Genomic DNA, 288,358 nt, shown 5'->3' on the forward strand with positions numbered 1-288,358 from the left:
GGCGTGACAGATAGCGCACAACATTATATAATATTACAATATGTAAATAGCTTATTATATATATATATATATATATATATATATATATATATATATATATATAATATATTATATATATACAGTACAGACCAAAAGTTTGGAAACATTACTATTTATAATGTTTTTGAAAGAAGTTTATTCTGCTCATCAAACCTGCATTTATTTAATCAAAAATACAGAAACAACTGTAATATTGTGAAATATTATTACAATTTAAAATAATGTTTTTCTATTTTAATATACAAAAAAAATAATTTATTCCTGTGATGCAAAGCTGAATTTTCAGCATCATTACTCCAGCCTTCAGTGTCCATGCAACATCCAGTCTATAGACATGGTCATTAGAAAATCCATTCTAATATTCATTTATTATGAGTGTTGGATACGACTGCTGTCTAATGATGAATAAAAGGTTAAAAAGAACTGCATTTTTCAAAATAAAAAAAAAACTAATAATATATATTCTAATAAATACTTTCTTTACTATCACTGGTAAATTTAACACATGCTGAATAAAAGTATATTTTATTTTAAAAAAAAGAAAGAAAAAAAACTGACCCCAAATTACTGACCAGTAGTGTATATTGTTATTACAAAATATTTATATTTTAAAAACATAGCTTCTTTTTTTTTTTTACTATTCACAAAGTATCCTAAAAAGTATCACATGTTCTGAAAAATATTAAGCAGCAGAAACTGTTTCCAACTTTGATTGAATCTGCTCGAGTATAAGACTTTAAAGGGTCATGTGATATGCTCCTAAAAATTCAGCTTTGAATCACAGCATAAATGATAAAAGTATAATAAATTTTAAAAACTATTTTTTAAATTGTAATAATATATCATCTTATTACATAACTTTTCAAATTTTTGATAATTAATAAATGCATCTATGGCATTGGGAACTTCTTTCACAACATAAAAATTAATGTTTCAGAACTTACTGGTCTGTGGTATCATATGGTAGGCATATTATATAGCATGGGGAGATATCTATTTTTATAGTATTCTCAGTATATTATATGTTATGAAAGTGTATAGGGATAATGGAACATTAGGATTTTTTTTTATTGCCATATGTAGAGTGATCTGTAACAAGGGTTTATAAAACACTATGACAAGGTAATGTTTAACTTATACAAGAAGGTTATTTTAGTGATTTATTAATGTGCTCACACATGGATACCAATGTCAACAAACACAAATCAAATACAGTGATATGACTTAGAAAATTAGCTTGGGAAAACCACTGGAACAGCTTCACACATCAAGGATTAGAATACTATAGCAAAAAGATCACGGTCGGCAAGAGGTGGCTGATGGACTAAGATGTAAACAACTAATGAACAAAAGAAGACTTTTTGAACTGACTCGCGCTTTTTCTTAGCGTGCCAGGCAGGTAGTGACCAGTTGGCAGGTCTCATGTTGAACAATGTCAGGAACTAACAAAAAAAAAAAAAAATGAACTTAGGCCCGGACAAAGCTCCACAGAAACCCAGGTTTGGGGTTAACAACTGACAGACAAAGAAAGAATATAATAAAAAAAAAACAAACTAAAAAGTAAAGAGTAACGTAACAAAGAAAGAATTTCCAATTTAACCAACTTAATAATCAAACAAAACAAAACCAAGAATCAGGATTAGAAGAACTAAAATGTTACAAGTAAAAGCAAAACAACAAGAACAAACAGATCGCCAAAACAAGGCGCTAGACAAGAACATGGAACTACAAAGGACTAGACAAAACAAGGGCACAAGACCAACCAGGCAGGGAGACACAGACACATACTCAGCCACAGACAGAGCCAGTGACAGAAGGGGTGAGAATGACCACAAACCACATGAGGAACAGGTGAGCACAATTAGACTAACAAGGCTAACAAGAGGGTGTGGTAGAGGGGAAACAAGGAGGGGCTAGAGAAGCACATGGCCCAGAGAAAAACAACTAACTAGGTCATGTGCTGACACAAGACATAGAAACAAGAAACAAAACACAAGACAAATGAAGTGTCAGGGCAAAACCCTGACAGGAAGTGAGTTTCTGTATATATCTTATGCGCCCACCAGAAGCTTGCATTCTGCAAGTGAACGGCGCCTTGTGGTGCCATCCCAAAGAGGTTCAAAATCACTCTCACGGACCTTTTCCTGGACTGTGGAATGACCTCCCAATCTCAATTCGAACATCCGAGTCTTTACTCATTTTCAAAAAACATCTAAAGACCTATCTTTTACGCCAGCAACTAATACTAGCACTTACCTTTTCATGTCTATTCATATTCTTTCTTTTTCTTGTCTCTTCTATCCTATTCTTGAAAAAAAAAAAAAAAAAACCTTGCTATGAGTTCTGTGCTAGACTAACGGAGACTTGTCATGGCACTTGTATTGTTGTTGTTCTCTTGTCGGTCTGATTGCTTCTATTGTTCTCATTTGTAAGTCGCTTTGGATAAAAGCGTCTGCTAAATGATTAAATGTAATGTAAATGTATAGACACAAAGTCTTTCTACAATGAAGCCATTAAACCGCTATTCCCCAGGAAAAAGAAACTGTTCACAGGGCATGTGTCACATTATATGATGTGAGTTCTATCTATCTATCTATCTATCTATCTATCTATCTATCTATCTATCTATCTAAGGAATATTTGAAATAGGGCTGAACAATTAATTTGAATTTCTAATTCCGATTACAATTATGGATGCCACAATTACATAATCATTCAAGGTCCATTTATGTTATTCTGTGAGCTTAAGATGCATTTTTTCTTTCTACATGTTATCTTAAAAGGTTTTTCCCATTATTTTAATTTTAGTTATAGTATAAGATTTTAATACCATTCATATTTTTACTTTTTAATCATTTAAAGAAAAAAAAAACAATCCGATGTACAGTTGACATTTGAGGCTTAAAGGGGTCATATGACGTTGCTAAAAATAACATTATTCTGAGTATTTGGTGTAATGCAATGTGTTTATGCGGTTTAAGGTTAAAATAAAACGTTATTGTTGCTCCTCTATGCCCCGCCTTTCTGATACGCGTCGATTTTTACAAAGCTCATCATTCTGAAAAGCGAGGTGTATGCTGATTGGCCAGTTATCCAGTGCGTTGTGATTGGCCAAATGTCTCAAGAGTGTGACGGAAATGTTACGCCCCTTACCATACTGTGATGCCATCTCCCAGCATGACCAGACAGAACCAATAAAACCCATTACAAACGAGGCATTTGTTGCATCCAGTGGGGACATAATTACTGATTATAATGATTTAGAATGTCTTTTTACGCGTTACGTATCGTGCCACATAAACATAAAACCATGTCTGCATTTATGATTGGAGAAACGACAAACAACAAGTGCTACTCTACACTGCTCAAAACTCGCGTTTGAATAGTAGGTGGCAAATTCTTTAAATATAAAAAATGTACTTATAGGCTGTGAGTCAGAAGCGCCAGACTGTCCTTGCAAAGTTGGAATTGCCCCACTTTATAGAAACAGCCTTTGTGCCACAGACGCATTGTACTGGTTCAGGAAACCTCAAGGTCCTCATCCTTCAAAAAAATGTGCTGCACACATCTGTATATTTGTGTTGAACTGTTCTTCAACATTGTTGTAAATACAACTTAACCACTGATTTCCAGTTGTGTCCTATTTTGGAAGACCAAACAAAGTAGTTTCGCTTTCACAATGAAACACAGCATCTTCACAACATGGCAACACAACTTCACTACTTTGTGGGCACCAACGAGACTAAAAATTACACCTTCTTTCTTTGCGTGAACATTTGGGCGGCGTTATGCAAATCTTCCCACATATTGACGTAGATATGTGGGGGCGTGAAAGAGCCGTTTTACGTAGGCATGGTTGATGCTCTAGATCTCTTTGGATTTGAGACTTAAGTCTTTGCAACTTTACAGATCTTCTTTATGTACCAAGAGCTTGTAACATTCCAAAGAGAAAGGAAAAATTTAAATTGCATCACATGACCCCTTTAATACTATAGAAAAGCACTAAAAGTTTTTTAGTTAGAGTGTTTTCAGCTTGTGTATTTTCATATAAAAATACGGCATGCAGTTGCATCAAACAAAGGTTTAAACATCATTCAATGTAAATTGTGTTAATCGTAATTAAAAATTGCAATTACAATTTCAAGGGAATAATCGACAATTATGATTTTTGTCATAATCATGGAGCCCTAATTTGAAATAATGCACACCTGGTGGTCAATTATTCTACTTCAGGGCCGTCGCTAGGGGAGAAAGTTGGCGACGATTCTAGGGGCCCACGGCTGTCGGTGGGTCCCCAAGAATGTGATTTCAACCAAGGGGGACCAGAGCTCACAGCTACAACCTGCACCAGGGCCCTGCATAACCCAACAACAGCCCTGTTCTGCTTAGACCACAGCTGCCACACCTCAAGACATTGTTCATATGTTTTATTTCAAGACATTTGACATAAAACGCTCGTGTATAGAACTAATTTCTTATGCATCTCATCCCAAGCCTCCACTGCTAATTCCAAAAAGTAATATAAAGTGAGTAAAGAAGTAACAGGGCTCTTTGTATAGCTTACAGCATTAGCTGAGATTATTAGTTTTAAGAAATTAAGAAAATTTGTATTATAGCCTCATTGAATGGGGAAAAAGGGGGGAAAAAAGATGCAATTCGCTGTACCAAAATGTACCAAACCATAATTTTTGTGTACCATTGTACTTTTTAAAACTTTTTTATGTCAGTGATGCCTGTGATGATCATATGATTTTCTTAATGTAGCTTACACTGTGTGTCATTATAGGCTTTTTCACATTTAACAACAATTGATTATGGTTTTACAGTAGAACCAATAGTAAATATGCAATTCTGTAGGGTTCTGTAGATACTTGGAATACTTCCATTAGTCATATGAGACATGCGACTGCTTGTTATGCCATTACAGTGAAGCAGAAACCTAAATCCTGTGTGCTAGTTCCTTGCTGGAATAAAGAATGTGATGAAGCTGTAATGAATGTAGCATATAGACGAATGAGAAAATGCCTGATATTTATTAAAGCAATGGAGTATATGCATTTAAGGGCAGTAGCAAGAAGAGTTATAAAGGATACAAAAAGTAATACGCTAGGCCCTGAAACTCCAGTAAGGCAGTTGTGGTCAGCTGTACGTAAAATGTCAGGGATACATAAAAGAAGATCAATACCAGTGTTACAGAGGGGTGATGTGAAGGCAGTTTCCAATAAAAAAAAAATCAGATATGTGTGTTGATAGCTTTTAAGTAGGGCATAGGTCAGAGACTTTGGGGGTTGAGAGGTGTAGGATGAGAGATGAGCTGATGGCAGTTAATAAGTGGAAGTTGGAGAGGAGTTTAAAAAAATGATAATCCAATTAATTTGTTTTTCACTATAAAAGAATTGAAGGATGCAGTTATGTCTGGGGCAAATACTACACCGGGGAGAGATAGGGTGTCTTATGAGTTAGTTAAACATCTGGATGATATTGTACTTGCTGAAATCTAAGCTTTGTTTAAAACAGTGTGGGAAGAGGATAATTTGCCTTAGGAATGGAAACATTGTGATCCCAATTTTAAAGTCAGGTAAAGAGGCATCTGATCCTAACTTGTATCCTCCAATAACGCACACGGCAGTTCTTTGTAGGATTATGGAGAGGATGCTTACAAATAGGTTAGTATATTTTTTTCAGAAACTAAAGGACTCTTTGTTGATATTCAGAATGGTTTTATGAGTGGAAGGTCTACAATGGAAACAGATGCAGTGCTGGATCAGGATATTAAAAGAGCATTTAGCAATAAGGAAGTAGTAGTTTTCCTGGATATTGAGAAAGCATATGATTCTTTGTGGAAGGAGGGATTGATGGTTAAAAATTTAATTTAGGAGTTAGGGGAAGAATGTTTAATTGGATAAAGGATTTTTTTAATTAAAAGAACAAGTCAAGTAAAGGTTGGTAGTGTTAGTTCAAAGATTGTGGAAGTAGAGAATGGAATCCCACAGGGAATTGTTATCAGTCCAGTGTTATTTAATATGATGATATCTTTGATAAAATAGAGAGGGGATTTGGGCTTTCTTTATTTGCAGATGATGAGGCCATTTGGAAAAGAGGGCATAATGTAGGATTTGTTTAAAACAGATTCAAAGAATGTTAGTGTTGGTGGAGGAATGGGGGGACACATGGGGATTTAAAATGTCGGCATCTAAGACAAAATAAGTATATGATATTAGGTTTTAAAAGAAAGTTTCCTAATATACTGTAGGGCTGTATTTGTATGGGTCTCATTTGGAGAAGGGAAAGGCTTTTACATTTTTGGGTGTTTGGTTTGAAGAACGTATGACTTGGGCTGTACATGTAGGTAAGATAAGCATAAACTGATCTCTGAGGCAGTTCTCCCGTTCTTGCATAATACAGGACTGTATATAAAGTATTTAGTTCAAAATCTGACCTGTGGAGGGCAGTAATACGCCCAGTAGCGTCTACACTGCCGGAAAGATAGAAGAAGAAGACTGGTTACGTCTCTGTTATCCTTACTCGTAGCCATGCAAAACTGACCGCTTTACCATATTTACATTAACCTCTGACACCAGGAATGAAGACTTGGGAGTTTATGTTAACACAAGGTAAACATTTAGAGAGTTTATAATGTAAAAACTCGCGCTGGTATTGGATTGACACTTCTCCATGACGTGAATCTGTGCAGCCGGCTAACATCAGCTAGCAGATTTACTCATTCAGACACCACTATATATGTTATATCAGCTGCTATTTCGCGGTACATAGTGTAATTTAACATCTTAGACTGAGGCTTGTGCAGACTAGTGGACTGTTTTTATTTCTATAAACACGGGGTGTTATGAATGTAAACGATAGTTAGCTTGTTAGCTAACTAACAGCTAACTTAAGTAACAACACCTTCGTTTATTTACATAAACATTTAACGTTACGTTATACTTTCTAGCACTGACTAGATGTTTGATTACAACTTTTATTGAAGAGTTTGTTGTTTGGTCACATATTATTTTTTTTTTTTTTTGTAAGTATTTCTTTTATTTACGTCAGTTAAACTAACGAGTGTCTGGCAGCTACATAACTTCAGCAAAATGTTACATGTATTAACAATGTTGCTTTATATTTCAGGTCAAAATTCAGGTATTTAATTCAAATTTAAATGTCACGTGATTTCCTTGAGAATAAAGTACTTTCGTGGTACCATGGTACTTATTTCCATGAGCGCCATGGTTCTACGTTGATTCATATTAATGAACATAGAATTAAATGGTGCTAATTGTTGATGGCTTTTATTTTTACATGAAAATGATATGACACTTCACAGAATACTATATATATGTGTGTGTGTATGATATATATATAACTTTTTGTTGTAGAAACAACCATTTTGAGATGCAGCTAATGCTTTCTTAATGTGAGTGTATGTGTTACATCACAGAGTAGTATGCTGGACGTGGGAAAGTGGCCGGTGTTTGCCCTCTTGCCCCCTGAGGATCTGCAGCTCATCCGTCAAGCCTGTGTGTTCGGTAGCGCTGCAAATGAGGCTATCTACGTTACCGTCAATGATGAGGTACAGACATGCTGAAAGCTTTTAGTGGACAGATGAACTGTAAATGCGCACAGATCCTCGCTTGAAATTGTTCATTAGGTTAGGTGGAGCTCTTGCTCTCTCACACACATCAGGACTCAATGCTAAGGATGCTTCAGTAAGAATACGTTCATAATTACGAACAAATCGGTAAAATTATGAGTCGTTTTCCACAACATAAAAAAATTACACAAAAAAAAAAAGATATTTGTTCTTCAAAAAAAAAAAAAGTAAGGTTAGTGAAATCTTAATTTTAAGGATGCACAATATTTCTGAACCATATTGGTTATTGGCGAAATTACAGATTTTTTTGTTTATTGGTATCTCCATTATTACCATTCAAAGTTTAAGGTCATTACTATTTTTTTTTTTTTGATAAAGGAATACTTTTATTCAGGAGGATGCATTAAACTGATCAAAAATTAAAAACACATTTGTAATACAGTTTTATTTATTTTAATTTTTTTTTTTAAAAGACATTTGTAATAGAGATGCACCGATTGACTGGCCAGTGATTATAATCGGCTGATTTTTCGCATGACTGGCCCAGATTGGTGACCGGGCGGTCAGTCTCATGTCTTGCAGATTCCAAGCTGATCCATTTATTGGCAGCGTTGCTGGCAATGATGTCACAGACATGTGCACACTCACAGTCGCATGTAAACATGTCGTTTCGCGTGAGAATGATTCTGATTTTAATTGCATTTAATGTGATTGGCAACTGATAGTGTATTTACATCATGCCAGATGAGGCTTGCACAGCCTGAGTGAGTGTGTGAGAGAGACAGCACACACAAAGTAACTCACAGAAATGTATAGATGCATACTGCGGTAGAAAGAAAAAAAAAGGATATTTACAAAATATTATTTAGGTAAGCAACATTATACAGCCATGATGTTTCCCCGCATATAAATATCAACACGATTGCAATGTGACACCGATTTTATACAACAGTATTTCAGTAAACAAGAAGTTAAAATTAAGTGACTTAGATTTTAGACAAAATATTGACAGTTTTTATAATTCAGATCAAAGCCACAGCAGAACTGTTGTATGTCTCCGAGCAACACACAGTGGCGTTTCGTTACTGAATGAATCCATGTTTTTGAATGAATTGAGTGAGTCAATGATTCAGTGGCCCATTCATAAGGACAGTCATTTGCCTAGTTTCTGAATGAATCAGCCATTTGAATGAATTAATAAATGACTCGCTCATTAAAACAGACATTTGCCACCACCTACGGGTGGTTTAGTCATATTTAAAAGTATCATTGCATTTTTTTCAACATTTGTGTTGAAAAATTTTTTTGTAAAACATTAATCTTATAAAATTATTTATGCATTTGAAATTTTGCAGTGTAAATGCATTTATGGCACCTCAGCTTCATCAAACTGCCTGTGTAAATGCATCTAATGCCACTTCAGATGCAGCGTCTGTTTTCTCAGCAGTGGAAAGATAGAGTTTGTTAATACTAATTTCATTTGAATGGTAAGAACTCTACAGTTTCTTATTATTCTAACTGAATTAATTGAAAAAAAAAAAAAGAAGTTAATGTGAAAGATGACATATTTAATAATGTTAGAGGAAAAAAAATAGTGGGAAATGACATCTGTTTTGTTACTCATTTTAAGTTAACTATTTCTTTCTCTTTCCAGTCAAAGAGCACTTTTGAGAGTTGCTTAAGTGAGAGAAAATCTGTAACTTGGTCCAGATTGGGGGGATTTATTTCTGTTAGAAATAAATGCTGTTCTTTTCATCTTTCCATTGATCAAAGGATCTTGAAAAATAGCATAATGGTTTCCACAAAAATATTAAGCAGCATTTTCACTATTTAACTATTTTCAACATAGATGATAATAAATGTTTCTTAAACACCAATTCAGCATATTAGAATGATTTCTGAAGGATCTTGTGACACCGAAGACCAGCATAATGGCTGCTGAAAATTCATCTTTGTCTTCCCAACAATTAATTGAATTTTAAAATGTATTAAAATAGAAAACATTTATTGAAATTGTAATATAATTTCACAATATTAGTTTTTACTGTCGTTTTAAACAAATAAAAGCCTTGGTGACCATAAATATTTTTCTCCTTTAAAAAACAAATTTTACCAACCCTCAACTTTATAAACATAAAATTATGTGTGCGTATATATATATATATATATATGTGTGTGTATATATATGTGTGTGTATATATATATATGTATATATATATATATATATATATATATATATTATATATATATATATATATATTATATATATATATATATATATATGTGTGTGTGTGTGTTTACATATATATATATATATATATATATATATATATATGTGTTTACATATATATATATATATATATATATATATTTGAGCCATACTAATAGGAAAGAGACAATATATACATCCAAGCTACAATAAGAACAAATAAAGAAATAATTTTTTTGAGCCATACTAATAGGAAAGAGACAGAGTCAAAGGCAGAGTGATCTTGGGCTGGTGATAAGCAGATAGAACATGGCTATATTTAGGCCTGTAATACTAACAAAAGCCTTGTTTGTGAGGAGCTCTGGTGTATGTCCTGAGCCTGGACACCTTTTTTTCTTTCATGTTTTTTAAATATTTTACCACGATAAAACATGGACAGCACTTAAGGTACCATTTATCTTTTCAACAAAAGCTTTCTCATAAAAAAACTAATTTTATCTCATGTACATATTCTAAGTAGGGATCAAGTGCTAAACTGAAAGCACAAAGTGCCTTTAAGAATGCTGTGTAAACAGAATTGTAGTTATGTAGAAGGAGCGGTTGAGTTGAGCTTTGAGAGGCTGACTGCCGCTCATCCAATCAGATTTTAGTGACAGAACGATCTGTTCTGTAAATATACACAAATGGTCTTGATATTCCCTCAGTATTGAATGTAAGTCAATGGCATTATGAACTATAAGTAGGGCTGTCAACATGAACACATTAATTGTGCAATATATATATATATATATATATATATATATATATATTTTTTTTTTTCAGTTTAACACATTAAAAAATTTAATGCTATTAACGCAGCATCCTTTTTTTCTTGGCATCCCTTTGGCTATGAACAAGCTGTCAAGCTTGTTTATACGAATACAATTTATAGTTTATGGGAAGATTAAGTTCACTTAAATTAAAAGTTATTTTTCATATCCTATTAATGGCTAAAAATGAGGGGGGAAAGCATTTAATAGAGTAGTATAAGTATTGGTATCAATGATACTGGTCCTCATTAGTAATAGGCTACTTAGTAAAAAGATGCCATTAAAAACAGTCTTTAAAAATATACCATTTATGTTCTTTCTGCATTAATTTGGAGATTCAATTTGAAATTTTGACAGTATTAATGTATTATTAATATGCGAATACTAGTGATTACAGAAAAATGTGTGATTCTTTTTTTTTAAATCAATTGACAGGACTAACTGTAATTAAATATAATATAAATGTAATGAAAAGTTCTTGTCAAGTGTTAAACCACCTAAACTCATGTCTGCCCACAGGTATTTGCACTGGGGACGAACTGCAGTGGCTGCCTGGGGCTTGGGGACACGCAGAGCAGCATTGAACCCAGGCGAATAGACATCTTGTGTGGGAAGAAAATTGTGTCTTTGAGCTATGGCACAGGGCCACATGTAGTCATCGCCACCGCAGGTTGGACAGATTTTTTGACATGAAACAAAGGCAATTATTTGATATTTTGCTGTACCAAATCGTTTTGGTTGCGGGATGGCAATTAGAAAATCCTTAGAAATTAGAAAACCTTCTATGGTGAAAACTCATGAATATTATTATTGTTATTTTTATCACAAATATTATTGTTATATATTGTTGTGCAGCCCTAATGTCAGGGGTCAGATTGCGGGTATAAATTTAATTCATACAGTGAAGACTACACAGTGTTCTACCTGATTGTTTAATGCAATATTGTGCTTTAAATTTTGCAAATCGATAAGTCCATAGGCTTGTTCCAGTCTGGATATTCTAGATAGTACAAACTTCAAAATTAGGAAGATCAGAATTCAGATTGGATTGTGGATTGTGATTGTGTGTTATTAGATCGTGATTTTTTTTGGCCCACCACTACTGTGGTAAAACCTTCAGGAGGCCTTTTTAAAACACTTATCAGGATTAACTGAACATTTATGTAGTCTGACGACAGATGGCAAAAACTAAAATGGTCAAAGAGTCTGATTTTGAGGTTTGTAATAGGAAAAATATTCTATGCGTCACAACAAGAGTTTTGGAGAACAAAATGTTTTCATTCCTGATAAAAATCAAATGGTTCATTTTCCACAGAAGTAAAAGTTGAGTCACAGCAGATGTTTTAAGATGGTCAGCATTATGCCTGTGTCTTTGACTAAATCACTTATGTCAACTGTTCAGGTTACATTTTATACTCATCAAAGCCAGCTTTAATTTTGTTTGATATTGTTTATTTAGGCCTTGTGTATTAGATTCTAAATCTGCTTTTTCCAGTATGTTTGTCTCCTAAACAAAAACTTGAGCAAATATTTGTCATCCTCAGATCTGTATTGTGTCTCCTGTGTCTGTAGATGGAGAAGTATATTCCTGGGGTCACAATGGCTACAGTCAGCTTGGTAATGGCACCACTAACCACGGCCTTACTCCTGCCTTGGTTTCCACCAACCTCATCAGCAAGAAGGTGAAAGAGGTGGCCTGTGGCTCTCACCACACCATAGCCCTCACCACAGAGGGAGAGGTAAAAAAAAAAACAAAGAGATATGCTGGATGTTGGTTATGATTTTATCAAACAAAAATGAGGAAATGGATCTTTTTTGCTGTATCCCCCCCCCGCCTGTTCTCACAGAACAGAGCAAATCACAGAACAAAAATACAAAAAATGCCATTTCGACTTTCATCTCACCATTTCTGTTAATTTTTTTTCTTGTAAAATTTGCAATTACCTTTTTTATTTTTGTTTTATCCCATAGTTTTCATCATTATACCTGTATACATCAGTTTCTACCGTTTATTTTTTTTATTTTTTTTTATCATTATACATTTATACAACATGCAGTGTTTCCACTACAATCATTCTGCCGTGTCGGGCCGCCACACCAAAAATCATCCCCGCCACGGCTGCAGCTTCTCAGTGACATCATAGTGATGCTGCTCACATCATTCACAGTCAGGTAATTAGTGAAGAACACAGAGCAGGACTTGGGATTCCCCAGGCACGGGATTGCGGGAATTAATCTAGTCATTCCCACAGGTTCCGCCATCTCTTATAGACAGTTTCTGCGCACCCACACTCAAAGCAAACGTGCAAGCCACCTCTGAAACAGCGCACGACTACAGAATTGCGTTATGTTTTGTGCCTTATTCCGCGAAATACAAATTGGGCAAAATTACAAAATATATGGGCTATTAAGTGAATGCAAACTGTTGAGAAGCAAAACACAAACGTGTAACAGTACATTAGATCCGTGCATGAGGTCTTAAAGAGAATTAATATACCTGCTGTCTGTCATTTGTTTATTTATACAATGAAGAGTATCCAGTGTTATTTTACAGTTAAATAGATTATTCAGTTTCTCTAGTAATTCTGTACCTATATATTAGAACTGTTTACACTTCAAGCTTCAAATTAAATATGGTTTCAAAGAACAGTCAAAAGACTGTTTAACACCAAGCTCCTTCCTCCTCCTTCTTAAAGTTCAAAATATCAACGGCTGCTTATGCATATGCATTACATATGAAATTGAAATTGATCTATTAAAAAAAGTCACATAGATGGGCAATACAAATATCACAAAATATGCAAACTGTATATCAAATAACAATCACTCATAATATATAGAATATAACAATAATATAGAAAAATATTACAAATTTCTTAATGTTCATTATGGCTCTAACACAGTAGTTTGGTCGTTTACTGTAATATAAAATGTTTGATGCCAAAGAGCCCTAAATAATACAATCCCCTTTTGAGAGACACCTTCCTAAAATATAAAGGCAGCTGTATATTTTAATGGCTTTAACAGTGCAGAACCATTTTTTTTTTTTTTTTTTTGTAACATTCTACCTTAGTTTTTTAATATAATGGAAAGAAATGGAAAACTAAATTTTAGCAAGTTAATGAAAGATTCATTGTGCAATTGTTATTGAACACTTTTGACAATTTATCCTGGAAACAGGCAACTCAAATGGGTGAGTAAACCTATCTGTGTTTTAACATGTTAAACATAATAAATATTCAAGTCCTGGAGGACTTTCCAAAGAAAGAGTTTTCTCTGGACATGCAGAATAGTTCCCAACAATTTTTAGATCAAGGTTCCTGGAAATGACTAGAATTACTAGCTGGAATGTTTGGAAGTTTCCAAGTTATTTAAACATTAGTGAAGTCAATGAGGTACTTGATTAAAAAGACAGAGCAGCTGTGAATCTTACAGATGGCTGACTTACAAAATAGAGTGTTCTTGCGAAAGTCCATTGAAACTTGCCACTTAAGGCATTTCTGAACAAGTGACAGACCACGGGATAAAACTGCAGGAGACGACAGTAACATACAAAGTTTGTGAATTTTAAAGAAGGTTGACAAGACAATCATGTATTCATTAAAAAAGCATGCCATCCATGCTAACAATTTAAGACAAATCTATTCAAAAATATGTATGCAGCACAACAATTTTCAGCAGTGGTAATTTAAAAATCAGCATATTAGAATGATTTATGAAGGATCATGTGACACTGAAGACTAAAACCGTGTCTACACTGGACACGAGTGAAACTGCTCGAAAACTGATTGAGTTTACTGCTCGCATTTAACTGATGCCACGTTCTATTTATGACGTACTGACACAAAGTTCAAATGATTTGCAATAGTCACTTTGTCGCATCCAGTAGAAACAGCCTGTAGCTGTTGCGGCACGATGTGATGCGAGCGACAACGGTTCGGTGTAGACAAGGTGTAAAGTAATGGCTGCTGAAAATTCAGCTTTGCATCACATCGCAGTTGGTTGGTTGGTTACTGCGTGAAGACCAAATGGCGTTAAGCTATTACATAAATAAACTGCAAAAAGAAACGTGGACGCAATGGTACTGAGTTCAAAGGATTCAAAGCAACAAACGTGAGCAGAATCGGCGCTGAAACATATTCAGCTATGCCGTAGGTCCGACGAAGTATAAATCAGCCTTTACTCAACCCGGTGACTTTTTATGAATGGCGGTGAGAATTTGAGATTAGTAGTGCTGACATAAAATTCACAACGGTTTAAAATTGGTTTTAAAACCAATCATCCAAGTCTATGATCCAGCGGGCCGTACTAAAAGACATTGCCAGTTACCCGTCCCTGGTTTAGATGCAGTGATAAGTTTATTTAGCTTTTCCTGTCCTATACTGTAGTTGTTAAGCACTGAAATTTTTGTTTAGGAACGATAATTGGGGCTGAATTATAAGACGTTGTCCAAGGTTCTACACTTACAAATGTATTTCTGATGCTATCGATTTTCTCAGTGAAGAAATTCATTAAGTCATTAGTACTAAACTGACAAGAAATGTTCATTTAGGTTGACGTCTGATTATTTGCTAATCTAGGTACTGTACTAAATAAAAACCTTGGATTGGTTTGATTATTTGTAATTTCTATAAAAATAAGCAAAAAAATAAAAATCCTGCTATTTTGTTCTGCTAATAGCCTAATATAAACAAATTAAATAATCAAATAATCAAATGTAAAAAAAAAAAAAACTGTAATGTTCACTGTGGGAATTATATAATATATTGAATAATATAAGTTACTCAGTCAAGAACAGTGATTGTTTTTACGGTTTCTTGACAAAGACTGCAGAAGGTGTATTAGGCTGCTGTCACTTTAAGACCGAATGCACAGATCCAATATTCTGACACACATCTGATTTCTTTCTCACCTGTTTGTGTTCATTTAAGACACAAGTGCCAGTGTTTATGTGATTGCTTGCCAACACAGGCATTTTGTCACATTTATGTATGTATTCGACTGTTTAGGTGTGCATCCGAAGTCCAAATTATACTTTGGTTGTCTGTGGATTTAAAGGAACACTCCACAGTTTTACCGTTTTCGAATTTGAACTATACTCTCATTCTGGCGTAATAATCAAGGAACTTTGCTGCTGTACCATGGGTGCAGCAGGCACAATGATATTACGCAGCGCCTTTGCCAGTTACTTAAATAATTATTACCATTTTTTTTTTCGTCCTTTCCTGTCATGTTCATAGGTGTATGCTTGGGGATACAACAACTCTGGGCAGGTGGGCTCTGGATCCACGGCCAACCAGCCCACCCCACGCAGGGTCAGCAGCTGCCTGCAGAATAAGGTGGTGGTCAACATTGCCTGTGGACAGCTCTGCTCTATGGCCGTCCTGGACAATGGAGAGGTGAGTTTAAATTAACAATAAGAGTTTAATCAAGAACTACAGAAGACAATCAAATAAAAAAATAATCAAATCAATTATTAAAGATATGTTATGTTTTCACAAGTAATCCCATGTATTACTTGTTGGATTGGCCACCAAATAAAGAAAATACATTTATGAGAATGTATACATGTGTCAGGGGGCATGATTAATTGTGTGATTTATTGTGTGTGTTTTAAATAATTATTTGCACTAAAATAATGTGTTAAAAAACCTCAGAAACCTGTTATTAACATGAGGAAATGTTGAAATGCTGTCGTGATATGATATTTGGTTCTCACTGTTTTGAGATGCGGCACTGATTGTAACTGTCTCAATTGTCAGCTTTTGTCAAGCAATTGTTGTGCCTTATAATGGCTTCAACACTCCTCAGTGATTATTTTCACACTAAATGTTCATAGTGTTTCCTTTCAGGAAGTTTAACTATCTCATGTTTTCATAGTAAGATGAGAATTGTACAGTCATGGCCAAAAGTTTTGGCAGTGACATCAATTTTGTGTTTTGCAAAGAAAAACATTGATAAGCATATCATAAGTTTTAAAGGCTTTTATTGGCAAAAAATATAATTTCAGTATTTATAGTGTTGACCTTTGTTCTTCATGACCTCTGCAGTTCGCTCTGTTATGCTGGATATTAGCTTCTGGACCAAATCCTGACTGATGGCGATCCATTCTTGCCTTATTAGTTCTCAGAGTTGATCACAATTTGTGGGCTTCTGCTTGTCCACTCGCCTTTTGATGACTGACCACAGGTTCTCTGTGGGATTGAGATCCAGGGAGTTGCCTGGTCACGGATCCATAATTTCAATGTAATGATCTTCGAGCCGCTTCTTTATCACTCTTGCTTTGTGACATGGTGCTCCATCATGCTGGAAAATGCACGGATCATCACCAGATTGCTCATGGATTGTTGGAAGAAGTCGCTCTTGCAGGATGTTTTGATACCATTCTTTATTCATGACAGTGTTTTTGGGCAGAATTATACTCCCTTGGTTGAAAAGCAACCCCACAAATGGATGGTCTCAGGATACTTCACTGTTGGCACAACACAGGACTCATGGTAACGTTTACCTTTTCTTCTCTGAACAATCGATTTTCCAGATGTCCCAAACAGTCGGAAGGGAGCATCATCAGAGAAAATAACTTTACACCAGTCTTCTGCTGTCCAATCCTTGTACTTCCTACAGAATTTCAGTCTGTCCTTGACGTTTTTCTTGGAGAGAAATGGCTTCTTTGCCTCCCTTCCTGACACCAGGCCATTGTCCAAAAGTCTTGTGCATACAGATGCTCTCACACCAACCTGCTGCCATTCCTGAGCAAGCTCTGCACTGGTGGAGACACTATTCCGTAGCTGACTCTTCAGGAGGAGACATCCTGATGCTTGCTGGACACCCTGGGATGTCCTGAAGACTTCTTCACTGCAGTCGAACCTCTCTCCTTGAAGCTCTTGATGATCCGGTAAATGGTTCTTTCAGGTGCAATATTCTTTGTAGCAATTTCCTTGCATGTGAGGTCATTTTGATGCAAAGTGATGATGGCTGCATGTGTTGCTTTGGAGGTAACCATTGCTAACATGAACACAATGATTAGAAGTGCTTCTTCCCTCCTTTTATAGCAATCAATTTGCTCTTACAATCTAATTATGTGATATGATAGCGATTTTACTGGACTAGTACTCATTCACACTTTCACATGTGCTGCTGATATGATTAGTCAGTTAATGTTAGCTGGTCATTTTGTGTCAGGATCAAAAAACTGTGAAATTTTTCAGCCAGTGAAGCTTTTAGCTCTTATTTAAAATGCATCTGATCACTCTACACAGTAAGCTAGAAACAATGTGAATGAACACCACAAAAGCTGAAGCAGCAAACTTGGCAGAACACGATTTATGTCACTGCCAAAACTTTTGGCCATGACTGTAGTAGTAGTAGTAGTAGTTGTGTTTTTTTTCTTTTTTGGTGTAATTATTGTTGCTGTAACCAGCACTTGGTTTATCTCAAGGCTCTGTGTTGACAGACATACGGCTGGGGTTATAACTGCAATGGGCAGCTTGGTTTGGGCAACAATGGCAACCAGCAAACTCCCTGCCGGATCGCCGCCTTACAGGGAATCAACATCATACAGGTAACAAACAAAGACTTCTGGGTATTAATCAGTAGGATGTGGTGGTCTTCTGAAATGAGGTGGCTTCTGTGAGAAAGGCTTTGGTGACAGGTTTACTTTGGAGCGAACAATACATTGTATATATTACAATATAATATTATGTTCATATTAACACACATACAGTATTTTTTAAACCCAAGTCACATCATGTCCAGGTCTCAATTTTATGTATACTTTTTTTTTTTTTTTTTAACATTGAAGAATAATTAATACAGTGTAATGCAGTAAAATGTATTAATACAGTGAAATGCAGTGTTATTTTATTAATATGTATATACTATTGTAGTATATATTGTTTTGAATTAGCTTTTATTTTTTTAATTTTAGGTTTTTACTTTTAATCATAAAATAAAAAATCAGGGCTTTTGTTTTGTGCTTTTGTCAGTTTTTATTAGTTGTTTTGTAAATGTCTGTTTAACTTTATTTGTTTTATTAATTTTAGTAATTCAACTTGAACTTTATTTAATTTAGTTAAAACTACATGAGTAGTCAAATACTACTCGCATTTATCTCAATTACCCCGCATTATTGAAAACATTCAGTTGCAGAATAAATTTATCCTAGATGACAGATATGCCAGCAAATAACGTGTTTCTGTCAGCCCTTGACGGTCTCATTTTTTTACAGGTTGCTTGTGGATACGCACACACACTGGCTCTTACAGACGAAGGATTTGTTTACTCTTGGGGTGCAAACTCATATGGGCAGCTGGGTACTGGCAACAAAAGCAACCAGGCTGTGCCCACCCTCATCAATATGGACAAGGAGAGGTAAGATTCAAATCGTAGCCTCCCACCTGACTGAACTGAAATGGAGGAAAATAATTTGTCATCTCACCTGGTTTTCTGTGCATTTGAATACATGTGGGTAACATTTTGGACATACTGGAATTCATACCCTTAGTTTTTTTCATGCATTTCTAGAACATTTACCAAAAACAATGAAACTGAGGAAAAAGTGGGTCAAGTGAAGTATGTAGTCTACAGATGTCACTTCACCAGAAACTCAGTTGTGGGAAACTGAAAGAACTCTTCACAGACAGTTAGGAATAGAAAAATTTTTTTAGTTGTAACCATTTGAACTAAGGTTAAAACACTAAAGATAGTCTATATTGGCTTATCTATAATTTTTTAATGGAACAGAACATGGTCCACAGTTTTACAATGGCATTTGAAAATACTAATTTACATTTTTTCATTTTTTAAATGATATATGAAAAAAAGAAAATACATTATCACATAACATTCTACCCTTAGACCAGGGGTCAAAGGATCATTTAAGAAATTAATTGATGAAAAATGCAACTAGAATTTCCTGTGACAGACTGTTACAGTGTCTTTTGTAACTGGTAGTTAGCTGTTACTCTGTGATAAATCCTGTAGTAGGACGGTCATTAACAAAAAGCCACATTTGTGTGGCGGTGTCCGGGTTTTACACTGGATAAATTAATAACGAAGAGTAGTGAAACGTAATCTGGGAAGTATCTTCATTCACTTGCAGCTTAGACCACCTTGCTAAAACACACATGTGGGAGATGCGGAATGGATAAAACGAGTCAAAAATATAAGAGGAGTTGAATAAGCCCATTAATGGCTTGTTTGAGTAATGCTCTTGACGAACTGTTTTGTTTCCTCTTTCCATATTGTGAATAATAAATGTGTATCATTTTAAAGCCTAACTTATTGTAATTATTTGATGTGGCATATTCACGTACTAAACTGCATTTTTTTTAAAATGTGTGCATGCCAGAGGTACGCTATTACGTCGTGTGCAGAGTGATTAAGCTAGCTGGTGAGAGAAAATGGCACTATCATAGAGTCTAAAGAGGAGAGTTGACAGGGAAAATAGGGCATACAAAGAAGAATGGAAAGACAACTATGAGTTCATCCTACCTAGTTTTGTGAATGCAAAGTCGGTGTGTCTTATCTGCAACAAAGTTGTCACTGTTTGCAAAGAATACAATAGACTCAAAAGACTTATTGCTCTCACTTCATCTCAAAATAAAAATTTACTGCAAAAACGTTGTCGAAATCGAAGGCAAAATCACTAAAGACGAAGTGATTGTGAGTAATTGTCGCTGTAGGTAAAGCAGAGCTATTTCAGAACCAGCTGCTAAATAATCTGACTGCGGCCGTGGGCCAGATATTATTGCTGGCCGCCTGTTGCCGACCACTGCCCTAGACAATAAGTCTTCATGTAGATTATAGATTCATCAGACTATAAGTCAGTAACTTTATATAGATTAAAATACATATTAAACTTAAAGGGATACTTCCACCCCCCTCAACCCCCTAAAATAAAAATTTTGTCATTAATCACTTACCCCCATGTCATTCCAAATTCTCCAAAATGGCGCTACAGTGATGCGGAGAGACACAGAGGAGACAAATTGGTGAATAAAGTTATATTTGTTGTCTTTGCGTACAAAAAGTTTTCTTGTAGCTTCGTATCGGTGCTGTTGAACCACTGATGGAAGATGGACTATTCTGACGATGTCTTTCATACTTTTCTGGACCTTGACAGTGTAATTTACTTGGCAGTCAAAAGGACAGTCCCGAGCCTCCCGGTTTTTATCCAAAATATCTTAAATTGTGTGCCGAAGACAAACAAAGCGTTTACATGTTTGAAATGACATGGGGGTAAGTGATTAATGACAAAATTTTCATTTAGGGGTGGAGTAACCCTTTAAAATAAAAAAAATAAAAAATAGATATATGTATACTACTAGGTTCTAATAGAAGGTAGAGGTTCATTATAAAAATAGTCATATTTTACAAGGTTTCACAGCTGTTACTATTTGTCGACACCATCAGATATTTAATTTGATATTAAATTCATTAAAAGTGACAGTAAAGTAGTGTGTTGCAATAAAAAATATCATATCGAGCTCACAGTAAAATTTATGTCGATAAGGATGACAAGCTCTGGACATTTTTACTTAATATGGATTAATCTAACAGCCTATCACATAGCAGAACTAAATGTGACAGCAGCCAGTCAGTGCATGTTGCTAATAAGTCTGCATGTTCTGCTTGTCTCTGTGTAAATTAATGGTGTATTTTGGTCTAGTACACAAACTGAGATAATAAAGTGTTTTTATTATCTCAGTATATGAAGACATATGAACTCAAGAACTTCATCTCCAGAGCTCCTTTGTGAAAAGCTTGTGAAGCTTGTTTAACTCTGTTTCATTTGAGAAAAACAGTATATTGTCACCACATAGACCCTCTGCCATCGATGAGCTTTGGATGCCTTACACATTGTCACGATTTTGTGGTTTGCCCTTCTTCAGACCACTGTTGATGAGTTTTCACAAATGCTGACCAGGAGCCTCACTGTTTCAGAGATGCTCTGACACAGCTGTCTGGCCACAACAGCTTGGCTCTTGTCAAAGTCACTCAGATCTTTATTCCTACCCATTTCTCCTGCACTAATACATTGACTACTTGAATGGGTTTTTCATTTACCATATAAATTACCCAGACCTTCAAATGATCTAGTCAGGAGATGATTAAAAAAAAATCACTTCACTTATGTTTATAATGTTTTGGCTCATTAGAGTTTATGTGTGTGAGAACATAGATGAAGCAGAAAGTTACACCAAAACATAATTCAACTTGTTTAGATGAATCTAAAATAGTTATTCAGTAAATAAACCTTTATTTATTTTCAATTCTGTAGACTATTGTTTCTGTAGTTCTTCCCAGTACTAAAGATTGTTTTTTCTTTTGAATACATGTTTCATCATAATCAATTAATTACTGTATTTGGTGGGTTGTTTACTGTTGTTTCCTGCCAGTTTTACTGTTTACTAATCAAAAATGGAATTTATATTTTAGATTGATCAACAGCATCTGTGTCACTCATTTGTCTCCTACAGAATGGTGGAGGTTGCTGCATGTCACACCAGTCACACATCAGTGGCGAAAACACAGAGTGGTCAGGTGCTGATGTGGGGTCAGTGTCGGGGTCAGGCTGTGGCCTACCCTCACCTCACACACTTCACCAGCACTGATGATGTTTTCGCCTGCTTCGCCACACCAGCGGTCACCTGGCATCTCCTGTCTGTGGGTAAGAGCATTATTCTGGCTACTTTTTCAGCAGCCTTGTTTTATGAAGTATATCTTCAACTGACTTTGAGATTATTCAGGAAAAAAAAAACAAGACTTCATAGCTACTGAAATGAAATGAGGGAGTGAATTAGTACAACGAGCTATGATTTACTGGAAATAAGGAGAAGGGTATAACTGAAGCCTGGAGATCTCCAAATGGGGGTGGAAACTCCAAAATGGGGTGGGAGCTCCAAGACAGGGTGTGGCTTTCTCACATTGACAGACAGAAACTTGACATGCATGCATGATTTGATTTCCCAAAACAGTTCAATGCAATTGAATTTACATCACTGCCCCTTCCTACCCTGCGAAGCTCGAGCATATATTTTCTGTAAGATTAATTCAACTTTATGCAAGAATAGGTGTTGATTTACTAACACTGATGTGGAGACTCTTTCTTTGATTTTCAGTGTGTATTTCATGGTAGTTTTTCTAAGAATGGTATTGAGACCGCAGACAATGAAAACACTGCGAGCATCACATGTTAGAAATTGTTGGTCTGCTACACAAACTCAATCAACAATTGTGAATTTTCACTGGTATTTAAAATCTTAACAACATAGCAACCCTATTTCCAACAAAATATACTTAATTGCCATCATGAAAAAAAGTTAATAAATTAAGACTGGTCATATCGCTCATCTCTCTGGGGTGGGCCAAAGGTTCTTAAAGCTGGACCAAATTTGGTAATAATTAAGAGCAACTCAAAATCAATATTTTACTGTAAAATGTGACTTTCTATGGGGCAAAATATAATTTTACTGTAATTTGTACAATACTTCTTGGTGCAATACAATAATGACAAAACATTACTTTTGTTTTTACACTTGGAAACCAGAGGTGGACAGTAGTGAAGTTTTTTTACTTTACTCAAGTAAATTTAAAAAGTATATGTAGTTTATTAGAGTGTTTTTCTTTGGAAAACTTTACTTCACTACATTCCAAAGCATAATGTCATAAATTTTACTGCACTGCATTTCATAAATTAAAGTTGTTGTTTTTGTTTTTTTACCTTTAATACTTATAAAATACTAAATAAAAATGTAGTACTTTGTTGTACTCAAGTAAATCTTTGAATTACTTTTAATTGAGTAAAAGAAAGTAATAGATTTCTAATGTAATTAAGTATTAAATGGTTTTTAATATGAAACGTATTGCAGTAAAAAGTACAATGTTATGCTTTGAATTAAAGTTTTCTAAAGAAAAGCACTGACACTTAAATTACTGAAACATAAAAAGTACTTTTACAGCAGAGTAAAAATAATTCACTACTGTTCGCCTCTGCCCTACTGCTTCACTATGAGAGAATGTTGTTTTAAACAAATGTATTATTTTTGGGCTCTTTTCTGCTCATTAGATGGAGATGACTACCTGACTGTTGCCCAGTCGCTAAAGCGAGAGTTCGACAGCCCAGAAATCTCTGACTTAAAGTTCCTGGTTGATGGGAAGTGTATTCACGTGCACAAAGCCCTTCTTAAAATCAGGTAAACTGAAACCTGCAATCAAGTTACATCATCTCTAAAGACCTTGTCTCAGTTTATAGCCCTATTTTGTGTATATAAAGTAAAAATGGTTTAAAGCCTTATTCCAGTATGGATTAAATTCATTATTTTCCTCAAAATTCTACAAACAATACCCCATAATGACAGTGTGAAAGAAGAAACAAACATTTAATTTGTATGTTTGTTTTATTATATTTAGTTAGTGATATTGCTTGTAATTTATTTCTTCTTGTTTTGTTACTGACTATTTACTTGTTTTAGTGATGTTTGAACTTTATATTATGTAGGCTAGTGTTACTTTTTGCTGCTGTATCTTTAAAAACAGAATCGAGGTGTGTGAAATTTCACTGGTCGTAACAAGTTAGTGCTGAGGCCAGTGAAAATTTTGGCTGAACAAGTAAAAATCTGATCCACTGCCCTGGACTAAGAATATTGTGTTGTAACAACATACATATACTTCATATTTGTGAACAAAGGATTCTTCTGAGCTAAAAGCTGGTTAAAAACATTATAATTACAATAAAAAGAACTTTAAATAAAAACAAAGAAATAATGAATAGCATTAAAAATAATTATCATTTTGTGGTTGTTGATAGGTGTGAGCATTTCCGAGCATTGCTGAACGAGACTGATGAAGAGACCATAGAGATTCATCAGTTCTCTTTTCTGGTGTATCGCGCATTTCTGGAGTACCTGTATACTGATACCATCAACCTCCCACCTGAGGATGCCATTGGTAAACTGCACCGTTCATGACTGAAAGATCACTGTAACATCCATTATCTGGGCTGTTTTTTTTTTTATTATTGTTTTTTTAAATCCACAAATATATACCTGTTTGAAATAGATATAGATAGAGTCCAACATGACACATCGAAAAAATTAAGTACACTGTAGAGCAGCACTTGAATATAAAAATGTCTGATTGATGTTGGTTGATGTTTATGATCCTATGATCACTGAATTGTAAAGGTCTTCTGGATTTGTCCACGTACTACCGTGAAAGCCGTCTGAAAAGACTCTGCCAGGAGACCATCAAGAGAGGCATCACAGAGGAGAACGCTATAACACTGCTTTCAGCTGCTGTTAAGTATGAAGCACAGGTGAGGATGCACACTCACACATTCAGTCATCCATTCAGTTAAATACAGGTCCTGTTCCAAATGTTAGTGAGATTAACATTAGCTTGTTGCTAAGCTAACAACTAAATACTTAAATAAAATATATATGAAGACGTGAAATACACAAGAAACTTAACTAAGATAATACCAAGCTAACGACTTAATACACTAATAGAAATGCAAAGAATAATCATAATTCATTCAGCAGAATTAGATGTTAGTGTATTGCTAAGCTAACGACTTCATACTCTAAAAAGCAAAAAAATTACATTAAGCACACAGGAGACATGACCAGCATTCATGGTTGATTTACTTGATTTTGATGTTATCAAATTGCTGCAGTACAGTTTGATGTTAACATATTACTAAGCTAATGACTTAATACTCTAAAAAGTAGGAAAAGACGAGCATAAATATTAGGTGAAATAGCTTATATAATACACATATAGTAATACATGTTGCTAAGCTAATGACTTTTTTTATACTCTAATAAGATTCCCTAATAACCAGTATTTGTCCAAGACAAGTATTGGTTAATATAGCTCACCTGAAGCTCAGAGAAGACTTGACTAACATTCACAGTTTGATGGTAGCATATTGCTAAGCTAATGACTCAGTACTCAGAGAGTGTGTTCACCGGGCCAGATTCACAATTTCTTTTTTTTTTTTTTTAACTGCTATTTTTTTACTTTCTATGATTATGTTAATCTGCAGGCAGCACCAAAAAGATGGGGTATTTTTCATTTAGTTGATCAGGGACTCTTAAGCAGGAGCCTCCATACAAACAGATAACACTAACGCTTATCATTTTCTTCCTAATGGAAAACAAGATATTCTGAAAATATTTGAGGACTTAAGAATTTTTCAAGAATTGCACTTAAAACCATTCTTATGAACTTCTTATGAACTCTTATGATTTTTATGAATCTGGCCGCAGAAAACCAAAAGAGTGACCTCTGACTTTAAACTGACTTGGGTCCACACCAAAGGATCTATTGTGACTTCTACTGTAACTAAAGACAGCACACATAACATGTCTAAAAATGCTGTCTAGGTAGGCAGCTCACTATGTTTTGGAACAGATCCCTAAACGTGCATACATTTGTGGTTTCATATATTATTATCTAGGTCTTTGGTGGTGGTTCTCTTTCTCTTTGAATCAGTCCGTTCACTCTTCATATACAGGATCTGGAAGAGTTCTGTTTCAAGTTTTGCGTTAACCACCTGACAGCTGTCACTCAGACACAGGCCTTCGCTGAGATGGACCATGATCTTCTGAAGAACTTCATCAGCAAAGCCAGCCGCTACGGGGCCTTCAAGAACTAACAGAAAGATATAGTCGAAGGAGGTATTCTGCTTTGGCTCTGCAACATCCAGGCAAGTTATCTCAAATACTTCAGATGTGGAGTTAGAAGAGCCAAATTCCTGTGGTTCGAGTGTGAAGAAGTGGGTAAGGCCACTGCACTGGTTGTCTTCTGGGTCCCAGTGCCTTTAAATTACATGGCCATCTGAAGCCCTGTTTAAGCAGAAGAATTCAAGACTGGATTCAAAGGGACCAGACAAGTCTGAAAAGATTGTATTGAAATGGCTAAACAAAAAGAAACACCTCTGAGGTGCTTTATGAGCAAGGGATTCATCTGTGCATAAGCAAAAGGGAAGACCATCGCATGTAGGAGATGGTTGATGGAGAAGGAGTTGCTTTTCTGTTACTGAACCATTGTTTTTGGTCAGGACCATATTAATTTGCAATATAGTTCCAGTCTTTAAATATATAACAGATTAGAAAGTTCCAGTCAGCCAAACAGGTGGTCCATCTCAAATACATCCAATTATTGTCATGATGGCCTTTATAAAGCAGGCCAACAGCCGAACCTCCTGTGCGGTTTCAAATATAAACCTGTCATAGGATATCATGATTTCATTGTTTTTTTATTTTTTTGTTGTTGTTTTTTTCATGCATCAGAAGAAACTTTACACAGTAATATGTCATCATATAGTGGTATAGCATTATTTTTAAATGTAGTATCAAGTGGCTTCAATTTAATTTACAGATCCAACTTATGTCATATACTTTTGATATGTTTGCACTCTTTGTGTGTAAAAGTATTATTTTGAATATGTCAAAAAGGTCAATGTCATATTTTTATAAGCACTAACACGAATGTTCGGGTGAATCTCACAAAAACTCTCAGAGGAACAGTCCAGACCGTATTCCACCCCATAATGAAAAGAGAGCGAAAGAAAAAACACAATGCAGGATATTTTAATTTCCTCCAATTCCCATTACTGTAGGAAAGTAATAATATTAATAATAAACAATGCAAATATATATGTACACACACACATCAACATATTAATTTGTTAAAAAAATATTAAAATCAAATTAATTTTATTTTAGCAAGATGTTATTGATTTATGAATTAATACATTTTTGTTTTATTTTTAATTTGGGGTAAAATATGAGCCGGACATTTCTTCAGTGCTTTTGTTCCTGCAGGCTGTGTAGTTGGGAAATGGTGCCGTCTGGTGGTGTTGATGCAAAACTAATCATGTACCCATATTGTGTATTGATGTCTTTCCATTGACAGCAAAATACTTTCTATTACCCACAATTTATCCAGATTCCAGACAGATATTTTTTTATCACTTATTATAGCCTCCGCCAACCAACCTAATCTTGAAAAAGCACTTGAAACAATGTGTGTGTATGTGTGTGTGTTCAGGTGTTTACAGTTAGTTAAGAGGTGTTAAACAATATACCTGACATCAGAGATAGCTTTCACTCTCTCTCACAATGTCACAATGTCTTCTTGATGGTCAGCTGCTACAATCTACAGTCTGTTCATACTTGTTTACACAGTCTGTTCTGTTGTAGATATTTCTACATGATTTCCTTCTTTAGGAACCCCATAAATGAGGGTCAGGAGTGATAACCCTGCCTGATTGCCAAGAGAGGGTCTGTTAAATGTCCCCCAGTGGTCATATTATGAATGGGGACTTAAATAATTTAACACTTGAATAATCTGTTTTAAGATGATACCAAAATTCTTGTTTTCCATTGAGCAAATGTCATACAGCACTTTTTGAATATTTAAATAAATGTCCTGTATGTTAAAGCTATTGTGTTTTGGAAAAGTTATTATTACAATTATAATATTGCAATATAAATATTGCAGTTTTTTTTTTTTCTCCACTTGCATAATTTTCACATTTTTATGTAATAAAGTATCAATTCATTATTATGTATCATAGTGGCTGTATATAATTTATTTCAATATTTGATTTTGTTTACTGAACATTTTTAAAGTCGTGTGAACAGCAGGCATTACTAACAGGGCATGTTGTCACATTATACATTTAAAATTTTTAAATAGCCTACTATTTAAAGTGCAATACGGATATCTACTACATCATACCTGTATTTTTGTATGTATTATTTAACAAAAGATGTGTGGATTAGATGCAGTATTGAATTTAACGCGGATGAAAGCGATGTGAGGGATAGACTGTCATGTAATGTTCACTACTCAAATCTTTGAAAAATGTTTTATATCTTTTCAGAAATTTTAGTCAGTTAAAAAAAAATCGGTATGTTGTTAAATTACAATCCACTGAACGCATTGTATTTTCATTCCGTCCAAATGAAACCTTGATACCCAGACTTATGTCTGTAGCCACTGTGACTTAAAATTCTCCAGTACAATTAACTGCTGTAAGACATTTTTTGTGCCTATGAGTGGCGCTCTATGCACATTTACCACATAGGTTGTGTTTTAAACCCTTGTGAGCCGCCTACCTAGTCAGCATTTTGGTCATCGCAAGCGCCTTCCGAGACAACAACTTTTTTTTAATATCATAGATGCACCTAGTATTTTGTCCAAAACGCTGCTCAGTTGCAACGCTAACTGACCGAAATCAACGAAATGATGCACTAAAATGTTGTCTAGCAAGGGCGCTCACTGTTTTTTGGTACAGCCATTTGGGCGCTTCATTTCTCACCATTCATTTCTGCGATCAGCATCCTGTAGTGCGCGTCTGGCTCTCTTCTCATCCCCACAGCTTGATTTTTCACCCGTCCCGAGGATGCTGTGCGGAATCAAACACTCTCTCGTCTTCCGCATCAGTCGTGCAGCGTTTTCTCGCGGATGCTGAAGATCAGGTAAGACTGTGTGTCTTTGTGGATAATGTGATGGCGCACACTCATCACATCCACCTGCTGTCGTGTGTATCTGCAGCAGAACTCAATGTGTGCTCTTATCACATGCTGTTTATCTTGCAGCCTGAAAGCGGTCCAAGTATGTTCAAGTAGCATGCATAGACACTGAATTAATAAATGAGTGAATGTGCTGTATTATATCATGAAATAAAGAATAAAATGATATATAATATATATATATATTATATATATATATATATATATTATATATATTTATATATATATATATATATATATAATTACAATTCTGCTATTATCATTATTTTTGATGATTGTATGCACGTGTTTATAATAATAATCTGATTAATTAACATACTAGCTAGTTACATTATATTAAATACATTCATATAAAACTAGCCTGTACTTATGTTAAAATATCACTGTACATTTAATACATTTGTATGCACTATATACATTTAAAAAAAATGCAGTATCATTAACAATAATATTCTTACAACTATCATAATATATACATTAAATGTATATTATTCATGTATACATAGTATAATATATCAATTATGTTACTGTAATAGTAGTAATATTTATTACATTATATTGTTATCATAAATTTAATTTTTATGTTATAAAATTAGACTTGGTCTGTAATTGAATTAGTTTGTGATTGTGTACTTGTGTTCAAACTTATTTAATAATAATAATATTAACAATTTGGTTCATTATAATTATTTATACAATGGAATTTAATATTTATTCATATAATGTAATTATATCATCATTATCAATGCATAATTAGCTTAAAAATAATCATCAGTAATAATCAATGATATATTAACATGTTTTTTAAAGTATTGTAATTACGACAACAATATTAATACAAATGCTGCTTTTAAAATATGTCCAATGAGGAAATTTGTATACAGATATATGTTTCAATTGTGGCTTAAAACTATAATGGTGTGGTGTTCCATGTAAAAGGTTTCTTTCCCTTTTTTTTCTTTTTTTTTTTAAGGAAGTAAAATTGGAAAGTATAAAAACTTATTGACAGGCTGATTGTTTAGCGTGAAATGATTAAAGATAAGTAACTGTATTCCCTGCAATGCCATTGAAGAATTCTAACTTTTTTATCAGTTCTGAGTCAGCTATTCTGATTCTGTCAGCAGATCGTGTTTGCTTAAGACAGCACCAAGTAAAATACCTACACAGTATGCATCATAACTCAGAAGAAGTGAAAACAGAGCACAATTTCTGCATTTTGTTTTTGCATACACTTTTTGTGAGGTTGTGAAATTGAACACTTAAAATCCTTTGAGTCAATTAAAGGACATTTATATACAATAAATCCCCTCACACAAACCTGATGAGGGGTTTGCTTTTGAAAGGGAATGGAGGCGTGGCCTCTGGTTTAATTTGGATGTTAATATTTAATTAGCGCTCCAGCTCTGAGAGTGGAAAACGCAGCTTCCAATGCTTGAGAAAAGGGGCTAAAAAAGGATGCACACACATAAAGAAAGACAGATGTAACATGTTTCTCTAATCAAGGTCACTTCTAGGTTAGCTGGTTGATTAGTGAACAGGTGCAGTGGACATGCTCTGAATGCATCATGGGAAATGAGGCAAATTTCATGCATCTTAATGACTATGAAAGCAATTTGCCTCTTGAAGTTTCTGCTGCCGGCCGCATTACTGCCAGTAGTGCTCTGAATGTGTAACATTGTCAGGAAAGAGGAAAAACAATGAGGTGGAAGTAACAAAGACTGTTTCTCATGGCCGTTGGCTGTGGGTTTCATACTGACGCCTTGAGGAACATGCTGTGAGTGTTTTTTTATACTTCATGTCTGTGACAGAAACTGTCAACAACTGTCTGTACGTATGTCAACCAACTCTCTCTTTTCCTTTCATTCACTCTATTTGTATTTAGCATGTTAACACCAAACCATAAAACAACTGAAAAAAATTGCCTGTATAGCTGATGTATTTTGGAATTCGCTTGTTTTCACTGCATTGTGAAGATTGTTGAATAGATAGATATAATTCCTATTGTTGCTATCCATGTCATGGCTTTATAGTAGCTGAAGAAGTTCTATATAAAAAAAAACTCATTAAAACTTCTTGTTACATTTTTTTAGTTCACATGGCTGACAGTGAACAGTGCATTATGAAATGCTAAGGTGTCAATATAGCATGAGAGCATTTGCATGTATTTCTGGCATCAGGACAGCAGAATCACTGCAAGGCAGATGCTGCAGACTGCAACGAGAAACTACATGTGGGATTGCATCTATCGAGTGACTGAACTCTTAGAAAGCTTCCTTTGTATCTATAGTGGGCTAGATCTCTGTCAAACATTGCAGAGGCAAAAAGAAAATGTACAGAATATGTAAACTGAAATTTGTATTTAAATAGGCTGCTTTTATTATATGCTAATATACTTTTGAGTTATTGCACACACAAAGTACTAAGTTTACAGTTCCATAATTTTGTCATGGTTCTGACAGCACTGTATTGTGTAAGTCCATGAAAACCTTAGAACTTAAATACTTGCACTTCAGCACATTTATGCAATTTTCATTTCAAATATATCTTTATGCATCAATTATTGCAGTCCAAGCACAATGATAAATTTAATCCGTAATAAACTCAACATTATCGTTCATATTGCAAAACAGTGACTGTGCTGTTTTTAATGATATTTTTAATATATAATGCACATTGCAGGTTTTACACTGGTATAGCACCATCTTCAAAGTGGATGAAATTAAACTTTTCTTCAGTCTGTAGATAGACCCACCAATTTTTGTGTTTGGCCATTGCTAACCTCTTCTGTTTGCTGAAAGCTAATACGTTTAAATATATATATATTGTCCTCGTTCCCTAATTGTCACTGAATTAAAATGCCAAAGCACTTATTTTAATTTACATATAGTTCCGGTTCTCGAATCTTGATTGGCAGAGTAGTGTTCCAAGAGTGCTGATAACAATTCAACATCACTGGGACATTTCACTGTTTGTATTATTCTGCTTGTCAAGTCAAGACAAGTCAAGTCATAGCGCTTTATACACTACAGATTGTGTCAAAGCAAAAAAAAATGTTTGCTGATAATGAAAGAGGTTTTAGTTTATCAGTTAAAGTCAGTTCATAGTTAATTCAGTGATGTCATCGTCTAGCTCAGTTCAGTTCTCTTCAAATAGTGTCTGTGCAGTCAAGTCAAGAGTGTTGCCAGAAATAGTGTCCCCAACTAAGCAAGCCAAATATGACAGTGGCAAGGAACCAAAACTCCATCGGTGACAGAAATGGAGAAGAAGAACCTTGGTAGAAACCAGGCTCAGTCAGGGGGGCAGATGAAACCAGCATCGTGTGGTTTAATTCCAGGGTGCAATGCATGTCAGATCGTTCTTGTGGTCTTGTGCCAATGGCCAACAAGGTCTTCCCAGGGGATTTGTCTCTAGGGTTCGTCTAGTTGACATGGTCTCTGCTGACACTCAGGGCTGTAGAGGTCATCTCTAGGTGATGATCCTTCATCTGGACTGGATACGGACTGGATCCAGGTGACTCCAGTGACCATCTGGTCTGGATATGGACTGGATCTTGGTGGCTACGGTGACCACAGAATAAAAATAAAACAAACTAATATTAGGGCATGCCATTCTTGTTACAATGTAACAAGTACATTGGGTGTTTTTATGAAAAGTGTTCCCGGTTCTGGTTGACCTAATTAGTGCAGTTTAACAATTCTTAAATGGATCTGCATTGTAGAAAAGTTATAGTGTGTTATGTGTATACCAGGTTAAAGAGATGGGTCTTTAATCTAGATTTAAACTGACAGAGTGTGTCTGCCTCCCGAACAATGCTAGGTAGATTGTTCCAGAGTTTGGGCGCTGAATAAGAAAAGGATCTGCCGCCCGCAGTTGATTTTGATATTCTAGGTATTATCAAATTGCAGAACACAGAGGACATGAAGGACTATAATGCCATAAGAGCTCGCTCAATTTCTGAGGAGTCCATTTCAAATAACCCTCTGCCCTGGAACTGATTACTGTTTCCCATTAGGAGGACTATTTAAGTTGCACACTCACACACACTTGGCTGAGTATTGTTGTTCTGCACCTACATTCCTAGCCTTTCCGTGTCTCTGTGTTTTTCTGATTCCTTAGTTTTGCCTTGCCTGTGTTTTACTCTGGACTGTTTCCCTGGTTTGTGATCATTTGCTGCCTGCCCTGATCATCGCCTGTTGTTTGGATTACTCTTTTGCTGATTCATTCCAAGTGACTAAGTTGATCTTTATGAATGAGTCATTGTATTATTTACTCAACCAAATTGTTCAAAAACATTTAACAGTTTAGATGTGTCGCCCTTGTTAAAGGGGTCATATGATGCTGCTAAAAAGAACATTATTTTGTGTATTTGGTGTAATGAAATGTGCGAACGACGAGACATAAACATTAAAACCCATTATAAACGTGATATAAACATGATTTCTAGTCATGTCCTCTTTTGGAAGGCCAAACAAAGTAGTTTCGCTTTCTCAATGAAACATCGTCACACACCGCGGCCTTGAGTGTGCGAAGGCTGGAGGAGCATCCGGCGGGCTTGCGGCAACCACATGTGACGACCCCGGGCTGGACTCCACTTCGTCCGCGGTAAAAGCCGATCCGGCGATCCACAGTGCAAAGTTGATGCATTTCCTTAGCGAATTCCTTAGCACGGATCAGCTCTAGGCATGACGAAGCAGATATCGACCTCAGAGTATCGTCCTCAAACAAAGTAGTTTCGCTTTCACAACCAAACACACAGAATCTATATGACATTGCGGCGGCAACAAAAATACAAACCAGATTCCAAAAAAGTTGGGACACTGTACAAATTGTGAATAAAAACAGAATGCAATGATGTGGAAGTTTCAAATTTCAATATTTTATTCAGAATACAACAGAGATGACATATCAAATGTTTAAACTGAGAAAATGTATAATTTTAAGGGAAAAATAAGTTGATTTCAAAGTTCATGGCATCAACACATCTCAAAAAAGTTGGGACAATGCCATGCTTACCATTGTGTGGCATCCCCTCTTCTTTTTATAACAGTCTGCAAACGTCTGGGGACTGAGGAGACAAGTTGCTCAAGTTTAGGAATAGGAATGTTGTCCCATTCTTGGTCTAATACAGGCTTCTAATTGCTCAACTGTCTTAGGTCTTCTTTGTCGCATCTTCCTCTTTATGATGCGCCAAATGTTTTCTATGGGTGAAAGATCTGGACTGCAAGCTGGCCATTTCAGTACCCGGAACCTTCTTCTACGCAGCCATGATGTTGTAATTGATGCAGTATTTGGTCTGGCATTGTCATGTTGGAAAATGCAAGGTCTTCCCTGAAAAAGACGACATCTGGATGGGAGCATATGTTGTTCTAGAACTTGGATATACCTTTCAGCACTGATGGTGCCTTTCCAGATGTGTAAGCTGCCCATGCCACACGCACTCATGCAACCCTATACCATCAGAGATGCAGGCTTCTGAACTGAGCGCTGATAACAACTTGGGTTGTCCTTGTCCTCTTTAGTCCAGATGACATGACGTCCCAGTTTTCCAAAAAGAACTTCAAATTTTGATTCGTCTGACCACAGAACAGTTTTCTACTTTGCCACAGTCCATTTTAAATGAGCCTTGGCCCAGAGAAAACGGCTGCGCTTCTGGATAATGTTATGGTATGGCTTCTTTTTTGACCTATAGAGTTTTAGCCGGCAACGGCGAATGGCACGGTGGATTGTGTTCACCGACAATGTTTTCTGGAAGTATTCCTAAGCCCGTGTTGTGATTTCCATTACAGTAGCATTCCTGTATGTGATGCAGTGGCGTCTAAGGGCCCGAAGATCACGGGCATCCAGTATGGTTTTTTCCGGCCTTGACCCTTACGCACAGAGATTGTTCCAGATTCTCTGAATCTTTGGATGATATTATGCACTGTAGATGATGATAACTTCAAACTCTTTGCAATTTTTCTCTGAGAAACTCCTTTCTGATATTGCTCCACTATTTTTTTCGCCGCAGCATTGGGGGAATTGGTGATCCTCTGCCCATCTTGACTTCTGAGAGACACTGCCACTCTGAGAGGCTCTTTTTATACCCAATCATGTTGCCAATTGACCTAATAAATTGCAAATTGGTCCTCCAGCTTTTCCTTATATGTACATTTAACTTTTCCGGCCTCTTATTGCTACCTGTCCCAACTTTTTTGGAATGTGTAGCTCCCATGAAATCCAAAATGAGCCAATACTTTCAGAGTAAAAATGAAATGAAATACAGTAAAATTAAATTATAATAAAATGGCTGGTAGTTTTAAGTACTCAGGCCATTCCATCTCACATAAAAAGTAAATTTTATAGTCCTAGATTTTGGTAGTAGAAATAAAATGTTTTAAAAAAGCGAAGTTAAATATATTGCAAAACCACACTGTAAACTGTATAATAATAAGTGTTCATATCTACCTGTACTAGTAAGCTCAAACTCATCCCTAGTGTTGGGCTGTGAGGTCTTTAAACATTTTAACTTCTGAGGACTTCTGAGCCTTTTCTGTAAAAGTAGGTCAGGTTTTTGTTTTTAAAGGCGTGATTAAATTGATACACTTTTTTATAATAATTTTTATATTAAAAAAGGGTCAGCATATTTGGGGGATTTTTATTTTCCTTGTACCAGATTAATACTGCTCTACTCTGTGCTCCTTTAAATTTTACGTATAGCTTGTTGCTTGACAAGCTGTATTTTCCAAGTAGCTTACCTGACACTGGTGTTTTCAATCTCTATTTCTGTCTACCTTCCTCTTATAAATAATTGAGCTTCTGACTCTAAATGATTGTGATGATCTGTTGCAGGGTATCTCTTGAGACATATTCTACATCTCTTCATGCTGTCATATGGTGCTGCGTTACTTTGACCTGCAGACCTGACAATGATGTGACTCGTCACATGAGACTGACAAACGGTCATACAGACAATAAGTCTTTGACAGTTAGTCATTGTCTCTGAGAGCTTAACAGTGACTGATTAAATTATTCCATAACATTTAGTGCAAGCATGTCAGTAAACAGTTGCTCTTTGGGAAATTTAGGTCAGTTTTATGTTATTCATTTCTTCTGAATGACTTGGCTGTAACTTTCATCCTTACTGTATAGCCAAAGAGAACTGAAATAGTTTAAACAAAAAAAATAAAGATTAGTGACAGCGTTTTTAAAAACAAGGTAGGTTTTTTTTTTTTTTTTGACAGAGATGATTACTATGAAATGTATAATTATAGGTATGTATAATGTATAATTATAAGTATTTCATCTGTTAAAAAAAAAATATATATATATATATAACAGACATAGAGAGATGATGATACATCATTATTATAGTAAGTGAACAGTAATGATTGTGAACAGTAATGATTGACTGCAGATGCACAAAACCATTAGATGCACAAAGTAGGTCAAGAAAATGGACCATGCCAGGAAGTATAAATGCACAAAATATATTTTGTTTAGATAGGTCTGTCAGCAGCCAGACTAGCAGAATGTCTTAATGATAGATTTAGATGATGTATTTTTTTTTTTCTTTTTTTGTTATCTGTTTATGAAAACAGCATTTAGTGGGGTTTAAGTTTTTGGTAAAATATATAATTTATAATAGTGTCAAATTTAAACTGTATAATAATATAATGTTAATTAGCCTTCTTGTTAAACAATAGTCTTTCTTCAGCATGGTATCTATTAGGATCATTGGCTAATTTATACACTTCATAAGCTCATGTATTATTTATCTATAACAATATCAGTTATTGCACCTTTTCCTGGAAAATATGTTCCTGTTAAGAACATTTGTCTGCTGTTACCTCAGGGAATGACCTCCTACGGTTGACGTTCTGGAGTGTAGTTGCTGTTCTTGTTGCTAGGGAGAACTAAGCATAAGTGTGTTTTCTCACTGCATGGAGAATTATCAGTGTGTTTATAATTGTGTATGAAAGAATTTCATAATCTGGATAAAATATTACACTAAATCCCATTTTACTGAAGCATTAAAATATGTGTTATGCCAAGGGGTCGTTTCACCTGAGAAATCATTTTAAGATATCATGTCACTGATGTGAAGAAAATGCTGGTGTTTGCACTTGTACTTACCAAAGAATTAACCGGAGAGCAATGTTAAGGTAGATTTTTTCACAGAATTGTGCAATGCAAGTGCAAAAGAAATGCGTACCGTAACAAGAAATTAAAGTTCTTAATGCTTTAGGAATTTTTTTAAAAGTTCAATTTTCATAATTTATTTAACACCACAACCATTTTCAAGTGAGCTAATAATTAGAAAGTTTTTCCAAGAACCAAATTTGAAACTTACACTGCTTTCTTAAGGATAATGTAATGCAGTGTTTAACCTGAAAATTAAAATTGCTTAATTAACAGTCAGTTACATCAACCAAATTATCACACTCTATTCATTGACCACCAGACTATAAATTGCCCCTAATTTCCCTTTTAAGGAAACATAAATAGATTCTGCACAAACGAGAGGCTCTGTGGATATCAAAACTTACTACCACCAAATAGTTTTATGGGTATACAATTTTAATATTGAATGAACACTGATTATGACTGGATTATTTCTTATTTGTATTTCTGTTACAGGTTTTATGTCAAGACTTTTCTAAATGTGTTGTTGTTTACCCACCTTGAAACCTTGAAGACAACTTCTGATGTCATCTACTTAAAATCAGTATCTCAACTTACAGCGTGAAAGATGCCAATACTTAATTTAGCTTTAAATTTGAAAGGGGAGAGAGCTCCAGATCTCAAGGGTGGATCAACAAGACGCTACATGAAAGCTTGAGAACACATCAGGAAACATGAGTGTGAATAATGAACACACCAGACCCTTCGGGACCAGCACTGAAGATGGCTGTAAGGAAATCAGGAACAACAACAGACATGCTGAAGATTCGCTGAAAGGTGATGGCAATGCTAATGGAATCCAAAGAGGAGATGGAGGAACAAGTTTTGAGGTAACTGAAACCCTGTCCTCTGTGGTATCTAACACTGAAGAACGGGTGAGTATCCAGGGCACAGATTCCCCATGGGATGACCCAGAGTTGGCTGAGTTTGAGATGCTGGAAAGTCAGGAACTAGAGGATGATGAAGAGAACAGTATTCCTAAAAGTGACACGAAGAGGGCTATATCCACCAATATGATGCAGACAGAAGCAAAGTCTCTGAAGGATAGCAAAATGTTCTCCCAGTTTATTTCAAAGGAGCAAGAGTCTACTGTTTGTCCTCAGTCCACTAACAAAGAAATGGTGACCAGCATAGCCAGGACTGAGTTTAGCTCGGAAAATGATGTTTTTGTCTCTTGCCTCTCCACAATGTCTAGTCTTGGAGGAAGTCTTGCTAGTGCCCTGGACCACGCCGGTCGAACCCAAAGCTCTGATTCGTGGCATGCTCTCTCTGGGCCATACCGAACTCTCTCTGAGGACCTTACCCTTGCCTCACAGTCCTGTTTAATTATTTCGGATAAAAGCCGGAGCTCTGCACATACTGAGGGCATGCATCATCAGCCAGGAAAAAGTACAAAACACATTGGCAGTGTTGATCTCAATCTTAACTCTACCACCTTGCCTGAGGAACCCCTTTTAGAAGCACAAAAAAACCAACCAGCTACAGACTTTGTAACATATGACAGCTCAGGTCAACTGACAAATGGCATGAGTGAATGTACCATTGCAAGGATCAAGAAGGTCCCTAATGAAGCAGGAATTACCAGTCAGGACAATCTAGGAGAACCTGGAATTCATGTAAAAGAGTACCATGGAACAGAAGACAAGGCTCCAAATTTGAAAACAATATCAACTGAGAAGAAACCTTGTCAACCTCTTGTCTCAGCCATCACACAGTCTGCTGCACATAAAAGAATGTTCTCCCATGATTCCACTGGTGATATAAATAATAAACTCAAATCCCAGAATGATGAATCTCCTAAAATTGCTCTTAAAACCTCAAAACTAACCTCAAAGGATACACCTGTGCACTCTGATGGTTCTGAACCCCAACCTTACAAGAAGCAAGCTTCTTTTGAAAAGACCCGAAGTTCTAGTGCATCAAGTTTGGAAAGGCGAAGACCTTGGGGCAGCCCATCTCGCCCTGAGACCCCTCCATCCCCTAAAACCATCTGTTCACCTCGGAAACAGCCACCTTCATCACCAGCCAAGCCTATTAGCACAAGAGAAGCAAGTCAGGAACGAAATGAAACCTTACAGAGGGGAACCACTGGTTTGAGGCAACCAAGTAAAAGTTTTCTCAGTAGTAGTAGCAGTCTCCCAAAACCTGCCATTCCTCAGCAACCCACTAAAGCAGAGTGTGAATCTAAGAAGTCTTCTCCACCTCAAAAGCCCAAAAATGTTAGACCAAAAATCATAACATATATCCGCAAAAGCTCTCAAGTGAAACCAATGTCTGAAGGTCCATATGAAGTATCGACGCTACCGCCAAGACTTATACCTTACAGTAGCTCACCAACCTCAAAAGAATCCAAGGCCGAGGGGTCCAGATGTTCACCCTTGCAGAGCTCCTCTAACATCCTTTATGAAAAGTATCGTCAGGAAGTACAGAGGTCAGGGTACTACTCCCCTCCAGGACTGATAGCGTCTGGGATCAGGCCACTGAGCCACACTGTCCCCCATAAACTGGTGGGCAAATCAGAGAGTTTCCACGGTGAACTGCCAGATCAATATTTACAGGTGGGACTTGTGAAGTAGACATTCTCAGTTGCTAACATAGCACTACTGAACTCTAGATAAATATGTTGTTCTTGTGAAAGCATGAGCGGTAAGCATAATTCATTAATTCTCTCAACTGCTTTTTTAAATTTGTGCTTCTTATGGTTTCAGGGTGGTAGAGTGATTCAGCTAAATACCCATGATGCTGCTGCTGCCGTTTTTCGCTTTCCCAGAGCCCTAAGGCCTCAGCTTGGCCTTGGAGCTGTTACCAGACAGCCTGCTACTAAGAACAGGATGGTGTTAGCAGGTCAAAGGTCAGCGTCACCCCTCAGTTATACGGCTCCAGCTGTTCAGGCCCCAACTAGTCACCAGGAACCTGCAGGTCAGTAGGTGCTAAAATCCTCAACGTCAAGTCCCCAGTTGTCATTTGAGCTTCTTCAGAATGTGCAATGTTTAATTAAACAGACGAGACTAACTGAGACTTGTCACAGCACTTACATATTATTGCTCTTTTGTTGGCTTGATTTCTTCTATTGTTCTCATTTATAAATCATTTTGGATAAAAATGTCTAAATGACTAAATGTAAATGTAAGTAAAGCTAGATAAGAATTGAAATGATTATCTACACAGCTCTATACTACCAGTACCCAGAATCAGACTCATTTCTTAGCGAAATAGCCACACACAAACATTCCATCAGCTGAGGTCATGCATTCATTTTGGTTCTGTATAGAACTGTATTGATTCTTCCAGGTTTTCCAGGAGACTGCGGAGATACCTTGTCACATACTTATAGCCAGGGCTTGAATTGAGGGGGAATACAGGGGGGATGGCATTCCCTTCTTTGAAAAAAAAAAAAAAAGACAAACAGCATCCTCTCTGTAAAACCACAATCCCCCCTTACCATCCCTTTTAGATTATTAATGTTGTGCCTTATGTAAAATTTATAATGCACATGAAATGTTAAAATTCTCTATGTATGATAATTTACAAACTAAATAACGGCGATTGGCCAATCAGTGCACAAGCTAAAGCAATTTTTTGTCATTTTTCAAACAATATGGTTCAAGCTTAACTTTTTAATTTCTTGAAAAAGAAGACAACAGAGGGTATGATTTTTCCTTGATTAGAAGGAACTGAGACACTATAGGAGAGCTGACATTATCATGTATGTCACCCACTTTTCAAAAAACAAAAAAACATCCTGAGAGTCCAAAAGCATTCACTGAGCGATGAAGCCTATTAGAATGCAGTTAGGATGCCCTTATAATTCAGTCAATTAAAGAAAAAATATCCATGTATGAGTTTTTATATTTTTATATTCACCACACAAGCAATGTACTTTCCTGAATATCAGCACATGCTATTAATTAACAACAGTGCAGCGCTATTCATTTTATACAACAGTGCAGAGCAACAAAGTTTTTCGTTTCTTGAATGAATCTGTTTTTGAACTAATTGAATGAGCCAGTGATTCAACAGTCCATTTTCATTTCAGCCTTTTTGAATGACTTGTTTGATTTGAATAATTCAACAAATCATTTTGTACCAGTACAAAAACACATTCATCAAAATATCAATTATCAGTATTGACCAAAATTCCTCCATTTCAGGCCCCTGAAGGAAAACAGCTTTTCATTAAATAAAAATCTGTTTAAAAATTAGACAAAGTTTGTAATCATTTTGTCAAATTAGCTACAGGACCCCCTTCCCTACCAAAGAAATTGACCACACCATACCCCCTGAATTTGTTTTACAATTCGTCCACTGATTATAGCTTTGTAATGTTTTCAAATCTCTTCAGAGATCAAAACTGTGACTTTGGGAAAACCTGTCAAAACTTAATTATCTCACATTTAGATATATCTCTTTTAAATGTGATTAAAAAAAAAAAGTGTTTCTCTTTATTTTTCTGAAAGTAAATCAATGAGCTGGACTTTTGCCAATCAGTTGTATTAAATATCACCCTGTCCTGGAAAATGCAGAAATTAATAAATCAGCCAATCTAAATTGTCAAATGAAAATACCTACACCCTTAAAAACTGTATTTTCGATTGGTTATTTTTATTAATGAGCTGTACCAATGCAAACTACGTATATTTTTCCAGGTCTTTAGAAATACAGGTCTTTAGAAAAGTGATCTTTTAGACAAATGCTCCTTTGCATACACCATAAGTGGGTAAAGATTCACACTGATATGTTCCAAAAAGGCCAGAATGTAATATATAAATGCATTTGATTTGTTCCATGTCTTTTTTGTATGGAATTTAAAGGGGTCATATGACGTTGCTAAAAATAACATTATTTAGTGTATTTGGTGTAATGCAATGTGTTTATGTGGTATAAGGGTCAAAAAACATTATTTTCCACATATCATACATTATTGTTGCTCCTCTATGCCCCACCTTTCTGAAACGCATCAATTTTTACAAAGCTCAGCGTTTTGAAAAGCGCGATGTGCTCTGATTGGCCAGCTATCCAGTGCATTGTGATTGGCTGAATACATCAAGCATTTGACGGAAATGTTACACCCCTTTGGGTTGTACTGTTCTGGAACAGTGTTGTAAATAAAACTTAACTACTGATTTCTAGTTGTTTTGTTTTTTGGAAGGCCAAACAAATTAGTTTGGCTTTCCCAATGAAACAGACAGCAGCAACAATACTACAGCGAGAATAAAAGTTACACCTTCTTTTTTTGCTTATACATTTGGGCAGTCTGATTCAAATCTTCCCACACAGTGATGTAGATATGTGGGGGCGTATTTGAAGGAGGCATTTTAAGAAGGAGTGGATGAGCGTTCACTTTTATAAAAAATATATCTTTGGGTTTGAGACTTTAATCTTTGAGACTTTATCTTCTGTAAGCACAAACAGCTGTTAACACTCCAAAGACAAAGGAAAACATGAAATCGCATCATATGACCCCTTTAAGTTGTGAGGACTATTTAACATTTAAAAATTAACATTTTTAAATGTGTGTACAATTTCTTTTTCCACTCCTTATATGGTACTGATTCCATTGTATTAGTGTCATGATTTAAAAGGCAGATTAGGTCAAGATTATTTATATTTATTTATTTATTTATTTTATGGATTGTAGAAAGTAATCCCATGCCATGTTATTCTGTAAATGATTTTATGAGATTTGTTTGAGGGAATACTAAGATTTGTCTCCTGCTTTACAGTGGATCAGAAGAGACTATCAATGGGTGTGGCTCCCAAATTTATGCTCCCCAAACCGGGTCATTCTGGACTGCGTCCTCCGGGCTTCTCCCATCTGCCTCCTGCTCGACTTGCCACCTTTGGCTTTGTCCGCAGTGCTAGCGTGTCTTCTGTGTCCAGCAACCAGTCAAATGACAGCATACACAGTGACCCCTGCCAATCCAGCCGTGAGTGTTACAACACTTTCTGTCATAAAACTGTTGTCAGCCACATGCAAAACACCCTTTGCATGCTGAGGTACACAGATGTCTGACTGGGACACCTGAGTTTAACAGCTCTGGGTTCCACAGATTTATTAGCTTCTTCTAATTGTGATGTTTATTGTACTGTTTGTACATTTAAGCTCTTGTAAGAATGATGTTCCATTTGCAAATGTTTTGCATGTCAGTCTAAATTCTCAAAAGTGTAAGGAATTACCAAAGCAGCCCATTCTCAGACCACATGCTCTAGCACTGGAACTGTGTCAGGATTTGTTTAGGTCTTGCTGATTATCCAACTCTTCCTGTCATAAGCCTTCTGCCTGGTAGATACAAAGTACAATTGATGTCTGTAACACTGCTGGTTGCTCTGTGCAAGACAGTGCATCTCAAAACACAAGACAAATTTTAAAGCCGTTTATTCCAGTCTTATAAAATGGAATTTACTTAGTATCGAAACCCCAGTAAAGTCTGAAATATCATCTATGATTAAAGCAGACTGTTAAATGTCATTTTAAAGTAAAGAAAACCTGTTATAAGACGTTATATTACTTATTGCAGCATTGTTCAATGGATTTTCAGTGTGTTTTTATGAAGTTGGAGAAAAATAGAGTCAAGTCAAGTCATCTTTATTTATATAGCGCTTTAAACAAAAAAGATTGTGTCAAAGCAACTGAACAACATTAATTAGGAAAACAGTGTGTCAACAATGCAAAATGACAGTTAAAGGCAGTTCATCATTGAATTCAGTGATGTCATCATGCAGCTCAGTTCAGTTTAAATAGTATCTGTGCAATAATTTGCAATCAAGTCAACGATATCGCTGTAAATGAAGTGTCCCCAACTAAGCAAGCCAAAGGCGACAGCGGCAAGGAACCAAAACTCCATCAGTGAGAGAATGGAGAAAAAAACCTTGGGAGAAACCAGGCTCAGTTGGGGGGCCAGTTCTCCTCTGACCAGACTAAACCAGCAGTTCAATTCCAGGCTGCAGCAAAGTCAGATTGTGCAGAAAAATCATCTGTTTCCTGTGGTCTTGTCCCGGTGGTCGTCTGAGACAAGGTCTTTACAGGGGATCTGTCTCTGGGGCTCTAGTCCTGGTCTCCGCTGTCTTTCAGGGCTGTAGAGGTCCTTTCTAGGTGCTAATCCACCATCTGGTCTGGATACGTACTGGATCCGGGTGACTGCAGTGACCCTCTGACTTGGATACAGACTGGATCTGGTGGCTACGGTGACCTCGGATTTCCTGAGCATAGATCTCCCAAGGGTAACATGTAAAGCGCCTAAAAATCCTTTAACGGATTTGGATATTAGAGAGTGTGAAGAGTAACGGCCCTAAATTGTACTGAGGACTTGCGGTACTACCCATACTGCACTGTTGAACGATATGATACCTCTTCATTCACTGCTACGAAATTGATGGCGGTCATATAAGTACGATTTGACATTGAGAAGCATTTTAAAAAACATGCTAATGCACTTCCATTAATGCCAACAAAGGCTTAGTTCTAGTCTATGCAAAAGAATAGTGTGGTCAATAGTGTCGAACGCAGCACTAAGATCCATTAGTTTTGTCAAATTGGTAGCACTAATAGAGAGATCATCACAAACCACGATCAGATGATAAGAGCAGGTCATTTGTAACTCTAAGGAGAGCAGTCTCAGTACTATGATACGGATCTAAATCCTGACTGGAAATCCTCATAGATTCCATTTTTTGTAACTCTAAGGAGAGCTCTAAGAAGGAAATACTAATTGTGATGATACTACCTTTTCTAGTATCTTTGAAAGAAAAGGGAGATTCGAGATCGGTCTATAATTAACTAGTTCTTTGGGGTCAAGTTGTGGTTTTTTGATGAGAGGCTTAATAACAGCCAGTTTGAAGGATTTTGGGACATACCCTAATAACAATGAGGAATTAATAATAGTCAGAAGAGGATCTATGACTTCTGGAAGCACCTCTTTTAGGAGCTTAGATGGAATAGGGTCTAACATACATGTTGTTGGTTTTAGATGATTTAACAAGTTTATACAATTCTTCCTCTCCTATAGTAGAGAATGAGTGGAACTGTTCCTCAGGGGATCTATAGTGCACTGTCTGATGTGATACTGTAGCTGATGGCTGCATGGTTACAATTTTATCTCGACTTTAGAAGTAAAGTAGTTCATAAAGTCATTACTGCTGTGATGTGAGAGAAATGTCAACATCTTGTTGATGCTTTATTTTTCGTTAATTTAGCCACTGTATTGAATATATACCTGGGGTTATGTTTTTTTTTCTTCTAAAAGAGACGAAAAGTAATCAGATTTAGCAGTTTTTAATGCTTTTCTGTAAGATAGGTTAATTTCCCTCCAAGCAATACGAAATACTTCTAGTTTTGTTTTCCTCCAGCTGCGCTCCATTTTCCGGGCTGCTCTCTTTAGGGTGCGAGTGTGCTCATTACACCACGGTGTCAGACTGTTTTCCTTAACCTTCCTTAAGGTTGTGTGTGTTGTTTTCTAATTGTATTTGCCTTTTATGTTGGTTTCTGTGCTGTGGTTGGCTGAGCTATGTGAATGGATGAACATAAACAGTTGTTGTGAAGAAGAGAGAAGTGCAAGTGAGACATGTAAAGAGCATTATAAATCACAAATTATATAAATAAGCAGGAACCACTAATCTACAGATTTTTCTAGAAAACATCTATAGACAAAAATTGTTATAAGACTCCTGTCACTAAATGAGCCTGAAAAGATTTTGTGAAACTGATTTGATTGTTATAACCAGAAAGAGTATATAGGTATAAACTGTGATACTGCAGCATATGCTTGGATTGTAATCATTCATTTAGATCAGATTAATTACACATACAAACATCTCAGTATGCAAATAAATTAGGTGAGATTAATTAGTTTTTGTTCATTTATAAAGACAAAAAGTGCCATAGATCTTGTTTATGTAAGTGTTCTTAAAGGAGGATTGATAGTGAGATGAGAGACATGGTTAGGGGAAAATAAATCATCATTCTAGCAATCAATAAAGACGTACCAAAAAGAGAATTACAGAGAAACAGAAATAGAAATAAGATTTTTTTTTTCTATTCTATTAAAAAATGACACATTTGACTGCTATTTGTCGATATACTTTACTGTTGGTAGTCCATTCTCAGAACAATGAGAGTCTAATCACATATCTGAGTGTCTTTCCTTCTTCCCAGTAACAGATTACTGCTCGGGAAATCTGCATTAATGCTCAAATTGTTTTTTCACAGAATGAAGGCTGTTTCATGCCTCGAGCATGAGTTTGCAAGCTTCAAAGCATTGTGCTGCCTCCTTAATTGCCACACAAGCTGCCATTCCCCAGCCAGGGAGACAGTAACATTTTCTTTTTCACATTTTCCAGGCAACTGCAAGACTTCCAAAACATGACGCTTTACATTCAATTCTTCTATTTCCCCTTACAAACAAGGTTTTGAGTGACAACCTTGGGACAGTTGGTTGAAAATACTTGCTGTGTATTATATGGTAAATTAGTTTTAAAGCTCTAGGATGAACACAGTTTTCTTCTGTGATATACACCTAATGTTCTAAACATGGGGCAATTTTCACCAGTTGGCTATTTTCTTTAAGACTCAATTCTCTCTACAGAATATCCCATTTGGACCTCAAGAGTCAGCTGTTTGTAATGCTTGATCTTATCATCTTCCTGTAGCTGAAAATACAATCAAAATAAAATGAAACCTCAATGTGGACATTATAGTTGTCATGCAACAGAAGAGGATACACAATAGCTTCCAAAAGAGTGGTTTATTGACAGGTAAAGTGGTGCACAAGTGATAGCCGTAGTGGAATTCAGAGAACTACAAATAACAAAATTCCTTATCTCATGCAGGCATTGGCTGGAACAACAGGGAACAATGAAAACAGAAGGTGACCTGAAGACAGAACAATCCACAGTTAAGTATCACAGGTAAGTATTCAGTCAAGTTCACACAGAGTTGTGCACAACGTAACCAGACAACGAGGGTAGGCAAGGTGAGTGACAGTACAGGCTACGGGGCAGTTTTGGCCTAATGGATAGAGAGTCGGACTTGTAACCTTTAGGTTGCGGGTTCGAGTCTCAGGTCTGGCAGGAATTGTAGGTGGGGGGAGGGAATATCCAGTGCTCTCTCCACCCTCAATACCACGGTTAAGGTGAGATCCTTGAGCGAGGCACCAAACCCCCAACTGCTCCCCAGGCGCCGCTGCATTTGGCCGCCCTCTGCTACGTGTTGTGTGTTCATGGTGTGTGTGTGTGTGCACGCATGTTTGATCACTACTCACTCATACTTGGCCACATGTCTTCCTTTCCTTTCCTCCCTCTTCCCAAAAGGTGCAACATTGCGCCAAATTAAATCTAACTGGGGAGTGGAAGGAATAGGAAGAAGCCAGGACAAAATGAGCCAAGATAGAATCCACAGCAGACAGTCCATGATGCAGGGCAGAGCAGAAAACTCCCAGGGTTGAGCTGACAGAGCAGGGAATCAACACAGCGGAGCTGAAGACCTCCAAGTTGGAGCTGGAAAAGCAGGATATGAGCTGAACGATGGAGCTGAAAACCTCTACTACAGTAGAGCAGATGAAACTAACCCCAAGTAGACTGGTTGGCTTGAGACCATCGGGAGGATCAGCTGGCTTGATAACTATTGGGGGGCTGGCTGAGCAGGAGATCTCCATGGTGGAGCTGAAGACATCTATGGTGGAGTTGAAGACCACCACAGTAGAGCAGAAGAAACTAACTCAGGCAGACTGTCTGGCTTGAGACCATCAGTAGGATCGGCTGGCTTGAGAATGTTTTGATGGGTGTCTGGCTAGAGAACATTTGGGGGGCTGGCTGAGAGATGGGCATCCAGAGTGCTGGCTGACCTGTAGACTGAAGGGCTGATTTCAGTAGAACTAATTAGATAAAAAGACAAACAGAGAGTTCTAGGGTGGCCTCCATGGGTGAGATGAGGGAATATTGATCGTCATCTGTGGCCATGATGAGTGGTCTTTGATCAGCCTCTATGGCCGTGACGAGGGAACTCAGATCGGCCTCTGTGGCTGTGACAAGGTGGCATGTGGCCTTGTTTGAGTAGACAGGGACAACCTTCATGGCTGCATCAGTGCAAACAGGTAACTCTGGGAGACCTCTTTGGTCACACCTAGACAGACAGGAAATTCGGGGTACGACCTCGGTAGTCACATTTAAGCTAACAGGAAACTTGAGAACGATCTCCATGGATGCATCTGGGCAAACAGGAAACTCAGGAACCGTGTCCTTGGTTGCAACAGGGCATAGAGGAATGAATATCACCACGGCAGTGGAAGTTGGAGAGCAGTGTGCAGCCCAGAGTCTCAGAAAGGATTCTGGCATGATGGTCATTTCATCAGGAGACTCAAACATAGCTTCTGTAGCAAATTAGCTCAAAAGGGAAATGTATATATATAATTAGTGTAATATATTATATATATATTATACATATTATAATTATATATATAATTAATATTATAATTAAGTGCTCCTGTAGCTCAGGTGGTAGAGCATTGTGTTAACAAGCGCAAGGTTTGGGGTTCGATTCCCCGGGAACACATGATAGGTAAAAAAAAGATAGCCTGAATGCACTGTAAGTCGCTTTGGATAAAAGCGTCTGCCAAATGCATAAATTTATTTTAATTTAATTACAATTAATTATAATTAATTACAATTATTTAACTCGGCTGCCAGTAGTAACTGTAGCAGAATTAATATTACAATCAACTAAACTGTTCGTCCAGTGAACATTCATTGTAATTTCATATCAACTCTAAGAAAGAACATTTTCTTGGCCACAGAAAACAACTTTCTTACAGTATTAATGCATTAGAGCATGTAGCTATAGATCGGACCGTAAAAGGGACATTGTGGACATTATACACAAGCAATGACAGAACCAGAGACTCATGTAATTTGTGCATAAAAGATTTAACTAAAAACACATAACTAATCTAAACAAACAAAAAAAAAAAAAAAAAAAAAAAAAACATACATCACTCATACCCAGGTGGAGTTTACATGGATGAACGAAAGCCGTTAGAGAAACCAGAGAATGCAGTTATGGAAAATGAGTCAGTTAACCACCTGAGTGAAACCATCATCTGTTTCGTTTAGTTAAATGTACGATACTTGCAATGCCTGGCACAAACTTAGGGGTCCTTCGAAGACATCTACTGTAGCTCAGCACCATCTTCTCAGAATCTAAAAGAACCTAGACTGGCGGGTCACTGATGTGAGGTCTTATAAATTTGATGCAGGTCACACCTCTGGATTTGAATGAGCCAATGAGGAATGGTACCTTTGGAGGGAAATTTTACGACTCTTTTTCTCTTGCATATGTAAGAGGACTGGATGTTGATATACAGTACAAACTATTTAAGATTGTTAGAACACCAACATGTTGCATAGGTATCAACATATAATATACACTATCATTTAGATCATCAGAATACGAATTCTTCGAGACCAAACATGGTACAAATGAGGTGATATTAACTAGTGATATATCACAAGTATGCATAAAACAGTATACAATACACAAGACCATATACAAGAACGTAATAATCATACACTATGACCTGGGGATGTTTGTCGGGGGTGCGTGGGAAGGCGAAAGGCTGCAGCGGGAGAACAGGTGTGTGAGAACAGCGGAGGCTGGGAGCACACCTAATGGCAGGTACGCCGGATCCCGCTGCTGACTGGGGAGGCTTAGGTAGCCACCCAACAGCTGCCTGTGGCGAACCTCCTGGTCTATGACAATCTGAAGTGGCCCATCCTTCAATGAGTCGGCCGTACCCCTGAACAACACCGTCAACGCTTCTGTTCAGGCTGGCCGTTTGTGATGGCTCAACAGCTCTGGGATGCAAGGGGGCGTAGTGGAGAGCGCAGGAGCCACCGCTCCGTCATCAGCTTTTCCCTCTCTCCGCCAATCTCTTGGCTATCCTTCTGCTGCTGGGGCAGCGTGAAGGCCTGGGCCGGCCTGCTGGAGATGTGGGGACCCAGGTCATTTTTTGGACTGGTGTCCAATGATGGAGGTGGGAGCATTGATGAAGAAAACACATAGAATGAAGGTGGCGGTTAAGAGGTCCTCAGTGTTCAGGGCACGGAGTTTATGTCACGTACATTAAGCGAACTATACAAACTTTTGAGCATTAAATCGATTCGCACCAGTGTCTATCACCCACAAATGGATGGCTTGGTGGAACATTTTAATCGCACATTAAAGTAACGTAAAAAAAAAAATGCGGTTACAACATTTCCGGCATCAAGACTGTCTGTGCATTAATGACCATAATTTGATCAAACTGATCATAATCATACAAATCCTGGCTTGTAGCTCAGATAACTTTTTCATTCACTTTATTATTCTTCCTGTTATGTGCACCTAAATAAGTTGAAAATCTCACACATTCATGGAAAGTAGCTTACTTTGTGTTAAATTAAGGTGGATGCCAACTGAAAATGACAAACTGAAAATATATTTCAAAGGTTCAAGGTTTGACTGATTAGCATGGTCCAGTTAGCCATCTGCAAAAAGCCTTTTTTCTCTATTAATGGCCATTTGAAAGACTTGGACAGCTACTTTTCATGAATCGGACATTGCTTCTTCTAATTGTAAGCATTTGATAGAAAACATTGAGGCACACAATTTAATGTACTCTTTTTTCACATTAGGTTTGTCCATGAATTATAAACCTCTAAAATATTTATATTTAAACAGGATGTCGAGGCGGGACATATCGAAGGGCTTGTCCTTACATTCAAGGCTTGATTGTCCTCTTATTCATTTATAGACTCTTTCACTGCAGTCATTCCCTGCAGATAAATGCTGAGTCTAGCAAACAGTGTCACTAAACTGCTGAGGGTAATATATGTGTTCTCACAGTTCAGAGACTGTGATAAGCTCTTTCAAGTATTAATACTCTCCCTCTTTTTATACTGTAAGTGCAGTGTGTTTTGAAACCACACCCTTGTTTGGCATCCCATTATGACATCAGCAGACGTCCTGATATGTCTGATGCTATAGTGGGGACACATTTGTCTCTCAGCTTGGACAGCTGAGGGGTCAACAGTGGCGCCTTCCCATCCCAATTTTATGTCCCCTCTTAAAAACCCAAAGACTCCTTGCTTGTTATTTAAATGCAGAGACGTGCATGTGGCATTTTTGTTCGATGCCATCCTCGGTAGATAAAATATAATGTACAGCTGTTGACCCTACCCAAGTTAGTGTTTCTTCAACTAGGCCTGTGTCACCACTTTCACTCTTATTTCCTCTCTTGAAAAGTGGAGGTATTTAAGAGCAGTTGGGCTTCTACTATTTTTAGCAAGGGTTTTAAGTTAAAGTTTAGTGATCTTTAAGACTCGTTGTTTGTCTGGAGCTTTTGGCAACTCAGTGGAGTTTTAATATCAGATTAACTTTATGAAAGCAGATGATGTTTATTGTCATCTCAAGTCTGGATTCTGGATGTGTATCCTCTACTAACAGACGAATTGGCAGCACAAATGTTTTCATTACTGGGGTATTTTGTACCTCTTTTCACTTTCGTTTTAAAAAGGGACATTGGAAAGCAAGACCTGGACCCATGTAAGTGTTATTTGTAATTTATTTGTGTTACATACATTTTTAGGAGCTCAAGCACAAAGTGCCAACTAGTTAGTCATAGGCCACTTGCCTGATTGGAACAAAATCAGACACATTTTCAGTGATTATCAAAAGCTTTTAATAATATTTAATATATTTTTTTGAAATATATTTGAAAATGCTGAACTGTAAGGTTGTTCCATGTCATGTTTAGCTCACTATAGAAATTTAATAACTTTTTTAATTTAAGTTTTAATTTCCATGATTTTCTAGGTGTGAAAAAAAAAGTTCCATTTGCAGTTTAAGGATAAGTCTGCTGATCTTCAACCAGATTTGTATTGTTGTCAGAAGTACATGCAAATGAACAGTGTATAATCTTTCTCCATGTTGCCTGCACTGAGATCTACTTGTTCAATGAGATACATTTCATTGTTTTCAGTCACATGACTGGCTTGAAGACCTGTGCGGGCAAAACATCCATAGAACTGCAGCACAAGCCCATCAATTTTCTATCTGTTCCAATCCAAAAATATTTAGATCACCTCTTAAAAGAATAAAATGAAGATATGTGAACAAAATGCAGGTTGTGGCCATTAGCAATCCATATAAAGTACTGCTGCAATATTTTAATCACATTCTAAAACGTTTAATGTGAAAACACAAAGTGCAGATTTTCATCAAGAATTTGATGGTACTGCGCCCCATTAATTTTCCTCCTGACAGGTGCTTCAGTCCGTGCTGCAGAGAAACACCCCCATAACAGGATATCACCACCTCCATGCTTTACTGTAGGAATGGTTTTATTTGGATGGTGAGCTGTATTGGATTTCCACCAGACATATGGTTAATAGAATTTTAGTCTCATCTGCCTCAAAATCTTCAAGGTGTGTTTCGGCAAATCTCAGTCATGACTACATGTGGCCTTTCTTGAGTAGTGGCTATTTTTATTTTTTTGCAATCCTCCCATACAATACATACATTTTTTGGGTAATTTGTGTATGTGTCTGTGGTGTACCAAATACCTCCCACTTCTCAAAAAAAGATTTCACTGTGCTTCTAGGTATTGATAAAGCCTTTGAAATTTTTGTGCCATTTTTTTTGCCATTAAGAAGGTGATTCGCTATGCCTGACTGAGTTTACAGTACAAGTCATTTTTAGGAGTGGGATGATTCTTTTTCCATCTCAGTGATTCTGTTTTATTTATTTTTATTTTTAATGACATGTTGGTGTTTGATCTGCTTGGATGTTATATATGTAAATACAGCTAGATATAACAAAAACTATGTCCATCTTCATCTCAGGCTACAAAGCAATAAAATGTGATTATTTTAAAGGGGATAATTCTTTTCTATACCACTGTACATTTTACAAGTTAATATTACTCTTGGCTAGCTCTGATTTCTTAGAGAAGACAGCGTGACTTTTTGATTCGCCATCATGCCGTGCTCATTTCAGTTATAAGGTTTACATAAGGTTTACACTCACTTCACCAGCTCATAGTAATTTTAGATATTAATGTATAATATTGTGCTATTTCTGGCTCACCTGTTAGTCACCCAGCAAACATGGGGAGTGAATGTGTCTGCCAAATATTTTTCTCATTCTTTGATAGAATTCATTATTTGTTTTGAAGCCATTACCCATGCATTCCGAATAAGGTATTTGGCTTCTGTCATATCCTTAGCACACAACAACAACCTTGTATTATAAATAGTTAAATCCTTGGCAACTTTACAGCTGACTTTACTGATCAAAATCGGTGTTCCATTGATCATGATTTGAGTCACTTTTATCTCACCTTGCATCTACTTTGCATTTACTTTTTTGGGCTGTAGGACGTGTGAGCTTGAAGGAGGATGTTTCAGCATTTTCAAGACATTTGTTGAATCAGAATACGTGGCTAGAAATTCATTATAAATCTGAGATGAACCGACTATATAGGAAGGTGGAAACAACTCGTCTGCACCATCAGCAGAGCAATATATAAATGTAATGAGCAACGCAGCTGTAACAGAGCTGTTTTTTTTATTATTATTATTTCTCTCTGCACAGGTCCACACAGCAGCAGTGATGAAACTCTCCTCTCGCGCTCTCCTCTCCCTCCTGCTGAGAGCAGAAGCAGCAGGAGTCAGAACCGCAGCAGCCCCCCACCCCCAGCCCGACGATCTGTGCACCCGCCCCCTCGTGTCTCACCCGTGGGTAAGCACCACTGCCAGCTCGTATATTATGTGACCAATGTTGTGTCTCGCAGAAGTCACATGACAGAAGTCACGTGAAGAAGTGTGTCAGTGACAGAGCATGCTGCTGTCACCATGACAACAGCATTCATACTTTACACACATTTATGCCTCTGTGTACAAAAAAAATGCACATGAATTGCATTTTTGCAGAAATGCTGTAAATATTGTCTGTACGTTACTTTCACCTTACTGATGTCTGTTTATTATGGGATATCAGAATTGTAAATACAGTTATCTATAATCAGTTGCACTAAACACATGTACATTATTCTGCAGTCTATATGGTTTAAAAATCACTAAAGTAGAAGCCTGTTGATAGTTGAAAACATCATTAGAATGATAACAGAATAACATTCTCACTCTGTAGACTGTTTCAGAACATTGAGCAAACCTAGCAATTATGAACAAATACAATCCATGGCTTCTTTTTAAAAATTATTTTATTGTCTTTTTTAAATGTTTTTCCCCCTTATGATTTTATGATTTTAATAACAATAAGCTATAATATCAATGAGCATTATATAATAATTAAGCTGAATGTTACGCTGAATTTAATTTGTTTGATAAAAATACAGTAAAAACAAAAATAATGTGAAATAATATTATTAATTTAAACTAACTGTTTTCCATTTGAATTAAAATTTTAATTTATTTCTGTGATGCAAAGCTACATTTTCAGCAGCCATTGCTCTAAGTTTTCAGTGTTACATGATCTTTCAGAAATTATTCTGAGAAGCTGATTTGTTGCTCAAGAAACATTTCTGAAAATAATTTTAATATTTTTGTTGAAATGTAATACATTTTTTTCATTACTATTTGATGAATTGAAAGTTCAATATAAACATGTTTCCAAGTGGTGATTTAGAAAAATTGATTTTATAAAACATATTATTGAAGAGAATATTAGTGGCTATCTTAAGTGCCTGCCATATCATATCATATCATATCATATCATATCATATCATATCATATCATATCATATCATATCATATCATATCAACATAGCTGTTTATGCTGACTGCAGTCACAGTGTAGGAAAGAGAACATGAGTGAACCAAGGGCTCCAGCTAGTGGACATCTTAGGCATTTACTTTATTTTATTCTTTTTTTAAAATATAAAACTGATTTTGATTGCAGAGCTTTTGGATTGAAATTATTATTTGATTCAAATCAAATAATAGTTTTTAGAATAAAAAAAAATAAAAAATTATTAAATGTGTTATGTGTTTATAGGTAGGAACTGTAACTAGTTCTCATTCACAATAGTGACACATATAAATATCTGTTTCTCGTTCAGCCTCTAGAAAAGAGTTTCAAAGGGACGGAGAAATCATCCGACCCATTGTGTCATCCCCGAAGAGGTTTGCAGTGGTCTCTCCCAAGCCTCAGTCCCCTGGTGAGTGTGTGATGTCTTTTTATTCTGCTCGGCTGCTGCCAACCCTCCCACAGTCATTTTCCATCCTTCATTAACTGGCTACTGGTGGTTGTCATAGCAACACTGTGAAGACTAAAGACTTCCATTAAGAAACAGGCGAGTAATTCCCCTGCTAATGCTTCTCGACTAATGAAAGCTAAATTGATATGTCTTAAAATAAGTATAATAATTTAATTGAATCTGCTATATATTTTTGCTTTTTTTGCCTCAATAATTCATTTGAAATATACAGTAAATTTAAATACCTATATATAATGTTAGTTAAACACTTACAAATGATATATAAGCATATTTATAAAAAAGATTTTCTAAAGTCTTAATGGATGATCCACTTTTACTCTTCAAAAGTTTGGGGTTGTTGAGATTTTTTTTTTATGTTTTTGAAAGAAGTCTCTTATGGTCACCAACGCTGCATTTACAGGTGCATCTCAATAAATTAGAATGTTGTGGAAAAGTTAATTTATTTGAGTAATTCAACTCAAATTGTGAAACTCGTGTATTAAATAAATTAAATGCACACAGACTGAAGTAGTTTAAGTCTTTGGTTCTTTTAATTTGATGATTTTGGCTCACATTTAACAAAAACCCATCAATTCACTAGCTCAACAAATTACAATACTTCATAAGACCAGTAAAAAAAATATTTTTAGTGAATTGTTGGCCTTCTGGAAAGTATGTTCTTATCCTGTACTTGTACTCAATACTTGGTAGGGGCTCCTTTTGCTTTAATTACTGCCTCAATGTGGCGTGGCATGGAGGGTGATCAGTTTGTGGCACTGTTGAGGTGGTATGGAAGCCCAGGTTTCTTTGACAGTGGCCTTCAGCTCATCTGCATTTTTTGGTCTCTTGTTTCTCATTTTCCTCTTGACAATACCTCATAGATTCTCTATGGAGTTCAGGTCTGGTAAGTTTGCTGGCCAGTCAAGGACACCAACAGCATGGTCATTTAACCAACTTTTGGTGCTTTTGGCAGTGTGGGCAGGTGCCAAATCCTGCTGGAAAATGAAATCAGCATCTTCAAAAAGCTGGTCAGCAGAAGGAAGCATGAAGAGCTCCAAACTTTCTTGGTAAACAGGCGCAGTGACTTTGGTTTTCAAAAAAACACAATGGACCAACACCAGCAGATGACTGCATCCCAAATCATCACAGACTGTGGAAACTTAACACTGGACTTTAAGCAACTTGGGCTATGAGCTTCTCCACCCTTCCTCCAGACTCTAGGACCTTGGTTTCCAAATGAAATACAAGATTTGCTCTCATCTGAAAAGAGGACTTTGGACCACTGGGCAACAGTCCAGTTCTTCTCCTTAGCCCAGGAAAGACGCCTCTGACATTGTCTGTGGTTCAGGAGTGGCTTAACAAGAGGAATACGACAACTGTAGCCAAATTCCTTGACATGTCTGTGTGTGGTGGCTCTTGATGCTTTGACCCCAGTTCAGTCCATTTCTTGTGAAGTTCACTCAAATTCTTGAATCGATTTTGCTTGACAATCCTCATAAGACTGCGGTTCTCTTGGTTGGTTGTGCATCTTTTTCCTCCACATTTTTTCCTTCCACTCAACTTTCTGTTAACATGGATACAGCATTCTGTGAACAGCCAGCTTCTTTGGCAATGAATGTTTGTGGCTTACCCTCCTTGTGAAGGGTGTGCCAATGATTGTCTTCTGGACAACTGTCAGATCAGCAGTATATACACTAGATGTCGCCTTAGCTACGGCAGATCATTGGAACATTTTGAAGGCTCAGGAAACCTTTGCAGGTGTTTTGAGTTGATTAGCTGATTGGCATGTCACCATATTCTAATTTGTTGAGATTAATTGGTGGTTTTTTGTTAAATGTGAGCCAAAATCATCACAGTTAAAATAATCAAAGACTTAAACTACTTCAGTCTGTGTGCAATTAATTTATTTAATACACAAGTTTCACAATTTGAATTACTGAAATAAATGAACTTTTCCATGACATTCTAATTTATTGAGATGCACCTGTATTTGATCAAAAATAGAGTAAAACAGTAATATTGTGAAATATTTGTACAATTTAAAATAACTATTTTAAAATACTTTAAATTGTATTTTATTCCTGGGTCGCAAACATAATTTACAGGAGCAATTACTTGATCCTTCAGAAATCATTCATTCATGGAAACCATGAAACATTTTCTTCAGTATTCTTTAATGAATTTGAATAGAAAATTCAAAAGAACAGCATTTATTTCAAATAAAAATCTTTTGTAAAATCCATATTGGTAGTGTGTATATATATATATATACTGTATGTACATTTTTAAATTCATATATAATTATATATATAAAAAAAATAACATTTTCCACTTGTGGGCTTCGCTCTATTACCATACAGTACATATGTTACATATATTTAATATATATAAGAAGCAAGCCAGCAGTTACTGCTGAATGTTTGACCTGATCATAGTTTTTATGATCACATTAATGTATGGTCCTTATACATTTAATTTAACAATATTTTACATTAATTGACTTAAATGACACATGGATGACACCAAAAATGGAATGAATTGCAGTCACATTTCAAGCATACTTATTGTTTAAAAATAAACTGAGAGAATCTCACAAAGCCTGTCACAAACATGATAAGGACATATTTGAAGCCAAATTAGAATAATAATAATAATTTTTAGAAAATAATCTCATTCTCATACTAACATGCTTCATTTTCTTTATGCACCTTTTTTATATTTTTTGTTCATCCCTCAGTGCGTCAGAAGTCATGTGTGGCCCGTCTGGGTGGGCGTGTGGAAGATGTGGATGCTGAGCGGGAACGGTTGATGGTACAGAAACTGAAAGAGAGATGTGAAGATCAGGCTCAGCAGCTGATCACCCTGCAGAATAAGCTCAGAAAGTCCTCACGATGCCTGGATGTGTTCACCATAACCACACAACACTTCTGCCAGAAGGTAACACACTGTCAAAGCTGTAAATGCTAGAGTGCTGGTAACTTAATAGTTAAGACACACATGGGTTGCAACCTGGATCAGTCCTAGATAGGGATGACCCAGAATTGAAAGTTAAAGTTGTAAATGGCATGAAAAAAATTGCTGAATAATTGTTTTGAAATGAACCTGACATCACATCACTATTACAGAAGCAGAGCTTTTGATCCGCTGCATGATGTAATCATCAGATTATGTGATGCTGGTTGGAAGGTAACTCAGTCCCTGTTTCATGTCACATTAGGGACAAGACAAAGATTACTTGTCATTTAAGCTCGAACATCTTATCTACAATTTGTAGAACATTTATTTCAAAGAAGGCCATTTTGGAGCAATTTTATCAAGAACCCAGGCATCAACGAGTAACTCCTTAACCAAACAAAACAAGATAGATAGATATATAGATAGATGCTTCAACTATCAAAAAGTTGTAACATCCAAGCCACCACCCACAACTCCCTAGCAACTGAATAGAAACATCTAAAGAGTGGTGGTTAGCATGTTACTATGTAGTCACTGGGGTGTTTTGGGTGGTTGCTCTGGCATTGCTAAGGTGTTGTGACTGTTTATTTGTGTGTTGCTGTATTGTTGCTAGGACTTTCTGGATGGTTGTTAGGGTATTATGTTGTTGCTAAAGGCTGGAATACACTACACAACATTTCAAATCTGAACCGATTTGAAAAAACTGGGCATCATACAATACCAACTTTGCAATAGTCACAGAGGAAAAACAGTCCTTCATACACTAAACGACTGAGGATCTCACACTACCAGACTTGTTCCAATCACAACAAACTCACGCAGAAATGTGTGCATTGTTGCTGGGAGACGCCTGACAAATGAAAACAATATGCATTCTAAAATCGGCTCAAAATGTCAAACATGTTTGAATCATAGTCTGAAGCTAAAAAAAAATCAGAGTCTGTGATCATCATACACTACGCGATTTTCTATGAAACCTGCCAACTCAAATCTGCAGACTGGCTCTGATTTTCAGCAAATAATTCTCCAGACTGTATATTGAGCCAAAGTTATGTAGTGTATTCCTAAGCTGTCATGAGAGATTGTTTGCATGTTACTATGTAGTTACTAGGGTGTTCTGGATACCTTTTTGGATCTTGACAACCACTGGTCACTGTCTTGTATTGATAATTTCTCATGCTAACAATAATGCTACCTTCGCATGTTATTGGAATTATCGTAAATATGAGTTTCCTAGTTGGAAATTGGACATGAATGACCTCTCAAGTCATAGTTACAACTGGGAAACTCTTTTTGATACCAGAGTTAACGAGTTGGGAGGGCCATAAACTTGAAACATAGTGGAGGGGAGAGATATAGTTGTAGTTCTGATAAGTTTTATTCATTTTTCCCATCTACATTGGTTTCTCCTGCTATTACAGTTATGTATATTTAAGTAAATAACCATTTGATGCATACTGTATGTAATTTGACCGAAATTTCAGAATCGTCAGTAAGCTAGATTGTTCAGTAATGTTTATATGGTTACCAATGAATGGGATGCTACATTTCAACCTGTTGGATATTGTCTAAATATATTTTGGCTTTAATAAGATTTCCCCAAGAAATAGGCAAGGATGAACTCATGAATGGGCCGTCCTTCATGATTTCTGTTCTTTTCGACAACAAAGCTTCAAGTGAAGCACTAACTCAAAAATTTCAACTTCAGAACTGGGAAGTAGGACATTTCCGATAGTACATAAATTGCAGCATAAGATATTCTGAATGGTTTCCAGGGCATTGCTGTAATGCAGGGGTCTCCAACCCTGCTTCTGGAGAGCTACTGTCCTGCAGGTTTCAGCTCCAATCAAATACACCTGAACCAGCTAATCAAGGTGTTCAGGGCTACTTGATAATTACAGACAGGTGTGTTGGAGCAGGGTTGGAACTGAAGTCTGCAGGATGGTAGCTCTCCAGGAGCAGGGTTGGAGATCCCTGCTGTAATGTTACTAAAGCCAAGTTCAGACTGCATGATTTTCAAAGTAGTCGGGTCGCTGTTCTTTTCACACTGCATGACTATCTTGGCCAGCATTCAGTCTCTGCTGTGTTCACACTGCACGATGGATCGGCGACAGAAGGTTTCACACTGCATGACTTTACAATAGGAAGAATCGCCGACAACTCTGTCTGGCACGCAAACTACGTTTCACAACCAAACACACGCGAGATGTGACAAGGAAACAATGCGATATCACCGTGCAAGACCGGAGTTCTCATGTGAGACTGGGATTATTATTAAAAATTGTAGCCTGCAAGAAGCTTGCAATACGAATAGCCTGTGCGCTGATTTGCAGCGAAAACAAGAAAAAAGAAAAGAAGCCATGCTTGCTAATATTGTGGTCTATAACTCCTCTCCGAACTCCCCGCTGCTCTGTATCTTGCTCTCTCATTGGCTGTCGGTCATCGCCGATGTAGCTTTCAGTCAGAACACTTCACACAGGATGATTTTGAATCGCCGACAGGTCCAGATATTAAGCATGCCAAATATCTCACGGGAGTCGGCGACTCGTCGGCGATTCTCTCAGATCGCGTCTTTGCTCATTCACACTGCGTGATTGTCACTCGCGTGAACAAGCACCGATTTGCCTGTAATTTTGGGCATTTGTCTGCAATTTCTCAAAACCTGTCGGCGAGCCAAAAACTGGGCTAAAATCGTGCAGTCTGAACTCGGCTTAAGGTGTTATGGGTGGTTGTTTGAGTGTTTCTATGCAGTCACTACGTCAGGTTCTGAACTCTGGCCCATGAGACCCATTTTCCTGCAGAGATTAGCTCCAACCTTGATCAAACTCACCTGTAACTTTCTGGTGATCCCAAAGACCTTGATTAGCTTGTTCAGGTGTGTTTGTTTAGGGTTGGAGCTGAATTCTGCAGGAAAATGGATCTTGTGGGCCAGAATTTAGAAACCCTGCACTAGGTTATTCCAGGTGATTGCTTGGGTTTTTCTGCTGTATGGAAGGTAAAATGTTCAGAGGGATTATTGCATGCTGCTATACTATTAGGCTGTTCTGTATGGTTGCTGAAATATCACAGTCTCGTTGCTAAGATATATGAGTTTGCTTGTTGCTATGTGATTATTGCATGTTGTTATGCTATTGCTAGGATGTTCTGGATGGTTGCTTTGATGTAAATTTTCTGTAATATCTGACTCCACTTTACTATATAACAAATCACTTATAATACTTAATCTAAAATTTCTTAATCCAAAATATTGATTAATCACAAATACTTTATCATATTTCATCTGGAATGTTTTCTTTCATCTGATTGGATACTTATAAAAATGTATGTTCGTTCCCAGTAGACTTTAGTATCAGATAATCGCACACGTTATTTTGTTTTTATTGATCTCATCCTCCTGGTCCTCTATCTCTCCATCATTTACCCCTCCTCCTCCCGACATCCTTGTGTGTGTGTGTGTGTGTGTGTGTATGTGAGAGAGAGGGCGAGAAGCTTGGGGGTTGTCTGAAGAACATGTGTAGAATCGCAGACTCACGGTACTCGTTGTTGCAGTAGTCAGGCTGCTAAACACAGGATGAGGTAAGGCTGGTTGTTGGGCGATTTTTGCCTCTTTCTCTCTCATTCTACCTCACTCTGCCTGTCCGTCTTTCCTCCACTCCCTCTCTTTCTCCTCATTTCTCTTGTGTGGTGTGCGTATGGTATTCCCCCGACAGGTTTTTATGAAGCTACCCTAGCATGAGCCAGAGCTGCTGTAATCTCTCTCTATGTCTCCTTCCTACATGCTGTTTGGATACTACGGTAAAACAATAGCAGGAATAGTGTGCGAGTGTGTGTGATGCTGCATTGTTGCTCTGTGACTTGTTTGCTAAAGTAGAATCAGTGATGCTTTTTTTTTCTTCACAAAATGTAAGTATTTATACAAATATATACTTTGTGATGATGGTTGTGTGTGTGCTGTCAGTGAAGACAAACATGTGCTCGTATAGTGAGGGAAACACCCCACTCTGACCACTGACATGTGATCTCAATTCTGATATTTTATTGCACTTTTGTTTTTTTTTATTGACCTATTAAATAAAAACATGTTTTATTTGATATTAGATGGCATTAATAACATTGGTAAATGGATATACTTTTTTTTTTTTTTTTTTTTTTTGAAGAAAGCGTTATTGTTACCTTTGCAAAACTTGCCATGACAATGTTAGAGTGGCTGGATGCAATGTGGTTTCTAAGGTGTTGTGGGTTGTTGTTTGCAGGTTACTATGTGGTCGCTTAAGTGTTCAGGGATGGTTGCTAGGGTGTTGCTAGATGGTTTCTAAGGTGTTGTGATTTGTTTGTTTTTTAAAGTTACTATGCTAAAGTGTTCTGGGGGGTTGGTAGAGTGTTGCTATGTGGTTTCCAAGGTGTTATGAGTGGTTATTTATATGTTGCCATGCAGTTGATGTGATGTTCTGTGTAGTTGCTAGGGTGTTGCTATGTGGTTGCTAAGGTATTGTGAGTGGATGTTTGCAAGTTACTGTGCGGTCACTAGGCTGTTTGTTGCCAGGATGTTTCCATAATGGTTCCCAATGTGTGCTTGTTTGTGTATTCCCTTGTGGGTGCAAGGGAGTTCTGTATGGTTACTAGGACTGGGTTGGTAAGGTAGTTGCTAAGGTGTTGTGAGTGTTTGTTTGCAGGTTACTATGTGGTTTCTAAAGTTTTATGGGTGGTTGCTATTGTGTTGCTATGTGGTTTCTAAGGTGTTGTGAGTGGTTGTTTGTGCTAGGATTTTCTGGGTAGTTGAGACAGTGTTGCTACATGGTTGCTAGGGTGTTCTGTAGTTGCCACAGTGTTGTAAGTTCCTTTTTTTATATGTTGCTGTGTGGTCACTGGACTGTTAAGGGTGATTTCTAGGTTGTTGTTGTTGTTGTTTGCGTATTTCCATGTGGTTGCAAGGGTGTTACTAAGGTGTTGTGAGAGGTTATTTGCATGTTGCTCAAGATGAGCAGTAGTAATAGCAATGTTTAGTAGACAACACTAATAAGAAAGTCCATGTGTGTTTTTAAAGCATGTTCACTGTTGTAGGTGTGTTGGGGTGTAACAGTGTTACGCCCTGCAGATTTATCTTTTGTTTTATAGGTGGAGACTGAGTCCTTGAGACCGCCTTGCTCTCACTATTGTAGACCTTTCACAGCAGGAAATTAAAGTAGGTGAGGGAACCAGGGTGAAGAACAAGGCAGTCAGATTTGTATTCATGGAAAGACTCTATTAGTCTCCAGGGATCAGTATGACATGTTGTGTGTCAGAGGAAAATCTGATTGGGTGAGAGCTGAAGAAGGGACACAATGATTACAGGTCAGGACATTTGTGGGGTCATAGGGTCTTGACCCTGTTGTTGGTTTACATGTGAGAGGGTTATAAAATATAAAGCTAGGCTGGCAGCATCTATTTAAGCCATGATACAATATACATGGTGTGTCTTTTGTATCTTTTTTTGTTAACTTCTATTAAATCAATTTGATTTAAAAATTGTAAAAAGCAGACATTACTGTACAATAGCCGCTATGTTACCCATTCCATTTGATGCAGAAATTACATACTTCACCTCCAATGGCCTGATATACAGAGTTTTGGGAAAAAAAATACAATGCTACCTTTTTGGATTTATACCATGGTAGTGGCATGGTATTCCTTGAAGTACCTTGTGAATACAGTGGTACATGGATTTCAGTACCATTGAACTAGTATGGTATACTTTTCACAGGGGCATTCACTGTCTGTAAAGGTGTTTTAAAATAGCAGATAGTGCTGTGGGATCTCAGCTGGCATTTGGAGCTGAATAAGTGTAGGATCAGGTCTGCTATGTCAAAATGCTGACTCATGCTATATCATTTGCTGACATTGATTCAAGTATGGATCATAAGCATTTCATGGTGTTGTTGCATCATTAAACATGGCAGGTATAGATGTGGTTGTTTGTCACTGTGGAGTAAATTTGTGTTACTTACAGATATAGCTAGCAATACTCCAGTAAGTGCAGATTAAGGTCTGTGCCATGGTTTATTTTAAGGCTTGAGGAACAAATGGTTTTGTATTTAATTATGTGTGCTGCAGGTAAGCTGCAAATGGGAAGGTAGTATTTGCCATTTGAGGGAACGAGTTTGGGACCGGCCAAATAATAACAATACTATAAATTCCCTTGTAACACAACTGTACCATATCTGTATAGTAACGGTCTGTAAATTACTTATTTACCAAACAAATTTTGTGCAAATCTTTGCCAGCTATAGAGTGATTTGGTTGAGTGGCTCCACAACACCTTTGGTGCCTGATTTCATGCACAATAAAAACTGCAAACTGCCCGTCCAATTGGAAAAATGTTTACTGAATACAGAAAATCACATTATATGTTGTTCCATTTATTTTCCCCATATTTGTATGTAAGCATCTGTATGTCTCGATGGAAGGCACTACCACCTATGGCTGTTCCTCTCCAGAGGTGGGCAGTATTTTAATTAAATGTATTTCAAATATGTATTTAATTACTTTTGAATATTTTGTCATTTGTATTTTGCTGGACCGGAAAAAAAAAAGTAATTTGTAGACAGCATTTTGTATTGAAATGCTTAAAATACTTAATCAAGTAGGTCATTTTATTCTCAGATAATAGAGTAACTTTCTTCACCTGTGTTATCAACTGTAGCCTATCACAGTTTTTGGCTAGATGCTAGTGAATCAAATGACATCCTGTTGGATCCATAGATGGAGTCTTAATTCACTCATGGTTGGATCCAACTGGAAAAAAATCAATGAAAGAAGCTGATTTGGTGCTCTGTGCAAACTGGTTTAGTATGTACTAAAACATATGCTTTCAGATATTGCTCACTGAATGTTATTACAGAACAGAAGAAAAGAGCAATTTGAAAATAGCTGTGCTGCTCTAGAACTTATGAATTTGCTCGCTAGCTTAAGTTAGCTACTCGTTTCTATGGATAAAATTTTAAAAGGGGCTTTATGAAAGCATTTTCAAGGTTTAAACACTTTATTATTATTATTATTATTATTATTATTATTATTATTACTGCCAATATGAGAACCGCATGTAACAAAACAAAAAAACGAGATGAAACCTGTTGACTGATTTTCATGTGAAGGACTCAGGGTGGTTTTGCCCGGAAACTATCATAGATTTAATGATCCTCATCTGTTGAAATGATGTCAAGTTCACTCATTGTTTTGGCCATCACTCGCTTGCATGAGTATGAAGTGTGTGCACTAGCACAAGCAGCAAGTTGCTGGCTGCAGTTCACTTAATGGCCACTGGTGTCGCTAATATCAAGAGTAAAAAAAAAAAAAACTGTTCTTGTGTCTGGCTATTCTGGTGGTCAGTGCTTTGTAGCGCTGACCAGAAAGCAACAGTTTGAAGAGAGAGTGGGCTGGGTGTGAGGGGTCCAAGGGGAAATTTTTATTTATTTTTTTTTAGCCCTTTTCCTCACTCTGGAGATGTAAAGATCTTGGAGGCTGGGCAGAGGGGCACCAGTAATCCTCTCTGTAGTCCTGACTGTCCATTGTAGTCTCTTGATGTCTGATTGGTAGCTGAACCAAACCAGACAGTTATGGATGAACACAGGACAGACTCAATGATGGCAGAGTATAAATGTTTCAGCAGCTCCTGTGGCAGGTTGAATTTCCTCAGCTGGCGAAGGAGGTACAACCTCTGCTGGGCCTTTTTTGCAATGGAGTCATGTGAGTTTCCCACTTCAGGTCCTGAGAGATGGTGGTGCCCAGGAACCTAAATGACTCCACTGCAGCCAGAGTGCTGTTCATGATGGTGAGTGGGGGGAGCGAAGGGGGTTTTCTCCAGCTCCAGGTTGTTAAGACTGCACCAGACAGCCAGCTCTTTAACCTCCTGTCTGTAAGCAGACTCGTCTCTGTCCTTGATGAGGCTGATGACTGTAGTGTCGTCTAGGCTTTAGGAGCTTGACAGAGGGGTCCTTTGAAGTGCAGTCATTAGTGTAGAGAGAGAAGAGCAGTGGGGAGAGCACATATCCCTGGGGGTGCCAATGCTGATGGTGATAGTCCCGGATGGAGCTTAATATCAGCATTTTTAGGTGCTAATCTTCATTGTTGACAGTGAAATCACTTGAGCCATCCTTTTCCATAGGACTAGGCAGTATGACAATATGTATTGTTCCACAGGACTGCTTAATTTTTGACATGTTGACGCGATAAAGAAACATAAATGAAAAAATGTGCTTGATGGTATATACATAAACGCAGTCAGTTGTGTCTTAAGTAAACATAAAACAATCAGAAGAATTATGTATCGATATATTGGATCCATTTATCCATGCATCTTAAAGTGACAGTAGCCTAACATACCTACTGCTGTCTATGTCCTTAATTGTAATCTGACAATAAGACAGAGAAAACCCACTGCTCTTGACTGAATTACTTAAGTAGCTTTAACAATGATCAATCTAATTTAATTAATAGAGTAAAGACTATGCAGTTTTATTTTACATTTATTCAGTATGTTATTTCTTACTAAAATGCTGTTAGACTACTGTACATGAATAACATAAAGGATCTTTATTATAATCTATATTTCATTTATATCTTTCCTAAATTGTATTAGTCCTACAGTATTTTTGTTATTTGCATTTTTGTGCTTATTTTTAATAATAAAGATCAAATAAATTAAAAATAACTATATTGTGATATACATTGTTATATGAAATAAAATTTTTGACCATACTGCCCACCTCTTGAGGATAAAGATAGCATTTTTCTGTCTGTAGAAGGTCAGTTTTGTGTCTCTTCATAAATTAAAAGTTTTACAATATGAAGAATAAATTATTATGCTGAAGTAAATGGACTCCATCCTGACTAATGCACAATAATATTTTAGAGTCTGGTGTTAGGGTTAAAGAAAATGTTGTTTATAAGTTGTTCAAGGAGAGGAAAGTGCTTCTCTTTCTCTTATGTGTGTGTCTAACTCCACTATTACTAAATGTGTTTTATCTTACTCTACTGTAATTTCATTGTCTCTTGCACTTTAAATAATTGCTTGCAAATATTGTATGTTTTTTTTTTTTTTTTTTTTTTTTTTTTTTTTTTTTTTTTGTATTTGAATTAAATGCATTTGATGAGCAAGTATTTGTAATTTGTAACAAAATACTTTTTTGATGCCTTTGTGCCCATCTCTGTTCTAGCAACAGTTCTACTTTTAAATTGACACCTGCCATGGTGTTTGTCATCTCTGATAAATTAAATAATTAGATAGACAAAATACCACTTTAAATAGAATATCCTTCTATACTTCTTTGCTGTTTTATTCTGTAAAAAAGTGAGGAGCGTTTTATGTTGTTGTTAGTGAAAATTTTATCCATAAATAGGTATGTACAGAGTTCTGCAGATTTCGTCAGATTCATTCAGTCATGTTGATTTATTACTAAATAGCTCATTATTACTAAATAACTAATTTGACAATGCTTTGAGCACATTTTACCATTTTAAAATCCATTCCTCTGCATAATTGTCCCTTACACACATGTGAGCCTGCAGATTCTGTGTGTGTTTTGCAGAGCGAGAATGCTGCCGTGAAGGAGAGGGAGTTGTCCCTGCAGTTAGCCAGGATCAGGGATGAAGTGGGTAAGTCTGCTCTGGCTCTGAGGTTAAAAAAAAAACGACATCACACATCAGTCATCTCATCTCATCTCAAATGGTAGGATGTCAACCATAAAATATAATCAAAAAGAGACTATATAGACCTTCTCTGATTACAGTTTTGTAAACTGAATTTTTCTCTTTCCGTTCTCCTGGATTACATTTGGCATGTGACTCTTACACCATTTGTTACAGACGTAATGCAACACTTTTTACCTAAAATACATATCATATTCTACAAATGATTCACTATGTCTCATGATTTTCAAATATGCATCAAATATATCATGTAAAATCATCATTTAATTGATTACAGTAAAAAAAAGTTTTATTTTTCAGGAATTTTAATTGCCAAAAACATTGTTGTTGATCTGTGTTATTTTACAGCAGCATGATTTACCTTTCTATTTTCTGTGCTATTCCTTAAAATTGTGACACCCAAGAAACATGATTTGGACTTTCTGCAGCATGCTAGTGAACAAGTGAAGTCTCTTTTCATTTTCTCAGTTTTACAGCTATTAATGTGTTGACTACATTTGTCAAGCCCAACCATCAATCCTCTTAAGTTATTTAATTAATGGGAAATTTTAGTTTATCGAACCAGCATCTGGTGTCATAATTGCCTTCCTAAGTTACAGCTTTATATATGCTGAATCTGCAACCCTGTTATTTTTAACCTTGGTACCGTTTTTTTTATTTTTTTTATTTTTTTTTTTGATTAAGTGACATTTTGATTTAAATTTTTTTGCTATAAAATTTAAATCAGAGTTTTTAATGTTAAGATTAAAATTTTAGATGTGTTTTAAAGTGCAATTTACAAACTCCGTATTTAATGAATAGAAAATAAAACGGCTCATGTATTATTTCATTTGTTCAGCAGAATAAGTACCAAGGTTAAAAGTAACAGGGTTGCATATTTATCAACATCAACAGTTTTTGAAGGTTAAACATGTCCTTTCACTGACTATAACAAATTGTCTCTCTAGTGGTCAGTGTTCAGCGGTGGGAGCGTCTGCAGGGTGAGAAGGCCCAACTGGAGCAGAGTTTTGAGCGGAAGCTGAAAGGACTACAAGAGGAGCAACAGCAGGAGCTCAAGGCCCTACAGCAGAGACTGGCAGAGGAGCGCACCTCTGAGATACAGCGACTCCGGCAACAGCAGAACAACCACCTGGTGCAGCTGCGTTCCCAGCACCAGGAACAGGTGAGATGAAGTAACAGGGTATAAAGGCCAAGATTATCATTGACACATCTTGACGAGTCATTTATTTTAGCACTGTACACAAAGGACTTTAAGGTATATGAAGGCTTATGAGGGTTAAGAAAGCCCAGAAGTTAGTTACATGTCTTTGTAGTCTGATGATGCACTAATCATTTTCCCTTAAGCCCAACATATACTTCAGTTTTGACACATGCTTAAAGTATGTGTACAGCCAAACACAGCCTTTATTAAATTAGCATCATGTGCACTGTATGCATACTCTAGTGTATGCTTAAAAAGTATAGTATATTTGGTTGCCATTGCTTAATTAAATTTTGCAACCAAAATCCAGTAATTTCAATGAGAATCATAAAAATGAAAAATTTTCACCTGAAAATTTTCCAGTGGCAAAAAAAAACACAAATTTGACACACAAATTTGCAACACCAGCCAATAACAACCCTCTTGGTTCGCCCAGTGTTCTCTGTGAAGCATACTCAGCAAAGCATACTGAAGATCACAAAGACTTCAGCAAACTGTTCAAATTGTCCATAAGTCTCAAATGGCACATAGTGCTAATCTAAATTGTTTTGGTTTTAATAAAGAGAGAGAGAACAGAGTGATATGAGATTAAAGCAACTTGTTACAGTATTTTTTTTTTATAGACAACAGTCAAATATACATTTTAAAATGTTGTAAATGACCAGTCAGAATCCAGAGCCAATATTCCAGAGTGCCTTGTAAAAACCTTTTTAAAAAATTACAACCATTTTTGTTTTCCATGTTAGATCGAGGAAATGAGTGAAAATCATGAGAGGGCCAATATGGAGATGGAAGCGACCCATGGAGCCACATTGGTCACTTTACAGGAAGAACACACCAGAACCATCAAGAGTGAGTCCTGCTGATAGACACATCCATCACACTCCCAGAAATTGAAGCAACTGTGTCTAAAGACCTGCAGAGCTGCCTACTTGGACATCATTATTAGGGCATCATAGCCTAAAAGCTATATAATACCATATAGCAGGGGTAGGCAATGTCGGTCCTGGAGCTCTGCTGTCCTGCAGAGTTTAGCTCTAACCTTAATCGAACACACCTGAACAAACTAATCAAGATCTTCATGATTACTAAGGCTACAGACAAGTGAGGTTTTTTTTTTTTTTTTTCAAGGTTGGATCCAAAACAAACAGGACCGACATTGCCTACCCCTGCCATATAGGTTTGGCCCACTATGAGAGCTCTTGATTTCTGGTGGAAGTCCCTGCTAACAACATAACTACAGACAGCTGAAACAAAACTGTCTGTTAAATGTTAATTATTTTTTAACGCTTTTTTTTGTGTGTACTGTGTATATTATTTATGTACATATAAATACACACATGCATGTATATATTTAAGAATTATTTTGTTTATACATAAAATATTAATATTTATATATGTAAATATTAAAAAAAAATATATATGTATGTTTGTGTATTTATATACACATAATAAATATACACAATACACACACTTTTGTAAACTAAAACGTTTATTTTGGATGTGATTAATCGTTTGACCACAAATTTTCATTGGTGTGGTACTAACAAGAATTGGTTATTTGTTTTTAGACCTGAAGATGGCACATGAGCAGCAGAAGAAGTCAATGGAAGAGGAATTTGAGAAGCTCAGACTCTCACTGCAGGTACTGTATGTCCTCCCTTTTAATGTCATCATGCATTGTACATTGTTCTGACCCTTTTGTTTATAATGACATGTGTAAGTGTTTCTGTGCTGTTTAGGATCAGGTGGACACCTTGACATTTCAGAACCGTTCTCTGCGAGACCGGGCCAAACGCTTTGAAGAAGCACTGCGCAGAAGCACAGATGAGCAAATAGTGGTACTGTTCTTGATATTCTTTTGTGTGTGTGTGTGTGTATGGCCAGTGGTATTAAAAGAAAAATCATCCCCAGAAAATTCTGTCATGTGTTTTACAAAAGAAAGAGATTTATACGTATCTGGAATGAGGGTGGGTGAATAACCAGCTCTGTAAACTCTGGACATCCTGGGATGCTTTTAAACAATACTGAAACATGCTGGACACTTGTTTACTGCTTTGTAGTTAATATATATTTCATAATTTAATTATAATCAAATATATATTCAGTTAATTATATGGATAGCTCTGGGATGTATATATGTAGTAGTTTGCATATGCTTTTTGTTTGCATGTGTACAGGATGCTCTTGCTCCGTATCAGCATATTGAAGAAGACCTGAAGAGTCTTAAAGAGGTTCTGGAGATGAAGAATCAACAAATTCATCAACAGGAGCTCAAAATTTCCGAGCTGGAAAAAATGGTAAATTAAATTAAGAATCATTGCAAAACAATGTTAAAGATAGCTGATTTGATGAAGCTGGAGTTTTGTGGCTTTCATTCCCTGTATTTATAAATAAAGTTCACTTTATCAGATATACACATTTATACTACGGGGCTGTTGAAGCGCTTGAATCTGTTTGGTTGACGAACATTGTAAGGTGTGCAATTATTTTCAGGGAAACTTTGCCAAATCACTTGGTTAAATAATTTCAGTTACTTCAAAGGACATCATACACTACAAAAACAAAAAAAACAAAAAACAAAACTAAACAAACAAATAAAAAAAAAATAATTAAAAACAAATTACATCCATTTTTACAACACAAAATTGTTTTATTATTTTTCCTGTTCTCTCTCCAACTCAAACGCGCAAACATACAGTACGACATACACTCACACACACGGAAACATGCACGCACACAGAAATGTATTGTCAGAGCTGCTCTGACAATTTTATCATTTTTGTCATTTCTCACAAGCGAGGTACTAACAGCGTTTTTAAAATCAGATGAGCTTACAGTTTCACTTTTAGTAGAGACACTGCTGCCAAACACGGTTGAGAGATGCACAGACTCATGTAATTCACACACTCCAGTCCATTGCATCTTGTGCATAGGATAAATTTCTTGCGCATCTCATCCACCAATTCCATTGCTAATTCCAAAACGACATATTAGACCTAGTAACGGAGGCTTAAGACATTGAACTTGAAGTATATCTAGGACTTTATACTTGTATAAAAACTTATACTGGCACCTGTGTGTGGATGTGTTATTAAACAAAACTGAAGGTTTTCAGTTACTTGTGCCATTAGAAATAAAAAAAAAATGTCCTTTATGCAGACTGCAGTTGTATTTGTCAACCATAAAAGGTAATCCAGTAACAACAGAGAATTACCAAGACACATTTTTTGGCCACAAGACAACTTGCCTGCAGAATAAAACACATTTTAGGCCTCTGATATAACTGGATTCTCCATGTTATTTTAATGTACATAAAGGTAAATAAAGCTAAAGTGCTCCTTTAAAATGAGAAATGTTGATTTTTAGTGTGTCTGTCATGTTTTTACACAGGCCCAAAAGAATGTTATGTTGGAGGAGCGTATTCAGGTGTTACAGCAGCAAAATGAAGACCTGAAGGACAGGATTGACCGCAACCTTGCCATGTCCAGGTCTTTATAAAACATTTCTAGTTTAATACCATTAAAGGCACATTAGTTTGGGAGGATTTCGATACTACGCTCTTACAAATGGGTTCTTTATTGGCATTTCTGGTTCCATGAAGAACCTTTAACATTCAAAGAACCTTTCCATTGCACAAAAGGTTCTTTATAATGGAAAAAGTTTTAGATTATTAAAATGTTCTTCACACTAAATGTTCTTTGAAGAACTGTTTACAGAAAGGTTCTTTGGCATCGCAGTGAAAACCGCCTTATAAAACCTTTGGTTTTAAGAGTGTATCACCCCTTTAAAGCTACAGAAGAATGCTCATTAGTTGTTTCCTCTATTCTACTAGGCAACTGTCAGAGGAAAATGCCAACCTGCAGGTGTATGTTGAGAAAGAGAGCAACGAGAAGAAACGGCTCAGTCGCACCAATGAAGAGCTGATGTGGCGTCTTCAAACGGGCGAGTTGAGTCCTCGAATGTCTCCCACCCAGTCACCCCTTCATCGACCAGCCTCTAGTCCAGCTTCACCCTCCCGACAACAGCCCTTCCCTAGATGAGTGTCCAGTTCTCCACTTCTCTTACTCTGTCTCTCACACTCTATTTTTTTTTCCTTTCTGTATCTTTAACTCATGTTTCTCATTGTGGATTCTGATTGGATGGAACAGAGGGTGCGCTCACACCTCTGACATCATAGATGGTGGTCGTAGCGCTTTCAGTTTCATCAAGCCAATGTCAATGTTACTGTATTAGTTAGTTGATACAGTGGTCAGGGTTTGAGTTGGAGCGTGACTGAACAAAATATTTGAAGGCATGTACGTAATTATGTTAATGGATAGTTCACCCAAAAATTTAACCTTCTATCATTTACTTATTCTGAACCTGCATGACTGACATTATGTGGAGCATAAATGGAGAAATTGTAAAAAAAAATTAATTTTTGTTCTTTTTCACACAATTACAATGATTAGCGACTGAAGCTTTTAAGCTTTAAAAGGATGCATAAAAGTCAAATTTCATTGTTCAAGAGTTTCATCTGTTACAAGTTCATTGTAATACTCCGCCTAAAGTGTGATTGGATAGTTGAATCAGTGAGTTGTCTCGAGAACTAAATCAGTCTGATTCATGAAGAATCAATCGGGTTCAAGAATCAATCAGCATTCTAGCCAATTATGGTTGAAAGTTCCATCTTTATCCACATAGTTCAACGATTCAGCATTTGCATTTGAAACTGCAGTTCTACCAAATGTTCGCAAAGAGCATCATAAAGTTGTTTGGTTGGAAGTAGAGCCTTCAACCTGTGATTAGGATTGTAAAATTGCACCACCTGCGTGATGTCACTAAAGACAGTTATTGTTGAATTAACGGTCTGAGCAACAGATGTGCAAAAAAGTGAATGTGCCTTCAGACAATAGTTGTGACTAGCTCTTGAATGTTAATGAATTGGACATTACTGCTTTTCTCGTGAACAATCCAAATACCAAGGAGATATGTCAAAATTAAGTAAATAACAACAAATAAGATTTTGGTCAGTTCTTATAGTTGCTTGACTTTAGTAGACTTGCAATGTAGCACATGAGTTTCATAAATCACTTTTATTACACTTATGGTGGTTTGAAAGCTTGAAAGCATCAGTCTTCATTAGATGTAATTAAATGGAAAAGACAGACCAGCACATACTTCAAAATTTCCTCCTATGTGTTCCACCAAGGAAAGTCAGACAAATAAGTATGGAGCTTCAGTGAGAAAAAGTGTGAAAATGACATAATATAGGTGTTCAAAATTGTTAAATTTATATGATGCTGCACTAGAGAGAACAGAAAAAGGAACATTATTCTCCCTTATTTACTTTAACTGTATTGTGTCCATCACAATGTTGTGCATGATTTCACAGGCCATTTTGGAAACATAACTTGTTTGTACCTTCTGCTCTAATGGATTTGGCTCTTGGGCTTGCGCTGAGGTTTTCCGTTTGAACAGGACATCACGGCGCTTGTTCTCCGACCTTTGCCTATGGTCTCCAGCTTTTCAAAAGATTGACCAGGACATAAATTTTACTAGGAATTTGCCTTTAAAAGGAAAACCACCCACCAGCAACCTTCTGTGCAGTCCCCCCAGGCATTACTGTACTCAATACACCGAACAGGAAAACACAGGAAGATCTTTATAGGATTTAGGATGGACAGCTGCCATTCAAATGAGGTAAATACTTTGTCAAAACAGGATGTCAATTAATAGTTATGTAGTCTAGGGGCTTAAATGTTGACACAAATGTGAGTTTAAGATGTACTTACACTTTTTAAGGTGGTTCCTTCACATTTTGTGACCACTATACAAGGATGCTAATATTAGCATAGACTGACAATGCAGTAGTGTAAACAGCTTGCAAAACTTCAACCTGCTTTTTTTTTTTTTTTTTTTTTTTTTTAGTGAGGGTAAACAATCCTCTTGCCTTCATCTCAATTGTCCATGTTTACAGAAAACTCCGGAATGCATTAAGCTGTAAGAATTGCCTGTGAACTTGACACCACAGTTATCAGTCATGGCTGTTTATGTCCCTCTTCTCTGTAGAGAATGTATCATAAGTCTTCCGGTTGCTCTGACTCAGATAATATGCTTAAACTGCATTCATGTGGACATTATGAGGGCTTTTGTCCTATTTTATTGAGAATGACCTGCATCATATTAAACCCAAAGGTTTTTGTGAAAATACTACAGAACATTACATTTGCATGTTAATTTAGCAACATGCAGGTTATCATGAGTACCTCAGTTCTTGAAATGAAAATGCAGGCTTCTACAAAGACTTTTTGTTTATTATAATACATTCAGGGTCTACTGTGTCAAAGCCATGGTCTCAGTACAGTAAGATGTTTAGTCATGAATAATAACCATAAAGTATTTAAACTACACCTGTGTTTTTCTTCCCTGAATGGCCTACAACAACTGTCCTGTATATTAAGTGGATCAAGTGTATATGCACTTGTATTCTTGCTGACACTGTGGTAAAAGTCTGGATTCAGTCTTTGAGAACTTTAGAAATGAGTTAGGAAGTCATCGTGTTTATGAATGTTTTGTTACTTAATGTCATATTATACTCAATATACATGTTTTATTATTTTGTCCAAGTGTACTTAGTAGTGCAGCTATTAGTGATTAAATTTTTTATGATTAGCATAAATTACCATGATTTTTTTTTTTTTTTTTTTTTTTTATAGGAACATAAAATCATTAGTTAACATTCTTCAGCCTTAACATCTGTTCAAACACAGAAAGTGCAAAGCTGCTGCCATTTACAAACACTTGAACTAAGATGATGGCTTATGTTATACCATTTTACTGGTGAATTTTGTTTATTTATTCCTGCTCATTCTCCCGTACCACCTCCCATCTCAGTCAGAGATCTAGCTCAGGTTAGGAAGGTGCATTACAAATGTCATTAACAGTTTGACTCAATACATTAAGACATCTTCATGTTGTATCTACAGTACAGAATGTAAACTATACATTTGAAGGTTTGCATCAATGTAATATCACACTTGTGTTTAAATGTATTTCACTCTTATAGCAATTAAATCGAAAGCTCTGAATGAAATATGAAAATCAACTACCTGTCTGCTATGAAAAATTCTACTGTTACAGTTCCTTGGGTCTCTGCTCGGATTATCTCTGCTTCAATCAATCAAATTGTGAAACTTTTTTTTTTTTTTTTCTGTGTGTATCCCATGGACATGATTATGGAGTTTTGAGATTGAATGCTTCTTTCATTCTTAAAGGGGTCATCGGATGCAACATGCACTTTTACAAGTGCATACAAGTTGTTTATTTCTCAAATCAAGCCGTTCTCATCATCTTGTCTGTGTGACACCACATGGAAGAAGGCCACTCCCACAATAGTTGATTGACACTGCCGTCTTACCTTAGACCTGCCCTGAGTGAGCTGTCATCAGTCCGCCATTGTTTCAATGCCGTAGAAGGAGTAGACAAGAATGGCTCCTAAGCGATTGAGGTGTTTTGTTGTTGGATGTAATAAGGAACACAGCAGTCGTCATTTACTCCCGACATCTGAGCCACTGAAGACACAGTGGATTATGTTTGTTTTTGAAGGGAATGTGACCCCGATCTACCTAAATGTGTCTGTTCGCGTGAATCATTCGTGATTCAGCCTCACTTACAGATGAAGTGAGTATAAGGTTCTTTTATGAATCTTTGCAAATCGCCTTTCCTAATAAGGGGCTAGTTACCAGTTTCACGATGAATGCGGCTAAAGTTTACCGTCTCTCAGAGAACCTCTCGGATGAGAGGGGCAGGGCGAGCAGAGTTCATTTGCATTTAAAGCAGCATGCAACATGGCTTTCTCTGAAAAGAGCTGTTTTTGACAAGGTAAAAAGGGTGTCGTTTTACACTACCACTGAGAAATGTTAACCAAATTATGTTATAGACTTTTCATTAAGACCCTAAAGAATCATATCAACTTGTGGAAAATGGACATCCAGTGACCCCTTTAAAGGAATAGTTCAGCCAAAAATGAACATTTTTGTCATTATTTACTCTCTCTCATATGGTTCAAATCTCTTACTTTATTTTTGTCCTTGTAGTGTACTTAAAATTTTAACCTTTGTGCCATGCTGAATATTATTAACTTCATTTGGTGTTCCTGGTCAAAAATGTGGATCACCAAATATTGGATTTAATCTTTGTCAGCTTGATCGCCAAAAAGGATGAAAAAGCATCATAAAAGTAGTCAACACCACTTGTACACTAGGTTTCAAGTCTTTTAAATCCATACTATGAACTAGAGTTGTATGGAGTAGAACAGAGTATACGTTTGAGAATGAAAAGAGGATGAACAAATGTTTTTGACTAATTTTTTTTTTTTTTTTAATGAACAGGAATACAACTGGAATACAAACATAAATGTCTATCATTGAATATTTAAAGGGAAGACTGTAACATGGATTATGTTAATGAAATGTTCTAATGATTGTTTTTTTTTCTTCTAATTTGTGTTGTACAGCTTGTATGAGCTTTATGTGTGATCTGTTACAACACTTTAATGGAAACGCATGTCTTAAAGCTGTGATATAATTTGTTTCGTTCAAACCTTGTTAGTGTAGCTAATCACTGTTTTGATGCATTCAAAAACTCTTTTGATGATTATGTTGCACTTTATTGCACTTTAGGTTTAATATTAAAAGACAATGTAAAAGCATACTGTTACTTATATCTGACTTTTAACTCATTTAAAAAGAAGAACAACTTTTGAGGGAAGACTGTTTTCAAGAGTCTAGAAAAATAATATTAACTAATGTATTATTGATAAAGAGATATAGAGATAGAGATTACTAATATAATACATTAATTAATACCTCAGAAGCCTTTTCACTCTCCAGTTATTAAATAAAAAGTTCACTCAAATGAAAATGTGCTGAAAATTTACTCCATAAATACCCCAGCGACAGCCCTGCGTGAGGCCATCCAAGATGTCGATGAATTTGTTTCTTCATCGGAACAGATTTGGAGAAATCTATCACTCTATGTTAAAACACCTTGGATGTTAATTGATGGACCGGAGTTGTGTGGATTATTGTGATTTTGGTCACACTTTATTAACTAAAGTGTTACTGTGATGTTGTTATCAGCTGTTTTGACTCATTCTGATGGTGCCCATTCACAACAGAGGATGCTAACTCATCTTGGATGGCCTGAGGATGAGTGAATTTTCAGCATATTTTCATTTTTGGGTGAACTATTCCTTCAAAGGCTGCATTATTTCTCACTGAATTCTATTTCACAGAGAGCGAAAAAAATCATCACATTACTGCTTTTTAAAAAGACTAGAAACATATAAATCTGTAAATCATTCATTCTTTTTTGATGTAAAATGCTGAATGATATCAATAGGCACGGGGAAGATGATGGTGGAGTTTCTTTCTGCTGCTATGGCACTTAGAGTCTGGAGGTATCGCAGCTGCAGAGCTGATGGTGACTCAGAGATCACTAGAGACGCTTCCTTCAGTGCCCGCGAGGCATTCATCTCACCCTCAGCTGCAATCACCTACACAGAGATATAATAATACACTTGAGTCGCTTGTGTCACATGTTGTGCCTGATATGGATTTTCCTCTGCATAATGTATTCCTCTGTATTTGACTCGACTACGATATTAAACTGTAGGGCCGAATCACTGATTTTCTCCAAATGATCCTAGAAGGCCCGTAGAGCATTGCTTTTGGGAGAAATCTCAATCAAGTGTGACATTTTTAATATAAAAATCCCATATAAAAATATCCCAGTTTATAAGGGGGTATGGCCTGAAAACAAAATGTACATTTTTATATAATAACAATAATAATAATAATGCAATTATTAAAACCTATACCATAATGTGTAACTGTTGCAAATTTGTTTAATGTATCACTCAAAAGCAGTTATTTAGTATGGCACTACATTTATATTTCCACATGAATCCAGAAAAAAAAGATCATTCTACAATTAGTTGGCTGTGAGAGTTTGTGTAAACATTTTTTTTTTCCAATTATATTTACAGTTACATTTAAAATCAGATACATTTAAGGATCTGTTGCCATTGTGTTCAGTGTGGATTATATGTATTAACTTAGACCAGGGTTATTCAAATCTTACCCTCGAGGGCCAGTGCACTGCAGAGTTTAGCTCCAACCCTGATCAAAAACACCTGAGCATGCTAATCAGTGTCTTCAGGATCATTAGAAAATCACAGGTAGGTGAGTTTGTACAGGGTTGGAGCTAAACTCTGCAGTGCACTGGCCCTCGAGGGTAAGATTTTAATAACCCTGACTTAGACAATATACTGCAACAATAGAGGTCTTCTTCAGAATACATTGGCATTGTTGAAACTAAATATTCACTATGAGTGCACTATTTTGTGCCTGTGATATTCATGCACCCTACATTAAATGTTGGGTCCATTATTTGGGCAGTATTGACTTTCATAATTAAATATTTGTACATGAATGACTGCATGAGAGTTTGTTGTGGTGGTCTCACCTTTGCACGGGCTTCTCGAGCTGCTTCAGCTTCTGCAGCCATGGCTCTCTGAAGCTGGATGGGTAGTTTGACATCCTTTATCTCCACTCGCTCCACTTTAATGCCCCACACACTAGTGGCCTCATCCAAGGCAGTCTGTCATCAAGATGATACAAAGCTGTCAGGATCTGGGAATATGATATACCCTTCCTGCGGGTAGATCCCTGGGTTTAACTTACAAAATTAAACCAATCCAATCGACTACTTTGTGATATGTTTAGCATCTTTTTATTTCCTTTGGAAGTTAACAGATGTGGTCTGAATGAACTGTCATTGTACGAAAAACAACTGTATTCTATGGTGGCCCAAACTTGCAGAAATTAAAAACAAACAAATAAACAAATATCAAATAAATAAACAAAAACGTAAAAATAATTCTTTTTGGTTTAACCTGTATTCCTTTAGTTATTTTCATACTGTTACATTACGATTTATTTATTTATTAATTCCCCAATTGGGCGCCCTCTCTGGTCAGGGCCACTGAAATTGTCCTAAGCTTCCCTTAGTTATGGTGCCCCTGGACTGCTGCTCTGAGAGTCCATGTACCTGCATGTTGTATGAGATGCCCTCTCTATCAGACAGCAGCTCTGACAGGCTCTTTGTGCCCAGGACATTTCGTAGGGTGGTCTGTGCCAACAGCCGTGTTGCATGGTCTGCATTGGAAACGTTGGCCACGGAACAGATCGGGTCAAAGACACGGAAGTACACCACACCATCCACACTTACGGTCACGGAGTCCTTTGTCAGGAACTGTTCTCACATAAACATATAGATACTCATCTTTTCATATACTGATCCAAAACTTTACATTATGCATTCTGATTTAACTTGCCAAATCTTGTTTGAAATTCTATTGCAATGCCTGTTTAATTTGGCAAATTTTGTATTGTCATAAGGGCTATTTCTCAGTAATAAGGTTCTCTGTAACTAAACCTGTAGACTAAAACTATGAAAAATGTTTGTTGGTTTTGTTGTTGTTGTTGTTGTTTTCATTAAATTAAAGCTGAAATAAAATATAAATATTATATGAAATTTAAAATAACTAAATATTTTAAATATTCATTATACATTATATATATATATATATATATATATATATATATATATATATATATATATATATATATATATATATATATATAAACATTTTAAGTGAAATAAGTTGAAGTTGGTAAAAACACTTACATTTTTTAAAACTAAATAAAATGAAAGCTTTAAAATAAACGTTTTTAACAATGCTATAATAGTATGTACATTACATAATTAACAATATAATATATTATACGTACCTCTTGAGCAGGAATATCAAATGTCACCGTTCTCAAGTCCACCTTCCTGAATGTATCAGTACATGGCAGCACAAAGAAAATTCCTATAATATGTATAAATAATATACAAATGTAGACAGTTATATATTTAAATAAATTAAAATGAGCGATGCTCTTTATTAATAACATGAAATTATATGTGTATATATATATTTAACTTTGTCATACCAGGTCCTTTTGGTTTCTTGTCCACAATACGACCTAATCGAAAGATCACAGCCCTTTCATACTCCTTTACAATCTAAGAGTGAGCCAGTTGAGTACATTGCACATACAGTCATCATTTACATAGATGATAATTACTGTATTGAACAATATATTGATTGTCTGTGGAAAATCTACCTTGATGCACATAAACATGGTAACAGGAAACAACCCTATAGTGATAATGATGGCGATAAAGATAATGAACCAGCCAAAGCATCCCAGTGAGGGAGGTTTATCATCTGGAAGACATGGAGCCAACATGAATTATCCTTGAATATGGTACACTTTGTTGTCCAATGACTGTTTTTAAAAACATAATAGGCACAAATCCCACATTCCTTAAGAACTATTAGATATCACCTCAGCTGCATTGATATTGATCCATTTTTAAATTAACCAATTTATGTAACCAAACCATAATATTTATTTGTCTGCTATATCTACTATCTTGTAACATTTTACAATCATGTTACTACTTACTACTTTCCTCTAAAATCAATCAATTTCATTTTGACATTTTTCTTCACCATTATGGAAACACAAGTATCAATTTTCAAAATTAAATTTTCATATTGCAATTAGTCAGCTCAGCCTGAGAAATAACAGTTATATTGGATAGTAAATATTTTTAGCATCTCCTTTTTGTGTTCTATACACAAGCCGCAAAATTTTACGTACAACACTTAAACATTTTTAAAGAAGCCTTTTGAAATCTTACCTGTGAAGGTTTAATACATGCAAACCAGGCATTATGATAATGCCCTGATATTGTTTAATCAGTGGGATATTAAATTTCTTTCTAACCGTAGACTGAATGTCAGGTGAACATCAAATACCACTGAGACACTCTTACTGACTTACCATGTGTTAACGATCATGCTCTCCTTATGAACTTAGTCATGAAAGACTGAAACAAGGGTAAAACTGTTGCCATGGGGCATTGTTATCATACAATATATACATTTTTCAATTATCACAGTTACAGTTTGTAACATTGTAATAGTTATTTTGAATAGTTTTAAGATTTTGTTTAAGATATAGAAACTTTCAAAGGCATACCTTGTATTGTATGTCTGCCACTCTCAGTCTCCTGGTTTTGGACCCTGATTACGGTGGTCATTTTGAAGAGCGATACAAACTTGAGATGTGTTGCTGTAGGCAGCAGGTAACAGGAGCTTGCAATATGTGCTCACCTTCCCATAAGGGTGTGTCCTGCTTCCCATTAGACAACGTGCATGCAGAGCAAAACTGAAGGAAAGGAAAATTCTGACTGATTTCATATCAGATTATATAAAAAATAATAATTTATTTGTTCAGAGTTTTGCAGGCATTTTTTTTTTTTTTTTTGATCAAATGTTGTTATAGCTGTAGTAGGACATTTATAATTAATAGATTTCTGGATAGATTACATGACATTGGAAATATGAGCTGTTAAATCACATGACAAATGCTGTGTGTTTTGTTCTCTAAACTGAAATTCCAGTATCATATTAATGCTGTAGCTATTGGTTGAAGCTAGACCATATAACTTTTAGCCCCTTTTGGCAGAGGTTTGCTCCTCTATGCAGATGATGTGGAAAATAATGTATGTATGCAATTTCCCACAAAATCTGTCTGGATAGATCTAAATTGTTTCAGTTTATCAAAGCCTATTTAGGCACAAACATGGTTTGTGTTTTTTTTTTTTTTTTTTTTTTTTTGGCATGTTGGGGCATGGTGTCACACACATTTTATATATACACTATTTTAATTGATATTTCAGTTTGCCAAAACCACGGTTTGATATTTCTTGTAATATCACATTTACATTTTCTTTATCATTCATCTACGTTTTCTTTTACAAAGTTTGTAGGTATAACTTTGACAGATGGTATATTTTATAATCTCCAAAAAAAAGGTTTTGTAGGATTTTGTAGCTTGACTTTATTATTTGATCATCCTTAAATATTTACAATCTTATTAATATTTATAGTTTTTCTCTCATTAATAAAATATAGAAAACGAATTAATATTGAAAGTATTACTTTGTAAATAATTCAAAATATTTAATAAAGCTTACACATTTGTCAAACACAGGCCTTTTCAGCCTTGAAAGTTGTTCAGATATGTGTATACCAAGACCTCATTAAGGCAACTGTGCAAAGCTTTGGGTCTCGAGAGTCACATGCAATCGAGAGCAACTCACCATAGAGACAGGCTGTGTGTAAACAGGAGATCAACTCAATAAACACTGCCTATATATAAATAAAAAAACTTTTCTTGGCATTATGACATTATGTGTTGTCTCCTGTACTGCATACTGTATTCAAGAGTTTTGCTGCCTATAATATCACAAAATCCAGCATGTCTTCTAACTAATAGAACTGGTATTATATGAATATAGTTAAAACAATTATTTAAGTTGAGTAATGCAAAATGAACTGTAACATTTTTATAGCATCAGCTACTTCCTGGAAGAATGAAGATTTAACTAAATAAATAGCTTTCCATGTTTGCTAACATGTGACCAGCAGACATGGATGATAGGTCATTGGTCTTAAAAATTGAATCTTTCAGAGAATCTTGCAGACTAGACTCATTGTTCAAACTGTTGCATCATTATCTTGCGGCTGACTTCATATGCTAAAAAAAGCGCTCCATTGGCAGGAAATGTTCGGATCATAGTTGGGGTCAAACCGGAATACAGAGGCGCCACTCCTGCAAACAAGATGGCAGAATATAACACATTATTATTTGTTATCATATGATGCAGTTATCAATCTGATCCAATTTTATAAATGAAAAATTATTTGTCAAGGAACAGTGGCAATGCCTATTATGTGCTATATACAGGTATCCTCATGTCGTACTATACTGATACTATTAATACTGTATCATACGAATTTTAAAATGAAATGGTAAGGTTAATGTTTGTTTGTATTTGGATTATAAGTCCAAGAAAATAGTTTTTTTTTTTTTTTCAAAAAAACTTTACATTTTGCAGAAATTAAATAAAATGCCTTTTTTTTTTTTTTACTAGTTATTACTGCACTGTTATTGAACCCTGCTGTTTTGTGACATGTCCCCCTTTAAAACAATTTCAAGACAATTCTTTGTCTTTCTGACATAACCCTATTGTAGGGTTAAGCCTACTGTACCTGATACAGACAAATCCGAGCTTAAGGCCTTTAAATTATCAACATGATCAAAACTTTCTAAAAAAAACCTGTTGTACAAAATCTACTGCATTGTCTGATCAATAGTTTATACTTTTTTTAGCAAGTAAAAGGATTTCAGCATAATTCTAAAAACATCCCTCTTCAAGTTGTGGTAAATGTGTCTTTTTGCTACGAAATGAGTTTAAAATTTTATACTGTTAGTAATATTTCAAGATAAATGCTGGAATGACTCAGCTAAGGTCAATTAATACTTCATTTTTGCAAAGAAAAATCATGCTAAATTTTGAGCATCAAATATGATACATCAGACTTTTGAGGAAAGCTTATTTGTTCTCTGAATTATCATTGTATTGCATTGCAATACATGTTTTGCCCCCCACAATAAAAACTGAGCTCAAAAAACTAAGCATTTAAATATCATCTTACTAAGGCATATTATTGAGAGATATGGAGAGATAAGTGATATATGTAAATACAGTAGTATACTATACTGTTAAGAAGAACTCCTTGATTTACATTACAAGCTATCAAAATTGCATCATTCTAGCCATATAAAGTGCAAATGCAAATGCCAACTTTATTATTTAGTTTTCTTTCTGTTTCTAAATAAATTCAGTTCAATAAACTATTCAATTAAACAAAATAAATATATTATTTTCTGACTATTATTTCATGTCAGGCTTAACAGGGGTTAAGAGTGTCAGACACCATAGAAAAAATACATTTTCTGGCACAAGTGGCAATGTTTCTTCAGAATAACTGATTTGAAAACATCTCCTATATTAATTTTGTACTTGCAATGATCAAGGAACTTTATCAATTATCAGTAATCAAACGTAAAAATATTTATTGTTTGTCTTTTGAAAGCTGCATTCAAAATCCTGTTGGCTCAGAAATCTGAGGAGGTATGCGCCCCTCAGTTTGATTGGGCATGATGCCTCTGATCAATAATAATTACAGTTCATACTATATATTTCATTCAATAATTAAAAGATAGTAGTTAATTGATTATTTTACTCAATATTTGTGTACTGTGCTGTTTTAGGCCTATTAGAGTACCACGCTATTATAATAGGTAACGGCAAAAAACAATAAGCTGAGTTTCCTTGTGCCCAGAATTTATCACTTATGAGGTTTCATGACAGACAGGATAAATACTGAAATCTCACCCTCATTTCGTAAAATCTCCATAAGAGTCTTGAGGAAGCCTTCCTGTTTCCCGGATAAAGACAGAACCTGGATGCGAGACTTCACACAGTCTATGGGGTACACAACCAACCACAGACAGGCACCGCCAAAACCACCACTGAACATCAATGGCACAACACCTGTCAGAAACACATGAATACTGAGCAGAATTTCCTGTTTATAGAGAAGAATCATCCAAGTTGTTCTTTTCCACAGAATGAAATTAATGAAAAGGCAGCTTGGACATTATTTAAAATATCTTCCACACAAGAAAGAACATCATATGGGTTTGCAATGACATGAAGGTGATTATATGGTGACAGAATTTGGAATTTTAAGTAGCCTTCCCATGGACTGACCTATGTGCTCTTTATCTCTGCTCATTTGGTGGGCAAACATTGAGCGGCTGAGTTCATATCCTCCAAAGAAACAGAAGTATCCAGGTATCTCACGGACTATAGTGGTGGTGAGACCCTGATAGAAACCCAGAGGACCATTTGTCCATAACACATTTCTCACAACAGACCACACTGTGCTGAAAGAGAGAAAGGAATTTCAACAAGATATACACTACTGGACAATTATGATTTTGAAGTCATATTTGTCCAAGTTCAATAACATAACAGGTACTCCGAACTTAGGAACAGTAGATGGCTTCAACCAAATTCAGCCCCTTAATAGGTTAATTTGCCCCAAAATTAAAATTAGGTAATCATTTACTCACACTCAAGTCATTCCAAACGTGTATGTGGAACAGCCAACCAATCAATCAATAAATATTTTGAGAAATGTTTCAGTGTTTTCTGACCATACCATGGAAGCCAATAGTCACCAAAACATTTTGGTTACCAACATTTTTAAAAATACCTTCCTTTGAATACCAAAGAAAAATGCACATGGTAACCTGATGAGGGTGAGTAAATGATGACAGAAAAAAATAAAAATAAATAATAATATATATACAGGTCCTTCTCAAAAAATTTGCATATTGCGAAAAAGTTCATTATTTTCCATAATGTAATGATAAAAATTAAACTTTAATAAATCAAAAATTCATCGCACACCAACTTAAATAATTCAGGTCTTTTATTGTTTTAATACTGATGATTTTGGCATGCAGCTCATGAAAACCCAAAATTCCTGTCTCAAAAAATTAGCATATTTCATCCGACCAATAAAAGAAAAGTGTTTTTAATACAAAAAAAGTCATCCTTAAAATAATTATGTTCAGTTATGCACTCAATACTTGGTCGGGAATCCTTTTGCAGAAATGACTGCTTCAATGCGGCGTGGCATGGAGGCAATCAGCCTGTGGCACTGCTGAGGTGTTATGGAGGCCCAGGATGCTTCGATAGCGGCCTTAAGCTCATCCAGAGTGTTGGGTCTTGCGTCTCTCAACTTTCTCTTCACAATATCCCACAGATTCTCTATGGGGTTCAGGTCAGGAGAGTTGGCAGGCCAATTGAGCACAGTAATACCATGGTCAGTAAACCATTTACCAGTGGTTTTGGCACTGTGAGCAGGTGCCAGGTCGTGCTGAAAAACGAAATCTTCATCTCCATAAAGCTTTTCAGCAGATGGAAGCATGAAGTGCTCCAAAATCTCCTGATAGCTAGCTGCATTGACCCTGCCCTTGATAAAACACAGTGGACCAACACCAGCAGCTGACATGGCACCCCAGACCATCACTGACTGTGGGTACTTGACACTGGACTTCAGGCATTTTGGCATTTCCTTCTCCCCAGTCCTTCCTCCAGACTCTGGCACCTTGATTTCCGAATGACATGCAAAAATTTGCTTTCATCCGAAAAAAAGTACTTTGGACCACTGAGCAACAGTCCAGTGCTGCTTCTCTGTAGCCCAGGTCAGGCGCTTCTGCCGCTGTTTCTGGTTCAAAAGCACACGCCTGTGCACGGTGGCTCTGGATGTTTCTACTCCAGACTCAGTCCACTGCTTCCGCAGGTCCCCCAAGGTCTGGAATCGGTCCTTCTCCACAATCTTCCTCAGGGTCCGGTCACCTCTTCTCGTTGTGCAGCGTTTTTTGCCACACTTTTTCCTTCCCACAGACTTCCCACTGAGGTGCCTTGATACAGCACTCTGGGAAAAGCCTATTCGTTCAGAAATTTCTTTCTGTGTCTTACCCTCTCGCTTGAGGGTGTCAATGATGGCCTTCTGGGTTAACCTCTTACCCATGATTGCGGTTTTGAGTAATGAACCAGGCTGGGAGTTTTTAAAACCCTCAGGAATCTTTTGCAGGTGTTTAGAGTTAATTAGTTGATTCAGATGATTAGGTTAACAAAAAATTATCTTTTAATTTTGCCAAAATCATCAGTATTAAAACAATATTTGGGTTTTCATGAGCTGTATGCCAAAATCATCAGTATTAAAACAATAAAAAGACCTGAAATATTTCAATTGGTGTGCAATGAATCTAAAATATATGAAAGTTTAATTTTTATCATTACATTATGGAAAATAATGAACTTTTTCACAATATGCTAATTTTTTTGAGAAGGACCTGTATATATATATATATATATATATATATATATATATTATATATATATATATATATATATCAGGGAATTCTCAAGGCCTGTCAAAACCATGTAAATAAATAAAAATCATTTACATAAGAAAAAGAAGAGTCTATTTTGAAAAGCAATCATTTTATATTTTTAATGATAACATTATTTTGATTGTCTTGTTAGCATAATGTAAACATTTCTCATTGGTGTGATGCATACATCATGGTATACTTGTTATTGCTTTCATTCTTATTGATATTAATAAAAAAGAAAAATATCTGTGTATCCAAACACAATGATTGTTTAAAGCTTAATGAATTTAAGATTAACTTTTTTTTTTTCTTTTTTTTCTTTCTTTCAGTCTGGGGTGAAAAATATCTATATTTCTGTGCCAGGTTTCAAAAGTATTCACAAATTTGAATGTATTTTATTTATTTTTTTTAACATACATTCAATTTTTTTCTTTCTGATTTGACTTGAAACACATATAATCTGTACTGGAGAAGTATGAATACTGTTAAAATACAATAATCTAAAATAAAAGAAAATTTAAAATGTTTTATTTTTTATTTTATTTTTTAATTTTAAGACCTTTTCTGTCCACTGGCGATCTTGCCGGATGCCTCCATTTCATGCATGGCCTGCAGCCGACATTTAACCAGTTCAGTGGGGCATGACGCCAAAGAGGAGAAGACAGAAGCAACAGAGCCTGAGCAGGCCTTCTGAACATCACTGAAACACACAATACGCTGATAATTACACACATTGCTGAACTTCAGGAGAGGTCGCACTGACACTGTTATAGTTTATGTCTAATTTCACATTGTAAGAAAGGTAATATGAATGACTGCATATAAATCAAGATATACTACCATTTCTGAAACAACAGTGACACTACACAAAAAACATAAATCTATTTTTTTCTGGAGAAAATGAAATTTTCAGTGATGTCATAAGAGGATCTGACAAACATTGTGAGACTGATGGAGAAGACGGTGGAGGAGATGATCACAGTAGATCAGCTGGTGGAGGAAAAGAGCCTGGCAGAGCTGCAGGGGGAAACAACCGCATCGTAGCTGTAGACCCCCAAGAAGGAGATTGTAGAAGAGAAGCCCAAGGTGGAATCGGTGGGGTGGATGAACAAGGCAGAGCCAGAGGAATGGAAATCCACGATGGAGCATGAGGAGTGACTGACCACGGAAGAGCCGGAGAATGGGAAGCCCGAGGTGGAGATGCCTGGGCCTGAGGTTTGGGCCTCATATGCTGAGGTCCATGGTGTGCGCGGCCACAGGCTCGGGTCAGTGTTTGTCAGTGGCGAAACCAAAGGAACACTAAACTCAAGAGTAAAGCTCCATGAACAAAAACCAAAACACACGTGATTATTTATTTATTTATTTATTGTAATTTTTTTAGAAACATCTATTATTATATAGTAAAATATCAGGTTCATATACGTGACCCTGGACCACAAAACCAGACTCAAGTCGCTGGGGTATATTTGTAGCAAGAGCCAAAAATACATTGTATGGCTCAAAATTATCGATTTTTCTTTTATGCCAAAAATCATTACAATATTAAGTAAAGAACATATTCCATAAAAATATTTTGTAATTTTCCTACCATAAATATATCAAAATTTAATTTTTCATTAATAATTTGCATTGTTAAGGACTTCATTTGGACAACTTTAAAGGCGATTTTCTCAATATTTAGCTTTTTTAGCACCCTCAAATTTGTGGTCCAGGGTCCCATATATCACGTGGTAAGTACCATGGTATTGCCATTTGATCCCATTACTGGAATAATAATAATAATCATTCCTTACATTTATATAGCGCTTTAAATAATAATAATAATGACAAAGTTTTACACAGTATTTTAAGAGGTGACATAAAAGAAACTGTAACCCTTTATTGACTATAAACATCTAATGTTTATCCAATAAAGACAGGCTCTCTGAACACGCAGGCCGTGGATCACATGACAGCATCTGTCCTAAAGGATTTAATTACATCATGCATATTGAGTGGACAAGTGAAACATAAGCACATTTAATTACTGGAATCACACAGAATTACTGTATGTAGTAAAAAGGGGAGGAGGTTCAACACTTCAACACACACCATATACAGTATATAACATTAACAGTTCATGTGTCGAACATTAGATTTTTTTCATGATTTCGCTTGATTGAGATTTTTTTCATGATTTTGGGGTTGAGGTCAGGGTTCTATGCGAGCCAGTCAAGTTCTTCCACACTAAACTCATCTAACCATGTCTTTATAGACCTTGCTGGAATAGAAAATGGCCTTCCCCAAACTATTCCCACAAAGTTGGAAGCAAAGCTTTGTCCAAAATGTCTTGGTATGCTGAAGCATTAAGATTTCCCTTCACTGGAAGTAAAGTCCCTAGCCTTGAAAAAAAAGTCCCATACCACTATCCATCCTCCACCAAACTTTACAATTGGCACAGTGCATTCAGGGAGGCAATGTTCTCTTGGCATCTGCCAAACCCAGTCTTGCCCATCAAACTGCCAAACAGAGAAGCGTGATTCTTCACTCCACAAAACAAGTTTCCACTGCTCCAGAGTCCAGTGGTGGTGTGCTTTACACTACTCCATCTAATGCTTTCCATTGTACTTGGTGATGTGAGGCTTGCATGCAGCTGTTTGGCCATGGAAACCCATTCCATGAAGATCCTGCCACACACATGTGAGGGGAGCTCTCGATGGCTTTGGTAATCAGGTCGCTTGTGCTCATATTAATGCCAGTGGAAGTTTGAAACTCTTCAGCTATGGAATCAGCAGAGCATTGGCGTCCTTTATGCATCATGCTCTTATATGCTTCCACTTTTCAATAATACCATTTACAGTCGATTGTGGGATGAAAAACTGGCTTATTGCACAAGTGGCATCCTATCACAGTACGACACCTGAATTTCCTGAGCTCTTCAGAATGAAGCACTAATATTTAGTATTTTAGCATTATTTATTTGTCTTTTTTAATATTTAGATTGTATTTTAATTTTGGGGGCCTTTGAGTCCCAAATGTTGAGATTCCCTGCTCTATACTGACAACGCTGTCTCTTTGGTAATAAAAGTTTGGTGTGGTGGAAATTATGCCAAAAAAATGACAATTCTTCTTTACACAAAAATATAGAAATAAGTTATGTTTGTTTAAATTTTCATAGTTTTTATAATTCATTAGTTGTTATAATGCATTTAAAAATTCATTTTTATGATGGATTTTCATAGTTTTAGTGCATGAAGTTTAATGTTCAATAGTACAATGGCACGTCTTATTCTGTTTGTGGGAGTTTACTGTAATTGTACCTCACCTGAGATCTGTGCATTTGTCCAATCCCGAAACAAAGCGGACAACATTCTTGCAGAAGCTGTAACTCATAAAGAGCACAGTGTTTTCAGCAATGTTGGCTATGAGGGCAGGTGTAGTGCCCCGATAGAGCCCTCGCAGTCCAACCTGTTTGTAGAATGAGACGAAGCAGTGGACAAAGCCTCTGTACAAGCTGGGGAAAGTCTGCATTTTCACCTTGGCTGTATCGAAGGGCTGCCCGCTTAACACACACGCAATCCCACCTTACAAAGACAGAAGAGAGGAAACCGTGCAGAACATGCCTGTATGTTTTTAATTAACTGATCTTTCTTGTTTCTTACTGTAACAAAATTCCCTTCATAATGCTAAATTTGTGTAAATCAGACAGGTGGAAAATACAGCACATTGCATTATAGCAGCTTGGCTAAATTACTCTGATAAAAATTGTGATTTTTAAATATTTATATAATATATATATATATATAATATATATATATATATATATTATATATATATATATTATTATACACACACACACACACACACATACACATAAATACATACATATATACTATAATATTATATATATACAAAACATATATATATAACATATATACGTATATATACATAACAGTTCTGGAACTGACATGCATATAAAGTCCCTCATATATTACAGCTGTTAATTTAGACACAGGAAATGAATAATACAAGGCTGTTACCACATGCTCCAGCTGACAGATCAATGATGGCTTGCGTGACAGGATGTGGAGCCATGGTTAAATTCTTCTATTTTGCACCAATATCCACAAATATCAACACAAAATTACTATAGTATATACACATGCAGAATTGATTAAGCTGGACAGTGATTTCAACGGGGCCGGTGCTAGCCATTTGGGTTGCCCTAAGCACAAAATGCTTGGCGGTGCCCCCCCCCCCTCCCCCTCCCCCAACCAACCCCACCCACCCCACCACCCACCAACCAAAGAAATAACTACCATTCAGAATTTCTTAGTTAGGTTCTCTTTACTTCCAAAATAACTGCCTGCAAATGAATAATTGGAACTGAACAATGTAAACACAGAAAGTTAAAAGTTCAAAAAAAAGTTTAGTGCAAAAATAACAGTATAAGTGTATGAATTTTATGAAGTATGAATTTTAAAGTGCACATTTTTAACTGCAAATAATCATGCATAACTGCACAGTAGAAATTTACTCAACAGAGGGAATACATCTCTATAAAGAGACCACATTCTGCTATTCTATAGAACCTATATTAAACATTTTCACTACCATCAGTTGTCAGAGGCCCTACAGAGGCACCACGCCTACATTTCCTAGCTGCAAAATCAGCTATCAGGTCCATCATATGACAGTTTCTGAGCCACGTCCCATTGATGCTGATGACAGCCAGACCACTTAAAAACGTTCCTGCCCCCACTGATGAACGCAGGTACGTTTTGATGAGTTTGAGCTTTGAAAATATATATAATTTATATATACCAAAATAATAATATACACAGTACACACACATATATCATGTAGACACAAACTTTTTTTGGATGCGATTAATCGAGATTAATCTTTTCCCAGCCCTAATAAATTTGACAACTCTGTGAATATGAAAATATACAAACACTGAGATTGTGGGGGTTTTTTTTCTAATTTGCATTTTCACCAACAGATGTCGCCCTTGGCCGAACCTCTTGAAAAATGACCGCATGCCATAGCCAACAACAAAAAACGAAAAAAGAAATCTTTATCTAAGCGGTCTAATTTGGCAAAATCACATCACGTTCAGTTCAGTTGCAGGGTTTTTCTAAAGTTCAGACTGAGGCAGATAGACATTGTATTGAAGCGAAGAAATTACAATAGGGAACGTTCTGCACTAATAGCTATATGCACACGTGACACATCTGTAACGTCGGGGGAAAATTAGCTTTATTTGTCATTCAAAATATGACGATGAGGACCCCAACGATTGGCCTTCCTTTCCTGCCTCAAACAAACTGCATCTTTAACAGCCCAAGTTTCACAATTTCCCCGGACCCCCTCCTACTAGAGAAACACAAAAAATATATTTTTTAGATCTTAAAAAAGCATTCGACACTGTTAACCATGATATCCTACTAGAGAAACTGAAAAAATATATGGTTGTAAGAGGAGTAGCTCATTCTTGGATAAGTAGTTACTTAGAAAAAAGGTATCAATATGTCCCAAATAGATAATTGCAAGTCACAATTGTTGCAAGTGACATGTGGGGTTCCCCAAGGCTCTGTGCTGGGCCCATTGCTTTTTTGCTGTTGTACATCAACGACATATGTGAGGCTTCCAAAGTATTAAAACTGATATTATTTTGCGGATGATAAAAACTTATTTTGTTCTGGTGACAATCTGAAACAACTTTTGGATACAATGGAAAAAAAGAAATGGTACTGCTAAAAAAATTGGTTTGATTTGAATAAACTAACATTAAATATAAGTAAAACACAAAATTATTGTGTTTGGTAATCGTTTACCCGAACAAAATAAGTAAATTAATGATTAATGAAATTGAAATAGAAAAGGGTGTCGGCAATTAAATTTCTTGGGGTGATAATTGACAATGACTTAAATTGGAAGCCCCATATATCCTATACTAAGAACAAGATTTCAAAGTCAATTGCAATATTATATAAAGTTAAAGACTTATTAAATGAAAAAATCATTATTCATACCTTGTATTGCTCCCTAGTGCTTCCATACCATTACTTATTGTGTGGAAGTATGGGGAACGTACATACAAAACAAATACCCAATTCAATATTTATGCTACAAAAGAGGAGCCATACGAATAGTAAAGAAAACCCAACTATAGGGAGCCAACAAACTCCCTATTTATTGAACTAAAGGCCCTAAAGTTTAAAGAATTAGTAGAACTAAAAACATTACAAATTATATGCAAAGCAAACAATCATCAATTGCCAGAAAGTATCCAAGGGTTGTTTACAGAAAAACGAGAATGTCAACATGATTTAAGGGGAACTTGTATGTTTAAAAAGAACCAAGTGAGGACCAAAGCAAAATACTATTGTATTTCAGTTAAAGGTGTAAATTCTATGGAACAGCTGTCAAGAGGAATTAAAAATATGTGGGTCACTTAGCAAATTAAAGAAGCTATTTAAGAATAAAACACTGAAACTATATGAAACTATTTAAAGAGTGATAAATGAAAGCGGATTTTTGTTGTATTTTGGATTGTGGAACTGTATTGATTGGCAAAAAATAATGTTATTGTAGTCTAGTTATACTAGTTTGTCAAAACAGTATATTGATGTAAAACAACAGTTTTTTTTTTTTTTTTTTATTTTGTTTTTATCAAAAGATGAGATGTTTTAAAAAGGGTAGGCATTATAAGCAAGAGCTTCAGCCTACACCTGTTCAGACTAATGTAAAATATGTTGTTGTACATTAGCTCAATTGTGTTGAACCTAAGTTGTCCGTCTGAAATAAACTAAACTAAACATTCAAAACTCAACAACATGCAGGGCTAAAAAGCCCCGGATCTTTTGCACTACTAGCGACGCGGACGCGCCGACGCCCCTGGACATGACCCATACTACACGCAAGGGCTACAAAACTAACATTTTTATTTAAAAAATTGTCTTACCTGCAAGAGACGCGCGCGAGCATCATCCGCTGTCTCTTCTTTTTTTCTTTTTTCCGCCCCCGACTCTTGGTGCCTTTTCGAGGCCATGTCTGAGGTCGGTGTCTGCCAAATTTGACATTGATTGAGGCATAATCGAACAGAGACACTGGGAGGTGGGGAAGGGGGGGCACCAGAGGGAGACTGGCACAGAGATTCACCTTTTTCTCGACTAATTTGGTCTAGGCCTATATTACTTTTTGTATTGCTTTTGTATATTAACCATGCTTTTAGAAATATTTTATTTGTTATTTATACTAGTAGCCTATTGTGATGATTTTTTTTTCACGACCCAGATTTTTTGGTGCCCCCCCCCAAGCACTTGGTGCCCTACGCGCAGGTGCGTGATGTGCGTGTGTGCGGAGCGCCGGCCCTGTATATACACATGCAGAATTGATTAAGCTGGACAGTGATTTCAACTTTACGAATGTATCACTTTTTTGATGTAACCGGTCAAACAGGTTTTTTAAAATGTCTACAAATGTTCACAATTCAGTCCAACTTAATCAGAGAGTTCACTCACACACTGAATAGTTTGCAAGTGCTTCTAACAATGCAACAGGATACTTTATAATGTAGCAAACAAGAATAACAATAGATCATCACACAGAACATTCACAGAGAAAGCATTGCCATTGTTTTCCTATGTAACAGGTGACAGATTGACGTCTTTTACTATACGCACTAACGTCTGGCATATTTCGTAACCGCACATAAAGCATGTCTAGGATCTCCAACCCTGCTCCTGGTGAGCTATGATCCTGCAGATTTCAGCTCCAACCCCAATAAAACACACATGAACCAGCTAATCAAGGTGTTCTGGGAAACTTGAGTATCAAAATAACTTTTTGATGGGGGCCCTGTGCCATTACAAAGAAATGACAAGTAAAACACTGAATTAAATGTGTTTTTTTTATAGAAACACTATTTTCTATTTAGACCATTTTTAAGTATTTTCTTGTTAAACATAATCCTACAATATGTTTAATGCACAACTTTGAAAAAATATTTTCAAGGCTTAATACCATAAAAACACACACAATCTCAAAAACCAAAATACAAATAAAAAAGAAGAAGAAGGTAAAACAGGTATACCCTGGTCCCACATGTCCAAAAGTGCATATAGTGGCATACATTAACACAAAAATGTAAAGAGAAATGAAAAAAAAGGGACCATAACCCATCACAGAACATTACATAAGTTTAGTGCCTATGTAAGAAGATGGTATTTATATCTGACCTGTGAGCTCTCTATTAATAGTCTTAATCTTTAAACCAGATTTAGAGGGAATCCTCCCAGAGGGGTCAAGAGTCCCTTTGAGCCCAACACTGACCATCTGAACCATGCAAAGATCAGAATGTCTTAGCAACATTAAACTCTGCTACTGCAATCTCACATATGTTCTGCATGGTCACACAGAGCAGGTATTCTCACACTTACCCGCCCCTTCTTCTGGATCACTGACTGTCCTGGCATCAGACACTTCTACAGACTATATCCAATCATGTACTTGGTTCAAGAGCCTCGAAACAAACTGTCCTGTGAAATAATTAACTTACTACTGACGCAAAACACTCCTGAAGCTGGTACTAACATTCACACTTCCTCGATCACCACCACAGGTGTGTACATGCCAAACTGGCTGTGCAGGGGTGTGTAGGGTTCGTCACGCGGGGACTTCCTGGAACCATGGGCCCTGGAAATAAGAGAAGGCGGTCGTGTTGCTGTCATATCCTGCAGAAGTTGTTGACTCAACATCAAGATTGTGACACAAGGTCACTTCATCAAACGCGATATTTGAGCATAAAAAATAATATGGACACTGAGGTATTTTAACCACTAGATGGCAGAATAGCCTTGAGTATAATGCCAGATACTTAAGCATCAAAAGATTACAGTATATGCCGTCATGAATTCTTACAAACATTTTATGCAGGTACAGTATGGACTATTGATATTAATGTAAGAATAAAATCCCCCCCCCCCACACACATAGTTTAGTTTCTTTAATGTAAAAATCATTCAAATCAATTGAATAATTTAATCGTATTGATATTACATAATATTACATTCGTTTATCTTTTTTTATATTAAGTAGTATATTGCAAATATTTTGGTATTTATAATAAATGCACCAAAATAAACAGATGATATGTCTTGTCCGAATTTGGTCCCCCCTTATTTAGATCCAGATCAAAAGCAAAAAGAGAATATATATACATATATATATATATATATATATATATATACATATATATATATATATATATATAATATATATATATATCTTTATATATACACACACACACACATACAATATATCCAGTTGTATTAGCATTAAATAGATCTTTATTCGTAATTAGTCTATTCGTCTGTGATCAACGAAAACAAACATCTTGGTTGGAAAGTTAAGCGTCGAGACAGTTTCTGTTATTTTTGGTTTCTCTCTTTGATTTCGATTATTATTTTGCTACGACGTAATTAAACTAACAAAAACCAACTTTGTTTGTGTATGTACAAGCAATATAATACAGCTAGAAGCCATGCGGTCAAAATCGCAATTAAGTGTTTTCATAACATCCAAACTCCGTGAAAGTTTGTTTACTAATTTTTAAGGGACGAAGGCACTCATAGATGTCTATGAAGGCACTGCTTGTTTCGCTTTCAAAAGCGCGCCTGTGATTGGCTGTCGGCATTGCCGTCAATCATGTACGTGGGCGGCGTCAGGTGACATATGATAGTGAGTTCCAGTAAGAGCACTTAGAGTTTTAGTACACAGACATTCAACAAGCGACAGCAGCAGGACTATCGCATAATACTGGACTGGACTGGATTACAAAACTTTATAACAACACCAATCTGATGTCGTTCTAATAACATTGCGACTTTTAAGTCGTTTCCAATGTAATTAAGTCAGTTTAAAGTTTGTTCTTTTGCGTTTCACCTCATATTTTCTTTTGACAATCATATGTGACATTTTAAGAGACAAACAGTATTACTGGTACCATGGCTGACGCAGCCCAAAACCAGATGGTCGAGATCGACCCGGACTTCGAGCCGCTCTCCAGACCACGTTCCTGTACTTGGCCGCTGCCGCGGCCGGAGTTCCCCAACCCCGCTTCCGCCGACTCCAACACATCGTCCCCGGCTCCGTCAGTCAAGCAAGAGCCCTCCAGCAACTCGGACTTTATCAACAACCTCAGTTTGCTGGAAGAGAATGAGGACTTCTCTGATGAGAAGCCTCTCATGCTGTGCGGCGATTTCCAGTGCCAGGAGAACTGCATCCACCACCAGCAAATCCCGAGTCACCAGCAACAGGTGCCCGTGCTCTCTTCTCCAGTGGCCGCTGCCGCTGCAGCCGCGGCAGCCGCTCAGCGCAAGAGCAGCTCGTCCAGACGCAACGCCTGGGGGAATATGTCATACGCGGACCTGATTACCAAAGCCATCGAGAGCTCCCCCGAAAAACGGCTCACCTTGTCTCAGATCTACGACTGGATGGTGAAAAGCGTCCCTTATTTTAAGGACAAGGGGGATAGTAACAGCTCCGCTGGTTGGAAGGTATTTATGTTTTCGGTTTTGGTCTATACTCTCAGTCAGTTGCGCCTTGTGTTTTGGGTTTTTACGCCAAGCAGTTCAACTTCTGTAAAGGCGTCTTGGTCACCATGGTTCCCATTCAGTTGCGCTCCGATCCAGCTGTTATGAAAACAAAAACGGGTCTCGTGTGAAAGGCTCCATGACATGCGAACTTTTGGGCTTTGCACAGCTGGTATTGATTCTTGCTGTCCTGAGTTTCAGGGGGTGATTACTGTGTATCTCTTCACTTATTGTTTTAGGATTGTCATGGGATTGTCAATAGTCTCCATTCATAGGGCAGATGATTGCTTCTCATTACAGGCAGCACATGGCAAGGTGGTGCATTGCAGTCAATAGTTCAAGTGCTGACCCATGTCACATGACAGGTCCCGGGTAACAAGTGTTTTATAGATATAGCCTGCAGAGAGCAAAAACTTGTAGGATCTTTCCACATTTCCAGGTAGAACTTGTTGGAGTTGAAGTTAGGACAAGACAAAAATTTGGACCCATCCCCAATACCAGACCCCCTAAGTGGCAGAACAATACAAAACCCGCTAAAGGTCTGGTCACATTGGCAAACTTTTCTGGGATAAAAGGTGACTTGTTTATTGTCAATAATGTAGTGAAGTCTGAAGTACAAGCTCAGAAAGATGTTGCTTAAACCAAACAGCTTTCTGTTGGTTAACACATCAAACTCATGCAACTAACTTTCTTAATCTGTACATTTTCGTACAAATCACATTGTACAAATTCATACAAAATCGCCACCTCGTAACTAAAATAGTTGTTTTCTCATCGGATCGGGTTGAATTTATTGCAGTATTCTTTAATCCAGAGAATTCAACTTATTTTCATTGTTCCAAAAACAGAAATTCTAATTTTGTAAACAAATTTTATATTGTTTTGATATATAATTGAATAAGTAAAAAAAAAAAAAAAAACCTTAAATGGAGTAAATAAAGTTTTGAGGTCATGCAAAGACACCACATAGACTAGAGTTTTTTGTTGTTGTTTTTTTCTGAGGTTGAGTCTTCATTCACTCAAAGTAGAGTTCAACATAAGTGTGATCCATAAGACTGAGCTTTGGTCATGTTTATGTGTCATGAAGATCAACTTCAAACACTAGCAGAAGATACGTGGATCCCAATAAATCAGTTCGGGTGACACATTGTCTTACATTGTTGTACCACCGGAATGCCTGAACCACCCTGGCAACTGGAGAAACAGGAAAACAGTGCTTTAATATCCATGGAAATCTCTTCATTAAGTGGGTCCAAAGTTGTGTTGTTAGGTGTAGCGCATTATCACACTGCACGCTATTAATATCCACGGGATTAACTGTCAATACCCCTCTGATGTTTGCCAAGTATGCAAGCATGGCGGTCTACGCATACAAGGAAAGATCCGCTCCACCCTCTGATTTATTCTGTGTCTGTGTGCCAGCATTCCACAGTTGTCATGCTTTTGTGCATACGTTGGTGAGGCATTGATGACTGAATGCATTTGGAAAAGGGAGCATTTTACCTCTCTTACCTCTGATGACACAAAATTCTTTGTAGTACGGGCAGCACTCAGCGGCTTTCCCACTCTTATCGGAAGCACATCTGATAAGCCCAATGTCAAATCTGTGTGTGTTTGTGTCGAGGTTGTAAAACTGATATGATCTGTGCGGTGATTGGATGCTCAGTACGTGTGACTCATAATGGGGCAATGTTTTTGAGAACCACAGGAAATTTCCCGCAGGAACTGTTCAATTTTATTCTGATCTCATAAACAATATGGCGCTGGTAATGATCAGTTAAAGGGTCCCTCGGGGGCACAGCTTCTATCACTCAAACAAATATGCTGAAAGGAAGGAGAGGTTTTCAGTTGTTGAAAATCGTTGATTTTGAGTTGTTTTAAGTTATCTGTAACAACCAGATACACATAATTTCATCTGAGGCTGTTTTGTGTGGGGAATGGCTGATATCGATTCATTTTCATTTAAGATTTCATTTATATATATATATATATATTTCAATATATATATATATATATATATATATATATATATATATATATATATATATATATATATATTTCACGAGTTCACACTTACATACAATTGAGGGTGTAAAGTTTAATGCTTATTTGGCGTGCTGTCCGGAGGGAGGGCTCCAAGCTCCCCCCATGTAAGTGGTTTAGGACTAGAAGTGTGGAGAAGGGGTGGTGGGGGGATGCTGCGAGACTGTCAAATGAATTGCGGTGAGACTGCTGTATATATATTGCTGAGTGATCTCCACCTGTGTTAATTATCTGCACGTGCTCCTCCCGAACTTTGTTAATAAAACATCATATAAATATTTAAGATAGAAGTAGTTAGTAGTAGTAGTAGTATTTAAAAATAACAATTTATTTTATATATATATTATATATATATATATATATATATATATATATATATAGATATATATATATATATATATATATATATATATATATATATATATATATATATATATTACATTATTAATTATATTTTATTAAATATGTATATTTCATTAAATATTTAAATATTTAAAAATATTAATAATATAATAATAATAGATTAAGAATAATAATACTTTAAAAAATATGTTTTTTTTTTCCCTTGAATTAATTAAGAGAATGCGTGGTTTATTTGTATTGCATGAACCTTGAAATGAACTAGTGCAATAAAAAAACATTGATTCAAATTTATGAAAAACTTTCTCTCTTACATTAATATGAATTCTAATCCAACATTTTGATGCTGGAGAAAAATGTAACTTTAAACTCTATGCTGTAACATGTCGGCAGGCATCTTTCTCCAGGCAGTCAGTTCTCTTTCAGGGAAGACATGGGACTCAGGCACTTTGCTTTTTGCCAGCTTTGTTTCCTCCAGAGAGCTGGTAGTCACACAGTGAAAAAAGCAAGGGTGAGAGGGGGAGAAATCTATCAGCGCTGCTCCTTGCATGCTCTGATCATGACTTGAATTGAATTTAATCTTTGACAGCCCCCAACATCCCTCAGTCAACCCTCAGTGCTGAATCATCTGGCTAAATTGTCAGTTTGTGAAGCAGAGAAGAGCTCTGTATTGCTGCAGTCCGGGCTTCAGTCCCAAGGATAAAGTAACTCTTTTTGACAATGTAACACAGTTTAATGTCACACCTCCAAAAGGGTGAATTCTTGAAGCCAGGTTACCGTACCCGGGTCACCCTTTATTCTGTTCCCACAATCCACTGAAAACCAATCCAGTTATGCTAGCGCACTGATGTATTTTTCTAACAAGATGTTCACGAACTTTGACATTTGAAATTTACATGGTAACAGATGTGCTTAAAGACTAACTGAGAATTGGTTAAATGGTGACATAGTTTTTTTAGTGTAGGGAAACAGAAAACAGTTCAAAGGAAACTTAGCGAACACCGGGCACTAAATACGCATTCCTTGGTGGCAAATCTTACATTTACTGACACTTAAGCTTCAGTTAAATCAATGTTTTTTCACTGTTGTTCAGTTTGGTTACCCATTTTAATATATTTGATTTTAATAAATGTATTTTAATAATATGTATATATATTTTTTTAATAATATATATATATATATATATATATATATATATATATATATATATATATATATATATGTTAGAATATTATCTATTTTTCACTTACATATCTAATCTGAATAAATAAAATCTAAATAATGTATATAGATATATATTAAATAATACATATAATATATATTTGTTCTAAATATAATTAAGTACAATTGCTGTGTTTTATTTATTTATTTAATAATTTTTACTCCTCTGTTATGAATAAGCACGTGCAATAACCGCTCATCCACAGGTTCAGTCTAGTTTGAGTTTTCAATTCAGAATTTGCACAGGCACAAACTATGACGATGCACATGAATCTGATGCTTTCTTTAGATAGGCTCTTGTGTTGTGCTGTGAAGTCTTTTGTGAAGCTCCTGTGGTGTCTGTAGAGTGGTAAACTCTAGTTGCTCTTGCATGTGTTGGTTTTGAAAGGTTACACGTGATATGAGGTCTCTGAGTGTTTCTAAAAAAACATGCCTAGATTGTGTTGTTCTTACATTTGCTCTTGCTATATCTATGAAACATACGTCACTCTCGCAGTGTAAATATTTGATGCAGGTCCCTGTCGCCAATCACTTGAGCACTCTTTGATGTCCGCAATCGATTTTTCTGTCCTGTGGTACAATCACACTTTGCTCTGTGATAACCCATCCTCCAATCAACTGACACTTTTTGAAAACTGTTTTCAAAACATAGACCTCAGTTCAGGTACTTTCACCCCATCCATCATAGAAAAGAGTTGGGATCAGAAATATTGTAAAAGATTTTTGTGAATGTCATATTTTTATTGTCACTTGTATAGCAAGTAGTAACCAATAAAGGTTTTTCAGTTCTGAGTGGCGATATGATAACTAAAGATTAGACTGTCTATGTAATGTAGTTATGGTATAAAAGTAACCATAGATAATAATAATAATAATAAATATGTTCACTAAAATTATAAAGTTTCAAAAATCTTCACTGTATATTGGTATACTGTATTTATATTACAAGTCTAACAGGTATATATATTTTTTATTAATTATTATTATTATTATTATTATATATAGACATTTAATGATATCTATCATGGCCAAACACTGGGCTGATATCAATCTATAACTATTAAGTCAATTTGATGTGCAGATGTTTGCCCAATGGAAAATGAAAAAAGGAAAATCTGAAAGAAAATTGGCAGATTCCACATGACCCTGCGTAGTGTTTATATAATTGATGCAGCGAAATGTTTTTTTTTTTTTTTTTTTTTTACAGAAACCAAAGTTAAAGTTTTTAGTTATTGAAAAAACAAAAAAAAGTTTTTAATGAATCACATTTGTTTAGTAACCAACACTCAAATGAGTTGTAAATAAACATTTACATTGCACATTAGGCAATTACATAAACATTTAATTTGAATTTTATTTATTATATATATTTATTTATTTAGCTTATTATAATATGCCATTTTTGAGACTTTTTCATTGAGGAGGCAAGTTGGGTAAGTTGGGAAAATTTGACAACAACTGCTCCCTATGATGTTTTCACATTGCCTCCCGCTCTATTACTGCGAGAAAGAGCAGTTAATTCTTTGAAAAGCTGGGAACATTAGATGTAACACCATTCCAAGAATCACATATTTTGGCTAAAGTAAATCTGTGTCTTGCTTGTGAAGCTCCTGCTGGGACAGTGCAGTGAGCCCTTGTACTTGAGTATGAAGGATACATGCATTTGTCCAAAAGCACTGACCTCCCCTCCGTTCTCACCCCTTCCCTCCTCTCGCATCCTGGCAATAGCCTCTCTTCTGACTGTAGCCTGTGCTTAAGCATGGGTCTCTATCTACACTTAATCAAATGTGACTCTGTATAAACTGGGTTGTTGGCTGTTTTTAATTGTAAAGCTGCACTAGGCAAAAGCGACGTATAGAGCGCTCCTCAGTCAGCCACTCAGGCTCTGGCTGCCTGATGCACGCTTTCGCTTGAGTTCAGATAAGGCGACACTCATTAAAGGTTGCATAATGAAACGTTTACTGGAATCCGAGAGCTTCAGGCCAAAGTCTGGTGCCACTTGTTAGTCAGTGGAACTCCTTCAGTGGCCTGCATTTCCAAACGCTGACCCAACAAACTGACATACAAGGGCCGATGGACATGTAATTTCGGAGCAGATTCTATTCCAGGCCTTTAGTCTTGCAGTAAACCTCTTTTAACCTTTCCCTTCCTCCTGTCAGCTTAAGGTATCGCAATCATTTCTTTCAGTCTACACCCTGTTATGGTGAATGTTTTATGTGCTGAATCACTATTCCTGGCATGTGAGTAGTAGCCATATGTGTGTATGCAAGTGCATACGTCTGTGAAGGTGTATGAAAAAGCAGCGTCATACGGTTGTATGAAACGAAAAAGGAACGTTTAGTTTTAAAGGCTTTTTTTTTTTTTTTTTGCTTCAGATTTTTAAAGCAGGGATATTCAATCCTGCTACTGCAGAGCCAATGTTCTGCAAAGTTTAACTTCAGCCTGCCCCAACACACAGTTTCTAGTAATCTTGGTTCATCTGGTTCAGATGTGTTTAATTAGGTTTGGAGCTAAACTCTGCAGGATAGTGGCCCTCCAGGAGTAGTATTTGGACACCCCTGCTTTAAAAGAGTTCTCTCAGAAATGTTATGTCTGTCATTTACTCAGCCTAATTGCGTTCCAAATGACATACATTCATTCCTGTATGACTTCTGAAGAACAGTAAGTTCTGGTCACTCTTTTCCGTATAATAAAGGTGAATGGGGACACATATAATGGTCCTTTTTCATCAGCCTGACAGCCCCAGTCCTCATTCACTAACATTATATGGAAAAAGGCCAGGATATTCTTAAAAAAAAAAAAAAAACACTTTTTGTGTTATACAGAAAAAAAGAAAGCCTACAGATTTGGAACTATATGAGGGAATAAATAGAAATAAAAAAGACTAAATCATCCAATTCTGCTCCTGGAGGGCGATGTCCTGTTGAGTTTAGGTCCCATCTGCCCCAACACACCTGCCTGGGAGTTCCTAGTAATCCTGAAGACCTTGATTAGCTGATTCGGGTTCATTTAATTAGGATTTGAACTAAACTCTGATAGTAGCTCTCTAGGAGCAGGATTGGACATCGCTGCTTTAATGTCATGAAAACAAAACAAAAATGACTTGGCTTGGCAGTTGGCACATATTAATGCATGGAAGTCGACATGACAATCCTAGCCCTTTTATTTCTTCAATACTCTGTTTACTTTTTTGACCTCAGAGAATGCAGAAGAACCAGCGACAAGAATAAGAGATTTATGTTGCACCCTTCTCCAGACTAAACATACCACTGACAGAGAAAAAGGAATTAACAAGAGCAATGTTTGCTATTCTTCAAGTACTGTGGGATCCAAGGGACATGTTTGCAAGCATTGAAAATATGTTTTGCAGATTTCTGCTCTCCCGCAAGTGTTTGGCGGTACAGTGTCCAAAGAAATCAGACTGAATGAATCAGAAGTAATTCATTGCTATTACAGTATTTGTTGTCAATGACTAGACAATTTCCAAAGGTAGAGATCTTTGCGCAAAATTGTCAAAGCCTGAACTTGCCTTAGTGTTTACTAACAGTTGTTCTTATTTTGTTTATCAACAATAAGCTTAGGCAAGGCAGTGTATTTTGAGCCGCGTTACATAGCGATCTGAGTTCCCTCACCTATGATGTAAGAGTGCACTCTGGTAAACCCTTCCAAGTAGGACATTTCCGACAAGTCCGCAGCAGACCTTTTAAACCATCTGCTGCATTTAAACTTTGGACGAGGTGGAGGGGGGGAAGTATTTTGGGGCTCGACAGAGCCAACAGGGCTTAGCATGCCTCTCCCCACACCCTCCTGTGCCCATCTGCCTGTCTGGCCAAGGTGGCAGGGTGGCGTAACCGCCCTCGCTGTTGTCAGAACATGCTGATATCTTGACGGACCGCTGGCCACAGCCCAGGGACAGGACATCACATCCTCATGATTGATTTTAACAGGGTTGGGTATTGCATAGGGTAACAGGCCACAGAGCTGCATGTTGGTAGGATTGCCATTTGGGTTGCAACATACTCCCCCAACCCCATAACATATAAATACAAGATGGCAGAAGAAAGAAAGATGGCAAATATTTGGACATACATGTCGGACAGTTTCACCACTGATTTTATGTTTCAGCAGTGATGTAGACATTTGGAGCCCTGGGCTATTATAAGGTGACCAGATTCCTGAAATGAAAACCGGGGGCATTTCTAGTCCAGCAGTCAACAGATAGTTCAAATTTCCAATGTTATTATATGAATTAAATAAAAAGTGTTGTTTGTTTATGGTAAATGAAATATGGTGTCAACTTTGGCTGTTACCACACAAATAAATTTAGGCTTCCCAGTCAGTAGGCTATTTAAGTAGGAACTGACTTAAAGTTTGTGGCAGTTACAACATGGCTGTGTGACTTCAATCACGCAATATTAACCCACAGGTCTGAGATATTCTGGAAATTTGTCACAGCAAAATCCAACAGAAGGAATTTGCACCAAATGGTTTGTTTTTCCTTCTCTTTGCTAGATTTAAGAGCCCATCTGATGGTGAAGGTAGACATATTGGACCATTTAAAACCAAATAGTCATGGGGAGTGAGTCAGAGTGAATCACAAAGTTGTTTGGTATGATGCCAGTAGGTGAGCACGGCACCAGTGTCAGAAACTCATCTATTCCATCATCACTCTAAATCAACTATATCATCAAAGGGCTCATCATGTGATGGAAAACAAGATTTTCTATGAGATACAAAATACATAGATATCCCCTGACATTCACAATGCTAGGATTCCTCCTTAGTTCACCTGTACCTTTTATTGAAAATGTTATTCAAGAAACATTCCCTAATTGTCATTATGAAAACATTAAAAATCTCGTGGGGGGAAATTTAATTAACATGCCATCTAGAGCTAAATGTATTTGTATGTATGAGATAAAATAATTACTTTAAGCTTACCTTCTGGCCAAGGGAGCTATAAACCAACAACCTGTTGGAAGTAACTGAAAAAAAGAGATATAGAGGATGAGAGGGGTCATTAACAATGGAAACTGCTTTCCTCTTCATAGCACAATTATAGAGATCTTAATCTGGCCAGGGACTTCATGATTTTAGATGCCTGCCTGATTACTCTTGGTAATTTTTCTTGTTCTCAGCTGAAAGGAAGTCAAACTAGGATACAACGATTAAGGTTACAACTGATTCAATAAGTGACAGATACACTGCTGTCAAGGCAATACAAACAATATTGTGTCCAAAATGTAACACAATATTAACTTACTTATTTAAAAAAAACAGTTCAATAAACCAGCAAGATCACATTTGCAATCATGCAGATATTCAAGGAAGAAAAAAAAAAAAGCACTCTTGCTTATTTGATATTTCTAAACTGTATAATATTGTATAAATAAAAGACAAATAGACACATTTAGGGACATATAACAACATTGTAATAGGCTACATTACACAGCCAGTTGTCCTGCATTTTGTTTGTCAGAGTGCAATGTAAAAAATTCTCCATAATTAATCACACCAAATTAAGCCGTTAAATCGACTGCCATATCTTTGCAGGCAAAACAATACTTTTATTAAGCAAGGATGCATTAAATTTATCAAAAGTGACAAATACTTTTACATTGTTGTGAAAAATATTATCCAAATTAAATGCTTATTTCTAGTCCTTCTTTCTAAATCCTGTTATAGTTTCCTCAAAAATATCAAGCAGCACAACTGTTTTAACATTGATGATAATAATTATTTCTTGAGCAGCAAATCAGCATATTAGATTTCTGGAGGATCATGTGACACTGATTACTGGAAACAAACGTTGACACTCTTTTTGCTCCTTGTATACAGGCACTTTTATTTGTAGAGGTCAGCCAATAGTGGATTTCACCAATAGCAATAACTAGGTTGGACCACACTGGCCAATAACCGATTAATAAACCGTTTTTAAAATGGATACTGAATGAAAACCAAAATAGTGCTGAACTTTCTGATAAACAAAGTGGCATCGATGATGAAGTTAAAAATGGAAAAAGAAAACGTGATCTAAATTATAGCTGTCTAGAAGCATACATACTTTATCAGAGCCACAGAAAGACAAGCTTTTCGCTGAAAAATGCACAATACACAATTTGTACCAGCCACTACAGTATGTACATTAACAACGATTTGGGACAAATCTAATAATTAATTTAATGGAAAACTATGTGAATGGCAGGATTTCTATCTGCTGCATGAACATCAATGAGCTTTTTCACACCACTAGCTTTAAATATGCAACATTTCTGGATATCAAATGCATAAAAGTGACCAGCTGGATATAAACTAATGCAAATATATGGTAACAATCAGGACATTAAACATTTGGGTCAGACTTGCATGTGTTTAGGCCACATTATTTTTAGGCCACATTATTTTAACTGCTTGAGGCTAATGTTTGCGTCCTCTCAGCCTTGACAGCATGTTACTGCTGTCCTTTCTCCACTAATGCAGCATCTAGTCAACAAATAAATTACTTTATAATGATATAAAAACATGTTCTATACCATTTTGTTGTCTGTTTTAAATGTGCATTTGAAGTGTCCTGCTCTGTGCAGGACGCAGGGACCACCCAGACTGATCACAGGGGCTACCACTCAGTAAGTTACACTTTGCCCCTTTTTGGGTCATTTTTGTGCATGGAAGTAAAAGAGAGAGAGAGAAATAAGCATCTTCATGCCAGTATTTGTGTGCGAGTATATTGTAGCCGTCACTTTTATGAGATGGCCGGCTGCCGAGGCCCCAAACCGCAGGCATTACCCTCTCCACTGTTGTGCAGCTCCTGCCCTAAAGCGATTATACGTGGTGCCTGTCAGACTGGCCCACTATTATGACACATAGACACAGAGTGACTGGCTCATGCTCACACATACACACTCTCATACACATAGACATGGCTTTACATACAATATTCAAACGTTGACCCACTTCCGTGCCAAAAAGCATATCACGTATTTTATCTTGATTTTATTTCAAGATTGCTTAATGCTAGAGAATAGGGATATGCTGGCCTTTTACTTTTTATCAGGCATACACTGTGGGATTTCATTTGACATAATTTACATATCTCCATTTGCACCTTTTTTTTTGTTTTTTTGTACAATTTGTGTAACTGGTTTTACAACAACCTCTGTAGAGCCCTATGATTACAAACAGGGACTGAATCAGAATTCAGTCATAAAAAAATAGGATTCAAATTGTGCAATTTTTGATTAATAAATACAAAAAAAGGAGGTATGTACAATCAATTAAATTGTGAAGTGTAAGTAAATGTAAAACTCCTAAAAGACTCCTTTTTAATTGTGAAGTCTACTCATCAAAATAAAAGTTTGCTTGAAGAAATTGTGACAGAAATATATTACTATTGTACAGTAGAATGTACTTCACAAAATACTACTTCAACTACCACTACTGCTACTACTACTACTACTACTAATAATACAGACAATGCAGAATTCCTGAAAAGGTAAAACATTTCATATGGCCTTATTACTGTAAAGAATTAATAAATCAAGAAATTATTAAAGTTTTATGGATTCAGTTTATTAGATATGCTTTTTAAAGGATTATCTAAACCATTAAAATGAAACCTAGACATTAAAATGGAAGGAAAATGGAATATTGGGAAATAAAACAATTTGAGTAAAAAATTTAGTTGGTCCCTAAAAATGTAAGTTTTGGTTAAAAAAACAAAACAAAAAAGTTGTTAAATTGTGTGTTTTATTATGTAAATTAATTAGACATGCTTTTGAGTACTAAACATTAACCATTAAAACTGAAGCAGGAAAAAAATGTAAACAGAAAGAAAAAAAAAAGATTTAATGGAACTTGGGAAAAAATTAAACTGATTTCATAGGCCCTACCTGTGACTGTAACCTGTTTTCACTGGTTCTTTTGAGCTCTGTGTGTGTGGTGGCTGTTTTTGTGATGATGAATTCTTGGGTTGAGGCCGAGCCATTTGGGCAGATTAAACGTGTGCCCACATGTGCGCTCCGTATTGTTTCAATTAATCATTCATGTCGTGTTGGCCTGCCGACTCTCTGAGGCTGTACCCGAGTGAAAACAAGTGGCGGGAGTTTTAAGCCTCTTCTCTCGGTTTTGTTTTGTTTCTGCTTGTTCGCTCCATGTTGTTGATGTTTTGGTGACCAGTATATCCATGCGTCAGTCTCTTCCTGTCACGATCACTGGGGTTTCTGTGACTCATACAAAACTTGGAGTGAAAAGCTGGATCAACCTCTCAGTGTGTCTGTAGTGTAGACTGTGATTTGAATTGAATGTTGAATACAATCCAAAAACCAGTTCCAACATTACAAAAACAAGTTCAAACTGCTTCCTTCTAATATGCTAAATAGTTATGTACACACACACACATATATATATATATGGCTCCTCCGCTTTCGGGCAGCCGGCAGGAGTCCCCCGTTCCCTGCTCCTCCCCATTCTGGTGGATGGCAGCAGGCTCTGGCCCCCTGGCGAACGGCGCCTACTCCTCCGCTCCCTCACGGACGGCAGCCACCCCTCCACATCGCAGGCGGCCGGCAGCGAGTTCGTCCATCCCCGGCAACTCACTCCAGCCCACCGCCTTGATCGTCCACAGCGGCAGACCGGCGTCTCACGGAGACTGGTGAGTGGAGCGGGTGTCACTCATTTCCAAATCACTCCACTGGCCTCGACCCATTCCCACGGCTCTCGGCCCCGCCCCACTCGTCACAATAATTAAAAGAGTAAGAGTAAAATCACAAAAGTCTGAGACCTCTAGTGATAAAAGGAAAATTAAATATTAATTAATATTTACATTGTAATATAGTAAACATTATGGACTTAGTAATTATGGCATTTTTATAAGATTGTATTTGTAAGAATATTAATTATTTTATTTTTATTATCATTATATATAATCAAAAACATTATTAATTAAATATTACATATGTATTATCAAAATATATATAATAGTGATTATTAGTAATGAATTGTTTTCTAATATTTTAAATTCTTATACTAATAATTAATACTATATATATATATATATATATACACACACACACACACACTTTCTATAGTAATAATTAATCCCTAAAGGTAAATTGTAAAATAAAAGTCTAATTAATATAAATACTGTAGTAGATGTACAATATAATATGTAATTATATAATACAATATATGTAATAATATAATACATTACAATATAAAATAGTTATATATTATTATATGAAAAAAAATTATGCTGTGTCCATATTAGTCACAATATCAGTTTAAGTTCTCCTCGATTTTGAGCTCATGACTTTGAATAAAGTCGAGGCTATGTGGCAGTGTGCTGGTGACGTCATCACTTTAGGAGATAGTGCTGACTCTGACGCCACATGAGTGGCCTCTTCCTGTTCCCCTGTTTACTCTAAATCACCTCCCAAGCCTTCCTTTCATCTTTCCCTTTCTTAAACTCTTTCCTCTTCCACATGCCTTGTCTCCCACAAGGAACCATTGGAACGTTACAGCAAATGCAGTGGAATCTGCATGATAGGACTTTTGGCTGATGCCTCAGGGAAGCCAAGAGGGACTGAATTCAACATGCAATTAGATCTGGCTTCTGATCCGCACACGTCTTTACTTGAACTGAACCAGAACCGCTTGTGCTGCTTAAGTTACTACAAATCATTGTATTTAGACACTAAATATTTTGTATTCTCATTTACATAACTGCAGTTTCCTCAATGTAATACAATGTTTATTATTTACATCTGTGTTATTTTAGTATCATTCCGTACTATTATAGTATTTAATAATATTTTTAATTAGCTTTTATTTTTAGATTTTTTGTTTTCATTTTAATTTTAGTTTTAGTAATATCTTTATCCTTAATTCATTTCAGTTTTAGTCATTTTAGTACAACATTTATGTTTTCAACTTTCATCTAAAATATTTTATTTTATTTACATTCAATTACAAAATTATTTTTAATAGTTTTAGTTTTAGTTAGTGGTTGACCGACATCGTCAATTCGTCGAGGCCGATATTTTTCAGAAGAACTTTTATCAAGAAGGACATTCATTGTGAAAAAGAAGAACGTTCATTCTCTGAAATTGCCCACCCTACATTTAAACAAAGAAAGTAAAATACAATTTTTATTTATTATTATTATTTTTTTTTTTTGCTGAAGAATATGGGTGACCAAACAGTTTCTGGTACCCATTCACTTCCATAGTATTTTCTTTTTGGGGACCAGAAGAACTGTTTGGTTACCTGCTTTCTTTAAAATATCTTCTTTTATGTACAACAGAAGCTTAATTTTATTCATAAGCTTCATAAACAAAATATAATCTTGTAATTTATCTGTTTGATTTTGGGGTAAAATATAACTCGACTTAAAGCCTGTCACATGTACTCTGATAGTGCTTTGTTAAGTCAATACACCTATGAATATTTCACTTACTTTGTGTTGTCCATAAAAAAGTAATAATGTACAAGAATTGCACCTTCTAAAAAAAAAAAAAAAAAAAAATATATATATATATATATATATATATATATACATATATATATACTATATATATATATTGAGCTTTCTGTGCCCCAAACTCCTGCATCCTTGATTTGACCACTTGCTGTTGCTTAAAATAAGCATTCTCTATGCTTTCTGTGCCCTCAATTCCCCTTTGGTAAACATTTCACATTCTTTCACCATAAATACTTAATTCCATACGTATATACCTGTCTGTTTGGATGTGGCCCATAAGCGCAGACAGATCCAGTCATACACAAGGCATCTGTTATGATTTCACAAAGCAGAAGGACATATTCAATGCAAAACCAGCATTGAGTAATTAGGTACAGTATTTTTTCTCCTCTTACACATATACTGGCATGACAGACTTAAGCAATACATTGTTAGTCATTTTTTGTGCAACAACACATTCATTTAACCTATTATCATCGGCTGTCTATTGTATGGTGCTAACTTCCTTTATATCCCACCCAGTGTTGGGAAGGTTACTTTGGAAATATAATAGGTTACAGATTACAAGTTACCCTATTTAAAATGTAATAGTAGTGTAACTTTTTCAATTACTTTATTAATGTAACTGATTACTTTTGATTACTTTTTGATTACTTTTCTAAATTTTTAATGAATGTTTATTTGCAACTGTTAATCATTTTTAAACATTTACACCATGCAGGGTTAACCTTAGAGTAGTGCTCAACACTGTCAGACTTTCCAAATCCTTAATGACTTGAATTAAGATGATCAAATTTGAACACACCCACCACAAAATCAGACTTAAGTACTGACTTTTACTTTGAGATTGATCTGAAATCCAATGCAGATTTAAAATCATAAGAAATAGTTTACTGATACTGTTTTTGAAACCAAATCTTTGCATAACCACAGGAAACACTACATCTAACAATGGTTTGAAAAAAAAAAAAAAAAAAAAATTTAATTAAATAGCTTATTAAAAAATGATAATAATTAAAAGCATATACATCAACTCAAATATGGTTATCTAATAAGCATGTGTCCTATTCTGTGTACTAAACTCCTGAAACATTGTCTTTTTTAAGCATTTGTGTCTCTTGTATATGATATGATAATTTTCTCAATATAAGTAAAATGCTCATGAAGTGACCCAGAGCAGTTCTAGAGATTATGTTTATGTTTATCATGTACTCATATATTGAGGCGGCAGAGGCTGAAAACACAGTGAGCTTCAGTAGGCATGTGTGTAGCAAATGAAACCGCATGTCTGCGCCATTAATTTCCACGAGGGACGGACAGGGAAATCATTTCAGACCAGGAAATATCACACTCATACACCCACAACACATTCTGAAACATGGACAACCCTATTTTTTGTGTGGACCTCACATAAAAGAGGTTTAAAACTTTAGGTTGGGGACATGCAAAATAATTAAAAGTTCTTTCCTGAACTGCATCTTCACTTCCATTTTTCTTTTCATTCTCTTTATTTTGCCCTGATATCTATCTCTCTCATGTTTTTAATACTCAAGGTTTAAAAAAATATATACTTTCTAAATCGCCAACATGTCAAAATTAGTACATCACTACATTATCTTTATATAAAAATCCTAATACTGATCATGGGTCATGTTTTTCCTTTATAAAAATTAATCATGCTTTTACCATATTTTGTAACCAAGTACAGTAACCAAGGTTTTTTTTTTTTTTTTTTTTTTTTTTTTTTTTTTTTTTTGCAAATGAATTACCATTTGTATTTATTTTTACTACAAATTCCATGTTTAAACTATGGTTAGTGTAGCAAAAACCATGGTTAATTTGTGGTTACCATGTCATACCATACATTAATTTTCTTAAGGATTGTGTGGTTGTCTGCCCTAGCTCCCCCTAAACCTATTATAAAATATGATTATTTGTCTGCTAAATGACTACTGTAACATTACAATAGATAATGATGTCCTTTTTACAGTATTTTGAGTGATGGTGAGCAATGGGCTGCTGCTTCTTGACTAAGTAAACAAAGACAAAACTACAATAGCATACAGTATTTACAGATGAAACTGACCTGCACTTGAAACCCTGACCAGTAGTTTTGCTTCTCTACTCCACCTGTGCACTTCCACAGTCCACTCCATTCTCTCTCTCGCATTGATTACTCTGAGTCTGATCCAAACCGTTTGCCGGAGGCGTGGAGAGCGCGCAAGTCACGACTAACCGATTAATGATTCATTAGAGATTTAATTATTGAATGGCGAATTCGGAAATAATCGCTTTAGTACATTCGGCAGGCAATTATACAATAAAAATATTAAAATAGCGGGCCAAATCGGCTGCCAGGCCACCGGGAATTGTCCCGGTTCTCCCAATGTCCAGTCCGCCCGCGCCTGATTTCCACAGACACGCAGAACATCCAGGATTCATAGATTGTCTTTTTGCGGCTTAATATTCACAGACACTAATACTGATCTTAATATTATGGTCTTTTTCCCAAAAGCATTGTAACTTAAGTGGCACTTGAAAATCATTGTAGATCTGCGAGTGCTCTGGAGTAATCGCAAAGCCCTAAGTGCATTGTAAGAAGACCGATTTATGCGGTCACCTGCAGGACAATCGGCAGAGTACACCTTTAACTCTATTCAAGTGCAATGTGATTATAATGAGGATTTGAATGCACTTCATTGTACATTTTGTTACTCGTTTTTGTTGTTGTTTTAAATGAATTTATAAATGAAAAATAATTAAAAAGGGCAGAAAAAAAAATAGAAATACACATTTAATTAAATGACTGAACAACAACAAAAAAGAATAAAATAATGTAGGAAATATACTTTAAAACTGGGTGGGGGGGGTTGTTGGGTGTACATTGATAATCTGTCAATGACTTGCTGTCTTGCACGAAAACCAGCAACCTATTGGACCCCAAAATAATGTCTCTCTCTCTCTCTCTCTCTCTCTCTCTCTCTCTCTCTCTCTCTCTCTCTCTCTCTCTCTCTCTCTCTCTCTATAAAATATAGAGACTGTTTTCCGCATCTAGGAAATTATAGGGCATTATGTCTCAGAATAGCCAGTGCAATTTGGGAAAGAAATCAATTAAATCTGAATGTGGATGTGTGTAAATATTCAAATATAATCCCCTTTGTAATCGTTAAAATTTTCATAAATAACTGTAAATTAATTACACATTTTTTCTTAGTAACTGTAACTGATTACAGTTACATTTATTTTGTAATTCAATTATGTAACGCCTTTACATGTAACTAGTTACTCCCCAACACTGATCACACCTCTAAAGAGACGTGCGTTGTTGTCAATTTTAATTGATTGTACTGAAATAATTCAAGCTGATGCAGTGTGAAGCAGCAGCATTATATTTGTAACATGAGTTGAATATCTAACAGAGCTCACATTTAGAAATGTGCTTCACTTAAAACCCTGCAGGCCAACCATTCACAGTTCAAACTTGCATGACCTCAAATGAAATTTAAGAATCGTTAACTTGCATTTAAAGTGAATGTTCTTGATAATATTAGCATTTTCCTCAGCAGGATCATAGTACGCAATTCCAGCGAGGATGGGCAGTGCTGCCAAAACAACCAAAATTTTCATATTTGACGAATTAGTTAAATAGCTATTAGCACTCTCACTCTAAACTGTAATTTTTTCTAAAACATTTCAGTCTAACCACCCACAGTTCAAGGTTGCGTGACAGTTAACTTCTACGGTGCCCAAATAAGGTCTCTTGCAGCCTGAATGCAATAACACCCTAAAGGCAGAAATCTGTCAGGCTACACTCGTCCACTGTACCATAGCCAAGCTGTAGCTAACACTTGGACCCACCTATGAAACGCCACCTCACCACAAAGACATGAAGTAGTGTGTCGTGACCACACAGAATCTTTATCCAAGCGCAGAAAAAGACACTTTCTCCTGAGCACACTCTAAAATATCTCCCTCCTTGACCGCCAGAAACGTGGCTTTGTCCATGCACAGTGCCATTCTGAACAACCTTTGGCTATATGGATACTAATACGATATCTGCAGCCCAGAGGATGCAATTAAACATAATCTGAAGTCACTCAAGTAGTTTTAATATTTGTTAATTGTGTAATTTGGGTGTAGAAGCAGCACACATGGCAGTGTTAAGGTACTTTTAGTACAGTGTACTTAAAAGTAGGAGAAATGTAAGATATGGAGAAAAAAAAGAAAAAACATGTAATCGCTGTACAGTTATTATATAGTCAAGAAATCATTAAAAAACAAAAATAAAATTTAAATAACCAATTATTTTGCATACTACCATAATACTAACAATACTATTTCTGCAATATTAAAGGGATACACACAAAAGAGAAAATTCTCACCCTGTGTCATATAAACCCATATGAATTTCATTCATTTTCGAAATACATATAATGATATTTTTAATGTAACTTCCATTGGGTCCATTCACCCAAACCGAATCTTCAAAAAGTTCATAAAGATATTAAAAATAATCCATGTGCATAGTATGGAGTTAGAATTGTGTCTTTATTAAATGCGAGAAAATAAAAGATCTGAGAGAGAAAAAAAAGTTTGAGAGAAAAAGTTATCACACTTTTTCAAGTGCAAAGATAGCAAAAAAGCATTTCATGAGAGAACAAAGAATATTTAAGAGAAAAAGTTTTCATACCAGTAGCAAAAAATAATAATATTTGAGACTAAAAAAAGTTTTGAGAGAAAGCATTTTCTCATAGAACATAAAAAAATATACATTTGAAATTTAAAAAATTATTTCTGAGAAAAAAAAATCTCTCTCAAAATACTTTGAAAAAAACTCTCAAAAATATATATTTTTCTACCATCATTAAAAAAACATCTCCAACAAAAAAAAAAAAAAAAAAGTGTTTCTCTCGAAACGCTTTTCTTTGCTCTCGATGCAATTTCTTGCTCTTGTGTCAGGATTTTGCTTTCACTGTGAGAATTGTGTCATGGGCGGGGCCACGTTCCAGTCGGGTGAGCATCGTCTTGTCTTGGGAGTCGAACTGAAAAACTGCTAGTAAAGCTAACCAGCCATCATGCTAGGTAAACTTGCAAACTCACCTGGTTTATACTATTTTTAAATGAAATGCCAAATGAATGTTTTGATTTTTAGGTTGCCACCTTCCATGCATACTAACGTTAGTTGAAAGTTGTACAGGAGGTTGTATGAACAAGCAGTTACTCTTCAGGTGCTTTGAGGCTAGCAAGTGCAAAGGTAGAAACTAGCTCACTACTCACTAACTAAGGCCTGAAACTAACTCAATCAAAACATTCATTTGGCATTTGATTTAAAAATAGTATAAACACTTAACCTACTACTACTGGCGCTATGCATATAGGCCTATTTAATTCATTAAAAATCGCAGCCTTTGTGATTCAATAATTGCATCAAACCAAATTGCGATTTCAGTTCGATTTCAATTAATTGTGCAGCCCTGCTTTATACAATACAAATAGTTTCAAAGCAGCTTTATAGTGATAAACAGGAAAATAATAATTCACTGATGCAAACAGAATTCAATTCCACTGTAAAGCAGCTGTAAAAGTACAATAGTAGACAGTTATTATTCAGTTAAAATCAGTTCAGTGTTGATTTATTGGTGAATATGAAGGGTCCCCAACTAAGCAAGCCAATAGGCAACAGTCAAAAAGGCGACAGTGGCAAGGAAGTAAAGTCGGGGGCCAGTTCTCCTATGTAAAAAAAAACTTGGTAGAACCCAAGCTTAGTCGGGGGCCAGTTCTCCTCTGGCCAGACAAACAAACATGGTGTGGTTTAATTCCAGGCTGCATCCCAAGTCATAATTGTAGATTGATATCATTCAGAATATTTAATTCAATTCCTTCTGCTAGAAGATTGTGGTACAGCATATGGGGGAGTTAAAGCTTGCCATAGAGGTCTTGCAGTCTTCGCTAAGTAGTCGTACACCATGAAGCACAGTGACTTGTGATAGATTTAGGGTCAGTTCCCCCTTTATATTTTTATTCTCAGTCTTTCCATTTTAAAATAAGCAATGAAACCTACCTCAGATCAGAAAATACAAGAGCAAGTTGGTGCAGGGCCTTCACTGCAGAATCGCTACAGCAAACCACCACTAAAAGGTCACGTTGATGCACTTCCTGCCAATGAGGAAGCATTCACAACCTGCAAAATGTGTAAGAAAAAAAGCGTGAGAGGTTCTATATCTATTTCCTTCTGAGGCCGCCCACCCTGGCTCTGGCAGCTCTCTTGGTTTGATTCATCACCTCCTTTTGCTGACGTCAACCTGATTCACTGTGTAGCCTAGCCTGCTTGACACCTTGTGGCCAAACCATGCTTTTCCACCTGTTAACTGCAAACATAAATAAAATATAGAATTTCTTCCTCACATGAAGATGCTGTGTTGTTTGTGCGCTCCTAAGAAAGGTCACTTGGATTAGCAATTAAATCTCCATTGATGTTAAGGAGAGTCCTTTGAGACCAAAACAGGGCCTGTATTTATAACGTTAGCATGTTTTCTGACATGCTGTACAAATGGAAAGGAAATGACTTTCAGAATGAGGCTCTTAAAATATGGTGTGTATTACAGTTATGGAAGTTCATTGTTAGCAGTGCTGTTTTTCATCTCAGTGTAGGCCTATGACTTTAGTAATCATCGTCATTTGTTACCCTGAGTTACCCTGTGCTTTTTTCCTCCCTTTCTCCCGTCTTTTCTGCTATCGGACGACTGTGTTTTGATTAGGAAGCATTAGCTCTCAAATCTGTCCTCCTCAGGGCAGCATGTGCTACTTGCCCTTGTGAGGTAGACTGTAGCTCGAGTGTTTTTGTTCGGAATGGTCATATTCGCTGGTTGCGTATCAGTGCTACCCAGTACTTCCTGCTCTAATACAATGGAGAGGAAGTCAACTAATAGTGCTACACTCACCGACTTTGCTTTGCTCTTTGAAACCCTGTTAACCATGACAGGGCCATTGGGGGCATAGCATACACCCGTTGACACTCACATGTATACAGTTTGTTAGAAAATTTATTATAGTTTACATTTATATTAAATGCATTTACCTGAACTTTAGAGTGATTTTTTTAACCCACTTAAATGGGACTTGAGTAGCTACATCTTTAAATTGCTATAATTAACGTGTATTCCAGAGTTGTCCAAACCTGGTCCTGGAGGGCCACTAGCTATGTTTCCATCCATCTATTTTTATGCGCATTTTGGATTATCTCATAAAAAAAAAAAAAAAAAAAAAAAAAAAAACGCTGGATGGAAACGGCAAGATGCACATACATTCAAAAAATGCACATAAAAAAAATTATGCGCACAACTGAGTAGGATAAACTTTTTATCCGATAAAAAAAAATGAAAAAGTCATGTGACTTTGCACTATAGGACGGGATAACTTGACTAACCAGCGGACCGATCTCGTTCACAGCATCCATATGTTGTTTTGGTCATTCTGAAATGCCTGAGGAAAGTCTGTCATCAAAGTATTTCTGTATAATTACTGTCTTACATGACTGCGATCCCAAACAGCAGGCATCCACCTCTAAAAGCAATGACTGCATTTATTGTGTTATGTCTGCTCTCTCTGAAGCGCAAGTAATTTATTACATATGAAAATTATTATACATTGCGTTCCAAATTATTATGCAAGTGATATATCAATAGGATTTTGGTACAACAAAGAGTCAGATTTTTGTTTGTGTTGTTTTTATGTGGTTTTTCACATCTTTTTAGATAACTGGTATCAATCTCAGACAGATTTGAACTGTCAAAAGATTTTTGAGTGACTTAGAGCACAGAAGATCTTGGTCAGATAAAGATTTATTAAGGAAAGTTTCTGTCAAATAAATGAACTGTATTGTAATGCCTGCTATAAAAAAGCCACTGCTGAGCAGCAGAAAGGTGTTTGAAGCTACTGGAGTCTCAAGATCCTCTCCATGCAGACTGACAGTTGTGTGTAAAGCTGTGTTTCAGTTAATGCTAACCAAACCTCACAAAGAGAAACCTGCACAGTGGCTAAGAAGACGTGGCAAACCATTGACCTAACCTGACCTGGCAAACTATTGACCAAAGCTGTCTGAGATTGATACCAGTTATCTAAAAAGATGTGAAAAACCACACAAACAAAAATTTGACTCTTTATTGTACCAAAATCCTATTGATATATACCTTGCATAATAATTTGGAATGCAGTGTATTTAGTGGCTTCTCCTAGTTTTCTTAGAGATATTTAGTGCCAGTTTATCAAGAAGTGACAATTTTGTTCTCTTTGACTCATTGGATGCAAACAGTGCTGTATTCACAAATGTTTTATGCAATATATAGCGCATAACTTAAATTTGCATCTTTGGATGGAAACATAGCTATTGTCATGCAGGGTTCAGCTCCAACCCCAATTAAACACACCTGAACCAGCTATAGTAATCAAGGTCTTACTAGGCATACTAGAAACTTCCAAGCGGGTGTGGTGAAGCAAGTTTGAGGTAAACTCTGCAGGACAGTTGCTCTCCAAGACCTGGTTTGGATACCGCTGGTGTATGCAAAACTAAAATATACTTTATAGTTATTTCATTTGAAATTTGTGTGTCTTGTGTTTAAATATATTAAAAGTATAATCAAGTACTTTATATGTGCTTTGGTATGTTAGTCAACACATCAAAATAAGTGTTCTTCTTTAAAGCATGACAAAAGATTGTTAAAACAATGATTTAAAATGTACTTTTAAGTAAAATGTTTAAATTTAAATCACTACAAAGTACACTTTTTAAAAGCATACTTAAGTGTGTTAAGAAACAGTCACGAAAGCGTGCTCTCTTTAAGAAGCCTACTCTTAAGTGGGCTTTTATTTCATTAGTATTGTGTTACTTGCAAGTACAGTTTTTTTAAAATATACATCTAAGTTTTAAAGTACACAACAAGTGCACATCCAACACATTTAACTGCACTTTTTCACATAGAATGTTTTTAGCAGTGATGGTTTAAAAGGGATTAATTAAAAGACAACTTCTCAGAGGGTTGTTAGCATGCTGTGCTAACAGTCTAAAATTAGCTATCATCTGTGGATAGCAAAGTTGAATAGTTGTCTATAGACTATAAACCACTTTTTAGACTAGTTTTAAAAAGTGGTTTTATACATCCTTAGAAGCTTTCCTTGTTCCAACCCGAAAAAGAGTTCGGATGTATTTAAGACTCTGCCTGCTGTGGCTATTTTGTCTTTGCAGGCTAACATAAGTTAAACTGTAAAACCTGGAGCATGAAGATGATTTATGCAAAAAAAAAAAAAAAGTTACTAGTTTGCATAACATTAAAGGACTGCCTAAGGAAACCACTGTGGTGTATCCTACTAGGAGTTTGCTCTGAAATACCAAAGAAGTGCCCTTTGGCAAGCGCATAAAGTTCTTGGCTAATGCTCAGCTAAGCTAGCTGACTGATATTGTCTGGGTTGTGTGTACCCACAATCTGTTTTGCAGATGTTAGGAAAGAAAATTGCCAGCAACCCTTCAGTCATGTCAGACCATCTTTTCACACAACATATCAAAACTCTCTGCCTCCAACATCACTTGTGCAAGAACACATTATCAAGCTAAATGCTACACTCAGGGCAGGGATCCACTCTTCATGCATTCTGCTTTTCATATTATATAAAGTATTGAATTACATGGTTTGGGATGCAGAGATGGAGCTCTAAAGGGGAAAAAAATATAAGTGTCCTCAAACTCCTGATGATAATTTTTCCAATTAGGTAAAAGATGAGAATTATCTATAATTAGAATCACTCACGTCATTCATATCAGCGAGGGTCAGACAGTTCAAAGTTATCATAAATTTACTGACTCTGTATGTTAATTTTGCATCGGAGTGTTGGTAAATTAGTAGAAAGAGGGGTATTTCATGGATACCAGCAAAAACTAGGTTTCTTCCAGGAACCCCCCTCACATAAGAGAAAATTTAATTGAGGAGTCGCACACTGGGAGCTCTGTCTAGTAGGCTTCTCCTTGCCCAAAATTCAATTAGTAGGAGCCAATGTCATCGCGTGACACAGGTTTTTCTTTTGTGATGGCCGGCCATGGCAGCACGAGTGTGTGATCAGCTGGCTCATGAGCTGATGGTGTGTCAGAGTGGCGTGTTTCTAGATGACGCTGAGAGAAAAAGGGGACGAAAGGTCAAAAGAGAAGATTCAGAAAAGAAAAAAACTGTCATGTCTAAATGGTAACTGTCAAAAAATGCATAAAAATGTTGAAAGTTTGTTAAAATTATTGCAATGTTGTCGGCAAAATTATTATTATTATTAAATACTTATGGTAATATATTATAATAGTAATATAATTATACTATATTTCTTAGATCTTTAGTGATTAATTATAATTTAAATAATAATTAAATATTAAATATACATTTTATATTTGTAATAATATTAATATTAAATAATAATGTTATTTATGATGATTATTATTATTATTATTATTATTATTATTATTATTATTATTATTGTAAAGTCATATTAAATGGGGGAAAACAGATTTTCCTTCTTTTTATGTCCTTAGCTTATCACATGCCTGCAATTTCTATTCTTAATGTGGTTTAATAGTCAATAAGAACGTTACATCCAACTGACCAAACCACAAAATCATGCTGGTTCATTTTTATACAACTTTCTTCAGAGCTCCACTTTCTGTTCAGGGATTTCCTCTTGAACTGTCACGTTTCCTTAGCTGCCTTTCCTTGGCAACACATTGCAGTTGCCAGGTACATGAGAATTGTAAAGATGATTGTCATTTCCGTCTCTGTGGATAGTCTTTAATGAAAGCAGATATGTAAATACAACAGGACGCCAGGCTTGTCACATTTCCCCATCCGCCTCTCCCTCGCAAGCTGTTTAAGAGCTCCTCTATTGACTTTCAGAAGTAGGCCAGCATGTATTACTGTGATTGTGCCCTGTTGGCTAAGATAGCTTATCAAAGTGCAAACACAAGCTTGGAAATCAACACAGGCTTGAGGAGACACAACTGTCTAATGTGCACATTAATGCCAGAATAGATATTAAGATTTTCTTTCTCCACACACTTTTCCTTATGAGCAGCTTGAGATTGACTACATCACTAGGCCAAAGTGTAGTGGTTACAAGGGTGGTCAATGTATTTAAGTTCAGAATGCTTTGAAGGCCAACCGAGGGATAGTTTGTATTTATAAGCACACAAAATAAGATTAGGCCAACCTGAAGGAAATCAGACGCTAAATTGGTTCTCTTTCACCAGCATGAGCCAGGATTACAGAGCGTGATCTTTTTTTGGAAGGAAAATGAGCCCACACTGAAGTCTTGTGTTCTGCTATTGACTGGATGTATTGAGTTCAGCTGGAGTCCAATATTTCATTTCCCCGGAGTGGAATCCGAAACAGAGAGACAGACTAGAGGCCTGGTAAGACCTCAGATGGAGCTGGTTCTGATTTGGGGAACATTCTGATCCCGTGAGTCAGGCGGCCCCACAGACACACATTCAGGCCAGTCACGAAGGACTTGGCAACTATCACTCCAAGCTGGTTTAGTGTCCTATTATGAAAGGCTTTAAACATTTCACCCTTTTCTGAAAAACACCGTTTTTTTTGTGTGTGTAATACTAAAGAGAATTTTTTACAGCTTTACTTAAAAGGACAATTCCGTTCTTTACTATGTAAATAAACATTTTTACTGTAGAATTAATAAAAGTGCTTAGACAAAAGAACTTCAGATCATTTTTGGTCTTTGGAGGTTTCCACGTAAAAAAAATCCCCTGTTTTACTATGTCAAAAACACACAACATAAAATACACATAGAACAGATATTTTCTCCCAAAAACACCCACAAAAAACGACAACATCAGCCCCCACCATTTTTAAAAAAGCAGCTTTATTTTGACACACATTTATATTGTGTGGGGAAATTTTTTTTTTTAATTATTTTAATTGTTTTACATATTTGAAAGACATATTTGAGTAGGTTACTGCATGTTTATTGTTCTGATTTACAAGAAAACCGTTGCAGTCTAATACGTAGGTTCTGGAACAGACATTGTTGCAACCATGATATCTAGTCAATTCTGAACAATTCCATTGATAATACATTACTAAATTACCATTGATAATCTTCATTTTTTTATTTTTATTTTTTTATTAATTGTACAGTCGATATGCATCCCAACTGCTAAAGACTTTAAACATCAGGTGTGAATATTCATCAGTTATTTATTCTTCTTTACCATGCCACTGATGGAATTTACAGGAAGTGTGCAACAGGAAGTGGCGAACACAGTATGCCTGCATAGTGCAAATCTAAGAGAACATTGATTCCATGTTAGTCCTGAACACCTGACACTCTGACTGACCTGACTTGGCATGCTAGAAATCATTTGCACCTGTGTGTCTGGGCATAAGGATAGAGAAAGAAAAAGTTGAATTTCTGCTCTTCTGAATCTCTGTGTGCGTATGCATAGCAGGATGAAAGAGTATGTGTGTTTACTTTTATTTGGCATTTAATCAATGTCTCTTCTCTGCTGAGTACAGCGATATACTCGTGTCTTGGTGTTTTATCTGTCCCTGTCTCTTTATGATCTCTGTGCGACTGCATAGTCCCGCTGTTCAAAGGCAAACCCCGTGCCTTTCAACCGATAATTTGAACCATTGACTTTGATTGCTTTGCAAGTTTGTCTGGGGGGAGCTGAATAAAAAGCCAAACAGCTGAAGGATAATTTTAAAATGGACAGAACTTGGCAAGGGTATTGTTTTTGAGTTTCCAGTCTTGTTGCCAGCTTAGGGAATTCCCTGATGTGCTGTCTAATGAAATGTTGTTGCATAAGGAACAGAACTGTCAATCGATTAAAGATTTTGATCAGGTTAATTACATGATATGGTGAATAATTAATTGAATCACAATTAAACACATATATTAATGTTTGCTATAAATAAATAAATAAATAAATAATACACTACCATTCAAAAGTTTGGGGTCTGTATTAAAAATACTGTTGACCAGAAATTAAAATGTGATTTGTTCCATATTGAACCATATTAAATTTAATATAAAAAAACAATATAAACCTGGTTTGACAAAGCTGAATTTATTTATCACATGATCCTTCAGAAATCTTTATAATATGCTGATTTTCAGTCTAAGAAACTTTCTTATTATTAATGTTGAAAACCGTGATATAATTTTCCTGGATTCTTTGAATAGAAACTTCAAAAGAACCATATTAAATTTAATATTTTGCAACATTAGAAATGTTTTTTTGTGTAATGTATCCTTGCTAAATAAAATAAAATAATATAATATAATATAATATAATATAATATAATATAATATAATATAATATAAAGTAATGTAAAAGACCCTTGAGCAAGGCACTGAACCCCAAACTGCTCCACGGGCGCCACAACAAAAATTGCTGCCCACAGCTCCAGGTGTGTGTGTTCACTACAAACTGCTGTGTGTGCACTTGGATGGGTTAAATGCAGAGCACAAATTCCAAGTATGGGACACCACTTGGCTACACGTCATTTCACGTCACGTCACGTCACGTCACGTCACGTAATATAATATAATACAATATAAAAGTTCTAACAAAGGGATAAAAGTGCAGGTTAATTTGTGTCTGTCAGGGCTATTATGACAAAGAAAAAAAACAAAAAAGCGATTGATGTTTAATGCTTTTATTACAAATCAGCACAGTGTGATGCGTACTCAAGAACTGAGGAATTACAACATGACAAAAACAGTCATTGAATAGTGTCATGTCTTGTTGGGGACAACTAGTTGTACGGTATGCCACCACAAAGTAACAGTATTTGTGAAAGCATAACACATTATAGCATATTAGCGGTCATGGTAGACGTGACACCTCCTGACAGGCATGAGCTAATTTTTGTAATGACACTGTTTTTTTTCAGGTCAAATGAGATTACCTTCTATTTGTAAAGGTTTTTTTTTTTTTTTTTTTTTTTTTTTTTTTTTTTTTTTGGATTATCCAAAATTAAGCCTTAGCAAGAGAGTAATAAATATAGAAATCATTTTCTTCCATGGAATTACCCTCAAAAGTACCTTTATTTATTGTGCTGTAACAATACTTGATACCTTCATTTTAAGATTTTGTTCAAAATGTTAACACTTTGGAGCATTTGGGTCTGATTCCACCTGACTGCTTCAGTTCTGGGGCTTGGGTTATACTTAGTATGTGTGAGACCTGCTGAGCTAGTGATGGGCTAATGACAGGTCTGGGCGCACTCTCTGTCTCCTGCTAACCACACTCACACATTCTTGATGTCTGTCAGCAGAAAGCAGCGCTGTCTACACCAGACATGACCCAACACGAGGCCAACACTCAAAAAAATGAATGCATAATTAGACCCTCGTTTTATGCTGGACTTTGTCTTTTGAAGGAGACGTGACCGTTATGAGGAGCATAACTACATTTGTTGTAACCTTTTGCGGTCTCTGCTTTCCTCCTGCAGGTGTCATGGCATTCACTCTCCCTTGGCTGCATAAAGCTTTGAAGTCCACTAGGAATGAGGTTATGTCATCACACATTGGTGTTATTTGTTTTTAGTCTTTTTGATGTCTGATTATTAAGAGCAGGCTGGAAATTGTCTTTTGTGTATTTTAACTATTAGAGAAGTTCTCACATGTGGCTACATCTGAGTCATACAGGCCTTCTTTCTGCTGTATTTTCCTGGGGATTTTTTCTTTTTAGAGCACAGAGGATGATTATAATGGCATTTTAGTTCTACAGGTTCTATCATCAAATTCAAACCAGACTGCAAGCTTACAGATCAGCAAGCTTACAGATCAGCTGAAACACAATTTATTTTGATATAATGCGGATTCGCCACCTATAGTATTTTGCTCTGTCATGAAAATCATGTGGTTGAACCACTGATTTGTTTAGAATTTATTTAGATACTTACTTAGAAGGACCAAGCTCTGTAGATCAGTCTTTCTGCTTAGATGCTCCGAACCAGTGGAATGCTCTCCCTGAACATCTGAGGACTCCACAGACTGTGGATGCTTTTAAATGTGGTCTCAAAACCTACCTTTTTAGCAGAGCTTTTGCTGATTGATTCTTAACATTACTTTTGTCGTTTTGTTTTTAATTTGTAGCACTTTGGGATTTTGTTTGAATATAAACATATATATACATATGTTCCAATGCTCAGTTGTGTTGAACTTGAACTCTTTAAATTTAAATTGAAAGAACATAAACAATAAAGCCACAGGCTTGCAGCGCTGCATGCACGGAAGTGGATAGATCATATATATTCACATTTTTGAATTATAAAGTAGATTTTTTTTAAGACATCACTGATCATGATGTTATATCTTGTTTGTTGTTATGTCTGAAGACATTTTGCATGCTACAAAAATCTAGTGTGACCACTGCCACTACTGCAGTGCACATTCTCTAGTCATCTTTGTGCATCTTTTATACAACCCATCATGAGCATTGCATTTAAATAATAATAGTCCAATATAAAAACTGTCTACATTAAAAGACTGTTGCTGTCAGTTCCCTTCTACTGTTCCCAGTCTAGCTGTTTTTTGTTTGTTTTTTTAGCATGAAAACACATCAAAACAGTGCTTAAGAAACATCTAAACCCCAAACCAGCCCAATTATACAAGACTCTGAGTTAAGGCTGACTAGTTGACTAGTCTTTCAGGCAACCCACCATTTATCAGTACCCAATTTGGTAACACTTTATTTTATGGTTACACCTATTAGTTGCTTATTAGCATGCATATTACTAGAATATTAGCCATGTATAAGTGCTAATTAATAAGGCAGAACGATTTTGGAAAATAATCTAATTGCGATTTTTTGACCAATATTACGATTGTGATTTAATTTCAGTTATTTTTTAAAGCTCTTTATGTTCTGTATTATTCAACAAAGACAAGCTAAAAATCATTCTATAGTATGACCAACACAATATTAGATAGATTAAACAGAAATGTTCTTTTCTGTAGGCCAGGCCTATGTTACGATGAAAATAAATTAATAATAAATACATATTAATTAAACAACTACAATCACAGAGGTATATTGACTGATTTGTTGAACTTCCAACCTTGTAAGCATGTTATAATTATGACAATATAAAGCACTGACACAAATAAGCCTGGTGTAAACATTAATATGAAAGTCAGTAACAAATCACACAAACTAAAGTAGATTGCAGAAATATAAAAACAAATCTGTTGCTTTACCACACTACTTTAGGTAATTTAAAGTCACTGTAATAAACAAATGTAAACATGTGGACTGCACTTTTTAAACACTGTTAACTTTAGACCAGTGGTTCTCAAACTTTTTTAATTAAAAAAACCTTACGCGGAAAAAAACACCTGCATCACTTGAAACATTGAAAAGAGAGAACTGTTATTATTATTATTCTCTCTGTTATTTATTTATTTATTGTGGGTTTCATGCTGTCCACTAAAGGCACAGGACACACACAGGCTTTCCTCCTCACCAACGACATTAAACACCATGTCTACACCGGACGCAAGCGGCAAAATACAGTAGAACCCAGTGACGCTGTCTACACTGGACGCGGTGTGGCACGACAAAACCCGACATTAAACTGATGCCATGTTCTATTTATGATGTACTGACACGAAGTTAAAATGATTTGCAGCGCTTGCTTTGTCGCGTCCAGTGTACACTAGAGCTGTTGCGGCACGTCCGGTATAGACACAGTGAGTGAAGCCGAGAGATGCCTCATCATATTTTCTGCATTTAGCTTTTGAATGACCAGCACCTGCCTGGGTCTGTGAGACATCATCTATGGCTTTTCTCTTCCCTTTCACAAACCGATCCATCTCCCAATCACGTTTCGAGGGGGGGTCCACCGGTATTCCAGGTGGTAAAATACACGTTTTATGGAGGGGTTCCCGAAACCGCGGACTTGGCAACACTGTAGCGTGCAAACTTGATGCTTCCTCTGAACACTGCTTAGATGTATTTGACTTGAAGCAGAGCTGATCAGACCGATCAGTGTGTGTCATCAAAGTACTGTGAGAGGGAAACTGTCATAATCATAATCGCAGCCTCTGCGATTCAAAAGTCACATTTTTTTTCATATCGCGATATTATCGCAAATGCAATTAATCGTTCAGCCCTACTAATTAAGCACATATTAATGCCTTATTCTACATGACCTTATTCTACATCCCTAATCCTACCCAATACTTAAACTTAACAACTACCTTACTAACTACTAGCAGCAAATTAAGAATTTATTGAGAGAAAAGTCGTAGTTAATAGTTACCGAGTGTTACCGAGTTTTCACTGTTTTAATGTTGTTTTGCTCATCTGTTGTTCTGATAAAGAACTGGGTTTTGATTCCCAATGCTGATGCCTTCAGTAAATCTTGGATGCATAGAGATGGAATGAGAACAGGAAGGAGGGGTCACAGTCACAGAACAGTGTGGCCTTTCAGGCTCCTTGGACGAAGGGATTGAAGTAAGGAGGGAGAGAAATAGAAATGGAACTCTGTGTCCTTGGCTTATGGACTGCCCAGAACACATGACTTCCATCTGTGTGTGCAGCTTACAGTGACACACACATTCACACTAGTGTATGTTAGTGTGTCACATAAAATCACTAACATTTTAGTGTATAATCAAATATACAATACAACACCTAAGCCAAAAATATATGCAAGCATGCAGACACAAATACTTGGTCAGCGTATTGCAAGCATGCATACTTGGCGGAATCTAACATCGGTACTCAAGGGGATGATAGAGTTACTTTGAAATATTTGCACTATATTATTCAGGTAGCTAGTTATAAACATGCCAACAGTTTAACCAACTTAAACTAACTGTACGGAATGCAGTAAAATGCATTAACATTTTAGTCCAAAATTTTAAGTGCCATTTCATAGATGATCAAACTGTATGCCATAGGTATCTATGCAGTTACACAGTATATCCACCTTTCACTCGTGCAGTCATAGTGGTACAATTTACTCAGGCCGATGGTTTGTATGTAACGTGTGAAATTTGTTGTATGACATTACAAAAACTTATTTTTAGAATAATTGTACATACTGTAAATAGATTAAGCAAAACAAATGTGATTATTTCTGAGAACCTTTTATACACCTTTTATACATATAATTAACTGCTGACACACGGAAATGACATTCACTATGTGGTACAATACACATTTTTTGAGTGTCTCTTATTTTCCTATAAAGAATCACAATTGTCCCTTATTTTATTTTCTGAAGTTTGCAACTCTCGTCTACACTGAACACATTAAAGCGAAAGTTCAAAATCCATTTATAATGTTGTCGAAAGTAGGGCAAGCACATGGATTACATCAGAAATTGAATATGGCACCAGTTTACTGTTGGCGTCTCATTGGGCCATCACTAATTATAATCCATTATATACAAATTTTTCACATAGTAATACTATAGTGAAAAATGTTTATACCATTTTTTAACATTGTTTACATCTCTGCACTGAATGATTCTAAAAATGTATAGTGGTGTATCCATCAAATAAAAAGTAATATAAATAAAAAGTATATACTTATTTCTTTTTATTTGTAACTTAATTTATTTAAAAAAATAACTGAATTAAATGAAAAGAATAAAATGAAATATATTTGTAAGTATTTTTGGTGAATTTAATCATTCATAATATGTTTTTGGGGAGTGACACCACATAATATATCACAGTATACCCTGGTGGCAAAACTGAGAATGCATTGTGTACTTGTGCAGGATTATAAATTATTGATGAAGCATATTTCTAAATGTAATGACAAATAAAATCAAATAATTTTAGTTCACATACTTGGGTAGAGTATGTGTACTTAAATATCTATATTTAAGTTATTTTCACCCTAATTTCACCCTTATGTATCACATGCGTGGCATGATATCAGATGCTACATGTGCAGATGCTACATCAGATGCTACATTTTCACCCTAATTTCACCCTTATGTATCACATGCGTGGCATGATATCAGATGCTACATGTGCAGTACTTACATTAAACTTTCCTTTAAAGCTGCTCTCTGTAAGATTTATACTTATCAGTCAATGGGGCTGTGTTTTGCAGAGACATTATAATGCATATCTAATGTCTAGATGTCCATTATTTAAGGGGACAGTGAAGTGGGCTCTGCTTTGGCTGTAGTTGAGCTCTTGGGTTTGAATCTGTGGTCTGTAGGTCTGTTTATTCTCATTGGAGTGAGAATGACTGCGGCTGGATCTGGTGCCAAACAGAAGTCTGCCAGAGGAGGAGTGCAGTAGGGCAGCTCTCTTTCCACCCCCAGCTTGGCTCTGTGGCCTGGCATTCCAGTCCATTCCACACACACACAAACTCAAAGGCTCAAATACACAACCACTGCTTCCTGAAAGACAGGAAGTGAGACTGGCTTCCTCTGACAGTCCTCTTTCATGTGGTCACTTCCTGGTGTTTGACTCTTGCTGTTGACTTTCTTCATTGTTCCTGTAGCAGGGGCTTCAAATGTGTATGTGAAATTTGAATGTTTGTGAAAACACTTTGAATATGTAATAGTGGTAAATGTGAAGGTATGTTGATGCATTTTGGACAACCTGGAAATATCAGGTAATTTAAATGGACAAATGTGAATGTGTCAATTCTGCCAACATTTTAGTACATTTTATTTACAACAATAATGCAACTAAATAGTTATTCTATTATTATTTTTTATGGAGGGGTAAGTTCAAAGTATACTTTGCTCAGAAAATTTATATTAAATTTCTTTCATACAATGCTACAAGGTTTTAAAATAGTCCTGCAGTAGCCAGTAGTATGCTTCATGTAAAATTAGAATTTCCAACTAAATTTTGGAAAGTGCAGCAGTATGCCATTTGAAGTCAAACTTCCAGATGCAGATTTATGAGCTCAAGTGAACATGGCGGCACCTGCAGAAATGTTGACGGTTAAATTAAATTCATTTTAAAACATAATTTAGGCACGTTGACACATAGAGGCATTTTATATGATCATAAAAACTACAACTACAGTTACAACTACAGATTTATTATTATTTATAATGCTGGGGACACCACAAAATAATTTATTCTACATTATTTTTATGTATTTATTCATTCATTGAATTTATGAATTTCTACAGTTATTGTATTAAAGGTATATTGAATAAAAATATATAACAATATGAAATAACTGAAATGTGGTCAATTTTTATCACAGCACAATATACCACCTTTTCACTGTAGGTCAGAATAATGACATGATTTAGTTGCATAGATGACACATTGTGTTCTTACTTGATCATAACATTATAGAAATTGCTCAGTTTTATATAATGTCATCTCATTGTGTGTACTGTTGTGGTATTTGTGGAATGGCAGTATCATTGCAAACCCAAGATTATAGGATCTTCACACAACGAGAGTGATGGTTGGAGTTTAGTATCCACAGACAGGAATGTGGATTGGGACACTGTAGTTCCAGACGAGATAGGGTATTAGCAGGCTAGCTCTGATTACGTTTGAACTTTGAACACCGTGATTAGCTGGAATGTCGAAGTTCCTGTGTTCTACTGTCACTAATACATCAACTATTGTCAAAACAGGCTAAAAATGTGTCAATCAGGAAGGAAGCTGCAGACCTGCACACAGGATGAGCGCGCTTTGATATCATTTGGGTTCTCTTTGTCATTTTTTTTTTTTTTTTGGCCGTTTGTTCTCATAGTTTTAGGGACATATTAAACTGTGGTTTGGAGGAACTCCATTTGCTTGTGCTATTTAGAGGACACAACATACAGTGCAACAGTCAAACAGGATAAATGGACTCTCTCATAGCTCCAGTTTGTCATCATTCTTAGTAATCATCAGAGAAGGAACTGCAGTTTCAGTAGTTCACCACTAGTACACGGACCCTTTGATAACACTCAACAGGAAGTGAAAGAGTTTTGGCCACATCCAGATGTACTGCTCTGCCAGACTGTTCCCACTCAGAATGCTGTGTTCTGTCCTGGTATTCCCTAGACCCCCAGGGCTCCCATTCTCCCAAACTTCTCCATATATCCATCAGTGAATCGTCTTCTAATGTGGTTGTGGTTAAATTTGTCACGCTATATATATTTGCGAACTGGCCAAGACACATTTCACATGACATGCAAAGTTGCATTTTAAAGTAGTGACACTGTTTTCAGTTCTGCAGTTTTCTGTTCAAAATTTGAGCCAGATAGTTAGCGGAGCAACATTACTTTAGTTGGTGCTGTTCTGCTTTGGATTCATGTGTGCATAGCTCTGAATTGTTGTGATTCATTTGATTTTCAGATTTCGCTTCACGCTGTCAATGCTGATACACATAATGTACGTCATCAAAAGATCTGTAGTTATTCTGCTAATTTGGACCATGTGATGCATACTGCCCACAACAAAGCTGAGAGATGTTTACGATTGGCTGGCTTTATGCAGTTTCTAGTAGTCTAGTCTTTTTCATGCATTTTTTTAAACAAATGTTGAAAAAAAATCTTGAGGTTATTCCTTTTGACTATAAATTTTGTAAAAAGGTCAAAATATGTGAAATATGTAAAATGTACTGACACTCACATTTTTATTTCAGTTTTAGTTTTTAGTATTTAGTATTTTAACACATCATGTTAAATTAAAATGAGAAATGCTGCCTTAGCAATCTGCTGAAATAAAATGTTTAATTTTTTTTTGTTGTTGTTTTTTTTACATTTTTTATTAACTTTTTTAAATGTTCAATATTTTTGTGCTGTGAGCATGGGGGTGGAAATTTTAATGACTTACTAGACTTTCTCTTTCAAGAGTTTAATGCTGAGGAGGACCAGGACACAGATGCAGCCTCACTAGGTTGCAGCCTTACGATTGATAAATTTGATTTGATTAAAAATTATTTTATTCAGAATTAGAAAGACATTGAGAACATATAGGTTATATGAATTACATTTGATCTTTTAAGATCTGTTTCTCTTGAGCATGTCTGAAACATTACAGTCACTACAGGATTAGGATTTAGGATATAGGCTAGATTTACCAATTAATAAATAAATAAATGTGTCTCTGCATGTGCTTCATGAAGCCTTTTAGTTCACAAACAACCACAAAGACCATCTTAAGCTGCCATCACATCCTGTAACTATCCATTAACAACTCTAAATTAGACACAGGAGGCATTAGGCCAGCATTTCAAAAATCCCCAATTTTCCATCGTTCTAGGGAAAATGGTCTTAATGATTAAGATCACCGTGACAACACAGGTAATGTGTCTGTGCCAGGCTGAATGTTTACCTGTGTTTGCCAGACATTATGGGATGTGAGCTCATTAGAGTGAAAGAAAGTACATAATTTTACTTCCCTAAATTTGCCCATGTGCCACAATTATCCATTGACAACAATAGAATAACAGGCACAGAAATGGCTACTATTGTAACTAGTGTTTATGCTTTTTTAGTAAATTAACTGGCTTACACATATGTTGAATGGCTTACACATACTTGCATCTGAACATAAAACTGAGAGGGTACGTCATCTACAGTACCTTCAAATCAATTCATCCACTTTTGAAGGAAGAGGTTCTTCAAGATGGAAATATCATTAATAATAGTCGTGGGGCTCTTATTTTAAGAGGATTACACTTAAAATAGGAATGTCCGTCACTAAAAATAGAATTATGTTTTCATGAGTCACACCAAAACATCGAAGGCACTCATTCTATTTGAATGGACCACTGAGAGTAATCTGTAAATATTTACAAGAATATGTTTAGAAGAATGGCCAGTGGTCAAGGAAAACTATCCTCAAGTCTTCTTTAAATGTCAGAAAATTATGCATATAGGTGAAGGAAATGGTGAGTGGATGAAAGTGGAGGTGAAGAGAAAAAAAGGCTTTAATAGAAAACAGCTGCTGTGAGGATTTGCACTCTACGGGAACAAGGCAAACTGAGCATAACACTCAAAAAATGTTCTCTTTGCTCTCTCTCTCTTCCACAGAACTCAATCAGACACAACCTGTCCCTACATAGTAGGTTTATCCGAGTGCAGAATGAGGGGACAGGTAAGAGCTCTTGGTGGATGCTCAACCCTGAAGGCGGCAAAAGCGGCAAGTCGCCTAGACGCCGGGCAGCTTCCATGGACAACAACAGCAAGTTTGCCAAGAGCAGAGGACGAGCAGCAAAGAAAAAGGTAAAAACTGCACACCAAACCTGCTGCAATCTCTTTCACAAACAGTACACACTATAGATTTATTTTTCTTACAAGTTGTTCCATTCAACTTTATAGCTGGCTCTTCAGGGAGGGGCTGAGGGGGGCGCAGACAGCCCAGGCTCTCAGTACGGCAAATGGCCCGGCAGTCCAAACTCCCACAGCAATGACGACTTTGATGCCTGGACAGCTTTCCGTCCCCGCACCAGCTCCAATGCCAGCACACTGAGTGGTCGTCTCTCGCCCTTTATTGATGACGAACTTGGCGACTCTGATGTCCACATGGTCTACCCAGGCCCTGGGTCAGGTGCCAAAATGACCTCCACTCTCCCCAGCTTGTCTGAAATGGCTGGTTCTCTGGGTCACAGGGGCTCTGAGAATGTGATGGAGAACCTTCTGGATAACCTCAACATGCTCTCACCTAAGAACCCATCAGTGGGGTCCACAGGAGGGCCTGGGTCAGGATCCAACCAGTCCTCACCCTCTTCGCTCATGCAGGTCAGCCCTGGTTACTCCCCCTACAGTTCCCCAGGTCTGGCTGCAGTCAACCAGCAGACCCAACAAGACTATCATAAGTGTCTTTACAGTCAGACAGGAATAGCCAACATGTCCCCTATGCCGATGCAGCCTCTGCCAGAAAGCAAGCCAAGTTTTGTTACTGGCCCAGGAACTATGGGCCAGTTTAACTGCACAGCAGGGCTGCTGAAGGAGCTTCTTACATCTGATGGAGAGCCTGGAAATCTCATGCCCTCAGTGGACACGGTCATCTCCCAGTCAGCTGGAGGCAGTGGATGTATGTTGCCTCCCTACAGCAGTGGACGGAATGAACTTATGGGAGGTGGAGCATCTCACAGCCATACCCTCTCTCATCCACACAATATGCACGGACAAGCCACATCTCTGGCACTGAATGGGCGATCGTTGCACCCTCTGACCGGGATTGGTCACAGCAGTGCCGGTGGATGCTTGGGAAATGTCAAGTCAGCCATGCAGATGCAGTATGGAGGATCCAGTAACCTTGGAGGTGGGCTTCCTCCTTACTGCAGTGTCAATAGCAACAGATATGGGCGTAGCCCAGGGATGATGCCCCACCAGCAACAGCAACACCTGGAGAAACTGCCCAGTGATCTGGATGGGATGCCTGTGGAGCGATTTGAATGTGATGTTGAGTCCATCTTGCATGATACGCTCATGGACGGAGAATCGCTGGACTTCAACTTTGACCCTACAGCCACCCAACAGGGGTTCCCAACTCACAGTGTAAAGACCACCACTCACAGCTGGGTGTCTGGGTAGGAGCTACTTTTATAAAACTTATTAGATTTTAACAACTCAACAGTATCTAAAACAGGACTTTCAAAATGGCTTCTTGAGTAAAACTCTGTAGATAACTTGTGTAGATGATATGTAAAGTGGCCTCTTGGGCAGTCAATGAATTTGATTCTTTGGTTTTTACAGGTAAAGAACTCTCAACTGGAGAACAGCAGCGGTGAGTGGCTGTCCACATGCATTCAAACACCTCGTCAGGGAACGTAGCACCCATTTTTCTTTTACTTTCTTCAGCAGAGGCGGCTGAGATATGACCTTACCCTATCAAGCACACTGGCTCAGTACAGTACAGAGCTAAATTGCAAGGATGTTTTCCTCAGACATTGGGGCTCACGTTCAAAAGTTCAAAAGTGCCAAACCAGGTGCCTGTGCTCCACAGCCAAATTGACAAGCTTTATTTTGCTGCCTTCTTCTTGCTGTAGAGAATCAGTCGTCAAATCAGGGCAATGAAAACCTGAGGCACTTACATCTGCTGCAACAAAAACTTAACAATGTCCACACCAGTTTTCAGTAATTTTCAGGCATTAAAGGGCAAACTGTGATAAGGTATAACCATCAAATCCAACACCAGGCAGCACACCTCAAGTTCATTTGATACACTTTAGAAGTGTCTCCCAAGGTAATAGCTAATTCATTGTTGTGCTGTCAGTTCAAAACCCTACTCTGCAATTTTTGCTGAGGGTAACACATTCATGCTGTGCTTCATGGAGACTCCATGATTGGCCTTAATGGGAAGAAAAACTGGAACATCGGTAGGCAGGAATGACTGTAAATAGATTTATTTAGAAATAGTCCTGCACAAACATGACCTTGAAAATGTTAGGGAAATTGTTGCAGACTAGCTGAACTACGTCACATTCAGCACATCATTACACTTTCATTTCTGTCTTGTAACACTTTCATTCTGTCTCAGCATATTTGACGTAGGGCAGATATACTACATTTCTAACGAGTGTGTTACTATCAACTGGTGTACAGAGAGTTTACACAATGATATCAACAATCAGGGCAACCGATTTAATGTTGTTTTGTAAATCTGAGAGAAGCTGGACTTGACATTTTACATTTTGGTAGACTTACATGGAATAGTATTTCTCATCTGAATTATATACATCTCTCCACATTTCTTGTAAATACATGAAATATATATTTCAAAAACATATAAAGTAGAAATATAAGAAGGCTATTATATATAGTTTTTTTTTCTTTTGTATTATCACAATTATTCTTATTGATGTTTATCATTACCTTCTGTTTGAGATTTTTGTTATTTAAAGAAATAGCTCACCCAATAATGAAAAATGCATAATTTACTAAAAATGTAACTTTTTTTTTTTTCAAACCAATTTATTTATTCTGTGAAACACAAAAGTAGGCATTTTGAGCAATATCCTGGCTACTTTTTGCCATGTAATGAAAATGAATGGGGACTAAGTCTGTCAAGTCTACAAAAATGGCTCATCACTGCCATTTGATGGCAAACACCATTGGTTTTTGTATGTTTCTTTGCATGTCTTATAGAGCCATGTTTGTTCTGGAGGATTTCTGTGAAAATTTCGAATTTCGATTGACCCAATCCCTTATTATTATTTTATTTTATTTTATTTTATTTTATTTTATTTTATTTTATTTTTTATTATATGAGAAAGAGCAGCCAAGACATTCTTAAACAAAATTCATTTGTGTGTCATTGAAAAAAGTCACAGGTTCGGAACAACATTAGGGCAAATAAATGATCCCAGAATTTGACATTTCGGATACATTACTTTGAGATTTGGGGTCTTCAAAAAACAAATCCAGAATTTCACCACCAAAGCCTTTTTTAATGTAGTTTAGAGCTACAGTGCTAGGTGACTCCAGTCAAATATGTTGCTGTAGTAAAGCTACAGGTCTCTGCCTTTTTGACTTAACATTATTTGGCTGAAGGAAAAGTGCTGTGATTGTATCATCATTGTGTATCCTTTGCACTTGTATTATATTTCTATTTTAATTCACATCTCTCTCAAACAGCAGGCACTGTGATATATACGTTCTACAAGTTTGTGGTGGTTTTCCAGTCTGTGGTGCCTCAACTTTTGTTTTTCATTTCCACTTCATTTTAGTTTCTCATTCCCTTTACCATAAATTACAAAAGTTTGCACCCATATGCACTTCTAGACTTTAAAAAAATAGATATCTGTAATTTTTGCAGGCCAATTTCAAAGACAATTAATTGAAGACTTGAAAATACTCAACATGGTTTCAAGTAGTGTTATAAAACAAACATTGAATACATTTAATACTTTGTAGAAAACTAAGATATGTTAGATATGTTTGGTTCTCATTATTGGCCAATTTTTAAATATTATTTGCTTAATGTTATTAGAGGTGTTCTTTAAGGAAGCTAACACTGTTTTCTAACCAGGCGTAATGTGATAGATCAACAAGCCACAAGTTACTCTTTGGTATTTTGGTTTCTGTTCCTGTGGCTTCATACTATGTACCACCCACTGTGAAATGTCATTGGTTCTAAAATCCTACTCTTCATTAACTCAATATGTAACATAAAATATGATTGGCTGTGCCATAATTTTAACTTTCAGTATGGACAGACAAATTAATTGTTGCACCTGGTTGGGACACAGTGAGGTAGAATCGTGAGAAGAATGCCAGACGTTTGTTAACTTAACTTAACATCATTAAAATATTATTATTAACCTCTGACCCACACTGCCTCACTCAGCACAAGAAGAAGACCAGATTATTTTGTGCCCAACATCATGAACATGCATTTGCTTTGTGAATTTAGCAGGTGACCACACCAATGCACATCCATGTACTTTAATGATTATTACAATTATTGTCATCTCCAGTATGTTTTTTCGATGACAAGATATTTGATATTTCATGTTTGATAGAGCTGTGGATTCATGTTAATGTCACAGATGTTAGTTCATAATTCTGAAGAATATGAAGTGTATTTAGAGAGTAGAAGATAATTTACATGCACAGCTTTTTGTACACTGTTATTGAATTTAGCAGCAGTTTGTAAAAAACATGGACAACTGAAAAAGAAAAAAAAAACATTGATTATTGAAACTTCAATTGTTTGTTTTTTTCAGATTGTGGAGTTTGGACCAATTTTTAATAATAATAATAATAATAAAAAAAAACATAAATTAAAATATTGCACTTTGTCTGTAGATGTAATGAGTTATCATAGAGATATGAAAAAGTGAAGATTATCTATTTTGAAACAAACTGTTACATTTCTTAACTTATGTACAGAAACTATTTGATTCACAATCAAAAGATGATAAAGGTGCAGTTTGTTTATGTAGTGGAGAAAGTAATAATCTGTAAGAGAGAAATTATGTTGTTAAGCTGACATGCCAATACTGACATATGTATATTATATCTTTATTCTTTAAGTTCGTCAGCAGTGAGCAAACAGTTTGTGAAATGTGAGGCCATAGTGCTCTGATTATGTTCTTTATGCCGATATTGTGCTTGTTTACCGCTGTAAAAAAAACACGTGTATATAAATGATGTTATATAAAGAAGAATCCAATGTCTCTTTATTCATTCACAAGGAAGCTTTGAAAGTGTTGATGGCTTATGGGAAATGTTAAAACCAATGTCCAGTACAGTACAATAAAGGTATGTGACAAACCTGGAATAAAATTATTTTGATCATAGAAAATGTAAAACATACATATTTAAGTGTATTTTTATCAGGGATATCCAGACCTTTTAACAGATTTATAGAGTGCACACACATGCTTAAAGATGTTCTTCTAAATCAGTAGCCCTGAGTCATGCCAGATGATCATCAGTCAGAATAGGTTAGTTGAAACTTTAAACAATCATTTTAGTCTCAGCTCTCTCAACTCAGCATTGCAAAACCATTAAAATTATCATTATTAATGTGCAACGTCAAAATTTGTACATCATAATTTTACATTTAACTTTTGCTTTTATTCTTTGCATTAAAACTGGTTTTACTTTTAACGTTTTTTCCTTTGAACCTTTAATTTACATTTTAATGCAGGAGGAAAAATATTTTCATTCTTATTTGATTATACTTAACAGATACACATATCATTTTCTTTCAGGGGCATTTTATGTATATATTACAGTACATGTAGTTTCTATATAGTTTTACATATAGATTTATATACATGATAAATAAATTTAAAATCCAACTCCCAGAGACTAATAATTTACAAATGCAAAAATCCATATTTAAAAAAAAAAAAAAAAAAAAAAAAAAAAAAAAAAAAATGCATCTATAACAGAATATTAGTATATTAAAAGCGGTAATGTCAATATATGTAATATTTTGAGAAAATATTTGTATAATACAGCTGACCTTATTATTCAACCCCTATTCAACATGATTTATTTTTATTAACTTGCATGGTAGAGTGCAAAATTGCATTAAAAGTCATTGTAAACTGTATAACTTAATTAACTCGAGCTGTTATACATACATTTAGACAATGCATGTACTAGAACAGCAAATATGCCAAAAGAGCACTCACAAAGGCTATAAAGTAGAAATTGTTTAATTAGATTAGAAAGGTGTAGCTACAACATTTCCAAGACACTAAAAGTTTCTAGAGACAGTCATTCAAAAGTTTAACGTGTTGTACCAGAAAACCTTTGAGGACATTGAAGAAAAAGCACAATATCTTCAGGGGGGATAAAATGTTTGTTGAGAGCATCTGAGAAAAACCCTACAACCAAAGATTTGCAAGATGACCTGATGAAAGGAGAGAGAGAAAACAGAAAAAATTAAAAATAAAATAAACCTTTCAATGCTGAGTATAAGAAGAACAATATACAAGCATGGCCTTCACGTCAGGACACCTTACAGAATGCTACACTTGACCAAGAAGAACATAAAAAGCTGACTTGAATATGCCAAAATGAATTTGGATAGACCTGTGATTCTGGACAAATGAAATTTTATGGAGTGATGTGACCAAACTGGAACTTTTTGGACCCATGCACCAGCGGTAAGTCTGGTGCAAAAAAAAGGCCAGTTTTATGAGCAGGGGAACAACATATGATCAAACCTGAAGGTGGACCAGTCTTGTTATGGGGTGCATATATATATATATAATATAATATATTATTATAGGGTGCATATATATATATATATTATATATTATTTTATATTTTTATATATATTTTTTTTTTTTTTTTTTTACATGTACAAAGATCCACTTATGCTGTGTGAGAGATTTTCTCACACAGCAAAACAGCAAAAGTGTGTCTACATGCAAAAATATAGCTGATGTTATTATTTAGGAAGGGAATTATACCTCCTGCAAGAGGATTTGAGGATTTTGCAGGTGAAAAACAAAAGTTTTATACACAACCCAATGTACACAATAATGGGGAACTACCAGGATAAAGTGGGTGGTACTCATTTGGTCATGTGATCTGAAAGATTGGACCAGTCTTTTGTGGACAGCTAGGTTACTATGGCTGGTGAGGCTATATCATTCAAAAAAATATAGTACACTACTAGTCAATACTTTGGAATAATTAAGATTTTTTAAGAGTAATTAAGAATAATTAAGAGTTTTGAAATAAGTCTCTTCAGCTCACCAAGGCAGCATTTATTTGATTAAAAATACACTAAAAAGAGCAATATTGTAAAATATAATTACAATTTAAAATAACTGTTTTCTAGTCGAATATATTGTCAAATTTAATTTATTCAACAGCCATTCAGTATACAATTTTCCTTAATAAAACTTTCTAATATGCTGATTTGGTGATCAGTATTCATCAGTGTTAAAAGCAGTTGCTGCTGAATATGTTTGTGGAAACCTTGATAATTTTTCTCAGGATTCTCGTTAGGATAGATAATAAAAAACGCATTTATTTGAAATAGAAATCTTTTTTTTTTTTTTTTTTTCTAAATCTGTATCTAAAGTATTAGTTATTTGTTAAGGTGTAAATTATGTTACAGTGCAAAACCTTACTTGATGTAGCTTTAAAGGACCTGCTGGATATGTTTTACTAATAAATTCTTATCAAGATTTGTAAAAAGTGGAGCGCATTCACTGTTCTCCTTGAAAGCTCTCTGCTTTTAGTCAGAATGAACTCAGTCACCCCATATCAGGGTTTGGGTTCTTTCTGGCTGCTCCTCAGCGCTGAGATGTGATCAGCTTGGGGGTTTCTGGAGCCAGATGGTCCTGTGGAAAGCAATCGTGTGAAAACCAGTGGGGATCTTTGTCCTGGCTTTGATAGTAAAGGATGCCAGGAAAAAAAGTGCTTAACTGGCACTTTTTTCTCTTTGCACTTCTCTCCAGGTCTGGGTGTTGGATTTCTATTATGGTTCGGGCTTCCAGCTGGTATGCGTCACTAAGAACGATCTTGACATTGTGCCCTGATCTCTCTGCCTTTGGACAACTCCCAGCCAAAGTTATCTGGATCCAATATACGGGTTATCCAATATATATTTCTTATGATCCAACAAATAATTGTTGAAATGCCCAGAAATGGCTCTGAGAGGGTCACCCAAGGACTTGCACTGGGTTCTAGGGGACAAATAGGTGGTAAAGCTTGATGCAGTATGAGAACTGGCATTTACAGTATTATTTTTCTCACAGCTCTCCTGAGTTTTGCCTTGCTCTCCATCTCAGTCCTTTGTGTAGCAGTGTGGTCCAGCATTCTCTTTAAACTGCATGTGTTGACAGAGAGAAGGAGGAAGTGCCGAGTGGAGGGACGCCACCCCGCTGAAGGCCCCTCATGAGCAGCTCCTGTGGAATGCAGTGCATGTGAGTTTTACGCATGTGTGCGTAAGATTGGTGTGGATGGCAGCCAACTACATATATGGCCCTTACATTACAGAGGCCACAAGGAAAGACAGGTTACATGAGGACGCACATATGTGACGCTGGTACAGTCTGGAATCTTTTAAAGTGGTTTTTCAGGTTCTTTTCAACAACCTTTTTGAGTGAACAAAAGGGTTGCTTCTTTTGGCAAAAGATAAAGAAAGAAAGAAAGAAAGAAACAAACAAAAAAGGCATTTCAAAATAATTTTATTAAGTTTTTCTAGCTTTACATATATTAGCAAAAAGCTCAGGCACAAAATTTAAAGGCAATGTTAAAATTACGTTAAAATGTCATGTTAATATGCTGACAGCTGAAGCATTTGGAGGTTGAATCCCCTGAAAAGATGAAAAACTGTGTTTCTTTGGCACTTTCAAGACATCTGTGTTTTAAAACTTCCCAACCAGCTCAACATAGCAACATTGGCTTGACCGATGCCGTGAGTTTGGGGCGACCAATAATGGAGTGTTTGGGAAACCTGTTTGAAAACAGTATCAGTTTCATGCTGCTAGTGGTGCAGAAATCACACACTTCACCTTTAAAGAATGAACCAGAGTTTGTATCTGTCATCTTTACTTTTCTGCATTGAAGGGATAGTTCAACCAATAATGGAAATTTGATGTTTATATGTTTAAACCCAGGTCATCCAAGATGTAGGTGACTTTGTTTCTTCAGTAGAACACAAACAAAGATTTTTAACTCAGACCGTTGCAGTCTGTCAGTCATATTATGGAAGTGAAATCAGGCTTTGAGAGTCAAAAAAACATACAGAAACAAAACCAAATTAAACCCTGGGGCTCCTGATGATACATTTATGTGTAAAGACACAAAACAACTGGTCTGTGCAAGAAACTGAACAGTATTTATATTGCTACCTATCTCTCAAATGGACCATTGACACTCTATCTACAATCTCAATTAGGAGTGTCAATGGTCCATTTGAGAGATGGGTGGTGGTAATGCACTTATAAGTCTGCGATCCGCCATAAAGCAAGACAGTTCAGACATTGCGGTGAATCAGAGGTAAAAAATAACATAAATACTGCTCAGATGGTTCAAGCTTATTTCTCCCATCACTAGTTCACAGTGGTTGCTACACAGTCACTGATGTGTTTCTGTGGTTCAATGTACAAGAAAACAAAAAGCTTGGGAAATCCTTCTTCTTGGTTCAAAAATCCCATCTGATGTACAAAATGTCTCTAAAGCCAGACTTTCCCAAAAGAGGGGTTTGAGAGTCATCATATGATTTGCATTGCAGTCTTAGCAGCAGCCTGGTCCAGTGTGGTAAATATGATGGCAGTCTTTGCATGGAATTCATTCTGGTGGCGCTGAAGTCTCACCTTGCTTCTCCATATGGAGCCAGTTACAGACTCTGAAAAAGTATTCCAACCCCTAAATTGCATACAAAAAAACACTAGAACAGCATTTAAATATACATACTGTGTGTCCCTACAGTAGGGGAAAAACAGTATGTCCGAATTAACAGTATTCGAAAAGTTACCTGGATGATCTACTGATTCTGGCAAGATGCTGAAGTGCGCATCCATTGGGTACTTTAAAATCTAAAGTACCCAGTGGAGGCCACAGAAGAGGATTTGTGAATGCCAGTGAAGCGGCACAACATGATGAATAGTACGTCCAGATTACATTCATACTACACACATTCATGCACTCTTAAGAAAAATGGTTCTAGATTTTACAAAATTAGGTAAAGAACATAAAGAACCATGCTTTGCAAGTGCTATAAGACCTTTATGCTGTTATAAATAACCTTTTTAATAATAGTTTATTGTCATAAATATTAGTATTCTTAAATATTATTTATTAATATAGTTTTTTTTTCTTTCATCTATCTGGTATTTTAATATTTTATAGCTTCTATTTGGGTTAACATTAAAAATCAACAGCATGTAGTGTCAATTAGGTATGTTTATTTTTACTGACGGGAAATTGTAGCAAATATGACAGTGCTCTAACAAATAAATGACAACAGACAGAAAATGAATAAATACATGAAGTAAACACAAAATAGAACCAGAAAATAGATGTAATGAAGATCAAGATCCAGTGAAGTATCTTCACAATCCTCAATGTTGCATTTAAGTCCATCATTAAGTGTAAATTATGTGTATATTTTTTTCTCTCTACAGATGTTGAGATGGTGAGGTGGAATGTGACAGCATCAGAAATTCAGAAATAACACATGAGTTTAGAGTTACAGTCTGTCTCTTTAATATACAGTGGGTAGGGAAAGTATTCAGACCCCCTTAAATTTTTCACTGTGTTATATTGCAGCCATTTGCTAAAATCATTAAAGTTCATTTTTTTTTCCCTCATTAATATACACACAGCACCCCATATTGACAGAAAAACACAGAATTGTTGACATTTTTGCACATTTATTATAAAAGAAAAACTGAAATATCACATGGTCCTAAGTATTCAGACCCTTTGCTCAGTATTTAGTAGAAGCACCCTTTTGATCGAATACAGCCATGACTCTTTTGGGGAAAGATGCAACAAGTTTTTCACACCTGGATTTGGGGATCCTCTGCCATTCCTCCTTGCAGATCCTCTCCAGTTCTGTCAGGTTGGATGGTAAACGTTGGTGGACAGCCATTTTCATGTCTCTCCAGAGATGGACAATTGGGTTAAAGTCAGGGCTCTGGCTGGGCCATTCAAGAACAGTCACAGAGTTGTTGTGAAGCCACTCCTTCGTTATTTTAGCTGTGTGCTTAGGGTCATTGTCTTGTTGGAAGGTGAACCTTCGGCCCAGTCTGAGGTACTGAGCACTCTGGAGAAGGTTTTCATCCAGGATATCCCTGTACTTGGCCGCATTCATCTTTCCCTCGATTGCAACCAGTCGTCCTGTCCCTGCAGCTGAAAAACACCCCCACAGCATGACGCTGCCACCACCATGCTTCACTGTTGGGACTGTACTGGACAGATGATGAGCAGTGCCTGGTTTTCTCCACACATACCGCTTAGAATTAAGGCCAAAAAGTTCTATCTTGGTCTCATCAGACCAGAGAATCTTATTTCTCTGTTTTTTAGCAAACTCCATGTGGGCTTTCATGTGTCTTGCACTGAGGAGAGGCTTCCGTCGGGCCACTCTGCCATAAAGCCCCGACTGGTGAAGGGCTGCAGTGATGGTTGACTCTCTACAACTTTCTCCCATCTCCCAACTGCATCTCTGGAACTCAGCCACAGTGATCTTTGGGTTCTTCTTTACCTCTCTTACCAAGGTTCTTTTCCCCCCTGATAGCTCAGTTTGGCCGGACGGCCAGCTCTAGGAAGGGTTCTGGTCATCCCAAAAGTCTTCCATTTAAGGATTATGGAGGCCACTGTACTCTTAGGAACCTTAAGTGCAGCAGAATTTTTTTTGTAACCTTGGCCAGATCCGTGCCTTGCCACAGTTCTGTCTCTGAGCTCTTCAGGCAGTTCCTTTGACCTCATTATTCTCATTTGCTCTGACATGCACTGTGAGCTGTAAGGTCTTATATAGACAGGTGTGTGGCTTTCCTAATCAAGTCCAATCAGTATAATCAAACACAGCTGGACTCAAATGAAGGTGTAGAACCATCTTAAGGATGATCAGAAGAAATGGACAGCACCTGAGTTAAATATATGAGTGTCACAAAAAAGGGTCTGAATACTTAGGACCATGTGATATTTCAGTTTTTCTTTTTTAATAAATCTGCAAAAATGTCAACAATTCTGTGTTTTTCTGTCAATATGGGGTGCTGTGTGTACATTAATGAGGAAAAAAATGAATCATATTTTAATATACATAAAAAGTCGATTTGTATTTGTATTTAAATATATAATATAAAAATAAACAGAATATATAATTATAAAATTAAAATCACTGATTTAAAAAAATCAACACAAAAATAAACAAGGACATATTAAGCCAAAGTTCTAAGGTGTAAAATGGGCTTTTGTGTAGGAGATTTTTTCACAGTGTTTGGAAAAACACTTCTATCTATCTAGCCTCTTTTAGTCCATGTGTGGGTCATGGTGTGGCATGAGTCTTCAGTTCTCTTACGGGAAGTGCGTGAGACTATTCAGAGAGAGTCTCATGGTTGATCATAACATTTGGAAGTGCCATAGCTCTATAACTTAATCTGCTTCCTCTTTTGAAGACTGTGTGGTTAGGAGACTCCTGTTGAATTTCCAGTTAGCACCTCATGTTACGTGAACACAACAACAAAAACTAACTACAGAAAAGCTTTTATTTTATAACTGCACTTTCTAAACCAATAAAACAAGTTAAAATAGGTGACAATTTTTGGGAAGCGTGCGGGAATGACACTGCTGCATGCGTCAGCGACATTTCATCACTTTGAAATGATGCAGCATTTCTGCATTATCTAAGATAGACCAGTTCCAAAGAAGGTCATGGAGTTTACACTGGGGAAGTGAAAGATATCTGGCCACATGCTATTGCTAATAACCAACAAAAATATTTCACAAAAACTGCACAGGTTCATCTGTATTACTGTAGCTGACAATTAATTTACCTCAGGGGCAAAGGATTCAGAAAATTTCAGTTTTAGCAATATTTTATGTTGAAATATTAGTGCTATGATTGAATGTTTTGATGATACATATTTTGTTTTATAAAAACTATAATAACTTTGCTCAATCTTGTAGCTGTAGTTCTGAAAACTGGTCTAAAAACAGTTATCAAAGAACAGTTATCAAAGAATTAGAGTAATTCAACCCTGAAGTACCATCTTCATGTTTTTGCACATCCACAGCCAGTGCAGCCCACCTGTTTTTAAAAATTGTTAGGCCAGACATACAAATATAGTGATATGAAAATAAAACAATATATTGAAGTTCATTTTAACATTAACAAATAATTTAGCCTGATTAACTGAACACTCATCAGCCATAATAACGTCTTTAAAGTATCTTCATCTGTTTTTTTTTTATCTTCATCTGTTTTTTTACCAAAGCAATTGTACAAATATGTTCAGTAGTGTACAAATTTAATAACCATTACATATACACATACTGTATATATATACACACATACAGAGAGAGAGAGAATTTATACATACAAAAAAAAAAAAAAAAAAAAAAAAAAAAAATATACAAAAAAAAGAGAAAAAACACACACACACACACACACAAACACACACCCACAACCCAAACTATTACCTACAATACAAATCCATTAATTTTTAGTACCACCTTTTGCCTTCAGAACTGCCTAAATTCTTCATGGCATAGATTCAACAAGGTTTTGGAAACATTCCTCAGAGATTTTGGTCAATATAGACATGATAAAATCACGCAACTGCAGAAAACATCTTGTCACAACAAACATGATGCGAATCTCCTGTTCCACCACATCCCAAAGCTGCTCTATTGGATTGAAATCTGGTGACTGTAGACACCATCTGGTGACACCAAATTCTGACCCTACCATCTGAATGTTGCAGCAGAAATTGAGACTCATCAGACCAGGCAACGTTTTTCCATTCCAATATTGTCCAACCTTTGCGAACCTTAGCCACCGTTTGCTGTTCTTAGCTGACAGGAGTGGCACCCGGTGTGGCCTTCTGCTGCTGTAGCCCATCTGCTTCAGGATTTGGCGTGTTGTGTGTTCAGAGATGGTATTATGCATACCTTGGTTGTAAAGAGTGGTTATTTGAGTTACTGTTGCCTTTCCATCATCTCTAACCAGTCTGCTCATGCTCCTCTGACCTCTGACATCAACAAGGGATTTTTGTCCACACAACTGCCGCTCACTGGATATTTTCTCTTTTTCTGACTATTCTCTGTAAACCCTAGAGATGGTTGTGCGTGAAAATCCCATTAGATCAGCAGTTTTTAATTGGCTGATTAAATTGGCTGATTAGCACCCTTACGAAAAAGAAATTTATTCAAGTGTGCTATTAGTATACTTCTTTTAAACTAAAAATTAGAGTGTATATATGTATAATATTATATATATATACAGGTCCTTCTCAAAAAATTAGCATATTGTGAAAAAGTTCATTATTTTCCATAATGTAATGATAAAAATTAAAACTTTCATATATTTTAGATTCATTGCACAACAACTGAAATATTTCAGGTCTTTTTATTGTTTTAATACTGATGATTTTGGCATACAGCTCATGAAAACCCAAAATTCCTATCTCAAAAAATTAGCATATTGTCATCCGACCAATAAAAGAAAAAAGTGTTTTTAAATACAAAAAAAGTCAACCTTCAAATAATTATGTTCAGTTATGCACTCAATATACTTGGTCGGGAATCCTTTTGCAGAAATGACTGCTTCAATACGGCGTGGCAAGGCAATCAGGCCTGTGGCATAGGTATTTATGGAGGCCCAGGATTGCTTCGATAGCACCCTTACTCATCCAGAGTAGTTGGGTCTTGCGTCTCTCAAACTTTCTCTTCACAATATCCCACAGATTCTCTAAGTGGGGTTCAGGTCAGGAGAGTTGGCAGGCCATTGAGCACAGTAATACCATGGTCAGTAAACCATTAACCCAGTGGTTTTGGCACTGTGAGCAGGTGGCCAGGTCGTGCTGAAAAACGAAATCTTCATCTCCATAAAGCTTTTCAGCAGATGGAAGCATGAAGTGCTCCAAAATCTCCTGATAGCTAGCTGCATTGACCCTGCCCTTGAATTAAACGACACAGTGGACCAACCCCAGCAGCTGACATGGCACCCCAGTGACCATCACTGACTGTGGGTACTTTGACACTGGACTTCAGGCATTTTGGCATTTCCCTCTCTCCCCAGTCTTCCTCCAAAAGACTCTGGCACCTTGATTTCCGAATGACATGCAAAATTTGCTTTCATCCGAAAAAGTACTTTGGACCACTAACAGTCCAGTGCTGCTTCTCTCTGTAGCCCAGGTAGGCGCTTCTGCCGCTGTTTCTGGTTCAAAAAGCAGGTGCACGGTGGCTCTGGATGTTTATTCTACTTCCAGACTCAGTCCACTGCTTCCGCAGGTCCCACCAAAGGTCTGGAATCGGTCCTTCTCCACAATCTTCCTCAGGGTCCGGGGCACCTATTCTCGTTGTGCAGCGTTTTTTTTTTCCACACTTTTTTTCCTCCACAGACTTCCCACTGAGGTGCCTTGATACAGCACTCTGGGAACAGCCTATTCCTTCAGAAATTTCTTTCTGTGTCTTACCCTCTCGATTGAGGGGATGTCAATGATGGCCTTCTGGACAGCAGTTCTTCAGGTCGGCAGTCTTACCCATGATTGCGGTTTTGAGTAATGAACCAGGCTGAGGAGTTTTTTTAAAAGCCTCAGGAAATCTTTTGCAGGTGTTTAGAGAGTTAATTAGATGATTAGGTTTAATAGCTCGTTTAGAGAACCTTTTATGATATGCTAATTTTTTGAGATAGGAATTTTGGGGGTTTTCATGAGCTGTATGGCAGTATTAAAAACAATAAAAGACCTGAAATATTTCAGTTAGTGTGCAATGAATCTAAAATATATGAAAGTTAAATTTGTATCATTACATTATGGAAAATAATGAACTTTTTCACAATATGCTAATTTTTTTGAGAAGGACCTGTATATATTATATATATATATTATATATATATACACACACTCACTTTATTAGGTACACCTGTTCAATTGCTTGGTAACACAAATGGCTATTCAGCCAATCACATGGCAGCAACTCAATGCATTAAGGCATATAGATGTGGTGAAGACCACTTGCTGAAGTTCAAACCAGGCATCAGAATGGGAAAGAAAGGGGATTTAAGTGACTTTGAACGTGGAATGGTTGTTGATGCCAGACGGGCTGGTCTGAGTATTTCATAAACTGGTGATCTACTGGGATTTTCAGGCACAACAATCTCTAGGGTTTACAGGGTTTATGACATTCAGATGGTAGGGTCAGAATTTGGTGTAAAGAACATGAAAGCATGGATCCATTCTGCCTTGTCTCAACGGTTCAGGCTGGTAGTGGTGGTGTAATGGTGTGGGGGATATTTTCTTGGCACACTTTAGGCCCCTTAGTACCAATTGAGCATCATTTAAATGCCACACCTGAGTATTGTTGCTGACCATGTCCATCCCTTCATGACTACAGTGTACCCATCTTCTGATGGCTACTTCCAGCAAGATAATGCACCATGTCACAAAGCTCAAATCATCTCAGACTGGTTTCTTGAACATGACAATGAAATCACTTTACTCAAATGGCCTCCACAGTCACCAGATCTCAGTCCAATAGAGCAGCTTTGGGATGTGGTGGAACAGGAGATTCGCATCATGGATGTGCAGCCGACAAATCTGCAGTAACTGTGTGATGCTATCATGTCAATATGGACCAAAATCTCTGAGGAATGTTTCCAACACCTTGTTGAATCTATGCCATGAAGAATTAAGGCAGTTCTGAAGGCAAAAGGGGGTCCAACCTGGTACTAGCAAGGTGTACCTAATAAAGTGGCCAGTGAGTGTGTATATATAAAAATATTATTATTTTTTTTTTTTTATAATATTAATAATTGTTTATTTTTATTTTAAATAATTTAAAATAAAAAATGATGTATAAACAAACACACACACACACACACACACACACACACAAACACACACACACACACACACACACACACACACACACACAAACACACAATCAAAACAAAAATGAAAATATCTAAAACTCCACTAATTTAAGTTATTTCTAACTCTCACAGGCAGTAGTTGTCACTCCAAGATTACATTTTAATATGACAGCAAGCTGCACACAATTAGTAGGTAGAGGAGGAAGTGTGTTCTGCACGGGTGCAGCGGACTGATGATTACACGTGAGGCAGAAATGGGACTCGTGGGTGGTGCCGTGCTGATACCCAGCACCAGTCTCATGACTCTCTTCCCTGTATTTTTGAGCAAAACACAACTCATGCTACCCTTGTTGTTTGCATCTTAAGGTGGTGCACTATATTAGATTTGTGGATTTTATTAATATTTTATATTCAGTTACATTTCATTTTTTAAGATGTGAAAGTGGCTGAATCTTATGAAAACTGTCAAAAACCCGTCTATGTCACAAGAAAGGATTAAGAAATTATGTTTTGCGCAAACAAAACTTTTAAACTGTAATATTATAGAGTGCTGCAGGGATGAAGTAGTTTTATAGGCCAAACCCCAGAAACGAGTTTATTTTTGCACTTCCGGTTCCATCATCTTGAAGTCAGTGGGGTCTTTTAATTTGATTTTTTGGTTAAATGCCAAAAATAAGGTCAACACAAGCTCAACAAGAACATTTTCACATTTTATTCTGCAACATTAAATACATCAGTAATTTCCCCTTGTGATTTTTTAAAATCTTTTGCTTGTCTTCAAAAAAGGCTGTTGTTAACAGAAAAACTGTTAGCTAAATCGGACTGCAGAGGTTATTGTGATATTAAGCATCATCATGCTAAACAGGTAAACTCATCCACTCACTAGCAGAATTCACAGCCTTATTGTGTATATTTTATAATCACACTCTTCCAAACTATTGTAACTATTCTCAAACTCAAAGATTTATTTAGTTTTTTTTTTCTTTTTTCAAAGACTGAAAGAGTCTGAAGTTTAATGGTGGTGATGTTGAATTCATGTGACTGTGGTGTAGTTTAATTTTATAGGCAACAAGCTGGTAGTTTGTTCCTTCTGGTGATTGTATTTAGGCTTCAAAATTCTTTAAAAAGTTGTATTTATTTGTGAAGATAATTATGATGAAAAATGTAAGAATCTTAAACAGTTGTTGGTTAGATAGCAATAATCCTACTAGTTTTTGCAGTACTGCCTTAAATTTATTATTAAAACACTTAACAATAAGTTTGGGGGGGGGGGGGGTATGTCACAATGTGACAATGAGAAAAAACCTCCCCAAAATGCAAATTTTGTCATTAATCACTTACCCCCATGTCGTTCCAAACCCGTAGTATGTATATACTCCTCCCCAAAATGCAAATTTTGTCATTAATCACTTACCCCCATGTCGTTCCAAACCCATAAAAGCTCCGTTTGTCTTAGGAACACAATTTAAGATATTTTGGATGAAAACCTGGAGGCTTGAGACTGTCCCATAGACTGCTAAATAAATAACAGTGTCAAGGTCCATAAAAGGTATGAAAGTTGTCGTCAGAATACTCCATCTGCCATCAGATGTGCAATCTGGGTTATATGAAGTGACGTGAACAATTTTTGTAAGCAAAGAAAACAAAAATAACAACTTTATTCAACAATTCCTTTGTCAACAGTCTCCTCTGTGTCTCTCCATATCACCTATGCTGTGTATGTTCTTCTGTATCATCCGCTCCACAAGGATGCACTGTTTTCTTTCAAATCAAAGCTAAATACACGTAGAAACAGCGCATCCTTGTGGCGTGGATGATACAGAAAAGCATACGGTGATATGGAGAGAGACAGAGGAGACTGTTGACAAAGAAATTGTTGAATAAAGTCGTTATTTTTGTTTTCTACGCTTACAAAAAGTGTTCCCGTCATATTTTTGGGCAGGTTTTCATCCAAAATATTTTAAATTGTGTTCCGAAGATGAACTGAGCTTTTACGGATTTGGAATGACATTGGGGTAAGTAATTAATGACAAAATTTTCATTTTGGGGTGGAGTATCCCTTAAATATTTATATTAATTTATGTTCATTAAAAAATTATGACTGTTGATCAGTCATCATTTCCACCACACTGAACAAATTTGCCCCTTTTAAATTTCTATCCAAGTCATAACTGTCAAATTATGATAAAAGTGTGATTCAATATATGTGTATTTAGGAAACATAACATGCTAGCTGTGAAAATAGTTATTAGCAAGACAAAGGGGTCATTTTAATTCAAGCCATACATCTTTTCAATTCATACATTTCATGGGAATTGAATTCACGACCATGGCGTTGCTAGTGCCATGCATTACTGTTTGAGCTACAGGAATGTTGTTCTAATGATCTTCATTTCCAAAAAAAATAAAAAAAATAATTAACACTTAATTATTAAAATACTTAATAATTGACTATAAACATTTATTGTTTATTAGCTCAACAGATATATAAGTGTCTAACTAATTGGTATCATACAGTATATCAGCTGCTCACTAAAATCGGCATCTGCCAGTTGGAAAGGAGAAAAACAACCAAAAATACATAGGAAAATGAATAGGGAAAAAAGTATATTGTATTAAATAAACACAATAGTACTTGTAAATTAAACAACCAGTGCTGATGCCGCAAACAGTAATTTCCCATCTGTAGAGATTGCCATCTTTGTCCACTGATGTTTGTAATCGTGGCACAGTGTTCTAAATGGCAGGACCCATGGTTACACGACATCAGCCCATGAGACCAGTCAATTGTCATGTAGATATTAATGAGTGTAATGGCGTCTCTTCTGCCTGCTGACCTCCAGTGTTTGTTTTTGTATAAATCGGGAACACATGGTGTTACCTGAACCCTCTCCTCGCACTCCAACATGCCACGTGGGTGGCAAAGGATTGAAAACAACACCTCGTAGCGCAGCAAAAACAACTGTGTGTGTGAGCGTGTTTCCTTCCTTTGTTACTTTACTCCAGCACACTCCATTCAATAAGGCTTTTGGGCCATGCTCTTGAAATGGAATAACAACACTGACCAATAACAAGCATGTTTGCTAATAACAAATTTATTTGCTGAACTGTAAAAGATATAACTTTCAGCACTACACTCTGCTCTCACGAAAGCCTTTGTTGACAGCCAAACATGTTATTTCCAGTTATGTGTTAATGCTAAATATTTGCATTCTAAGCCAATGAACAAACTTGGAAAACTTTCATAAAGTTAAACAAATGTTTTAAATTAGTGTTACACAATTAGCTGAAGGGTTTTTTTTTTTTTTTTTTTTTTTTTTTTTTACAGTATGTTTTGCATGTGCAAGCATCATAATAAATCAGTGCTAGCTCTTTGTGTTCAACATGGACACTGAAGTATGCCTTTATTTTTTATGGTATTTGCTATTTTGCAGTTTTGATGATTAAAAGACAAACGTTTTCAATCATTTTTTCTGCTTTTGTTCTTCAGTCTTTAGTTAAGTAGTTGCCCCTTACAATGGCAAAAAAAACAATGTACATTACAAAAACACTAAAAACATCTAAAAATACATCTAAAAACATCATTTAGATTCATGGCTGGCTGACAGGAAGCATCGGTTAAGCATTTTTGGCAGAGAGATCCAAATCAGTTTTGTGAATCATTCGTTTAGACAGCTCATTTAAATGGTTTATTTGAGTCATCGCACAATAGTGTTCCCAGAAGCCCTTTTGCTGCATTTTTACGCATTATTCATTCATTTATTTGTGCAGTGATCTTAATAGTTCGTTAAATACTGCTGTTTATGACCATGCTTTCAATTAAGTTACATGGTTTGTGTCAAAACTTTTATGATGTGTCACCCACACAATAACATTCTGCGAATCAGTTCAGATGTTTGTACTAACTAAACATGGCACACTGTTTTTGAATTCTGGAAACTAATGTCCCCTGTGAAAAACAAGCATGCTCAATTGTATTGAACTTGTAGTGTACTTCAAGACTTTCATGACAAAGTTTCTTAACACATTTAAGTGTACTTTTAGAAAGTGCACTTTGTGATAATGTCAAATTTAAAGTTTTAACTTAAAGTAAGTTTTTTTATCATTATGTTTCAGCATTACATTTAAAGTTAATATATTAAATGTACTAAACTGCAACTTCATCATTATAACTGTGTAATTAAACAGAAATAAATCGCCAACATAACATACAAGTTCAATAGAAATGACATTAAAGTGTTTTTTTAAATGTTCGTCAGTACATTAACCATATATTAAAGAAAATAAGAGGTAATTCTAAAATTATACATGAAGTTGTACTTAAGTACTTAAGTAAACTATAATACATTTTAGATTAATGGCAAATAATATGCAGTTAAGTGTCAAAACATTACATTCAGATTGTACTTATAGTATAATATTTAAGTACTTTTTTTATGCTGAAATATTTTTTTCAGAAGTGGTGTGCTAGACACATGCCACTATGAACTTGTTGTATTGCAAGAGGTGTGTTTACTTAAGAAATAACATTTTGAAATAATGAGTTTGAAGACATAAATGTGAGTAAATATTACTAGAATGTTTAGTTTTTGGTTAGATGTTCCTGTAACATTGCTGGCTTGGGTAAAGTCAAACTGTTTTACATACAGCTAGGACTACTAGCTGATCACCAATGAGAATTTGATGGTGTCTAATGCACAAGAAAGAGAGAGAGACAGAGCACAGGGCCAAACAATTAATCCTGGAGAAATATGTTATGTTGGCTCCATCTCAGCCCATCTGCTGTGAGTCTCTGCCTCCACAGCAGATTTTTGGAGGGAAGGGAAATAAGCTCCAAGTCTTCACGAGTCGCCTACTGCTGAGATACACACAGGTGCTTTAAGACTAGAACTTAAGAAAATGTACCAACATTCCAAACCTGGTCCACCATTTACAGCACTAAAAATAAATCAAAAGGAAAAGCCATAACCTCAGCCAGTCACAGCATCTGAAGGCTTCTTGAACATGACACACAACCCGTAGGAAAAATGTATTGCTCAGTGGTTGCTCTTTTTAAGCTCAGGAGACTTAGACGAGATTCTCATATATCTCTCAAAAATGCTGGCTAATGCTAAACGTAAATACAGTAAGATTGTTATTCACGCCGGCGCTAATGATGTTCGACTTCACCAGTCGGAGATCACTAAAAATAACATTAAAGAGGTGTGTGAACTTGCAAGCACGATGTCAGACACTGTAATATGCTCTGGTTCCCTCCATAGTACTGAGACTGCTGTAATTACATCAACAAAACGATAGTACTGAGACTGCTGTAATTAGAGTTACAAATGACCTGCTCTTATCATCTGATTGAGGTTGTGTCTCTCTATTAGTGCTATTGGATCTTAAAGCTGCTTTCGACACTATTGACCACAACATTCTTTTGCATAGACTAGAAAACTTTGTTGGCATTAATGGAAGTGCATTATCATGGTTCAAATCGTACTTATATGACCGCCATCAATTCGTAGCAGTGAATGAAGATGTATCATATCGATTACAAGTGCAGTACCTCAAGGCTCAGTACAAGGGCCATTACTCTTCATGCTTTACATGTTACCCTTGGGAGATATCATCAGGAAACATGGTGTTAGCTTTCACTATTATGCTGATGATACTCAGCTCTATATTTCTTCCCAGCCAGGCGAAACATACCAATTTGAAAAAATAGCGGAATGCATAGTCGATATAAAAAACTGGTTGACGAGTAATTTCTTACTGCTAAATTATGAAAAAAAGAGGTGTTAATTATAGGACCTAAAAACTCTGCATGTAATAACCTAGAAGACTGTCTAAAACGTCCGCTGCATTCTCAAAACTTTGGCAATTTGATAATACCTAGAATATCAAAATCAACTGCGAAAAGATCATTTTCCTATTTAGCGCCCAAACTCTGGAATAACCTACCTAAAATTGTTCATGAGGCAGACACATTCTTGCAGTTTAACTGCCCCCCCCCATTGAGCCTGGTTTCTCCCAAGGTTTTTTATCCATTCTGTCACTGATGGAGTTTTGGTTCCTTGCCGCTATCGCCTCTGGCTTGCTTAGTTGGGGACACTTCATTTCCAGCGATATCGTTGACTTGATGGCAGTTGATTGCAAAGATACTTTTTAAACTGAACTAAGCTGGATGATGACATCATTGAATTCAATGATGAACTGCTTTTAACTGTTTACTTTTGTAATTTAGCATTATTGACACACTATTTTCCTAATTAATGTTGTTCAGTTGCTTTGTCACAATCTGTATTTTTAAAAGCGCTATATAAATAAAGGTGACACTACACTACACACATTATAAAAATAACATCACAAAATTCTCCCAAAAAAAATCCCACAAGAAAAATAAAAATACACAAAAGTGAGACGAGAAATATTTGAGAAAAAAAGAGCAAAAACTGAAGAAACATAGAATATCTCTTTATTGTCTTGCTGCAATCTCTATCAAGACTCCATTATAGGAATATTTTATTGCTCATAGTTTGCTCTTTCTAAAAAGTCAGGAGACTTAGTTGTGATTCTCATGTATTTCTCATTTTAGGATCACATATTTCTCATGTATTTCTCATATTTAGTATTGATAAAAGTAGACACAACTGAGACATGAGAAATATCTGAGAGAAAGGAGTCCAAAATGAGAATGGACTGTGAGGAACATGGGAGATCTGTTTATTGTCTTGCTGTAGACTCTTTCAAGACCCCATTATAAAAATGTTTAACAGGTTGCTTTTTCTTTTTTCTTGATTACCTTGGGGTTTTTCACCTTTAATGGTCAGGACAGTAGGAGTAGAGACAGAAAACGATTGGACAGGCGAGAAGGGAACAGGAGCAGGAAAGTACCTTTAGTTGGGACTCATTCTGTCTGAGGCAGTTATGCCTTCACATGAATGTGCGGCCCACAAGGCTATGGCTCTGACAGGTTACTCTACACTTAGGATACCAAGGAGGGATTCTCTTATATGTCTCAATGAGATAATCAGCTTTTTTTTTCTCAAGACGTATTCAATTGTATTTTAGGAGAAACTTTAATTTTTAAAATTGTAAATACTAAAACTTCATTTTTTAAATAGTATTAAACATTTAAGAATATCAATGGTTACTAGTTTATATTTATCTTCAATGCCCAGGCAGCATGTATATATACAGCACATTTTCCAAGACTTTTATAAGTGCAAGATGTTTAGTATAAGATCAATAGTTTCTTTTTAACAAATGTAACACTAGTGTATGGTTCACGGGGGTGCTAGGGGATTGCGCTCCAAAAACAATATCACACTCAAACAAAAAAATAACAAATTTTGCAAACTATCAGTAATTTATGGTTTGCGCTCTTGAGATCGGTTTCTATTCAGTGTGTTTGTGCAGCATTGAGCAATGTAGGCAATCACAGACATATCTGTTAATTTCTTGAACACAACAGACAGTCAGAGGCTTTTACTGTAAATTACAATCCACTCACTGCTCAATCCACTCAAATCACTGAAGTTCTTGTTCAGGTGTTGTGTTCAGTACAAATCATCTCATTACAACAAAGTGTAGATGCAATGTAAATAAGATTCATTATGCAGCATTGAGAACTTCATTGATTATAATGTAACTTTGTGAGGTTGCGATGAACTAAGATGAGTGATTATAAGGGAGCGCTCTTTGCACTAAATGAGAATCATGACTACGTCTCCTGAGTTTAGAAAGAGCAAACTCTGAGCAATAAAATATTCCTGTAATGGAGTCTTGATAGAGATTGCAGCAAGACAATAAAGAGATGTTCTACAGTCAAGGCCAAAAGTTTTGGCAGTGACATAAATTTTGTGTTTTGCAAAGTTTGCTGCTTAAGTTGTGGTGGTGTTCATTCACATTTTTTCTAGATTATTGTGTAGAGTGATCAGATGCATTTAAAAAGAATTGCTAAAAGCTTCATTGGCCAAAAAATGAACTTTTCATAAAAAATTTAAAAATAAAATTAAATGTTTTTTGATCCTGACACAAAATTCATCAGGGTGGTTTCTATATCAGCAGCACATGTGAAAGTGTGAATGAGTACTAGTCAGGTGAAATCGCTATAGGGGCTTTTGCACCATGTAGTTCTAGGACTAGCCAGCAGGGTGGTTTCTAGAGAACCAGTTTCTCCCTGGGGCCTTTTTCCTGGTTACATTCGCACCGGCTTCGAACTTCGAACTTTGAAGCGGCCGACAGTGTTGTCTTCATTCGCGGCATTTACAAACATCAACAACCAGTGAATGGAGAACGGCATGATCTGAGCTGTTTTTGTTGTGTGTTTTGGGTTTTGTGATAATGGAGATGGAATGTAAATACACAATTTATGCAACTGAAAGAGCAAAAAGTTGGGCTAAGAGACGAAATCTCCTGAACTTGCAGTGTAACATATCGAGGCTGAGAAAAGAGCATAACACTGCAGACAACAGGTAAATACCGTTATTGCTGTTTTCTATGTTTATAGAGTAAGTATTTTTACATGGCTTTTTAAAAATGCTGGGTAGCCGGTGTTTTGTATGCATTTGGCCAATCAGCCTACACAATCAGCCTACACTTACGTCATTGTTAACTTACGTCATTGGATCTCGATCCAAGATGGCGGTGAGGTTGGACGCAGCGGCTACTCTGGATCCCAAAATGGTGATTTTATGTCTGTTAGTCTCGTTTCCTCATCTTCGAACAGTCTCACCTTATCACAAAATCATCAGATAAACACTTGGAAACACATCTATGATCAACAGAGCCTTTTGGAAATCGGCAATGTGTACAAACAACAGCTTTCGTCTGTGACTACTGAGAAGCTAAGAGGCCTCTGTCTGCTGTTGAAGCTGAACCCCAAGACCGCGGCTTCGCCTACTGATGCTACCCGCACAAAATGGTGACACCAGCGGTCTGAGAGGGGACAGAAGTATGGCAAGCGTGGAGGCACACGAGCACACCATGAGACAAGGGATTGTTGTGTGTTTGTTTTCACTGAAACATGGCTAAATGACAATATCTTGGACTCCGCTATTCAGCTGCATGGACTTGCCTGCTACCGAGCAGACAGAGATACAGCACTGTCTGGTAAGGCTCGCAGGGGTGGCTTGTGTGTACGTCAACAAAGAGTGGTGTAACAATGCAGAGGGACAAAACACTGTTCATCACTGGTGAAGTTCATGTTTGTGAAGTGTCAACCATTCTATCTGCCGTGGGAGTTCACGGCCATATTTACTGCCGCAGTTTACATTCCCCCGTGTGCTAACGCTGGAGGAGTACACTGAAACTGTGAGTGCTTATATCAAAAAGTGCATTGATGATGTGAGTCAACAAGACCATCACCACACGTGCAAACCAAAAGCTGTGGATGACAGCAGAGGTTCGTGGGCTGCTAAAGACCAGAGATGAAGCATTCAGATCAGGAGATAAAGCAGCCCTCAAAACAACAAGAGCCAATCTGTCCTGTGGCATCAAACATGCAAAATGGTCATATGCTCAAAAAATCAACAATCACTTCACAGAGAGCAAAGACACACGGAGCCTGTGATAATGACACATCCCTCCCGGATGCACTCAACCACTTTTATTCACGGTTTGAAATGCAGAATGACACACCTGCCCAAAAACTACCAATACCTCCCAATGACCAGGTGCTCTGTCTGTCTCCAGCTAACGTAAGGAAGACCCTATCTAGGATTAACCCATGCAAGGATTCGGGTCCTGACGACATACCAGGCTGGGTACTGAGAGACTGTGGTGCACAGCTGACAGATGTCATAACGGATATCTTCAACACCTCGCTGAGCCAGGCAGTCGTCCCCACATGTCTCAAATCCACAACAATCATACCTGTGTCTTGTCAAAACGAATATCGTCCCATAGCACTGACTCCAATCATGATGAAGTGCTTTGAGAGTTTAGTCAAGCACAACATCAAAACCAGCCTCCCCAACACACTCAATCTGCTCCAGTTTGCATACCATCCAAACCACTCTACAGAAGTGCAATTTCCTCCACCCTGCATCTGGCTCTTACCTCCCTAGAAAATAAAGACTCCTATGTCAGAATGCTGTTCATCAACTTCAGCTCAGTATTCAATGCAATAATACCACAACAGCTCATTAATAAACTAAACCTGCTGGGCCTTAACAATTCCCTCTGTAATTGGATCCTGGACTTTCTAACTGGAAGTCCTCAGTCAGTCCGTGTCTGCAACAACACCTCGAGCACTACCACACTGAGTACAGGTGCCCCACAAGGCTGTGTGCTCAGCCCGCTGCTCTTCATGCTGCTGACCCACGACTGCACTCCATCCACATCATCAAGTTTGTGATGACACAACGGTGGTAGGTCTCATCAGCAACAGCGATGAAACGCACTACAGAGAGGAAGTGGCAAAGCTGGCTGAATGGTGTGGCACTAACCACCTGTCCCTCAATGTGAGTAAGACAAAGGAGGCTGTGAGATGGACTTCAGGAAAAACTCTGTTGACCACCCCCCACTGACCATCGACAGCTCGACTGTGGACAGAGTCAGCAGCACTAAATTTCTGTGGGTGCACATCACAGAGGATCTTACCTGGACCAACAACACCATGTCACTCTCCAAGAAGGCACAACAGTGGCTACACTTTCTCCGTCGGCTGAAAAAAGCAAGTCTCTCTCCACCAATCCTCACCACATTCTACAGGGGAACCATTGAGAGTGTGCTGACCAGCTGCATCACTGTCTGGTATGGGAACTGTAGTGCAGTAGACCGCAAGACCCTCCAGCGGACAGTGAACACAGCTGCAAAGATCACTGGTGCCCCTCTCCCCTCCATCCTGGACATTTTCCTCACACGATGCTTCAGCAAAGCCAACAGTATCGTGAAGGACCCCACCCATCCCTTCCAGCTCCTACCATCAGGAGGACAGTACCAGAGTATCAGAGCCCGCTCCGCCAGACTGCTCAACAGTGTTTTCCCCCAGGCTGTGAGAGCCCTGAACTCAAATCACCCCACCCTCCTCTGAAACCCCACACAAACCCCCTACCTCCTGAAACATGGACCATCTCAGCTCTTCCACCCCCCAGACACCCCCTAACCTTACCACATCAAAGAAAAACTGCTTGAAACATTTTTTTTTTGTGTGTGCAATTCAAATCTATTTTGTGCAATTCTCCTCTATGCACACTAGACACTTTTCACGCACACTGCTGTACATACGTAGTCCCATAAAAGACTCAGTAACGTATGTACTGTTCCCCAGCCAGCTGCTTGACTTCATGAAGCTCTCTTTGCATTCGTATAGAAGCATCTATATATATATATTTTTTCAGTCTATGTATACCAAAACATTTATATATAGTATATTCATACTCAAAATCTGTTGGTAGGTTAGTTGTGTATAGGTACAGTGTTTATGTGAACCATTTGTATAGTTTGTATCTTTTAGTTTATGTATAGGTAAACTTTTATACAATGGAATATTTATAGTCAAAATTTGTCAGTAGGTTAGTTGTGTATAGGTTTATACTGTTTTACTTCATTGTTGTATGTCTGTATATATGTAGCACAGTGGTCCTGTGAGGCACGACATTTCATTTCACTATATGTCCACACATGTAGCGGAATGACAATAAAGCTCAACTTGAACTCAAACTTGAACTTGAACTATAGGTAGTTCCTATAGAACTGTTTTAGACCCTACTCGGAAGTAGGAGCTAATTTAGTTCCCCCAAACAGAGTTAACTAAACCTAGAACTAAAACCGCTCCTAGTTTCTGCGATGTGAACACACCAAAAAGCGAGTACTTCCGCCAATAGTTGTAGGAACTATGAAAGGTTCCTCCGGTGCAAAAGCCCCTTATCATACTAAATAGACTGTAAGAGCAGACTGGTTGCTATAAAAGGAGTGAAGAAGTGCTTCCAATCACTGTGTTCTTGTTAGCAATGGTTATCTCCAAAGAACACGAGCAGCCATCATCACTTTGCATCAAAATGGTCTCACATGCAAGGAAACTGCTACAAAGAATATTTCACCTGAAAGAACCATTTACCGGATCATCAAGAACTTCAAACAGAGAGGTTCGACTGGAGTGAAGAAGTCTGCAGGACGTCCCAGAGTGTCCAGCAAGCGCCAGGACCGTCTCCTCCTGAGGAGTCAGCTACGGAATCGTGTCTCCACCAGTGCAGAGCTTGCTCAGGAATGGCAGCAGGTTGGTGTGAAAGCATCTGCACGCACAGTGAGGCCAAGATTTTGGACAACGGCCTGGTGTCAAGAAGGGCAGCAAAGCCACTTCTCACAAGAAAAACATCAATGACTGAAATTCTGCAGGAAGTACAAGGATTAAACAGCAGAAGACTGATAAAAAGTTATTTTCTCGATGAAGCTCCCTTCTGACTGTTTGGGACAGTTGGAAAATCGATTGTTCGGAGAAGAAAAGGTGACCGCTACCATGAGTCCTGTGTTGTGCCAACAGTGAAGTATCCTGAGACCATTGATGTGTGGGGTTGCATTTCAACCAAGGGAGTGTGCCCAAAAACACTGCCAAGAATAAAGAATGGTATCAAAACACCCTCCGAGAGCGACTTCTTCCAATGATCCATGAGCAATTTAGTGATGATCCGTGCATTTTCCAGCATGATGGAGCAGCATGTCACGAAGCAAGAGCGATAAAGAAGTGGCTCGGAGATCATTACTTTGAAATTTTGGATCTGTGGCCAGGCAACTTCCCAGATCTCAATCCCATAGAGAGCCTGTGGTCAGTCAGGCGAGTGGACAAACAGAAGCCCACAAATTGTGATCAACTCTGGGAAATAATAAGGCAAGTATGGACCACCATCAGTCAGGATTTGGCCCAGAAGCTAATATCCAGCATGCCAGAGCAAACTGCAGTGGTTATAAAGAACAACACTTGAACACTTTAATATTTTTATTTTAATAATTAATTGTAAAATTGACTCATTATATATATATATATTTTTTTTGCCAATAAAAGCCTTTAAAATAATGATAAGCATATCATAAGTTTTAAAGTATACCATAGAAACATGTGAAAAAATAATCTAAAAATACTGAAGCAGCAAACTTTGCAAAACACAAAATTTATGTCACTGCCAAAACTTTTGGCCATGACTGTATGTTTCTTCCACCAAATTCTCAGTTTTGACACTTTTTTTCTCAAATATTTCTCAAGTCTCATTTGTGTATACTTCTATTTCTCCTAAGAAATTTTAGGAGAAACATCTGAAATGCTGTTGATACTAAAATGAGAGATATACTGTATGATAATCTCATCTAAGTCTCCTGAGCTTAGGAAGAGCAACCACTGTGCAAAGGTTTTTTGTTGTTGTTGTTATTGTTTTTTTTTGTTTGTTTTTTTTTTGCCTATGGGAATAAATGTATCATATCTGATGTGGATCAGAATTTTTGTCCCTGAAATCTTATTGCATTGCAGCTGGTTTGGTCAAGGTGAATTCAGCCTCAAATTGCATTCTGGCTAAATCGTTCTGTGGGAGGTGCAATATCTCGCACTGGACCTGCTGCGGGTGCACAAATCAAATCTAAGAGGGCAATACCTCCCTTTGTCCCCTCGTGGCGCTAGGCCTGGATTTTATATGTACAGTATATAATTACAGTGTATCCCCCCACTCACCATCATGAACAGCACTGTGGCTGCAGTGGAGTCATTCAGATTCTCTCAGATCTCTCAGGACCTGAAGTGGGACAATCACATTGACTCCATTGTTAAAAAGGCCCAACGAAGGTTGTACTTTCTTCGCCAGCTGAGGAAGTTTAACCTGCCACAGGAGCTGCTGAAACAGTTCTACTCAGCCATCATTGAGTCTGTCCTGTGCACTTCAATAACTGTCTGGTTTGGTTCAGCTACAAAATCAGACATCAGAAAACTACAGAGAACGGTTCGGACTGCTGAAAGAATTATTGGTGCTCCCCTGCCCGCCCTTCAAGAACTATATACATCCAGAGTGAGGAAAAGGGCTCAGAAAATCACTCTGGATCCCTCTCATCCAAGTTACCCCCTTTTTTGAACTTTTGCCATCTGGCCGGCGCTCCAGAGCCGCAAATACCAGGACAGTCAGGCACAAGAACAGTTTCTTACCCCCAGGCAATCCAACTCATGAACAGTTAAATGTTCCCCACTTATGCAAAAAATGTGCAATATTCTTATATTTATTTGTTACCCCTCAATCAAAGTACATCTCTGCTTCTTACTCTATTCTATTCCATTGTCATCTATAGCACAACTGTTCATACAATTTATTTATTTGCAATTTGTTTTTTGTTTTTTTGTGTGTTGTTGTTGTCTCTGTGTACTGGAAGCTTATGTCACTAAAACAAATTCCTTGTATGCATAAGCATACTTGGCAATAAAGCTCTTTCTGATTCTGATTCTGATAAGTATTTATATAAGTATTTATATAATTACAGTGTATAAGTATTTATGGATTATCATATTTAAATAAATAGCCAAACCCGTAGGAAAAATGTATTTATAGTTATAATTTATAAGTACATTGCCAGTACTTCTCACAATAAGTAAAAAAAAAAAAAAAATATTGCAAGTGCTTATTACCAGTTCAGTGAGTCATTGCTCTACGGCTCAGGTCGGTCTAACCTGAGATTCACATCTGGGGTTCTCATGTTCCCTGAGGAGCATCTCCAGAGAGAAGACCCATAATGGGATGGAGTTTACAGTCAGACAGGATCAAATGTCAGGAAATCTCTAATATACTGTCTTATATTTAATAATGTGACATTTTTCCAAAGTAAAATAGGGCATTCAACAAAATAAAAATAACTGATTTTATTTGTCCCCAAATATAGAAAGGCCAAAACTTTAAACCATGCCTGACCTACGGGTTACACTGACGTGATGTGAATTACCCATTTTGCCTCAAATGCCACACGGTTAATTCAAAAGTGTTTACCACCGGTTGTGTCTCATTGATCTCATGTGGTCTGCATGCTCGTTCCGTGTTGTTCTGCGAGCTGCAGTCTCTTTGTGTGAGCGCCGTAGGGCCGGGCCGAACGGGATGCACAGCGGGAAGTGTTGAGCTGTAATTCAGGGTACAGATGAAGGCCTGCTGCTGCTGAATTAGAGATCCAGACTGCTGGAGATACTCTAATTTACCCTGCCATGTGCAAAGGCATGCATGGCTCGGAGCACTGGCTTGATCGCATGATTAGCGGGTTTGGCTTGGTTTTAAAGAGGAGGATGAGTCTATTAGAAAACTTGTGAAGGGGGAATTTAAAGTGGTTTAGACAAACAAACAGCATATTGTATGGCAGTAATGGGTAGCTTGTGAAAATACAGTGAAAATGACTAAAAAGACTATAGCGCAAAACATAATCTAACCATACACTCCAGTATAGCCAAATATGACCTGTGCGAGATTCTGAAAAAACCCTCTTTGTGACATTTGCAATGATATTTGACTCTTTCAACAAAGTTTTTTAAACTAAACATTAATGGATGGAAATTACAGCCTCATGAAATGTAAATGACACTACTGTTATAAGAGTTTATTAGTGATTATATTAAATACAGCTATGAAGACATCATAACATCGCACTTGAACTATACCGGGATGTTTTCTATGATAATGGTGACTTTCTTCTGAAAATAAAGTCTAAAGTGCTGCTGAATGTCACTGCTGTTGCATTGAGAGCCCAGAAAAAAAGTTGACTGAGCACAGAAACTGCAAAAGAGCAGAGAACAATCCTTCCTACAGGAAATTAGGTAATTAATCAGAGCAGGATGATTAATCTTGAGGTGTGGGCCTCTTGAAAGATTTTTTATTATTACTTAGACAAAACACAAAACGAATACTATTGGACAAACTGGAAATCAGCTAAACATAAATCAAATTGTGTATACATTCAAACTTAACAAGGGTTTTACAGCCTGAAAAATATTTTTAAGTTGCTCAAATGTCATAAGAGATCATTTTATCTTTGTATAATGCCATGTAGTTAAATATCTGTAAGTTTTTATAATATCTTTGCTTAACTTTTCCACAATAAAAGATAGCATATAGAACAAATACACTTATCTGAACACCCTTTGGTCCCATCAACAAATTCAGGTTCCTGATAAGAAAAAGGTTCTTTCCTCAACATAGTTGTGTTAAGGCTCATTCATAACAAGAAAGATAACTATTATAATGATAACTATAATGGCTATATTTGTTGCCACACTAAGCAATAATAATATTCTGTTTATTATAAGCAAAAGATGAAGTTTTGTTGTCTGACCCTTTAAATCCTTAAGCTCTTTTATGGTGATTATTTGCTCTCAGATCAAATCATTGATTGAAGTGTATAGAGCTCATATCTAATATGACGACTTGTCAAATATCCAAACCTCATGGTGCTTGTGACATGATTTAATTATGTTAAAGGCATAGTTCACCCAAAAATGAAAATCCTGTCATTAATTACTCACACTTGTGTCATTCAATCCCTTAACCCTTTGTTCATCTATGTAACATAAATTAAGATATTTTTTGATGAAATCGGTTCCAATTCGTGTCGGGGTCCTGAACCCCCTGTCAGGGTTTATTCTGAGATAACAACCGGCTGGATGTACATTATCCCTCACTTAATTGGTCATAGTTAGCAAGTAGTTCTCATTGAGGATATTTTTATTTAGCAATTATTGAGAACCTAATAAGGAATTACCTTTATCCTAAATTTGCTATTACTTACTGCTTAGTTTATTTTGCTTCCATATTAGTTAATATAATAAAGTTCAGTGTTAATGTAGTACTACCTATTACTTCCTGCATAAAAATGATATATATCATTATATGAAAATATATATTTTCAGTATTTCTCAGAGCTCTGGCTTCAAGTATAATTTGTTCGAAGTAATGGTGATTTAAATAACATTATCCAAAGAAACAAGTGTTAAAAGGGTCATATGATTTGATTTCAAATTCCTTTCTCTTTGGAGTGTTACAAGCTCTTGGTACATAAAGAAGATCTGTAAAGTTGCAAAGACTAAAGTCTCAAATCCAAAGAGATATTCTTTATAAAAGTTAACGGTCAACCACACCCCTCTAAAACGGCTCGTTCTAACACGCCCCCACATCTCTACGTCACTATGGGGGAAGCTTTGCATAATGCTGCCCAAATGTTCATGCAAAGAAATAAGGCTTAACTTTTATTCTCGCTGTAGTATTGTTGTTGCCACGCCACCATGTCGTGAAGGCACTGTGTTTTGTTGCAAAAGCGAAACTACTTTGTTTGGCCTTCCAAAAGAGGATGATATCCGCTTCGTCATGCCTAGAGCTGATCCATGCTAGTCGCTGAAGAAATACATCAACTTAAGTTTGCGCTGTGGATCACCGGATCGGCTTTCACCATGGACGAAGCAGAGTTCAGCCCAGTGTCGTCACATGTGGTTACCGCTAGCCCACTGGCCGCTCCTTCGTTGAATCCACTGGCTTCCTCCGCTCACTCTAGGCCTCTATTTACAAGACTGTTCCAAAACAGTTTAACCCAAATATTCAGATGTGTTCAGCGCATTTTATGGAGGACTGTTTTCTGATCCTGGGAGAGTAGACTACAATGCCGGCTGTTCTAAATCACAGACTGTAAGTACGTATTTTTATATTTAAAGAATTTGCCGCTGACGATTCAAACGCTTTGAGCAGTGTAGGGTAGCAGTTGCTGTTTGTCATTTCTCCAATCACAAATGCAGATATTGTTTTATGTTTACGCAGTGCGATGCAACACAACGCGTAAAAAGACAGTATAAGTCATTATAATCCGTAATTATGTCCCCACTGGATGCAACAAATGCCTCGGTATAAAGGGTTTTAATGTTTTTGTCTAGTCACTCTGGCCTGGCCGGACAGGGCATCACAATATGGTAAGGGGCGTAACATTTCATATTATTTTCTGCTGTTCCCAAAGCAGAAAAAGAGCCAGGTAGGTGTTGATCCGCACACTCAGACCCCACTCCGTGACGCTGTGCATTCCATGTTGGGTTCCTATGCGCCACCTAGCTACCCCACCGCAGGTACAGTGGTGGTTCCCCTAGTCCCACTTGTTCAGTTTCTGGGGGCCTGGTTAATGCTCCCCAGACCCTCTCGCTTGCTCAGGAGAACCTTCAGACTCGGTTATGCGATTCAGTTCGCCCGCCGTCCTCCCAAGTTCAGGGGCATTCCGTTCACCTTGGTGCTGAACAAAAATGCTCCCGTCTTGCGAGCGGAAATCACAGTCCTGCTAGCGAAGGACGTGATAGAGCCAGTCCCTCCAGCCAATATGAAGTCAAGGTTTTACAGCCCCTACTTCATTGTACCCAAGAAAGATGGTGGGTTACAACCAATCCTGGACCTGCGTGTTCTGAACCAGGCCCTTCACAAGCTCCCGTTCAGGATGTTAATGCAGAAACATATCTTTCGATGCGTTCGTCTGCTCGATTGGTTTGCAGTGATCGACCTGAAGGAGGCGTATTTACATGTCTCAATTCTCCCTCGACACAGGCCGTTTCTCCGCTTCGCATTCGAGGGGCAAGCATATCAGTACAAGGTCCTCCCCTTCGTGCTGTCCCTGTCACTTCGTGTCTTCACCAAGGTTGTGGAGGCAGCCCTCGTTCCGTTGAGGGAAAGAGGCATTCGCATTCTCAACTACCTCGACAACTGGCTCATACTGGCCCAGTCTCGAGTACAGTTGTGCGAACACAGGGACGTGGTACTTAGCCACCTCAGCCAGTTGGGGCTTCGGGTCAGCTGGATAAAGAGCAAACTCTCCCCCATGCAGATGATCTCTTTTCTCGGTGTGGTGTTGGACTCGGTCAATCTAACAGGCATGTTGTTGTCTCAACAGATGCCTCTGCCATAGGCTGGGGGACCATGTGCAATGGGCATGCAGCATCAGGCACCTGGACAGGGCCTCATCTGCAGTGGCATATCAATTGCCTCGAGTTGCTAGCAGAATGGCTTACTCTGCGCCACTTCAAATCGTTGCTTCACGACAAGCAAGTACTGGTCCGGATGGACAATACTGCGACCATTGTATACATAAACCACCAGGGCGGTCTAGACTCCCGTTGCATGTCGCAACTTGCCCACCATCTCCTCCTTTGGAGTCAGAAGCATCAGAGATTGCTTTGTGCCGTTCACATTCCAGACCAGACCCAGAGAAACAGGAAACTGCTCTCTTATTGAACTTTTGGGTACCACTGGCTGAAGGGCCAGTGGCGGAACAAAACAAAAAGTAAACAAAAGATTCTCCACCCGGCCCTCCTCCGACCATCTCCTGAAGAGCAGGATTCAGAGTCTCCGGGTCGCCTGTCTCAGGGATGCTGCTTGCTCTGGCACTTTATGGGCCTGGCAGTGACAGAGACAGGCTGTGCCACTTTCCTGCCACTAGCTCCATGCTGTGTGTGAAGGCTGCTGCTGAGGCAGAGCTGGAGCGGAGGTGGAGGCAGCAGGAGGGAGCCCTTGGTGACAAGCGGGCGGCGGGACTGCAGCCGGCAGCGGGATGACGACAGCAGCAGGCCGCTGGGGCAGGATGTGTCTGATCGCCTCTGTCTGCTTCTGTGCGGCAGAAAACTGCTGGGCAAAGCTTTCCTCTGTGTCGCAGAAGAAGCCAGCCTGGGAGATCGGGGAGTCAAGAAAACAGTGTTTGACCGCACCGTGACTTTCATCGCCTGAAGGGTGAGGTCCATCACCATGCACAGTTCCTGCATTAGCCCTGGGTCAGAACTGCCCTCATGCAGCTACTTCAACACCTTGGCCTGGTAGACTTACAGGAGGGCCATGGCGTGCAGAGCGGAGGCGGCCTGTCCAGCAGGCAGAGCTGCATCGCAGTAGTGCGCTCGACTGGGCTTACAAGCTCTGGACGGCTGCATCGCAGTAGCAAGCCCTAACCCTTTGCTGGCAGAGCTGCATCGCAGTAGTGCGCTCGACTGGGGGGATCTCCACATACCCCTTAGCCGCCCCGCCGTCTAGGGCAGTGAGGATGGAAGAAGCACTAGCTCTGTTTCAGCCAAGTCAAGTCGTCACCTTTATTTATATAGCGCTTTAAACAAAAAAGATTGCGTCAAAGCAACTGAACAACATTAATTAGGAAAACAGTGCATCAATAATGCAAAATGACAGTTAAAGGCAGTTCATCATTGAATTCAGTGATGTCATCATGCAGCTCAGTTCAGTTTAAATAGTATCAGAAAGTATTCAGGCAGAAAAAGGTGCCCTCCAAGATCTAGTCGGGAAGAAAGGAACTGGGGAGCCTTGAACTGGAGGAAACGGGAGAGCCTGGAGCGGGAAGCACCATTACAACCTGACGCTCTCAGCAGCCTGGGGAAGCATAGTAGTTAGCTCTGGATCTGACTCGGGCAACGCCACTGTTCCTGATGGAGGCAGTGCAGCCGAGTCCTCATCTCCAGAGCCTAGCTCGTCCCCCAGTGCAGAGATCGACATCCTGTCATCTGCCTGATGCCTGAATGATGTGACATACAGCCACACACAGCAGTGACCACACATAGTGAACACACACTGAATGAGATGCTAGACCCCGCCCTGTCCGAGGCCTCAGCCACCTCATCACAGAACACCAGAGGGTTCGATGTGCTGGAGGAGTGAGGGGCAATTTCGCACTCGCACTCGCACTCGACGGGGTAGCCCACACTGTAATTCTCAGATCGCCCTGGCCACATGCCGAAGTAGTCCTCCGCTGGTGGGAGGTGGAAGGAACTAGAATGGGGCATGGGGAGGGAGACTCCTCCTCGTTTGATGAAGAGGAGCCTCGGTCGCAACATCGCAATGGTCAAGTCCTCACAAAGAAAACATGAGTCATCCACGAGCACTGCCTCAGCGTGCTCAAGGCCCAGGCACGAGATGCAGCGATCATGACCATCTGATGGAGCCAGGAAGCGACCGCACCCAGAAGCACACGAGTGGAAGGCCATCTTTAAAAAGACGCCGCCTCACTAATGGAGCTCTTTTAGAATTGCTCTGTTGTGAAAAGAAAAGAAAAGAAAAGAAAAGAAAAGAAAAGAAAAGAAAAGAAAAGAAAAGTGTTGAAGCACCCAGGAGAAGTCGCAGCGCGACTGCAGAAGGACAAGCAGCAGCACGCTGTCCGAACACCAACAGGCAGCAGCACTGGACCAGCAACCCCCGCTGACATGCCTTAACATCAACACTTGCAGAATACTGTCTTGTAGACACTCTTGCTTGGTAACTTGACCAGCCGAAAGGCTCAGCTCCGAAGTGAAAACGGAATGTGTGACTGCTCGCGCTCTTATATACCCTCACTGCGGGGCGGGGTGCGTGATGCAAAGATCGCACACTAACACTTATTAGTTTGTTTTGTTAACACCCGAAGGTGATTGCTCTCCCTAGCGAAGATCTCAATTCGTCAGTCACTGAGATAACGTCAGACGTGACTGACTGAAAGGGAACTGGAGGTGGCAAATTCAAACCAGTAGCGATTCGGCTATATAAGGAGCTTAAAATATCATAGCCAGCAGCTATCACTCTGCAGCTGTCATCTGGTTGCCCACTGAAGCTAAGCAGGGTTGAGCCTGGTTAACACTTGGATGGGAGACCTCATGGGGAAAACTAGGTTGCAAGGGGGTGCTCACCCTGTGGTCTGTGTGGGTCCTAGTGCCCCAATATAGTAATGTGGACACTATACTGTCAAAAAAAGCACCGTCCTTCGGATGAGATGTTAAACCGAGGTCCTGAATCTCTGTGGTCAATAAAAATCCCAAGAAGTCTTTCGAAAAGAGTAGAGGTGTGACCTTGGCATCCCGGCCAAATTTGCCCATTGCCCTCTGACCATCATGGCTTTCTAATTATCCCCATATAATGATTGGCTTTATCGCTCTTGTCTCCTCTCCACCAATTAGCTGGTGTGTGGTGGACGTTCCGGCGCACTGAGGCTGCTGTCGCATCATCCAGGTGGATGGTGGATGAGGAGATCCCCCCTCACAATGTAAAGCGCTTTGAGTGCTTAGAAAAGTGCTATATAAATGTAATGAATTATTATTATCATCTTGTTGTGATGTTGGGTGCCAGAATCGATGGAGTACAGGCTCAAATTTGAAATGTTATCACATACCTGCTGCCATTGCCAGACAAAAAAAAAATGACGACAGCTGTGGTTAAAAATGCAATACAACGAGCGGACTGGCCAGAAACAATTGTCAAAAATGCTTGCGTTTGTCGACAATGCCATTGTGCACATGTGTAAAACAACAAACTAACAATTTATATGCTTAATCACCTGTAATTGTATATACATTGGGATTGATTGTGGCTGGAATTTTTAAGAATATGGTAAGAAAGAATAATCAAATCAAGAAAATTGAAAATTTGCAGTTTCTGGATTTTTTCTTCTTTCAAATCTAATCTCATCATCATCCAGTCTGTCTGGGATTACATGAAGAAACAGGAAAAACTGAGACTGACTAAATCCAGAGGAACTGTGGCAACGTCTCCAAAATGCTACAAGAAACCTTCCTGTAAAGCTACCTGAAAAACTATGCACAAGTGCACTTAGGACAAAAGCTGTTTTAAATGCAAAATGTGGTCGCACCATATATAGATTTGATTTAGTTAATTGATAAAATCTATTTATGACATTATTTTTGAAAGCACCCTCACTTTACAGCATTCTAACACAAGTGCCTAAAACTTTTCACAGTACTGTAGCTTTGTAGGTGGGTTTCTTGTAGCATCTTTGAGACATTGCCACAATTCCTGGATTTAGTCTGTCTCCATTTTTTCCTGTTTCTTCTTGTAATCCCAGACAGACTGGATGATGATTAGATCAGATCTCTGTGGAGCAATGGTTGTTTCAGACTCCTTGTGCATACAAAAATCTCACTGGATTATTACAATTAATGGCAAAAGGAATGTTTGGAAATGTAAACTATTTCCTACTGACACACTAAAGCACCATATAGAAATAACTTGCTTAAAACCAAGTATTTTATTTATTTATTCATTTGTGTTTTTTTTTTTTCCCAATTCCATCAAAGCTACCAAAAGAGGTGTTTCTATAATTGCATAAAACCTCTTCCAAATAACATTATGTTATACCCAATTCCATCAAAGCTACCAAAAGAGGTGTTTCCAGAAGTCATAGATCCTCTTCTGAATATTATTAGTTCATCAATGTCTTTAGGAATAGGTCCCTAAAACCTTCAAATTGGCTGGAAACAATCATTCAAGAGACATGGTGTTAACTAAAAAGCACTTTTTAATTATTGGACCAAAAACCTCCACATTTAATAAAACACTGTCTAACACTTGATGGCTCCTCTATTAATTCCTAGTCATCAGTTAGGAACCTAGGTGTGGTATTTGATAGCAATCTTTCCTTTGTAAACTATGTTTCTAGCATTTGTAAAACTGCATTTTTCCCTCTTAAAAATATCTGAAATGCAACCTATGCTCTCTATATCAAATGCAGAAATGTTAATTAATGCATTCATGACCTCAGGGTTAGATTATAGTAATGCTTTATTGGGTGGTTGCTCTGTGTGCTTAAACAAACTCCTGCTTGTCCAAAATGCAGCAGCTAGAATTCTTACTAGAACGTACGACCATATTAGCCCGGTTCTGTCAACTCTGCACCGGCTCCCTATTGAAAAACGAATACATTCTAAAATCTTGAAAATAATTTATAAAGCCCTGAATGGTTTAGCTAATCAGTACTGGAACGAGCTCATATCGCATTATAGTCCTTCACGTCCACTGCGATCACAAAACTCTGGCAGAATGATAATACTTAAAATATCAAAATCAACCTTTTTCTATTTAGCACCCAAACTCTGGAACATTCTACCTAGCATTGTTCGGGAGGCAGGCACACTCTGTCAGTTTAAATCTATATTAAAGACCCATCTTTTTAACCTGGCATACACATAACACACTATCACATTTCTATAATTCAGATCCATTAAAGGATTGTTAGGCTGCATGTAGGTCAACTGGAACGGAGACCACTTCCCATAACATTCAATGTACTCGTTACATCGTAAGAAGAATGACATCTACAGTATACGCTAATATTATTTTCTTTCATTCTTATTCCGAGGTCATTGTAGCCACCCAGATCCAGTCTGTATCTACAGACCAGTCTGTATCTACAGATCAGTCTGTATCTCTACAGCCCTGAATGTCAACAGAGACCACTTCAACTAGATGCGTCCCAGAGACAGAGTACCTGCAAAGACCTCATCACCTCGACGACCATTGGCACAAGACCACAGGAACCAGACAAGACCTCTCCACCTGTGTTGCAGCCTGGAATTAAACCACACCATGCTGGTTTTGTCTGGCCAGAGGAGAACTGGCTCCTTGACTGACTCCCATTTCTGTCACCGATGGAGTTTTGGTTCCTTGCTAGTGTCACCTTTGGCTTGCTTAGTTGGGGACGCTTGACTGATTGCACAGACACTATTGAACTGGGTTGAGCTGAACTGGGTGATCACATCACTGAATCATCAATGAACTGACTTTAGCTGAAAAATAACTGTTATTGTCTTCTTGCATCAACAAACTATTTTTCTGTTTGACTCTGTCAGGCTGCTTTGATATAACCAGTATTGTATACAGTGCTATACAAATAAAGGGAACTTGACTTTACTTCACTTGCATAGTTACTTGTTAACAACAGACCATTATTCTAAAGTGTTACCAAAATATCTTAATTTGTGTTCTGAAGATGAAAGAAGGTCTTACAGGTTTGGAACGACATGACGATGAGTAATTAATGACAGAATTTTCATTTTTTGGGGTGAACTATCCATTTAAGTTACTTGACCTTTGCATGTACAGTATCTCTTCCCTCATGTTTGAGCATTAGACATGAATGATCCCTGAAATTGTGTATCTTAAGAAGTTTTAAAGAATGTTACCACATTAAATGTGACTCAGATGTGACTCAAAAATCACTTTATACTGCAAAGAGTGAAAATAGTTTTTCCTTCATAGAGTTCAGCATGTCCAGAGAGGGCTTGTTAAGCCAGACTCCAGTTTCTAGAATGAATGGGGTTGGGAATACAATCTAAACACTATAGTGACATATTCCCAAGACATCCAGAGCAAAGTATAGTTGACGGCCCTCCTCTGAGATCCACAGCCAAAACCATCAGATCATATTGAACCACTGCACAAACAAAAATACATTTCTGACAGTGAGTTAGACATTTGAAATTCAAAGCATGTTACTGCAAATTGAATTTGTATTTACTTGCAGTACATTAGGAAATGCGGCCGTCTATTGTTTGAGGAATGCTCTAAAATGAGTAATAAGAGGTGTACTGGCCTCTGGGCAATCCCAGTCTGGTTTCCGTGGTGAGAGGCATCCACAGTGAACCCCACACCTGGGAAAGTGTTAAAGACCTGCAGCTCTAATTAACAAACGAGGGAGACACTTAAGTTTGGAGGTGATGGAGTGCCAAAGGGGATTCATTAGTATGAGCATTACTAAAGAAAGCACACTGTATAAAGCATTTAAAATGTGCATTGTGTAGTAACATCTACATTAATAGATTTTAGTCAAGTCTAATGTGTTATACTACCGGTCAAAAGTTTTTAAAAATCTCTAATTCTCACCAAGGCTGCATTGATTTGATCAAATAATAATAATAATAATAATAATAATAATAATACATATTATTACAATTTGACTCTAGTCTTCATTGCCACATGATCATTCAGAAATCATTCTAATATGCTGATTTTCTGCTCTGGGGCATTTCTTCTTATCATTAATGATGAAAACAGTTGTGCTGCTTAATGTTTTTGTGGAAACTGTGATACATTATTTTTAGGATTCTTTGATGAATGGAAATTTCAGAAGAACTTCATTTGAAATAAAAATCTTAGCATTATAAATGTCTTTAATGTCAGCCCTTTTTATTTTCTGTCTGTTACAATAAACTTTGTTTAAACATTCTAGAATGTTGTAATTATTGAGCTGGACAAATTCTGTCTCTATATATATGCCATGACCAATACAAATACTATGAATTTTATTGCTGAGCATGTCTGTGACAAACTGCTCTTGCGAAATACAGTGGCATTTCCAAAGCACTTAAAAGCAGAACAAACAGCCATTAATGTAAAACAAACAATTATCTTGAAGGTAATGACAGTTATTTACTGCTAACTTCAACTCTCCCAAAACAGCCCACATCTTTAAGGCAGTCATTATGCATTATTATACCCTCCATCTATTTTGTTACTTCATAAGTGCAAATAAAATTTTATTTGAAGCTGTCTTCCTAAGGAATAAAATTACAACAGTAAGACAAGACAACACGCTTCTTAAAAAGTATGATCTGTATTGATTTATTAGATATTAATTACATTTTAAATTAATTAAGGGCTAATAAACTCTTAATTTTTATTGCAATTAATTATCAAAAAACATTGTGTGATACATTGCTTGTAGAGTAAAAGCACTATGCTACAGGGATATTAAAAAAAAAAGTTAAAAATGTAGGTGAGAGTATTCTTGGTTAAATCTGATCTAATACTAAGTAACAATGTAATATTAATGAATATAATATCAAAGTTATTTACTGTAAATATGGACATGTAGCAATATCGCTATACATTTACATTACAAAATCGAAAGATGTGAGATTTTTCTGTGAGCACATGTGCTTTCCTCTTCTATCAGGAGCTTTTCCAAACCAGTCCATCAGCGCCTGGTTAGAAAGAAATTACAACACAATGTATATCCACCAGTGTTGGGGGTAACGCATTACAAGTAATGGGAGTTACATAATCAGATTACTTTTATCAAGTAACTAGTAAAGTAACACATTACTTTTTAATCTACAAGAAAATACTTTTTCAAAAAAGTAACGTCAGATACTTTGTTTTCCCATTTATTGACACAAGTCTCCTGTCCCCATATTGGGAAAAATCGGAAGTATAAAGGCGTTCTGTGCGCTGTGTGAACATGATGTACAGTAGAGGTCAAAAGTTTGGAAACATTACTATTTTTAATGTTTTTGAAAGAAGTCTCTTCTGCTCATCAAGCCTGTATTTATTTGATCAAAAATACAGAAAAAAACTGTAATATTGTGAAATATTATTACAACTTAAAATAATAGTTTTCTATTTGAATATACTTTAAAAAAATTATTTATTCCTGTGATGCAAAGCTGAATTTTTCAGCATCATTACTCCAGCCTTCAGTGTCACATGTAACATCCAGTCTATCACATGATCATTTAGAAATCATTCTAATATTCGGATTTATTATGAGTGTTGGAAACAGTTCTGCTGTCTAATATATTTGATGAATAAAAGGTTAAAAAAGAACTGCATTTATTAAAAAAAAAAAAAAAAAAAAAAAAATCTAATAATATATATTCTAATAATATATTTTCCTTACCAACACATCTAACCAAATAAACACACACATCCAGAAAAAAAATATTAATTTTATTTTAAAAAAAAGAAAGAAAAAATTACTGACCACAAATAACTGACCAGTAGTGTATATTGTTATTACAAAAGAAAAATATATTTTAAAAACAAAGCTTTTTTTTTTTTTTTTTTTTTTTTTTTTTTTACTTTTTATTCATCAAGTATCCTAAAAAAGTATCACATGTTCTGAAAAAATATTAAGCAGCAGAACTGTTTTCCAACTTTGATAATGAATCATCATATTAGAATGATTTCTAAAGGATCATGTGATAATGATCCTAAAAATTCAGCTTTGCTCACAGAAATAAATGATAATTTAAAGTATAATAAATTTAAAAACAATTATTTTAAATTGTAATAATATATCACAATATTAATTTTTTTTTTCTGTATTTTTGATCAAATAAATGCAGGCTTGATGAGCAGAAGAAACTTCTTTCAAAAACATTAAAAATAGTAATGTTTCCAAACTTTTGACCTGTATTGTAGGTCTAGACTAAATTTGAATGTGCATTAATTCATCCCACTCACATAAAACAGATTTAGTATTAATCGAAATTAATTAAAAGTGAAATGCAATCTCAGAATATGACGCAAACCTGCAATAATTAAATATGTTAATTAACACAAATGTATCTAATCCCATTTTATTAACTTATGTCTTTGCCGCTGACCCTTGATGATCCAGTTCAACCATACTAATAAGCAAAAATGACTTTAGATAAACTAACAATTGTGCTTCGTTGTTTTTTATTGCTGAAGAATGTTGAACCTTCTTCTCCTGTGTTCTACTATATAGACGTGAATTTACTTTTCCTTCAGACTGAGGTTTATTCATTACCCTTTTGGTGTGAAAGGACTTTTACATTTGCTATAACAATAAAGCCCTGCTCATATTCAAATAGTAATGCGAAAGTAACGCAAAAGTAACATAATGCATTACTTTCCATAAAAAGTACCTAAGTAACGTAATTAGTTACTTTTTTAGCGAGTAATGCAATATTGTAATGCATTACTTTTAAAAGTAACTTCCCCAACACTGATAGCCACAGACTCAGAGCACTGGGCTTTTCAGCACACTCAAACAGTTGTTAACGTGCTATAAGTTAAAAGACTTACAGGGCTGAACCAATGAAAGGTGATGTAGTTGCATCAGAGTCTTTGTTGAAATTCACAGGGCCAGAGACATTTTAATGGTTTCACTGATTAAAAAAAAAAGGTCATACAGTATGAATGTTTAGCTTAGTATCTAGGATTGCTGGGGAAATTTTATCTACGTATCTACAAAATTTGAATCATATGTTTGAAGAATGGTATGTGATTGGTAAAAATATTCTATTCTTTATACAGTATGTACACCACAGTATAAGTCATATTATGTCACATTTGGGAAGTAGTAACATTAAACAGTGATACTATTGACAATAATTTTCAATTTGTGGAGTAGTTTTTTTATTGTATCAAGTTCATTTTTCCTTCAAGAACTGCTGGTTTCTATGTTACATTGTATTGTGGACACACTTATACATCTGAGTGAACAAAATAATAATCAAACTCGCTAATTTGATTGCAAAAAATGTCCCTCTCAATTCATGCACATTGCTGTAATGAATTACGTAACCCAACATGCACCTGTGGTGTTCTGAGTGGACTTTCTATCGTTTAAGCTCTGATAGCCTCTAAAACAGGTGTCTGCTTTTTCCTGTCCACATACATACTGTCTCTCAATATTTTCCACCAAAAGTTCAACTGCATTCTAAAACTTTGCCTTTAATGAAGTTAAAGCAACTGTTAGTAATGTCCAGTACAGATATTTTGGTAAACTAGGCATGTTTCACCACTCATTCAAGTAGAGTTATGAGTTGTGAAATCGCAGTGGTGATACCCTAGTATTTACCGTCATCACACAACACAGCATCGTAGGATTCTATAATCCAAAGTCTGAGTTATCATTTCTAGTATATAAAATGAGGAACATAAAAGTTTAGGCCACACAGACTGAGAATTATTGTTCAATGTGGGGTCTCCAGAGGCACCAAACATCCTGATTATGACTTTTTCCCACTAACATACAACCAGATATCAATCCAGTTTATTATTTTAAATATATATATATATATATATATATATATATATATATATATATATATATATATATATATATATATATATATATATATATATATATCTATATATACACAGTATATATACTGTATATAGAGCTACCTGGTGTTGACAACCGTACAAAGTCTCATGCCATTTAGATAAAGGGAACATTTTTTTTTCTTTTTTTTTTCTTTCAGCAAACGTCATTTGGGGTCAAAAATACCCCAAACAGCACCTAAGGGATAATGAGATATGAAACTGATAAAAAAATAATAATAATAATAATTATTATAATTTAAACTAACTGTTCATTTAAAAACTGATTAAATAATTGTGTGAGGAAGCTTACAGTAATTGAAATGAGTCAATTAGCTTAAAAAATCAATTAGCCAAATAATAATATTAATAATAATAATAAATAATTAAATAAATAAATAAATAACAAACTTTGGTAACACTTTCTATGAAGCCCATATTTGTAATACATTATAAGGGCATTCTTAAGGCAGTATAATGAATGCATAATGCATTCTAAAAAACTTTATAATGTTATATCATCTTATAAATAATCATAACAACAATTATAATACATTATAATGCTTACTCATTTGTGGTTATACCCTTTAAGATTATGATTATTTATAACACAATGAACAGCACATTAAACCTACTTTTACATTTATATTGGACTATATCTTGACATTGTTTATTTAAGATCTGCACAGTATCTTACTACATCGTGTAAGTGGTTAGGTGTGGAGTGTTATTTGAGTGTTCACTGTGAGGCTTATTCATTTTGATGTGAATAATTTCAACTGAAAAAAATGCAATGTTTATATGTTAGATTAAATTTTATTTTATTTATATATGTTAGATTAAATTTTATTTTGATGGTCCCCTTAGTCTATTGACTATAAGCAACATTGCAACTACATGTCAACTAACTCTCGTTAGAGTATTAGTAGTCTTAGGTTAAGGTTAGGGTAGGAAGAATGTCGACGTACTTGCAAAATTACTGATAGTCAGTTTGTCGGTTGGGGAACCATCAAAATAAAGTGTTAGCATTTAGCAGACATACTACTAATACTCCAATGACTGCTAGTTGGAAGTAGTTGGCTGCAGAGTTACTTATCAACAGCTGTCTAAAGCGTACCATCAAAATAATCTGATATTAAACTGATATTACATTAAAAATAGTAAAAAAAAAAAAAAAAAAAACAACGTGTCATATTACACATTCATCTAATCTGATATCTGATTTTATGGCTGTTTGATGGGAAAAATATTATTATTAATAAAACTATACTTATAAGTGGTCATTGATTACTTTAAGTAAAGTAGCATGAGAAAGATGGAAAGATATGAGACTTATAATACATTATAACCATAAGAAATATAATCTATTGTAACTTGTGGTGGATTGCAACATGTTCACTGTGTGTTATAAATCATCATACTCTTAAAAGCTATAACCACAAATAAGTAAATATTATAAAACATTAAAACTGTTCTTTGGAATATTCATAAGATTATATAGCATATAATATATATATATATATATATATATATATATATATATATATATATATATATATATTATATATATATATATTATACATACGTATATATATATATATATATATATATATATATATATATATATATATATATATATATATATATATATATATATACGTATATATATATATATGATATATATATATATATATATATATATTCATATATATATTATAATATTATATATATAATGCCATTATGCATTTAATATAATGCCTTAAGAATACCATTATAATGTATTATAAATATGGGCTTCATAGAAAGAGTTACCAAAGCTTTTTTATACAAAATATTAAATTATTTAAATATTTATAAAATTAATTTTATTCTTAAGAAAATGTTAATTATAATTATTAATTTAATTAATTATTAAATAAATTATTATTTAAAAACAGAGCCACAATTTTTTTTCCACAAATTATTCAGTTTAATACAATTTTTAAACTATATATTTACAGAGTTTTTTTATTATTATTATTCTAACAAAATTTTAATGGTAATTTCATTTGACAATAAAAGTGCAATACTCTTACCACTGTTTAACCCATTTTTATCAAATTTAAATCCATTATGCAGACTCAAAATCATTGCAGAAAAGGCAGCCGTCTCAGTAATGGATCTTGGTTTCGAGATCCTAGTTGCTCCTGATGGCTGCAGTTGGTTTACTGTAATTTGATTAGCACAAAAAAAGCATCTGTTATAATGGCAAGTAATTATATGTGTTGTGATGGCAATTATGCAATCAGCAGCGTTCTCTTCTCATATCGTGGCAGCAGATGAGATCTGAGCAGTTACATCACTGACTGACATGCTTGGTGGACCATCTGATCAACGGTTTCTATAACGACCAGCAAGCAGGTCTAAATATGAATCTGGACCAATTTCTATTGGTTTCTCTTGATATGATTCATAGCTACAGTACATGACTACAACAGAGCTTTAAAAGCACTGTTATATGGAAAAGTGTCTGAACATGATTAATAATCATAAGAATTCACACAGTATGCCACAAATATATTGGTAACATTTTACAATAAGTTTCCATTTGGTAATCATATTTAATGCACTAACTAACATGAACTAACAATGAGCAATATATTTGTTCCAGTATTTATTAAGCTTGTTAACATTAGTTAATAAAAAATACAGCTGTTCATTGTTAGTACATGTTAGCTCATATCCATTATATGACATGTCATAACATTGACATACAACTTATGATTTTAATAATGTATTTGCAAAATGCCAAAATTACTGTTAATTAAGATGAATTAATGATTTAGTAGTATTTTTCATTGTTAGTTCATGTTAACGTAGTTGTAATGCTAACACATGGAACTTTATTTTAAAGTGTTACCTATATATTTACAGCTGTTTGCAGGTGAAATGGGGGAAAAATAAAATATAATAATAATAAAAAAAATATTTTTTAAAGATTCAATTATATAAAAATGTAATTAATTTCATTAACTCTGAACTTACTCAGTACCAAAAGTGTTTCATATCCTACTGCTAACAACTGTGTACTAAAATCACTGAGATATTTTCAACTGCTTAATTTACCACGGAACAATTATTACTTATTTTTTCAAAACTAGCTTGGAGTTACTATGCCAGCTAAGGACTCTCGGCCAAAAGTAAGTGGAGATTTGTCGCCACTGAATGGCAGGAAATGACCTTAAGAGAGCTTTTCCTGAGTAACAGTAACTTAAAACAATATGTAGCATTTCTTAGCCAGTAAATGGCCATGTTTTTCTGAGCGGACACTTAAAAATGTTTATTTTTCATCCGGTTTTGAAGTGGCCACCGATATCATTTGTTATTCTGAAGAAGACCAGCTGAACTCTGTCAGGCCAAAAATTGAAAAAGGAATCCAAAATACGCCCACAGATTGATAGCCATAAAAACACACCCCACAGCAAGTACTGATGGAGGCTCGTAACCTCGGTGTGTTGAGACAGCTGCTCTGGATGACTTGGGCTCTCAACAGGTTGCATGATTCATTTTGTGAGTTAGGACTCGAGACTTAATCTCCATCCGTGTGTGATTCACCCACGGCCATTCATTTACATGGCTTTCCAAAGCGGAGCAGGCAAAGGAACAAAACAAGGTGTCATGTAGAGCGTGAGATAGTCTTTTCACAGTGGCGGTGGACAGTAACCTGCTGCAATGGCTTTGCAAATTGTCTTTACTCTGCTTTTTGTAGGGAAGTCTGTGAATTAAGCTTTTATTCAATAGACGATTATTAAATTCGAAAAATAAGGTTTATAATCTAAAATTTGCTTTCTTTGACGTAAGAGAAGAAAAAATATCATTGAAAAAAAAATAAATTAGTTCAATTAGTGCTACTAGGCCTAGCTATGGCAGGAGAAGAGAGAGGGTGTTCATGTTTTACTTTTACAATTACAAGTAATGAGCTCTTTGCTCTTCTCCTCTCTCTCTCTCGCTAACAAAAAAAAAAAAACGACGAACAAACAAAAAAAACAATACATATGTTTATCCTTACGTATATATTTATTTTTAAACCCATTTTATGGCATCAAATAACTATTAAAATCACAATTCCAAACATGCTATACCCAAATAGTCCAGCAACATTTTATTATCAATATCATCATCATCATCATCATCATCATCATCACAGTGCTTCTCAACCTGAGGATCACAGAGATAGTGCTACTACATTGTTTTTATAGAAAAGTAAACAGCAAACATTGGGGCATCCATCCTAAGTAGCAGCTCTTTTATTCTCAAGTGAATCCTAATGGAATTACCCTCACCAGAGTCTTTGTGCTGGTACCATTCCGTGGGTTAGTCAAAATCCTGGCCTCCAAACAGCCTTCATTCACACTCTCCCTGGCTGTGGAAAGCAGTCTCAGAACTTTGACTGGTTCAGTCTGGTTCCTCTTGCCACCAACCGTTTAGCACCTCCCTGTGCTAGTCTGGACGTGAGTGTGTGCATGTGTGTGTTTGACAAAATCCCTACATGCATCTAGTGCACAAAAGCCACGCCACTCTTCCAGTGAGTCACGCAAACCTTTTGGGCCTCTGGACTATGGTGCATGCCGTGAAGCTATCCGTGCATATTTCACTGTATTATGGCTTTGATATTGAAACTTAGAACATCAGCACAATCATAAGAAGAATTGGCTGATTTGACAAGCTGTCATTTAAATAAATGCTCCGATCCACCACACCCAGCCCTGAAAACAATTGCAAACATCACAAGGAGGAAGTCTATTTGTGATCAAAGTGTTTAAGGCATTTCATGAAGACTCTATAAGTCTTTCCCTGAAGGGTAACAAGCTTTCAAGAGAGAAAGAGAGTGCTGGCTGATTCGGAGCAGTCCCTCTTCACGTGTGCTGAGGGTGAAGGGTATTAGGGGAGAGGTAAGTGACAACTGTTGCTCCGGGTTACTGAGTAACCAGAGCAATTGCCTCCCTCTTAAAAGGCCTTTCAGCCAGAATTTCTGCACTTCTACCCATCCTCCTCTTCTAACCTCAGCCTTTCTGTCTTTCCTTAATTTAGTCAGCATCTCACTGAGCTTCTAAGCTATTCTAACCCTACCAATGAAACAGGTTGCTTGATAAATGATCTAGTATTATGGTGGGAAATGGTTCTATGTTCCCTTTCCTTCTGTTTTGTCATCTTTGCTCTGTTTATTTACTGACCTTGACACCCACAAGACGCAGTACAACAATATACCTACTCTTCAGTCATGACCCTGAGATACAGATCTACACTAGCGACGTGTGGACAAGGAGAACTAACTTCTTCGTGACAAAGCTTGGAACTGTTTTTCAAAACAGAGTGGAAATGATGAAGTCAAGTCAAGTTAAGTCACCTTTATTTATATAGCACTTTTAACAATACAGATTGTGTCAAAGCAACTTTACAGTATTAAATAGGAAAATAGTGTGGCAATAATGCAACATGACAATAGTAAATACTCAAATTTCAGTTAAAGGCAGTCCATCATTGAATTCAGTGATGTCATCATCCAGCTCAGTTCAGTTTAAGGCCCCGTCCACACGGAGACGCGTTTCTGTGAATACGCACAAATTTTTTATTGGATAGGCGTTTCGTCCACACGGATCCGGCGTTTTCGTAAGGTGAAACCGATATTTTTTGAAATCGGGTCCCAGAGTGGATAAATTTGAAAACGCCGTCTTTGCGTTTTCGTCTGGACGGCTAATCCGTATATTTTCTGAAACGATGACATCATCAGCCCACGTCTCCCCCCTAGTCAGACACCTCTACGTCATGTAACAGCAACAGCGCCACATGAATTACAGAATTACAGCGCCACAAGCTGGTCTGGCATGTATACTACATCATTTTGCGGTTTCGTGTGGACACGGATATTTCTTGAGACGAGGAAAAAAAAAGATCGGATTGGGGTAAGCTCCGTCCCCGTGTGGACGGGGCCTCAATAGTATCTATGCAATCAAGTCGATGATATCAATGGATATTAAGTGTCCCCAACTAAGCAAGCCAGAGGCGACAGCGGCAAGGAACCAAAACTCCATCGGTGAAGCCATTTATAATTTTTGTACTTGTAGTTATTGTTGTAATGACAGGAATAGTCACTTAAATTCTGTATAGAATAAAAAGGTTGAACAAGGCACAAATTAAAAAAAAAAAAAATCTCATTTAATATTGAATTCATTTTGATTACAAATACTGATTTAATTTTTATTAAAAATTCTTGTTTTAGTTAAAAGTAATATATATATATATATATATATATATATATATATATATATATAGAAACAATAACAAAATTCTTCTTTAAATGTACTTAATAATAATTTAAAAACCTGCATTTTCATATTTAAAATGTATTTTTTTTTTTAAAATAGCATAAGGAACAATTGTTTAAATCCTTTTTATTTTTTTTTTAAAAATTACAACCATCTACTAGCCGCCTCATGTCACAAAAGTCAGTTAATTCTCAGCACATAGATACTCTTTCATCTAGATATCATACTTGTTTATAGATCTGCTGTTTGAATTATCACTTGCTGCTAATAAGGAATATTTTGTTTCCTGCCTATTTCTACTTTGCATTTTCATTGGTGTTTGTATTTTTGATTGCACTTATTGGTAATTTTAATAATAATTGCCCTCAGCTAAGAAGGAGCCTGTGTAATTTGCATTGCACCCTTCCGGCATTGAAGTGGGAACTGTAGTTTCAATTTGAGGAATTGCCCTGCTATAGGCTATTGGTTGTGATAATTAGAAGGCGGCCACAGCTGTTTTCACTTTAGTGTATTAGACTGTGGATTTGAAGCGTTCAACTCTCCTTATGTGAAGACCAACGAGTGTAAAGACCTACCACATTACCTGAGCGACTTCACCGAGCAACAAAACCGGCAAGGCATTTAAGTATATTCTGTCCTCTCTTTTCCACCTCTATCATGTGTTTCCAAAACATCCCGGTTGTCTCTCGACAACATCACATGCAGACGGCAACGCAATGTTGTTAACTTGCATCCTATCTATAAATCCTCTACTGCATCTCTTTCTTTCTCTGTGGGTTTCTGGAATTGTCAGTCAGCTGTCAACAAACCAGACTTCATTTCTGCTTTTTCTTTAAACTCCACACTCAGCATCTTGGGCTTGACTGAGATTTCTGGATTCGTCCAGAAGACTCAGCAACCCCAGCTGCTCTCTCAATTTCTCTTTCTCTCACACCCCCTGTCAGGTTGGTCGGGGTGGGGGCACGGGTCTGCTCATTTCTAACATTTCATTGTTAGAAATGAGCAGACCCGTGCCCCCACCCCGACCAACCTGACAGGGGGTGTGAGAGATAATTAGATAATTAGAAATACTCAACCCACTCTCCCCTATGCAATTATAACTAATTTGAATCTCATGTGATCACTGTAACAGCTCCTATAAAACTCCAGGTTGTGGTAATTTACCTCCCTCCTGGGCAAATTCTTTCCACCTTCCTAGAGGAGCTGGATAGGCTGCTGTCCTCATTCCCGGAGGATGGCAGTCCACTTTTAGTCTTTGGCGACTTCAAAATTCATCCGGACAAGCCTTATGCTACAGACTTCCATTCACTCCTTGCTTCATTTGATCTCAAACGACTTACCACTACAAGCACGCACAAAACCAACTTGACTTAATTTACACACGCAATTGTATTGCAGACAACATTCTGGTAAAACACCTACATATCTCTGATCATTTCTTCATTACATTTAAACAACATTTTGCCACCTGTGTGCCACCAACCCCTATACCATTTACTTTTAGACAAAACCTACACTCCCTTTCCCCCTCCCATCTTTCCTTCTTTCCTCCTACGCTCCTCTCTTCCCTCACCTACCCATTTCTCATCTCTGGATGTAAATGCAGCAAATCAGACTTTATGCTCTACTTTAACCTCTTGTCTAGATGACATTTGTCCTCTCTCCTCCAAGCCAGCACAGGCTGCCCCTTCTAACCCCTGGTTATCCGATGTTCTTCGTGAGCATCGGACCAAACTCAGGGCAGCAAAGAGAAAATGGTGCAAATCAAAAGATCTGTCAGACCTGAGGATGTATCAGTCTTTGCTTTCATCTTTCTCTGCTGAAGTCCATACTGCCAAATTTTCATACTTCCACAACAAGATCACCAGTGCCCCAGACACACGTAATCTCTTCAAAACATTTAATTCTCTCCTCTGTCCCCCTCCACCACCTCCCACCACTTCTATAACAGCCGATGATTTCGCCACATTCTTCACAGACAAAGCCAGAACAATCGGTCAATTTCCAATAGTCAGTTTTCAACCTAACACACACAGGACCTCAAACCAACCACACCCACTGCTAAAACTCCCATCTTCTCCTTCTGTACCCTCTTCTCCTCTCCAGTTACCCTACAACATGCCCTCTAGACCCAATCCCCTCACACCTCCTCCAAGCAATCTCTCCTACAATTTTACCAGCACTCACACACATTATCAACACGTCTCTCCTCACAGGCACCTTCCCCACTGCATTCAAGCAGACTCGGGTAACCCCACTGCACAAGAAATCTACAGTAAACACTTCACTTACAGATAGCTACAGACCTTTCTCTCTCCTTTCATTCATAGCGAAAACCCTCGAAAGAGTTGTTTTCAGCCAGATATCATTGTTTCTCTCATTCTAACCAGTCTGGTTTCAGGAGTGGGCCATTCAACTGAGACTGTGCTGTCAGTCACGGAAGCACTGCGGATTGCAAAAGCTGATTCCAAATCATCAGTTCTTATTCTGCTGGATCTATCTGCTGCTTTTGACACTGTCAATCATCAGATCCTCCTGTTTGCCCTCTCATCTCTTGGCATCACAGGGATTCCACTTTGCTGGTTTGAATCCTTTCTCACTGGTAGGTCTTTCAGGGTGGCTTGGGGAGGGGAGGTATCCAAAGCACATCAACTTGTCACTGGGGTTCCTCAGGGATCAGTTCTTGGACCCCTCCTCTTCTCCATATACACAACATCACTGGCTCCCATCATACAGGCACATGGCTTCTCCTACCATTGCTATGCTTATGATACACAGCTCTAACTTTCATTTCAACCAGTTGATCCAACAGTAGCTGCACGGATCTCAGGCTGCCTGGTGGACATCTCAGCATGGATGAAAGAATATCACCTACAGCTCAACCTGGCAAAGACTGAGCTTCTTGTCTTCCCTGCCACTCCAACTATACAGTATAATTTCTACATCCAGCTAGGTTCTTCTACAATTACCCCATTAACTTCAGTCAGAAATTTTGGTGTAACCTTTGATGACCAGCTTACCTTCAAAGACCACATTGCAAAGACTGCTCGATCTTGCAGGTTTGCATTGCACAACATCAGAAAGATCAGGCCCTTTCTAACGGAGCATGCGGCACAACTTCTCGTCCAGGCCCTTGTCATTTCTAGGCTGGACTACTGCAATGCTCTTCTGGCTGAACTTCCATCAAGCACAATCAAACCTCTACAAATTATTCAGAATGCAGCGGCACAACTGGTCTTCATGAGCCCAAAAGATCCCAGGTTACACCTCTCTTTATCTCCTTGCACTGGCTACCAGTTGCGGCTCGCATCAAGTTCAAGACATTGATGCTCGCATATAGAACAGCCACAGGCTCAGCACCCGCCTACTTCCACTCACTACTACGAATCAACATCCCCTCCAGAAGTCTGAGATCCACAAGTGAGTGACGCCTCATGGTACCATCACAGAGAGGCTCAAAATCACTTTCCAGAACATTCCTGTTCTCCATTCCTGGCCGGTGGAAGGATCTTCCTACCCCTATCCGGAATGTGGAATCCCTGACAATTTTCAAATGACAGGTGAAAACTCATCTCTTCCAAAGCTACTTGATTTCATCATCATAAAAAAGATTATATATATACAGTATATATATATTTCTTTTTATTTATTCCTTCTCTTTCTAGCTTGTACTTATTTGTACTTATATGTCTAAAACTTGGTATTACAAGCACTTCCTGTGTCTGTTTGCCTCTTTAAGAAGAATCGGTTTATGTATCCCCCAATTGTAAGTTGCTTTGGATAAAAGCATCTGCAAAATGACTTAATGTAAATGTAATACAGTAGAGACTGTGTCTGTTCCCCGAACTAGCAAAAACAAAAAAACATCCAAACTAATTTAAGGGTAACAATTTAATTAATGTTCAACAAATTAAAAACAGATATAATACAGATAAACATATGATAAAGCTTGGCTTAATTAATATTATATCCTTTTTTATGAAAGTGCTTTCTGCAAATGATATGATCACAGATCAAAACCTAGATGTGCTCTGTTTGACAGAAACCCGGCTAAAACCCGATAATTACATTACTTTAAATGAGTCTATCCCCCACGATTACTGTTATGAATGTGAGCCTTGTCCAAAAGATAATAGGGGAAGGTATTGCTACAATTTATGGTATTATTTTCATTATTTCTCAGAGGTCTGATTTCAAGTATAATTAGTTTGAATTAATGGGGCTTTATGTAACATTATCCAGTGTAATAAGTGTTAATGATAAATCCCTATTGCCATGTGTACTGGCTACTCTATACAAAATCGGCCACCAGGACACCATACAGACTTAATTAAATAATTTGCTAATTTTTTGTCTGAGTTAGTGCTGACTGCAGATTGTTGGTGATTTTAATATCCATGTAGATAATGAAAAAAAAAGTATTGGGATCAGCATTTATAGACATTCTAAACTTTATTGGTGTTAGACAACAAGTGTCAGGACCTAGTCATTGTCGTAATCATACTTTAGATTTAATACTATTAACATTGAATTGATGTTAATGGTGTTGATATCCTGCAGCAGAGCAATGATGTCTCAGGTCATTATCTAGTCTCATGTATTCACAGTGTATTCACAGTCACTTTCTGTTTGTTGCTGCCGTATGCCTAGAGTTAGAGCTCCGTCACGTTAATTCTTTATCATCTATTTTTTAATCTTGAAATCTATTTTATACACCATCATTTTCATTTCTATAACGTGTGAATATATCGTATTCTACAACAAAAACAATCAGAGCACCTTATCACTAGTTTTATTTTGATTTCAGAGTCCGCTAGTACCTTATAGCCCGTTAGCATCGCCAGCGTGGTTGCCACTTAACCAGCGTGCATTGCTAATACTCTATTCACACACATTACCATTGCTTTACTCACTGTTACTTGCTTTAATGGCAGATGTATGTCTACCTTTGAGTGCAGGTGACAACACGTTTTAGCTGCATTCGCGGTGCAGCTCGAGCTGGAGGCCATGGAGAAGCAGATTCGGGTCCTGGAGCAGAGGCAGGCCCAGCTGAGAGAGCGGAGAGCCACGCTGGAAACCTCCCGGGCTGACACTCACAAGTCCGGGGTAAGTATACAGCACGCTGCTAACAGTCCCACCACCTCTACCCCGTGCGTTTCTCTGCACAGGCCTGGTGCATCCAGGACGCGATCTTCCCAGATGTTCTTCACTCCGGCGCCGGGACACCACGGACCCAGGGTACATCCGCAGTGGAGGACGGGAGCCAGGCCCCGGGCGACAACCTCTACCCCTCCGGTCTTTAAGATCTTCACATGGAACCGCTCCGCTCCCATCCACAAGACGGAACGCAACGCTGTGATCGTCGGAGACTCCATCGTCCGACAGTTCCGTGCTACATTAGACGAAGGTAAAATGCACACTCACTGTTTCCCTGGTGCTCATGTTCATGATGTTTCTGCGCAGATACCCGCGATCCTGAAGGCCGACGAGAGCCCCAGAGCGGTCGTGCTTCACGCCAGGGTTAACGACACCATGAAGCGGCAGACGGAGACACTGAAGAGGGACTTCAGGAGCCTGATCGAGATGGTGCACAGCACAACACCTGCGGCGACGATCATTGTGTCACGACCACTCCCCACGTATCGACGAGGACACGAAAGGTTCAGTAGACTTTTTGCTTTAAATGAATGGTTATTGTCATGGTGTAAAGAACAGAAACTGCTCTTTGTTAATAATTGGAATCTTTTCTGGGCGCGTCCTAGGCTTTTTCACGCTGATGGCCTGCACCCCAGCAGTCGGAGCGGAGCAGGAGTCAGAGCGGAGCATCTTCAGGACTCTACGCTCCATATGACTAGTAAGCCAGTTCTCAAATAACTGCTATGATGGCTTTTGTTCTACCCGCTTTAATGTTAGAAGTACTTGCACTGTCCATTCTATTAAGACTGTGTCTGTTCCCCGAATAGTGAGGTCAAAATATAAATTTAGTGTAGGATCTAGAAAAAATCTTATGGTGATTAAACCAGAAAAACGTAAAATAAATGAACAAAAACAATTTCTAAAGTTTGGGCTCATAAACATTAGATCACACCCAAAGCAGTTATTGTAAATGAAATGATCACAGATAATAGTTTTGATGTACTCTGCTTTACTGAAACCTGGCTATAAGCATGAGCCCAGTCAGACTGGTCGTGGGGGAGGTGTTACAACAATATATAGTGATATTCTCAATGTTACCCAGAAAACAGGATACAGTTTTAAATCATTCGAAATACTTCTGCTTAATGTTACGCTGTCAGATATGCAAAAGAAATCTATCTTATCTCTGGCTACTGTGTATAGACCACCAGGGCCGTATACAGAACTCCTAAAAGAATTTGGAGATTTCCTCTCAGACCTGTTGGTTACCGCTGATAAAGCGCTAATTTTCTGAGATTTTAACATTCACGTTGATAATACAAATGATGCATTAGGACTTTCGTTTACTGACTTAATAAACTGTTTTGGAGTAAAGCAAAATGTCACCGGTCCCACTCATCATTTTAATCATACGCTAGATTTAATGACATCGCATGGAATCAATCTTACTGATATAGATATCGTACCTCAAAATGATGATGTTACCGACCATTTCCTTGTATCGTGCATTCTTCGTATGGATGATATTAACTATATGGCTTTGCGTTATTGTCCGGGCAGAGCTATTGTTCCAGTCACCAAAGACTGATATAAATAAACTGCCTGATTTATCTCAACTGCTCTGTGTACCCATAAATACACATGAACTAGAAGAAATTACTGGCAACATGGGCACTATGTTCTCTAATACATTAGAAGCTGTTGCCCCCATCAAATTAAAAAAGGTTAGAGAAAAACGTACTGTGCCATTGTACAGCAGTAATTCCCTCTCTCTCTCGCAAGAAAGAAACTCGTAGTCTTGAGCACAAATGGAGAAAAACTAACTTGGAAGTTTTTAGAATTGCGTGGAAAAACAGTATGTCCAGCTATAGACAGGCTCTAAAAACTGCCAGGGCCAAGCATATCCACAAACTCGTAGAAAATAACCAAAACAATCCAAGGTTTTTATTTAGCACAGTGGCTAGATGTAATGTGGGTTTTGTTTCATGTTTTGGGGTTTGTTTCATGTTCTTGTTTTCATGTCCTTTATTTTGTAGTTTGATTTATGCTGTTTGTGTCAAGCTTCCCTTGCCCTCTTGTATTCCTGCTATTGGTTCCTCTATACAATGTGTCATGTTCTCATTGGTTGTTTTAGTCATGTGTCTTGTTTCCCATTGGTTTGTTCTTGTCATGTGGCCTGTATTGTTTGTTATAAGTAGTCATGTTTTTGCCATTGTGCTTTGTCGTGTATTAACATATGTACCTGCTGTTGGTGAGTCAAGTGAAGTCTGTTCATACCTCGTCAAGTCTTTGTTTATTGTTTGGATTATGTTTGGATTTTGGATTGCACTTCTGTAAATAAACTGCACTTGGTTTCATCTATGCTCGCCTTCAGTGGACTACTCATTACACTAGATTAACAAATAACCAGACGCCACCCGATCTAAATATTCCTTCACAGTTACATAGTAATGACTTTATGAATTTCTTCACTGATAAAATAGATAACATCAGAAATACAATAACAAATATAGATTCTACAGCGTCTTATACATCAGTTTTATCCAAAAAAATTATCCTAGCTATTCCAAGGTATATTGTTGTAGTCATCTGGTGTTGCAGTGGAAAAGTCCACATGTCGTCAAATAAAGCTCGCGCGTTCATAATAAAATGTGCCGCAGATGGCTCCGGGGGATGAATAAAGGCCACCTGTAGCGAATCCATGTGTTTTTGTAAGAAAAATATCCATATTTTAAAAGTAATAAACACTTTTCTTTCACTTCCGTTATCTATCATATGCGGATCCGTTCCGGTGGATGATGCAGAATGTAATATGCACAGCGTGCACGCCTCTGAGATATGCTAGTCTCGCAAGTTTGTTTATAGGAGCAAAAGAAGCAAAGTTTCCTTACTTTAGCAAAGGAAAACCAGTCTCCTCTTGGTTTATATGGAAATCCTCAGACATTTTTCTTTACAAATCCTTGGTTTGTACTTCTAATTCATGACTGGCATTTTGTTTTGTACTCTCTCCACATTCCTCACTAATCATGCAACGTTGTGCATTTTACGTCATCTGCCGGAACTGCTTCAGTGTGTGACAGTCAGCGGAAGTGAGAGAAAAGTGTTTATTACATTTGAAATATGGATATTTTTCTTACAAAAACACATGAATTCGACAGGGGCCTTTATTCATCCCCCAGAACTGTCTACGGCACATTTTATTATGAATACTTGTGGACTGTTCAACTGCAACACCCGCTGACTACAACAATATAGCTTGGAATAGCCATGGTAATTTTTAATATAACTCTGACTGGATTCGTCTGAAAGAAGAAAGTCATAGGATGCTTCGAGTGTGAGTAAAACACAAGCTAATTTTTCATTTTTGGGTGAACCAACCTTTTAAATACTTTTAGATCTGCTAACTCTTTTAGTAGAAAACAAACACAACACCAAGTATTTATTTCAGTACAGTGGCTAAATTAACAAAAAAATAAAGCATCAACAGTCTCTGAAATTTCCTAACAGCAAAGCAGTAATGACATTATGAACTTCTTTACCTCCAAGATTTATACTATTAGAGATAAAATTATAACCATGCAGCTGTCAGATACAGTATCACATCAGATCTATAGTGCACTATAGATCCCCTGAGGAACAATTCCACTCATTCTCTGATATAGGAGAGGAAGAATTGTATAAACTTGTTACAGTACATCATCTAAACCAACAAAATATGTGTTAGACCATATTCCATCTAAGCTACTAAAAGTGGTTTTGATCATTATTAATTCATCATCGTCATTAGGATATGTCCCAAAAACTTTCAAAATAACTTATGGCTGTTATTAAGCCTTTTATTCCTCTTGATTCACAAAAGCACAACTTGATCCTAGAGAATTATTTAATTACAGATCGATCTCAAATTTACCTTTTCTATCAAAAAACCTCTGCACGTAATAATCTAAAACACTGTATAAGACTTGATGGCTGCTCTGTCAATTCTTTGTCACCAGATAGGAACCTAGGTGTGCTATTTGATAGCAATCTTTCCTTTGAAAGCCATGTCCCTAGCATTTGTAATACCAAATATTTCCATCTTAAAAATATATCTAAATTATGACCTATGCTCTCAATGTCAAAAGCAGAAATTTTAACTGATGCGTTCTTGACCTAAAGGTTATATATCGTAATGCTTTATTGGGTGGTTGCTCTGTGTGCTTAATAAACAAACTCCAGCTGTTCCAAAATGCAGCAGCTAGAGTTTTTACTAGAACCAGCAAGTATGACCATATTAGTCCCGGTTCTGTCAAAACTGCACTGGCTCCCTGTGAAAAAAACTGTATACATTTTAAACTCTTGCTAATTACTTATAAAGCACTGAGTGGTTTAGCTCTTCTTTACTTGAGCCAGCTCTTATCGCATTATAGTCCTTCATGTCTGCTGTGATCTCAAAACTCTGGCCAATTGATAATATCTAGAATATCAAAATCAACTGCGAGTGGCAGATCCTTTTCCTATTTAGCACCCAAACTCTGGAACAATCTACCTAATATTGTTCAGGAGGCAGACACACTCTGTCAGTTTAAATCTAGATTAAAGACCCATCTCTTTAACCTGGCTTACACATAACACACTATCACATTTCTATAATTCAAATCAGTTACTGGGACCGGGAACACTTCCCATAACACCTGATGTACTTTTTACATCATAAGAATGGCATATACATCTGTTTCATTAATCTGTTACATCTAGTCTGTTTCATTCTTATTTCAAGGTCACCGTAGTCAGCCAGATCCGGTCTGTATCCAAATCAGATGGTCACTGCAGTCACCCGGATCCAGTCCATATCCAGTCCATATGGTGGATCAGCACCTAGAAATGACCTCAACAGCTCTGAATGTCAGCGGAGACCATGCCAACGAAATGGATCCATAGAGACAGTTCCCTTATGAAGACCTTGTCACCTTGATGGCCATCAGCACAATCCATGGGAACCAGATGAGTTTTCTGCAAATTTTCTGACTTGTGTTGCATCTGTTTCATTAATCTGTTACATCTAGTCTGTTTCATTCTTATTTCAAGGTCACCGTAGTCAGCCAGATCCGGTCTGTATCCAAATCAGATGGTCACTGCAGTCACCCGGATCCAGTCCATATCCAGTCCATATGGTGGATCAGCACCTAGAAATGACCTCAACAGCTCTGAATGTCAGCGGAGACCATGTCAACGAGATGGATCCATAGAGACAGTTCCCTTATGAAGACCTTGTCACCTTGATGGCCATCAGCACAATCCATGGGAACCAGATGAGTTTTCTGCAAAATTCTGACTTGTGTTGCAGCCTGGAATTAAACCATGCCATGCTGGTTTCATCTGGCCAGAGGAGAATTGGCACCCTGAGCCTGGTTTCTCCCAAAGTTTTTTTCTCCATTTTGTCACCGATGGATTTTTGGTCACCTTTGGCTTTGGCCTTTGGCTTGCTTAGCTGAGGACACCTAATTTCTGGCAACATTGTTGACTTGATTGCACAGATACTATTTGAACTTAACTGAGCTGGAGGATGACATCACAATCAATGATCAATCAGTCAGACAGCAATGTCACCAATGCGAATGTAAGTGGAAGAAAGAGGGGCTTCAAGTGTCATACGAAATGCTAAAAGATTCATTGCACATTTTTCAAAAAGGTGCCAAGGCTGCAAAGGCAAAATATATATCAGGAAGTATTGCCAAAAACTTACATTGCTCTAGAACACTTTTCTCAACAATCGATTCTGTTTTAAACCCCTCAGTGCAGATTTTTCCTGAGATCTCACCTTTGCAATGTGAAAATTTTCTTACGCATTTTGTAGGTAAAGTTAATAATGCTAAGGCTCAGTTAGCTATTAAGGCGAACCCCGTTTTAGATCCTGTTTTATCCACGACTAAATAGAGTGAATTTGAATTGGTTTTTATACAGACATGCAGAGAAATCACCTTAAAACTAAAATCCACCTTTTCCCTCTTTGATGTTATTCCATCACGTTTTGTTAAACAGATCTTTGATACCATTATTTCAGACCTAGTGATTATCATTAACAACTGTCTAAAGACAGGGACTGTACCAGAATGTTTTAAAGTAGCTTCTGTGAAACCAATTTGTAAGAAGCCCACACTAGATACTGCAGTTTACTCAAACTTTAGACCGATCTCAAATTTGCCACTTTTATCTAAAATGTAAGAAAAAGTACTACTTATACAATTACAACGCTATTTGAGTACTAACTGTATCTCTGATATTTTTCAGTCTGGTTTTAAAAGTTTACACAGCACAGAGTCTGCCCTTTTGAATTTCTTTAATGACATTTTAATATCTAATGATTCTGGTAATACTATGGCCTTAGTGCTTTTAGATCTGAGTTCAGCGTTTGATTTTGTTGACCATGGTATTCTGCTATCTCGCTTGGAGCACTACATTGGTATTAGAGGCACTGTACTTGACTGGTTTCGGTCCTTTTTGTCTAACAGAAGATTTATTAGTCAGTATTGGGCAATATTCCTCTTCTGTAGCATATTCTTCATGTGGTGTTCCTCAAGGTTCAACTTTGGCGCCATTATTGTTCACACTGTACATGTTACTCATTGGTTCAATCTTTAGGAGATTCAATGTGTTATATCACTGCTATGCCAATGACACCCAGCTTAACATACCACTTAAGCGCAATGACAACTCTGCATTATACCAACTAACAGCCTGTCTCCAATAATTAAAAATAATTTTCTGCATTTGTATGACGATAAAAGTCAAATTGTTCTGTTTTGGCCTAACGAGAAAACTGATCTGAAGATCGTTGATCTGGGCTCTCTTTCCCCATATTGCTCTGCTGAGGTCAAGGATCTGGGCTTCATACTGGACAGCGACCTAAAGCTGAACAAACAAATTAATTCTACTGTGAGTGCTGGCTTTAACCATCTGCAAAGATTAGCAAAAGTTAAACCCTTCCTAAGCATGAAGAGTTTTAAAGTTGTCATTCACACTTTCATTTCTTCGCGACTTAACTATTGCAAGTCGCTATATTATGGGCTGCCTGCCCCATCCATTCCTTGTCTGCAACTTGCTTGTTTGCTCACAGGCAGTCACAGAAGGAATCACATTACGCCTATCTTGCGTTCATTGCACTGGTTCCCGATTACTTATCGCATTCAATAAAAATTCTGCTATTCGTATACAAAGCTCTAAACAATCTTGCTCCTCCCTATCTCTCTGAGTTGATTATAGTACACAATCCAGCTAGATCACTCAGATCACAAACTAAGCATCGGCTTTTGGTTCCCAGAACTAGATTGAAATGTAGGGGTGACAGAGTCTTTGCTGTTGCTATCCCCAAGCTATGGAACAATTTGCCATTATGCATCAGAATAGCTTCTTCAATGTCTGTGTTCAAAAGTCTTTTAAAGACTTATCTTTTTTAAAGTGCTTTATACTGTAAATAAATTGAAAATTGAACAATGATGAACTGACTTTAAGTGTAAAATTGAGTTTGTTTTTTTATTCTCTTGCATTATCGACTTGCATTATATTATTAAAAATGTTAAACTAATTAGTCACTGTTATGGTGAAAGTAACTGTCAACATCATTGTTTCACACTGCCAGACATAAAGTCATGAATGAGTAACCCAACTCCAACTGACTTTACTATCAGTCCTCTGATGTAGTACAACATGTAATCATGACTCGGGCCAAGAGAGATTACGACAGAGCACTCAGAGATGAATATTTACAACTGCGTCACCACCTTTCTGCCACTCAACAACAACAAAGAACAACAACAAGAACATCAGAGAGAGGGGAAAAAAAGCTAAACAATAATCCACAACAGAGCCAGAAAGAGAGTCTGAAGTGGCACTATTTGGAAATTATGTAAGCGGTTTTGTAAAGGTTCCCTTTAAGGTTTAATGTGAACAAAGTGTTCACATTAGCTAAGTAAACACATTTCTTTGGCATTGAACGGACAATATTTGCACAATAGGGCATTGTTGGGACGTTCAGTACAGTAAAAGCATTTGGGGGCACTGTGAGGGGCGTCTGGCTGTTCTGTGCAGAATGTGCATGCTGTATCAACAATGTCTCAGATGTTTCTCATAAAATTCCTTAGGAGAAATACAAAGACGGAGACAAAAGAAAGACAAATTAATGACATTCAGTACAATCATAGAGCTATTAAATTGTGTATAGCAGCTTGGATAATTTGATGAGAAATGTTGAGTTTATATTGAGATTTTCATATAAACCCGTTTGAGAATAAGCAGGAAACTTACTCAAGAGGTCTAAATTCAATAGCTGTCTTAGACAAATGTTTGAGATTAAAAAAAAAGAAAAAAAAGGCAATTATGATTTCCCTAAGGAAACAAACATAATATTGCTCAATATGTGTCTCTTTCATATATTAGATGACAGATGAGATCATTTTTGTTCATAAGTATCATCTTTGTCTCAGCTGTGTTTTCTAAAATACTAATCTATAGAATAAAATAAAAACTGTAAATAAAAATAGAGACAAAATAAATATTTTTTTTTTGTCATACAGTAAGAGTATAGAGCTCTGAACTTAATGCTTCCATTTGATCTTCTCTTTTTTTTCAGTGTCAATCCTATCAAACGCTTCTCCTTAAATACTTTTATGAAAAAGGTTTTAGTTCATATTGAAATTCATGATTTGTAGGCTAAGCACAATTTGAGATTGTTGACATCTACTTTATGTATCATCTTTGCTTCAGATGTTTCTCTTAAAAACCCTTGGGAAACATGGGACAAATGAGACAATTCTTGACATAAAACATAAGAGCATAGAGCTAGGGATGCCACAACTGAACCGTTCGGTATGACATCCATGGTTTAATATGTGCTTGTGAATTGCCTTTTTTTTTTTTTTTTTTTCTCGATTTAAATAATTTCTGTGAGTTTTATTACTCTCTATTTCTCTGTTTGTGAGTGCCCATGAGTTTACATGATGAGATGAGGAAACGCATCATTATGCTTATAACGTCCATTTAAAAAAGCAACACACATCAAAGATCTTCCCTTGTAATGATTTTTAATGAGCACAAACCCATCGAAAATGAGGCTGATTACTATATGGAATGGAAGGATGCCAGATGGAAGGGCAGTTCAAGTTGCAGAGATATATTATATGCATATGTCTTTTTGTAAGGTGCAGTTGCCATGGTGAAGCATAATTTTGGAGCTCCATTGATCATGGGTTCTCATAGTTGTGGTGCACACGCAAAACTCAGAATCAGCCTACTCAGAGCTGATTGAACTAACTCAATTCAGCAGTTCTGAACCCGAAAACTCTGAGTTTCACATCTCAGGGTAAGTCAACTCAGAGTTTAAGTTTCAGCTCAGAGTTGGTTGAACCTCCTTATTGAAACAGACCTCTGCTGTCCAACAAAAGAGAATATAATAACATGTTTTACTCCACAACATCAGTCGAATGTTTTAAATAATTTCTTTTGTGATCTGATGTGGCTTTTTATCACAGAATGAGGCTATGTTGATTAGCAATTGATTATAAATATACTTAATTATTATAAAAATACCCAAGATGGCTTGAAGATCACAGATAATCTATATACTGTCACAGTTGTGTGTTTATTGTCTCCATATTTCATCATTCAAAATGTTTTTATTCAGTCACAGTGACAGCTAGAAAACTTCATCCACAAGGTCATCAGTATTATTTCTGTGAGATGAATGTGGAGTTTCTGTGCAAGGGCGCACTCTGGCTTCCAGTATCAATGAACTGAGGTATGTATTGAACTGTGGGCTAACTTTATTGTTGCATCCCTGTACAAAGCTATGAAATTAATTTCAATTTGCTTTTAAAATAATCTCACTGCCGTCTAGGAGAACTAAATGAGATATGAAAGAGATCTAACTTGTGATCCTTATCTCTAATGTGTTTATTTATTTATACCTGCTAACTGTGCAAAAACTAGGGTTGCAAAGAGGTGGAAAATATGTGGTAAATTTCTAGAAACTTTCCAAAAAATCCCCGGAATATTCCAAAAAATCCAGGAAAGTTTCCAAAATTTCTGGAATGTTTCTTAAATTTACTGGAAATTTTCCAACTTTTTGCAACCCAAGCAAAAACAAAATATTTTCTTCTCCCAAGCAAAAGTAGATTGTATATTTTTGTAATCAAATTAAAAGGAGAAACTGCAGTATAATATTGACGTGGCACCGCATGGTCCAAATTAATTGGAGAGTGTTATAAAAAGTTCCACTCCCATTTAGAGTGTCAGAAATGCGGGCAATGTTTTTTACAGCTCTTTAGAGTTAGTCCGACCATGAGTGTCTGGCTCTATGACAGAGGAATGAATAACCACATAAAGAAGAGAATCAAGTGCTCCACTGAGCTTCCCACTACAATCTCTGGGACACCATGTCTCTGTTTCAATTTACGTTAGATAAACCTATTTCCTCACTCTCTTTCACACAGATTACCTTCATTATGATAATAAGGGGCAAAAGTACTGCAACTCTTTCTTTTTAAAGAGCAGGTCATATGGTATTTTAAAGTGTCCCAATATTGTATTGGAGTCCCCTACATCAGGTTTAAATGCATCTAAGGTCAGAAAACATTGTAATTTTCTCAGAATATACATTTTATATTAGAGTCATTTGCCAATGATTAGGAAATGATTCGTTTCAAGCAAGTTCGGAGCAACTCTGCTCTGATTGGTCAGCTGGCCAAACCTGTTGTGATTGGCACAGATATGAGTCCTTGAGCCAGTTAGCCAGCGCTACCATTGACAAAGCACCTTTACATAAAACAATAATATAATCAATCCGTTCTTATAATGACATAAAATACAAAAACACTTATGCACGCGAATCGTGCCCACAGCTAAAGTTTAGCTGCTAAACTGTGAACACTAGGTGGATACGTTAGCCGAGTGCTAACGTGACTAACTGATTAAACAATACAGTTTGTAAACCAAAATATGTCTACTGTAATGTTTGAAGAACGACAGACAAAAGACGCTTGGTCTTAACTTTTAATCAGAACGCAGAACAGTTGTATCACAGGAGCACCAGCCGAAATCACTCATATCTCCCGCATTAACCCTGTAACTGCCAGTGCAGCACAATAAACAGCAGTTTCACAATTATTATAAAGTCTGTGTGCTACACTACATTCTTTATTATTAAACAAAGTAATTAGAACAACGTCAGTCTACAATAATCGACATATTCTTCGTAGGTTCACTGCAAATTTTTAGAACTACTTCAGTAAGACAGTAATATCGTGCTTTACCTGGAAACCTAAAGCTGCACTAGGTACACATCACATATTGGCACAAAAGAATTATATTTTGAGCACTCAATTGAAAATGTACACCTAACGTATCAATCGTACTACGGTCGTGGTTCAGAGAGCTTGATAGTCCAAATTAAGAAGATTAGAAGCCAACGAAGATAAAAGCCCAGATTAGAGAAGCAGTTCTTGATAAAATGACAAGCACACAACAAAAGGCTTGAATTGTATTTCTGTGGTATCCTTGAACACCGCGTCTTCTCAACATGATGTAAATGCACTAATAGCAAAAGTGTTTGTGGGCAGATCAGACTCTGTTCGTATTTCGCGGGCAGGCGGGGATTATGCAAATGTGTTACCCAGTGATGTACACCGTACACCAGTCGAAAATATAACGACTCGTTACGGCGATTCAGAACCGACTCTCTCTTTTGAGAGACAATATCTTTATTTATCATGCACTTTTTTGATTAACAACTTTGCAGATTGTTTTCATTTAAGGATAGCTACGTTATAAACTGCAAAAGAGAGATTTTTCAAAAACCCATATGACCTGCTCTTTAAAGTCAAATATTGCAATTACTAAAGAGCACAGGGTTGATTAAGTACTGGCCCCCTTAATGTCTACTGTGTTTACAGCCCAGACAGAATATTATATAGACATAGGGGTGGGTATGTTTGACTTGAGCCTAGTGGCCACGCAGAACACCTTAGCAGCCACATAGAAACATTCTATCATTGTGCCAGGGGAAGTTAAATTTCATTTGCAACTGCTGCAACATTTATTTTATCATAAGCCATAAATCTAAGATTTAAATAAAGACAAAAAAAAATATTAACAAAAACTCTAACGTTTTATTTTACATTAAATATTTAGTTTTATTTTATCTAACAATATTTTAGTAAACCTGCATAATTTGCTATAGTGGACCTCCAAGCTACTTAAGACAGATTAGACAAAAACAAGGATTTAGGTTAAAAACGCATAAATACTCAGTACATATCAAATGATCTGTAATAACAGACAAAGCAATAGAGACCGTGTAATAAAACAGTTACTCACACTTGTGTTTTTCTACATTACTGTCGGATCCAATATATTCGGCACAGCATCGTCTTTTATTTTCAGTCATTCTGAAAATCCTTTATTGAATTGTGCCTCGTTTATTAATGAATCCGAAGTAAAATTAAGTGAACAAAGGACCAAGCACTTACTGATGCGGTCTGGATCTTCATTAAAAATAAAGTTCATCCACTTTTTCCTAATTTTGGGATCAGAAGGAACGCAATGCAAAGGCTGTGTTTTTCCACAACTTGGCACAGTACAGAAGTGTCTCGTATTCTGAGCCATCTTTATCGTTTGATTTCTGTGTAGACCTGCGTTTGCCTCTCTCGTTATTTATACTACATGCGCAAATCGGTGAGGGGGGCTAAATGGGCAGTGATGTAGAAGCAGGCATTGAGCTTCTTCTAATGTCATAAAGTGGCACATTCCACAACCTGTTGTTTTGGCAGACTAGCTTCAATATAACCAGTTTTTAGACTAACGAGAATGCTGAACTTACAGGATGTTTTTATAGTACAATGAACTCTTATATGTCGAAAGATCAAGGGATTTTTGATTTCTCAGTTCATGACCCCATTGAACAAAACACAAAAAATAAAAAATAAAATAAAAAATAAAGTTATTTTTGTAAACCTGCATAATTTGCTGTGGACCTTCAATTTAACAAGGATTAAGACAAAAGCAAAATAAGACAAAACAAAACTTTAATGTCAGGAGTTTTTGTAAGTCTGCTAAATTTGCTATAATGGACATTCTTGCTCAAGACATATTAAGACAAAAACAAAGCCCTAAAACAAAGCATTGCAAAACCTGTAAAACAAAAACTTATAACAAAAACAAATAAAACTAATAAAAAATAAAAGCCTCAAACAAAATCCTAAAACAAAACAAAAATACAGAACAAAAACCCAAAACAAAGCAAAACAAAACTTAAATGTTAGGATATTTTAGTAAACCTTTATAATTTGTTATAGTGGACCACCTACCTACTTGGATGGATTAAGGAAAAAAAATGTAAAACAAAACAAACTAGAACAAAACTGTTATTCAAAACAAAACCCAACCCTAACACTATCCCAAAACAAAACAAATTAAAATCAAGATATTTTTGCAAAACTGTTTAATTTACTGTAGTGAACATCCTACTAAAGATTTTTTTAACCAAGAAGGTAGGATCATGACAGTGTAAATTTTAATTAATTGTAAATGTAATTAAATGTACATTTAATGTACAATTTTAAGATTATATAGGCAAAACATTTTTATCATGGTTTGGATTAAACAATAAATTATGAAGTGTCTCAAAAGCTGACCTACGATTAACCCAGCACTATGAACATGCCATCATAGAACATTTCACAAATAATCCTAATTTTCCCCATTAACTGAAACAAGTGGTAATAACAATGTATATTACATAACCAGAGTATTCATTCTGATTTGATTAATGCAAAGGGGAGGAGTCAAGTACCAAGGTTAATATCAGAATAGCAGTCTAAGAATTTAGCTGCAATGGTGAATTCCTGCAGAAAAAGGTCTCAGGCACTTTGGAAGCGGCAAAGAATGGGGGTGCATTAGAAGGAATGCACATATCTATTCATGGGCTTCACGTGACATTTTTGTTGCGGCCACCATCTTTAAGACCTTGCTAGCCTCTCCTGGCTGATTGGAAACCAAAATAACACTTTACTAACAACGAAAAAGAATGGTATTAAAAAAATAGATACTTTAGGATTAGATCCTTATTTACGGTCAAGCGAACTGCTGACTCCACTAAAGTCTACTGAAAACTTACCAATTTGACGTTTGCTGATAGGCTATTTACATTTACCTCAATACACAATCCCTCTCTGTACACTCGGGCCATTTTCAGTTAAATTTTCATCTGCTAGACACAACTCCATCGGCCCGGATCCATCTGCCACACCCGGCCTGGATGCCTGAGTACTTGCTTTTAGATTCTGGGCCGAATCAACCCATGTGATGCCGTGATGAATGAGGCATTTATATGTACACTCGGACTGTAACATTTATTAAATAAAGGTTAAAATATTAAAAATTTAAAAGGTGTTTTGAAAAACACATTAGTAAATGGCAAAGTTTTGGAATTAAACATTTTGTACTTTTAAATAAATTTTAATAATTATTACCTAACTGTTACTATGAATCATTTTTAAAGGTAATCAGTGAATAGGCCTACTGTTCTTGGTTGTTGCTCATTGTGCAGCATGTCTTTCCACATCTTAATCTAGTGAGTTATTTGCTTGGGAACTTTCATTTCTGCACCTGTAAAGAGAAAAAAATGCACAAGTATCTATTACTAACGGTCTAATTGAATGCACCAAACTAAATGAAATTGAATATATTGTTTTAAAGCACATATTGTTTGAAAGACTATTTACTTATTATTATTTACCCATTTAATTCTAGCACATTAAGTGGATGTGTCTAGTTTGAAATTTGAAGTGTGTATCATCCTAATTAAAGAGATAGTTTACCCAAAAATGAAAATAATTTACTCCCTTTATGTCGTCTACACATGACAAACCTGTTGGTTTTGATTACCAGCATTCTTCAAAGTATCTTCTTTTGAATTCTGTAGAAAAAGAAAAGTCAGGGATCTGAAAAAGAAAAAAAAAAAGAAAAATGAGGGGGAATTTATGTAGTAATGATGACAGAAATCTGGGTTAATAATACTTTTAAGTAAATTAGTTGAAACACTTTTAACTAGACATCACTAGTCATCCCAAAAAACAATGAATACCACAATTAAAATGCTTGAAAAAAAAACACATTCAGTAGATCCATAGCTTCCTGTTGGTCAGTTTGTCTCTTTAGTTAAGATTCCCCCCACTTGTTTTGCAGAAAACATTATATTTCATAGTATAATCATGGTCAGTGCGGACATGTACTTGAACTTACTTTATCATCTTCTCTAACTGCTCCTTGCTAGTCCAGTCAGAGAAGTATAAAAAATATGATATCCACTGCTCGGTGTTCACAGGTATCTGAGGAACTTCTGTCATTTCTTCTGGGATGACACTCGGATACTACATAACATACAGTAGGTTAAAAGACATTTGTGGCACATTTAAGAGAAATATTCAGTTATTCCTGTATTTCTTTACATGCTAAGTGAAGAAGCAACTAAAGATGCAAGACAACTGTGATTCTGTGTTTTATTGTAGTCAGTTACATGTGTTTTGGTAGTGGTGAGCACCTGTACATATAAGTCTGCTCACATAGCTGCTGTAAAAGCAGGACACAGCTACTGCAAATGATCTCAGACATATCGATGCATTTAAATTTGACTGCAGTACATTGTCATCGTAAAAATCACTAGCTTATATATTTTAGTTCACTGAGATTTTTCAAAAGAGCGTTCTTCTATAGAATTATATACTAATATGTACAAACAAATCCTCTTCACTGTAACATCCCTGAAGCAATTACGTTCAGTTACATTCATAAAAATAATAATGTGGAAACTAAAACTACGACTTACATCAAAGATAAAAAAATAAAATAAAATTAAATTAAATTAAAAAAAAAAAAACATCTCATTGATTTACGGTATTAGCCTTAGGTGGAGCATAACTAAAGTTTTCTGGTAAATCAGCAGTCTCGCATGTGAATTTAACCTTTTGTAAGTTTAATTATGAACTTGCTAACTAAAATACTAAAATGTAAAAACGCATCTATGCTTACGAGAAATATTTAATCAGAAAAATTCCATACATCCACATCTCTTGGTAAATAATCCATTGTGATTTGCTGTTATCACAGCCCAGAGCACAGCACAGCAGATTGCAATTCGGTCCTACAAATGGTGGCCACACCACTGTGTGACTTCACATGAAACCTATGAATTGCCAGAGAATGAACTAACCTCTGATATTCGAAAAACAGATCAGTTTTATTGACACTGAAAGACTGGATGCCTTTTAGTTTAATGAATTAGATATGCAACAGAACAAGATCAGATCAAGCAATAGGATTCAGTCTGAAGAATGTCTGACATCATCCAGAGCTTGTGGCAGCACTGGACAAAGTCCAACACCACTCACTGATTTAACCACTCCTTCCTATCGAACAGCTTTTATCACATCAGATTGAACTGGCCTTTATGTGCACTTCCAAAATCAGTTTGACCCAAATCTTGACTCTCATGCACCATTCCTCATTTACATACTACTCATGTGTGTAAAGAATGAACAATAGGGTGTGTGGCTAAAGACTTATAACATTTTAGCATGTCCCAGTATCTGACCTGCTCTTTCATTTTGACCCAGAATAATTTTTTAATTACATGCACTTAATGAAAATCAAATTTAAAAATAAATGAAAGCAAACAAATATGCATGTTAGACATAAGTTGCACTGTATCTTTCAACATAGCCTCTGATGTTCATTAATATTGTTTTTGTATAATAATAATAATAATAATAAAAAGTTTAATTTGTTTGTGTATGCATTCATATTGTGTTTGTATAGTAAGAAGAAAGTAAGAAATTATTAGTTTGCATATGCTAAGTGCTGCCAGTGGAGGCTACAGCAATCTGTCACACCGAATGAAAGGGGCCCTATTATGCTCTTTCACAAAGTCTTGTTTTTGTTGGGGGTGTACTAGAACATGCTCTCTCGCTTGGTGTTTTATGAAAAGCACATTATTTTTTCACATAATTTACAATATTAAAATACCTTTCTCCCCAGCCTGGCACAAACGGCTCGATTAGTTCCGATACATTACACAATTACGTTATTGTGTTTTTGTTGTTTTTTATTTATTTATTTATTTATTTATTTTTGGCTAAATCACATTTTAGATACAATGTCAACAACCACTTAAAAATAATTGCATTTACTATGTACAGATAAGTGCAATGGTAATATGTATTATGCTTATTGTTCTTTAATTCTAACGTTATAACATGAATTGCAGTGAAACTGTTATAGAGTTGAATTTATTTAAAACGCTGTAGTCCAAACGAGCCATTCGTTGTAGTTCTTGAAAAGGGATTTTTTCAAAACGAAATAAGTCCCTTTGGAGTGGACTTTGAGATTTTTAACTTTGTAGATATTTCTTTTTTTTTGCTTTTTTTTTTTATGCCTAAACATACACACTGACTAAAATTCAAAAAGTGAAAAATCATAATAGGACCCCTTTAAAGAGAAGTTGTTTATTGTTCGAATTTTGTAATATAAAATGACATAATTCAAAACTGATACTTTATCAAAAGTTATATGAAACACAAGGAGGACATTTTTGCTTATAATTGCATTTCTTCACAAATAGTATTATTTATATACTATTATAGCATGTATTACTATTTTGAATTCGTTTTTACTTTTAGTAATTTTGTTTTAATTTTTATTAGTTTGTTTAAAATATTTATATAATTTTTATTTCCATTTTAGTTTTAATCAATGTAGTACATCAGTTACCAAGGCAACATTTCTAAGTTTTTTAAGTTTAAGATTTTAATGTAATATTTATATTTTCAACTCTATTTCAACTAACAAAAATAAATGTTCATGGTTTTATTTTTAGTTAACAACAACAACAACCCTGCAAAGAACTCATTATGACTGATTGCAAAATGATGGTATCACATATTGTCTAAGAACACACTCAAAAGTATGTGCATACTAAGGTGAACTGGGACACAGCATGGGCAAAGTGTTCCAAGCAAAACTGATCTCCTGCCAGCTGTAACAGCCAGTTTTATGTACACTCACCTAAAGGATTATTAGGAACACCATCCTAATACTGTGTTTGACCCCCTTTCGCCTTCAGAGCTGCCTTAATTCTACGTGGCATTGATTCAACAAGGTGCTGAAAGCATTCTTTAGAAATGTTGGACCATATTGATAGGATAGCATCTTGCAGTTGATGGATATTTGTGGTATGCACATCCAGGGCACAAAGCTCCCGTTCCACCACATCCCAAAGATGCTCTATTGGGTTGAGATCTGGTGACTGTGGGGGCCATTTTAGTACAGTGAACTCATTGTCATGTTCAAGAAACCAATTTGAAATGATTCGAGCTTTGTGACATGGTGCATTATCCTGCTGGAAGTAGCCATCAGAGGATGGGTACATGGTGGTCATAAAGGGATGGACATGGTCAGAAACAATACTCAGGTAGGCCGTGGCATATAAACGATGCCCAATTGGCACTAAGGGGCCTAAAGTGTGCCAAGAAAACATCCCCCACACCATAACACCACCACCACCAGCCTGCACAGTGGTAACAAGGCATGATGGATCCATGTTCTCATTCTGTTTACGCCAAATTCAGACACTACCATCTGAATGTCTCAACAGAAATCGAGACTCATCAGACCAGGCAACATTTTTCCAGTCTTCAACTATCCAATTTTGGTGAGCTCGTGCAAATTGTAGCCTCTTTTTCCTATTTGTAGTGGAGATGAGGGGTACCCGGTGGGGTCTTCTGCTGTTGGAGCCCATCCGCCTCAAGGTTGTGCATGTTGTGGCTTCACAAATGCTTTGCTGCATACCTCAGTTGTAACGAGTGGTTATTTCAGTCAAAGTTGCTCTTCTATCAGCTTGAATCAGTCGGCCCATTCTCCTCTGACCTCTAGCATCAACAAGGCATGTTTTTCCCTTTTCACACCATTCTTTGTAAACCCTAGAAATGGTTGTGCGTGAAAATCCCAGTAACTGAGCAGATTGTGAAATACTCAGACCGGCCCGTCTGGCACCAACAACCATGCCACGCTAAAAATTGCTTAAATCACCTTCTTTCCCATTCTGACATTCAGTTTGGAGTTCAGGAGATTGTCTTGACCAGGAACACACCCCTAAATGCATTGAAGCAACTGCCATGTGATTGGTTGATTTGATAATTGCATTAATGAGAAATTGAACAGGTGTTCCTAATAATCCTTTAGGTGAGTGTATACTGAAACCAGTTTCACTGCAAAGTATGTCAAAAGGGCAAATTCAGGGCATTTCTGGTTAATTAAGAGAGAACAGACAGAGAAAAGGACGGATGGATGGATGGATGGATGGATATGTCAGCTGTGTGCACTGAAGTGTTAACCCTAATGGTTCCTCTTACACCTGCTCATGGAACACAACACCTGTTGCACACTGGTGTGGCGCCCATATAACACGTGCTAATGGGAAGGAATGAGCGTGTGTGGGTCTAGTTAAATATGGCCATGTGCTTCATTGTGCAATGATACATGCACAAGCCTAAACCACCAGCTGGTGTAATACTCATTAACACAGAACACTTACATGAGCAGGTATAAATGTTTATAACACAGTTAGGCATTTTTTACAAACCTTTTATTGGGAAGCGAAGGTGTAAACTAATAACTGATAACTGGTGGCCAATCACAAGAGTCATGTTCATAGGTAGTGTTTGTGTAATTGTTGTGGTTACAACTAGAGTTTGAGTCAATACTAGGCAATACAAGACCTAGACCAATACTAGACCATCCTAAACCCAGACTTAGTCTAAAGGCTTGGTCCAACAAGGACAATAACTACAACGATAAACTGTGACTATAAAGCGTTAATAGTCATTCTAATTCAGTTTTAAATTTGAAAGTTTTAGAGCTCAAAGTTCAACAAGATTTTAGCTAGTCGATTATTTTCCTTTTTAAATCTTATATATATATATATTGTATATATATATAGTAGCCTGTTGCAACAAACCATTAATATTAAGAAAGCCCTTAATTAATACCATTTGCATCATAACATACCTATGGGGAATCGTAGCCTGTTGCAACAAACCATTAATATTAAGAAAGCCCTTAGATAATACCATTACAATTATAAGTTATTCTGAGCAACAAAACCTGTCTGTTTATAAGGACCTCATCAACTTTCGTTTGCTGGATTGTGTTAGTCTGTGTTGATTGTGGGTATGGATGGGTTGGAGTAGGTTATGTCTAGATGTGAATCCAGCGGTCTATCCACAGCCATGATGTCATCACATTACAGAGTCAAAAACCTCAATACTGACCCCGCATAAAGTTCTGGCAGTACAGTGCGGCCTGCAGGGAAAAAAGTTAGATTAAACTTAACTACATATAGTTTCTTAAAGCCCAGACTAGTGTTGTACACTTACCCAAAATGTATTTGGACACTTAAGCCACATTCACTCAATGTACAAATGTGGATTTAAAAAAAAAATAAAAAATAAAATAATTGTAATAGATATTACCATACTTCCACAGTTGATTAATCACAGTGCATTAGGACAATTGTTTTGTATTAATGTTCTGAAATATTTTGTTTAAATATGCAAATAAGGCATTATCTAACTATATCAACATGAATTTGCGCACATTTTCAGAATAGAATCTGAACCAGAATTAAAATTCTTGTTCCATTTGGTTGAAATATTTGATTTAAAGATTTTTAGAGAAGGGATTTTGGATATCTCTTTTTACAACGATGTGCATTTGTGAGTGTTTTATCCGGACAATAATTTATTAACTTAATATATTAAACAACTTAAAAATACAAATCATACATACAATGACTTAAATCAGCTAACTTAATTTAACTTGAACTTAACCCTATAAAGCCTACTGTACCATATTTAATATGAACATTACTGGACTGTAGCAACTTAGCGTAACTTGATTAAACATACATTTTTTTTTTTTTTTAAGTATCAATCTGAGAATGATACATCAGGCTTTTGAGGAATATTTATTTGTACACCTCTGAATCATCACTGTTGTCAGACTCTGTCCCTTGTTTTGTTTGTGTTCCTGTCCCCATTGTTGTGTTTGATTTCATTCCAGGTGTTCCCCATGTGTTTCCATTGATCCCAGGTGTGTCTTGTCTTCCCATTATCATGTCCTGTGTATAAATAGTGTTCCAGTTTTGAGTTCAGTTGTCCACTGTTAAATGTCATCCCGAGTTTGTCTCCTTTGGTTTATGGAATTAAAAGTCAAGTTAAAGTATTCTCATCGTTCCTCTTCTGTGTATCGTGACAACTGTACTGCATTGCATTATATGATTTGCCCCATACAATAAAAACTACAGAGACTTTGATCATTAAACTAAGCATTTAAATATTATCTTACTAAGACATAATATTGAGAGATACAACTGATATTTATATGCATTTTAAATAGCCTGCTATATTGTTAAAGGGGTTAAAGCAACAACAACAAAAAAAATCCTGAGCCTGAACTTTTTTCCGGGGGTGGGGCAGGTCAGGCGAAAGGTTGCGGGGGTGGACACATATTGTACACAGGGTTCTGTCTTCAGATATTTTTTTTACACAGATTTCCAAACGGTTGAGAGATCGTATATGATAAATCGTGTTCTGCAACGAACATGCACATGCGTATTTTTAAGTCACAAACTGGTCGGAAAGGTGCGGGGGTGGGTCGGTTTTAGTACCCTTTTAACCCTTAAAGGGATAGTTCACCCAAAAATGAAAATTATGTCATTAATGACTCATGTCGTTCCAAACCCGTGAGACCTCCGTTCATCTTCGGAACACAGTATAAGATATTTTAGATTTAGTCCGAGAGCTTTCTGTTCCTCCATTGAGAATGTATGTACGGTATACTGTCCACGTCCAGAAAGGTAATAAAAACATCTTCAAAGTAGTCCATGTGACATCAGAGGGTCCGTTAGAATTTTTTGAAGCATCGAAAATACATTTTGGTCCAAAAATATCAAAAAACTAAGACTTTATTCAGCATTGACTTCTCTCCCAGTTATGTTATGAGCGCGCCGTTCACAGCACATCCGGTTCGCGAACGAATCACTTGATGTAACCGGATCTTCTTGAACCAGTTCACCAAATCGAACTGAATCGTTTGAAACGGTTCGCGTCAACAATAAGCATTAATCCACAAATGACTAAAGCTGTTAACATTTTTAACATGGCTGACACTCCCTCTGAGTTCAAATAAACCAATATCCCGGAGTAATTCATTTACTCAAACAGTACACTGACTGAACCGAGCCAGATAACGAACGAAACATTGACTCGTTCTCGAGTCAAGAACCGGTTGCATCGGTTTTCGGATCACCGGTAGCGATGGGAAGTTCTGTTCTTCTCCGCGAACCGGTTCTTTCAGACAGTTTGATTCAGTAAACAGGTTGCCGAAAACGGTTCACCAGTTATTTTGCACTCGACGTAATGACTTCATTGGCGATGATTGCCCTTGATTCAAGCCTTCAGTTTACCCGCGCTCATAACATTAGCACAGAATCAGTTCAGAATCAATCACCAAAAGAACCAGTTCAGTTCAGACGCGCTGTGTGTCAGTCTGAATCACGCATGCGCAGTATCATCAGCTCCTCGGTTCTCGAATCGCACGCGTCCGACAGAAAAACGGTTCTTGACTCGAGAACGAGTCAATGTTTCGTTCGTTATCTGGCTCGGTTCAGTCAGTGTACTGTTTGAGTAAATGAATTACTCCGGGATATTGGTTTATTTGAACTCAGAGGGAGTGTCAGCCATGGTTAAAAAAGCTAACATCTTAAGTCATTTGTGCATTAATGCTTATTGTTGACGTGAACCGTTTCAAACGATTCAGTTCGATTTGGTGAACTGGTTCAAGAAGATCCGGTTACATCAAGTGATTCGTTCGCGAACCGGATGTGCTGTGAACGGCGCGCTCATAACAGACCCGGGAGAGAAGTCAATGCTGAATAAAGTCTTAGTTTTTGATATTTTTGGACCACAATGTATTTTCGATGCTTCAAAAAATTCTAACTGACCCTCTGATGTCACATGGACTACTTTGAAGATGTTTTTATTACCTTTCTGGACGTGGACAGTATACCGTACATACATTCTCAATGGAGGGACAGAAAGCTCTCGGACTAAATCTAAAATATCTTATACTGTGTTCCGAAGATGAACGGAGGTCTCACGGGTTTGGAACGACATGAGGGTGAGTCATTAATGACATAATTTTCATTTTTGGGTGAACTATCCCTTTAAGCTCTCCTTGGGGTCCAGCTGACCCCACTGGACTTTTCCAATGTTCCCTTCATCTCTGGGGTATGAGACTCTGTGAGTTTTTCTAAGTAATCTATCTAAAAACACACAAATAAATCTGAACTTGATTTGGTTGTTCTAAAGTTTTTTATTATTATTATTATTATTATTATTATTATTATTATTATTCATTTTTCGACCCACATTGAAAATGAATGGGAAAAGTGAAAATAATGTTTTTGTTTTTTTTCTCTCGTTTTATTAGTCAAAAAATAAATAAATAAATAAATAAATAATTTGTAAATCCAGTTTTAATATGAACAAATGTACATTTAAATAAAGGCCTGGTCCTAGAGCATAAACGCAAAGTGGAACAAACTTTCTATCTCTCTCTCTCTCTCTCTCTCTCTCTCACACACACACAAACATACATACGTTTTTATAGAAATTGGCATATAAAATCAACAAATCTGGCATAAATCTGAAAATTGTCATACATAAATGAAGGACTGGTACTAGAGCACAAATGCAACATGGAACAAACAAGTTCACTCACTCACTCACTCACTTTCAAGAAAAAAAAAATAAAAACACTTTATTCAACAATTTGTCTCCTCTGCATCACCCTAGCGCAATTTTGGAGAGTATCCACTGAACGCAAACAGTGTATGCTGTTCTGTTTCAGCCTTGCCACATTGATATGTTTTATACATTGTTTGTGCTTTGATTTGAATGAAAACAATGTATCCGTGTGGTGCGGCTGACACAGAACAACATACGTTGTTTGCATTCAGTATACTCTCCAAAATGCTGCAAGGGTGATCCGGAGGAGACAAAAGCTGTGATCGGAGCTGTGTTTTTGTTGTGTCTCGCGGGTTTCACAATAATGGACATGGAATGTCGACGTATACGCAAAGTGATTGAAAGAACGGAAAGGAGGACTAGGTGTCTGCAACGACAACTGGCAATGCTACATTTGCCTGCACTTCAGCGTCCATAAATTTATTGATGTTCGTCATACTTGCGAAATAAGTTGACACATTGTTTACAGTATGTTACACAGCGTTTTAAATCCCGGTTAGAACCAGGTGTTGAGATACAGTCTTTACAACCATAATATACATAACTCAGGGGTAGTACCAGTTGTGCTGGTTAGACCCTGCTCTGGAGTAGGAGCTAATTTGGTTCTCGAAAAAGGCAGTCCGGTACTAAAATCGCACCAGTTCCTGCGGTGCGAAAATGCCCAAAAGTGGGTAGTTCCACAATTAGTTCTGGTACTATGAAAAGGTTCCTGTGGTGCGAAAGGCCCTATGGATTATTTTACCAATCTCCTTGCTACATTTCTGGATGTTGATCGTGTAAGGACCCTTGCTGTTTATGGGAGGGTCAGAGAGCTGTCAGAATGCATCAAAAATATCTCAATTTGTGTTATGAAGATGAACGGAGGTCTTATGGGTTTAGAACGACATGAGGGGGAGTAATTAATGACAAAAATTTTATTTTTGGGTGAACTAACCCTTTAAAATCGTCTAGTGTGTGGCAGCCTAGGACTCGGTTGCAGCTAGATCTCAACAATACCTTTTTCCAAGACCCGCCCAATTCTACTTCTGATTGACTAATGTTAGTTTGGTTGAGAGTGAAAGCTGTATTCCTCTCATACCATTGGTAGGCAAACTCATGAACTCAAACGTGATATCAATAAGTTTTATGTAGGACAACACACGCTGGGTTGTGCCCAATTCTGACCTCCAGACAGATTATTACCCCCCTAGGTGTAGGGGAGGGGTTAGGATTAGGCAATCAGGTAGCAACTTCAATGAGGTGGGTAATAATTTGGCAGCGGGTCGAAATTGGGCACAAATTACAAGTAATGTCAGTTACCTAATCAGATTACTTTTTTCAGTAAAGTAAACCAGTAAAGTAATGGATTACTTTTTCATTTACAAGAAAATATCGGACTTATTTTTTTGAAGAAGTATCACAAGTTACTTTGTTTTCCCATTTATTGACTGGCAGCTCTCCTGTCCTCATGTTGGGAGAAATTGGGATTAAATGCAGAGGCGTTGTGTGCGCTATATAACATGATGCCTGTAAACATGCTTTTCCTCATCTCACTTGCTGGAACAGATTTAGTATTCCTCAAAATGAATAAAAACAGTGAAATGCAAACTCAGAACATGATGCAAACCTTCAATTTTTAATTGTTAAATAACACAGATATACTTTAGGTATTGAATCCCATTTTAACCAATGTCTTTGCTGCTGACATTCGATGATCCAATTCAACCATACTAATAAGCAAAAATGACTTTAGATAAACATAAAATTATTTCACTTTTGGTCTGAAAGGGCTTTGACATTTGCCAAAAATATAACTTAAAAAAAAAGCAACCCCAGCCCAGATGAGAAAAGGTAATGCAAAAGTAGCGCAAAAGAAACGCAGTGCATTATTTTCCATAAAAAGTAACTGAGCAACACAATTAGTTAAATTTTTTAGGGAGTAAGGCAATATTGTAATGCACTTATTATAAAGATTTACTGATTTGCATTACCAGCTATCAGAATTTTTTTCTTACATTTTGGCCATATAAATATCACCTGCACTAAATTACACAATTTTTAGTCAAAAAAAAAAAAAAAAAAAAAACACTGACAAATATTTCACAAGTCAGTCCTTTCAGTGTTTAATGTACCTATTACACAACTGCACTTAAGGGTTTGAAAAAATCTAACTTTTGAAATCTACCTAGACTGACCCTGCACTGTATACACACAAAATGTTTCCAGTTCAGATGGTGTGTTGCAGGTTTAGATGCTGTGTGATAACCAAAATGGGTTTCCGTGCCTCCCACAGATGTGATCTGTGTTAAAAATAGTCATCTATATTCACCATTTCACAGTACACCACACCACAGAGTCACACTTATACTTCACTTGACTTTGCTTTTCAATAGTTGAAAGCCTCGAGCTGAATGCGAGACATGTGAGGGGCATCTTGGCTATGTGCACCACCGAGAGAGTCCCTTTAATGCGGCCATGTGACATGCTCAAAATATTCCACCAGATCAGAGGCCATGTAGCCCCCAGTGACTCTCACACACTGAGTTTACTGTAGTCTCCTCACATTTTAATGGTTTTTATCTGTCACCCTGCACTTCTGCTAGGCCTTACTATTCTGTCTGCTTCCATTTGAGAACTGGTACAAATTACTATTAATAGTCCAAGAGTAATACTGCCTTTTTTCTGTACTGTTTTTCAATGTTTTGGTAAATTTAGTTTACAAATTAGCACTGGCAGGCATTTTGTCGGCAATTAAATGATGGCGTGACTGCAAATTGGGCCGCTGACATGAAAGCACCATTGTTTGAGAGAATGCCTTCGACTTTCTCCCCATTCGCTGACTTCTCCATTGGGTTGCCACAAAATTTCATTTAACAATCTCTTTCAAAAGAGGCTGAGTTGGAAAAAAACTGAAAGACACACAAGCCTGTGAACTTTTAAGTGTGTATTTTAATGCAGTTTTAAAAAATATATAATTTAAAGAGAAGAAAGACAGAACTGTTTCTGATAACAGACAGATGTTGAGAAATTGAGAAATCTAGATGCCTTTGCTTCACACAATTAACAATTATATGTTATTATCAATTATTATCAATTATTATCGTACTTATATGAACGCCATCAATTTGCAGCAGTGAATGAAGAGGTATCATACTGATCACAAGTGCAGTATGGAGTACCTCAAGGCTCAGTACTAGGGCAGTTACTCTTCACGCTTTACATGTTACCCTTGGGAGATACCATCAGGAAACACGGTGTTAGCTTTCACTGTTATGCTGATGATACTCAGCTATATATTTTTTCGCGGCCCGGCGAAACATACCAATTTGAAAAACTAGCAGAATGCATAGTCGATATAAAAAAACTGGATTCTTTGCGTGGTGTTAATTATGGGACCTAAAAACTCTGCATGTAATAACCTAGAACACTGTCTAAGACTTGATGGCTGCTCTGTCAATTCTTTGTCAGGAGTTAGGAATCTAGGTGTGCTATTTGATAGCAATCTTTCCTTAGAAAGCCACGTTTCTAGCATATGTAAAACTGCATTTTTCCATCTCAAAAATATATCTATATAGCTATATATGACCTATGCTCTCAATGTCAAATGCAGAAATGTTAAGCCATGCGTTTATGACCTCAAGGTTAGATTATTGTAATGCTTTATTGGGGGGTTGTTCTGCACACTTAATAAACAAACTCAAGCTAGAGATCTTACTAGAACCAGGAATTATGACCATATTAGCCCGATTCTGTCAACACTGCACTGGCTACCTATTAAACATTGTATAGATTTTAAAATCTTGCTTATTACTTATGAAGCCCTGAATGGTTTAGCACCTCAGTATTTGAACAAGCTCTTGTTACATTATAGTCCTCCACGTCCGCTGCGTTCTCAAAACTCTGGCAATTTGATAATACCTAGCATATCAAAATCAACTGTGGGCGGCACATACTTTTCCTATTTAGCGCCCAAACTCTGGAATAACCTACCTAACATTGTTCGAGAGGCAGACACACTATGTCAGTTTAAATCTAGATTAAAGACCCATCTCTTTAAGTTGGCTTACACATAACACATTAACACATTACTAATATTCAAATCTGTTAAAGGATTTTTAGACTGCATTTATTAGGTCAACCGGAACCGGGAACACTTCCCATAACACCCAATGTACTTTCTACATCGTTAGAAGAATGGCATCTACACTACTATTAGTCTGTTTCTCTCTTATTCTGAGGTCACCGTAGCCACCAGATCTGTATCCAGATCAGATGGTCACTGCAGTCATCCGGATCCAGTACATATCCAGCCCAGATGGTGGATCAGCACCTACAGAGGACCTCTACAGCCCCGAAAGTCAGTGGAGACCAGGACAAATAGATGAGCCCCAGATTCCCTGTAAAGACTTGCTACAGCCTGGAATTGAACTGCTGGTTTGTCGGCCAGAGGAGAACTGGTTCCCCAACTGAGCCTGGTTTCTCCCAAGGTTTTTTCTCCATTCTGTCACCTAATAACTTCTACTTAAATGCCAAGATACTATCAAAACTGAACAGATGTGGACACTTCATTTCCATATCGTTGACTTGATTGAACAGATACTATTAAAATTGAACTGAGCTGAATGATGACATGACTGAATTCAACGATGAACTGCCTTTAACCCTCTGGAGTCGATTAACGCGTATACTTTAACTGAAAAATGAGTGGTTTTACTATTGTCATTTTGCATTATTGACACACTATTTTCCTAATTAAGATGCTGTACAGTTGCTTGAACACCGCTTTTTGGATTCATCTCAAGATGAAAGTAAGACGAATTGACATGACACAATTTTAAACTAAACAAGTGCTGCTGAAAAAACATATTCGCTTGATAAAAGATGTCGTTTCAAATGTTTCACTGAAGCGCGCCGGCTTTGGAATAATAGCCACTCACCAAAACAGAAAAATGTGGTGAGCGAGTAAGTCTCTTTTTATTATTTATATACTTGTACTAGATTTCACATAACGTGTAAACATTTTACAAGTATTTGAACGTTAAAAAAAAAAAAAAAAAATAAAAAAGATAACCCTACCCCTCCCATTACCATAAAAATACAAGAACATGAACTAAAAAAAAAATATTCCCCAGTCCCAGTGTTTACCAGACAAGTATTTGAACATGGACTTGTGGCCAGAATCCAGTGTCAGTCCCAGAACCCAGTCCCAGTGTTGGATGTCACATCCTTGCTTGTCATAGTTTGTAGGGTGCGTGAGGCACATTTCAGGACAGCAGGGTTTGTACCTGCTGTGGGGATCTTTTAAAGACTAACTCTACTTTCTTTAAAACCATCTCTATTAAAGGGTTGGTGACACCAGCTCTGTGGACTGTTTGAAGATCTGCTCCCTGTGTGAGAGAGAGAGAGAATTATTTTGAATACTTAGTTAAATTTACACATTTAATTTGAGTAAACTTGTTACATTAAACAATAGTTATAGTTTACGTTACAGTACTCGTCACAATGTTGACATCAATATAATTAAATAAAATGGACTAACACCATGAATTTATTGTAACTGACTACACTTTCATGTATCATGTTAGACAGACCCTACAAGGTAAAGTGTTTCCCAAATAATAAAATGAGGAGTCACTGAAAAACATGAATTTAAAATACATTAAACCAAAAAAAACCAATCAACCTTAACCCTGACAACTACATTTTACATTTTGTGACTGAACAAATCAAGCAAATCAAAACAACTTCATAGATAAATGACTCCAGGAACCCTACGGTAGCCATAACTTGGTACTGTTTTGATTTTTGAGGGTACTTCTGTTGATCTGGGTTCTTGGAAACACATCACACATGAATCGGCCTAACTGAAAACTACATGTACATAAACTGGTCCAAATATTGCTGGCTGAGAGAGCAAAGACAGTAGAGCCACACAAAACACTGATCTGGGTTCAGTTCAGGACTACTGTAACACTGCCCTCTACAGATGCACTTCTGCCAGTACAGCTACAAATATATATGTATATATATATATATATATATATATATATATATACTGCAATTTCAAGTTTTCCTTTCTCTTTGGACTGTTACAAGCTGTTTGTGAATAGATAAGATCCCTGAAGTTGCAAAGTCTCAAACCCAAAGAAATATTATTTATAATAGTTAAGACTCGACCACACCCTCCTAATATGCCTCGTTTAAACACGCCACCACATCTATGTCACTGTGTGGGGAGATTTGCATAACACCGCCCAAATGTTTACGCAAAGAAAGAAGGCATAACTTTGATTCTCACTGTAGTACTGTTGTTGCCGCCGCCATGTTGTAGAGACGCTGTGTGTTTTGTTGTGAAAGCGAAACTACTTTGTTTGGCCTTCCAAAAGAGGACACAACAAGAAATCAATGGTTAAGTTGTATTTACAACACTGTTCCAGAACAATTCAACCCAAATATTCAATGCATTTTACAGAGGACGAGGACTGTTTCCTGGGAGAGTAGCCTACAATGCCAGTGTTCTGACAAATAATGCTGACTAACAGCCTGTAAGTACTTTTTCATTTTTAAAGAATTTGCCACTAATGATTCAAACACGAGTTTTGAGCAATGTAGAGTAACGCTTGTTGTTTGTCAATTCTCTGATCATAAATGCAGATATGGTTTTATGTTTATGTGGTGCGATGCAACGCAACATGTAAAAAGACAGTATAAGTCATTATAATCCGTAATTATGTCCCCACTGGATGCTACAAATGCCTTGTTTGTAATGGGTTTTATTGGTTTTGTCTTGTCGTCTGGGACACGGCATGACAGTATGGTAAGGGGCGTGACATTTCCATCACATGCTTTGAGGTATTCTGCCAATCACAACGTACTGGATAACTGGCCAATCAGCATACACTTCTCTTGTCAGAACGATAAGCTTTGTAAAAATCAACACGTTTCAGAAAGGTGGGGCATAGAGGAGAAACAATAATGTACAGTATGTGGAAAATAATGTTTTTTTTTTTTTTTAACCTTAAACCGCATAAACACATTTCATTACACCAAATAATGTTCTTTTTTAGCAATGTCATATGACCCCTTTAAGGGTAAATAAGCAATTTACATGCATGTGTACCTTAATCTCATACATAAATAGGCCTCATATCAAATTAAGGCTTGGCATTAAATTCACTCAAAAATAAAGATTATGTAATTTATTCACTCTCATATTGTACCAAACATATAGACTTTTTTTCATTCTGTGAAACACAAAATGCTGCTTTCTTCCATGTGATTACAATGAAAGGGACTGCAATCTTCATAAAGGGTGCAAAAACACCATAAAAGTACAAACCTGATTCCAAAAAAGTTCCAACAAATTGTGAGTAAAAAAGGAATGGAATAATTTACAAATCTCATAAACTTATATTTTATTCACAATAGAATATAGATAACATATCAAATGTTGAAAGTGAGACATTTTTAAATGTCATGCCAAATATTGGCTCATTTTGGATTACATGAGAGCTACACATTCCAAAAAAGTTGGGACAGATAGCAATAAGAGGCCGGAAAAGTTAAATGTACATATAAGGAACAGCTGGAGGAACAATTTGCAACTTATTAGGTCAATTGGCAACATGATTGGGTATAAAAAGAGCCTCTCAGAGTGGCAGTGTCTCTCAGAAGTCAAGATGGGCAGAGGATCACCAATTCCCCCAATGCTGTGGCGAAAAATAGTGGAGCAATATCAGAAAGAAGTTTCTCAGAGAAAAACTGCAAAGATTTTGAAGTTATCATCATCTACAGTGCATAAAATCATCCAAAGATTCAGAGAATCAGGAACAATCTCTGTGCGTAAGGGTCAAGGCCGGAAAACCATACTGGATGCCTCTGATCTTCGGGCCCTTAGACGGCACTGCACCACATACAGAAATGCTACTGTAATGGAAATCACAACACGGGCTCAGGAATACTTCCAGAAAACACTGTCGGTGAACACAATCCACCGTACCATTCGACGTTGCCGGCTAAAACTCTATAGATCAAAAAAGAAGCCATATCAAAACATGATCCAGAAGCGCTGGCGTTTTCTCTGGGCCATGGCTCATTTAAAATGGACTATGGCAAAGTGGAAAACTGTTCTGTGGTCAGACGAATCAAAATGCGTGTGGCATGGGCAGCTTACACATCTGGAAAGGCACCATCAATGCTAAAAGGTATATCCAAGTTCTAGAACAACATATGCTCCCATCCAGATGTCGTCTCTTTCAGGGAAGACCTTGCATTCCAACATGACAATGCCAGACCACATACTGCATCAAATACAACATCATGGCTGCGTAGAAGAAGGATCCGGGTACTGAAATGGCCAGCCTGCAGTCCAGATCTTGCACCCATAGAAAACATTTGGCGCATCATAAAGAGGAAGTTGCGACAAAGAAGACCTAAGACAGTTGAGCAACTAGAAGCCTGTATTAGACAAGAATGGGACAACATTCCTATTCCTACACTTGAGTAACTTGAGTCTCCTCAGTCCCCAGACGTTTGCAGACTGTGATAAAAAGAAGAGGGGATGCCACACAGTGGTAAACATGGCCTTGTCCCAACTTTTTTGAGATGTGTTGATGCCATGAAAATTTAAAATCAACTTATTTTTCACTTAAAATTATACATTTTCTCAGTTTAAACATTTGATATGTCATCCATATTGTATTCTGAATAAAATATTGAAATTTGAAACTTCCACATCATTGCATTCTGTTTTTATTCACAATTTGTACAGTGTCCCAACTTTTTTGGAATCGGGTTTGTATCATTAAATGATTTCATCTATCTTAACTCTACAGTATATTGCTATGTTTCTTCAGTAGCCATTTGGGTTTATGTAAGAAATAGATTTAAGTCATTATTTACTGATAATCTTTGATTCTAGGGAGCTGTTAATCAGTGAGGAACTGGATCAAGTTAAATCCGATAACAGGATCAGTCAAATTCATGAACAAATCATTCAGAACAGTTTTATGAAGTGGACAAAAAACAATTCACTAAAACATCTGACCCAAAAGAACAATTTCTATATGAATCAGACAGGAAAACCTAGGTGGATATCAAAATGTTCAGCAAAAACTACTTCATAAAATGTTTAAAAGACACAAGGCTGATTAAATAATGGCATACATTTCATATTTGGTTGATCCCTTCAACGTGAAGTGTAAAGAAAAAAATATGTGTGTAAACAGATCCATCTCTATTTAGCTTGTCTTTGTATGTCATGCAGAGTTCAGTCACGTGCGGCGTGTTTATGTGTGGGAGAGATAGCTAGAAAGACATAGAGAAATAGACCAGGAGCTAATTAGTTGTGCCAAGCCTGTGTACAAGTCCATCTCCAATAATAGAGAACATTAAAGTGAGGGACAGTGAGTGCTCCCCAAGCCTGTTACATTTTCCAGTAACAATGTGACTCAGTGTATGCGCCACTCTACCGCTCAAAGAGCAACATCACACTGATGTGCTGATGCTAAAAGCACCAACTGCAAGGAAGAGTGGGAAACAAGAGCCATGACAAACGCATTTGTTAATGCAATGGTGGCCGGATCGATTTTATGTGCCAAAACCATTATTTGTTTTGGTTGGATGTGACTTGAGTAGTAAGGCATTGCGCTAAATGGTAGCTAGTAAACAAATGTGTGTGACAAAAATTGAAACAAGAACTGAAATGGTCAGTTCAATTGTATATGAGGAGTGAAAATGTGATGTGTACTTTTACACACACACACACACACACACACACACAAAAAAAAAAAAAAAATTCAAAATTGAAGGGTAGATATTCTACACTAGCAACAGACTGAAATTGCCAATAAGAACAAATTTTCTGTGTTTAAACATTTTTGCTGATTTTTCAGAGAAAACATGTAATATGTAAAAAAAAAAAAATTAAAATTAAAAAAAAAAAGTTTTTTTTGCACTTAAAATTCCCTTTTGCACTTACGGTGAACTTAAAATCTAAGTGTGAAATACCATTAAATCTACTATTTTCATCGTTAATTTATATTATTGTTCAAAAGTTTGGGGTTGGTAAAGATTTTTCATGTTTCTGAAATATGTTTATCTTATTTAATCAGAAATACAGTAAAACAGTAATAATTGGAAATATTATTACAATTTATCTGTTTTCAGTTTTAATACATTTTAAAATCTCATTTATTCCTTTCATTGCAAAGCAGAATTTTCAGTAGCCATTACTCTTGTCTTCAGTGTCACATGACCCTTCAGAAATTATTCTAATATGGTGATTTGGTAGTTACGGAAGTTCTAAGCGGCCATCCATTATAATTTTTTTCCTTTTTGTTTTCTCGTTATAACGACTTAATTTTCTCGTTATCTCGACATAACGAAGTTCGTTTTCTCCCTCGTTATAACGACTTAATTTTCTCGTTTCTCGACATAACGAAGTTCGTTTTCTCGTTATAACGACTTAATTTTCTCGTTTATCTCGACAGAACGAAAGTTTGTTTTCTCGTTATAACGACATGAAAGTTTTACTGTTGCTATAGTAACAAACTCAACTTTGACAGGCATCTGATGGACAGCCATGCAGGCGCTCTTACTGTAGCCTATATTTCAGCAAATTTTGCTTCGCTAGGTAATAATAACGTCTACAATACTGTATAAATAAAGGCCTGATCAATCACTGTTGATTTTTTTCCAGAGACAGTAAAAAGAACGTTTGTGTTTTTGTAATTAACATGTTTAAATGGCAACACCGCGCCATTAGAGCTGCTTGGATTAACTCACTTTTAATTTTCCCTTTATATGAAATAAAATTATATATAATTTGTAATTTGTAGTAGTCATTATGTGGCAGATATCATGTGTGTTATAAGCTTCTGTTTGAAAAAGAGCGTTCATGTGTACGTGTAGTGTATGTGGTAGAAAAAAAACCATTACAACATTACAGAACAAAACTGAATTAAATTAGCCTATGGATTTTACATATTCACATCACATTTCTCATCAATATGGTTAACAATAAAGATTAGTAATAAGGAAAAGAAGCAATTCAGCCTACATCGTTAAAATCCCGTCCTACTGTAGATAAACAGAACAACTCCGCTTATTAACTACCTAATCATTAAATTAAAATTAAATTTAAATTAATCATGAGCCTAAAAGATGCACAAATATAATATATATTGGTGCAAACAGAATACAGTGATGTCAACCTTGGTTTTGATAAGCAGTTATTGATTAAACAGAATGCGTTGGTGAAACTCATGCATCTAGCAGGAACTTAATACACAAAATATTCATATTGATTCAAGCATTTAACATTTATGAATTAATTAAATGTCAGTAATAAACAAGACTGCACAAATTATAGCGATCACGAGGAAGGTCCGCGTACAGTAAAGTGGATAGTATACAACACCCCATCAGTTATATTCAGGTCTATAGTGCCACCTGCTGGCGCAGTTTTGTAAATTCTTAGAGAAAATTAAGTCGTTATAACGAGAAAAACTAACTTTGTTATGTCGAGATAACGAGAAAATTAAGTCGTTATAAGGAAAAACGAACTTCGTTATGTCGAGATAACGAGAAAATTAAGTCGTTATAACGATAAAACGACCTTCGTTATGTCGAGATAACGAGAAAATTAAGTCGTTATAACGAGAAAACAAAAAGAAAAAAAATTATAATGCATGGCCGCTTAGAACTTCCGTAGGTAGTCAAGAAATGTTCTGAAAACAATATGTTGAAAATAGTGTGTTCAAAGGAACAGCATTTATCTGACAAATCTTTTACAAAACTATAAATATCTTTTCTGTCACTGTTTCACTTTAATACTAAATAAAATAATGAATTTCTTAAAATCAATCTTATTGAGCCAAAATATTTGAACTGTAGTGTATGTAGAAATATTATTGAAAAGTGTTACGATTAGTTTTCATACATTTTCTACCTTTTCACACTTAGAATTAAACATGCTGCACTTGTTTTATTTTTTTGTCAATTTTATAGCGTAATAGCCCCAATCCTACTTTATTGTTATTGTATGTAGAATAGCAGCTTAGAGATTCTGCTAAACAACTACTTTTGTGTTTCGCAGAAAAAAGATGTGATTTCATCTAAAAATTCATGTGAAATGTGATTTCACCTAGAATAGTGTTAAAAAAATTCTGAAACCACAAATGGACAAAAATCAGTTAGCTGAAAAAAACAAAACAAAACAAACAAACAACAACAACAACAACAACAAAAAAACAATAAGTAATTTGTTTCGCAGGTTGTGCAAGGAAAACACGTTTTCAGTTCAGGCCAGATTAAAAATCCCAAAATGTATCTGAAAACATGAATTTATCTAACCTCCTGAAGGAAAAGTATTTGTGTTCAAGTAGAACTTAATAAAGAAACAGGTCTCACCATGGCTGTTTTTAAGGATGTGAAGTCCATTCCAGGGAGGTTGGACATGGGACCCTAAGAGGGAGAACACAGCAAAACATGAGTGAAGGATATACAAATACTTTCCTTCAGCTCAGTCAGGATTTAGACCATATCATAGTACTGAGACTGCTCTCATTAGAGTTACAAATGCCCTGCTCTTATCATCTGATCGTGGTTGTATCTCTCTATTATTGGGGAAGTCATGGCCTAATGGTTAGAGAGTTTGACTCATAACCCTAAGGTTGTGGGTTCGAGTCTCTTTGGATGGGTTAAATGCAGAGCGCGAATTCTGAGTATGGGTCACCATACTTGAAGTATGCTGTATGTCACGTCACTATTAGTGCTACTGGATCTTAGCGCTCCGTTCGACACTATTGACCACAACATTCTTTTGAGTAGACTAGAAAACTTTGTTGGCATTAGTGGAAGTGCATTAGCATGGTTCAAATACTTATCTGACTGCCATCAATTCGTAGCAGTGAATGAAGAGGTATCATATCGATCACAAGTGCAGTATGTCAAGGCTCAGTACTAGGGCAATTTTTTTTCACACTTTACATGTTACCCCTGGGAGATATCATCAGGAAACATGGTGTTAGCTTTCACTGTTATGCTGATGACACTCAGCCATATATAACTTTGCGGCCTGGCAAAACATACCAATTTGAAAAACGGAATACATAGTCGATATTAAAAACTGGATGACAAATAATTTCTTACTGCTAAATTTTGAAAAAAAAAAAAAAAAAAAAAACAGAGGTGTTAATTATCAGACCTAAAACCTTCCGCATGTAATAACCTAGAACACTGTCTAAGACTTGATGGCTGCTCTGTCAATTCTTCTTCATCAGTTAGAAACCTAGGTGTGCTATTTGATAGCAATCTTTCCTTTGAAAGCCACGTTTCTAGCATTTGTAAAACTGCATTTTTCCATCTCAAAAATACATCTAAATTATGACCTATGCTCTCAATGTCAAATGCAGAAATGTTAATTCATGTGTTCATGACATCAAGGTTAGATTATTGTAAAGCTTTATTGGGTTGTTGTTCTGCATGCTTAATAAACAAACTCCAGCTGGTCCAAAATGCAGCAGCTAGAGTTCTTACTAGATCCAGGAAGTATGACCATATTAGCCTGGTTCTGTCAACACTGTACTGGCTCCCTATTAAACATCTTATAGATTTTAAAATCTTGCTTATTACTTACAAAGTCCTGAGTGGTTTAGCACCTCAGTATTTGAGCAAGCTCTTATTGCATTATAGTCCTCCACGTCCACTGCGTTCTCAAATCTCTGGCAATTTGATAATACCTAGAATATCAAAAATCAATCGGGGGCGGCAGATCCTTTTCCTATCCTTTTCCTTACACATAACACACTAACACATTTCTAATATTCAAATCTGTTAAATGATTTTTATGCTGCATTAATTATGGTAACTGGAACTGGGAACACTTCCAATAACACACAATGTACTTGCTACATAGTTAGAAGAATGACATCTACGCTAATAATAGTCAGTTTTTTTTTCTTATTTTGAGGTCACAGTAGGCACCAGATCCAGTCTGTATCCAGATCAGATGGTCACTGCAGGCACCAGCCCAGAATGTGGATCAGCACCTAGAGATGACCTCGACAGCCCTGAATGTCAGCGGAGACCATGACAACTAGATGATCCCCAGAGACAGATCCCCAGTGAAGACCTTGTCTCCTAGACGGCCACCGGAACAAGACCACTGGAACAAGATGAGTCCTCTGCACAATTGTGACTTTGCTGCAGCCTGGAATTGAACTGCTGGTTTTGTCTGGCCAGAGGAGAACTGGGCCTCTGACTGAGCCTGGTTTCTCCCAAGGTTTTTTCTCCATTCTGTCACCGATGGAATTTTGGTTCCTTGCGCTGTCACCTCTGGCTTGCTTAGTTGGGGACACTTAATATCCAGCAATATCATCGACATGATTGTACCGATACTATTTAAACTGAACTGAACTGGATGATGACATCACTGAATTCAATGATGAACTGCCTTTAACTGAAAATTTAGTGTTTACTATTGTCATTTTGCATTATTGACACACTATTTTCTTATTTAATACTGTAAAGTGCTTTGACACAATCTGTATTGTTAAAAGCACTATATAAATAAAGGTGACTTGACTGTGAACTGAGACAGCCTGTGGCACAGACATAAACAAAGAAGAGAATGAATTGGTGCAACAGCTTGAAAACACATGAAGTGTGAGATTTCACATTTCAACCAAATTCATTGCTGCTATTTGACACTGTTGAAGAAAAAAAAAAAAAACTATCTCAAAGATTAATAGGAGAGAAAAAGAACAACAAAAAAGCCTATGAGAAGTACAGAATGTTTCCCAAATGTCCACTTGACCATCTATTGTACAGTGTGCAAAAGTTTAAAGGGGTCATATGACGTTGCTAAAAAGAACATTATGTTGTATATTTTGTGTGATACAATGTGTTTATGCGGTTTAAGGTTAAAAAAACTAATTATTTTCCACATAATGTACATTATTGTTGCTCCTCTATGCCCCATCTTTCTGAAACGCGTAGATTTTTACAAAGCTCATCATTCTGAAAAGCGAGGTGTACGCTGATTGGCCAGCTATCCAGTCCATTGTGATTGGCTGAATACCTCAAGCATGTGATGGAAATGTTACGCCCCTTACCATACTGTGATGCCCTCTCCCAGTGCGACAAGACAAAAACAATAAAACCCATTACAAACGAAGCATTTGTTCCATCCAGTGGGGACATGATTACTGATTGGCTATTTAATTGCTGCGTAAACATAAAACCATGTCTGCATTTGTGATAGGAGAAACGACAAACAACAAGTGCTACTATACACTGCTCAAAAATCGTCAGTGGCAAATTCTTTAAATATAAAAAACGAACTTACAGACTGTGAGTCAGAAGCACCAGATTGTCCTTGCAAAGTTGGAACAGACATCATTGTAGGCTACTCTGCAGGTTCAGGAAACAGTCCTCTGTAAAACTGCACACATCTGAATATTTGGGTTGAATTGTTCTGGAACATTGTTGTAAATACAACTTAACCACTGATTTCTAGCTTTGTCCTCTTTTGGAAGGCCAAACAATGTAGTTTCGATTTCACAATGAAACACACAGCGTCACACACAGCGGTCTTGAGTGAGTGGGGGCCAGGGGGCTAGAGTGAGGAACGGCCCGCAGACTTGAGTGAGGAACGGCCGGTGGGCTTGCGGCAACTACATGTGATGACCCCGAGCTGGACTCCACTTCATCCACGGTGAAAGCCGATCCGGCAATCCACAGCGCGTAGTTGATGTATTTCCTCAGCGACCAGTACGGATCAGCTCTAGGCATGATGTAGCAGATATCGTCCTCTTTTGGAAGGCCAAACAAAGTAGTTTCACTTTTACAACGAAACACAGCGCCTCCACAACATGGCGGCGACTGCAACAACAATACTACAGAGAGAATAAAACTTACGCCTTCTTTCTTTCCATAAACATTTGGGCAGTGTTATGCAAATCTTCTCACACAGTGACGTAGGCATGTGGGGGGCATGTTTAAAAGAGGTGTTTTAGGAGGGCGTGGACAAATCTTAACTTTTTATAAAGAATATCTCTTTGGGTTTGAGACTTTAGTCTTTGCAACTTTAGGGATCTTATCTATGCATGAACAGCTTGTAACACTCCAAAGAGAAAGGAAAATTTGAAATTGCATCATATGACCCCTTTAACACTGAGGATACAGAACATCCCTGTTTTGCATTATAAACTGAGTTGAGACAATTTGTAATGCAGCAAATATTAAAGGGGTCATATGATGCAATTTATAATTTTCCTTTCTCTTTGGAGTGTTACAAGCTCTTAAAGAATAAAGAAGATCTGTAAAGTTGCAAAGAATAAAGTCTCAAATCCAAAGAGATATTCTTTATGAAAGTTGAGACTCGTCCACGCCCCCCGAAACGGCTCGTTCTAACCGAGCGGCAACCTCCCGTTCTCTCTCGTGAAGCCAATAAGGAAGTGACTAAAACTGCAATTCATCGACTGGCCGCTTGAGGCTGGCTGCAAAAGGGAGTCAGTCCCATAGACTCCCCATGTTAAAATGCCCAACTTTACAGCAGAAAAAAACATTTACAGCCTGGTTCAAAAAATGATTTTGGTCTATATTGCTAATTTTGCCCTTCATGACAACTGTGAGGGGGGTGAATTTTTTTATAACTCATCCATTAAAATTATATTAAGCCTTAAAGTTCTGCATAATTAAGGGCGTGGCCACTTGAGGGACAGGTGGATCCCCCCTTTTTACAAATCCTCCAAGCTAGGTGGGCGTGGCTTCAGCAACCAGCTCCCGCCTCTTTGCCCATTTTCGATTTTCCGGGAGAGTCGCGCGGCGACGCGCCTGCCAAGATGGCGACGGCCCGCTCTGCACACTTTGAGCTTCAAAACCGCTATTGAGGAGTCTATTGGTGACATCACGGACACTACGTCCATATTTTTTTACAGTCTATGGTTCTAACATGCCCCCACATCTCTACATCACTATGTGGGAAGATTTGCATAACGCCGCCCAGATGTTCACACAAAGAAAGAAGGCGTACCTTTTATTCTTGTTGTAGTACTGTTGTTGCCGTCACTGCCATGTCGTATAGATGCTGTGTGTTTCACTGTGAAAGCGAAACTACTATGTTTGGCCTTTTTAAAAGAGGACGATATTCGCTTCGTCATGCTGGAGGCTGATACGTGCTGGTCGCTGAGGTCCAGCCCGTGGTCAGAAGTTCATCAACTTGGCACTGTGGATCGCCGATTTCCGTAACACGCTTGAGGCATTCGGCCAATCACAACACACTGGATAGCTGGCCAATCACAGCACACCTCGCTTATAACAGGCGATGAGCCTTGTAAAAATCAATGCGTTTCAGAACTTTAACTCCAGCTTGCATACCAAGAAATGTTTATGCTCACATTCTTGCACATGCTTATACTGTTTTATATGAATTATATCAGTCGCTACAAACCACACCATCACATTTATTATTGCTCAGTGAAATTTTGCGTCATTTCATCATTTCATTAGAAATCAGCACAATCTGAAATTTCATGTAAGGGCATTTCCCTATGTAGGATTTGTGTCAAGTTCAGATTTTTCATGCAAATTGGTGTTGTTGACCACCAGGAAGATTGAAGTTGCTTAGTTTGAACTGTTTAATAAATTATACTACTCTTTACTCATTTTTGTCTTCGGTCTAGAAACGTTCAATATATATGTAGAATACTGGGCCATGTTATGGAATGATATTAGAGATTTTTTTATTTATCAGCCAATATCGGATATATACCAAAAAGTGAAAGTGATGTGACATACAGCCAAGTACGGTAGCCCATACTCAGAATTCGTGCTCTGCATTTAACCCATCCAAAGTGCACACACACAGCAGTGAACACACACACACACACCGTGAACACACACCCAGAGCAGTGGGCAGCCATTTATGCTGCGGCGCCTGGGGAAGTGTTGGGGGTTCAGTGCCTTGCTCAAGGGCACCTCAGTCGTGGTATTGCCGGCCCGAGACTCGAACCCACAACCTTAGGGTTAGGAGTCAAACCCTCTAACCATTAGGGCACAACCTCCCCAAGTTAGTGTTGGCAATTTAATTGTACATGGTCATTTCCTTTTTTTTTTTTAAGATTACCCTTTCCATAATCTAAGACGCTGTTAAATGTAATCTTTAGCAAATCTCAAAATGAATAACCATTTTACACTGTAATGTTGTGATGCCTTATATACTTGTAGCATTAAAAACATTTTTTTTTAGCTTTATTTAGACAAAATAAAGAACATATATCAAATAAAATTGTGGCCATTTATTAGTTAACAGCCATAATATTTATATAGTTTATTATCTTTTTTAAAATATAATTTAAATAGAATATTAAAAAAAAATTGTAACTTTTTATTTTTACTTTTACCATATTGATTTTTACACCACTTAATAATGACAATAAAACATGATGACATGCATCACACTGATTTTTTTTTTTTTTTTTTTTACCACAATTGAGGAAGTTTTAGAAACTTTTAATCACTGTAACGCACAACCTCTCATGGCTTAGTGTTTTATTATAAAAGTAATATGATTACTGATTATGGTTCTAGGTACTTCACATTGTGCCTAACATGCCACTGCAACACTTTAATGAACAGAGGACAAAGATTCATTCAAGTGTCAAACATCAGCAGGATCTTCATATAGTGTCCACTGGTCCATTTCTTACATACACAATTTGGAGGGTCATAACGTTTTTTTAAAACAATGCCATTAACATGAGACTTGAAGTTCGCTTTTGAGGCCCAGATTCATGAATCATGTCTGTTGTGGGCAGCATGAGCCATATAAATCGTGACAGGCCGTAATTAACAGTATGAGTGGACAGAGAAGACATTGGTGCAGTAGGCGAGACAGTTGTGCCCTGTGCTGTGGACAGCAGGTGTCCAAAGATGCTTAGTCACATGCCAGCCTTTTACGGGGGTGTGTGATGAGGACAGGAGTGGAAATGCCCAGACTGCACTGCTCCGCAAAGACCCACACACAAACTCATGCTTACTTTCGATGCTTCTGCTTTCTCGCCTGTCTTCTATAAAATAACACCTTGCTTAAAGTGCTGCTACATGTCCAAAAAAGACACAAAGTTCACTGGTTCAACTGAAAAATTACTAAACTGAACTTGAAAGAAAAAGCTGGTTAGTAAATTCGGACACTCATAAAAGAGAGTGTTTCAAAAGCCGTAGGAACAATATAAAACAGTAACAATTCTTGGTTTAGAAGTCATGATGAAAGTAGTAACTAGCAATTTAGTAGCTGCTCTAAGTGATTCATTGAAGAGAACAGGCTCATTTGTACCAGTTCATTAGAAGAAGAATCATTCATTTGAGAATCTGACTACATTGGTCTCACTGTTTCTGATTCACTAAAGTCCTAAGAGTCATTTGTTTGAGAATTGGACTACATTGGTTGCAATATGTTTTTGCTTCATTAAAAAGAACTGGCACATTCGTGCCACTTCATTGGTGGAAGAATCTTTCTTTTAGGAGTCCGACTACACTGGTTGCATTGTATGTTTCTGGTTTACTCAAAAGAATCAGCTCATAAGATTCATTCATTCGAGAATCAGACTACACTGGTTGCGCTGTATGTTTCTGAATCACTAAAAAAAAAAGAACCGGCTCATAAGAGTCATTTGGAAATCAGATCACACTGGTTGCACTGTACAGTGAGTATTAGATTGGCTCAAAAGAACAAATTCAGAACCATTCACTCTACACCAGCTGTGCTGTTTCACTAAAATTAATTATAAATCATTTGCACTACACCAGTCACACTGTACAGTTTTGATTCATTTAAATTAACAGGTTCATAGGAATCAATCCTTTAGAAATCTGATAATAATAATAACAAGAAGGTAAAGTTAGTGAACTAACTTTGATGTTGGCTTGGCCTTGGGGCAAAAGAGCCACATTACTTGCGTGTCCAACGTTCTTGAGCTGCCTTGCTGCAAAAAAAAAAAAAAAAAAACCTACAACAATATTAATCTATGGACCCTTGCTGTTTTCTGTACTAACAAAAAGCATACCCTATCACATTCAAGTGTTAATACTTATGTGAGTACTATTATATTGACAATATGAAAATAGATAACTAATATAGTTTCCCTTCTTCACTGTATGTGTGATAACTTGAGAAATATGCTGTCAATACTATTAAAATAAGAAAAATGTAATGGTATTTAGGAGATTACAGTTTTTGCATAAATACTACATTGGGCTTTATTAAAGTTTATGAAAATAGAATGCATGTATATGCATTTAATATTTATGCACATAAATGAAACATTTTCAAATCTTTGAACAGATATTGAATTATTTGCTATCCTGTGGCGCCATCGTGTGGACAACATTAGCATTGTGGCCTTCATTTCTGAACAACATTATGAAAGGGGCCAATATTTTATGAATGATTACAAATATTTAATGATTAGTTCACTGATAATATACCCACATTAAAATTTACTGATTCTGTATATTATTTCATGCTTTAAGAGTTTATTTTTCAACTTACATTTTTAAGCAGTGATGAATGATAACTATGTGAGTTGCTAAATAGTACAATAGTTATTGTTTTCATAATATTTACTATTGACAATACAAAATATAGACATACAAAAAAGCAGCCAAGATGAATGATTTTCTGTTTTTTATAGATTAAAATTGAAAACAGAAAGCAGCTGGTAAATGCAGTCACTTTAATATTCAAATCCAGTATCATGATCCATTTCCGATTTATTTCTCTACAGTTTATGTTCACGTGGCTGTTTTCGTTTATATTCTCCAAGCAATTATGTATTTTGAAATAATCTTTTATGTGATTTGTCCGTTCTTGCACTGAAAAGCCAGAATCAGCGTCCTCTGTAACTCTAGAGATCGATGCAATGTGTTATTCTGCCCTAAGACAAAAAATCTCACAAGCACTCATTTTAATCTCTATAATATATTATTCTAATTGTTTTGTGTTGTTTCGCTGTAGTGTTTTAATGTAAAACGCTGTAGTTTTTGTCTGTAGACTTTTTTTCCCCTTCCAGTGTTTAGAAAACGGCCATTTTCACACATAAACAGCTGAAAAACACCTGAATTTAGCTCTTGTTGTGTTTTAATGGGTGGATTGCGTGCAATCGCTGTAATATATTATTTTTAAAAGCTCTTAAAAAACTATAAAAATGCTTTTATTGTGAGCACGATCGGACTGCAATCTCTGATCGGAGCGATGATTTTTCTCTCGTCTTTCATACTGATCTCTGGCCAGACATCAATTATTAATGAGATCTGACCCGATAATAATAACATATGTTATTCTATCGCCGAAAAGCCAGACATCACCGTGTTCTGGAGCGCAGAGCAATCGATGTGATGTTCAGCCCTTAGACAAAGAAAATCTCACAAGCACTCATAAACATTAATTTTCATCCGTATAATATGTTCTTCTAATTGTTTTGTGTTGATTTGCTGAAGTGTTTTAATGTAAAAGGCTGTAGTTTCAGTACGTAGCCCTTTTATCCCATGCCAGTGTTGAAGTCTCGCGCTGTCAGATAGGCTGCCGCAAATCTTTCATTTTTCAAACTTCAACAGCTCACAAACACCTGCTTTTAGCTCTTGGTGTGTTCTAATGGGTGGATTGTGTGCAATCGCTGTAATATTTTATTTTTAAAAGCTCTTAAACAAGAATAAATTTGTTTGTTGTGAGCTCGTTTCGAGACTGCACTCGCTGATCAGAGCCGTGATTTCTCTCTCATCTTTCTCTCTGTTCTGTGGCCAGATATCAGAGCCGGCCCTAGACCTTTGGGGGCCCTAACAAAATTTGGTTGGAGGCCCCTTTGACCGTTTTAAGTAAGGCCTAAAGAAAAGCAATGACTACCTTGTAACTATACTGTACATATTATATCTACTATGTTATTTTTAAATATTTTAGTCTATTAAATTATGTTTTAATTATTCTATGTATGCTGTATGTTAATTATCTTTTTTACGCTGCTGGTCCTGAGTAAGTATTTCGTTCTTATGTGGCAACATGTACAGAATGACAATAAAAGACCTTGAGTTCTTGAGTTGTGTGTGTGAAAATTATGATACCACTGAGCTGAATGGCAGTGCATTGCAACGAACACACACTGATGAACTTGCTGAATAAAAAGACTGATAAAGTGATTTTCACTGACCATCAAAGAAACATTTTTAATTGACACCAGAGTTTAAGAGGCACAAACATAATTTAAATGAAACAGAGCAAATAGAATAACATTTAAATTAAATATTATATAAAATAAATAATAAATAGAACATTTAAATGTTTGAATTTTTCAAATAGACAAAATTAACAATAACATATAACATAATAATAATTAATCAAAAATAAAATGTAAGTCTGATGTCTGAAAAGATATAGCAACAAACTACACATGTATCTGCCGAGATCTGCCCATTTTGCTTCAAATCCCTATAAAGACATAGGATTAGAAATTTATTCTAATAAAAACAAAAAAAAAGAAAAATAAAAATAGCATAAAATAACATAACAGTATGTTGGCTTGTGCCAAGCCAACATAATAATAATAATAATAATAATAATAATAATAATAATAATAATAATAATAATAATAACAATCTTTGTTTCATTTACAACTTTGAAAAATTGATTTTAACAATATGTCACACAATGTTAGAAGAGATGCGGGATGCTCTGAACATCAGCTGTGCAAAGCCAAATCATTAATGAACAACAACAAAACAAAAATAAATAATTTGCTCCGTCTAATCTGTAAATGCACAGGCTGCTGTAAATGTGCACACAGATGTGGACAGGTAATCATGTTTACAGAATAAGCTCTATTTTGTGTTCTTTTTCAGTCTCAGGCCATATCCTGTTATATGATGAATTTAAGTGAAAATCCGCACTATGTGATTTTATTAATGAGCCTAACCATAGGGTAATCATGGTATTAAAAACCACATAGGAGACATATAAACAATAGAGAATATTCCTGTGAAATGAGAGAAAGATAATAAGGAAGTAATGTGCGCTATTAGTGTGCACATGTGTGATGGAGGTGATATGAAAGGGGAAAGGTGGCCACAAATTGTGTTTTGCAAATGAGAGCTCAAAGATCGAAATATCAGAGGTTATAATTTCACAACCTTCAAAATACTGTGAAAGTAATAAGCCAAAACATTTTGCATCATTCTCATCTACATCCCCTTAATGGTGGTAAAATAATAATAATAATAATTGTAACACACAGCCTTCCAGAGCTTTTTGCTTTTACAAAACAGCAGCAAGAGCAGAATAATAAAAGACACCAAATGTTCAATAATGAATTACAATTATTAGTAATGATAATACATTTTTATTATTAATCTTGTGCATTACATGAATGACACTGCAAATAATGGAATAATTAAAAAAAAAATTGAAAAATTTATGAATTAATTAGTTCTTTCACCAAGTAATATTGTTCATTGGACAACTTGAAGACAGTTTACATCACTGATCTACAATAGAGAACTGGATTGCTCATGATGTCATAAAAGTATAAAACCGCCACGCCATCACATTGGTATTCCTTTACATTCTATTGAATTAACAAGAAATAGTTTGATTTTAATGACAAAACATCACCTAACAAGTCAGTACATTCTTAAAACGCAAGCATGTAAACAGTTATTTGCTTAATGTCGGGAATTTCCTCTGCATGTTAAAAAGTTACGTATCATATTCATTAAACTGTACAGTAGCGAACATCAGATGAACATGACAGACATCAGACAGATGAGATCCTCAACATGTGTATTACAAAGGACAAAGTGCTCAATCGTGCTGGATCAGTTACTTGTGTTGGCAAGTGCGCAGCAGACACACCCATCGTAACGATTTCAATATATGGCTAATCCTGCCATAAACATTTCAGATAACATCCAAAGTAACAATGAATTTACATACACATATCTTAAAACCTAATCTTGTGTTACTGATACACTTCCAATCGGGTGATTTTAGGTCAAGGTTTTAGCTGTCAGTCAGTGATGCCCTCTGCCAGTAGGGAATAATAACATAGCTGCTTGAACACTTTTGGTGGCTTCACCGCCTAGTTTTCAATCACATGACTGGCTCGAAGACATGGCAGGCAAAACATCCATAGAATTGCAGCACAAGCCCGTAAATTTTATAACTTTTCCAATCCAAAAATATTTAAATCACCCCTCAAAAGAATAAAACAAAGATATGTAAACAAAATGCAAGTTTTGGCCATTAGCAACCCATGGCCAGTGATTGAAATTTTTAGTGATTGAAATATTGTGGTGGCACTCACCACAATATTTCAATCACTAAAAACAGTGGGATATTGTGAAACATTTAATGTGAAAACACTTAAAGTGCCTTTAAAACAGTGATATTAAAAGACATTTAATATTATACTCAACAAATTGCATATTAAAAATAACAGGCAGTCAGTGGAGGAAAGCTTTAATCAATAAGGTGTATACTGAATTTGGCCTTTAAATATCACGTCTTACTACATTACTACTTAATGCAAACCTCTTAAAAATAACTGGCAGTCAGTGGAGGAAAGCTTTATTTTGCCCTCCATGTGGGCGCTCCTGTAAGGGTGTGACTTCACAGGAAAACTATGAATTGGCAGCTTTGAATGCAATGAGCAATCCAATCATTATATAGATCAGTGGTTTGTATTCATATTAATTGATCAGATATATCTGGAATTTTATGGCAGCTTTCAATATTCAATAAGAATGTTTCAATTAGTCAGATGAAACTCCGTTTTCTAACACTCAGTTGCTTCTGTGCCATTGATAGGAAGTGAGAAACACTCAAAACGTTCAGGCTGTAATAAAAGCAGCACTAATATAACTGATAGTAATCAAGGAGCTGCTCTGTGGAGATAATTTCTTTAAAATATTTATTTCTGGGTCTTGGTTTAGAGCAGGCAACTGACCAAAAAGAAAGGAGGAGATTTGTTGGGGGTTTTACATGTCAAACACAGTATTACAGCAGCAAGTTCAAGCTGTTAGAGATACTCAATTTCACTTTTGCATGCCCAGTAATGATAACAATACTGCAGCTTTGACTATCTGGTAGTGCCGATGCCAATCCAAAACCAGCAGGGTTTTTTTTTTATTTAATTTTTTTTTATTTTGATCAGTTTAGAATATCTGCCTGATTAACTTGTTAACATATGTGTATGTGTATGTGTATGTATAGAAGTCGACCGATAGTGGATTTTGCCGATACCGATAGCTAGGTTGGACCACACTGGCCGATACCGATTAATTAACCGATAGTTTTTAAAATGGATACTGAACAAAAACTAAAATAGTGCTTTATTTATATATAAAAAAACAGTACTGAATCATACTAGTAGTAGTATTAATAATAAAAGTAATAATAATAGTAAATGTTGAAATTACCACAAAACCCGTTTTATTTTTTCCTAAATTCCGTTAATGAATTTAACGGAAATGTTTTATTTTTATTTTTATGAATTTAACGGAAATGTCTATTAAATGTTTTATTTTTTCTCACTATTCTGTCCCTCTACGTTCAATAGAATTGTATTAGTTCGCTAGTGCATTTCTTTATTTTCCTACTAGGGGTCAGTATCTCTTTTAGTGTTTTTGGGGGTTCTTCTTCGATTATATTTTGCATTCACTATGACTGTGCTCTGTTGGTGATGTGTTGAGGCAGCAGGAAAAAAGTTTGTTTCACACAGTGTGAGAAAATGTCCACAGGTGTTGACATGCTACACTTCTCTCAGACCCCTTACATCTTTGGGAATCTTTGATATGCCATAATCTGTAAGTAATAAATGGCCAATTTTGTTTTTCTAAAAGTTCTGTTACTTAAGAGGTTATTTTGACTCTTACAATCAAAAAGATGTTTGTGATCTAAGTCAAGGTAATGTTGCTAGCTTCTGTTTGTTATGTGGTTGCACAGTTTTCTTATAAGTCAATGTCAGCGCTGTTTTTTACACAACACAGATCGTCAAGTTGTACATATAGGTTGTCAAAGTAAAACAAGTAGCTTTTGTTTTTCCTGTGTAGCTTTGACCAAGGCTTGCTGACTTCATGTTCTACTAAATTTAACTAAAAAGGAAAGAACTGTTATACTTTTACAGAATAGTGAAAAAAGAAACAAATGTATAACTTTCTTCTACAGTAGCAGTAAATAAATTTTGGGATTATAAATATGTCGAACAGTATTTTGAACTGCCTGTCAATCTGTATACTGAAACTGCAATTGACTGCTGTATATTCTGCAACTTCATGGTGGCAAATTGACACAAACTGAATTACTTAAAAATGTAATCTTGTGATTCTTATATCTTGAATTCTGATCACTTCCAGCATTTAAATCCACAGCAATGTGTCTTGGTTTGTTAAATAATTTATTTTTTACAAAATTTGCTTGTATGTTTACAGTTTTACAAAATCAGAAAAGAGAGGTCTTCAGTAAAGGCACTAAGAAGAAAACTGTGTCCTGTCATTCCTGGAGCCACACCTTCTCTTACTGAATGTTTAGCTTGCTGCATAGGCTGAGTAGCCACACACTCAACCGAGGGCAGAAGAGTAAAAAGATTATCTACCTATCAAGCACCCAAGATGTCTCAGTCTGAAGCTACACCGCCTATGTCCCAGATGGTGGCCCGGTCGAAGTGCTGCTCACGTTCTTTTCGCCGTTCGTCCACCAGACAAGCCGCAGCACAAGCCCGAGCAGACACAGAAGCTGCCCGTGCCAGAGCACAGTACGCCAAACGCCAGATCGACATGGAGGTTGAGAAGGCGCGCATCGAGGCAACGCTAAACGCTCTGATGAAGGAGGGTGAGGCTGAAGCAGCGCTTGCTGCAGCTTATGTTCTGGAAGCGGCAGCTGACGAGGAGCACCACGCCATCGACCTCAGTGAGCAAGGCATCTCCCCTAAGACGCCTCCTTCCATTAGACGTGCTCGAGACTATGTGAATGCTCACTTCACCAACTTCAGTTTGCAAGTGAAAGAAGAAGAAAAGCCTGACACAAGACAACTGGTCAGTCATAACGACTCTCACCATCTACAACAGAGCCAAACACCAGTCGCTTCCTCTCCAGGTGAACATCTCACTGATCTTGTAGACAGGGAGCAGCTGAAGCACCCTCCTACACACATAAAAATGGACTTTTCACCCCAGCCTAGACCTTCAGTGACTCCACAAACTGAACTGTCGGATCTTGCAGCCTATCTAGCACGCCGTGATCTGCTGACAGCAGGATTCAAGGTTTCGACAACCGTGCTGAGTCCTACTTGTCCTGAAAGTCCATCTTCTGCAACGCCATAGAAGGCCTTCACCTTAAGCCCAGCGAAGAGCTTGACCTTCTAACCAAGTGGCTCAGCGGGGAGTCACTTCAACACGCTCTGAGGATCAGGGCGGTCCATGTGAACAACCCACAAGCAGGCCTCCAACGTTTGTGGCAGCGTCTAGACAAGAGTTATGGCTCTCCAGAGGTAGTCGAAGTGTCACTCTTCCAACGCTTACAGACTTTTCCAAAGATATCTAATAAAGATACTCACCTGCTGCAGGAGCTTGCAGATCTTCTGCTAGAGTTAGAGTATGCACAAAGTGAAAGTTATCTGCCAGGCCTTAGCTTTCTTGACACCCTAAGGGGGATAAACCCGATAGTTGAAAAGCTCCCTTACGGACTCCAGGAGTCATGGTTGAAACAAGGGACAAAATACAAAAGAGACAATGGTGCAGTTTACCCACCTTTCTCATATTTTGTTCAGTTTGTAAATGACTACGCTGAAATGAAAACAGACCCTAGCTTTATGTTACAAAGTTCAAACATAGTAGCTCCAAAGGTTGACAAGACACCGGTAAAACCAACCAGATACAGAGTCCCTGTGACGGTGAACAAAACAGATATCAGTCAAACAAACGCCACAGCTCAAACATCCGTTCTCAATCCGGACAAGCAATGTCCTATTCACCACAAGCCCCATTCACTCGCTAAATGCAGGGGATTTAGGTCAAAAACACTGGATGAGAGAAAAGGTATTCTCAAAGAACACGCTATTTGTTATAGGTGTTGTTCCTCCACAAGTCACAGAGCTAAAGACTGTAAAGCCGTTATCCAATGCTCAGAATGTAATAGTAATGTGCACGTGTCTGCCATGCATGCTGGTCCACCTCCGTGGATACCTAAAGACTCTAACCCTCTGCCTCAGAACCACGGCGGGGAGTCCGATTCCCCAAGCCCTGTAACTACAACCAGTTGCACAGAAGTGTGTGGCCAAGGTCTCAAAGGTAAATCCTGCTCTAAGATTTGCTTAGTCAACGTGTATCCCCGCACATCCCCTGAAGAGAAAAGGACGATGTATGCCATGTTAGATGATCAAAGCAATTCATCCTTAGCCAGGTCTGCCTTCTTTGACATGTTTAATGTAAAAGGTACCATACTCCCATACACCATGAAAACATGCGCTGGTTTATCAGAGACTGGAGGGCGCAGAGCTAGTGACTTTGTTATTGAGGATGTGAATGGAAAAGTGTCCATGATGCTGCCTATACTAACAGAATGTGATCAGATTCCAGATAACAGGGACGAGATTCCCACCTCTGAGGCTGTGTTGGCTCACCCTCATCTACAGGCGATCGCTTCGCAGATTCCTCCTCTGGACCCATCAGCAGAAATCCTTCTCCTCTTGGGCAGGGACATCATCCAAGCTCACAAGGTCCGTAGTCAGGTGAATGGTCCAAACAGTGCGCCTTATGCTCAACGCCTTGATCTGGGATGGGTAGTTATAGGTGATGTCTGCCTCTCAGGTGCCCACAAACCCACAGTGAACTATTTTAAGACAAACGTTCTTAACAATGGCCGCCCTACCTTCCACAGCCCCTGTGAAAACAAAATCTATATCAAAGACAAATACACAGAAAGCTGTCATACACTTGATAAGACACAAGTTGAATTGGGCAGACACATTTTCCAGCAAACAGCAGATGATGACAAAGTGGCACTTTTGGCAGAAGATGCTTTGTTCTTGGACATTATGCACAAAGACTTTGCAAAAGATGATGCGAATAATTGGGTAGCTCCACTCCCATTCCGCACCCCCAGACAGCGTTTGCCCAACAACAGGGACCAGGCCCTCAGTCGTTTAATGTCACTTCGCAAAACGCTCAAAAGGAAACCTGAAATGAGGGAGCACTATGTTGAGTTTTTGGACAAAATCTTCAGTAAGGGCCATGCAGAACCAGCTCCTGCTCTTACTCCAGACCAGGAATGCTGGTATCTCCCTAGTTTTGGAGTTTACCACCATCAAAAGCCAGGGAAAATTAGGGTAGTTTTCGATTCGAGTGCTGAATGCAGCAATGTTTCTCTCAATGACGTGCTACTAAAAGGGCCAGATCTCAATAACACTCTTGTGGGAGTTCTGATGCTTTTCAGGTCTGACCCATACGCAGTCATGGCAGACGTGGAGCAAATGTTTCACAACTTTCTGGTTAGAGAGGACCACCGCGACTACCTTCGTTTCTTGTGGTTCAAAAACCATGACCTGGACGGAGAAGTGCAGGAATTCAGGATGAGAGTACACGTTTTTGGGAACTGCCCCTCCCCATCTGTGGCTATTTATGGTCTGAAACGGTCAGCGATGGAGGGAGAAAGGGAATACGGCAGTGATGCAAGAGAGTTCATTGAACGTCACTTTTATGTAGATGATGGACTGAAATCATTCTCTTCCACAGATGAGGCCATTGACATTCTCTGTAGAGCTCAGAAGATGCTGGCTCAGTGTAACATACGCCTGCACAAAATCTCATCCAACTGTCCTATCATCACAAGTGCTTTTCCCAGTGAGGACCTTGCAACGGACATGCAGGGCCTTGACCTCGGGCAGACTCCCCCACCCATGCAGCGCAGCTTAGGCTTGGGCTGGGACCTGTCCACAGACCTGTTCAAGTTTCAGGTAACAGTCAATCAAAAGCCCTTCACTAAACGGGGAGTGCTGTCAGTCATTAATAGTGTGTTCGACCCGCTTGGCTTTGCTGTCCCAGTCATTGTAGAAGGCAGGGCCATACTGAGAGACATTTCCACTGACATTTGTGAATGGGACACCGAATTGCCCAAAGACAAATTACAACAGTGACAACAATGGAAAGACTCCCTCAAATATCTACAACAACTTGAAATTCCCAGAATGTACACCTCAATACCACTATCTGCAGCTCTAACTAAGGAGATCCATGTTTTTTGTGATGCCTCCACTAAGGCAGTGGGCGCTGTTGCTTACCTCAAACTCACAGATAGAGATGGGCACAGTGAAGTGGGTTTCCTTCTCGGCAAAGCACGACTTTCCCCAAAACCAGACATCACTATACCAAGACTTGAACTTTGCGCAGCAGTCCTGGCTGTTGAGGTGGCCGAGTTAGTCCTGGAGGAGCCAGACATCGCAGTCGAACAGGTGAGCTTCTACACCGACTCCAAAGTAGTGCTCGGTTACATCTTTAACAAAAAGAGACGCTTTCACGTTTATGTGCACAACAGAGTGGAACGTATTAGGCGCTTCACACAAGCTCACCAGTGGCATTACGTGCCCACTCATTTAAATCCTGCTGATCATGCCACACGAGCACTACCCGCTGAGCAGCTCTCTAATTCCACATGGATCAGTGGACCCGCTTTCCTTTCCAATTTAGGAAAGAGTCAAGCACAGGCAGAGTTGTTTGATCTTGTAGACCCAGAGACTGACAGTGAACTGCGACTTGAGGTCACTACTTGTGCCACCACTCTCTCAAGGGATAGACTCAGTAGTGTCAGATTTGAAAGGTTTTCGAGTTGGAATGCACTACTTAAAGCTATATCCAAACTACAGCACATTGCCCAGTCATTTAAGCCGAACACGGAGAGCTCCTGTCACGGCTGGCACAGCTGTAATGAACATTTAACTGAAAAACAACTCAACCAAGCCAAGAACACTATCATTCACACTGTTCAAAGAGAAGTTTACGCAGAGGACATAAGGCAAGTTGAAAAAGGTGCGCCCCTTAAAAACTCAAGCCCACTTAGCAAACTGAGCCCTATTGTCGACACTAATGGAATCCTCAGAGTGGGTGGGAGACTAAAACGTGGACAGTTGACATCGGACGAAACAAATCCCATACTCATCCCTGGAAAGCACCACCTTGCCCAACTCATTATAAAACACTTCCACAGGAAAGTATGCCACCAGGGCAGACATTTTACTGAAGGGGCAGTCAGGGCTGCAGGTTTTTGGATTGTGGGAGGTAAAAGAGCAATAAGCAGAGTGATATTCAATTGTGTCACATGCCGCAAACTAAGGGGCAGACAACAGGAACAGATCATGGCTGAGCTACCAGAGGACAGGCTGTCCACGGACCCTCCTTTCACACATGTAGGCCTTGATGTGTTCGGCCCCTGGCCTGTCACAGTCAGAAGAACACGTGGTGGGCAAGCGGATGCTAAGCGATGGGCAGTCATATTCACATGTATGAGCACACGCGCCATTCACATTGAAACTATAGAATCGATGGACACGTCGTCGTTCATCAATGCCCTGCGTCGTTTCTTCGCCATCAGGGGTGCAGTCAAACTTCTCAGATCCGATTGTGGGACAAATTTTGTAAGTGCCTGCAAAGAACTGCAAATAGACAAACAGGGCTGTCACAACAGCAAACTTCACAGCTTTCTCAAAGATTCTGGCTGCAAATGGCTTTTCAACCCCCCACATGCATCTCATATGGGTGGCTCCTGGGAGCGCACGATTGGGGTCACACGCAAAATCCTCGATGCAATGCTCCTAGAACATAGAAATGCAAAACTTACTCATGAGATATTAGTGACATTAATGGCTGAAGACACTGCAATAGTGAATGCTCGTCCGCTCACAACAGTTTCTACAGATCCAGAAAACCCAGCCATTCTTACCCCTGCCATGCTACTCACACAAAAAGTTGCAACCCCACCAGTCCCACCAGGTCAGTTTGAAAGCAGGGATCTTTTCAGAGCGCAATGGAGGCACGTGCAATACCTCGCCAATGTTTTCTGGAGCCGATGGCAAAGGGAATACATTTCAGGACTTCAGAACCGCCGCAAATGGAAAGCCGTAAAACCAAATCTACAAACAGGAGATGTTGTTCTGCTAAAGGAGGCACTTGAACATAGGAACAACTGGCCACTTGGTCTCATCACCAAAATCTTCCCAAGCGAGGATGGACTTAGAGGTGAAGATTTTCCGCAAGGGTGAACTCAGATGCTACTACATAAGACCTATAAGTGAGGTTGTGTTATTGGTGTCTAAGGACAGTACTTAGAATCAGGTAATTTATCTGTATTTACATGCTAGTTATGGATGACATTCTACAGATGTCAGGCGGGGAGTATTCTGTCCCTCTATGTTCAATAGAATTGTCTTAGTTCGCTAGTGCATTTCTTTATTTTCCCACTAGGGGTCAGTATCACTTTTAGTGTTTTTGGGGGTTCTTCTTCGATTATATTTTGCATTCACTATGACTGTGCTCTGTTGGTGATGTGTTGAGGCAGCAGGAAAAAAGTTTGTTTCACGCAGTGTGAGAAAATGTCCAGAGGTGTTGACATGCTACACTTCTCTCAGACCCCTTACATCTTTGGGAAGCTTTGACATGCCATAATCTGTAAGTAATAAATGGCCAATTTTGTTTTTCTAAAAGTTCTGTTACTTAAGAGGTTATTTTGACTCTTACAAGCAAAAAGATGTTTGTGATCTAAGTCAAGCTAATGTTGCTAGCTTCTGTTTGGGTATGTGGTTGCACAGTTTCTTATAAGTCAATGTCAGCACTGTTTTTTACACAACAAAGATCGTCAAGTTGTACATATAGGTTGTCAAAGTAAAACAATTAGCTTTTGTTTTTTCCTGTGTAGCTTTGACCAAGGCTTGCTGACTTCATGTTCTACTAAATTTAACTAAAAAGGAAAGACCTGTTATACTTTTACAGAATAGTGAAAAAAGAAACAAATGTGTATAACTGTCTTCTACAGTAGCAGTAAATAAATTTTGGGATTATAAATATGTCGAACAGTATTTTGAACTGCCTGTCAATCTGTGTACTGAAACTGCAATTGACTGCCGTATATCCTGCAACCTCATGGTGGCAAATTGACACAAACTGAATTACTTAAAAATGTAATCTTGTGATTCTTATATCTTGAATTCTGATCACTTCCAGCATCATGATTTTTTTCCCCCTCAAAAATTCTGTTGTGTATTAAAATTGTTTCTGGTTATCAAATGAAGGCATGAAACATTAATTTCATTTATCTTTTAATTAAAAGCAAACTTTTTTGGCAAACAAAGGGGATCTACTATTAAAATTAAAACATGGAAGAATGTGGCTGTGTGATTACACCTTAAAAAAAAAAAAAAAAAAAGTGTTTGTTTCATTTTAGTAGTAACAGTAGTAGTAGGCTTTTCTACTGAAAAATAGACCAGACTTTTATTTTGACGGGTTGCCGTGAATACCTTTACAGTTCTGTGTATGTGATATAAGGCTAGTTTTACTCAAATCAAATGGTCAGAAGCTCATGAAACCTCTCTCAGAGCAGTTCTGGAGATGTTGTTCATGTGTTTACATCCTCATTTAGAGATACGACAGAAGCTGAAATCACCTCGAACGGCACACACGCTTCAGTATAAATGAAACCTCACTTCTGTGCCATTCATTAGTAATAATTCAAAACAACCATTAATCATATTTAAATACACTTGATTTTTTGCGGCTTAATAGTAACAGTTAGTAGTACACATCCAAAATTTAACCAAATCTTAAACACCCACACTTGATTTCAGCAATCAAAACCACACCAATCCTCTCACATTCCGCGTTAACAATGATTCAGGGTGAATATAATGTAATTTAATGGAAAACTATGTTAATGGCGCTCTGTGGTGTGGCAAGATTTTCTGTCAGCTGCATTTAAATCCGGGTCTGAAGTTTTTCGCTCTCGTGGTTTATAATGAAAGCAGACCCCACGTGCTGTCAGTGATTTCAACCACTGGAGGCCGCTCTCGTGGTTTATAATGAAAGCAGACCCTTCTCAGTCGCTCCAGCAAAGGACGCAACCCGGAAAACTATCGGCATGGATTTTTGGCATGGATTTTTGGATAGCAATCAACTATCGGTGCCGATTAATGGGCAAAACAGATACACCGGTCGACCTCTAAAATATATATATATATATATATATATATATATATATATATATATATATATATATATATATTTATTATTATTATTATTATTATTATTTTAATGAAAAGTTGCAGAAATTATTATATTCTTGATTACATTCAACAAACAGGTAATATTCTAGTACTTGATATGTCCTCCATAACTTTAAGTTTACTGCTCTGACCTTTCTTGGCTTCTTGAGTGTACAAGTTGTCACATGTCACATCTATACTGTTTAACTCCTGGAGGACGATCTCTTTGAATGCCCTGATTTTTAGGAGAGTGTCTCCACAAAATCCCCCATAGATGCTCAAAAGTGATAAGGTTGAGTGAAACACTTATACACTGAATGATTTTCACCATGGGAGAATGAACTGCATATAATCACTGTTATGTTGAAAAATCTAAAAATATCTCTCAGCGAGGTGCCACAAGCCAGCCCCCAGTAAGATGCAACTCTCCTAGCTGAGTGAGTTCGCAACCTGAACGGGCAGGGCACACCCTGTGCCTGATAAGCCAGGGTGATGGCCTCCACAATCCAGTGGGCATCCTCTGCTTAGAGACGACATTCCCCTTCTGCCGGCCTCTGTAACAGACAAGAGCTGGTCTGAGGTCCTAAAGCTTTGTGTCCGGTCTGAGATGCTACGTAGCTCGGATGGGACAGATTAAAGCTAGGGCTGGGTCTGCCTCCTCCGGGGGCAGCGCTTGCAGGTTCACCACCTGATCCCTGAAGGGAGTAATAGGAACCTTGGGCACATAGCCAGGCCAGGGCCTCAGGAATACCTGGGAGTCAGCCGGCCCAAACTCTAGGCACGAATCATCGACGGAAATGCATGCAGGTCCCCTACCCTCTTGATGGAGTCCAGTGCAAGAAGGAGAAGAGTTTTCAATGAAAGAAACTTTAGCTCGACTGAGTACAAGGGCTCAAATGGGCCTTGATGCGGGTGCCATAGTGTGCCCCGTCTCTGAGTTAGAAGATCCTTCCTCAGAGGAATCTGCCAGGAAGGGGTTGTCGTGAGGACCACTAGTTTGGGGAACCAGGTTCGAGTGGGCCATTACAGCACCACAAGCAAGAAGTGATCTCAGAAACTTCCGACTCCAAAGGAGGAGGTGGTGGGTGAGTTGTGACATGCGACAGGAGTGCAGACCACCTTGTCAGTTGATGTATGCAATGGTCTCTCTGTTGAAAACTGCTCTCTCGTTGAGATTTCCAGATTCTCCACCCGGCACTCCTCCAGTGGAGGGAGAGGTGTTTTCACCATCCCCCAAAAAGCAGCTTCCTCTCTCTCTTCCTCTCACTCTGCCGGGTGAAGGTGGTATTAGGACACAACTGCATCGCAATCGACCGCTCCAATGGGGGGACCCCCATATACCCCTCGCTGCACCACCGTTGAGGGTAATGAGGGAGGAGGAACCATCAGACTGGTTTCTGGCAGTAAAAGGTGCCATCCACAACCTGGTGAGCTCCTCATACACTTCCGGGAAGAAAGGCACCAAGGCACGGCGCTGAGAACCAGCGCGAGCCACCCTGAGAAACAAATCGTCCAATCTTGAAGGCTCGGGACACTGTGCATTTTTCCACTCAAGCCCTACCTTTCTGGCAGCCTGGAAAAGCATAGCTGTCATTTCTGGATCTGATTCAGGCATTGCCACCATCCCGGAGGGCGGCAGCACAGCCGAATCACCCGAAAGGATACTGCTGGTATGCTCTTTGAAGAGGGCCCAGCGCATTCCTTTTGGCTGCTCAACTGGATCGGAGAGCTAGAGGAGCAACTTGACGTCGAGAATGACCGACTGAAAGGGAACCATGATTTGATATTCCTCTCGTACCACTGTCCTCTTTTGTGCAAAGCAATACATTTCCTGACAGTTCTCTTCCAAGTGGTTCCATTGTTGTTCCACTATGTCTGAGAATGATTCAGTGGCTTTAGAATGCCTACCAGCAGATCAAAAATTGCCTTAAATTTACACCAGAAAAAATTGCATTTAATTTTGTAAATTTCAGGAGGGTGTACATTTTTGCAACACAGTATTTTATCACTTTGATATGAAAATCTTGTTTTCCTGAATAATTTTTACATGCTTCTTTTTGAATCGCTTGAGAAAAATGCACTGCATGATCAAACATTTAGGTGAGATCAGGCGTGGATTAATGCACAGGCTTGCCTAGGCTGCATCCTAGGGCCCCACGTGTGCAGGAGTCTCGGATTGGCCGGACTATTTTTTTTTTTTATTATTTTAAATTTTCTTCAGTGCAAACAAAAAAGACCCTCATTGTCCTATAAGAAACATCAAAGGAGGATTCGTTGAAGAGCATCTGAAATGAATGTCTTGTACTGTAAAATGCAAGCTCTGCACCGCCGAGCGTTAGCACGATTGTTAAATCGAAACCGAAAGTAAAAAGCGCACGCACATTCAAAAGCGATTTTAGTACCTCGCATTTAACTCCCAAAAAACACTTATTGTTCGCACTTAATACGACTGTTAGAAAGAACTGTGGTTTATTTTTTTGTTATTTATACTGTTTTTATTTCTATGTTCAATTTGTGAATAGGAGTTCAGTTAGGAGGTCACACACTCTAGAAGCTCATAATTCATGTACAGTTCTAAGGTTTGAAGAGACTCACATGAAATCATACAGGAGAGAAGCCAGTCAGCTGAACAAAACCTTTTACAGTGCTTGAGTGCAGTGCCGTCACAAGGGTTGTGCCAAGTGTGCGACTGCACAGGGCCTCATGCCTCTAGAGGGCCTCACTCCATGCCAGCATTTTATGTCGTTTATGTTTATTACTGTTTTTACACCCATTTTGTCCTTTGAGAGACTAAAATAGTTATAGCTGATAGACAGTATAAGACTCTGTGTATAAAAATGAGTAAAAGCTGTTTGTTGTTAGGATGACAAAAAGTCTTAAAAGTTAAACTTTTAGCCTGGTCTGCCTCAGTGGTCCAACAGCCCTCACCAATGTCAAAATGATTGAGATGGCCAATCAAATCAAAGAACTGTCACTTACTGTCACTGTCGCAATGCAACGAGAGTTCGTGGAAAGATGTTAGTACTGTATTACATTACATTTACATTTAGTCATTTAGCAGACGCTTTTATCCAAAGCGACTTACAAATGAGGACAATGGAAGCAATCAAAAACAACAAAAGAGCAATGATATATAAGTGTTATAACAAGTCTCAGTTAGCCTAAACACAGTATACGTAGCAAGGGCTTTTAAATAATATAATAAATAAAAAGAAAAACAGATAGAATAGAAAAGAATAGAGCAAGCTAGTGATAGAGGTCTTTTTTATAATTGTATAATAAATGAAAATAAAAATAGATAGGATACAAAAAGATTAGAAAGGTAGTTACATTTTATTTTATTTATTTATTTTTTAATAGAATTAGAATAGTGAGGGAAGAAGTTAGAGGGTCAAATAAAGATGGAAGAGATGTGTTTTAAGCCGATTCTTGAAGATGGCTAAGGACTCAGCTGCTCGGATTGAGTTGGGCATGTCATTCCACCAGGAGGCAACATTTAATTTAAAAGTACGTAAAAGTGACTTTGTGCTTCTTTGGGATGGCACAATCAAGGGATGTTCACTTGCAGAACGCAAGCTTCTAGAGGGCACATAAGTCTGAAGTAATGAATTAAGGTAAAGGGGTGCAGAGCCAGTGGTGTTTTTGTATGCAAACATCAATGCTTTGAATTTATGCGAGCAGCTATTGGTAGCCAGTGCAAACTGATAAATAGAGGTGTGACGTGTATTCTTTTCGGCTCATTAAAAATTAATCTTGCTGCCGCGTTTTGGATTAATTGTAAAGGCTGGATAGAACTGGCTGGAAGACCTGCCAAGAGAGCGTTGCAATAGTCTAGCCTGGACAGAACAAGAGCTTGAACAAGGAGTTGTGCAGCATGTTCGGAAAGAAAGGGCCTGATCTTCTTAATGTTGAATAAAGCAAATCTGCAGGATCAGACAGTTTTAGCAATGTGGTCTGAGAAAGGTTGCTGATCATCAATCATAACTCCAAGGTTTCTGGCTGTTTTTGAAGGAGTTATGGTTGATGTGCCCTAACTTGATGGTGAAATTGTGATAAAAACGAGGGTTTGCTGGAACCACAAGCAGTTCTGTCTTGGCAAGGTTGAGTTGAAGGTGATGGTCCTTCATCCAGCAAGAAATGTCTGTTAGACAAGCTGAGATGCGAGCAGCTAACCGATGGATCATCAGGATGGAATGAGAGGTGGGAGTTGAGTGTCATCCAGCATAGCAATGGTATGAAAAGCATGTTTCTGAATGACAGAACCTAATGATGCCATGTAGACAGAGAAGAGAAGTGGTCCAAGAACTGAGCCCTGAGGCACCCCAGTAGTTAGATGTTGCGACTTGGACACCTCACCTCTCCAAGATACTTTGAAGGACCTATCTGATAGGTAAGACTCAAACCACTGGAGTGCGGTTCCTGAGATGCCCTTTGTCAGTAGGGTTGACAGGAGGATCTGGTGATTAACCGTGTCAAAAGCAGCAGCAGATAGATCAAGCAAGATAAGTATTTGAAGATTGGATTCCGCTCTTGCCAGTCTTAGGGCTTCAACAACTGAGAGCAAGGCAGTCTCAGTTGAATGTCCACTTCTGAAGCCAGATTGGTTGCTGTCAAGGAGGTTGTTCTGTGTGAGAAAGGTAGAGACTTGGTTGAATACAGTTTGTTCAAGTGTTAGAAAACTGTTTTACGATAGAAATGTTCATAGACCGACTGTAATAGACTAATGATGTAAACTACTCAACTTTTCATGAAATTTTGCTGTTTTGAATTGAAAATATGCGATCATGATTCATGTAAATCCTAAATGAACGAGACACTTGCGTGTCTTGTAGGCGTGACTTTTAGACATACAAATAAGTGTGAATGTGCACATTTTAAAATAAAATATTATTTTCATATATAAAAAAATTATTAATACTTCATATTAATAATTCTTAAAAAAAATCCTCTAAAATGATCCTTTAAAAATTTTATTCTAAAATTAGCATTTTTTTTATCAGGCTCTTATGTGTAGGTTCAGTCATTTCACTTTAATGGCAATGAATAGTTTATTTTCTGTCCCATTAAAGTAAAATAACTGAACATAAACATAGGAGCCTGAGAAAATAACCATTTTAGAATTTTTTTTTTTTTTTAGATGGCACTTAGAGGCTTTTGCATCTGAACTATTCATATATAACTACAAACCTAGAACTTATTTTAGCACTCTTATTTACATATTTAATTGCTTTATTATTATTATTATTATTATTATGCAGTAGATCTTACAATTCTTATGATAATGTGCGTGACCGTGATTCCTGTGCAAGCATGTCATTGAGCAAACCATCACAATCGATCAGATACGTGTTAAAGTTGCGTTCGTTACTATAGCACCCAGACACACAAAATTGCTGAGGGCCTCGCATGTCAATTTCGCACAGGGCTTTGCACACCTCTGGTAACGGCCCTGCTTGAGTGTTGTTGTTCTTACTGCATATGACAATTCTTACTCAGAAAGTAGAACTGAAATTACATTTATTACAAGATGATTAGTTAAATTAATTTTTCCAGTCATGTTTTTGTTTACTGAGAATTTTTTTTTTAAAAATGTGTAAAAATCTGGTGTTGTGTCTTGTATCTTGAGTTAAGTGTCGGCATTAATGATAATCAAATGACAAAAGACGAGGAGAAAAATCACTCCCTGCTCTTGACAGAATGGCATTTGTAGCTTTTATAAGAACTTGTATAGTGTAAATTGTTCCCTACCATCACATTTACATCTATGCAACCAATAAATAAATTACTACTACTAAGAAAGAGCACATATTTCTTCATTGATCTTGTCACTTGATTCTGCTCTCAAAATGCACCAGATTTATGCATTTAAATTTAAAACGAACAATTTTTTTTTATTTACTTGTACCCGCAGAACCTAAAAGTTGGTTTTCACATCTGTTCTCACCTGCTCTGTGGTGTGCTGCTGGACACAGCTGTAGATGTGACTAAGCCCAGCTCTGGTCAGCACGAAAGATGCCTGCTCATTGATTAGAGTGTCCAAGTGAGCCTCAATCTAAAGTAATTGGCCAATAAAAATAATTAAAATAAATACAAATATTATCACATTTGTTACTCAGTTTTAACTTAAATAAATTACCTTATAATTTGTAATTTTATAATATAACACACTTGAAACTCCAACATTTCTAAGCGTTTGTCTGTGAACTCAAAGATTGCCAGTGTGGTCTTCATCATGTTTAGGGAGTTCACCAGGTAAGTGGCAATATCTGCTGTGTCCAGGTTACTGGCTGATATGGTGCACAGCTGCAGCAACGGGTCAAGGATGCAGGACAATACCTGAGAAACAGCATTGAGGATGATGGGATTTAAAAAAAAGGACACAAGAAAACAAAACTGTTACATAAGTAAAGTACTTCATGCCTATCTGGAATAACAGTATACAATATTATTAGTGTTTTACTGTAGTTTATAATATTGCACATGCATAAACATAAATACAAATATATTAAGACAACAATGATTTTGATTCATTTCTTGCATGAAACACTAAAAAAGTGCATTTAACAACCATTTAACAAATGTAGAATAAATAAATATAAAATAATAAATATAATAAAAACAAAACAAAAACAGTGAGTATTTCTTCTTGATACTTTATAAATTTCAGCCACATGCCAAACAGGATTTTGCCACAAAACATGAAAAGAAAAGTCATCTGTGCAAAGTCAGCCTGACGGGCATCAAGAGGCAGAACTGATAAATCATGGGAGGCCAAGACCTCTCTAAGGAGAGACAGAGTCTGAGTGAGAGAGGCAGTGGGACCTGAGAAAACAAGAACTTTTATAAATCTTGAACAAAAAAAAAAAACAAAAAACAAGTTACATATATTGTGTATTAATTTCACAGGAAAACTTAAAAACATGTCCATTGTGAGATGTTCTAATATCACTGTTTATAAAGTGCATTTTTAATTATTATTATTATTATTTTAATACATTCAGACACACACACAAAAAAAGAGCATCGTGTCATTGACTCTCTGACAAAACATTTTTAGCTCTCTACATTCAGACTTTTAAGAGCAGTATTTACTGTTCTAACTCATGTTCAAGACCCTCAAAATCAAGCCAGGCGTGTCTGACAGCGAGACACCTCTGAAGCCTGACTAATAAATACACTGCTAGGCGAACACTACCTAGAGCTCTGCTGCCTCTAATATAGCTTATTAGCTTAGGTTTGTGTTCCTGGCACTGAGCAACGTCAGGGAGCGATACGTAACGTCCTAAGCCTGAGTTGATTTGATTAGTGTGCTGCTAAGGCGATAATTCTCTCAGAAGTGTAGAGCAGAGGCCTTCTTGTTCTGGCTATTGATCCACTTATCGATGAAGTGCTGTTTTTGTGTGTATGTGTGTGTGTTTAAGGATATTTTGGGGATAACTTAGAATGCCTGGTCTGAGAATGTGTTTTTTTCAGCCTGGTAAAAACCAAATCCAACTGATGAGTGATCATGAGCCACATTTGCACACATTTGTTATGTTAATCACTATAGAGGTATAGGGATGGAATGCTGTGTTAGAGTTCCCCAATAATAAGGTGTTCTGGGTTGTTTTTAGGCAGTTTTTAGGCAGATAAACCTGGGATGAGTGAGAGTTATTTAAGTATGTTTTAAATACTATTTATAGTATTTATAAATATTTTGAATACTGATTTTATATTTTCAGAATATTTTTATATTTTCAGTTTTCCTTTAAATTTTAGTTCAAGTTTGAGTCATTTTGTTATGTGCTTTTGTATCAGTTTTTTATTATTATTTCTATATGGGTTTAATTTATTTTTAATCTTAACTTACTCAACTAAAATTCTTGAACACATTTCATTAAGCTTAAGTTTTGCACCTAATAACTTTTAAAACCTTTTTTAAGTTATACGTTTTTTCATCTAATATTTACATTATATTTGATATCATCTTTATTCGAGATTTATATCATCATAATTCAAGACAATTACCCAAAAGTTCTAGTTTTATTTGACAATAAAAACACTGATAATTACTTACTTTATCCATGAGGCAACTGGCATGGAGACTAAGACTGTTGAAAAACATCTTCTTACTGAGCATGTGGATCTCATCAATGGTCATCAACAGAGAGGAAAGGCTGGTACCCATGATGCCACTAAGAGGGAGACTTTTGCATTCAGAATAACTGGAGCATCTTGCTATACCTAAAAAATAGATCTATATTTTTGGATCTCTGGTCTTCCACCAAACGTAGTATGAAATTAAGACAATAAACCAAATAAAGCCATTTACAGAGATGTGTGTACCTGATGGTGTGATGGTAGAACTTGAGCAGGTTGGAGAGTTTATACAGAAGAACAGCACCTGGTTTTGCAATGATCACCTGCTCAATTCACCTGGTGGAGGAATAAAAAACAAACAAAAAAAAGAAAGAAAAAAATCAACAATTCTGTTGTCATTATTCACTGTTGCTTAGGTCAGTAAAGAATTTGTAGTAACACTTTACAATAAGGGGCCCCATTTTAACGATCTAAACGCAAAGTGTAAAGCGCACGGCGCAGGTGCACTCAGGGCGTGTCCAAATCCACTTTTGCTATTTTAACGACAGAAAAACGGAATGGGTTGTCCCTATTCTCTTAATGAGTAATGGGCGTGACGTTCAATACACCAATCAGAGTGTCATCTCCCATTCCCTTTAAGAGCGAGATGCGCTCGTGGCAGGACAGATCGCTATTTACATGGCGGAATTTGTTGGCGGAAAAGCTGAACGCTTCTCAAGCGAAGAAACCGATCTGCTCGTGCGCGAAGTTAAAGCGGGACAAGCAGGAATCCACCAAAGCTCCGCGCGATGAGTCAGTTAATATATACTTGTGTGTAGTGGCACAATTGTTCAATTAATTCGCCAATTTCATTCATCATTATAAGTAGTAATAGGCTGAATTGCAAATAGGTAGCCTAATTCTAATACACGCAATGACTATCCATCATTATATTTTAATATTTATGTAGCCTACACAATAATATTCTTTGTGTAGCCTACACTGTAATCCTTTTGTTTTTAATATTTGGCATGTTTGTGTGATGCCCTGTGTGTAATAAGCAAAGTCAACGCGCACTGTGGACTCGCCCAGAGGTGCATTTTCCATTTTCTACCAACGTGGTCTTTAAATAACATATATATATATATATATATATATATATATATTGCGCCATTGACTTTAGACTTTAGACCAGGTTTGAGTTGGTCTATGGCGCAGTCTATTGTCAGCTCCATAAAATAGCAATTCGCCAGCAATGCGCCTGAACACACCTCTTTTTTAGACCAGCACGCGTGGCGCTGGACGGGAAAATGCGAACGCCGCCGGACTGAAACTAGCAAACACAATTGCGCTGCGCCTTGCGTCGCATTGCGCCTAAAGTATGATAGGGCCCAAGGTCTCATTTGTTAACACCAGTTAATGCATTAAAGGGTTAGTTCACCCAAATATTAAAATTATGTCATTAATGACTCACCCTCATGTCGTTCCAAACCCGTAAGACCTCCGTTCATCTTCGGAACACAGTTTAAGATATTTTAGATTTAGTCCGAGAGCTTTCAGTCCCTCCATTGAGAATGTATGTACGGTATACTGTCCACGTCCAAAAGGGTAATAAATACATCTTCAAAGTAGTCCATGTGACATCAGAGTGTCCGTTAGAATTTTTTGAAGCATCGAAAATACATTTTGGTCCCAAAATATCAAAAACTACGACTTTATTCAGCATTGACTTCTCTCCCGGGTCTGTTATGAGCGCGTTCACCTCACATCCGGTTCGCGAACGAATCACATCGATGTAACCGGATCTTCTTGAACCAGTTCACCAAATCGAACTGAATCGTTTGAAACGGTTCGCGTCAACAATAAGCATTAATCCACCAATGACTTAAGCTGTTAAACTTTTTTAACATGGCTGACACTCCCTCTGAGTTAAAAATAAATCAATATCCCGGAGTAATTCATTTACTCAAACAGTACACTGACTGAACCGAGCCAGATAACGAACGAAACATTGACTCGTTCTCGAGTCAAGAACCGGTTGCATCGGTTTTCGGGATCACCGGTAGTGATGGGAAGTTCTGTTCTTCTCCGCGAACCGGTTCTTTTCGGACAGTTTGATTCAATAAAACCGGTTGCCGAAAACAGTTCACCAGTTCTTTTGCGCTCGACGTAATGACTTCATTGGCGATGATTGCCCTTGATTGAAGCCTTCGGTTTACCCGCGCTCATAACATTAGCACAGAATCGGTTCAGAATCAATCACCAAAAGAACCAGTTCAGACGCGCTGTGTGTCAGTCTGAATCACCCATGCGCAGTATCATCAGCTCCTCGGTTCTCGAATCGAACGCGTCCGACAGAAACGGTTCTTGACTCGAGAACGAGTCAATGTTTCGTTCGTTATCTGGCTCGGTTCAGTCAGTGTACTGTTTAAGTAAATGAATTACTCCGGGATATTGGTTTATTTGAACTCAGAGGGAGTGTCAGCCATGTTAAAAAAAGTTAACAGCTTAAGTCATTTGGATGGATTGTTGAATGCTTATTTGTGTTGACCGCGAAACGTGGCTTATTGTTGAACGTGGACAGTATACCGTACATACATTCTCAATGGAGGGACAGAAAAAGCTCTCGGACTAAATCTAACATATCTTATACTGTGTTCCGAAGATGAACGGAGGTCTTACGGGTTTGGAACGACATGAGGGTGAGTCATTAATGACATAATTTTAATATTTGGGTGAACTAACCCTTTAACTAACAAGAACTAACAATGAACAATATATTTTTACAGCATTTATTGATCCTTTTTTAATGTTCACGTTAATTCACAGTATGTACAGTCATGGCCAAAAGTTTTGGCAGTGACATCAGTTTTGTGTTTTACTAAATTTGCTGCTTCTGTATTTGTAGATTATTTTTCCACGTTTCTATGGTAAACTGAAAAATAATGATATATAATGAGTCAATATTTACAGTGTTGACCCTTGTTTTTCATAACCTCTGCAATTCACTCTGGCATGCTGGATATTAGCTTCAGGGCCAAATCCTGACTGATGGTGAGTGACTCTTGCCTTATTAGTTCTCAGTGCTGATCACAATTTGTAAGCTTCTGCTTGTCCACTTGCCTTATGAGGACTGACCACAGGTTCTCTATGGGACTGACATCCAGGGAGTTGCCTGGCAACGGATCTAAAATTTCAATGTAATGATCTTTGAGCCACTTCTTTGTCCCTCTTTCTTTGTGACATGGAGCTCCTGGAAAGTGCACAGATCATCACCAAACTGCTCATGGATCGTTGGAAGAAGACGCTCTTGCAGGACGTTTTAATACCATTCTTTATTCATGGCAGTGTTTTTGGGCAGAATTATGAGAGAGCCCACTCCCTTGGTTGAAAAGCAACCCCACACATAGATGGTCTCAGGATGCTTCACTGTTGACACAACACAGGACTCATGGTAGCGTTCACCTTTTCTTCTCTGTACAATTGATTTTCCAGATGTCCCAAACAGTCGGAAGGGAACATCATCAGAGAAAATAACTTTGCACCAGTCTTCTGTTGTCTAATCCTTGTACTTCCTGCAGAATTTTAGTCTGTCCTTGACGTTTTTCTTGGAGAGAAGTGGCTTCTTTGCTGCTCTTCTTGACACCAGGCAGTTGTCCAAAAGTCTTGGCCTCACTGTGCATGCAGATGCTCTCGCACCAACCTGCTGCCATTCCTGAGCAAGCTCTGCACTGGTGGTGACATGATTCTGTAGCTGACTCTTCAGGAGGAGACAGTCCTGGCGCTTGCTGTACACTCTGGGATATCCTGAAGACTTCTTCACTGCAGTCGAACCTCTCTCCTTGAAGTTCTTGATGATCCGGTAAAAGGTTCTTTCAAGTGCAGTATTCTTTGTAGCAATTTTCTTGCATTTGAGGCCATTTTGATGCAAAGCGATGATGGCTGCACGTGTTTCTTTAGAGGTAACCTTTGCTAACAAGAACACAATGATTGGAAGTGCTTCTTCCCTCCTTTTATAGCAATCAGTCTGCTCTTACAATCTAATTAGTATGATAGTGATTTTACCTGACTAGTACTCATTCACACGTTTACATGTTCTGCTGATATGATTAGCCAAATAATGTTAGCTGGTCATTTTGTGTCATGATCAAAAAAAAAAAAAAAAAAAAAAACAGTGAAATTTGCTTTTTTGTGAAAAGTTCATTTTTTTTGGCCAATGAAGCTTTTAGCAATTATTTAAAATGCATCTGATCACTCTTCACAATAATCTAGAAACAATGTGAATGAACACCACAACAGCTTAAGCAGCAAACTTTGCAAAACACTAAATTTATGTCACTGTCAAAACTTTTGGACATGACTGTACATTAACTAATGTTAACAGATTCAACTTGCATTAGTAAGTTTTGAACTTAAAATTAACTAACATTAATAAATGCTATATAATTATTGTTCATGAATGATTGCTAAATACACTAAAATAGTTAATGTTAACAAATGAAACCTTATTGTAAAGCGCAACCGAGTTTGTTAAAATATTAATCATTCAAATATGATATTACATAGTTTCAAGCAAGGCACAAATGTTGATTAATAAAAAAAAATAATAATAATAATCAAGGAGTTTATAGGACTGAGAAGAGTTTATGGGACTTGAACTTGGGCTGCCCATTTGAGCACTATTGAACACAACTATTTACTGTACCAACTAGGCCACAGCTCCAGGCTGATATTTAGTCTTAATGACACTGTTTCCATCTCACCTTGAGTGGTCTGCACACTCCTTCAGTGATGTGGCCAACTACTTCCTGCATGTTTTCTTCAACCCCTGTACAAACACAGCAGAATGATTCATCTACAACTCAACTACGTTCAGGGAAACAAGTAAAACCCCAACAACATGAGTTTAACCAGTTCTAAATTAAGGTGTGGTTAACATTAGTAAAATTTCAGCTAATACTATCTATTGTTTATAGCCTAGAGATTTATAGTTCACACAGAAACAATGTGAATGAACACCACAACAATGTGATTGAACACCATTCACATTGTTGTGTGGCCACAGCTCACACAGAAATCACTTTCAAAACCAAAGCAGCTTTATGATGGTTAGTCAGGGAATCTGCAAGATGAACTTGAACTATAGCAGAAACTGCGCAGCAAATCTTTCGGCCTCATGTGAAACTCCCAGTTGGAATTTGAACAGGAAATGCTTTAGATCTTTAAACTGTGTCCATACTGGACAAAACCTCTGAATGTGCACTAAAGGTTATAGATTCAATTACTGTTGCTTGGCAAAATTTTACATTCAAACTCACGCCATATCCAAACAATCAGGTATTTTGTGTGAGAATGAAGGATTTTCTTACAGATATTTTGCAAAGGGTTCAAGTCTGTCATGCAAATTCTGACAAACAGAGATCTGTTTGGTTTGAAATTGACTTTTGTGAGTTGAGCTTCATTCATTGCATTCCTTTTTTTGCAGTGCAGCCTATTGTGATCGCACATAAACAGTGGACCTCCTTGAGGCAAGATATCAGCAACTTTACAATGGGTGAATGCATCCCACTTGGTTTTCAACAGAAATTAGGTAAAAACTGACTTTGGATGAGTGAAATAATTTTTTCACTTAAACTTAAATAACAATTAAATATGTAACAAATATAATACAATCAATTGATACATAATGGACATCATTCATGAAACATGAGCAGAACAAATCTTTGTGTAAATTGTTCGTAAAGACGTTCTGATGTAAACTTTCGAATTCATGAAAATGTTCGTATTTTCAAAATATTAGTCGATACGAAAGAAAAGTATACTCCTGCTCCCTACCACGTGTAAATGGTGCGTAAAATGTTCTGTGTTCTTTTTGGAAAACTGATGACACTGAATTATGATGCACTGCCATAATAATTACAATTTCCTTTGCCCTCTTTTTGAATTTTTTTTATTTTTATTTTTTAATGTTTCATTTTTTTATTATTTTTTTTTATTATTATTATTTTTGTATTTATTTTTTTGCAGCTGAGTTGATAATTGTAAAAGGCAGCACTTGTCACTGTCACTATTTACCCAGCCGTAAACAGAGGAGGGGCGGGGCAAATACCTAAACATCCTACTTGTACAACGACTGTCTACAATGATGGAGAAGTCATTATTACTGGTTACTGCTTTATTATATTTTGTAAAGTTCTTCATTAGTTACTAGTAGGCTAATACATCACTGCCGTTAATATTCCATACCATAGCAACTAAAGCGTCTCAGCTGGAAAAACGCTGTGCAACCAAAGCGTTCTCCAGCGCCACCAGCCGGTCATTTTAAAAAGAGCGCCTGACATTTTTTCAGCTGGCTAAAAACTCTTTGGTGGTCACACATTATTGAATATTTATTGTTAGTCATATGGCCTAGCCTTTTTTGCATTTATGCAATATCCTGGAGCCAAACCTGAGAAAGTAGACTAGAATATTCCACTGCATTCCTGGACACACAATTTGCGTAACTGTACTTCATAGGCGGGGATTATGCTAATTGTGAATGAGCATGCACGAACGCCCAAACTTTAACTATCAAATTGGATGTTTACGAAGAGTTTGTGAATCCAGAGGAGAGTTTTTGGGAAGGTCTGTTTTACACGCAAATTACTCAGAATTTACTCATATATTTACGCAATTTTCATGAATGAGGCCCAATGTCTATAACCTTTAGACGGACAGAAAAATTCAGTAATACAGAAATGGGGCACTAGACAAATGTGAAATGTCCAAACGTAGACATATTTTTTCATATTGAAGGCAAACTAGTTCTGAACCAGTAAATCTCACTTTCACTGTACAGTGATTGTGCGGTATGAGATTTAGGTTGGAATGACATGTACATGTACATGTACCTGTACCTTGCACAGTAACTTGCTTGAGCAAGGCTTCCAGGTGCTCCTTCTCTGAGGCTGTGGCTTGATGGAGCCAGGCCAACATGTCCCCAACATACCTGGTTGGATGATTGTATGTATAAGAATAAATACAGATAAAAATAAAGGCATAAAGATAAAATAAAGACACAATATTACCTCAACCCTATAAAGCCTTCTATATCATAATTGATACACAAATTTATAAGGCCTCTAAATTTGTTATTCCAGACGGTTGTTAAAATTATGCTCCCAAGTCTTGTTTAATCAAATACAAAGCCATTTTTATCTGTATAACTTTCAATGAGAAATAGCACCGATACTGAACAAGGATGAAACTTTCTAGTTAATTTGTTGAGAGCATGTGCATCAAACGGCATATACTCTGAGCACATAATAGTGATGGAATCATCATTAAAAAAGAGCTTGGTCCAGAATAGCACAGTTGGGAACTGGATGGCTAGATGAATAATTACATGGAGTGTTTCTTCTAGATTTGTAGTTACATCTAATAGAGTTATAGATTTCCTGAGATTTGAGGCCATCACACAGTCAGCTATCATTACATCGGCTCCATATACTTTAATACTGAGCAGTGGGGGGAAGTGCAGTTCTGAGAACCACCGCTTCCCACTTTTATCGACATTCTGCCAGGAGCCTCATGTTCTCTCCTCAGGTTCCAAACAGGATGGGGGAGGAGGGTGTTCGAAAGCTTGACAGGGTGCTGGCCTGGAGAGTGTGTGACAATCCATAGATCTCAACAGCCGACCTTTCGCTGAACCCGCACTAAGTAATTCTCTGAAAGAGGAAGCACTTCCCTGAAAGAATCAGGTTGGGTTTAATGTGCTTAGACGCTGAATTGGATTTGCAGCTTCAAGAGATGCGGCACATAGAGAAGCATTGCGGCTCTGCTTGTGAGGATGTTTATCAGGGAGGCTTTTAGTTGCTAACAATGTTGTGACCCTCAAAATGACCCCCAATTAAAGCTGGTTTGAAGAGATTATTTTTAGCATGCAGAAGAGAAAATGTCACACATTGTGTTTCCGCAAGCTTTTGAATTGAATGATTGGGATATGCACTTGTTGTAGACTCTACCTCAACGGATCATGAGAGTGCATCTCTACGGTCCTCCACAGGTCTGGGCATCGATAAAGCCTCGGACCACAGCAGGCCGCCGAGCCGTTCCAAACTCATCCAGTGTGTACCTGAGAGAATGAAAACAAAGAGTGAGAATTAAATATGAATTCAAGAAATCATGGATTGTCTGTTTAGCATGGTCCCGTTAGCTTATTGGTCAATGCAAATACATGCTCTGCAAGCAAAAATAATCTTTCTCCATTGATAGCCATTCAAAATATTTTTTTCAAAGCCACATACAATATATATTGCTATTTTACTAATGTACAGTAGTCCCAATGACTTACCAGTGCCTGATTAGTAAAATAAATAGGTAATAATGTAAAAATTTTCCTCTCCTCTTTTAAACTTTTAAACTTTTTTTGAGCCTTCTTTGTTTCTTTCCCTTTTTTTGAGCAAATAAATGCAGTCTGGGTCAGCAAAACATATTTCTTAAAAACAAAACAAAACAAAAATATTAGATTATTACATATAATTAATATATCCAGGTTTTCCTGCTTCTTATTCATATTCCTAATCCTAGCTTATTTTAATGCTAGTTTGGGCTTTGTTAAGTCATCTTAAGGCCACCTGGCTAAAAACAGTTCTGTGAGTTATGTGGTCTCATAAGCAGAGATTGCAAGGTTTCAGATCTCACACTTCTGAGGATCATACTGCAGAACTCCTTGGATGAATTTAGAGATGCAACAACTCTGAACACAATAGCTCATGCATACAATCATAATCCTCCTAAAATTTTACAGGGCTTGCTAAAGACCAACTAGTCGGGAAGACTAGTTGAATTGAAAAAATATGTAGTTTTGTACATGTTTAGTATAAACAAGATTAAAAGCCTAGGCCTTGAAACAAAACAGACACTGCAAGACCTTCGGAACAGCCACTGAAATCAGCAAGAGAAAAATACTTTAGGTTAGAGAGACCCAGGGTCACACATACAGACAAAAACAATGGAGGGCCCCGTTCACAGTTAGGAAACGTGGCTGTGTTTTGATCTACGGGCTGAGAATGGCCCTGTGCAGACTAAACAGTAGTGACTGCAGCAGCCAGAGAAAAAGGGAAAAGACGAGGGATGTAGAAGTTTGGCACAGATTCCAGGAACTCTGGGGGGCCCGTCCTCTCACTCTTTCTCCTCCGGCCTTGGACTCCCTTAGATAAAAAGGGGGAGTGAGAGCGCGGGACAAAAGAGAGGGCACATAGACACAAAGAGAGAGAGAGGACAAGAAAACTTAAAAGTGTGTGAGAAGAAAAAAAAACAGCACAATAAATCTTTTATTTACATCACATCTACACTTTGTTTGTTACAATGAGAGGATTTGCAAGCGTGCAGAACTCAAGACTGAACTAAATGATGTTTTGAGCAGTGAGTGGATTTGGACTAACTGAAACACCTGTGATTGGCCATTGTGTTCCAGAAATTAACAGATACCTGTATGTCTGTGATTGCCAACCATTTTCAATGCTTCAAAAACGCATTGTTAAGAGGAACCTTTTTACGCTCTCCAGAGCACAAACACAAAATAAACATTGGGGTCTTTCGCTTATTTTCATTTTGTTGTTTGTATATCGGTCCAACCGGTCGACCGATGATGCCATCTCAAAACTACCCTCCACTCAGCACTCACACATCTAGAGGAAAAAGACTCATACGTCAGAATGCTGTTCATAGACTTCAGTTCAGCATTCAACACAATCATCCCTCAACAGCTCATTCACAAACTGGTCGAGCTGGGGCTCAACACTTCGCTGTGCAACTGGCTGTTGGACTTTCTGACTGGAAGACCTCAGGCAGTACGTGTCGGCAGCAACACATCCAGCACCATCACACTGAACACTGGGGCCCCCCAAGGATGTGTGCTGAGCCCCCTCCTCTTCACTCTGCTGACCCACGACTGCACACCGTCACACAACTCCAACCTCTTCATTAAGTTCGCGGATGACACGACTGTGGTGGGTCTCATTAGCAACAGAGATGAGACAAAACTACAGGAGCGAGGTGAGCCGCCTGGCCGGGTGGTGCAGTGACAACAATCTCTCTCTGAACGTGGAGAAGACGAAGGAGATTGTTGTGGACTTCAGGAGAGCGCACACTCAGCATGTTCCTCTGACCATCAACGGTGCGACTGTGGAGAGAGTGAGCAGCACCAAGTTCCTGGGTGTGCACATCACAGAGGACCTCTCCTGGACCGACAACACTGCAGCACTGGCCAAGAAATCACAGCAGCGTCTCTACTTCCTCCGCAAACTGAGGAGAGCCAGAGCCCCACCCCCCATCATGTACACCTTCTACAGAGGCACCATCGAGAGCATTCTGACCAGCTGCATCACTGTGTGGTATGTCGCCTGCAACGCGTCCTGCCGGAAGACTCTGCAACGCATAGTGAGAGCAGCTGAGAAGATCATTGGTGTCTCTCTCCCCTCCCTCCAGGACATTTATGGAACCCGTCTCACTCGAAAAGCCCTCTGCATTGCAGGTGATCCCACTCACCCGTCACACAGCTTCTTCAGTCTGCTGCCATCAGGGAGGAGACTGCGAAGTCTCCAGGCCAGGACCAGCAGACTGAAGGACAGCTTCATCCATCAGGCTGTCAGGAAGCTGAACTCGCTCCCGAACTTACCCCCCCGTCCCTCTTCTGCCTCAGGCACCACTGAACTATGAACCCCCCCTCCCTCTAACATACGAATGTCATGCACCAGTCACTTTGTGCAGCAGTGGTCTGCTCACTACCTCATTCACTCATTCACCATGGATCTGACATCATTCTACCTCCTCATCAGTCAGTTTAATAAAATAACTGCTCTGAGCCCTTTGTCACTTTGTCACTTTTAATCAGACTGAATAAGCTATTTTTTTATGCACTAAAAATCTTTTTATCTGCACTGTTTGTTCACTGGTTTGCACTCTATCTGCCATGTGCCTTGCGCTGCTTTTATTTAACCTTATTTTTATTCTTTATTGAATTTTTTTTTTTTTTTTTTTTTTTCTATTATGTCTTTTTTACATTCCCTTATTGTATAGTTTTTATCTTATATTTTATATTTGATCTAGATTTTTAGGCTCTACTGTTAGTGTTATCTGTATGCACCGGGGGTCTGAGAGTAACGCAATTTCGATTCTCTGTATGTATGTACTGTACATGTGGAAGAATTGACAATAAAGCAGACTTGACTTGACTTGAATTGTTTATTTTGTTATTAAAGTCACGACCAACCCGAGGGACGTAACTTCTGGGTGGTTGCGTACTGGTCTAAGTCAGAAAAGTCTACCCATAAGTCTCTATGTATGATTTTCAGGTCTCTAGATATGGTTCATGTTGATTATATGTGTCTAATCTCCTCTTCTTCATGCAATTTGAGGGATCATACCTTTTCGTAGCATGACAGTGTGGGACATGCTGACATTTAGCACTAACGGTTAGAGGTTTGTTCAAATGACTAGCCCTAAGAATGAGTAATAGTAATAGTATGAATAATATACAACCTGTGTGGGCCTCACCAAAAATATGTTATGTAATTTAAACTAAATTCAAAACATACTGAAGAGTTTATTTATACTGTAGGAACACATCATTCTTCTGGCTGTGTTCATTCATTCAAACCAAGTTGTTGTTGTTTTTGCATTGTATTGATGTGGCTCATTAACTCAAAAACACTAATCAATCTTGACGGTTGTTTTCTTTTACAGAAGTCTGAACATTTAGAATGTTCTGTCAGTTGGAAGAAGGTACACTAAACACAGGAAACTGCTTCAATAAGAATAAGAGAGACTGACACCTTGTGGTATATATGATGAAACTGCAGTCTTATTCCCTGCTGCTAAAAGGTAAACAGCACCTGAAACACCCAAACATTTAGTTTTTAAATGTAATGTATTATTTTTTTGTATTATTATTAAATTTTAATATTGTGAATTAATACAATTTTATTAATGTTATAAAGTATGAAGTTTTTTTTTTTTTTTTAGAAACAATTCCAGAATGTTACATTAAAGAATCCTAAAAAATAAATATATTATGGTTTCCACAAGAATATTAAGTAGCACAACTGTTGTCAGCATTGGTAATAATAAGAAAGGTTTCTTAAGCAAATCAGCATATTAGAATGATTTCTGAAGTATCATGTGACACTGAAGACTACAGCAACAGCTGCAGAAAATTCAGCTTTGTCAACAAAGGATTACATAGGATTACATTTTAAATATATTTAAAAAAAAAAGTTATTTTAAAATTCAAAATTTTAATCAAATAAATGCAACCTTGGTAAACATAAGACTTCTTTCAAAAACATTGTTAAAATGTTGAAATTAATCTCTTAGATCTTTAACTCTTTAAAGAAGATTTTTAAATGTTAATGACATTTGGTTGGCTTCCTTTTACTTTTAAACTATTTATATATTTGTTTAAATCACAAACAATTTAAGTAAACAACCTTATACTATCAACTTTTTTCCCCCCAATTTCCCATATTATTTTACTTCAAATCAATATTTGTAAAGTTGTTATTCACCTCAGAGCTGGCTGGTTTGATTCATGGCTTTGGCTTTGTTGAACAACTTTTGAAATGCCTGCTAAGAAAATGAAAAACATCACTGCTGAAAAAGATGTGCACTGTTATGCACTATGGGCACTAGAAGAGTGTGTTTTGGGACAAGTGTGCGTGTAAGGGACAGAACTCACTTATAAAGAACAGGCCGATCCTGGAGACACGCCATAGCTTGACTAAACACGACATGTTTCCTGAGTCAACCCTCTGCACTCATCTACAGTCACCAAAGACAGACACATAAACATCAAAAAGGCCTCCTATAATACTAAAACACAAATAACTTTATTTTATTTAACTAATTTGTAAATAATACTTTTATGTAACTAAACTATAGTACTAAAGTACTAAAATCATCATGTAAAACAATGAGTGCCATAAGTCGTTCTGTAAGCTATGAGTCAGTTTTCTGTTTCACATTCTCTGGCAGCAGCAACTGTTTATATTCCAGAAACTTCTCGCCTCCACTGTGTGTGTGTGTGTGTGTGTAAGGTCCAGAGCACACACTCACTCTGAGCCTGAGCTGCTCGTATGTGGTCTCCTGTAACACAGCCATCTGCTCCATGATTTCCAGCCTGCAGTAAAGCACAGCCATCACTGAATATCTACACGTAAAAAGTCAGCAATTTTTTTTTTATAAAGTACATTTAATCTATTTTGTTCTATTTAATTCTATTATACTGTATTCTATTCTCTCTCACCCTGCTGTTTGCTGGTTAGTCCTCAGTAGGACCTTTACATCTTTATGGATGTTCTTCACACCGTTCAGTGCTCTGAAGAAGTCCTGCACAGTACACGCACAGTTCAAACAACTATTATAAATGATTTTGTTTGAATTTATTTTTCAATTACTAAGCAGGAGATGATTTCATCTGAAAGTTTTATCGCAGTCATGTTTAACTTAAAAAAAAAGAAAATGGAATATCGAGCTGAGATTTTTTTCAAATGGGTAGTTAAAAAAAAAAAAAAATACTTTTTTTATTATTACATTTATAATTATCTTTTAATCTTGCCAATCAATATCATGGTTCATTCATGTGTTTTGGTTCTCAAATGTCATTTTATGGGCAATGACAAGCAGTTATTGTAGGATAACATGAGGTTACCTCAGTGATGGGACCATCTCGCTGTGAGAGTAATGTTGCCATCTCAGTTGCGGACAACTGGAACTTTGACAGGAATGCCTGGGCCACCTGAGCTCGAACCTCCAACCGATGACTAAAGATAGAGGGCAATGCATTCATATAACAATATAAATTTATTTAACAGTTTAATGTTTCCAGTAGTCATATCTAATATGTATATATATATATATATATACACACACACACACACACACACACACACACACACACACATATGCATATATGAAAAGAGAGAAAAATTAATCCAAAGCAACTCCCCTGAGCCAACCACTAGATGACACCCTCGCTCTCGTCAAAAACACAACCCATATGCACACTTCATACTCTTAAAAACATATTACTAGTCTTTCCCCAACATAATGCTTTTAAGGAAAGAGAACCGTAAAAGGAAGAATGGAAAACTAAAAAAGGGAAAGAGGGCTTGAGGCAACATTATTGGAAGAAGAACATCTATAAAGAATGACATTAGAATCGCTGTCCTCGGAGAGTCTTTACTTTCCTCTCACCAAAAAGCCTACCAGCACTCAGACCATGCATTTATTTTGTGGAGCTGTATGTAATAAGTTATTATTATTTATTTTTTTATTAATTATTATTTATCACTATGATAAAAAAAAACAAAAAAACAGTGTGACATTTTACAATAAAGTCCTCCATGTTAAAATATTATTATATATTATTCTGACCTAGTGAGAAAGACATATTCCTACGACAGTTTGTTGGGGAAAATAAAATTAAGAACTTCAGGCCCTATGTTCTACCTATTTTCTATCACAGGAATAAATTAGATTTTAATGTATATTAAAATAGAAAAACGTTATTTTACATCATAATAATATCTCACAATATTATTATTTTTTTTCCTGTATTAAATAAATGCAGCCTTAATGACCATAAGAAACTCCTTTAAAAAGCATTAAAAATCGTTCTGATCCCAAACTTTTGACCCGGTAGTGTTAATGCAAATGTTTTGTTAGTGAATGACAACAGTATTAGACGTCTGATTGACGTCTGGCCCGCCCAATCAAATGAGGAAAGAAGAAAAATCCTGCATACATTACAATAATTTCTCAAATACATGAACATGCAAACAACTTATATGTGTGAACAAATAAAAGAAAAAAAATAAGTAGTAATAATAAGATCCTGGTGCATGAGTGCTGATCTTTTTTTTTTTTTTTTTTTATTTTTTTTTTTTAATTCAGTATTAACAATACAATACAACAACATCTGCTTATGCCAGGGTTGATACACAAAATACACTACTAAAACAAGCATACAAGACAAACAATAACCACAAAATAAAATAGAAAAAAATACAAAAATAAAACGAGATCAAATTACATAAAAGGATGCAAATTAAACATATTTAGAGAGTACAAGATCGGTCTTAATAGCCTTTCTATTTTTAAGACCTCTTACAGTGGTGTGATATTGTTTAAACTCCGCTAAAAGGTGTTCAAAATTTGGTTTGGACTCTGCCCATTTCTTCTTTAGAATATGCAATTTTCCTAAGACTAAAAACAATTGGACAAAACAAGAAAAATCCTTATCTGTTCCACCATCTTCAAAGTAAATAAACACATCCTTTCCCTTCAATGTTAAAGTTTGTCCAGTTTTACGTCTTATATAGTTTTCAACATCTCTCCAAAATATCTTACTATATATACAATCATAAAACAGATGACAAATTGTTTCATCATAATTACCACAAAAGGTACAGGAATATTCAATGTCAATTTTAAATCTCTCTAAAGTTTTCTTTGCTGGGTATATTCTATGTACAATTTTATAAGACACCTCCTTTATTTTATTATTTAAGAGGAACTTGTCCCCAATTAACCACATTCTTTCCCAATTGATTTCTTCAAACTGAGAAGCCCAAAAGGATCTTGCTGCAGGAAGTGTTTTAGTGTGCATTAGATTCCTAATGTATTTGTTTGGGCATTTTTTGGTAGTGATGTCAATGTCGCCAAGAAAAATTTCTTGTGTAGTCAAATAACTGCCACTTACATCAGTTGAGTTATATTTTAAAATCTGAATGATATTTCTTGGCACAGCATCAAAAACGATAGCATACTCCTTAGGGGAGACAGGAAATTTTGCTTTTGAAAGAAACTCGTCATATGTTAGTAACTGACCTTCTGTGTTCATGAGTTGTTCAACTAATAGAATGTTGTTATCTACCCATCTCTGATAATATATAGATTTATTTTTATATTGAATATTCCTGTTGTTCCAAATATAACAGTTTGTGGGAGAAAAATTGTGCTTGTAGACCATTTTCCAGGCTAAAAGGGCATGCTTGTGAAAGTTGGGCAACTTCACAGGTAACTTCTCAATTTTAAAATCACATTTCAACAACAAGTTTAATCCTCCCAGTGAATCAAAAATCTGTTTGGGAAATGTGTTCCAAATGCTCTCTGCTTCCTTAATTAAATTACTTAACCATCTCACCAAAAAGGAATTACTTAAGGTTTCAAAAGTCAACACTTCAAGACCACCATCTTTCCTTAAATTACATTAAATATATTTACGTAAATAATGGGATCTATTCCTCCAAATGAAATTAAATAAGATCTTATCAAGTTTTTTATATACACCAGCTGGCATTCCCATGGATAAAGATAGATAGACGGCACGTGATATCCCTTCTGCCTTAGACAATAAAACTCTGCCATTCAGTGACAAGTCCCTCATCCACCATATATTAAATCTTTTCCTTATTTTCTCTACTATGGGGTCAAAATTGAGATTACAACGCCCATTTTTTCTTTTTTTTTTATCAATGATAACCCCCAAGTATGTTATTGTATTTTTAACAGGAATACCACTTATGACTGATAAGTCAAATTCCTTTAGTGACAACAAGGCAGATTTATTTAGATTCATTCTTAAACCCGAGACTTCAGAGAATTTTGTGATAGAATCAATTGCTTTGATAACCTCATGCTTATTACGGAGAAATAATGCCGTGTCATCCGCTAACTGTGAAATTTTAAATTCTGTCCCTAATGTCAATATACCTTGGAACTGGGCATTTTTAATATGTCTGGCCATGATTTGTGTAACAAGGAGAAAAAGAAAAGGGCTAAGGGGACATCCTTGTCGTATTCCACGACCTACCTCAAATCTAGGAGTTGTGCCATGAGCAAGTTTAACTGAGCTGTTACATCCTCTGTATAGAGTTTGAATAACCTTTAAAAACTGTTCTCCAAAACCAAAGCATTTGATCGTTTTTAACATAAATTGATGACTAACTGTGTCAAATGCTTTATAAAAATCGACAAATAGGACAAAACTATCATCTACTATGTATTCATTATAATCAATCATATCCAAAATCAAACGTATATTATTACCTATATTCTGACCTGGCATAAAGCCTGATTGTTCTTCATCAATTATATCATTTAACCCTGATTTTAATCTTTTAGCAAAAATTAGTGCAAATATTTTAGCATTACTATTCAATAAACTAATTGGTCTCCAATTTTCAATACTTAATTTATCTTTTTTTGGTTTGGGTATCAGTTTAATAAGTCCTTGTCGCATAGTTGGTGGGAGTTCCCCTTTCTTAATGGCTTCTATATAAACTTTAACTAAAAAAGGAGCTAACAATTGGTCAAAAACCTTGTAAAATTCACTTATTAGCCCATCATTCCCCGGTGATTTATTTTCTTTTAGAGAGGCAATACATTTTTGCACTTCTGATAAACAAATCTCTCTGTCACAAACCAATTTAAAGCCATCATCAATGACATCAATATAATTTTGTTTACTTTTTAGGAAGAGATCCATATTTTTTGCATTTTCGACATCAGTAGAGTACAATCTTTGATAGAAATCAGCAACATATTTTGACATCTGGATCTTATCATCACAGACAACATCATTGATTTTCAATTTACTTAAGGATGATACTTCAAAGTTTCTTTTTTCTAGATTAAAGAAACATTTAGTGCATTTTTCCCCTTTTTCAAGCCATTTCCTCCTAGATCTGACAAAAGCCCCTTTAGCTTTGGATACATCTGGTCCAATTTAAGTTGTAAAGAAGTTAGTTCTGTAAATTCACATCCAGTAAAATTAACTTTCTCTGATAACTTTATTATTCTAGTGATAACTCTGGATTCTTCCTCTCTCTTGTCCTTGGCTATTTTCTTCCCTAGTTTTATAGCTAACTTACGAACTTCAAATTTCATCAGCTCCCAGCAGCTTCCAAAGTTGTTATCAAGACTAGCTTTTCTCCAATATTTTCCAATTATCACGGCGGCATCATCCTTAAATTGTTTATTTTGTAATAGCATTTGGTTTAGTTTCCAATAATCCCTGTTTGGTTTGTAACTAAGTATTATTGAATCTATCTTTATATAAATGGCTTGGTGATCTGTGAGAACAGTAGGTTCTATATGAACTGAAACCATCTTGTCATCGATCTCCGAAGAAATCAACCAGAAATCTATACGGGACTTCTGTGACCTATCTTTATTACTCCAAGTATATATTCTTTTGTTGGGATTTTAGTGTCTCCAGATATCAACAAGACTCATCCTATGACATACATTCTCCAACTCATCTGAAGAACTATTTCTTGGAGGCCATCTATCCAGATTTCCATCCATAACTGTATTGAAATCACCTCCCCATATAATCTTGGCAGTAGGAAAAGTTGTAATCAGCTGGTTAATTATATTTTCTATTGTTGTAAATAATAGCTTGTTGTCTTTTTTGTTGTTACACGCATATATGTTTACAATAATGAATTGGGAATGATCTACATCAACAGCCAGTATTAACCATCTCCCATTTGAATCTGCTAAATGTTTAATAATGTGCCCTTTAAAGTTTCCCTGTAAAATAGCGACCCCTGCTGACCGGTTACTCCCAAATGAAAACCATATATTTTTCCCCCATTGACTCTCCCAAAAAGAAATATCCGATTTAGTAGCATGAGTCTCCTGTATAAAATAAAAATCAGCACCTTTGTTTTGAAAAAAATAAAAATAAACATTTCCTTTTCAATTGGTCTCTAGCACCTCTGGCATTTACAGATAAAACAGATACAGACATAAAAACTCAGAACAAATAACGTTAACTGTATGAACTTCTTTGCAAAAACTGCAGAGATAACTGCTCTAATGTAATCATTAGCTGCTTTAATGCCCCTTATTACACATGAGGGGTTACCTTAAGAAATGGTTGCACTTCAACAGAGCATACAAGATCTTTCCTTTTCAGGTGTCTTTAATTTCGTTTCCATTCACAAATGCTCTGATCCCCACGAAATAAGCCTTCTCTCCTCTCTTTCTTGCCGCTTCTACGGTAGGCCAGAGCCGGCCGCGAATGGCTCTGTCTTCAGCGGTCAGGTCTTCTTTGAAACGAAGCTTCTTGCTGCTCAGGAACTCACTCTTCTTAGATGCCCTCCAGATTAAGACTCTCGCTGTTCTCGACATAAACCGGATGATCACTGGTCTTGGTTGCTGATTGGAATTTCCATCTTTGCGTCTCCCAATTCTGTGGACAACGTCGATTGCCTCCATCACTGCTCCAACCTCACTAGCCAACAGCACCGCACGGCAGACCTCTTGCACACGAGACTTCAAGTTGTCATCCTCTCTCTCTGGGATCCCGTGCAAACGTAGGTTCTGTCGTCGGCTGTATCGATCACTTTCATTAACTTTAGTTTCCATTTCACAGACTTTTCTCTGGAGTGTCTCGCATGAAGCTTTTAAGATGCTATTCTGTTTTTATAGATCTGCCACTTCTTTATGACAAAAGTCCAAAGAATTTTTCAGACCATCTATCTGGACTGTATTGTAGTGTACCGCCTTGTCTGTCTGATCCGCTCGTTCGTTTATCTTGTCGATGACGGCAGAGATGATGGTATCCTGAAGTTCCAGAAGCGATGGCTGTTCTTCGTTGCCTCTTGCCTTTTTCATTTGAGGTTTTGTAGGCGTGTTAGGAGATGAGACACACTCCTCAAAAGCACTGGCCTGGCAAGCATAAGAGTGTATTTCTCGGACAGTTCGTTTTTCCTTATTTGCCACCACTTCCATTGCGCTGTTATGCTAGCTGCAGAGTTAGCACTGACTAGCTTGAATAATAAAACGCTATTTTTCTGAAAAACCGGCAGAAAAAAAAATAAATAAATAAATGAAATTCAATAACACTGCAGTCGAGCAACCAATTAGCAGCAAAATTAAATTCTAAAAGTTAATTTGAGCAGCAATCTTCAACAGTCGTTACAGGTCTATTCAAATCACGTCTTGTCTCGCCGCCATCTTGAATCGGCCCCCCCTTCATGAGTGCTGATCTTCCAGTTTAGTGCTTCTATTCTGTTGCGAATGAAAGAGCTGTCAATATTAGCGATCAATCCAATCTAAGCATGCTCCCGCTGTAAAACAGTTCCCGATTGGTCTTCAGTCATCCTCCCATCCATCATACCTGAGATCCAGTTTCTATTGGCTGAACTTCCCAACGATTACAAATAACATGGAAAACACCACATCATCATCACACACGTCGAACGCGATCGGATCTTAGATGTTCAAGCAGCATGTAACTTCACTCTAAAGCAGGCACGTGCAGAGGGGGGTGCAGTGGGTGCTTGAGCACCTGCCCCTATACCCCTTGATGCCCAAAGTGCCCTTTTGTCAAGGCAATTTATTTATTTATTTATTTATTTATTTATTTTTACAATTAATTAATAATTTAAATAATAATTTAGCTGTAAATAAAATGACCCACATGATGACCTTTCATGTTAGTAATTTAGCGCACTATCAGGATGCCTTCAATAACATCCGCGGTTGCCGGTGTTACACCAAATTCTGTGACCATCGTATTCTGTGACCCTAGTAGGCGCTGTTGTCACTGTTTGGCTTGAAGTCGATCAAACAGGAGAATTGGGTACGCAAACAGCGTACAGGTTCATGGCGCGCGTGCACATTCAATGAGTGCGTCTGTACAGTCTGGTCGCGTATATATATAATATATATATCCTAAGGGAATTTCACACAGAAAGACTTTGATGTACTCCAAATGCACTGTGTACTTTATAAAAAAAAAAAATAAATAAAAAATACACTAAAAACCTAACCCTAACTTTTAATATGACCTACAGCTTTTACAATATTTAACTGGCATTTATTTATTACTTTTCTAATACTTTTAGTTTTTATATTTGTACTTCCTATTTTAAAAATAATGGTGTGAAGTTGTGTTTTTTTGTGCATTGTCTCTCTTCTCTCTGTCCAGTTGCTCCCTCTCCTTTACTCCAGGTTAATTGACTGGAGAAGTGGATTGGCTTCTTCTGCACGTGTACATCTTTTAAAAGTCTCATCCTGAGAGATTATGGCTGTGTGTGTTGAGAGGACGCAGTTGTTGTTTCAAAGCTAGTCGAGATACTTTTACACACAACACTTTGTTGCTACGGCCCAGTGAAGGAGCAGAGAGAAGCAACATGCAACAGATGAATATCAGCAACAAGAAGTTCAATTCATTTTCATTTATTGTGGCATTCACCTAAATGCCACATCACAAGCTTTAGAGATTAACAACAAACAAAACAGTGCCGACTTTAAACACTATCATAGACTAACAAAATAAAAGTGAACAAAAATGCAGGCATCTTCCCTGTCTTCCTGTCTGTTCCAAAACAGGAAAAAAAAATATTTCTTCAAAACAAAACTATCCATCTCCTACAAATTTGCTTGTACAATTACTTATCCGTTTATTAAAAAAATACAAGCTGACTATGTGGAATGTTTCTGTTGAAATGCTGATTACTCATCAGGCTTATTAAACTTAAAAATATCATGAGAATAAACAATGCAGTTGTTTGCAGAATAGCCTATTTTTGTTTCAAAATGCAACAACGATTATAATTGTTCATGAAGCTAACATCACACAAGAAGCAGTTAAAGCCTTCGCCTTACAAGTCAGAGAATAAATAGAATAAATGCAGATCAAGCATTTATTGACATTTTTTGTCGTATAACTGTGCAAATTTCTCCAAAATGTTCCAATTCATAGACTATTTTCATGGGAACCACTTTTTTTTTCCATGACTGAGACATTATTTAAATGATAAACTCTTCATATAGTTATTGATACATTTTAGTGTTGTATTTCAATATGTATATCTTTTGGTCCAATGGTGACCAATTGACCTTAGCGAGCTGTGCCAACACTGTGGGGAGAAGCATACTATGGAGGAACAAGGTAAGACAGGGAAAAAACAAAGACAATCGATACCTTGGCTAATTTTAAAATAAGTCCATCTGAGTGCTCTGATCATTCTGAGGCCCCATTCATGCATACATCTTTCTTCAGAGGACATACACAGTATATGTATCACAGCTAGCTATATGTTTTACTGTATCTCAGATATTCACCCTAAATATCTTGGAAGCATTATTACAAGAGCCTTACCCCATGAAAGCCTACAGCTGTGCAGCGTGTCAATTTTAATCTCCACCTCCCCTGCCTTAATATTATGAGTGTTTAAGTTTTTGTTTAATTAAAGGTACTGTTAACCTGATATTACCTCACATATATATACACACATGTGTGTGTATATATGTATGTATGCATGTATGTAGAGTATGTATATAGATTATAGATAGAATTTGGGGTAAAACCACAAAAAAAAAAAAGAAAAAAAAAAAAAGGACAATAAGTTTGAAAGGACAGATAAGTTTACCTGAAATGGAATTTACCTGTGGGGACTGTACATAACAATGGGGTCACATATTCTGATGCCCCCTTTAAATACATTAGTAGCCTGTTTTTGTGACATCAGCTTCATGAACTTTGTTAAACATTTAAGTTGCATACAAAATGCAAAAATAGGCTACTCTGCAAACAACAGGATTGTGTTTATTCTCATGACATTTTTAATTGGTTTAATAAGTCTGTTGAACAACGAGCATTTCTAAATAAACATTCCACACAGTCACTTTCATTTTTATTTACTTAAGAAGCGGTTAAGAATTTGTACAAACATATTCAAAAAGATTCAGGAGTATCTACATTAGCTTACATAACACTTAAGGCTAAAACATAAGCAGAGGATTTTTTTTAATTAAAAATTTTTTTAAAAAGTTGGTTTTTATCCATTTAAAAGTATAAGAAAATGAATAAATAAATCCAAGTAATTTAATGTGACAGCTGTACTGTTCATATTAGACCCAGATTCTTTCCTGGATAGGCTATACAGTAGAGGAGGTTGCACGTTGAATTGACGCGACCAGACTGTACAGACGCACTCATTCAATGTGCACGCGCGCCATGAACATGTACCACTGATATATATTATAGATTAGTGACCTGCACGCTGTTTGCGTACCCTGTTCATATCGAGTTCAAGCCAAACAGTGACATCAGCGCCTACTAGGGTCACAGAATACGATGGTCACAGAATTTGGTGTAACACCGGCAGGAAACGTATCATTCTGGTTGTTAAGGTGATCCTTGCTTGCTAAAATGAGATCATCAATCAGTTGGATTAATATTAAATAGACAACTGCAACAAAGAGTGGTCGAGGTGAGCAGCTTGCAGAGAGAATAACACACAATCCGATCTTTCCGGATGCGTTCCGGTGCAGGCATTCATTACTGCATGCAGAAAACAATTCATATGGCTCAAGAATGATCACAAATCTCAAAAGCGCCCTCAAAGCCAGCTGCAACACCTCCTGGCCCCCATGTCACTATTAAAACATAAAAACTTTTAGATTTACAAAAAAAAAAAAAAAAATACCATCTCTTTAACCCAGGCATGAATAAAAATAACACACCTGCGGATAACTCGCACCACCCCGTGCACTCGATGGCATTCTAGTTAAAGACTCACAAAGATAAACATTCACTCAGCGTGTCCGTATTACTCCTGTCAGGATACAAGCATGGAGATCGAGGTAAGTGAGTTCAAACACAACTTTATTTCTTCTAAGTGCATAGAGTGCAAGGTGAGTATTCCATGAATTAAAGAGTTAAAGCTGGGACGATCACTCGGTGCGGAACTAACAGCAGGTAAGCCCAGTAACTTCAGGAATGTAGCCACAATACAGTCTCAAGTCTCTTTATCTCCTTCTTTCTCAGATGTGAACGGTAGCAATCGACTCAGACGGAACCGTAGAGAAATCAGGAGCACACGGGATCGCGGACATCAGGAACCAGATCTGGAGACAGTAGAACAGGAACACAAGGGTTAGTGAAACTCAGATAAGTACGTTACGTCAGGATTTCTCAGAGGAATCAGAGACTCTGGATAAAAAACTGGTTAAGGTCCGTTCCTGTTGGAGGCTTGACAACAACTGGAGTTACTGAGGGAATTTTATGTGTTGGTTGATGAAGCAGTTGATATAGAACAGGTGCAAGTGATTAGTACTCTGGAGAGAGTGATCTCTGTGTGGTGGATGGCACTGAGCTTGATTGGTCCCTGACATTACCCCCCCTCCAGAGTCTGCGCCAGCGGGCCTTGGACCCCGACGCCGTGGGGGTCTGCCTCGAGGTCGTGGAGCAGGTCTCTCAGGATGCTGATTATGAAATTCAATGAGCAAATTGGGATCAAGGATGTCATTCCGAGGAACCCAACACCTTTCTTCTGGTCCGTAATCCTCCCAATCTACCAGGTATTCGAGTCTACCACCTCGACGTCGGGAGTCCAATATTTCCCTTACAGTGTAGATGGGTTCAGCTTCAATGGGTGGTATTGAGGGGTTTTCCTCAGGGGTTAGATCTGCAGAGGGAACAGGTACAGGTGAGTGATGGGGTTTTAGGAGAGAGACATGAAATGTAGGGTGGATGCGGTACTGAACAGGAAGGCGAAGTTGGTAGGTAACTGGATTGACTCGTCTTGTAATGGGAAATGGACCGATGTATTTTGGACTCAGTTTCCGACAAGGTAGTCTTAAACGGATGTCTCGAGTCGAAAGCCAAACTAGTTGTCCTGGTTGGTATTCAGGAGCGTTGTGACGACGGGTATCTGCAAAGCGTTGTTGTCGATTCACGGCTTGTTGAAGATGATGGTGTGCCTGGTTCCATACCCTTTCGCTGTCTTGAAACCAGGTGTTGACCGCAGGTATTTCAGATGGTTCACCTGACCAAGGGAACAATGGAGGTTGATAACCAAGTACACATTGGAATGGTGTCAGTTTTGTGGATGTCTGCTGAAGGGAATTTTGAGCATATTCCGCCCATATTAAGTATCGACTCCAGAGGTTTTGATTTGAGTGGCAAAAGATACGGAGGAACCGGCTGACATCTTGGATTTTTCGTTCTGCTTGACCGTTCGACTGGGGGTGATAACCTGAGGTTAAGCTCACAGTTACATTCATTAAGGCAAAGAATGCTCGCCACACCTTGGAAATGAACTGGGGTCCTCTGTCGGACACAATGTCCTCAGGAATACCAAAGTTACGAAAGACATTCTCCATCAATAGTTCTGCAGTTACAAAGGCTGTAGGCAAGCCTTTCAGAGGGATGAGCTTGCAAGCTTTAGAGAAGCGGTCAATGGCCACAAGGATGCAAGTATTGCCCTCGGAGGGTGGTAAATCTGTTACAAAATCAACTCCGAGGTGGGACCAGGGTCGATAAGGAATAGGTAGAGGCATAAGTTTTCCAGCAGGTAAGTGACGTGGATTCTTATTCATAGCACAGAGGATGCAACCCTGGATAAAGATCTTGATATCTTGCAGCATGTTTGGCCACCAGTAGCGAGTTTGGAGAACTGAACAGGTCTTACTTATCCCTGGGTGACCTGTACCAACTGATGAATGAGCAGAGGAGATTAGAGAGGTACGGAATTCTTCAGGTACGTAGATTTTTCCAGCTGGTTTCTCTGGAGGACTAGGTTGGTGTTGCGAAATTTCAAGGAGCTGTTCATTTAGGTCCCACTGGATGGGATTGACAAACAATTTCTCTGGCAGAATGGTTTCAGGTTCTTCATGGAATGTTTCGGGGGCATGGAGACGTGATAAGGCATCTGCTCGGATGTTCCTCGACCCAGGACGGTAAGAAATCTGGAAATGGAAACGGAAAAAGAAAAGGGCCCATCTGGCTTGACGCGAGTTGAGTCTTTTAGCTTCCTTTAAATACTGGAGATTTTTGTGATCAGTGAGGACTATGAATGGATGTTTGGCCCCTTCTAACAAATGTCTCCACTCTTCTAGAGCAAGCTTGACTGCCAGAAGTTCTCGGTTCCCAATGTCGTAATGAACCTCAGCGGGGGATAACTTGCGTGAAAAGAATGCGCAGGGCATAGGTTTGGATGAGGAGTCTGAGTACTGTGATAAGACTCCTCCTACCCCGGTAGTAGAAGCATCAACTTCGACAATGAATGCTCTTTCAGGATTCGGGTGATGAAGCAAGGGAGCTGAGGTGAATGCTGTTTTGAGAGACTGAAAGGCGTGTTCCGCCTCAGAGTTCCATAGAAGAGTCTTGGGCTTTCCCTTTAGGAGAGAGGTCAGAGGAGCGGTTAGCATGCTTGAATCTCCGGCCCTCTGAAGTCGATTAACGCGTATACGCGGTAAAGGGTCATTTCTCCTGATAACCCCGAAAAGAACTTAAATTACACTTTCAGTTTTGATCGTACAGATAAGAGCAATACATCAATCGAATCTGTAAAGGGTCTACTTTTTTTTGTATACAGACATAATAACAACAAAAACTTTGTGCACTTATAAAAAAAAAAGATAACAAACAAGGAGTGCTGTCTGCAGCCTTTGTCTGCGCTGATCTTCATTTACAAATGCGTCATTAAAATGAACTGTAACTCCGTGAATACTCAACGAAGAGACATGAGAGAGATATCTATAGAAAGCCTGACATGTCTACTTTTAAACTAAACAAGTGCTGCTGAAAACAAATATTCTGTGATAAAGAAATCCATATGAAAACAACGCGATGTCCGTTTTTCACGTCTCCCGTCATTATCTTCTAATGCGACCACGCCCCCGCGCCGAGCGCGCTTTTGAGATTCAAATGTTTCACTCAAGCGCGCGGCTTTTGAATACGCCCACACAACAGAAGACAACGCAGCGAGATTGTTCTTCAAGTTTTTTTTATTTTACTGTTTACTTCGCGATGAGAGGAATAAGACATAATTCACCCCAAAAAGATGTGATGTGGTTGAGGATTTGAGATTTGGATTTTCTCAGAAAAAAGAATGAAGCACTTTATTCAGCAGAGATCATAAACATGAGTAAGTCTCTTATTTATTTATATACTTGTACTAGTTTTCACATAACGTGTAAACATTTTACTAGTTGGACTTTTTCCAAAGACCTTTTCCAAACTATAATTCCTGACTAAATGTATAATCAACTGAAATATTATGAAGTTTCAATAACAATATACACTACTATACCATTCAAAAGCTTGATGTAAATAATATAAATGTAACAATAAATGTAACTGTAACAAATGTAACAATCATTGCTGTTCTTTCAATTTATCCCCCCTAAAAGAAACTGAAAAAAATATTCTCAGCTCTTTCAACATTAATAATAATAATAATAATAATAATAATAATAATAATAATAATAATAATAATAATGATAATAATAACAATAAATGTTTTTTTGTAGAAAATAAGATTGTTAAAAGGATTTCTGAAGGATTGTGTGACTGGAGTAATGATGCAAAAAAATTCAGTTTGAAAGTCCGGTTTGATTTTTCCTAATAAACTGTTTAACTGCACTCACAAGTGAATATTAAAATTATGTTGTGGGATAATTAAATATATTCTAAATAAAACTACAAACATAAAATTAAATAGATTTATTTTGTCCTCACATTCTTTCTTGTAACTCATCCCTCTCAGTGACACAGCTGACTGAATGGCTCATTATGCAGCTCATTATGCAGGCCTTTGTCTTCTCAGGTGTGAATTCATGATAGTTGACGCCTACTCGCATATGACTTTTACCAACAAAAAGTGTTTTAGAAAATTTAAAATCAATATATTGTTTTCTGTAAGTGAGTAAACAAGATGATTTTCACATCATTTAGAAAAAAAAATTCTAGGCTAAAAGCTCCAGTTCTCAAAATTCCTGGGAACCAAATTTTTGTTTGTGTTTTATTGCCTTATTCAAGTGATTTAACATTTTTAGTTTTTCACTAACCACGCATAACATTTTTTTTCTCCAAAAACACAATCATGTACATACATGCTGCTCACATATTATTATAGCCTAGTTTGTGCTGATTACAGTGAGATTAGACTTTAGCCATTTAGATATTTATAAGAAACTGAAAAAAGCACAAATGTCAGTGCATGACAAAACTTCTCCAGGCCCCAAAAATACCCTTAGACTCCAGAGGGTT

General features: G+C 37.1%; 5 protein-coding genes and 1 pseudogene across 14 annotated transcripts; 3 read left to right on the top strand and 3 right to left on the bottom strand.

The window, feature by feature from the left end:
* Window positions 1-6,496: 6,496 nt before the first annotated feature.
* rcbtb2 (regulator of chromosome condensation (RCC1) and BTB (POZ) domain containing protein 2) lies at window positions 6,497-28,102 on the top strand. Its single transcript, XM_042770813.1, has 12 exons — window positions 6,497-6,653; window positions 7,481-7,612; window positions 11,171-11,321; window positions 12,224-12,390; window positions 15,892-16,050; window positions 18,105-18,212; window positions 18,879-19,021; window positions 22,132-22,322; window positions 23,721-23,847; window positions 24,462-24,601; window positions 24,838-24,968; window positions 26,172-28,102. Exons 2-12 carry the CDS (start codon window positions 7,487-7,489, stop codon window positions 26,310-26,312), a joined length of 1,584 nt encoding a protein of 527 aa, XP_042626747.1. The 5' UTR covers window positions 6,497-6,653; window positions 7,481-7,486; the 3' UTR covers window positions 26,313-28,102.
* Window positions 28,103-28,383: 281 nt separating this feature from the next.
* Window positions 28,384-78,138, top strand: LOC109074677 (microtubule-associated tumor suppressor candidate 2-like). 2 transcript variants are annotated; one of them, XR_006161716.1, is made up of 16 exons: window positions 28,384-29,145; window positions 37,816-39,917; window positions 40,068-40,278; window positions 43,083-43,286; window positions 53,981-54,127; window positions 55,466-55,564; window positions 58,341-58,540; window positions 68,122-68,188; window positions 69,190-69,404; window positions 70,190-70,295; window positions 71,015-71,088; window positions 71,186-71,284; window positions 71,624-71,743; window positions 72,837-72,934; window positions 73,279-75,128; window positions 75,357-78,138. XR_006161716.1 is itself a non-coding variant. In XM_042770806.1 (15 exons), the coding sequence occupies exons 2-15, from the start codon at window positions 38,034-38,036 to the stop codon at window positions 73,484-73,486; spliced, it is 3,732 nt and encodes a 1,243-aa protein (XP_042626740.1). In that variant the 5' UTR covers window positions 28,384-29,145; window positions 37,816-38,033; the 3' UTR covers window positions 73,487-78,138. The 2 variants fall into 2 exon arrangements, 1 of the variants encoding a protein (XP_042626740.1); XM_042770806.1 differs by having other exon boundaries at window positions 73,279-78,138.
* Window positions 78,075-82,677, bottom strand: stoml3a (stomatin (EPB72)-like 3a). The gene is made up of 7 exons (XM_042770815.1): window positions 82,589-82,677; window positions 81,665-81,768; window positions 81,491-81,563; window positions 81,284-81,366; window positions 80,541-80,744; window positions 79,956-80,090; window positions 78,075-78,984 (listed from the first exon to the last, which is right to left on the bottom strand). Exons 1-7 carry the CDS (start codon window positions 82,647-82,649, stop codon window positions 78,787-78,789), a joined length of 858 nt encoding a protein of 285 aa, XP_042626749.1. The 5' UTR covers window positions 82,650-82,677; the 3' UTR covers window positions 78,075-78,786.
* Window positions 82,678-84,029: 1,352 nt separating this feature from the next.
* On the bottom strand, window positions 84,030-119,358 carry LOC109058590 (mitochondrial ornithine transporter 1-like). Its single transcript, XM_042770814.1, has 9 exons — window positions 119,178-119,358; window positions 107,581-107,624; window positions 96,862-97,117; window positions 92,455-92,538; window positions 91,740-91,998; window positions 88,995-89,135; window positions 86,235-86,410; window positions 85,857-86,015; window positions 84,030-84,226 (listed from the first exon to the last, which is right to left on the bottom strand). The coding sequence occupies exons 4-9, from the start codon at window positions 92,507-92,509 to the stop codon at window positions 84,105-84,107; spliced, it is 912 nt and encodes a 303-aa protein (XP_042626748.1). The 5' UTR covers window positions 92,510-92,538; window positions 96,862-97,117; window positions 107,581-107,624; window positions 119,178-119,358; the 3' UTR covers window positions 84,030-84,104.
* LOC109103872 (forkhead box protein O1-A-like) lies at window positions 98,171-201,579 on the top strand. Of its 9 annotated transcripts, none has more exons than XR_006161719.1 (8): window positions 98,171-98,979; window positions 136,141-136,332; window positions 136,429-137,642; window positions 137,809-137,839; window positions 143,988-144,455; window positions 193,904-194,051; window positions 194,114-194,799; window positions 198,841-201,579. XR_006161719.1 is itself a non-coding variant. In XM_042770811.1 (5 exons), the coding sequence occupies exons 1-4, from the start codon at window positions 98,428-98,430 to the stop codon at window positions 137,810-137,812; spliced, it is 1,962 nt and encodes a 653-aa protein (XP_042626745.1). In that variant the 5' UTR covers window positions 98,171-98,427; the 3' UTR covers window positions 137,813-137,839; window positions 140,781-141,224. The 9 variants fall into 9 exon arrangements, 5 of the variants coding, with proteins under 5 accessions (XP_042626745.1, XP_042626744.1, XP_042626743.1 ...); XR_006161718.1 differs by lacking the exon at window positions 143,988-144,455 and having other exon boundaries at window positions 194,114-194,352; window positions 194,409-194,799; XR_006161717.1 differs by lacking the exon at window positions 143,988-144,455.
* A 47,775-nt stretch (window positions 201,580-249,354) lies between these two features.
* LOC122147629 lies at window positions 249,355-277,176 on the bottom strand (annotated as a pseudogene).
* Window positions 277,177-288,358: the final 11,182 nt, after the last annotated feature.

Source organism: Cyprinus carpio, chromosome A15 (genome assembly GCF_018340385.1).
Source record: "Cyprinus carpio isolate SPL01 chromosome A15, ASM1834038v1, whole genome shotgun sequence".
Lineage (NCBI taxonomy): Eukaryota > Metazoa > Chordata > Actinopteri > Cypriniformes > Cyprinidae > Cyprinus > Cyprinus carpio.

Coding starts and splice junctions, on each gene's coding strand:
- stoml3a (XM_042770815.1), bottom strand. CDS start 82,649: ATGACCACCGTAATCAGGGTCCAAAACCAGGAGACTGAGAGTGGCAGA. Junction 81,564..81,664: donor CCATGTTTATGTGCATCAAG/GTAGATTTTCCA, acceptor GCTCACTCTTAG/ATTGTAAAGGAGTATGAAAG. Junction 78,985..79,955: donor CTCGAGAAGCCCGTGCAAAG/GTGAGACCACCA, acceptor ATCTCTGTGTAG/GTGATTGCAGCTGAGGGTGA.
- LOC109058590 (XM_042770814.1), bottom strand. CDS start 92,509: ATGGCTCCACATCCTGTCACGCAAGCCATCATTGATCTGTCAGCTGGA. Junction 86,016..86,234: donor CAGAGATAAAGAGCACATAG/GTCAGTCCATGG, acceptor TGTTTCTGACAG/GTGTTGTGCCATTGATGTTC. Junction 84,227..85,856: donor GGAGATTTTACGAAATGAGG/GTGAGATTTCAG, acceptor TCTTGTTTGCAG/GAGTGGCGCCTCTGTATTCC.
- rcbtb2 (XM_042770813.1), top strand. CDS start 7,487: ATGCTGGACGTGGGAAAGTGGCCGGTGTTTGCCCTCTTGCCCCCTGAG. Junction 12,391..15,891: donor CCCTCACCACAGAGGGAGAG/GTAAAAAAAAAA, acceptor TCATGTTCATAG/GTGTATGCTTGGGGATACAA. Junction 23,848..24,461: donor AAAGCCCTTCTTAAAATCAG/GTAAACTGAAAC, acceptor GGTTGTTGATAG/GTGTGAGCATTTCCGAGCAT.
- LOC109103872 (XM_042770811.1), top strand. CDS start 98,428: ATGGCTGACGCAGCCCAAAACCAGATGGTCGAGATCGACCCGGACTTC. Junction 98,980..136,140: donor ACAGCTCCGCTGGTTGGAAG/GTATTTATGTTT, acceptor TCTCTTCCACAG/AACTCAATCAGACACAACCT. Junction 136,333..136,428: donor GACGAGCAGCAAAGAAAAAG/GTAAAAACTGCA, acceptor TCAACTTTATAG/CTGGCTCTTCAGGGAGGGGC.
- LOC109074677 (XM_042770806.1), top strand. CDS start 38,034: ATGAGTGTGAATAATGAACACACCAGACCCTTCGGGACCAGCACTGAA. Junction 54,128..55,465: donor CCCTCGTGTCTCACCCGTGG/GTAAGCACCACT, acceptor TTTCTCGTTCAG/CCTCTAGAAAAGAGTTTCAA. Junction 70,296..71,014: donor ACACACCAGAACCATCAAGA/GTGAGTCCTGCT, acceptor ATTTGTTTTTAG/ACCTGAAGATGGCACATGAG.